This window comes from Sorex fumeus, unplaced genomic scaffold, assembly GCF_029834395.1.
Source record: "Sorex fumeus unplaced genomic scaffold, SorFum_2.1 ptg000037l, whole genome shotgun sequence".
In the NCBI taxonomy this organism is placed as follows: domain Eukaryota; kingdom Metazoa; phylum Chordata; class Mammalia; order Eulipotyphla; family Soricidae; genus Sorex; species Sorex fumeus.
Window position 1 is genome coordinate 68514163 of NW_026606094.1, and position 288358 is coordinate 68802520.

General features: G+C 38.3%; 1 protein-coding gene across 2 annotated transcripts; it reads right to left on the reverse strand.

Annotated features, from left to right (window-relative positions):
* Positions 1-6690: 6690 nt before the first annotated feature.
* On the reverse strand, positions 6691-202052 carry SKAP2 (src kinase associated phosphoprotein 2). Of its 2 annotated transcripts, none has more exons than XM_056118529.1 (13): positions 201708-202052; positions 191870-191975; positions 191115-191140; positions 182404-182511; positions 86692-86769; positions 85548-85631; positions 69898-70022; positions 69008-69071; positions 68535-68672; positions 28394-28471; positions 22724-22836; positions 10010-10111; positions 6691-9662 (listed from the first exon to the last, which is right to left on the reverse strand). In XM_056118529.1, exons 1-12 carry the CDS (start codon positions 201772-201774, stop codon positions 10019-10021), a joined length of 1080 nt encoding a protein of 359 aa, XP_055974504.1. In that variant the 5' UTR covers positions 201775-202052; the 3' UTR covers positions 6691-9662; positions 10010-10018. The 2 variants fall into 2 exon arrangements, with proteins under 2 accessions (XP_055974504.1, XP_055974505.1); XM_056118530.1 differs by having other exon boundaries at positions 10006-10111.
* Between the last annotated feature and the right edge of the window lie 86306 nt (positions 202053-288358).

The following is a 288358-nucleotide window of genomic DNA, read 5'->3' on the forward strand; positions in this document are numbered from 1 at the left end:
AATAGCAAGCCCTGAGACGATAATAAAGAATAAAGCAAATATGCTGACCAACCAAAGCAAAGCAACCGAGAATCACGCACTAGCAAGATAGCTTCGGTTTCAGTTTGTTTCAGTTTTTCAACTGCCGATGCATGTAACAGGGCAAACACAGGTCAATACCTTTCTTTGACTGTGTTCACAGAAAGCAAAGTGTACAACGGGATGGAGAACTCCACAGAGCAGGAAGAATTGTGTCCCATACCTTATAGGACTGAGCACTGAGGAAAAAGTCTGAGGAGGTGGAAAGTGGAGGAAGGAGATGAAAACAGAGGGTGACACAGGCTTTATAGACCCTAAGTGCTTGAGCCGGTTATTAGCAAAGAGTTGTGCATCCATCTGGATGGAGAGCTTGTTCCTTACCCAGATCTATGGGGTTGGTAGCTGGAGATCAGCAAAGGCGTTCACCTCCTGACATGTAGAAGCTTGGTGCTCTGAGTAGCAGGCACAGAACATTTCAGAGCACTATACAGAATGGCATGCTTCTCGGAATTGAACTTCCCACAGCCTCTTCTCTTGGGCTACAGATTAGCCAATTCTTTAGGGTGCACTTTAGACCATGAAAGAACTTGATTTTACCCCTTCTAGCTAAATCCTGGAGCCTGTAATGAATGTTTGTTTCCTAACATAGTTATCTCCTCATCTTTTCACCCTCCACACCCCTACCAGTTACTGAGGTACAGTGATTTTTTAAAAAGGATTTCTTTAAAAAACAAAAACAAAAAAACAAAACAAAACCACCTTGCCATAGCAAGCACCTCCCAAAGATGAGTACACCCTACTGGAATGCTGCACCACTAATGATGACGCCTTCAAACAATTTATGTCTTGACAAGTCAAAGGCCTATGTCAGGCACTGTCATCTCTTGTTTACAAAGTCAGACATTTTATCATGAAGTTTGTCTGTTGACTGCAAAGACCTAAGCTGTTTAATGAAACTCCTGGAAACTGGTTTTAAAAAAAACAAACAACGGTGAGGGTTATCAATTTAAAATTCATGCTGTAAAACAGTACAGAGAATTATCTCTTTGAGACAGAGTAGTCAGCCTTAAAGCTATCCCCAACCTGGCTGGTTGGTTTCCTAGGATTTGGCATTTTGGCAGGCAGAGAGGATGAGAAAGGTTCTCTTAGAAAGGAGTTCTTTTAGCCCACCGTTCTTTCTCAGCTCTGCCTTGTCTCGAGTCACAGTTTCAGTTAGACTGGAAGTTTATGGAAAGAAATACTCCTGGGTTGAAGCTTATTCTCCATAGCTACTTTAGACTTGACAGCATAGTTTTAACTACTAAATGAGGCACATCTGGCTGTCCGTTTGTCTGTTCTGAACTAGTCTTTTCACATGCTTCAGATAATTTTTTTAAAGAATGGCATCATCATCAGTGATAACATGCAAATCATAGATTTAACATGCAGAGAATAGAATTAAATTTGGCATGAATTCGTCCCAGTAACTGGAGAGCAGGATGGTGCTGAATTCATAGGAGTAAAGTCTTGTCATTCTTTGATCTTGGGACATATTCTTTATGCTCAGTCTCCTCATCAGGAAAATGGGTATAGGCAACAACAGACCTTACCTATAGGGTTCTTAGAAGACCAAATAAAAAGTGGACATACCAGATTAGCATTCATAATAACCGTTAGCCACTATTATTACTAACTAATCATAACCACGCTTATTTTGGCATTAAAGAGAATGACGTTTTCTAAATGAACCCCCACAAAAGCTGGGGAGGGCACAAGAAAAGGAAATTTGCTTATTTATTGGTATTTTCTAATTCCCGAAAGTAGTCTTTTTTAAATTGGCATACACTGGTGTCATTAATTTTCTCCTTGGAGAGTATCTGTATGACACTTTCTGCAAACATGAGGTAAATTGCTGCTCAAGCTACAAAATGGCACCTGTTTTTACCCTAGCAGGAGTGATATTTCTATATGACAATGCTGAGGCCAATAAACAGAAAACAGACAAGTGCTGTATTACCTTTCTGTGTAATGGATAATAAAAAAGGAAACAGTGGAAACAGGTGAGAAAGCTACCGATACACTTCCTAAGGTGCCAACATTAAGAGAAGCATTTGAAAGATGGACTTTGGAGACTGTTTCTATTTTCGCACCTTTGCATAAACCCACACGATGTTTTATCATTTCTGAACCTGCTCAACAATTTCTGGTTCCCTTCCTCAGGATTACAAATTTAAACACAGCATGGGTTCGGCTAAGGCTACTTCTGTATTCACAGTTGCTTTCATCTTAAGGACTTTAAATACTTTTAAATAAATAGACCCTTTTAAATGAAGAGGAAGTAAAGGTAAAAAGACAAAAAAAAATGAATTGGATCTGGCAGTAACTGGGGAAGTTTCCCACTCTTTGAAATTCCTTTTGGATCCACTGAAGGCGAGGCATAACGTTTCTCTGTTTTTGCCTGGTAAGATTCAGGGTGACAGTGATGTGAAGGTACTGGAGGGAAACTGGGTCACCTGTGCACTGAGGGACACCTCAGATCACAGGACCGAGGGAGAAGATACCTAAGTCCCAGCAGCCAAACTCCCGTTGTTCCTTATTCACCATCTCACTTAATTCTGGTACCAGTCTATTCCACTTGTTGACAGTATTATAAGGAAAATAAAATTGCATTCAAAGACTTAGTAAAAGTTACTGATTTTTTTTTTTGATGGAAAGAAAAATTTTTGACTTAGTTAAAAAGAGGCTTTTTAAAAAAAAACTAAGTGGCATTTCTCCAGGAGGTATTTTAAAAAAAAAGTCAAGCTCATATTAAGTCAATCTCAGATACTGAGACACTTGGAGGGTGCCAAGTCAGTTTATAATAATATTTACTGGAAATGTACCAGATACCTTATCAAGCTGGTAACCAATTAAGTGATTGTGTCCAACTAATGATAGATTCTAAGGAAAGAGTCCTTCAAACGCAGTGTTAATGAAATGTCATTCCATGGTACTGTGAGCATATGGTTTTGACTGGAGTTCATCACAGTATTGTGATGTATAGTTTTTACACCCTGCCCAGGGACCTCACAGATATTCTTCCCCATCTCCCCCACCCCCACCCCCACTTTTTGTCTTGATAGCTTTCTTTTCTTTTTTATTGAATCACCATGAGATACACAATTACAAAGTTGTTCATGATTGGGTTTCAATCATACATTGTCCCTTCACCAGTGTACAATGCCTACCACCAACGTCTCCAGTTTCCCTCCTGCCAACCAACAGGACACCCCACCCCACCCCCACCTGCCTCTGAGGCAGTCACTTTTCTTCTTTCTCTCCCTCCCTCCCTCTGTTCCCTCCTTCTCCTCTTTTTTTTTTCTTACAGATATTCTAGAAGAACCAAACTATAAGGCACATTAATGTTGCCTGATGCTGAGGATAGCCAGGCATTTCTTGTTCCCAATTCTTAATTTCAGTGCAGATTAAACCTGTAAATGATACTTAAATAATATGCTACTTATTTCTCTGAATTTTGGAACTTAAAGTTTTTACTGACCACCTCAGACATTTTAACACATATTTTTTCTGCTTACATATTATGTTTCTAATTTCTGAATGAAGCTAATTTCTTACTGTCTGTGTTCTAGTCTCTACCACCTCCTACTTTACCTTAAGAATTACTTTTCAGTATTCTTGAATACTGAACTCAAGAGAAGTAAAAGTGATCGTGACATAGTCTGTGTCTGAGAATCCATCTAATAAACAGATGATTTATCTGAACTGTAGGAGTACTTTATTGAAAGTCTCACAATGCTTCAGTCACAGTGAAGTCTGAGCTTTAAACTACGTGCACATTAGGATAAGTTTTATTTTGGCTGAACTGTGAATTTAGAGCTCTGATATGCTCAGTTCTAGTTCTGTTTGTTGTTGTTTTGGGGTGGAGTTTATACTGGACTGTTACTGAAACAACAAGGTTTACAACAGCATCATGGTTACATTTTTGGTGCATAATGTCACTAACCCCTCCACCATCATCAAGGATTCTCCACCACTGCTAGTTGTTCTGTTTTTAACCATGATGCTAGAAGGTAACAGATTCTCTCAAGTGAGAAGCAATAGATTAGACTGGAAAAATATTTAAGGAAAGTATAAATCTTAAGAAATATCAGAGTCTAAGCCAGGTAAACCGGAAATATTTTAGAACTATAATATGAATATGAACAGAAACTACTTTTATGGAAAGGCTACATTTAATACTTTCGTACTAGCAGCAAAGCAAAACCCTCACACATATAGATTTTAACTACAGATGGTTGAAAAGTGATTTTCTATGATCCCATAATACTTTACATAATTATCTGTAATTAAATTAGCAAGGTAAAAATAATCAACTAAAATATATAAAATATTCAAAATGACTAGTAAGGCTCAGCAACATTCTTTTTCATAAAAAAAAGGTATCATGCAACAAAGTAGCAAAAGCAGAACAGCGTTTTATCTGTGGTTAAGTGTAAATCCTACAGCAATGAAAGTCATTTATATTATCCTTACTTCTTTGAATAAATTCAGATGACAGTCCTATATTCAGATATAATATATTCTTTGAATAAATTCAGATGACAGTCCTATACACTTCCTAAGGTGCCAACATTAAGAGAAGCATTTGAAAGATGGACTTTGGAGACTGTTTCTATTTTCGCACCTTTGCATAAACCCACACGATGTTTTATCATTTCTGAACCTGCTCAACAATTTCTGGTTCCCTTCCTCAGGATTACAAATTTAAACACAGCATGGGTTCGGCTAAGGCTACTTCTGTATTCACAGTTGCTTTCATCTTAAGGACTTTAAATACTTTTAAATAAATAGACCCTTTTAAATGAAGAGGAAGTAAAGGTAAAAAGACAAAAAAAAATGAATTGGATCTGGCAGTAACTGGGGAAGTTTCCCACTCTTTGAAATTCCTTTTGGATCCACTGAAGGCGAGGCATAACGTTTCTCTGTTTTTGCCTGGTAAGATTCAGGGTGACAGTGATGTGAAGGTACTGGAGGGAAACTGGGTCACCTGTGCACTGAGGGACACCTCAGATCACAGGACCGAGGGAGAAGATACCTAAGTCCCAGCAGCCAAACTCCCGTTGTTCCTTATTCACCATCTCACTTAATTCTGGTACCAGTCTATTCCACTTGTTGACAGTATTATAAGGAAAATAAAATTGCATTCAAAGACTTAGTAAAAGTTACTGATTTTTTTTTTTGATGGAAAGAAAAATTTTTGACTTAGTTAAAAAGAGGCTTTTTAAAAAAAAACTAAGTGGCATTTCTCCAGGAGGTATTTTAAAAAAAAAGTCAAGCTCATATTAAGTCAATCTCAGATACTGAGACACTTGGAGGGTGCCAAGTCAGTTTATAATAATATTTACTGGAAATGTACCAGATACCTTATCAAGCTGGTAACCAATTAAGTGATTGTGTCCAACTAATGATAGATTCTAAGGAAAGAGTCCTTCAAACGCAGTGTTAATGAAATGTCATTCCATGGTACTGTGAGCATATGGTTTTGACTGGAGTTCATCACAGTATTGTGATGTATAGTTTTTACACCCTGCCCAGGGACCTCACAGATATTCTTCCCCATCTCCCCCACCCCCACCCCCACTTTTTGTCTTGATAGCTTTCTTTTCTTTTTTATTGAATCACCATGAGATACACAATTACAAAGTTGTTCATGATTGGGTTTCAATCATACATTGTCCCTTCACCAGTGTACAATGCCTACCACCAACGTCTCCAGTTTCCCTCCTGCCAACCAACAGGACACCCCACCCCACCCCCACCTGCCTCTGAGGCAGTCACTTTTCTTCTTTCTCTCCCTCCCTCCCTCTGTTCCCTCCTTCTCCTCTTTTTTTTTTCTTACAGATATTCTAGAAGAACCAAACTATAAGGCACATTAATGTTGCCTGATGCTGAGGATAGCCAGGCATTTCTTGTTCCCAATTCTTAATTTCAGTGCAGATTAAACCTGTAAATGATACTTAAATAATATGCTACTTATTTCTCTGAATTTTGGAACTTAAAGTTTTTACTGACCACCTCAGACATTTTAACACATATTTTTTCTGCTTACATATTATGTTTCTAATTTCTGAATGAAGCTAATTTCTTACTGTCTGTGTTCTAGTCTCTACCACCTCCTACTTTACCTTAAGAATTACTTTTCAGTATTCTTGAATACTGAACTCAAGAGAAGTAAAAGTGATCGTGACATAGTCTGTGTCTGAGAATCCATCTAATAAACAGATGATTTATCTGAACTGTAGGAGTACTTTATTGAAAGTCTCACAATGCTTCAGTCACAGTGAAGTCTGAGCTTTAAACTACGTGCACATTAGGATAAGTTTTATTTTGGCTGAACTGTGAATTTAGAGCTCTGATATGCTCAGTTCTAGTTCTGTTTGTTGTTGTTTTGGGGTGGAGTTTATACTGGACTGTTACTGAAACAACAAGGTTTACAACAGCATCATGGTTACATTTTTGGTGCATAATGTCACTAACCCCTCCACCATCATCAAGGATTCTCCACCACTGCTAGTTGTTCTGTTTTTAACCATGATGCTAGAAGGTAACAGATTCTCTCAAGTGAGAAGCAATAGATTAGACTGGAAAAATATTTAAGGAAAGTATAAATCTTAAGAAATATCAGAGTCTAAGCCAGGTAAACCGGAAATATTTTAGAACTATAATATGAATATGAACAGAAACTACTTTTATGGAAAGGCTACATTTAATACTTTCGTACTAGCAGCAAAGCAAAACCCTCACACATATAGATTTTAACTACAGATGGTTGAAAAGTGATTTTCTATGATCCCATAATACTTTACATAATTATCTGTAATTAAATTAGCAAGGTAAAAATAATCAACTAAAATATATAAAATATTCAAAATGACTAGTAAGGCTCAGCAACATTCTTTTTCATAAAAAAAAGGTATCATGCAACAAAGTAGCAAAAGCAGAACAGCGTTTTATCTGTGGTTAAGTGTAAATCCTACAGCAATGAAAGTCATTTATATTATCCTTACTTCTTTGAATAAATTCAGATGACAGTCCTATTTCATTTCTTCATTCAGTTTGGAGGCCAGATGGCATTAGAATCATTTACTTCACCTTGTTGTGCTTAATTACTACAATCAACACACTATTTTCCAAATTAATCATAACAAAGTAATTTCATTAGTAACACAGCAGGCTGTTGAATTATTAGCATCATAACAGTTTGCAAACAATTAAACTTTATTTGAACCTTAAAAATTTGCAGAGTGGAACATTATTGTAAGATCTAATGGCAATAGAGTACAAATTCAGTACAGAGCAAATAATCAAGCAAAATGCTATATAAAATATGACTTACAATCACCTTTGAAAAAATTAGCTCTCTAACTGTTCATAGAAAAACAAATAAAAGCTAAGCAAACATAATGAGAACAGAGCAATTAGCATATTTTCTAACAAGCCATGTTGTTTAAATCTACATTAATGATTTTATTATGAACTTGAGGAGTGTGTGATATACTGTTGAGGATGTAAAGGAAACTTTCTCCTTGGTAGTTTACAAATGATTTCACCAAATGAATGAAATATATAAAGTTGTCATGAACTGAAAAGTAAAGATTAGTTTTCCTGCCACTCCAAGGATAAATATCTGGTTTCCTTCTCTCCCACCTATATTCAAGTTAAAAAAGAACAAAGGCCAGAGAAGCAGAAGTTAACACTTTATTTCTGGATTGTCACCTTTCACAGAGAGACTAGCTGGCTCAGAAATTGTTGGTCATCAGTTGGCAAAGGACTCCCTCTCCTGGATTAACTGTAAAAGGAGAGAGAAATCTTCGAAATGCTTTTTACATTCTGGGGGAGTAGGCGCAGGAGTGGGGGAGGGGCCTCCAGCGGTCCAGGGATGCCCTGAAAGGCTGCTGCCATCTACTGGCTCAAACTAGAATCTCTGCTTAAACCATAAGCTGGAAACCCACCTCCACCAGCAAGCCACCTTTTCGGTGGAAACGGCACCACTTATTGCTTTTAACCTTCCAGGTTTTGAAAACCAGTAAGGCAATTTCCTCTTTGGTTGTTTCACTATTGCCAAGATGATGTCAAACGATTCCAATGGCTTTGTAGTAGGAAACAATGAACACGAACACAGGCTAGCTTCTGCAGCTTTAACTTGACTGTGCTTCAGTGCAATATACACTGGAGTTTTTCCCTGATTCTAAAACTTATGTTTTTTTTTTTAACATTTGAAATTAGGAAATCACAATATTTTGGGGAAATAGTAAGATACACACTCTGAAACGTGGTTTATAAACAGCTTTCTACAAACAATAGGAATTTTATTAACATGTACTTAATGAACTGGCAGGATTAGAAGCTTGGTCATAAAGCAAAGATCTGAAAAACTCAACTGAGGTGTTATGTCCAATAAATGGCTCAGTATTAGGAGATTATATCCACTTTCAGGAATTACCCCATCAGCAGAGTATTTTGAGATCTGTTCAGGCAGACTGGTAGCTCAGGGGCACTTGAATGAACTCCCTCTGGTTTCCAAGTGAAAGGGAATGAGGTTAACCTGGCAGTGCAGTTCAGCATACAGCAAGCAGCCCAGGTTAGAGCGTCTCACCTGCCCTCGTTGCTGCCTTGCCTCTGCATGGCTTGGAACAGTATAGAGACTCCTCAGTGAGTTCTATAGTTTGGTGACGGGACTGGAGCAGCACAGCAATAATCTGGCAGGCTCCGAATGAAGGTTTTGTTTTAGACCTTCTCTGAGAATACACTTAGATTCCTCATGCCATGAGGGGAGGAGCAGAAAGAGTGATGTTTCTTATGAGATAATTCTGGCTTGCTTTTTTTAGTAAATTTACATTAAACAACAAGAGAAAATGTGAGCGGGCCCCTCATCTAAACAGGATGCTTCTTACTGATGGGGGGCGTGGCACAAACCCTGCATTGAGGCTTCCTGTGTGGTGCGGAGTGAAGTCTGCACCCTGAGTCTGTTTCTGCTTAGGTAAGCATTCCTTCATATAAAGTTGGTGTGCTCATCGGTGAAAATTCTTTCATAAAAAATTAATGGTAAAATAAATTTACCATTTATTTGGTCAAAAATAAAGATAAATCATCTGTGAACCTTGGATGGAACCATCTTCTTTAAGTAGCAGCCAGCACAAACTTGCAAGCTAAACTCAATACAACATTTCTCTGAAATGATCTAATCCATTGTAAAAAGAAAGAACTGATTTCAATATTAAGAAAAATTACAACTCAAACTGGAAGTAATAGTCATTACATGGAACATAAGAAATAGCGCCGAATTCCTTACACAAGTCAAATGCGTAAATAAAGATGACAATTTCTTTACAAAATAGCAACAGGTATAACCTGACTGTTTGTGTCTAATGTACATTAACACCTCCTGTCTAATTTCACATCAAAGAAGTATCATAACAGTTGCATAAAATAGTTGTCAAAGAGAACAGTGTTCAGCAAAATAAAGAAAGGTTAGAACCTGTCACTTATGCTTTCATGATAACTAAAACAATTACAGACTGACAGATATTCCTTTTCTGCAGACAGGGAGGAAGGCTGCATTTGAGATTTTTTCCTTCAGCAGAAACGTTGATTTTTTTTTCTGCCTAGAAAACAATTATATTTTTAGTCAAAGAAAATGAATGTTTACTCAACATTTTTTCAATTCCGTTCCCCAGAAAGGCCATAAAATGGTATTTTTATAAAGAGGAGTTGTTTTGGGAAAACAGCTGGTTATTATCAAAGGAACTTTTTCTAAATAATCTGGTTTCAAAGTAAATTATATAAAGTATCTTTAAAATTAAACCAGATTTTTTTTTAAAAAATGATAATTTGGGAGCATAATCTTTGTTATCAGAAAACTACAAAGACTTTTTAAAAGGCAAAGACTCATAATGCAGAGACCAAGAGAACATATGAGCTATTACAGAATATTGGATTAAAATGTACTTACCCAGGACTCTCAAATATCATACATCTCCATTATGTAGGCTTTCGGCACCAAGCCAATGGCTCCCTTCATTTCTCCTACCCACCAGCCATATCTATTGTATTCCTAATTGAAAACAATATGCAATATTAACCTTTAGACGGGTGTAAGTACATTGTCGTTTATATGCAACTTCTTAGAAATGTTATTTCTTTTTTTTAAAGTTACAAGAGCTTGTGCTGCAAATTAAAACATTTTCATCATTTTTTTTGTTTGTTTCTGGACACTTAAAAAATGCTGTTAGGCAAAGATTTAAATTAATGTATAAGACAAAGCCTGTTTATTACTCACCGTAGAATACAGGAAACAATTGCTCATAAGAACTGGGCAAATGAAACTACATCAGGAAGTCAGTCTGTCTCTGTCTCTGTCTGTCTGTCTGTTTTTGCTTCTCTATTTCTCAAACACACACACAGACAAACACACAGACACATATACACACAGAGAGGCCTGAGGGGCAACACTTTTTATAAATAAAAACACCAGTACTAGAGTTTACAAGTTACAGTCAGGACTGTAGGATACTGCAGTCTTTGCCTTCAAGAAGCTTATCATCCAGCAAGAGAAGATATTTCTCCCCCCAGGAATCTACTTAATTCACAGGTAAGTGCGGAGCAAAATAATTTATAATGCAGAGGTGTGCCCCTTCTGAAAAAAAATCTAACATCTAAGTGTAGACATTTTAAATAGATAAATTAGAGAATAAGGAAAGATTAATAATTCCAAAAATCACTTTACAAAATAATTCACAGAAGGGCTCCTTTGGAGAAGCTTCCCTAAGGCATTTATTGTTCCTTTTATTGATCATAAACTACATTAGGTAAAGAATGGAGAGAGGAACTCAAAGGTGCTGTTAGATTTACCCTTGCAGTGGAAGATCAATAGGAAATAAAAGTATCTCAAGTTATTAAAGCGAAATATTAATCTAGCTGTAAAAACGAGTGATTGATGAGGCACTTTTGCATTTACTTTGCCATGTGAGATAAACTTGAACCTCCTTCTCTCCCCTTAGCTCCACTGACAGAGGCACCACTGCTCTAGGCATCTGAACACTCTCTTACCAGCCTCATAAGTCTGCCAGGTTGACTAATGTATTTTTATCTCAAATTTATTTATGTTTAGTGAGATACAAACAAAGTAAAATGAATTACAAGCTTCAAGAATAATATCTTCCAAAAGCAATACTGCAGAAGCTTTGTAGGTCCCAAATTTAATTTTTCATATAAGATAAATTTTTAAAATCAATCCCCAAAGTAATTCAATAGGCTATGATTTTCCAGCATCTGAGTCATAGATAAATGTGCATATGCATATTGAGTTACATGTGGGAGGGACCTCTAAGACCAGTAGAGTCTTAACATTTGTATTGATTACTATGCTATTACCACCAGAAAAGAAACTCACACAATTCTTTAATATGAGTGTAGTGACATTTGCATGTGTGTATATTGATAGATAGCCTATCAACTGAGGGATCATAGAATTAAAATCTGGATGTGTGTGTGTGTGTGTGTGTGTTTCTTTTTAAACAGGTATGTTTCACAATTAGATTTCTTGAAAGAAAAAGGTCAGTCTTGCATTTCTTATTACAATGAAAGTACAGCTCTGTTTTAGGAGGCAGTGGACTCTAGATTTTCAGTTTAAAAGTTCACTGAGAGTGTGAACTGAGTGGAAAAAAAAACTTTATCAGCCACGAAAATAGTATGCTGTCCAGAACTCAATGATGATGACTATAATCTAGGTAAGGTATATTTAGCAGAAGAAAATACCAACGTACTGAAAGCTATGATTAGCAACCATTATATCCTAATAGGTGCCTAATAAAACTGCCCTTTTCAATTTTTAAGGCAATGAATACAATTAGAGCCTAATGCTTAGCAAAACAAATGTATTTAACCTTCCAGAGGCCAAAAGGCCTACATTGTAAGATTTTGAAATGGATAGTTAACAGGATGAGTATGTGTGCAAAAGATTTTAACCGATGTCAAGCCAATTTTCCCCCCAATTGATTAGTTAGAAGGAGTAAGGGAACGAGCATTTTCACCCCATCTTATCCCCCAAATAGAACACATTTAGTGGTTCAGTGGGAGGACAGATTAAGACCAAACTTTCTTTCAGAAAACATCCTGCAAATCTGGGTTCAACCTTAGATTCAAATTACAAACCAGGAAGTTCATATCCCTTTATATACTGTTTCTACTGTCTATATCCTCAATTACAGACATATAATTGCTCTCAAAAAGCTCACTCACATCCAAGCTGAAGAAACTGATTTTGAACAAATCACTTCAACAAAAGACCAATGGCATATGTCATACTTAGAATTCTGCAAGATGGTAACTGGTAAGATTCATCAGACACCAAGTACAGCTGTAAAAGGCAGGGAGGAGCTTTGCCAGCTGTAAACAAATTCCTTAAAAGTAATGTTCTAGAAAAAAAATTAAGCTTTAAACTAAAATAATCTTAAATGCTTCAATTAATTTAAACTGACTGAAAAAGCAATGAAATATACATGCCATAAAAAAGTAATCTAAAATATCACAAGTTTAAATCAGAAAAGGATAAAAATAAAAAACCGCAATGTTCATTGCTTTACATTTGTAAAGAACTCCACATAATACTCCTGTGTGAAATTAAGAGGTATGATAAAAATATAGGCACAAATCTGGAAGGCAAATTTATGGATTTATACTGCAGCCATTAGAGTAAGTCGACAAGACTCTGCAAACACAGAAGCTTTTACTTTTATCATTACCATCCTGTGTACGAGCCTCCTGAGCAACATGAATCCCAATTAAACCATTTGCAGCCTATAAATTGGAATGAGGATGCTTCTTGGAGTACAGTATTCTAAACATCAGCCTAAAGATTCAATATCGTATAGGATTTCCTTCGAAAAAGAAAATCTGCCTTTCCTCTCCTTCTCTCTTCACTGCCCCCAAACAGATATAACCATGAATCAGACCTTCCTTATGGTGGAAAACAATGCAATCCATATGAGGTTGGCTTGTGGTCCACATACTGATTATAGTATTGTACTGAATGTCACAGGTGGGTCATTCAAAGCAAAACAACCCTCGGACTCTATCCTGTGAATAAACAAAACAGAGAAAAATCATACCACGCTGTCATCTAATTTTGGAAAGGCTGAGAAGCGGCCTGTCATCTTTATAGCACACATACAGGATCTCAGGTACAAGAAGCTCTGCCATCTGGTATCCTTCACCCTATTCCGCTCTTCATATCCACCGAAATGCTAACGGAGGCAAGTGACTGTACTTCAGGAGGACTGATAAAATAATGAAGAGTCCTTTAATCTACAGGAAACCATTCTAGTCAATTTATAAGAAATATTGCATCCCTTTGTAGGACATGTAATTATTTTCTATTAATCATGTGCTATAAAGCGACATTATGCGGTTATTCTGTTATCACTAGAAAGAGGCCTGCAGTCAGCTTTTGACAATGTTAGGTAATTACTAACACAAAGCAGCTTTCTCCTCCCGTAGTCAGGCCATCAAGATCCAGAGGTGTAGTGATGTTTGTGGTATAAAAATAGAACTCAAGACAGAAATTCACTATCTGTAAAATGCTTCAAGGTAAAATGTAAATTGGCAAGGCAGCCAAAGTACCAAATGCCTCATAATCTAAAAAAAGAATCATAAAACCACATCGAACAATTGTCGTCTAAGTCCTCTGTTTTCAATTTCCGTATCCCTAAAAGTTTTTATTTGTTTTATTTTATGAATTACAGGCCTTAACAGTTATTAAGCAATAAAGTAAAAGCAATTATGTAATAAGGCAGGAAAACAGGTTCTAGAAAGCGAAAGAGACTTTATCCAACGCAATAGTAAACATATGTCCGTATTGACTCATTAACTAAATCTCTCTCTGCCTGTGTATTATTTTACACTTAAATAAGGCCCCAATATTGACTTCAAGCCTTTTCAGCACCATGATTCTCATTTCTCAAGTATGTTAATCCACTTTCTGCAAACCATATGGTTCAAGAATGCTGCCATCCAGAAACTTGAAACAATGTAAGAGCCTGTGATGTACTGCCTTTTCTGAAATGAGTTACCAATCTGTTTGAAAGCAACAGGTGTTGGGTTAAAAGACTGAGTCCTTATTCCAAACACGCATCTGTGCTTCAAGACTTACTAGCCTTTCATGAAAATGAAGGTAATTTTTATTCACACGATATTAAAAGAAAACCCTGAGTTTCAGAATTTGTTTACTTCACCATTTTCCCTAGACATTTTCCATTCTTAAAATTATTCACAAATACTGTAGCAATATGAAAACTAGATAGCTACATAAAATACTGAAATCTTGTCTTTATGATTTCCACCTCATCAGTCTCTCTCTCCACTTAGAAACTTTTCTGTTTCTCTGAAGATGCACAATAGGCACTTGACACACTCAGTGTTTTACTTTATTATCTACACATGAGCAGCTTGAATCTTAATGCCTTGACCTGTTAAATGAGGAAAGTGGCTCTGACCCAGGGAACCCTCAGCTCACCATTCACGAAGCTGCTTGACGACACCAAGCTTCTTAGCAGCTTATGGAAACCAACCTCATTACTTTATAATTTACTATGCAGGTGTCACCCTGAGTTACTCTAATTAAAAAAAAAAAAACCACTGTTTCTTCCTTTACATTGAGCACACCATGTTTTTTGGGTTTTGTTTTTATTAAAGCAAGAGAGGTAAAGCACAAGGAAACCAAGAGTAAGAATTTAATTCTTATATCCAATTTTAGTTTTTATTCCAGAGTCAAGACACAGCTCAAGCTTCTCCAGTCAACACTTAACAAGACTATACAGCAAAACCCCTGGTAATCAGACTGATATAGTTAGGCACTATCTATAAGATATCTATATATTTTACATCTATATCTGATATCTGTAAGATGCTGTTAGGTACTGTTAGGTGAAGAAAGCAAACCAAGCTCAGGACAGTAGTTTTGGTCCTCTGTGTTTAAGCGCTTAACACCACTTCCAGGACCGTCCCAGGTGCATTCACACCTCTCTGTTCCACCTGGCAGTACTGTAGCTCAGCCTTCTTTCCTTACCCTGGATCACAAAACATTATCTCCCACTTTAGTCTTCCAGGAAATGGACTTCACCCATCAATTCCAACTCAAGATCTTTGACCCGCTTCCCAGTGCATTTCCTACAAGTTTCTGTGCTTGGCCCGTCTCTACCCTGCTGGCAATGGTCTCTCCTCACTCGGGGCCTCACCATCCAAACTTCCCTGCTCTTCTCTTTCCTATCTTCACAAGGGTGGCTCCCTGCCTGACGGGTGTCTCTCTCCACCCACCTGAATCCAAATCCAAACCCATGACTAAGACCCAACTCAAGTTACCCAGCTGTCATGGATTTCTTCCTCTCAACTATCTAATCCAGATGGGATATCTCTCATTTCAAGCTCAGTATTTATTCCTCAGTGGATGTCATGCACTTGAGTTTCTGTCCTGCACAGACTCACAGAGATCAAGACAATAGCTTGCATGTGATCTGTGTACCCCACAGCAGGACGTAGAAGGTATTCAATAAACATGCATGTAGCACTGTATCACTGTCCTCCCATTGTTAATCGATTTGCTTGAGCACCAGTAACCTCTCCATTGTGAGACTTGTTGTTACTGTTTTTGGCATATTGAATACACCACAGGGAGCCTGCCAGGCTCTGCCATGCAGGCGGGATACTCTAGGTAGCTTGCTGGACTGTCTGAGAGGGACGGAGGAATCGAACCCAGGTCAGCCCCATGCAAGGCAAATGCCCTACCCACTGTGCTATCACTTCAGACCATAGGATGATGAAAACAGTGTGTCTTCATTTTGGATTATGGACCAACTGACCATTTTTGTTTTTGTTCTTATTTTTTCCTCGGGGTGGGGTCCACACCTGTGGTGCTGTGGGGCCACACCTGGTGATGTCTGGGGGATCATGCAGTGTTGGGGATCCAACCCAGGTCTCCCACATGTACAGCATGTGCTTCAGTCCTATGAACCATCTCCTTGGCCCCTTTTCTTAAGAAGTATCACTTCCTGTGGGTATACCCTTTCCTTTCTATATATTAGACAGACCTAAAAAGTTTGAGTGATTATTGAACAAACATTTGCTCTGAAGAATGGGCAGCTTCTCAATCTCAAGTGTGTTGGCTCCTGTTTGCAGCTGGCTCTTGCCCACCATGTTCTACACAGACTCTGTAGGATCTCTCACCCAAAGAGCTTAAATTCCACCTTCAGAAGGAAAGACCTCTGTCCCCTGCAGAACTGGGGCCAAACAATTACAGTTCTTCAAATAAATGAGTTCTGCTGAATTGCTCTAATGAGCAATTAAATTCAATACTCTGAGAAGTACTAAGGAGGTTAAGACAGAAACTCAGAAAGAGCAAAACACTAGGGCACCAACAAAAAAGATAGTTTGAGGCATACTATCCAGCAATCTGATCCTTGCGCACAGCTCTCTACCCTGCTCTACTGCAGAGAATTTCACCTTTACAAGAATGAGGGGAGGGCAACATCTCTGAGTGTTCATGAGAGGAGTTGCTGTTGGGTGCTGGGGAAGAAGGCATGAGAGATTCTGGACTGCTCAATTTAGCATTCAAAAGAAAGGACCAGGGACTGCAGCAATAGCACAGCGGGTAGGGCATTTGCCCTGCACGTGGCCGGCCTACCGGGATTCGATTGCCAACAACCCATATGGTCCCCTGAGCACTGCCAGGAGTGATTCCTTAGTGCAAAGTCAAGAGTAACCCTTGAGCATCGCTGGGTGTGACCCAAAAAGCAAAACAAACAAACAAACAAAGTGTTTTTTTTTTTACAAGGATGGTTTTATTTTTGCTTCTAGCAAAGCCTTGCTTCTTCTAAGCAGAATTAAACCACAGCGGCCCTGCAACCCAGAGTGGCCCCTCCGCATCCCCCTCTGCTCCCCTGTGCCTGATTCTGCCTCCTGGTAGCCCCTCATGCTCCCCTCTCAGGCTACCAGCCTGCCTCCTCTAAGAACCTTCCTCTTTCACCTGCCAACATTCTCTTGGAACGTGCCCTCCATTTTCTGAAAGAGGAAACAGGAAAGTACTCACATATGTGATTTTCACAAAGAGAAGTCCCACAAGTGGAACCAGGATGTTCCACAGGTAGAATCAGGACACAGGCAGTTGTGGGGCTTTGCCCATAAACGCTCATCAATTCGAGGGATTACCATGGACTCAGCAGCAAGTCAGCCTGTTTGGATCTTCACTGTACCTCAGAACCCAACATCCCCACATCAACTACAGAGGAACTAAATGCCATAGATCCAAGCAAAGTCACAGTACAGACCCTGCCCTCTCTTTCCAAAAGCCTACAAATATGATAGCCTTTAGGAACTGACCTTTGTGTCAACAATGTATGTCTTGTACTGTATGTCTTAGTGGTGGCAGCTGGTTATGCTCTTTGTGGCGCTCTGGGTCAGATGGTCACAGAAGAAAAATTTAAGGGACCTAAAAAGTATCTTTACTGCCCTCTGTCAGGAAAGCTTAACAAAACTTTCATTTTTATTTTATTCTTCTGGTAGATTTGAAGCCAAAAGAGATCTCCTGTAATGAAATCTGTATTATGTACAAGGAGAAGTAAATGGTCCATGGCAATCATCATACAAAGGAAAGCAATGCTGAAATTCCAACCAATACCCCCTAAAATATGCTCTTTTATAGTGCACGAATGAACACTGTCAACCTATATTTCCTGGTTCTGACTTACACCATTTCTCAAAAAAAGCTACAAGGCTCAAGTCACATGTGTCCTAGCCTAGATAAAATATTCTGGGATTCATAAGTCTCTTTTTTTCCTGATAATACCAGACAAGCAGCATGCCTCTTTTCTGCTGAAGCTGAGTTCTGCTGTCATTCAGTCTTTAAAAATAATTTATTGCTTTAAAAGTAAGAATAGGAATGCGGTTAGCAATTTACTGATGGGGACAGACTGGGAGATAAACAGGGGGTGTAAATCCAGAATAGTCAGTAAAATAACAAAACCGCAGAGGTATGCATGCTCTAGAATCGGCCTGACAGCTAAACCTGGATCCCACTAGTTTACATCTAAAACTTTACCATGTAAGTCTAGAAAAATACTAATAAATCATCATGATGTCCATGCTTAAAGATGCTAAAACATGAAAACTAGTAAGAGAATTTAGCATGACATAAAACTCAATTTCTTAAAAAAAAAACCCTAATAACAGTGAAGTTGCCACTAAAATGACCAATTTCACTTTTATGCATCCCTGCAAATGAATTCCTGAAAAAGAAATATAGGGGGTGGGGGAAATTTCTAAATCTTCCACTGAACTAAGAAGTATAATAACATTTTAAATTTTACACATAAAACCTACAACAACCCTCATAAAAACAACAGTAAGCAAAAAGTTACAGGCTTGTCTTTCTAGGCGAGCAGCATGGAGATTTATTATTAGTGAGGTTCAAAGGTTAAAACTAAGAAAACGCTAGACACTTTGAAGGAGGGGCTCACCCTGCTAGGGGTCACATGACAGCTGATAATTGGGAAATGTTAAAAGGGAAGAGGGAAGGGCAAGGAGTCTGCCTGCTCTTTCTTTTATTGCAACATTTGATTTTCATGAAAAAAATTTCCAAGGGCTAAGATTTGTGCAATTCTCAAAAGAGACTGAAAATGTAAATCATTCCTAGGCTGACTGAGCACTGACTGAGCAAGCCTTCCTTGCAAAAGCAAAGAAGGAAGGCTGAAATTTTCAGGGAAAACTGTTTCTACAGTGAATTTTAATGAAAACAGTCTAATCATCAAGCTAAGTCAAATCTTATAGTCATTACATTAAGGAAATGAAAACGCGCTATAACAATGCATGTGATTTTTACATTTTGATTGGTCTAAATGTTTATTTCTATTGAAAGAATGACTGGTTAAATTAGCTTGTGTTGCCTTTTTAAAAGAGTATGTTCAGAAATGGCAACCATCTAGAAGGTAAGTTACATGAAATTGCGGTAATTGGATATTGCAAATTATAGATCGATTAGTTATGGAAAGCAAGTAGTACTTCTTCAAAATCTCATAAATGGGGCTATATTTATTAGGAAAGTAATGGCATTTATTTCTTTACAAAGCAAAAATTTTGGCTCTACAAATAATTGTGTTAGGCTCCTAAAAATGTATTATTCCAATGTAAGCCCTTTTACATTTAATTCAGAATGATAAAAATTAATGATTAATGCATATAACTTATTAATACCATACAGGAAAGTAATAATTCACAACTAGGTTTAAAGTTAAATTTATGACATCATTTTACTTGTACACATTAGGTACAATTATCTGCACCACTCATTCTGAGCCACTAGATGGTGTAAAAATAAATTAAAGTGGTAAAATTTCATGCCCTCTCTACAAAATCTGAATAGAACTCTGACAAAGTTAAATCATTTTTTAGGCATTTAACAATACTGGTGATTTCAATATTAATCATATTTTAAGAAAATCTATCCATATGTGTGATATCCATTCTACTTTGATTTGTAAAAAAGCCATTTCGATAAAAAGTTTGCTTCTCCTAAGGGTCTTATTTTGAATTTGTAATAACTAGCACTGAAATTCCAAGTTGCCAGAATTTATACACTGTATAAAAGTTTCCATTATCTTTTGATCTGTGTTTGCCCGAGTTCTGATTACAAACTGGAGACCAGGGGAGCCGGCGCAAAGGGTTAGAAAGAGCACAGCTTTGTCTGCCACAGGTCCAGGTTTGATTACTGCAGGGAGTGTCCCTCGAGCAATGTGCCAGGAGCAACCCCCAGCACTGCTAGGTGTACACCAACCAACCAAACAAAAATCTGGGCATTTAAAAAATTATCTCAAAACATTATTAGACAAGAGGGCCAGAGCGATAGTACAGTGGGGCAGGATGTTTGCCTTGCACACAGCTGACCTGGCTTTGATCCCCAGCACCCCAAATGGTCTCCCAAGCTCTATCGGGAGTGATCCCTAAGTGCTGAACCAGGAGTAAGCCCTGAGAACTGCTGGGCATGGCCCCCAAACAAAACAAAACAAAATTACTAAACAACATCCTAAGATTCCTATCTGAATTTGTCCAAAGCAGAGGAGGACAAAGTCCTCACAATCATAGTGACTCCACTCTCATTTCACTGAGCAGCAGCTAGCACAAACAGTCATACATACATACATACATACAATGAACATACAAACATTCCATACATACATACATACATATACATACATACATACATATATACATACATACATACAATGAACCCAACAGCTACCTGACATCCAGAAGCCCAGATGCCCGTCAGTGGCCCAGAACTTGCCCATGTTCCATCAAGAAAGAGTTAAGTGTCTTTTCGTTACACCCCTTCACATGTGGGTATACAGTGTTCCAGAGACTCCTATTCTGGCCGACTGTGATGGCACATGTTGCATAAAATCTCTCCTCTTCCCCCACTCACCTCCCTCCCAACCAAAATAAGCTCCAGCCACAACACCAATCTCTAAGGTACCTCTCCTAGGACAATGCTGGCCATGGAAACTTTTAAGACTTGTGAAAAACTGATCAAGGCAGTATTATTCCTGTCATCCCACTAAACAGTAAGAACACTTAGGAAATTTCCTCAAGAGCTGGATCCCAAAAGTTGGCAGTACTAACTGAGTACCTTCCCCTGATAATTTACAAGGGTTTATGTTTCTTATTTCTTTTGGATTCCTGGTACCCAGAATGGACCCAGACACACGAAAGGCACTTTATAATGGCTTCAAACCAAACAGAAAAGAGGCAGAGGGGGAAGAAGAAGAAAAGAAGGCAGATACATCCTAGGAGATAAGCTACCCGAGCACTGTGGTCAGGCTCCACACATAGAATGACACTCTCCATTCACCTGGGGGATTGGGAGTCCCAGCGCTGTGTAACAAGCACAGCTTGATTCATCAAAGTTTAAGACAGAACTGCTGGGGCTTGGTGAGTTTCATTTTTCACAAAGGGGACAGCAGGGTTAGATCCCATGTATCTTGCTAATCTGGAATTCCAAGTACAAATGTATCACCCTTTTAATTGTATATACCCTTGGGGAAAGGATTTTTGAGTTAAGTAAATCTGAAGAGCAATTCCAAGAAAGTTTTTTCATTGAAACTGAAACTAATTGGTTTGTTTCTCTGTTAAATAACAAATTTTAAAAAATGTTTTAACTCATGACAATTATTATTATCTGAATTACGATGTAGCTGTCTATAGGCTCCAAGGATTGGAAGAATTTTTCTTTAAAAAATGCAAGGACAAAGCCTATAGTAATGAGCAGAACTGAGAGAAATGGGACTATTTCAGCTCTGAGTATCTCAACTGGTAATAATCACAAGTTGGCAGTACTGACTGAGTATTTTCCCCCTGATAATTTGCAAGGGTTTATATTTCTTATTTCTTTTGGATTCCTGGTAACCAGAATGGACCCAGACACATGAAAGGCACTTTATTATGACTTCAAAACAAACAGAAAAGAGGCAGAGGGGGAGGGAGAAGGAAAGAAGACAGATACTTCCTAGGAGATAAACAAACAGAGGGCACTGCCGGGAAGGCATCAGGATTCTGGGCAAGTACTGGCCTTGCACTTTCTTGACTCAATTTCCCTTATCTGTAGAACCAAGGATAGAGAAATGTTCCCTGAAACTCCTCATGCAAATGTCTGTAGGATTTTTCTGTGTTAGGATTTTATGTCCCAGCCTGCTAGTGTTAAAATGCACTAAGTAGCCTTATTTCCAAACTCTTTTCTGTAACTAAAACGTTTTCTGTATCTAACTGAAAACATTATCATTGTAAAAAGTCCAAAATATTTCTTTCATCAAGAGATTAAACGTCTAGACTTAAAATTTCCACACCATCTCCCTGCTTATATTTAACTTCTATACATCATTTGCTTCTGAAACAGCCTCATAAAGGGGAGGGAGAGGAGATTTTTTTCCTTAAGTTTCCTTGTTACAACTGGGAATGTTAAAAGTATTAAAGTCAAGAGAGCTCAAGCAGACATCATCAGAAGAATAAAAACTTCTGGCTTCTGTGTCTGACGAGAGAAAGATTTTGGGTCATTCAGTGCCTAAGCCCATGATTTTTTTCCTGTAGAAATATGAATCTGCCATTATATGTTTATAAATACAATTATCTTAAAATTTTTTTTGAAAAATGATCCAAACCTGTCTGAATAGAAATGCATGAGTTTTAAATTGTCGGAACACCCAATGTATTTACATAAAGATGAAAAACTTGTTCTATAAACACAGAGTTTCCAGCAGTGAATGGCAGACAAAATCAGAATAAGCACACAGAAGAATAAGAAGGAAGAGGAAGGGCAAACACACTAACGAACCTAATACCTTACAATGTTAACTTTCACATACGTATATTGTTTCTGGAGAGGGCAGAGGGTGGATATGCGCCAAGGGCTGAAGTGATAGGTAAACACTCTGTTAAGTTGAATCCTGTTATCTGATTGTGTTTAAAACTTGATTATATTTTACTTGACAAAATAATTAATTGTTGTAAACCACCAATTGTTAACAGGGATCTAGAAGAATTCCAATTGGAATTTTTTCCGTAATGTTAATGCTTAAAAATCTGGCTTTGTATTCTCTTTATTGCCGTCATCTTGGAGGTATCTTCTTACCTTGCTAAGAATGTAAATCACATCACCACGTTTAAATGATAACTCATCAGAGAATGATCCTGTGCAGTCCCACAATCCCTGGTAAAAATTTGCATAATCAGTGCTTTTATCTCCTAGGAAGAAGAAAAAAAATAGAAATCATGAATTAGAGCTTTCCTGTAATGAGTTCTCATTTGAAATTGAACCAGTATAAGTTAGAATAAAATGGTCTAAAACAATTCTGCACTGAAGCAAATAAGATTATTACAACCACACAAGAATCCTACTTCTGAGTATCATCTAATTAAAAACCATTTTCAAAAAGATCTGATTTTGAATGTCTTTTTTTTTTTCGTTTTTCCCTTCGTTGTTTCATCTAAAAACCTGCACTTTGCAATGTGTTCTCATTAAACTGGCACCTTAAAGTTACTTCCCACTTACTTTCTATAAAGTACCTCAGTCCATTTCCAGCACTCCTTAAAAAGATGAGTCCACTGTGCACACAATGAGCAATATCTGTGAGATGCTATAAACACTCTGTGAAATGACTGCACCAAATGTGGGACATGTCATAAAAATAACAGTGATAGGTGTTAAGTTACAAATATGACCCAAACTAGGAAGTACTATTCTGTGTGTGTGTGTGTGTGTGTGTGTGTGTGTGTGTGTGTAAGCCTACAGCTGGATAAAAGAAGAAGTTAAGATGGAAATGTGAGAGTGGATCATTCCAGATATTTTTTTTGTGGGGGAGGGTTTGAACTCAAGGCCTTTCAAAGTCACTTCTAAAATATTTGAGCAACTTTGAAATTGCCAATGCTGAAGCTGCATTTTTCAAGATTTCTGTCAACCCCAGTTTAGGACATTAGGCTCTGAATAAACATGCAGCATACACTGGAGTTATCAGCTCATCCTTCTAGCAGCATAAGCACAATGGATGTGATGTGCTCAAACTGCCATACAGACCATTAACTGATTGATTATTTAGCACTCTCTGCTCTGTAATACCACAATAAACGGGGTAATAAATGCTTTGTCACTTATACAATGTGGGTCTCCTGAAACACAGCAGAGAGTTAAATACACTGGATGCTTTTGTTACACTGAGAACTGCTTCCTGTTTTTAATTTCAGGATAATTGAATTTTGATGAGTTAACACAAAAAGAATGCAAGTAATATCAATAAGATGTCCGTGTATTCACTAACCAGGCAGAACATATACGTGCTGACAACTTCCATCATTGGAATGTCAGCTCTGAATTCTGAAGGGATAACTGCGAGACACATCCGGGATCAGGGTTGTCATCTTAGTTTTGTTATATGGCTCTCAAACAGCAGGGCTCCCTGGCAAGCCTCTTACAGCCAGTCACATTAGCATGTCATTCGGGCTTTTGTCTTATTACGCAGGGTTTGTGAGCTGTACAAAGTGCTAAACTTATTAGAAATTTTTATAATTCTCTGTAATATCCAAAACTTTTTTTAAAGACAAAAAAAAAAAGAACACTGGGATGATAAGTGGTCTGTATAGTGAGGAAGGAAGACATTCCTTTTCAGCTATACCTTAATGAACAAAGACAAGGGATACACCACGTCGCAAAAGCTTCCCATGGCATATGTTTTCTTTCTTGGTTCCTAAAAATTGAGAAAAAGAGGGAGGCGGAGGGGAATGACTGGAGGGAAAGGAGAGGGAAGAGGGAGGGAGGGGACAGAGAGAAACAGACACCTTATTGATTTCTCCACTCTAGCATTTGAGTGCTCATCACTGAGACCAGCAGGGATGTATCCAAGCCTGGGAATGCAACCAAGAACTAACAATGCTTGTGGCCACCCTTCATTACATTCTCTCTGCTGTCCGTCCCCCCCCCCCCCCCCCCCCCCCCCCCCCCGCCCTTTCTCCCAGCAGATATTAAGTAAATTCTATCAATGGACACTAGAGGGCACTCCGGCTGGGCAGATCATGCCGAACTTTGTCAATTTTATTTATTTATTTTTTTGAAGAAAAAAATTACTTAATAATAAAGTGACTGATTTCCTTTAAAAACCACTTATTTAGACAAATAGAGATTTAGAAGTTGAAACATTCTAGTCAGATTAAATCAACTGCTAAATGGGTCAAATGTTGCGCCCTGCGCAGTCCGTCAGTGTCAGTTTAAAAGTCAGGGAATCAGAGCGCGGAGAGGATGACATCATTGGGCATGCAAGGCCGCCCCCAACATCGGCCGGAGGTAAGGGGATCCCAACAGCTCCTTCCGTTCTCCCATCTCCTCCGGGCGCTGCTCTGCCACAGGCCAGACCCCAAAGGTGGAAGAAACAAAACCTGTGCTAAAAACGAGAGGCGTTTTGGCTCCGCTAAAGCCTCCCAGTAGTTCCCCAAGCTGTCCAGGCTGCTCCTTCCTTTTTTCCTATTCTCTCACAAACAGTTTTCCATTCCACAGATCTTCCCAAGGGGTCGAGGGTGGGAAGGGGCGAAGGAAGGAAGAGAAAAGTAGATGGTGATTTCTAGCACATAATCCTTATCACTTTGGGGTCTCTCTTCTCCTGGATGCGCTTGATGAAACTCCCATTAACGCTAATGGGAGTCACAGGCGCACATGAGCGGGGAGAGGAGACCCCCACCGTGTGCAAGATGCATCCCTCCCCAGACGTGCATCCTGAGCATTTCATTAAACCTCACCGCTGCAGAGGCAGCCAAGCTAGCGATCTGGCAATACTGGGGGGAAGGATACATTTTCAACTGTGCTTTCTATAATTTTGATGATGATGTTACCCAAAGACCAACCTCATTTCTGCATCCCATAAGTGAGCTCTCCACTAAAGAATAAGTGGTTGATGTCATCCAGCTACATGGTCATACAACTGACTGTCTCTCTTTCAGCATGCATCACTTTTAATTTTTTCCTTAAGGAAAAGAATCACGACCAGGGAGAAAACCTGTGATCAGTGCTGATTAACCTTAATCTCCTCAAGAAGAACATGCTTAAATTCTTAGTACAAAACCTGGACCCCCAAATTAGGACTCATCTTGTTCCTTAGACAGTAGCAGGTTTCCTCTGGTTTACTTTATGAAATGTCAAGTGTGGCTGGACATGCACAGAATAATTAAGCATGAATATCGCTTCAAAAGCACAGCCGAGTCACGAAAAGAACCTAGATACTAAAAAATTATCCATATGAGGTAAGTTATGAAAAACAAAAAAGGGATAGATAAGCCACAGATAATCATATATCCTGAATACTAATGAGGTCTGTTCAGTTGTCTTTACTGTATGGATTAATTTCCCGGCTCCATCATATCATGATCTGTTTCTCACTTCCCTCCGCCCAAATCACATTACATTTCTTATCCTGAGGAGCAAGAATGGTTAAAAGAAGGTAAGGGGTGGAGGGGGGAAGACCCAAGTTAGCTAGCTTGCAAAGGATTTAAACAATGTACTTGTTCTTGCTTTCTAAGATATACAGATCAGTTGGGTAAAGATGAGTGAGTTGTTATGAAACATAAACTAAACATTTGAGATACTTTTTGCAAAAACAAACTTTTAAAAAGTATGATGATATGGATAAAGTGCACAATAACAATAAGGTCATGGAGAAGCGCTCCCTGGGAAGCAACACAGATTTGCACACTATTTTAGAAAGGTGAGAATATTCTACTGTGTTCAAAAACATGTGGTGCAATGGTTATTACCACAGCAGATACATGCAAAAATCTCTAAGCTTAAGCTTGAAAGAGCTTGAAATACAAAGTTAATTTTGCTGGTGCTTATCTACACAATAGTCTTGAGTTTTTTTTTAAAGTAAAATCAGTCAATGTGAAAAATATATAACATTCTTGAGTAAGGTTAGAAGTTCACGTCATGTGATGCTCAGCAAGATAGTAATACCCTTGTCAACTCGCTGCCTGGCGCAGCAAAGAAACTTCTAGTGTTACATCTCTGACAGCCCAGGGAGAGCAGAGGTCACCTCTATGCAAAGCATTAAAACTGTTGCTTGAAAAGGATTTCATGTCACCAAAGATAAGAATTATTGCAGGGCTTTATAGCTATTGCATGAAAAGCTAGATCTACTTATTGCATTCCTTTGAGGAAAAACATCCCCCCTTTCCTCAAATGCAAACATTGAGGAGACCTTAAAAGGGTTTTGAAAAACATAATTGCTTTAAGCCAAAATATTTATATTTGTGCAAAGAATTATCTATGTGCCAGGCTTTTCCACCTGCACTAGAATGAAAAAGAAAAAGAGCAAATAAAAAAGGGAAAGGAAAAATGACATGCTGGGGGCAGAAACTTTATGACACCAAACAAAGCACATACACTTCAATTACTATCAAACATGGTCCTCAAGACTCTACTCAGCCTCGGGGTTCAGAGCTGCTGTTTTACAAAGCCAGCGGGCTATCATCGAGTGAGACTTGGCTTTCACTTCCTTTCTGGAAGAAGCAAAACTAGACCTTTTGCAGCAACCTGCTTCTGCCTTCCTGCCCAGGGCCGGAAATCAGAGTCCTGTTTCCTTTCCACATGTCACAGTAGGAAGGACTCTGGAAAGCTACTTCCTGAACACACACTTCGGGCTACCCCACCCCTGACAGCTTGAAAGAGTGATGGATGGACACGGCGAAGAGAGGAAGGTGACCCCCTTCCCCCTTGCCGGCTATAGCTCTTTGCAGGACACGGGATGATAGGGGAGACCTTGCCCCAGCTGACATGTGGTTGTGAGGAGGTGTTAACTTCTGATAAGCAGGCAGGCCTCCTCTTCTTTCCGCGTAAAAGAATTGCTGGTTTATCAAAACTAACCTTATGCTTGCACTACAGATATGGTTTATCTCCTGCTATTTGGAAATAACAACCAGGAAAAAAAGGGGTGGGGGGCTGCCTTTATCATGTGATTTTGTACAGAGCACGTGTAGTTATTTTTCTAGCCACTGTCATAATTAGTACTTGGGGCCATGTGCCAAGTGGAAATGGATAAGGGGAATATCCTTCCTTTGCCTTCAAGGCCACCAGTGTCCTTTTCCAATTTTTAAGCTGCTGTCACTGGACTCTGGCATTTCTTCCCCAATTCATTTGCTTTCTGTGTTAATCATATGCAATGAAGATATGCATGGCCAACATTTAAACAGGCTGCAGATCAATTAGCGGTCTTAAGTTTATCTGATTTTTATCAAAGAAGACAGAGCTGTGGGTCGATTGTCAGAGCCTGTGTCAAGTTGACCTTTTCAGAGACGTCTACATTGCCAGTCCCCTGGGCAACTTGTTGTCCCCTGTTAGTCTCTGAATGGCAGAAGTCTGTTCTACTCAAGCACAAAGTATACACAGATGTCTATATTACATTCTTATAGGTTTGACAGCAACTGCATGTTGTATCTATAAACTGTCCTTTAGCAGTGACACTTCCTCAATGATGATAAGCTAATTTATGCAACTAAATCTCCTTTGTGCAGAAATGAAAGCTAATTGAGTCATTACAAAGTAATTCAGGAAGGAATACCTTGTATAAATTGGCTTACTTTATAAATCCTTCTCAAGTGGTTTTCATGCATCCTAAATGGGGCTAAGCAGCTTATCAGCCATAAGATATCCAGACCTAAGAAGTCAACTTGGGGGAGCTGTGTAAATGTCCTTAGAACAGTAAGAACATGAAAAAAAAGAAAAACAAAACCCAAAGCGGCTCTCCCAGGAGGCCGTGCGCTGCCTTACCTGCAGGCTGGGGCCCACTGTCCAGGCTCATCTTCTGCTGTCTCTGCACATTTACTGGGGCGCTGTCCTCTTCCTCCTCTGCAAAGAAACAGCATCACAGGACACTGATGGGTTTCAGGAGGGATCACACGGTGGGACTCATCCCATTTTAAAGAGCAAAAGTTAAATTCTTAAGACATACAAAGTTCTTTTCAAAGAGTGAGACTGATACTCTTAAGTTTGCATTCCTTTCCCAAAATAATCTAAACCTAACCTCCAGTTATTTCCAAGGCATTGCCCTGCTTTTTGGCTTGATAAAATTGAAGAAGGGTAAGGACATTCTCATATTGTGTTTTCAATACTTTTGGAATCTCATCTGGAACCATGTTAAATCAAGAAAAGCTCTAACATTTAGAAAAATGACACCCAGTTGTATATAATCATACATAGACATATTATACTGTGACAAATGCATGACAAATAAAACCATGGTCCTTAATACATTACTACAGCAAACAAAAATATTTAGTAATAAAATAATCTTTTAAATGAGTATTAGACAGTTTATAGTTTCTCATGAAGTTGATTATTATAAAAGGATATTATAAGGATTCTCAATCTTCAAGGAACCCCCCCCCACACACACAAATTATATTAAGGACCTAAAAAATGTCATGCACTATAGTGGATGCTAAGATTTCATAGAAAAATAATGCTAAGATTTCATAGATAAATAATTGTTAAATCTTCCATTTTACAGATGAGTAATTTGAGAGTAGAAAAGGTGAATAAACTTGTAATGTCTGCTATTCAAACTTAGGGTTATGATGATAAAGTGCATGTTCTTGATTTTCAGGGCTTTAACTCTATCATATTCACATTCTCCCATTTCATATTTTCCCCAAGGTATTAGGAAGACATATACTATGACTAAATGAGAAGAGTTTTAGACACAGTCAACAGGCTATTTGATTCTTTTCCACAAAGATACCTTTGTGAGATTATTTTTTATGTCATATTGACATGATGTAATGTCAAGGTTTTATGTAAAATTTAGAAATATTTAAAGGGGGGTCATAGGACCAACACGGCAAGGCAAAGAAAGACTGGGTTCAGTAAAAGACTAATACTCAAGAGAAATCCAAAAACCTTAAAGAAAAATATGCAAATATCATTATGAGTATTGAATAAGTCCATCATAAATCTTGACTGAGTATTAACTACCTGCAACAGAAGTTCTACCTGGGAGGCAAGGATAGCAGGGAAGCAGATAGCCTGGAGGAAGATGAAGACAAGACCTAGGAATAGGAGGCGGCTGAAAGAGCTGGAGCATTTGCTTTGCATGCTGGAGCCACAGGTTCAATCTCTAGAGAAAGCAGGATCTAAAGGAAAACTGGATAAAGGGCATAAACTTGACATGTGAAGAACAAGGTACAACAGGGGTATAGAGGCGAAACCACCCAACTAGAGAATGCTTTGAAGCTGACATCTGGAGAGAACTGGAATGAGGGGAGACCAGGAGGAGACTATTCCTAGACAGATGAACAAAAGAAACAAGCACAGTTCACATTCCTTTTGGCTCAAGTACATGGTACTCACAGCAGAAGGGAAGAGGAATGATGCTAGCAGCTGTGTCAGTGCTTGCTATAGGTCTGAGATGAAAGAAAGGTATGCAGGGAGTGAGCCCTGTGACTGGACTCCAAGAGCAAGCCCTGAACTGAAAGGGCAGAGGAAATGGAAGGGATGTGGTTCTGATAAACCTGGTGCCTGTATACGTGGGAATGAAGGGGGCAGTCAAGGATGATACAGGATTTTGAGCTACATAAAAGGACAAATGGAATGGGAAGGAATGGGAGTGAAGATAGATGGTCAGCAACTACACAACCTCTGCTTCACTGATGACATCATTCTAATAATATCAAACATTAGCCAAGAGGCACAAATGCTGGCCAACTTCGACCGTGAATGTGGAAAGGTTGGACTACAGCTGAATCTCACGAAGACAATGTTTATGAGAAACGGTCTCATTCCTGACGATCCATTTGCTCTCAATGGAACAAACATCTCCGAATGCAAGTTATGTGTACCTAGGTCAAGAAGTCAACATAATGAATGACCTGGTACCTGTTGCACAGGAGGAAGAGAATGGCTTGGAATGCCTTCAAGAGCATAGAAGAAATAGCTAAAGGACAAAGAACCTCCGGCTCTTCAATTCCACTGTTCTCCCTGCATTAACATATGCCTCAGAGATCTGGGCCCTATGAAAACAGGATGAGAACGCTATTGGGGTCTCCCAAAGAGAAATCAAAAGAGCTATGCTTGGAGTATCACCCTTCACTCAAGTGAGAGAAAAGTTCCAACCTCTGTCGACGATCAAGAATCAGGGATGCTGTCTCATTTGCCAAGGCATCGAAAATCAGATGGGCTGGACACATAATGCGATTTGGAGACAACTGCTGGACTAGAGCCATTACTGACTGCATTCAAAAGATTGCATGGCCACCCACCTACAAGATGGTCAGACTTCTTCATCAAGACCCTGAACGATCGGTTTGAGGCTCTTCATGTTCCTGGAGCGAGCAGACACCATTGGGCTACACTAGCACGTGACAGGGACGAATGGAGATGTTACTGGTGCCCGCTCGAGCAAATCAATGAGTAACAGGAAGTCAAGTGATCAAGTGAAAAGGACAAATGGAAATGTCACTGCTAAAAGGAGTTTAGATGAGGTATTTATTTGCTGAAGGGGCTACTTTCTGTTAACAAGATACTTCCTGTACTCCTGGGGTAACTTGAAGCAAATACCCAGGGGCAACTAACAAGTTGGCACTACACTAAAGATATCAATACTGAGGAGCAACTAAAAAGTTGGTACAAAGGAGGTCGGGGCTGAAGATGTGAATTTAGAAATGCCATAAAAATTCTGAAGCAGATATTAACAAAATTGGCATTTACATCAAGCTAGGGAGTGTCTTGAACTTTTACAACTAAATTCAAATAAAACACTTAGAGATAAGGAAGAACTGGAAGTATTTGGTGCTTCATAAATGCTCAGTTGAACTACATCGCAATTTAATATGGTTCTATGAAGCAGTAATTAACACCTTGAAAATATAATAAATATCTAATACTAAATCCTGTCTTTTCAACAACACTTATCTCACCTATGCCAAACCTCAAGGTGTGTGACTGGATTAACAGGGTGTTTTCATGTAAATTTTAAAGGTTTTTCAGGATATACAGTTATGTAATCCAAATTATTTGTTTTACAACTAGTTTCTTTTCAGAGAAAGTTTTCCTTACTTTTTATAGTTTTTATACATTGCTTCCAACTTGATTACAAATATAATAGTAAGGAGTAAATTAGTAAAACAGCAGTGAATTATTTGGTTAAAAATTAGTAGAAGACTAGTTAGTAAAAGACAACAATGATGCATCATCTCACACCACAGAGACTGGCACACATCAAAAAGACAAGAGCAATCAGTGCTGGCCTGGATGTGGCGAGAAAGGGACTCTCCTTCACTGTTGGTGGGAATGCCGACTGGTCCAGCCTTTTTGAAAAACAGTATGGGTATTCCTCAAAAAGCTAAAAATTGAGCTTCCATAAGACCCAGCAATATATATATACCCTGGGGGCGCCATCTGCACTTCAGTGTTCACTGCAGCACTATTCACAATAGGTAGAATCTGGAAACAACTGGAGCGCCTGAGGAGAGATGATTGAATAAAGAAAGAAACTATGGTACATCTACATTGGGGAATACTACAAGAGAAATGAATTCAAGAAATCTGCGTTTAAATAGATGAGTGAAATGAGTCAGAGGGAGAGGGATGGACAAAGAATTATTGGACTCATTTGGGGGATACAAAAAAAAATAGTATGAGACTAATACCTGAGGACAGTAGAAATGGTCCACAGTGGGAAGCTTGTCACAAGTGGTGGTGGGAAGAGGGCAGCTAGGATAGAGAAGGGACCACTATGACCATGATAGTTGAAAATGATCATTCTGGACAAGAACTGAGTGCTGAAAGTTGATAAAGGGATAAACCTGATTACTTTTCAGTACCTGTATTGCAAACCACAAGGCCCCAAGAGAAAGAGAGAGAGAGAGAGAGAGAGAGAGAGAGAGAGAGAGAGAGAGAGAGAGAACAAGAGAAAGAAGGAAAGTGCCTGCCATAGAGACAGGCTGGGGGTGTGAGGGAAACTGGGGATATTGGTGGCGGGAAATACACAGGTGATGGAACACTGTATGAATGAAATCCAATTACGAACAACTCTATAACTGTATCTTACAGTTATCCAATAAAAATAAGGTAAAGGTAAAGGTAAAGGCCCTCCCGTTGTTCATTGATTTGCTCGAGCGGACCCAGTAACGTCTCTATTGGAGATTTTGTTGTTACTGTGTTTGGCATATCGAATACATCACGGGTGGCTTGCCAGGCTCTGCCGTGCGGGTGAGATACTCTCGGTAGCTTGCCGGGCTCTCCGAGAGGGGCGGAGGAATCGAACTCGGGTCGGCCATGTTGGCTGCGTGCAAGGCAAACGCCCTACTGCTGTGCTATTGCTCCAGCCAATAAAAATAAATAAATAAATTAGTGAAAGAACTAAGGGTACCTGATCTAATCAAAAGCCACATGAAAGCAGAAGCAGGACTCTCGACTTTAAAAAGATACTAAAATTTAACTTAATCATACTGATATTGACCGTAAAAATGAATTTTTCATAATAAAATGTTAAAACTATGTTCTTGGTAAAGTTGATGATGGATCTGGAAGAATTTACTTCTATGAATTTATTCTTATTTTACTAAAATTTAAGTGACTGTACTATGTGCAAGTATTTTAAATTAGCAGAGTATCAAAAATATATACTTAAGTATTAATGGGGCCAGAGCAACAGTATGCAGTCAGTAGGGTGTTTGCCTTGCACGAGGCTGGCCCAGGTTCTATTCCCAGCATCCCGTATGATTCCCTGAGCACCACCAGGGGTAATTTCTGAGTGCCCAAGCAGGAGTAGTAATCACTGAGCTTTGCTGGTGTGACCCAAAAAGCAAAAAAAAAGTATTAATATTTACTGTGAAGTAGAAAAATTGATACTCATGTCCAACATGTTTTTATTTTTTAAAAGCACTTTAAAGAATGGGTTGCTCAGTAAAAGAATGCCCTGTTTCAAACCTTGTACTGATATTTTTAGGTCAAAGCTTGAAGCATTTCATACATCATTTATTCCTCAACTACACTCAACTGATATTATCTTGGGCTAACAATACAACAAAATAAAATTTGCTCTGTTTTTTAAATCTTATAAGCAAAAATCTCAAAATAATTCTTGAATAGAATCAGGTACTAGGGACATGTTCACAAAAAGAGAGTGAACTAATGGATTAAAAAATTATGAAAATAAATTCTACTGTTTTGTAGTAGAACAAACCTTTTTATACCACCCAGAAAAATATAAAGTAACCAAAATCCTAGGCAATAATCATCTTTAAAATATATTGGAAATGTATACATTCACATGTTTTTTTAAAAGTCTTATTATTAAACCTATCTTATTTTGATGGTAAGGTACAATGTCATTATATAATACTAATTAATACCTCAAATAGTCAACATTTGTGAGTTAATATATTCTATTCAACATTTTAATAACAGTAAACAAAAACAGCTCAGCTATGCAGTAAAATCCATCAAACAACACAGATGGTTATAAGGTTTTCATTATGTGGTTTCCATAGCAATCATATTGCAAATCTGGAAGCTTCTTGCAAATAAGCAGCTTGTATTTACATGCCTCTCAGCTGCAGCACAAAACTCTTCAACATGTGAAGTTATTATTCCAATCACACATTGTCAGAAGAATCATCAGGAGATTTTTTGATCAGACAAGATGAAAATAACAGTAAAATGAACTAATTGCAGAAGATAACTCAAACACAGTTATGCATTTACCAAACGAAACCATTAATACTAGAATTGTTCTGATCATCATTGCAAGCTGTTAACATTAAACTGTCAAAATACAAAACTTTCAGGAGAAATCAGGCCACACAGAAACCCCAAAGCTTGAAATTCAATCTCACTTGTCCTTTCAGTAAATAAGTAGCTTTCTTTCTGAAATGTGCTGAGAGGAAGAATGGCAGGAAAATGAGTCTCCCTCAAGTCTTTCTAGGGTCTCCACCATCCAAGCACACACTACAGAAACAGTCAAGATATTTTTATTTTCTTCTGGATTAACCAATTCTACTAATTGATCCAGTTCTACGACAGATGGATTATTACCCTAATATGGGTCACAGATCTGTCTAACCATTCAGTTTTCACAAAATGGCACTTTTAGCTTACTGTTATTTTAAAAGCATAAATATAACTAAAAAAAAAAGGAACAAGCAAATGATACACTTAGTTGACATTCCTTGGAAAAAGCTAAAAATACATATTTTTTTCTTTAGCACTATAAGAGGATATGATAGGTGCATCAGGTGGAGGATTGGTTTATCACATCTTTAGGAGGTGAAGAACGGGTGACCTTTCACAATGATTTCCTCTCTCAGAAAACACCTGAGGAAAAAAAGCCCTGCGGAATTCCATAAAACACAAAATTCTGGGTTTCAATTTGTATTTGCTCAGATTTTATTTGCCAATGTAAGAGTATGCATTTGTCTCAAAAGTTTATTAAATGTTCATGAGTATATATTTGCATCAATTATGTAACCAATCTGTAAGGTAGTAGCTCTGTAGTTCTGTCCTCCCATTATTCATCGATTTGCTGGAGCAGGTACCAGGATCGTCTCCATTGTGAGATGTGTTGTTACTATTTTTGGCATATCGCCACAGGGAGCTTGCCAGGCTCTGCCGTGTGAGCGGGATACTCTTGGTAGCTGGCTGGGTTTTCCGAGAGGGACAGAGGAATCAAACCCGGGTCAGCCGTGTGCAAGGCAAACGCCCTACCTGCTGTGCTATTGCTCCAGCCCATAAGGTAGTACTTTTATCATTATTTTATGAAACTATAGCACCTAAATAACTCATCCACATTCAAACATCCAGTAAGAAAGAATAAGAGCTGGGACTTTAGGTCTGTACTGCCAAAACCACAACCCAAAGCCATAGTACTTACTGCATCATCTATTTTCATTAAAATCTCCCATCTGCAGATGGACTGTTTCCTGACTTTCATTTGGCTACTGAGAGGCTGTGGGCTTTGAAAATCTATTCATACAAATTGTTAGGTTCTATACTATTCATGATACTGCATTTAAAGTATGTCTTAGGTTCAATGTACCTGCCCATGATGATGCAGAAAGAGAACCTCAGACTGGAATGCTGAAAACACATCTCCTTGCTAATTCTCCCAACTCTCCTTCCCCGCCTCTATCCTCCAGCACAGTAAGTAACTGCCCCTAAAGTCATCACAGAGTACTTGGTATTTTGTAAAGGTTCCAAATGCAGCTCCAGGGCTGGAGCGATAGTATAGCACGTAGGCTCTTGCCTCACATGCAGCTAACCTGAGCTGGATCTCTGACACCAATTATGGTCCCCAGAACGCTGCCAGGAGTGATCATGGAGTAGAGAGACAGGAATAATCCCCAGGACTGCTGGGTGTGACCCCAAAACAAACAACAAAACAAATCAAATGCAGCTTATAACTGAAAGTAAATTACTTCTCAATCAAACAGCATTTATCATTTAAATATCAATGTTTAAAATGTTCACTTAAAAAGAAATATGCAAATGTGAGTCTTCCTATACATGAAGTTCTGAAAGGAGTTTACTTGCATTTCTGAGCAGCAGGCTGGCTGGCACAAAGGCTCAAGGCCCAGGGTACAACAAGTAAGATGTCCCCCAATCAGAGAAAATGGAATGAACAGATATAACAAGGAACCAAGTCACCTCTGCGAAGTGCAACCTGGCTGCAGAGCATGAAAGAAAGATAAATACAATTTTAAGTTTTCATGCGTACACGCACATGCACATGCACACACGCTCACGCACACATAGGCATTGTTACAAAGTTGTTGGATACACTGAAGAGCAGAGTCAAGCGTCAGGGAATTCAGAATTATCACAGGGGCAAAGAAAGAGTTCAGTAGGTAAGGAAGGTGCTTCCCTTACATGTGATCAACCCCAATTAGATCCCCTGCACCAGGTGGTCCCCTGATTACCTCTAGGAGTAATCCCTGAGCACAATGCCAGGAATAAGTGCTAAGTGGCCCCAAAATAAAATTTAAAAAATTAAAATTATGACCTGGGCTGGAGCAATAGCACAGCAGGTAGGACGTTTGCCTTGCAAGCAGCTGACCTGGCCGACCCGAGTTCGATTCCTCTGCCCCTCTCGGAGAGCCCAGAAAGCTACTGAGAGTATCTTGCCTGCATGGCAAAGCCTGGAGACATTACTGGGCCCGCTTGAGTAAATCGATGAACAATGGGAGGACAGTGCTACAGTGCTAAAATCATGATCAATTAAGCAAGCTCTTTTTTGGATTACATATTTTACTAAGAAATATTTCTAATTTTATTTATGAAAAGGGATACATTTCAGTTGAAGTACTAAAAATCTTTTATTTATTTATTTATTTGTGAAACACCATGAGGTACAGTTCTTTACAAGTTTTTGTGTGTGGGTTTCAGTTATACAATGATTGAGTACCCATCCCTCCACCAGTGCCCATTCTCCATTCCCAATGATCCCAGTAACCCTCCCACCCCTCCTACCCCTCCCATCCCCCCATCCTATCCCACCTCTGTGACAGGGCATTCCCTTTTGTTCTCTCTCCCTTTAGTTGCTGAGGTTTGCAAGAGAGGCATTGAGTGGCAATCATGTTCGGTCTATAGTCTACTTTCAGCATGCATCTCCCATCCTGGGAGGATCCTCCCAACACCCTTTACTTGGTGTTCCCTTCTCTGTCTGAGTTACCCTTTCCCCTAGCATGTGCGGCTGGCCTTCAAGCCATGGAGTGAACCTCCTGGTACTTATCTCGACTATTCTTGGATGTTAGTCTCCTATTTTGTTACTTTATATTCCCCAGATGAATCCAATCTTTCGATGTCTGTCCCTCTCTTTCTGACTCATTTCACTTAGCATGATGCTTTCCATGTAGTACCACTTGTATGTAAATTTCATGACTTCATCTTTTCTAACAGCTACATAGTACTCCATTGTGTAGATGTACCAAAGTTTCTTTAACCAGTCTTCTGTTCTCGGGCACTCGGGACTTTTCCAGAAAGGCACTGAAAATCTTGATCCCACAGTGAAAACAAGTTAGGCAACCACCCAAGTGTGTTCGGTCATCAGATCTGACTGGGGTAATTTGATAAACACACTGTACTCCTATCAGAGCTACAATAAAAATAGTTGCTGCTATAGCTATATTCCTGAGAATATGTGGAGAGATGGTCTAATAAACACTTAGCAATAAGAGCAAACTCTTTAATGGTCTCTCTATTCTGGATTACTGTAATCGAAAATATGGTGTATCTAAATAATTTTTATCTGTATAGCAAACTGACAAATATTTTACAGCACAAAAGATGTATTTTTATTTTTATTTATTTTCTCTTTTTTTTTGGTCACACTCAGCGATGTTCAGGGGTTACTCCTGATTCTGCACTCAGGAATTACTCCTGGCAGTGCTTGGGGGACCATATGGGATGCTGGGAATAGAACCCAGGTCCGCCACGTACAAGGCAAGAGCCCTAACTGCTTTGCTATCGCTCCAGGCCCCAAAAGATGCATTTTTTTTTTATAGAGATAGACCTATGTGCCTTTAGTATTTTAAAAAATATATAAAGATAAAGATGACTGAGTGCATATTTAGAATTAAGTTTATGCTCTTGGAAATCAGGCAAACTGGAGCCTAGGGTTAAAGTTCTAGTGACTCATGTGACCTTGACATTAATTCCAATTCTCAGAGCCATCTGTATAGAGGTAATAATGTCTACCTATAGCACTCTGAACAGGATTTGGAGAGGCCAAAGAGATAATCAAATTATTCAGGGGAAAAATGCACAAATTAGCATGCAGTATCAAGCTCATTACCATAGGAGCTAGGTATTTGTAACCACTTATTAATTTAGCAACCAAGAAGGTTAATATGATATAAAAGGCAACAAAATAAGCAATAATTGTTCAATAATATAATCTAATTTTCAACCTTGAGATTGTATTCTTATAGTTTGGTATAAAAAGGTTGTTATAGAAAAAAGCAAAGGCACTTGGTTATGAAAAATTTCTACATTATGATATTAAAATATTCATTTATATGGGGTCAGAGATATAGTACAGCAGGTAAGAGAGATAGTACAGCAGGGAAGGCCTTGCACACTCCTGATCTGAGTTTGATTCAGCACCACATGTGTTCCCATGGGCCTGTCAGGAGTGATCTTTGAGCACAGAGTCAAAAGTAAACCCTGAACACAGCCTGGTATGTTCCCAAAACCATAAATAAATATTCATTTATACACACACTTGAAAATGCAAAAATAATTCTTTTTCACAGACATTTAAACTAGCTAACATGGTTGGGTTGTTGGGGGGAAACGTCAAGTTCCGTCAGTTGTCAAGGGGAAATCTGAGAAGGAAAAGAAGCCTTAGATACAATCTAGTTCGACTTCCTCATTTCACTGGAAGGGAAGTGGACAGGGAATGTGGAGGGCCTGGTCCAAGGCCAAGCACCTTGCACTCTGTTCTGTTCTCCCTCAGTGGCCTTCTACGCAGCACGCACTGCAGTTGTCTCTGCAAAAGTCATCTACTATTGTACTGTACTCTGCATGGAAGTAGCCTGGATTGCTGATCGGCAACCAGGGCAGGCAAAGGGAGCACACAGGTTAACTATGAACAGGCCATATTCTACTGCACAGAAGCTATGAGGCAGAAAATAACCCCACTTCTAAGAAATATTAAGCATAAAAAACAATGAGATGTGGCTACTTGTTGCCTGCAAGAGTACATATTTTTTCCCTAACTCTTCTATAAGGTCCAAATTCTTGCTCTGTAATTGAAATTAATAGTAAATTCTGCAAGTTGAAAATTCATTTTAACCCAGAAGGTCCAAATTACATTATTACAGCAGCCTTTACCTGCCTTGGATTTCTGTTACAATTACAGTTTGCTATATATATGTTCTTTCTTTAAAAAAAAAAATTTAAATGTGGGCTGGAGATATAATACAGTGGGTAGGGTGATTGCCTTGCACATAGCCATCCCAGGTTCAATCCCAGAACCCATATGGTTCCCCAAGAGCTAGCAGGAGTGATCCCTGAGCATAAAGCAGAAGTGAGCCCTGCGGGTATGGTTCAAAAACCAAAAATAATACGAATGAAAACAAATTTCATTTTTAAATTGTCATAAAAGTGGCATCTATTCCTTGCTGGAAGTCAGAAAATAGAAATAAGCCAACGCAAACAACAAAACATCACTCATCCATGAACTATCCAAAAGCCTTCTCTAGGCCAGTGGTCTTCTCCAACCAAGCTACAGGCCAGTTCTGGTCCACAGGTATACAAACGCTGAACCATGGGTCTCCCAGTGGTTTTATAATTGCTGGTCCATGGGCTTGCATGCAGGGCAGAAGTCAGTCTGTAGTTGTAAAAAGGTTGAGGTACATTGTTCAAGCTTACCTTTATTCAGTTCCTATTTTTCCTTCAATCTTATTTTTAACAAGAACACTCCAAGTATACTTATATTCCATTATCCCTTTGTCCAAATGTCTATGTATTTCTTTAGATACTGTTTGAATCCCATTTAAAAATGCAGAACTATTTCATTTTGACCTAGGCTTTGACATATTAAAATTTTGTCCTGTAAAAAATACCACCCTGTTGGGAGGATCCTCCCAGAAGATGGTAGAAGCATGCTGAAAGTAGACTATAGACCAACCATGATTGCCACTCAATGTCTCTTCTGCATATCAACACCCAAAAGGAGAGAGAGAACAAAAGGGAATGCCCTGCCACAGAGGCAGGGTGGGATGGGGGGGGGGGGGGTTGGGGGGGTGGGAGGGATACGGGGATCTGTGGTGGCGGGAAATGGGCACTGGTGGAGGGATGGGTATCTGATTATTGTATAATTGAAACCCAAGCACAAAAATTTGTAAGTCCACAACTGTACCTCTTGGTGTCTCACTACTAAAAAAAAAAATACCACCCAGGAGCTGGAGCTATAGTACGAGGGTTAGGGTGCTTGCTTGCAGGCCGCTCACCTGGGTTCGATCCCCACAGATGGTCCCCCAAGCACTGCCAGGAGAAATTCCTGAGTGTAGAGCAGGAGTAACCCTGAGTCTCCAGTGATAAGCCAGGTGGTGTTACAATCATTTAATTACAGCAGAGCAATGATAGCAGGGTCTATACTGTGCACTATCCCCAAAGAGAATCGCAGAGAAACAGATGCCCAGTTCATGTTACCCACTTGACTCTGCTCATATGCTCTTCTTCACTGGCCACAGTGCAACTTCACTTGTTCTCAAGTATCCAAGAAAGAGAAAACAGGGGTCCATCAGAGGAAGCATTACCCATTCAGCTTATTGCTTCTATTGGCACCAGCACTGCTTTGCATACTGTGTGTGTATGGAGGGGGAGGGGAGGGGGAGGAAGGTGGCAGGAGATCTATGAGGTCAAAGTGTTTTCATAATAAAATACAGACATTTGCTTTCTGCTTTTTCATTGCGCTAACATTTGCACTGAGGCAGGAGAGCGGTGATGGGTAAACTGCTGATGCCTGGACATAAATCAGCGCAGTGGCATCCAACTGTCACCTTATTCCTCACTGCCTTGAACGAGCAATTAAGACAGACAAGGCAGTTTCACCTAGTGGTCTTGACAAAGCGGTAAAATTATTATTTTCCTATAGAACCAATCTCAAGCACATGTCTTTTTAATATTCTGTCTGGCAAAACCTAAAGACTGCATGAAATCCTGCTGCTGCATCTCCAGATGCCCCTGAGACAGAGGGACACATTGAAGCAGCCCCTGAGCGGGGAACACCCTGTTTACTTGAAAAAATGACAATCTAAGGTTACTTAGACTGGAGGGGCTGGCAGACGCTTTCTCAGACCTGAACAAAGCGAGCTTGCTATTTCAATGAATAGTGATGTTTACTGTCAATGATAAAACCAGAGCTTTCAAAAAAGGGAGCATTTCCCTCCTTCCCTTCCCTTTGTGGCTGCAGTGTCCAGGGGTCTCGTGCACTTGGTTGCCCGGCTTGCACATTTGGCTGTGGTACTAGGGATTACAACAGCGGGATGGGGAATTGTACTTGGTGAAATGGGGTGCCAGGGTTCAAGCAGGAGGCCTCCTACTGCCACAGCAGGCTCTTTGCCACTAAGCCACATCCCTGGGCCCCAGAAGTTAGATTTTTGGTACCTATGGATTCTTCATACTCTTGCAACTCCAGTTTTGGAGCAAGTGGAATATCATATCATATTTCATTCTACACTGTGAGCCAGACGGCATTCTGGCATTTAAACATTCAGTGATGCTCAAGGGTACTTTCCACCCAAAACTCAATGCTCCCAGCAGTCCTGAGGGACCAGGCGGTATTCAAGTCTGGGCAGCCATCATGCCAAGCTCAGTTTGGAGCTCAGAGTTATGTCTCCAGCGCAGGTAAATGTTATTTTTTAAAAGTTTAATTATGTCAATATTAGGAAGTTTTTGCATATTGCAGCGAACCAGAAGTTTTCAACTGTCCAGGTTCAAGATGTGGGGGGAAAAAATGCATGGGCAAATGATTCATTAAAAGTATGAAGATAAACTCCTGAATTTTAGTTTATTTTACACTATTTTATTTTTCAGTTTTGAGGCCAACCCAGCGCTACTCAGGGCTTACTCCTGGCTCTGTGCTCAGGGATCACTCCTGACGCTGCTCAGGGGATACGGGGGGTCGGGGATGAAACGTGGATAAACCATGTGCCAAGGCAAATGCCCTGACAGCTGTACTAGAACTCCAGTCCCCCAGACACAAATATTTGGATGTAACAGAGTACGAAAAGTTCATTATTAAGATTTTTGGGTTCTACATTACAAATACCTTAAATAAAACACTAATTAAATTTGGGTATGATATCAAACGGACTGGAGCAACAGCACAATGGGTAGGGCGTTTGCCTTGTACATGGCCGACCCGGGTTCGATTCCTCTGTTCCTCTCAGAGAGCCCAGCAAGCTACCGAGAGTATCCCACCCACATGGCAGAGCCTGGAAAGCTCCTTGTGACACATTCGATATGCCAAAAACAGTAACAAGTCTCACAATGGAGATGTTACTGGTGCCCGCTCGAGCAAATGGATGAACAATGGGACATCAGTGCTACAGTGCTATATTATCAAAGAAAAATCTCTGCAAGGACTATATATAAAATCTCTTTTGTCCTACTACATATCTGTATGAAACTAGATTTTCTTCAAATGCTAACCCAACTTAAAAACAACACAGTACAAAAGAGGTAATACTGACGCAGATCTGATTAGAAATGTTTTCCATTAAACATATACATTCAAGAACTCCTAAAAATATAAACCATGCACCTCTTCTCCCTAACGTTTCGAGAAACAGATGCTATTTTTTAAAAATAAGCTAATTATGTTAAAATGAAATAGGTTTATCATTGCAATTTTTATTCATTAATAAACAAACATGTTTAAATTTTTTTTGTTTTAATTTCTAGTTGAGAGCCATAACCCACATAAAAACAGTTTTCTGGGGTTTTCCATAATTTTTAAGATTCTTGTAAAGGGCTCTTGAGATCAGAAAGTTTAAGAATCACCATCCTGTACTTTCCAGGATAATTTTACTTAAATATCCAAATACTGTTGGTATACAACATGGAATTATTATTATTATTATTTTTGCTGCTAACCCAGAACACTGGTAATTATTTTATATTCCCAAAGCACACAATCTCAGAATAGAACTATATTATACTGCTGGCTCATTCTGAGCTATTGACCAAACCCCTCTGTGCTTTCCTCATTTGTGCTGAAGCCTTGGCTTTCCTTTCTCATACTTGTGCAACTCAAGTTCTGGAACAAATGTGCTGTCAAACCATAGTCCATTCAGCTTGCTCCTAATTCTATTCTTTTGAGAGCAAATCTTCATTCAAGGCATTGATGAGTTTGATGGTGTGACAGTATTGAGAATTAAACCCTGAGGATATTCACAAAATCAGTTAACTCTATCCCTCGAGCAAGGTTATATAGTCAGTTACTCAATGGCCTTTATATGAAAATTTCTGGAGAATTACGGCCACATGCCTGGCTAAAGTCCAGTTGTTTGTATGCCATTTCCTTAAACTAAGAGTCGTTATTTCATCTTTCAAATACTATAAAAGATTCTGATACCTGTTCTGTAGCTTCTCTGGAGTCTACTTCAAAGAAGCCAAGATGGCCAGAATTTGCAGAACCCACCTCAAATGGGTAAGGTGGTACTCCATGCCAATGACCTCTTCAGAACCAGGGCAACCATGCTCCAATTGCTGGCTCGCAGCTGGTCCCTCATTAGGAATTGCTTTGGGCTGCAGTGAATTGCCTCACTCAAGATTACACCCCTCCCAAAGGACAGCCTGGGGTCAATGATTAGCAGATGTGAGGAAGACAGGCCCCTTTGCCTCTACTTGGCACACCTTGAAGAGCCTTCCCAGTCCCAGAGTTCCCAGCCAGGGAGTTCAACCGTGACCACAGAACAGTGCACTATGGGTCAGCCTCTCGTGCCCAATCCTGCCTTACTCACCCTCACACAGAGGTGTCTCAGAAAACCACTCACCAATAAATCCTCTACAAGTCTGGAGAGATACTACAGTGAGAAGGCCTTGCATGAGGCCAGTTGGAGTTGGATCTCCCTACCTCATATGGTCCCTTGAACCATGCCAGGAGTGATCTCTGAGCTTAAGTGTCAGGAGCAAAGAAATCCCTGAGTGCCAGGATTTTAGATTCTACATTACAACTTATGGTTATGTAGAATCCAAATAATCCAACCCTTCTCCCCCTTCAAAGAAAAAATGAAAATTTACAATGAATTGCCTACAGACTTTAATTACGATACTGCTACTCAGAACTTTCAATGCTGAAGAGTTTGCAAGTTAATTGCTCCACTCCTAAGAGTCATCTAACATAGCTCTGCTCCTATGTGGTTAGAGCCATGTTAGTCTTACCTGAACCAGAAGCAAAACTTTATTCCTACTCACATTTGAGATATGGTACAAATCTCCCCTGATTGAGGGTGTTTTTTCAAAATTTCTCCAGACCACTAGCTACTTTTGCCTTTGGACGCTGAAACCTTGGTTCAGGCCTTCATTCTCATTCCTCTCACAGAGAACTGTCAACATCTGCTTACCTTTCGCTCTGAGTATGAACTCCCCCAAGACATATATATGTCATCACAACCTAACAAAAGGACTGAAACTAAAAACATTTCCCTTGGATATGTACTGAATCAAAGCTAAGTGGATTTTGGGTTAACTGGGAATGCTAGTAGAGTTTCTCTATGTCCAGTCTGGGCTTGTAGTACTTCTTGTTAATCTTACCAGTCAGACAACAATTACTAACAGAAATGGACGATGAATCAGAAGTGGAATTGTTTTCTTTGAATTACTGAAACAGAAAACATCAATTGCAGACATTTGGCATGTTTAGCATAATTTACAAATTTCATCTACTTTAGTACTTTTGTTGGGTATCTGACCATTTCAATGGTTGCTACTGCATTCCTTTATAAATTACAGTTACTGGATGGATTCTAGCACTGGGACACTGATATATAATTTAGTTCCTCTCCTCTGTTTTCTTCACTGGGGTGATTTGAAATTAAATGGTATTTTAAGATACATGTTTGTCTTCAAATCTGTACATTTGCATCTATTATTTCTGTGAACTTTCTGAAATCTGCATTCCTGAAATCTGGTCAAATATATCTGGCTAAGTGTCCTTCTTTATCCTCCCTGGCTATGATGAATGCTGATGAGATCTGCTTTTGTTTAGTTTCTTTCACAATTAGATCTGGGCATAGCAGCAGTTTCCCTCTTTATTTCCGATATCCTCCCAACTCACTCACTTTTTAAAATAAGCTACTTCCACATTTAAACTGTATCTGAAGAAAGAAAGGGATGCAGTGATGATTGTGTACTGCTTTTCTTCCCTTTCCACATTGTTAGTGTCCTTTCCTCTGAGGTGTAGATTCCTTGTTGCTAAAAGAAAATAAACCCAACCATCCTGACCCCGTCTCTGTCCCAGTAAGGGGCAGCCAAGGGTAAGGAGAGAGTTACTCTTAGTCCTTTGGTTGTTTGTGCTCAATTGACTGTGCCTGAAAGTAATAGCTACCACCTGCTTAGAAGCCCTAAATCCAAGGAACGGAAGGGATCGCACATACAGTATTGAATATTTAATATTTATGGGACAATTATCAAACAACAGCCCCACTTGTAATTTTTTTCTATTATTCCCACAAGCTCCCTCTGAGATATGTAACTTCCAGTATGGACCAGATAATGTGAGCTACATCAATATCCCCAGCACATCACCAGGATATGCTGTTTACTTAGATGACTGATTCTTGGACTTTCACAGGCCCCAGCATCAACTGGAAGGCTTGCTAAAATCCAGACTAGAGTTGCAGATGCAGTGGAAGATGAGAGGACAGGAATGTGCATTTCTAGCAAGTTTACAGGCCATGCTGCTGGTTGGAGGACCATACTTTGAGAGCCGGTGACCTACAGCCATTAACTTCTAAGGCTTTCATTGATAAATGACTTGGGTGTTCTTATCAGTCTTTTAATATGAATTAATTAGAATACTGAATCTTCAAATCTCATTTGCCTTTCAAGCTACAAAAGATACACCTCACTGAACAATATTAATATAAAATTAATTATAATGAAATTAAAGCAGAAATTAATCCCATATCAAAAGATAATATATCTTTTGACTTTGTGAGGGGGAGGGGATTGGGCCACACCCAGTGATGCTCAGGAATTATTACGTGATGGTGCCATATGGTCCCTCCATATTGGGGTACCATATGAAATGCCAGAGATCAAACCCGCCTTGGCTGCATGCAAGGCAAACACCCTACCCACTGTACTAGCTCCCAGCCCGTCTTTTGACTTTCATATAGTACTTTTACGAAGAAATTATTTAAAAGGCAAATAAAGTGCACATTTCAGAAGTTCACAATGTCCTCTTTTACTACTGGAACAATCTGATACAAATTAATGCATTTGAATCTCAATTTTCAATAGAGAAAGCAGAAATACAAAAGCTTCTTAGAAAAGATGAAGTCATGAAATTTACATACAAGTGGTACTACATGGAAAGCATCATGCTAAGTGAAATGAGTCAGAAAGAGAGGGACAGACATAGAAAGATTACATTCATCTGGGGAATATAAAGTAACAAAATAGGAGACTAACACCCAAGAATAGCCGAGATAAGTACCAGGAGGTTCACTCCATGGCTTGGAGGCCAGCCGCACATGCTAAGGGAAAAGGCAGCTCAGATAGAGAAGGGAGAAGCAAGTAAAGGGTGTTGGGAGGATCCTCCCAGGATGGGAGATGCATGCTAAAAGTAGACTATAGACTGAACATGATTGCCACTCAATGCCTCGTTTGCAAACCACAGCACCTAAAAGGAGAGAGAAAACAAAAGGGAAGGCCCCACAGGGGTGGGGTGGAATGGGGGTGGTAGTGGGGGGTGGGAGGGATATTGGGAGCACTGGAGGTGGAGAATGGGCACTGGCGGAGGGATGGGTACACATTGTAAGTTTACAACTGTACCACATGGTGTTTCACTAATAAAAATAATTTTAAAGAAAGAATTATTGTAAAGGGGGGGTGGAGCAATAGTAACTGCAATAGGTAGGGCGTTTGCCTTGCACGTGGCTGACTGGGTTCAATCCCCAGCATTCCATATGATCCCCAAAGTACCAATAGGAGTAACTCCTCAGTGCAGAACCAGGAGGAACTCCTGAGCATCACCAGGTGCGACCCAAAAAGCCAAATAAAAATATTTATTGTAAGGCTAAAAAGTGGGGAAATGGCCAAAACAATACTCAGAATATATTATGTATAAATTTTATTAACAGAAATTATAAAAATCACCTGAGGATCTGCTATGTACTAATACCATGCTATGAGATATACTCATTTTTCCTTCGCATCCTGAAAACTCTATGAGGAAGGCAGTGCTGCATTCCCATTTCACAGATGAAAAGATGGAGGCATGGAGACATTCAAATCAGTGTCGTTCAACCATTTTATACCTGAGGCCTAGTACCTGCTTTGCATACTAGTCCATGGATGGGCAATTATAACCAAGTTGATATATCAGTGGTTTTTTTTTTAATTTTTAAAATTTTTATTAAAAACTAAATTTTAAAAAATTTAATTAAAATTTTTTCTACACCTGTAGACTGGCATGGGTCTGTGGGCTGGTGGTTAAAGGCCACTGATATCAATAACTTACCACAATACAGCTGCAAGTAATGTCATAATCTGAATCTGAACCTAACCCCCCCCCACCACACACACACATGGTGTACACTTTATCCCAAAGTCATATTCAGGCCCCATTTTCTTCCCTTTCCATGTAAGACCATGCACTGATCACTTGTTCTTATGTTTGTTAATGAAGCTGCACCATAACCCACTGACTTTCAACCTTTTTACACCAACAGATCATCAATTCAAAACCACTGTTAGCTAAAGGGCAGTAAGATTTTTATGGACAAGAAATTTCTGTGGATTGGCCTGAGTCTATTGACAGACAGCTGAAAATCACTACTTTGACCCATTGCCACAAAATACAACATGACCGTTATTTAGGATGTCTTATTGACATATATTCTCATTTTTGTTTTCTGTGGGATTTATTTTGTTTTGGGCCATCCCCTGGCTCTGTGCTCAGGGACCACTGTTGTTAAGTTTCAGGGGACCATATGGGATGCTGGGGGATCGAACCCAGGTCAGCTGCATGAAAGGCAAATGCCCTACCCACTGTACTATCGCTCCAGCCCTTGTTCTTATTTTAACACTTTTCAATCACAAATCTTGGCTAACTCTGAGAGTCTTGAAAAAGAAAAAGCTCCCTTGAAAATTAGTGCATGCTGCTGAAAACCCAGAGAAGAATCCTGTTTGTCATGGCCACAGAAAGTGAAAAGCTTGGCATTTGCCCCCTCCATTTTTCTTTTAGTTGGACCGCAGCTTGTAAATGGAAAAATCATCTTCCATCACGTCCCTCTCAGAGACTAAATATGATGAAAAAACATAGGAAGGGCAGGCCCTGAAACAGCAAAGCCGAAAGCAGCTTCTGTCCCAGGCAGGAGCCACTGTGATTGATTTATTCTGAATAAGATAACTATAATTCCTCCCCAGCACTGACTGCAGTAAGACATGAAAAATGCAGCAAATTAAAGCACTTTACATAATACAAAAGAATGGCACTCTCAAAACACAAATTTCCATTGCCCTAAAAGGAGCTGTGCAGAATTAGGTCTTCAAGGCATTTTCAGTTCTAACAGAAGGATTTTTTTTTTTCTGGGTACTCAGATAAATTTATCATAAAAAAAGCTATAATGCCTACAAAATGTAAGATCTCTTGGAGCTGGGATATTTCTGTAGAAAGGAATTTCCAAAAGAAGCAAGTAGAGTCTATAGGGAAAAGAAGGGCGGGGAGGCCCACAGTGCTCATTGGAAAGAGGGAGGACCTGGCATTCATTTCAGCAAACAGAATCTGATGTTCTTGAAAGTTACATAAGAATCAAAACTGGGGTTTAAAAAACAACACACTGGCTCATTTTTGGCCTCCTGAAGGGATAGGCTGAATTCTCATTAGAACAGTGTCTCCTACTTGGATTCCAGAAATAAGGCCAACATAAACACAATGTCTGCTCTTTACGAACACAGGGTATTCTGATTGTCCATGGTGGGCAAACCAGAGCTATTTGTTCAAAATCTCATCCAACAGGGTCCTGAGGTAGCATGGAGTAACTATATCTGCTCTAGAAAGACAAATCCCAGCTGCCCTTGGGGACCAGAATCTAGGCAATGCCAGTGCTCCAAGATTAACTTCCTGCCTATGTGAAAATGTGACAAAATTTTTGTTTTCCCATCCCCAAACTACTTTGGAGACTTTTTTTAAAAAGTTAAACAGGACATCTTAGAAACTTTCCATGATATTTGTCATTCCAATGAATGTTATGCTAGACTTCTACATATTAAAATGCAATTTAGGGTTTATATCATCTAGTTCAATCATGCAATCAGAGATGTAAATTTAATGACATGCCCAACTACAGAATTTAATTAAAGGGTCATTCAATGTATATTGTTCTTCCTTAGAATAAATAATTGATTTAAAGAGAATACACAAAATGACATATGAACTTTCCTGAACTGTCTAATTAGAATATTATTAACCAACTGCAGTAGTTTAGTGGTATGGCTCTAGCTAAATTAAAAAAACAGTTATCACCAGCTACTATAGAATTTGGGTAGCTATAAACAAGTTTTTCATATGGTCCTTACTTAGGTCTAGAAAATAATTTCAGATTAAAAAAAGTCAAGAAGAAAAATTATCTCAATATAATTCATTTTAGTGAGGAAATATAATACACTACTTGGCATGTGTCCACAGGAAAAGTCTGGCTCCCAGATGCTTCTTGCCAGCCCCCAGTGGGTTTAATAATGTTTAAACAACTGACACTGTGCACTCATAGCCCCGACAACATACTGACCAACAATTCAGCAGGGGCCCGTCTCTTGGGTATTTTCATATATTGAAAAGTACTATCAAAACAAAACAAATCAGAGGCCCCCAAAATCAACACAATCCAATACAATCCTTTTAAAAGTAGATGTCACCAAAATTACATTAAAACTTTAAAACTGACAAGACTAGTTTTACCACTTGCAAGAAGAGCAAATTATCAATTTTTTTTTAAATCAGCACTCTTGAAAATTTTAATTTACACCCCTTTGTGCCCCACCACCACAAACACAAGCTCTCATTTGGTTCCTGAATCAAAAGCCCAACAACTTTCCAGTAAACCGAAGAACTGTTTCCATTGTTCACTCATTACCTTATAATTTATATTAATAGCCGTGATTTCCTAAATCTGTACCTGATGTTGACAAATATTTCTATTAGTTTGAATAAAATGAAATTCACAATATTGAACCACTTTTCAATCTCCCAAGAGTATTAAGATGTCAAATTTTGACAGCAAAGTAGTAGCCTAATTTTCTTTTATTTCAAAGATGAGGCGGGATGGGTGGTCACAACCAGAAGTACTCCGAAATGGTTCCTGGCTCTGTGTTCAGGAGTGATCCCTAGTGGTACTTTGGGGAGCACATGTGGTTTAGGTATTGAACCAGTCTCTCTGGTTCTGGTAGTCTAATTTTCAAAGTTCTTCATAACTGGACTATAAATCTACCATCTGTTTGGAATGATAAACTTTCTAAGCAGGCAGAGTCTGAATAAAATCTATATCCTACTGTACCACATTCAAGAATAAACAAAATACTCTTAATATTTAATATGAAATCAGCTGTCACAAATGTAGCCAACAGTGAAAAGGCTGTGATACAAATAAAATTACTCTGTGTGATTTTTCCTATTTCCAGGCGACAAGTTTCTTTGAGATGATATTCTCTCTCTTAATAACAAACAACTTCTGTCACATAATGTTTATGTCATGTAAGTTTTGCAAATCAATAGTGCAAAAACTGGTTTGACTTTCTGGGAAAGAAAATGATTGATCAGCATAGGGAATAAAATAAATTATTTAAATTAGAAGGACTTCATTTGATTGGAATGCCAAATTTCATTTTTACAATATACTCTCAGTAACTATACAAACTCATCTGATATAACCTCGAAAGCAAATATGCATTATCCGTAGCTTATAAAATCAAAGTACTCGTTTGGACTGGATGAATCTCTACCTTGATCTAATTTCTGTGTAATTGTACAAATATCACTTTCTCCTAAATAGTATAAGCACCCATTTACGGCCATTACTTCATAAATCCATCAGTCATTTTGGATGTTTTCTTGTATAAAGTTAACAAAAATATCTTTTCGCCAAGAAATAAATATTAAGTGTCTAAATCTCCTTAATACTCAGGAGATGAGAAACTTTACACAAGAACCCTGATTATAGTACATAGTCAAATTTTCATTTATTTGACTTGAATTAAAGCTTATAAAATCAAGTCCTCATAAACAAAACAAGTCTCTATGGTAGCATATTTACAATAATCTATAATTTATCATTAAAAATTCAACCTCTATCTGTAGAATAGACTAAGGTGAAATGGATCTTGCTCAAAGTAGCAAATGACTATTTGCAGGGAGGGATTAGGCTGGATTCTAACATCCTTACAGACACAGACCGACACATGGCCTTGAATATATGAGAAGCAGAGAGCTATGAGAGGAACACCCTAGCCCTGCCAGCCTAGGAAAGTCACAAGGGAGCTTTTTGTCTTTCCAGGACTCTGAATGGTGGTGGTCAGAGAGGAAGGGAAAGGGTTTCCTGTGAGAAATCAAAACTGCAAGTCTGTACAACGTGAGATTCAAACTTATACGCTCCTCAACTGAGATAGTCCCAAGCCAAGAAATTTAACAAAAAAAATTGAGAAACTCCTGGGGTTCTGGCAGAAGTGAATGCAAAAGCATTGTGCAGTAACATTTCTAGAAGCAAGGGCACACAGCACTCCCACAGGGGTCAGGAGAAAACCTGGTAAGTCTGCAATAGTTGGAGCGGGCAGAAGAGACTGAAGTAAACAGGCAATTCCTGTGTGGCCAGCTCTAACAGAGGTCAACATGGAATGCTGTTGAAAGCACAGAGGAGAGCTAAGAAATGAAGGAGAAGTCCAAGGAGATGTAAATCTTTAGTTTCATAGCAAGGCCAAACTTGAGATTCAAAACACAAACTGCACTAGTCTAGTCCCTTTGCTTTCACCTAGTGAAAGATTGATCCCACGTGAATACATTCTGGGACTTTGGACCATCTGGTTTTTAACGTCTCAAGCAATGGGGTTTCTTCCACCACTTCCTTTGGAAAGTCGTTTTGGGGGGTTGTTACTGAGGAAACACACACACACACACACACACACACACACACACACACTCACACAAGTTTAAATGTTAAGTTGCAAAGCAGTTGTTTCCTTGCTGCTTCTTATTTCTAATATGCATATAAATTTTTCTCTTGTCTCCTGGCTAATATTATCCCGGCCTCTTCCAAATAAACCACCTAAACTTTTCTCATCTAAACTTTATTTATTTGTGGTTTGGTGCTCAGGGCTACTCCTGGCTCTATGCTCAGAGATCACTCCTGGAGGGCTTGGGGGTCCATATAGGGTGCTGGAAATTGAACCCAGGTTGATTGCAAGGCAAACACCCTACCCACTATGCTATTGTTTTGGTCCCCTAAACTTTACTTTTTATAGGGTCTTCATTTGCCACCCTTTGACCTAAAAGATTTTACTCTGATCATCAGAGTGCTCTTTACCTGGGTTTTAGAACCATATTTTGTTCACTGGAAGAATAACAGGAGTAATGGACTTTACAGAATGGTCATCTGTGACCTAGACTTAGCTTTGACCTTTTTTCCTTATCCGTCTCTTTTTAGTTTCTAATTACTTATTCTAAACCATTTTCCAATGAGTACTTATTACATCTGTATTTAGCAAACTCTAAATTATACTGGCAAACACTGAATCCCTGTACATACCATAATACCTGACATAGAACTGTTGCCTAATAAACATTTGCTGCATGAATATGTATAACAGCACAAATTATGAAAACCCGTATTGCTCATGTGAAAGTTAGAATTTTTCTTTTTTCATTTCATGTTTCATTTTTTCACCTTTTCTTTTCAGCTCATGTACTAGAATTTCTAATGCTCTCTTCAGAGTATCTTTCAATAATGATGAACTCTCAGGACATAATAAATGAAAAAACTGCTCTAGATTTATATAAAAGTGTCTAAAAGTTTATATAAATCATATAAATTATATAAAATTTATATAAAAGTGCTACATGTTTTGGAGTTACTGTCTTTGATGGTCATGTTTTAAGCAACAGAGGAAGATATTAAATTTTAGACTAGGAACAAATTAAATTACTTAGATTAATGGTTGTGAGTTCAACTTTCTTCACTTTGATACACCTAATCAAGCTAGATTTCAAGAAAGAACTGAGATGTATGGCCATTTCTGAATAAAAACACAGGCTTAGTGGGGAAGTGGAAAGAAGTGAGAGGGTGTGTCAGACTGTAGCAATGTAAATACAGTCAGGAGCAGGATACACAGACAGCGAGCCAAGCAAAGGAGCTCTCTTAATTGAAGGAAAGGGCATGGAGTGGAGAAGGGAAACAAAGGGATTCATGGAAGCCATGGCTGGAAGCAGGAGTGAGCAAACAGAATCCTGGCAGTCTTCCCCTTTCTAAACAACTCCCTAAGACTCATGTCAGTCCATTAAAGGGGAATTTTTTAAATAATCCCCAAATATCTTTCTAATCATCAATTTTTAACATGTGATTCACCATTCTTTAAGCTACTTACTTTTAAACATGAAGTCTTACCAGTTAAGTCTTTTGGTTTTTGTTCTTGGGGGGGGGGGGGTATCAGCATTTAAATATCCTAGCACTGATGCTGTGCTCTTTAGAACTACTTTACTTCAAGTCTTTAATAAATAAATGGAAGCAAAGGAGAACATCGTTCCCTGGAAAGTGCCTTGCTTGAGATGACAAACCCACCAGAGGGAACTGGTAACTCAAGTCAGTCCTGTTTGCTCACCACAGATTATCTATCTTTAATAGTACACAAGACTGAGGATATTCAAGCTTTTCATCACTATGTATCACATTTCATAAGTTTATTTATTTGAGACTATGACCACTGGAACAGCAATGTTAGGTTTTAATAAAGTTTTGGGAATCAGCCATACTTCAATATATCACTGATAGCACACTGTTCAGTATAATCATTCTTTCAGGATTCTGCAGTAATTGGTGTTATTAGGAAAGGAATCATCGCAGAGAAAGAGCTCCTTTTAATTAAACTAACAAGTCTCTCTAAAGAAATACCACATTATTTAGGTACTATTTATTAACTTCTTATGAGGAAAGCATTTGTCTGAGTGCTCTGGGGTATGCCAAGAAATACAAGGTTTCATCCCTGCCTTTGAGGAGCTCATAAAAATAATAAGCTATAAAGGCCCATCCATTTCCCTGCTTGACAAATACACAATCTCAAGTAAAATTCCTACACACAATTTACATCTGAGAATAGTAGGTACCAACAAGAACTGCCACAAAGTTGTTGGTGACTAGTTTTCAAATGAAGAGTGCGGCAGATAGTCAGAGACCTGAGGTCACCTCGTGCAGGGATGGCCATATGAGGCTTTCCTGGGAGATGGAATGTGACTTCGGACTGGAAAGTGAGGAGGATCTGGTAAGAAAACGAACTAAGTAGGGAGCATTCCCCCACAAATACAAGTATATAGAGAAAAGCAAGGCCAGGGAAGAATGGGATGTCTGAGACAGAGTGAAATGCCAGTCATTCTGTTGAAACTGGAGCAATGGTGCCACAAGAACTGAGTTGGAATGGGAGGCATCCGTGAGCCCAGGAAAGGCCACTTGTTGATCTCAAGGTTAAGGGCCAAGGGTTGTGTCCTCTGTGCAGTGAGCAGCCACTCAAGATTTCAGAGCTACAGTAGAAAAGTAGGTCTTAAGAAACTAGATATTCTGTGGGATAAGTGTGTGTATACATGTGTGTGTATGCGTGCGCACGCATGTGTGTGTGTATGTGTGTATGCGCATACGGTGGATCAATCCTAGGGGCTCACATAAACAAGTGCTTTACTACTGAGTTGTATACCTGGCTGATTCTAAATTGTATTATTGTGTTAAATATAGTAAAATCACATATATAGCAACAAGTGATGTAAATCACTTGTAAGTCAGAATCACCAAAGGTTTTTAATTACTTCTGATGAGTGACTATGAAGATTCTAGAGGGAAAAGTATAGCTAAATACTTCTGGACCTGAATTGGTAAGAGTGTGAGACAGACAGATATATAATGCTGATACATCTATCCATGTTTTTAGCTTTACTAGATTTCTATATTTAGTTTATTTACCTGTTTCCTCTGATTAAATTACACCTATCTGAGGACAGGACTCATCATCATAGTATCTACACCCTCTATCTTAAAGAAAATGAAAAATACTAGAAATATATTGAATGTTGACTGGGTGGGAAGATAAATGGAATCAAGCAAAAGTTTCAGCTACGTGCTATCTGATTTTTTTTTTTTGGTCTTTTAATGAATCAATAAGCCACACATTGATTTAGTACAAGGCACCATATGCTGAGTAGGTGATGAAGGCACTGAGCTCAAGTATCACACAGAAAAGTGCAGAGTGAATGGGTTTCTGGTCTGGAGCAAAAGGATTCTGAGCAGTAGGAATGCGACTGGAAAGGTACCTGCAGGTCAGAGCATGAAGGGAACTTGAGGCCTAGCCAGAGAGTCTGAGTTTAATTCATGAGATAGTGGGAATCCATGGAAGTGACTGAACGAGACAACAATTTGACCTTGTTATGCTGTAAGAAGATCACCTGCTGGAGGTGTAGAGGACAGGCACTGACAGGCTGTGTGGTCTGAGCACACAAACAGAGGAAGTGGGAAGAACACTGACATAGTCTTACTAAGATCCACTGAGATCCATTAAAGCCTCAGGGAGAGCTTCGGGTGCATCAGAGGCTGACATACTTGTAACAGGAGTGAATGTTGAGTTTTCTCTTCTATTTTTTAAAACACAATGACTACTGCTGCTAGAAACCGAAAAGAAGGAAGAAGGGTATTAACAAGGAAAATGTTTTCTCAGATAGCATTTGGCCAAAAGTCACTTTGAATGTGAGGTTCAAGCTCAAAGGAGAGGTCAAATGTGAAATGAGGTTTGGTTGGGATATAATCTTTTCTGCATTTATATGTGAATATGGAAATACCTATTTCATAGATAAGGACAAAATGACTCTAATCATGTTCTCCTTTTAAGTTACTAAGAATTTAACCTCCCAAGCACCTAGCACCTAGTCAAATTTCCTAACTTGTGACGGTAAATAAGTTCATTTAGTTTCCTTTACTGCAAAATAAAGGTAGAAACTCCTGTGCCGTAAAATATTTATGCTTTTCAAGTAAGACAATACCAGCTGTTAACTATGTTAACTATACTGTTAACTATGATCCTTATAATTATCATACCATCTTGTAAATTCTTTTGATGAACTTCTCTCTTTTTATCTCTCTTCCTATTTCCCCCCTCTGTGTGAAGCAAGATAGTTTTCTAAATAAGTTGAAACTTCTTTAAAAATATGTGAGGCAGGGAGAGAGGGAGAAGTACATGTTCAGGGGAGAACACAGGCTTCTCCAGAGTGGCAATAAGCAAACAAAGAGACAAGCAAGGGAGAACATGGGGTGAAAAATCAGCCCAATGAACTAGCTTCTCTGAAGATATTTTATGTTGCTCTAACCACATGCATGTACATACAGTAATACTTGAAAGAAAAAAAAAACGGGGTATAGAGAGAAAGAGACTTTCAAATACATTTTTTTCATCACCTAAGGCAAATAAAAAGCATGTGATGTATACAACTACCCTTACTTTAACAATCCAAAAACACATTTTTTTAAGTGTCAGTTAGGTACATGAGACTATATTAAAAATCAGTTTTGTCTAACAAAGGCCCTGATTAACCTGGCTTCTGCCTTATTTCCCATCTCATTCTAACCTCCATCCTTTCTTACTGCTGAACACTCAACATTTTCCAGTCTGCGGTCTTTGAACTTGATTCTCCTTCTGCCTGGAAGGTGCATGTGGCAATCCCATCTCTTGCCAGTTTTATCTAAGAGGTCAATTTTCTTGGTTTTTCTTTTTGGGTTGGGGGGGGCCTCACTGAGCTGTGCTAAGGGCTTACTCATGGCGCTAAACTCAGGGATCACTCCTAGTGGGCTGGGGAGACAATTCAAGGTGCCTGGGATGGAACTCAGGTTGGTCACATGCAAGGCAAGCACTTGACCAGCTGTATTATCTCTTTGGCCCCTTAAGAGGTCAATGTAAAGATCACTCTTCCATGACTATTGAATACAGCCTTTTATCCTCCTTCCAAGCAATTCCTAGAATCTGCAATTATCTTCAGGCCCATTCTTATTCCTAAACTTCGAACAGCCAGAACAGAATCCAGCATTTAATTAATTAATTAATTAAAGGCATAATAAGATCAGATGAATGATGAAAATGATTAAAAACAGGTAAGGTAGAAACAAAAAAGTTCCATAGTTAAAGAAAAAAGATAAATAAAAAAGCAATTTTGGGGCTGGAGCAACAGCACAGCAGGTAGGGCATTTGCCTTGCATGCGGCCGACCTGGGTTCAATTCCCAGCACCCCATATGGTCCCCCCCAAGCACCGCCAGGAGTGATTCCTGAGTGCAGAGCCAGGAGTAACCCCTGAGCATCAGCCGGGTGTGACCCAAAAAGCAAAAAAAAAAGCAATTTTAAAAAATCAACAATACTGTGAACTGAAAATACCAAAAACAACTGAGATGCTTATTTATTAATATTACAAGTAACAAGTAAATAGAACAGTGAAGGGAAAAAAAATTGCAGGGGCTGGAGCGATAATAGTACAGTGGGTAGGGCATTTGCCTTGCACACGGCCAACCCAGGTTCGATTCCCAGCATCCCACATGGTCCCCTGAGCACCGCCAGGAGTAATTCCTTAATGCAAAGCCAGGAGTAACTCCTGAGTATCGCCGAGTGTGACCCAAAAAAAGTGAAAAAAGAAAATTTGCAAAAAGGGAGTGGCCAATAAAATAAAATTGCCAGAGATAAATGTGTTGATGTTACTGGTGACACTGAGGAAGGTGTTTTAGTTAAGGGAAAATGAGAGAAAATCATAATGCCAGGGGTCAAGAGTGAGCAGCCAAAGGGACATGAGCCTAGGAGTACTCTGCTCTCCCACTAGTTCTGACAAGAGCTAAAGTCCAGTTGAGCTCCTGGAACAAGGATCAGAGAGATCTGACAAGGAGGCAGGGAGATCTGAAATCTCCTGGTTCCATGGAGAGCTTCAAAGATGCCACTCTGCATCTGAAATTCTTTGTCTGGGTGTGAGAAAAATAATCAGTTCCATCTCAACAACGTGACAGAAACAAAGGCAAAATGGGTAGGCAGGCAGAAAGCATTATTTCTTTCTAAGAATTTCTTAGTATGTAAGAATTTATAAGTAACTGTGTATCTGAGGTGCTAGGTTCAACAGCTGGCAACCCTTTCCCTTCCCCAATTCTACTGACATGCTAACAAAGAGAACAAACCTTTGAAAGAACGTTTTATATGAAACCATAATTAAGATAAACTTTCACTTAGCCTTAATTAAGTTAGACCGGATTTTCCCCACTTTGTTGAAGGTTCTGCACTTAACTGAAGCACTCAGTGAGGTTGCATCTGAAGAGTGCTTGTATGTATCACTGACATTTTGTTGAACTTGTCTGTTCCTATTAATCACTGCTTTAAAGTAAGCAGTGGGGTATTCTGAGGAAGTTGACATTCCCAGTTAACCCATCTGCAAAAACTGTGCAGCCTGACGCTCCCCTCTTGCAGTGTGCTAACAGATGTGCGAGGAAAGAGGGAGAGGGTGGAGGATGAGTGGGGGGAAGAGAGGAGAGGAAGAGAGGAAGAGAGCGAGGGCTTTCTGAGACCTAACCATCATATTCTATCTTCAAAAGGAATTAAAAACAAACGCCAGCTCTGATCTGTTCTGATCTGTTTATAGTCTACAGGGAAGGCAAATCATGTCTGCAGAATAAAGACTTGGCTAAAATGTCTGATATGGAGAAACCAAATTTTGAAACAAATTGTCAAGATTTTGGAGGTGCTACAAAATAAAGTCCTAAGTCATCTATAGTTATAAACCTACCCTGTGAATCTGTCTGGCAATTTGGGAGTCATCTAAAGATCACAGAAAATTGTTGGGTTTTGTTTGTTTGGGAGAGGCCACACCCAGCAGTGTTCAGGGGATCACCCCTGGAAGGGCTCAGGGAACCAAATGGGGTGCAAGGGATCTAACCCAGGTTGTCCACATGCAAAGCAAATGTCCTACATGCTGTACTATCTTTCTAGCCTCCAAAATCGTAATAGTCCAGCCCCATTAGTGGAGTTTTTCTTCTCACTTTGTAACTGTGTCAGCATTTTAATCAGATTAAAGTGGGTGGGTAACATTTGCTTACCTTCTGTTTCAGATATATATATATATATATGTATATATGTGTGTGTGTGTGTGTGTGTATATATATATATATATTTCCCTAAGCAATGCAAACACAAACTGCTGCATTTGAAAACTTATTAATTCGATGGCTAAAAATTAAAAACCAGAAATAATTTCTAGTAATTTTGTTTTTCCTCTACTAAGAGATTCTTTACCTTCATAGTTTTAACACTTATTCTGTATTTCTTTCTCCCCAGATAATTTCCTCATCTCTCATTCTTTAGAAATTTATTCTCAGGGCTGGAGTGATAGTACAGTGGGTAAGACATTTTCCTAGCATGCAGATAATCTGGGTTTGATCACCAGTATCCCGTATGGTACCCCAAGCACCACCAATGATTCCTGAGTGCCATGCCAGGAGTAACCCCTGAGCATCGCCACATGTGACCCAAAAAGTAAAAGAAGAAAAAAAAAGAGAGAGAAAGAAATTTATTCTCTCACTTGCCATATTAGTCACTATACACAACTAATTATGGTATAAAGCATGACCTCACAAATTTTTATCTGTGCTATTTTATTCTTTCAGAACATAATGTATTTAATAATTTCCACTGCGATTTTTTTCTTCCCAACTAGCAAACTCTTTAGAAGATTATTTCTTGTATAAATACAAGAAAACTTGGGTATTTTTAAACTACCTTTGTTGACTTTTTTCTTTTAAAGTTTTAATTTCCAGTTGAATTTCATTTCATTAGAGAGCAGAAGTTGATACAGTCACTGAAATTTGCTGAGATCTTTATTGTTAACTCACATATATAGTCAATGTCCATTAATATTCTATGTGAATGGAAAAGAAATTTTTTATACATCAGATGTTTCTTTTTTGGCTCAAATCTTTCATATCTCTATTAATTCTTTGCCTATCCAGTCTCCAGTTTCTAAAGACAGCACATTAAAACCTATTATGAGGATTTTTAAATTTGCATATAATTTTTTTTGTTTTATGGATTTCAAGATAATGTAGTTAGGTGCATTTAAATTTTTTCACTCACTTTTATGTTTACACTATAATTCTGTGGTTCTATTATTGCTTTATGTCTTGACTCTACTATCTAATGCAGTAGTTTTGTTTAGATAGAATTGTCTGGTATATTAATTTCTATTCTCTTCCTTCAAAAATTCCTGTTTTTGTCATATAAATGTATATGACATATACTCATATGTTTTTGTCATATATATGTGTCAACACACTCTAAGAAAAAATGTTGCTATATTTAAAAAGCAAATCCATTTCTATCCTTAAATAGATTAATGTACTTCGTCACATTGATTTATAAATACTTTTATATTGGGGCTTATTCTTACCATATTTTTCCTTGCTCCCTTATATCCTAAATTCTGCCTTCTTTTAGATTAAAATTTTCTTTTTCGGTTTTTGAAGTATACCCTGCAGTGCTCCAAGATTACTACTGGCCATCCTCGCAGACCAGATTTGGTGCTGAGGATTGAACCGGGGTCAGCCACAAGCAAGGTAATTGTCTAAACCCTTTGAACTATCTGTCCATCTCCAGATTAAATTTTTTTCTTTTTTCCCTCCCCGCCCCCCTTCCCTGGCCCCACCCGCTGCTCTGGGAAACCAAACATTGCATTTCTATCTATTTAGTACTTAGTCTGAAATTTTTATTCTTTTTGGCTTTTGGGACACAAAAGTGATCAGGTATTGTCCTAGATTGGTGAATGCGTGCTGCATACATCAGTACTCAGTGACCTTACTCAGACCTGGGCCTCCTATACTCAAATCATGTGTTCAAACTTTTAAGCTACCCCTCTGGTATTCTGGTATTCTGAATGAAGGTGTTCTGAAATTTTCACATGCACTTCCCACTCAGTCTCAGTCTTTCTTTCCTTCTTCCTCCTGAATAAGCCAGCATTTAGAGATGCTTTCCTCTATATTATGCCCCTGATAATGCTATAATTCTTAAATTGAGTTTACCTCATTTTTAAATTAAAAAAAAGTTTATTTAGAAGAAAACAACTTTACTTCTAAATTATTTAGAAGGTAGTTTGTTGAAGCTACTGATTTGTTTCTATGTTCACTGCTGTTTCTTGCATACCTAACATCTCCCTACCTCTGTCTCACTTTTCTCCTCCCCTCCAAAAGCACAAGGTCAGGACTAGAAAGATAAGACAGCGGGCAGGGTACTTACCTTGCACATGGCTGACTAAGCTCTATCCCAAGCACCACAAATGGTATTCCAAGCACACAAGAAAAATATCCTTAAGCACAGTGCCAGGAGTAAGCTCTTTGCATAGCTGGGTGTGCCCCCCGCCCCCCCCCCCCCAAATGTACAAGGGCGAGGGGCAAAGATTCAAAGCACTGTGTTTGCCTCCAAAGCCTTTGCTTTAGAGAAAGGTGTTTAGGGTATAAGAGGCAGGGCTGGTGGCAGCAGAGAAAAGGCAAATAGAGGAGAGAAGGGCAAGTGCAGAGGAGAAGAAATCACCATAAAATACACTGCTAGTCTTGAGGCTAGAAGAAAGGATTTCTATCTCAGAAAACAGAAAAGCAAAGACAACCAACTCATGGGACACTTGATGGCATGCAGGTACAGCTATAAACATACTGGGTGAGCGGTAGAAGTCAAGGCCCCAGCCAAAAGGGGCAAAAGAATGTGGGGTGGGGGTGGGAAGGACCCCTGCATGGAGAGCCAGCCACCACAGAACAGCTGCTCCAGAGCATCTCCAGTGGCTGATATAAGGCCAAGGACGGAAGGAAAGAAATGGGGAAAAGAAGGGAGGAAAACACATGAAGAAAGGAAGAAGGTAACAGTAGAAGATAAAAGGATAAAAGGGCAGTAGAAATGGAAGCATCTCATTTTTAAAGTTTATATGCATGTGTATATTTATAAATGGACAAAAGGTATCTATCAGACAATTAATATTCACCGAGGGGAGGAATGACTTCTACTTTCAAATTTTTCTGCACTTCAGCAACATTTTAGGTTTTCCCTTGTGAGCAGGTAATGTTATTAAATATTTTTTAAAATGTTGAGGCTGGAGAGAGAATACAGCAGGTAACGTGCCTGCCATGCATATGCCCAGCCCAGGTTGGATTCCTGGTATGGCATATGGCCCCCTAAGCACTGCCAGGAGTGATCCCTAAATACAGAGTTAGGAGTAAGCCTTGACCACAGCTGGGTATAGGCCAAAACCCAAAACTGAATAAAAAATAAAATCAGCAGAACTAAAAGCGTCCTTTTATAGTCCTATGACAGGCATTCTCAACTTCAGCACTACTGACGTTTTGGGCCAAATAACTTTGTTGTCCTTCCCGGGAAAGGAACCTCTTGCACTGTAGGTTGTTTAGCAGAGTCCCTTACCATGCCCACTGGATGTCTACAACATCCACAACCCTCACACACATTGCCACACCAGTCGTAACATCCAAAGGTGCCTCCAGACATTAATTCATAATGTATGCTGAGTGTCAAAAATCTCCCTTATTTGAGAACCACTGGCTGGAGCGACAACACAGTGGGTGGGGTATTTGCCTTGCATGTGGCCGACTGGGCTGACCTGAGTTCAATTCCTCCGCCCCTCTCGGAGAGCTCGGCAAGCTACCGGGAGTATCTTGCCCACACGACAAGCTACCTGTGACATATTCGATATGCTAAACACAGTAACAATAAGTCTCACAATGGAGATGTTACTGGGCCCACTCGAGCAAATCGATAAACAATGGGAGGTCAGTTAAAGTGATATAGTTCTAAGTCACAAAAATAAGCTCATTTCCCTACCAACAGAAACACATATTTTGCACGCACAAAGGTATTTTGGGGGTTTAATATGTGTTAAACCCTCTCTAATAATGAAAAGAATCAGTCTATGATGCAAAGCAGAGAAAGCTACATGACAAGCACAACTGTATCCTAATGCTTCATGCCATATTATGAATCAGGTAGTGTAAGAAAACACTAAAATCACATTTACATTCAGCAGAGATGAAAACATAAGCAAATATTGCAGCCAGAGAGACAGTATAGTGGGTAGGGTGCCTGCGTTGCATGCAGCTGACCTGGGTTCAACCTCTGGCATCCCATATTCCCGAGCCCTGCCAGGAGTGATCCCAGAGTGCAGGGCCAGGAGTAAGCCCTGAGGAGCACCAAATGTGCCCCACCCCAACAAAAAATATAAACAAATATTGTATGTGTGCAGTCTAAATATTCTATATTATGAATATTTTTATTTTTATAACTTCACATGACTCTGTAATGTTCAGAGCTTAAAACATCACTCTCAAATTGACTCTAATCTGGTTGGTTATCACAGCGGTAGGGCGTTTGCCTTGCACGCAGCCAACATGGCCAACCCGAGTTCGATTCCTCCGCCCCTCTCGGAGAGCCCGGCAAGCTACCGAGAGTATCTCGCCCGCATGGCAGAGCCTGGCAAGCTCCCTGTGACGTATTCGATATGCCAGGCACAGTAACAACAAAGTCTCCAATGGAGATGTTACTGGGCCCGCTCGAGCAAATCGATGATCAACGGGAGGGCCTTTATACATGAGATGATGTTACCAATACACTTAATAACTACAGTTCAGTATTATGGCTAACCAAAAATAAATTGTCAGCAGGCTGTGTGGATTACAATATTAAAATATTAAATATATGTATTTCTTGGAAAGTCAACTGACATCTTTCCACAGGACTCCAACGTGCAAAAAATTCCTTGTTGAAACTAGGATCAGCATTGATCACCACCTTGTATAATGTTAATACCGGTAACTCCAGGGACCTCCATAAATCTTGACATTAACCTGGTAATAGGAGAGATAATTATTCAGCAAGAAAATAAAGCTAAAATGCATTTTGGAGGGTTGTAACCTCTTATTGATTAAGTTAGCATTTGTGGCCACCTGCAAAAGATGACTTCAAATTTAAGTACCCAAATACTGTTCCTTTTTATGTATACATAATAGTTTCAGTGAAAAAAATTTATAGCTGCATTTTACTTTATGTTCATTCCATTTTAGATGCAGATAGTTGGACTGAATAAATTTTAAATGTAATCGAATGACCAAAGGATAAAAACATCATTTTCTGGCTCAAAATAGTTCAATCTGTCATTACAGTAAAAATATATATATATACACACACATATATATGTATATATAAATTAACACTTTATAAAAATAGGTTAATGGAATTAGAAATTTGTCTTCCTGTTTTATGTTGCCCTTTCTCCTCCAGTCCACTTTGCAGAATAATTTCAAATGCAATCCTCCTTTCTGAAAGCTACAGAGTTAATCGCTGGCTACCACTCTTGTTAAACTAGGATGACTCTATTCCTCTAGAAAATTCCTTCTGTTGTTATGGCTTCTGCATAACTTATTGATATTAAAGAAGAAGAAATTCAAATGACATGGTAACTAAAAAAACCATGAGCAGGTTGGGTTGATTTCTGCTCAATTTCTCAAATTACAAAGTATAAAATTAAAAATTACCCTCTGTATTTATCTGGGGGAGGGGATGTTTCCAGACCATGCCCTGCTGTGCTAAGGGCTTACTCCTGGCTCTGTGCTCAGGGACCATCCAGGACAGCCACATGCAAGGCAAGTACCTTGCCTCTGTGCTGTCTCTCAGCCCCCCTCCCTGTATTTTTAATGAAAAAAATGGGCATTAACTTTTAAAACTTATGCTGTCAGATAACTCATCACTGTTTTATGAAATATATTAGCACAGTTTAATCAATATGTTAACTACACAAAGTAATGTCATATTGTAAGCAAACCTGACTATTCTTAGCCAGTAGATAATAAGGCATACAAGCCTAAGAGTATTTGAAGAAAAGTCAAATACCTTTAATATATCCCAGAAATTACATTCTCTCAACTCTTCTGTTTAGATGTACAAAGCCCTTAAATGCAAGGAAATCTAAAAATTTATTCTTATTCTTTCATGAAGTTAGTTAAAAATTAATGAACAAGAAATTAAAGAGAAGCTGCTGTAATAAAGTTAGAATATTCTAACTGAAAAACAATTACAATGAAACTATTTACATTCCCATAGAATTATAACCATTTTTCACGGGATATTTTGCAATACAATTTTTAAAACAATGTTTCTTTCTTCTTACTCCTGAGGTTTAAACACTGCAGATTTATTTTACCTTAAAAAACACATTTATTACAGTAGCACTTTACTTTCACAGACAAAAACTGATTTAAAGTAACATGCTGGATACTTAGATTTTTCTTCAAATACATTTGTATGCTTCATCTTTCAACTAAAAGGATTTATTCCCAACTATATGTAATTGACAGAAAATTGTGTTAGAATAGTAGAATTAATTAATTCCGGGAACTTAACCAGTCAGATTTCAAAGATATATAGCTTTCTTTTTACAGAACTGGAAAAATACCAATTTTTTTTTGTAAATGTGCTCATACTGCCTTTCCAGTGTTCTTTCACTGCTTCTGAAAATTATACTCACAGTTCACAGTAGTGAAAGCAATTAGTTTGATTCTTATCCTGAGCAAGAATTTTTTTTTTTTAAGGAAAATGGTACCTTTCTAGTTTTAGGTATTTAATTAAATAAAATGTTCTAACTCTAAAAGTCAACTTTCAGGCTTTCACTGAGAAAAATTTTCGCTGTTGGAGCTGACTCAAACACGACAGTCTGGACATATGCAGATGCCGAAAAAGCACCAGTCACATGGGGGGGAGAACCCAGAGCTAGACAGCCCACAGCTGCTCCACCGACTTGCTTCCCAGAGGTCTGGCTGCAGGCTCGATCAAGCTCCATCGCTTTCTGTAGCAACTGGGATCCCAAGCGGAGGCCAGGGAATCCCAGAGCAGCTTAGATTTCTTCCTGTCCCACATCATGAAGACAACATAAAGAGTAACCAGTTATTCCCCAAAATTCGGTGGCTCCAAGCCAAAAAGAAGAAGGTGAAGGAGATGATGAAGAAGAAAAGCATGAAGAAGAACATCTGTTGTGGGAGAAAATTTTTAATTATTTCTTATTTTTAAGATGTCAAGTGTCTTTTAATAGATCTTCTTTCCTGGGGTCTTTGTTATAAAAATTACTGTAAATATTGTATCTTTATTTCTGAACAAGATTTTATGGGGTGGGGGTGGGGGGCAGGAAATGAATGGTCGAGCTGAAGAAACACTAAACTTAATACCACCTTCAGTGTGGGTCTCAAAGGAACAAAATGTATCTGACAATAACCTCCTACCTGCAAAGGTAGTATACTCTTCCATCTTACCTGAGCAATTATATTCCTGCAAGATCTTTTGAACATTTTAAAGACGATAATGCTATTCATGACATAGCATGCGTAAATAGGCAGCCAGGGAATTTCTTACCCAATTAAAGATAACTGATGCCACGTGAAATACCATTTCCTTCGGATAAATAAGGAGTTATAAATGTAGAGTTCCACTAAGGTTCAGAAATATGGAAATTACTAATTGTCACAAAAGTATGCTTTATATTAAGTATCTTTTAAGAGGGTAGTAAAAGACATTAGAAAAAAATTCAAGTAGTTTTGTAATATCTTAAATGTTTATTACTGTGACAATCATGAATTATTTGTTCAGAAAATCATTATTATATCTCTATATAAGCACTTGCAAGAATTTACCAGATACAATAATGAAAGCAATCATTATAATGTCACAGTTTATCACAGGCTTGCTAAGATTCAAGCACAATGCTGAGAGTTTTAGATACATTAGCTCACTCATCCTTTGCCACCACTGCCCCACCATGATGAAGAAACTGACTTTTAAAGTTAATGAACCAAAAACTGGTATAGCCCGAATTTAAACTTTTTGACTCTCAAGACAATTCTCTGTGCTAGTGAGTATATCCTGCTGATTTCATTAAAAATCTCATTTGTAAACTAATTTCGAAAATCTGAAATATTAAACTATGAAAAAACTAGGGGTTGTCAGGAATTGAACCCAGGACTCAAATAGAAAAGTGTATTTAACCACTGAACTACATCCCTGGCTGAAATTAATTTCAAAGATTTATGCTAAGCTGTTAAATTATTCCATTCAAAGAAAAATAGTCTCTCCAGGTAAGGCATTAGTTATATTCACTTATATTGCTTTTTATTCCCTTTTCTTCTCTACTAATTTTTTCATAGCAATGAAAGGTTCATGTCAACCTATCGTATTTCTAATGCCATAATTCCCTGAATGTTTTCATATTCTAAGTAAGTCTAATTTTGGATGCCTGCATTTGTGTTTGAGACTCTCATAACTATAAGTCATATAAGCCAACAGATCATTAATTTTATGTTACCTCAGTTACTGAGGTCTATAAATATTAAACCATCCCTGAAAATGTAGACCAAGAAAACTTATTCATATTGATGATATAATATCAAGAAAACTTGCAGCCTCAAAAGGCCTTCATTTATAGTTCAGCAATATTCCTCTAAGACAATGCAATACACTACAGCAAAGAGGAATATATGAGGCAGAAGTTGTTGACATATGGGGTGTGCAAAGAACTTCTGGTTAATGGAAATTCCAAGATGTATAAATAAAAAATGATGTGTGAGTTGGTGGAGAAAACTGTAAGGCAAGTCAATTTTTTAATTAAAAAATTATGTAGCATAAACAATGCTAATGAGCCAAAAGTCCCTTGAGATTAGGACTGTATCTGCTTCATTTTAACATTCCATTCACTTTTCATAAGTATACATCTACTCATTTGAAACCTCTCAAGCAGAACCCTTTTCGGTAAATAGAGTTTTGAAGATTTTCTTTGTCTTTGTCCTGAGTAGCATACCATTTTATATGCAGGTTGTCAACTTGAAGATGTACGACATTTTAAATTTTGAAAAAAAAAGTCTAAAATATTTAAATGAATCTTCAGAAAATAAATACCTGGAAGTTCTTCATAAATTTCTTCATCAATGGGCTGACTGAGGGTTGATGTACTGCTGACTGGGAGAGGATGATCAACATCATCGTATAATTCTCCTCTTTCATCATCATCTTCAGGAATAATATCAGATCCCATATCTATAAAACACAAGACAAATTTTTAAAGAATGAAAAAGATTTTAAAACTTCATTTCAAAATTATTATTGTCAAACTAAAGTAACAATTTGATTATAGGCTATATTCTTAATTTTAAACACTTAAAAATGATTGTTGTATAAATATGTAAATTCAAAGTTGCTACTGGTACTTACAGGAGAGATACTCTTATGAATCTGGAGTGAATGTGCTGTTATTACCAAATATATCACCTTGGTCACTCTCACAGAATACAAATCTTTGTATATAAATATCTAAATAATTCAGTTATTCAGCACTCAAAGATTCAATAATTTGTTCAACTGGTTGCTCTTACCTTGTAATACAAATTTTAGCTGCTGTACCCATTCTTCAGCATCTTTGGGAGAAGCCGCTGTAAACTAATAAAAAAAAGAAGAAAATCACCACAGGTTATGCCGAATTCTTATCATTTCCATTAGTAATTCTTTTCATGTCTAGAGCTACTTTTCTTGCAAGGATGCTTCTTATAATGTACAGTTAATTTTGACAAATTTACGTAATTGAAGCAGAGGATGATGGATTTGAAACTCTCATCAGCAGCTGGCAGCTGTGCAGAAAAAAAAGCTGCTTCTCTTCATCAATGTCAAAAACAGAACTGATGAACAAAATTTGCCCTTGACAATTAGAAGACACCCATGAATTTCTTTAGACTGCTGGGTACAGTTTTCTTTAAAATGTTCTTGTCAGATTCCAACACACTACCTGACAACTTAATTAACTGGCTTTCAACTGCAATCTCAGATATTTAAAACTTATTAAACATACATTCTATATTGATGCTAGCTGATAGCTCTTGAATCACAGAGCTGATACGAACCTTTACCTTAATTTTCTCCCACAACTCTAAACCATACAATGTGCATTAACATTTTGATATTTTTCTCTTGATAATTTTGCTCTTCCTGCTATGTAATTCTTTTAGGAAATCACACAATTTTACTAAAATAGATATAAAATGTAACAAGTGAAGCTATAGATAAATTATACATTAGAAATCTCTTGAACTTATCTGAAATTTTTTTGAAATATATTTCCTCTCATATGAATCCTCAATGGATATAAAGCCAGTATTTTTAGCATTATTAACATGTCAAGGAAAGTTGTTTTAACAAAATGTTAATATCTTTATAAATGAAATCAGGACATCTTATCAATTTAATTTCAAGGCTACATAAAAACTCTAACCTGATAGATTCGTTTATCAGAAGCTGAGATTTCAAAACAGCAATCTTTCTTTGCATCCTTCCTAAGCGAGTTATTCATTCTGACACTGTAGCCATCTATTGCAAATTCACCTTTCTGCTGTTTGTCTGTTAAAGATAAAATGAAAGTTAGCATTTCATTTACTTGTGAGCCCAGTTGGTTATCTTTTATTTAGACTTTTTTTGAATTCTTGGAGCACTTATTCGTCATACTGATTTATGTAAGTAACATTTCCTGTTGTGACCTTTGTGGGATTGATGATTAAAGCATTTTGGGTGGCTGGGGTTTTAGTCTGTTTTGTTTGGGGGCTACATCTGGCTGTGCTCAGGGATCACTCCTAGTGGGTGCAGGGGACCATCCAGGATGCCTGGGATTAAACCCAGGCCAGCCACATGAAAGGCAAGTTCTTTATCTGCTGTGCTATCATCACTCCAGTTCCTGTGGTGGTTTGGGTTTTTATTTTTATTTATTTATTTATTTATTTTTGGTTGGGTTTTGGTCTTATTCCAAAGGAAGTCAGACACTTTTATGTAGGGGAAATACAAGAATTGGAACTCAGAACTTGCCTGACAAAATTGCAAATCCATGCCTCTTTCAAGGGCTGGAGCGATAGCACAGCAGGACTGGGTTCGATTCTTCCACCCCTCTCAGAAATCCCGGCAAGCTACCGAGAGTATCCACCCACACGGTAAAGCCTGGCAAGCTCCCCGTGGCATATTTGATATGCCAAAAACAGTAACAACAAGTCTCACAATGGATACATTATTGGTGCCTGCTCGAACAAATCGATGAACAACGGGACGACAGTGCTACAGTGCCTCTTTCCAATGTATTTGAGTAATGTAATACATATCTCCTATTTCCCTGGGAAAACCTGTTTAAACCTTCCTCATAAATACTTGCTGAACTTTATCAGGCGCTCTTTCCTCTCATTTCCAGCTCCCCATACATACGCCTAAACACAACTGAAACATAAATTTTATTTTTTAAGAAAAGCTCCTACGTTAGTAAAAATATTCTAAATCAGAAGCAGAAAGAAACAAAACTATTAACTATAAAGACATGAAAGAGGAAAGCAAGTGGGGCAGAGTGAAGTAATCGAATATGAGGGTTACTGAATCAAAAGTCCCAGAAAGGAGATTTCTTAACTAGTCAATGAAAAGTACAATAAAGCAAATTTGAATCCTATAAGACAAATAAGCATAAGACAAGATGGTTTGAACTTTAGTCAGCTGTAACTTTACCAACAAATAAAGGATGAACACAACAAAGAATGTAATACTCTGGAATAGAAAATTAATCAGTACTTTACTGAGTTATAACATTTTGATAAAAGTTGCATAACTTAATTGCTAGATTTCACACAACATTAAAATTATAAATAAGGAAAACTGTCCGTTTTACTGAGCTTGGGGAAATAAATGTTTCCTTATCGTAGGGCAAAGGGTTCTCTCTTCAGATCAGCACACCAACAAAATATGTATCTCCTATTTGCAAATCTAATTCCTGGAGTAATAAGGGTCATGGAGATGGCATCTTGTTCAAAACATCAAATGAAAAAAAAATTTGAGTCAGACATTTTTTATTTAAGCCTAGACATGCTAATTTTATTTAGTTATAATTTGCAATTCTGGATGACTAGAAAAATTCCACTCAGTTTTAAAATTCGATGTTCACCTCATGGGAAAAGTCTACCATGAACTCTGAAAGGGTCCAGAAATCTGTACTTTACAATTAGAGCAGGTTTGCTCTGCAGGCGTGTGTACTTCCTTGTATCCCTCTCTCTCTCTTGCTTATCTCTGTGTCTCTTTGCTTGCTTTTTCTACTCTGGAGAAGCCTACATTTTCTCTTAATTATGCAGTTTCTCTCTTTCTCTCCTTTCACATCTGTAAGTTTCAACAAAAACTACCTTACTGCAAGAAAATATTAATTTTTTAAAAAACACGTGCTTTTTTCTAGTCCTGTGTTTGTTTTCTCTTGAACAAAAAAAAGCAAAAAAAAATAATAAATTAAACATAATTTCCCAAGTTTGTTTTGTTTGAGGGCCACTCCTGGAGGTGATCAGAGCATACTCCTTGCTCTGACTTCAAGGATCACTCCTAGCAGGCTTGGGAGGAGGACGGGGATGAGGGTGGGGGGCAAAGAGGCCGCCAGGGCTTGAACCCAGGTTGGCCATGTGAAAAGAAAAGTTTTAAAAATATTAATAGGTTTCTATGATCAAGTAAGTTTGGAAACATGGATTTAAACGAAGTTAAATGGATTTTGTTAGTCCAGATTTCCTGGGGCCCATAACATTTTTACATATTGATTGGATCTCTATAAGATTTATTATGCAGCATTTCCCAGAATTATTTTTTCAATTAAACCCTTTTTTTTTTTCCTTTTTCAAGAACATATTATGGAACTGGTAGTTCCAGGGCAAAATTTTGAAAAATATCATATTACCAATATTGGAGGTGGGAGAGGAGGAGTATTAAAGTAACAATACCTAAACATAGCTGGTGTTCCTAAAAATTTTAGGTAAGATTAAGTCATACATCCACTCATTAAGCAAATTTAAACTGAAATTTAAAATAAATGAAGTAGCATTACAGGTTTGTTGAGACTAAACTAGTAACACTTTACCAGCACTTCTCAATGAAACACACATACAACAATAACTCCACACACTAAATACAGTACATCTCTATATAATAACACACACCAAATACAGTACTTCTATATATATAACACAAATCACATATATAATTAAATGTTCCAGAATTATTCATCCACCATTGTTGGTAGATTTGCAAAAAGAATTTAATTTTCACTACGAAAAGTAGTAGTCTGAGACAAAATAACGAAGTTAAAAAGGATAGTTCTGAGAGATTTCCTTGACCTTTCCAAAAGAAACAGGATATTCAAGGACAAGATCAAGGAAAGAAGCACAAGAGCTCAAGTGTTACACTTATCAGCTAACCTAAAGACCAGATTTTGTACTGCCAATCTGGATCTAAATTTTTAGCAGTATAACATGAGCAGGGATGGAAATGTGTAAGAAGTGACAGTTTACATCTGGAAAAGCAAAATCAGGACTACAAAGATAGTTTGTCATCATTGTGGGCAGAATGTCTTCCTGGCTAAATCCTTTAAAAATAAGATAATGAGGAGTCAAAGTGAGTGACTCTTCCTCAAACTGTAGATTCACTTCAGCTAAACCCCCCAGGAATACGGAAAGGGGCCATAAATCAGGTCATCTGTTAGTCTAACAGGAAGAGAGTCTAGTCAAATGAACTAGAGAGAAGTTACTAATTCAATGTATACAAGTAATCATTTCAGATTGTAGAAACAAAGATACATCCTTGATCAAGGATAAAAAAGAAATTCAAACAAACTCAGGTGTCATCAAACTAATATATCACAATTTCAGTAAAAACTATTTTGCATTACTAAACTAATAATAAGCAGCATTTCACAAACTGACTTTTTAAAAAAGATATTAATATATTTCTATGACAATTATGTCTGGAAATGCTGAATTAAACAAAGTTAAATGGGTTTTGTTAGTTTAGATTTCCTGGGATCCTAACGGTTTTCTAAGAATAAAACCCTCAAGACACAGAAAGCAAAAGCAAACAAGGAACAGAAAAAAATTAAGATAATTGTTTTGCATCTTTTATAATTAAAAGGTTAAAAAGTCAAATTCTGAAAAAGATAAAAGATGAAATAATATAATGGATAAAGGACCGAGAGAGGTAGCAATTAGAGTAAAGATGATAAAATAAGGGAGGAAAACCTGCATAAGGAATAACAAATTCAGCAATAAAACAAATAAGTATAAAGAGAATTAACAATGCTGATAATCAAATATTTTGAAAAATTCTTTCAGTTTTTTAAAGGGAGAAGAAGGACTTAGGGAATATGATAGATATAGAGAATTGATAAAAATATAATAAAATAAAAAGTGGGTATTCCTGAAGAATAACAATACAGTGCCAAATAATAATCAAACACAGAAGAAAACTTCATTTGAAAAAAACCTAAGTCTATGGAAGAAAAAACAAAGATGTTTAGCCAACTAAAAATTTTAAAAAGAAACATATACCCCTTGATTTCAATTAGCTTACTGCTCAGGATTGAGGACAAATAATCACATATCCAAGTGGGAATAGGAGTATGGTACCAGAAATGTTCAGGAGATTTCTTAACTGCTCATTCACAATAGTGTCTGCAGCTCCGTAACCAAAAAGCACTCATAAACTCTAATTAACCTTCAAAGGAAAAAGGAGGGGGCACTGATTAAGGAAGAGAAGAAACCAGAATAATGTTCAATTTTCTGGTTTGGGAGTCGGACTTTAGAGAGGTTTACTCAGGTACGTGATACACGAAGAAATATAAGTGTTGGGGAAGTTGCAAATAAAATGATGTCCATTTGGGACAAATTCAAGACATAAATATACACAAGACCCTAGTCTACTCTCTTCAAATGAATCTCTCTTCTCGACAGTGAAAAATGGGAATCTTAACATTATAGAAATCTATAACAATTTATACATAGGCTAATAAATATGTATATTTACATATATACATGTATATAATATGTATATAAATACATAAAATATATACTTATATTTGTTTTTATATAAATATAAATATATAAAAATACATATATATAAATATGTATATTTATTAGACCTGGGCTAGCTTCAGGTCATGGGTACTTAATACAGATTGCTAAAAATTGTAACATGTCAAAGAAGAAATGACATTTAAAAAAATTCACTTACCCAAAGATGTAAATGACTAATAAAATATTTTCTAGATGAGCTTCTCAAATAAAAGTTATTCCATAAAGTGCCAAAACTCTTTAAGATATCATTATAATGAAGATATTTCTGAAACATCTATTTTCCTGATTTCTCATTTAAACATAATTTAATAATTTCTTAATGATCTAGTAGTATTAATTTGAGTAACAGTTTTTGTAACACTTTCATGCTCTCAGGATTTTTTGATGTGTGTGCTCCTCTATTAAATTTCTCTTAGTCATACTTTAACCTTGCCTATATCAAGATGTTCAAATTTAATATTTACTGAACTGAAGGCTGGGAAAAACTAGATAATAAAGTCTATTTAATCAGTAACTTAATTTTACATAACTATAATTCAGTAGGTTCTAATTCAAGGTAAAAAGCAGTTCTGTTCTGTCAACAAAACAAAATGCATGAGGTTAATGATAGCTAATTTCTTCTATTTTTCCACTGGCTTTTAAGTTTATAGCTATGTTATGAGTTTTTGTGCTCTAATATTTTGGGTCACATCTGACTGTGCTCAGGGCTTACACCTAGCTCTATGCTCAGGGATGGGTCTGGGGACCATATGTGGTGCGGGGAATTAAAAGTAGGTTGGCCAAATGCAAGGAAAGAAACTTAGCCACTCTACTATCTCTCTGTCCCCTATCTGGGTTTTTAAATGTTAAAAGACAAATCCTATTTACTGAGCTCCTTCTCTATGCCAATAATTTAATACAGCACATCCTACATACATATACTTTGCAATAACTCTAAGAAAGATATTTATTTCCAGTACTAATTAGAAACAAGTCTCACGATGGAGATGTTACTGGGCCCACTCAAGCAAATCAATGAATAACGGGAGGATCGTGACTAATTAGAAAAAATTACAAAATTTTTTATGGTCACACAATCAGTAAGTAGTAAAAGCTAGTGGTATAAAAATATAAATCTGGGTTGGAATTACAGTACAGCAGGTAAGGGCATTTGCCTTGCATGTGGCCAACACAGGTTTGATTCCCAGCACTCAATATGTTTCCCCAAGCCCACCAGGAGTGATCCCTGAGCACAGAACCAGGTAAAAGCCTTGAGAACCACCATGTGTGTGCCCCCCGCCCCCCCAAAAAAATTCAAAAATGAATATGATTCAAAAATCTCATATTTTCAACTCTCCCACAATGACTCTTAATAAGGTACTTAAATATATTTTGGGTATCACCAATACTAGAATCATTTGGATACCTGTAAAAAAATCCAGATTGGCTATCTATACGCTCTAGAAATCACTAAGGATGGGCCCAGGGAAGCAAATTTTTAGCAAGTACCTAGGTGATTTTGACATACATTAATGCTTGTATATAAAAACAGTCATCTAGAACATGTAATTTATGAAGTCATGGTAGAACGCCATCTTGTATTTCTTTCTAAAACTTGAATCAAACTCTCTCACCTGGCTTTATGGGCAACCTCTGAGGAGTTCTTAAACAGTCCTGCTGTGTTATGTTCTAATAACCACTAGTAAGTCCCACTCTTCTCCTGCTTAATAATTTTTGCCAATCTTATTCAATTCTAGCAATTAAATTCCTATATTGTGCTTGCAATGCACAATTCTCCATTTTCAGTTCAGTTTCTTCAGAAAATAGTTCTTTAGTTAAGAACTCTACTGACTATAGATTTTTTCATCCCTTGAATGTCCTATAGGAACATAGAATGTAACCTATCTCAAAATAACGAGACCATCTTATTTCCAACTTTTGCAACAATTATAATCTTGTATCACCACCTGAGTAAATGGCACTTCTATCTGCTCAAACCCCAAACCAGAAAATTAAACATAATTTGTGATTTCTTCCACCCCTTCATCAGCTACATATTCTTTCCCTCCATCTCACTGCCACCTACCCAAATCCTATTATTCTTTCTGTTTTTCTTTGCAAATGTGTTTGCTCTTAACTCTTCTTCAGTGATTCTCAGGAAGTATGATTAAAAAACCCATCATTTTAAATATTGCCTAAGGATAGCAACTGAGCAACTGCAAATCCTTTTGAATCCTTGAAAGTTGTGAGCCTCTGTCGTTTAAGTTTTACCTATATCCACACCTATTATTCTCCTATTTCAGTTCTGAGATTGTGGGGGTGGCAAGTACAGAGGCCAGCAATCCACCACAGAACATGGAGAGAGGAAGATGTTTCCTCTTCCAGATCAGTCAAGCAATGCTCCAGACTGTAACCTAAATCTGAACTAATAAAAGAATCAGAGGGGAGTCCAGAATTCACCAAGCAACAGAATGGGGTTGGGATGAGTGGACAGAGTCTATGTAGTTCCTGAGGCAAGGACTGGGCTGAAGTTCGAGCTATTTGATATGGTCCCTTAATCCATGTCTGCTCTTCCAGCCTGGTTATAAATCTTCCCATCAGCTCCATCTGGAAGACCAAAATCTCCCAACAATTTCCCCTTCTACTTGGTTAAAGATGGCTTCTGCTGTTTATACCAAGAATGTTCATTTGGGCAAATGGCTAGCAAACAAAAGGATTTTTTGCTACTTGTTTCAATATAAATATGAAACCATTCCCGCTCAATAAACTATCCATCTTATTTCCCTAAGTGTTAATGCTTATGAGCAATAAAAAGGAAAATATGCTACTTATTACTAAACCCTTCCACTAATGAGTCACTTCTATGCCCACAGGTAAAATTCATGAGCATCTCTCTCTTGTTTACACCTCTTACAGAGATGCCAATGCTAATTCAGCCATTGAAGTATACCTCTGGTACTTTTGAGTTATACTGTGAGGAAGTATCAGATTATTACTATTTTAAGTGAAAAATACCACATGTCTATATGTTACTTAAGAGTCCCAAATAGCCCTGAATAATAAACAAACACTAGCCTTATTTATGGGTCCAAAGGGAACCACTAAAGAATTAAGTCTGGCTCAGATGGTATTCTGGCAGAAAATTTTAGGTCTTTCTAAATGTGTTTTCTTCTTAAAGAATATTGCAAGCATAAAAATCAAGGAATTTTTGTATATACCTATATAGTTAATTATAGGGAAAAAAACTGATTTTAAAAATAAGTTCATTGAAATGCTTGCAGAGAAAAGAGAAATAAATTATAAGCACTTCTGTAAAACATAAATTTAACATTTTACTTTCTACTTTTTTCTTTTTACTATTTGGGGCTATTCCTGTTTTCCTCCACACTGAAATTTGGATGTTTCTGGAATACACAGTCCCTGAGACTGTTGTAATACATAGCTTTTATTCTAACACTGTACAGAAAATATCTGATTTTCCCATTAAACTATTCTTTTAGAGCCTCCCATAGCAATTAGAGGAGAAAAGATGGTCTTGCTGCTTATGCAATGTGGGAACAAAAACATGGAAGACAATATCCCACTCCTCATGCTCACAGGAAAAGCAACCTCGGCCTTTGCTCCTGAAATCGTCAACCACTCTCAGCTACAGAACAAATTTTGTCTCCACTCTCACTTTCATCAGGAGATTCAACATCCAATCAGTTTCTCATGCCACTGGCTTCCCTTCAGTGACTGGATGCAGTAACTGTTTCTCAGACAGGCAATATGGAGACTAGAGTTAAAACTACCGTATCCACCTATTCCTGGCTCACGGGGCCTTCATACACCCACCAAGTCAGTGAGCTCACTCAAGAACATCACATTGTTTTACCATCCTCTGACCACTCCTGTGAGCAAATGTACTGGACCCCTGGGCTTTAATAATATTCTACACAAGGCTGGAGATATGGCTTAGTGGTATAAGGCATGCCTCATATATTTTCTTACTATACTGAAGAGTGAAATCTTCAGTACAGTGAAAAACAAAAACAAAAAAACCACAACACACTAATGTACAAAGAGTATCTATAGGTATTAGATGATATTGCTGGTTCTATCTTTTTATACACATAGAGCAACATCTAGACATAAAGACAAAGTCAGAGGTAGCAGAACAGTTTATTTTTAAATGTATCTCCCTTCAAGCTATAGTTTGCCTTCAATATGTGTGTGTACATATTTTAAAACAAACTGTAACCCACTTTATAGCAAACCAAAGTCATTCATAGTAATTAGGTCCTTAACTAGAATTACTGTGTATCTGAATATTTCTAAACCTCAGTGAAGTCCTACTAATAATAAATGTGCATGTTAAATTCTCTGTACTATATATATATATATAGGGTCTCTTAACTATCAGGGGGAAGTTATCATTTCCTTATCATTTATTGTGATAAACTTTAAATCTATTGTTTGCATATCAAAGATTAAGGTCTGTTAAATTGGAATAATTTCTGATTAAAGAGTAGAATGATTCTTATTGATCTTTGATTCTAACGAATTTATTTTCTTATGAAATAAGATATTTTTCTTCTTTACATACATATGGAAACCAAACTGTAATGTGAAATTTTAAAATATCAAGAGTTCATTTATTCATTTATATATTCATGATGTAACTATAAAATGTCAATGCTTTAACCCAGGAATTTGCATCTAATGGATCAGGAAAAGGTATACTTATATGGCTGTTATTGTCAAAACAATAAGAATTGCAATTATACAAACACTCTACTCTTTTATTATTTTATTATTCTACATAATAAAATAATAAAAGAGGAGTGTGATGATATTTCAACATCAAAGCACAATTTATGATTTTTTTGATAAGGGCTAGGATGATTATACCATGGTTTGGAAGCCAGTCCCACGTACTGGGGGAAAAGGAAATTGGGATGGAGAGTGGGCCACTAAGTAAATGGTGATTGGAGGGATCGTCCAGGTTGGGGGATGTGGGCTGAAAACAGGCCAAGGACCAAACCTCTTAATATCTGTATCGCAAATCACAATGCCCCAAATTAGAGAGAAAGAAGGGCTGTACCTGCCACAGAAGCAGGGAGTGGGGTAGGGTGGAGGTGGGGGTGGCGGGTGGGACACTGGGAACAATGGTGGTGGAAAATGTGCAATGATGGAGGGATGGGTACTCAAGCATTGTTCGAATGAAATGCAATCATGCAAGTTTTTATCTGTATCTCACGGTGATCCAATGAAAATTGTTTAATTAAAAAAAACACAATTTATGATTTTTATGTAACAGACATATCCTCTACCACCCTAGCTTTAGTGGAGAAGCTGTAGGGAAAATAAGAGAGCAGAGAGATGAATTTCAGTAAAAAAATTTAAATACCTTCCAACTTGAAAGTATTAAAACCAAGTTGGGGCTGGAGCAACAGTACAGCAGGTAGGGCACTTGCCTTGCATGTGGCTGAGCTGGGGTTGATCTGCAGCACCCTAGATGGCACCCAAGCACTGCCAGGGGTGAGCTCTGAGCACTGTCAGGTGTAGCCCCCAAACCATAACTAATAAATGAATAAACAGAACTGTGCTTCTTGCAAAAAAGAATCTTTTACCAAATTTAATTATATATGGAAAAGATACAACTACATGGTGTAATGAATTTTTATAGGAGCTCCACCCAGTAGTACCAAGGGACCTTGTGGTACAAGGGATCAAACTCAGGGCTTTGCTCACGCGCAGCACATGCTCCATCAGCTGAGCTATCTCCATGTCCAATATATTATTTTTTGACATATGTTCAAAAGGATTTGATATGACCAAAGCTGCTTGTAGTTGCCACATGCTAGATGGCACAAGCATACTCTTAGTTGTGGAGATGGTGCTGGGGCAGAAAAAAATTCTTATGTGGAACACAAAAAAGTTATTAAGATGCCACCAGTTTCCCTCAGAAACAATAAGAAATGAGGTTCACAATGGTGATTCAAGATCCCATGCAGTTAAATAGGAAAAGAAAAAAAATCAAAACAAACCGTCTAAGTTTGTATGTTATAGGTTTCTAAGTGAGCCACTATATACAGGCATGTTGGGCAAGGAGGACTGCTAACAAAGTGGGGAAAGAACATGGTTTTAGAGAGCCAGGGCATATGACCCTCTCAGAAGCCACGTGATAACCTCTCTCGCTTAAATTACTTCAGTGAACTCTTAAATAATTCTCCCTTTGCATTCTGCCTTGATTCCAACTTTGATTTTAGTCGAGGCCTGCATTTTGCAACTCAGAATGCCTGCTGTCCCCCACCTGGAAGGTCAATTTTACCTTACAATGCTGACAAACTTGTACTCATTCTTTAAGGTCCACTGGAGAAGACTAAATAGTCTTCCTGAACTCTCCTAGGCAATTAGCCATCTTCTTTCATGATCCTAAGATATCTGATTTAAATGGCCAGCTGCACATTTAAATCAGGTATCTTAGGATCGCTGAGCATTGAAATGATCAGTTTACCTGTCCAGCTCCCACCTAAGAGTCTTTGACTTTCTCTCTTCCTCTCCCTGATACCCCACAAAACTAAACCACTATTACCTCTAAAGGCAGGGCAATCTTCAGATCCCCAGTGTCTAATCCACTAAGTATCCAATAAATATTTATCAGATTTAAAAATAAATAAATGAGTGAATGTATGAATGACTACCTTAATATCAATCTGAGTACGTAGGACCTACTGTGTTTGATTAATGAGATTCATGACTATAAAAGGAAGAAGGAGAAGATAAAAGGATGGACATGATTTCATAAAGTGATAAAATATGTACTCTGTATATTTATTTATTACTTAAGGGCCCCAAATGGCCATGAATAATAAATACAGACAATATTTATGGATACAAAGGTAAGTGCATTATTTACTCTAGGGACTAGAACAACTCTTTTTAAGCCATTACTACTGTGACCGGTCAATGTGGGGTTTTTTTGGCACACACAATAAGGTAGAAAATGTGAGCTATGTATCTGTCAAACAGTAACAAAGTACAGTTTAACCTAGTAAGTGGCATCAACTCCTTCAGAGTCTCTCTAACCCATTTATCTAAATCCGACTTAGTTGAAAGATTATAGTTCTCATATATCTAAATAGCTCTTTCCAAAGTTTGGGTGAAAGGTTCACACACATAGTAAACAAGGCAATACAAATCAGCCATCTGCCTTGTACACATTTCATGTGACATTTATATTTTGCCGTAAAGAAAAAGATACATAGAGAAAAATTTAGATCGTGTCAAACAAGCAATTTAAAAAACTCTAAAGAGGGGCCAGAGCAATAGCACAGTAGGTGGGGTGCTTGCCTTTCAGGGACTTAATCCAGCTTCAATTTCCAGCACCACATATGGTTCCCCAAGCCTTCCAGGAGTAATTCCTGAATGCAGAGCCATGTGTATGCCCTGAGCTCTGCCAGCTGCAGCCAAAAATAAAATAAAATAAAATAAGCTAGATGATTCCCCATTGCACCTGTACCCCAAGAGTTTCTACGAGGAGCACTGTAGCACTGTCCTCCCATTGTTCATTGATTTGCTCGAGTGGCCCCAATAACGTCTCCATTGTGAGACTTGTTGTTACTATGTTTGGCATATCAAATACATCATGGGTAGCTTGCCAGGCTTTGCCGTGCGGGCAAGATACTCTTGGTAGCTTGCTGGGCTCTCCGAGAAGGGCGAAGGAATTGAATCCGGGTCAGTCGGGTCTACCGCATGCAAGGCAAATGCAAATGCCCTACCACTGTGCTATTGCTCCAGCCAAATTTTCCAAAAGGAGCAGCTAAAGGAGAACCCTTCAAAAATCAATGGGTTGACTGGCTAGTGCCGGAGTAACTAGCAGACAGGGAACAGTTGTTGAAGGATATATAAACCAGATCTCCTAGCTGAAAGAAACACCATGACAGTAATTTTTAAGAAGCAGTGATGGTAGAGGTGACTGAAAGGAGCTGGAAGTCGTTGAACTACAACTACTGAAGTAGCTGATATATTGCCACAAAAGAGTCTATCAAGGACGAAATGGGAATTTAACTAATACCCTCCAGAGCTACCTAGAATTTATTTATAGAACACATGTCTTTGAAACAAACGCAAATACTCCATATTTAGAGGGAAAGTTTTGCTTATAGCTGACCTAACAGTTGGAGATACCAGCTAGAATCAGGAAAGGAAGAAGAACATAGTATTTCATTGGTTCTTAAATTAGAAATGAAAAGCCTAAATGATGCAAAGTCACAAGGATTTAAAAAATATCATGCTCTGAGATCTATTTTCTGAAGATTTCTGCCTATGTTTTCCTCAGTGTATTTGAAGTCAGAGGAGAAAGTCAATACAAAATGATCTCTCTCATATATGGGCTATAAAGTTATACAGTAAGGGAGTAACAAATGGCCAAAGACAACAGAACCAAAGAACTGAGTTTGCAAGGGCTGGGGGAGGTGGGAGAGTTACATGGGAGGAGAATAGGAGGCATTAGTGGACGGAAGCAAGTCCTAGGGTGGTGCTAGAACAATATATGCATGACACTATCATTAACAATATTACAGTATTAATATTAATTAATTAATTGTTACAGTATTAACAGTATTACAGTATTTCAATAAAATGGGGCTGGTGGGGGGTGGTGTTGCAAATCTTCTCCTCTGGTCTTGAAACACCTATTTCTTTTAGGAAGCAAGATATTGATACAAAGCAAGATACTTAGTCATGAAATTTACATACAAGTGGTACAATATGGAAAGTATCATGCTAAGCGAAATGAGTCAGAAAGAGAGGGATAGACATAGAAAGATTGCATTCATCTGGGGGATATAAAGTAACAAAGTATGAGATTAATACCCAAGAATAGCTGAGATCAGCACCAGGAGGATTACTCCATAACTTAGAGGCCAGCCGGGTATCCTAGAGGAAAGGGCTATTCAGATAGAGAAGGGAGCACCAAATAAAGGATGTTTGGAGGATCCTCCCAGGAGGGGAGATGCATGTCGAAAGTAGACTATGGACTGAACATGTTTGCCACTCAATGCCTCTTTTGCAGACCACAACACCCAAAAGGAGAGAGAGAACACAGGGGATTGCCCTGCCACAGAGACGGGGGGATGGGGGGATGGGGGTGGGAGGGATATTATCCATGGTGGTGGAAAATGGGCACTGGTGGAGGGATGGGTATCTGATCATTGTATAATTGAAACCAAAGCACAAAAAATTGTAAATCTACAACTTTAAAAAAAATAAAATAAAATAAAGGGGAAAAAAAAATAAATAAAAAATTAAAAAAATAAATAAATAAATAAATAAACATAAAAAAAAGAAAAGTGCTTTGCATCAATATTTAAATAATTAAATTTAATTATAATAATTAAATAATTATTTGTTTAATTAATTATATAATTAATTAAATTTAATAATTAAATATTGATGCAAACAAGATACCGATATAAACTTATGATACAATATTGTATTTCTATAACAACAACACAATTTCAACCTATGACAATCATAAGCAAACTTGGAGTCAAAATTTCTAAATCATGGGCCAGAGAGATGGTACAATGGGTAGGGCAGTTTGCCTTGCACACAGCCAACCTGGGTTCAATCCCTGGTACCTCATATAGACACTCCTGAGCACAGAGCCAGGAGTAAGCCCTGAGCACTGCAGGGTGTGGCTCCCACCAAAAAATTTCTAAATCACCTAACTACCCTTAGGCAGAAGAAAGAATGCAGTTGTTTACAGTTCACAGAATAAAAACTAGCTACTGAATTAATTCATAACTTGCTAATCCTATTAGATAAAAGGTAAGAATGTCTGATATCACGCACATGTTTCAAATGCATCTAAAATGCTTAATCTTATCTGTTTATTTACATTATGTGATAGAGGACATTTTTTTTTTTTTTGCTTTTTGGGTCACACCCAGAAATGCACAGGGGTTACTCCTGGCTCTGCACTCAGGAGTTACTCCTGGCGGTGCTCAGGGGACCATATGGGATGCTGGGAATCGAACCCCAGGTGGGCTGCGTGCAAGGCAAATGCCCTACCCTCTGTGCTATCTCTCCAGCCCCCGATATCGGACTTTTTATGTCTTATTTTTCCTTCCAGTATCCTTCCTGAAATAGAAGTTGGCTATTTCTATATAATCCTTGATCAATTTATAATAATCAACTTCTATTTAACTTTTTCTAGAAGAAAGCAAAAGAAGGTTTATTTAACTTTCAATTTCAGTATTTTATGGATATATTTGTTCAAATATGACATTTAAAATTATGTAATGAATAATATCAAATGAAATTATAAACTATATTATTTCAAAATTATTAATATAGTGACAAGAGTGGTTAGAAGAGCACAGACTCTAGTCATACTGCCTTGGTTCAAGCTCTTCATCTAGCAATTCTAACTTTGACAAAGCTATGTAACTTCTCTGTCCTCAATTTTCCAAACACTAAAATAAATGGGGCCAATAATAGCAGCACCCTTACAGAGGCAGTAAGATACAGTGAGTTATATGAGTTAATGTAACTAAAATGCTTATATAGCTAAGGTGCTGAAAATAGTTTCCTTTATATATGTTTTTGTTGTTGCTAATTAAAATCATTTTAAAAAGTTAAGAAAGTTGTTGGAGACATTTAATTTTATGTTAGTTTATCTTTTAAAACATTTGAAGAAAAAATTTTCCTCTCTTTTCAGAATTCTCACAACCCTAATGGTCTAAACTTTCCCAGAAATTCTACAACTGTAGCTTGGATGATAAATACTTTTTAGAGTGGAAGATCACACAGATGAAAGGTATTTGACTCTCTCTCCTAATTAGATAAAACACAAATAAAGGGCATTCCGGAATTCAGAGCATGTGTCATAGAATAAAACATTATTTTAAATTAGGGTTAAACTATAATTGTTAAAATTCTCAGTCATTCTCTCTCCATCAGTTTACTCTGTACTGAGTAAAAGTAAGAAGAAGGCAACATGGCCCCAAACCCGCATGCAATGAAATATGATATATTCAACCACCAACACTACCTTTGTCACTTCCATAATAGTAGAATACTGTTTTACTGAGTGCACACCACCGTTTCTGCCATTCAAATCCCAGAAAGCTGTGATCTACAAAAATGGGAGAAAAAGACGAGTTTAGATAAAACACATGTGTCATCATAAAGTCACTTTATTTTAAGAGGGGAGGTTTTGCTAAAGGAATGGGATTCTATGACTGTCTTGTGTCTTCTTGTCCACAGATTAAAAAAACAAAAACAAACAAAAAACAAAAAAAAAACTTTTAAAAATCTAAAACCAAAGTCAAAACAAACAAACAAACAAAAAAACAGTGATAAAAGGCACTGAGTGAAGCACAGATGGGGGGAGCTGCTATATTTATGGGGTCACCTGCTGGCATGGGCTAACCAACTTCCCTGACAGAGATAGTCAAAAAGGCCCTTTACACCAGGCATAGAGATAACTGATTGGTTTGCATCTCAGTTACAAAAGCTGGGGGGAAGATTTGACCAAGATTATTTCTATTATCTCTGACTACTTTAAAATTCAGCTAAGAAAGCAAATGAGAAAAGCAAATGGAATATAAAAGGCTCCCAGGAACTACCTGGAAGATAAGAATGGTAATAAAGAGAGTCTCTGCTTATCATTTCCCATATCATAACACCTCCTCCATATTTCACTGCCATTAGACACTGATATTGAAAGAGTGAGACCATATGGTCATCTCCCAATTATCCTGGCCAACGGAAAGGAACGCTGAATGAAGAACAGAAAGCAGCAGTCTGCTGGGCTCAGTCTAAACCAAACAGACCTAGTGTGTGCCAGGTCAGGTGCAGATAAACTGCTGTTCTGCTGGACGGGGAGAATGGTGAGAAATTCCATTTGGAAGAACACAATTGTGGCCAGCAGTCTTGCTACAGGAGGGAGGGCACAGCTTCTGAATCATTTACAAATAGTGGAGGTTGGAAACAAAAGAATCAGACCAATATTTTGCTATTAAAACTTAAGAGTGTTAAAAATTGTATTTCTGTGGTTTAGATAATGTCATCCAGATTTTCTTTAGAGTCTTAAAAGCACCTAAAGAGAACACTAACTCTGCATGGCTAAACTCCTTCGTCAAAATTTTAAAGCATTTATGCATTTTTTTTTCCATCAGAATCTTATCATTTACCTTTTCTGCGTTTTTCAAGGTAACCAGCCTTTAAAACAAAAGGAAGGTCCTGCGCTGCAATGGGAGGATACTGGTTTCCTGTGTTAAGGGGAAAAAAAGAAAAAGAAAAGCAGTGAGAAATCCAGTTTAGAAAAACCTAGTGTCAGATCTTATTAGACTCAGTGTACTTTCAATTGGGCTGAAGAGATAGCACAGTGGGTAGGGCGTTTGTTTTGCACACGGCCAACCCGAGTCCGATTCCTCCGCCCCTCTCGGAGAGCCCGGCAAGCTATTGAGAGTCTCTCGCCCACATGGCAAAGCCTGGCAAGCTACCCGTGACATATTCGATATGCCAAAAACAGTAACAAGTCTCACAATTGGAGACGTTACTGGTGCCCACTTGAGCAAATCAATGAACAACCACAGGACATTGCTACAGTGCTACAGTACTTTTAATTACACAAAATGCTTAAATCCAAGATTCTTAGTCATGTTGCAGATCCATTCCATAGTCTACTTTCTCTTCAGCTCCTGCAAATTTCAAGAGTTAAAAAAAAAATTCTGTATTCCTTTACCTTAACATATTAATCTCTCTTAGGTAGTGCAACTAAATGTTCTCTACAGGGCTAAATTTTCCAATATATATTCTACTTAAAAAAGGGTTGAAAATATTATAAATAATTATAATAAATACCTGAAAGAGAAGTTAATTTTCAAATAAATCATATAAGCCTCTTCACATTTATGTTGGAAAAACTCTTCAAGAATGTTAATGCATACTGATATTTACCTATCCCTATTCCTACCAAGTAAAACTGCCTAAAACTTAAGTATTGGTACTACTGCAAATCATGATACTCCTCGCTCTTCTAAAATGACGGAAAGTAATAAAATTTTCTTCTTGAGTTTATAGCAAATATTCTCTCCTATTTGCATTTACAGAGAAGATGTGTAAATGTTTGGCTTAAAATTTAAGTAGGGTATTTGAAAATCTAAAACTAGGTATTATGATAGAAATATTATAAACAAATGTTAATACCTACAAAATTAAACATTAAGGAAAATGTTAAGCCAATTATAAAGCACATATTCATGACCATAGAAGAACGTTTCCTCACTAACTTCACAAGCATTTAATATTTATTCTAAACTTTGTTAGAAAAACACTAGCCTCACCATTTTCCTAGAACTCTAACAAATGAAAGCAGCCTTTCTAATGAAAGTTTCTATAGACTACATCCAGGGGAAATCATTTTAATATAATTTCAAGAGCCATTTTGATAAGAAGTTTATTACATACAAATTCGTCACAGAATTCCCAACTGGTTTTCTTTCTTTAATAATATGGGAATCTCAATAGTTGTAAAATAAAGTGTATTTTTCCTTAGGAATAAAGTTCAAAACTAAAACACTTATTTCAGTTCCTGGTGGGTTAATTTTACCAAATAAACACAAAACAGTATCATTAAAATGTATTTAAAATACAGCACTAATTTTGAAATGTATATAAAAATTTAGATAAAGTTAGCACAAATATTTAAATGTTTCAAAAATGCTTGTTTCTCTTTTTTGTTTTTGGGATAAACATGATGTATACCATAACAAAGTTTAAATTTACTATTTTTGTACAAAAAGCAAAAAATCACATGCATGAAAGTGTCAGCACCAGTCCTATCAGCAACAGTACTGTAAGCCACAGTACAAAACTTACTTTTTAAAAAAAAATTTAAAAAAAAATTTATAGAGACAGACTGGTGGGTGGGAGGCGAATGGGGAGGGGAGGAGTGGGGGGATTGGTGGAGAAAAGTGAACAGATCAGTGTTGAAATACTGTATGCCTAAAATCCAATTGTGGATAATTTTGTAATTTCGTGGTGACTAAATTTTAAAGAATAGCATGCAGAAATTTTTTCTATGTATGCAAATTCTAGATGACCACTGAATTAATGATATGACTATGGTATGATTTGACATTTTTGAGAAAAAAAGAAAAAGGAATGCCTAGTAACATTTTCTTATTACCTAGGTTATACTGACAAAATAAACAATATGAAGGCTCCATCACACAGAAACATAAAATTCTAGACTATACAAAACCATTTCCTAAAAATAAACTATTTACTTCTCCAACTAAACAAGACTAGAGTTTAATTTCTGTGAAAATTTGGTTGTACTCAGGTTTTTATTTAACTAGTAAGTAGAGTTCTTAAGTTATTCACATAAAATCTCTTTGCAGGAAGCATCATATGAATGGCATTTTAAGAGGACAAAGCAAAACATTTTACATTTTAATATGATTATCATGTTATAAAAACTTCAGTAGTAAAAATTTACCATAGCAATAAAAGAATATTTACTGCAGACATTCTATAAATAATTATTTACATTTATGATGGAAACAAATATATAAGCACTGTCCACTTCAAATTAAATTAATATGCAGAAAGAAAATGCAACTTTTTTATCTTAAAGTCCAATATGCAGCTTTAATTGGACGTGGGAGGCATCAATTACCTTACTTGACGAGAAAAGAGGTAGCCCCATGACCTACTCACGTCTACCCTTCCACTAGGGCATAATTAATGTTCTTTGCATATAAAATAAACTCTTGACATCAGAAGAAGACTAAATTATCATAAAGAGAAATGAATGCCCTTAGCCTTCTAGTCAACTTTAAACCCTACTAGTTCAAAAACAATATAGAGGTAGGGGAGAAAGGGAAGAAGAAAAGCAGGAGGGAGTCTTAGAAAAACTGACTAGATAGCAAAAACTATGTAGTCATACACAGGAGAATGAAACTGGAGTATTCTCGAATCCTAAATACAAAAATAAATCCAAAGCAGATCAGAGATCTCAATATAAGACCTGAAGCCACAAAATATATCTAAGATAATGTAGTGGAATATTCCACGGCATTAGTACTGGAGATGTTTGTGGGTATTTGAGCCCAACAGCTAAGGAAATAAAAGTAAACAATTAAATGTACAATAAATTGAAATGCTATTGTACAGCAAAAGAATATAAACCGAATAAAACAGAGCCAACTGAATGGGAGGTTCCTATCCACCATACATCTGATAGGGAATACAAAGAACTTACACAACCTATCAATAACAACAAAAACCACAAACAACCCCACAAAAATGGGTACAAGATAAAAACAAATACTTCTGCAGAAGGAATCTACAGATAGCTGACAGGTATATGAAAAAAATGCTTATGGGTACTGCTCTCAGTGAAAATGCAGGTACACCTCCCAATGAGGTGTAACCCTGCACTTGTGAGAATGGCTTACATTACAGGCAGCAATAATAGGTGTTGAAGAGGGTGCAGAGAAAAAGGAATTGGTAGGAATGTCAATTGGTAAAATCACTTCTGAAAACACTACAGAGTCTCTATATGATTCAGCAGTCCCGCTTTTCAGTATCTTATCTGAATAATATAAAAACAGTAATACAAAAAGTAATATCTACCTCAAAGTAATATTGTTTACAAAATATGAAAGACGCCAACAAAAAGCTTGTCAATAGATAACTGGCAGGGGGAGGGGAGGTGCAACACATTTACACAATGAAAATGTGAGGCAGACAGTTCAATTACTGTATGTAGGACAGGAGAGGTGGAAAAACATCAGAGAATGCTTACCCCAGGCTGGAAATACTTAGAATAAAAGAGAAAATGAGGGTGGGATAGACAGAGGGAAAAAGAGTTGGAAGGAAAGAAAGTTGAAGAGAGAGAAGTTCAATAAACCTTTTCTTTTTGTGCTTCTCTTTTCAAAATACTTCAAATAGATGTTTAATTCACAATTTTGTCTGACATCTTGATATACTATTCCTGGATCATGCCCAGCACTCACAAATCACTTTTTCTTTTTTCAAAATAAATAACCTGATTTTCATTGTACTTTTTGGTTTTTGTTATGCAACTCTGATGACTGACTTCTAGGGTTATCTGGTATTGGACCTCTGGTGTCAAGGTTGCATTTAGCTCAGTGATCAAGCTCAGAAATCACATATCTGCAGCTGGAAGTTAGATCTCAGCACTAAAATAAATATATAAATAAAAATTATAAATGATAATTTTAAGGAATCTATAGCATCATTATCACTCTTTCATCATTAATAAATTATTAGTGCTATGTGCTTTCACTGTGTTAATATGTTCAGTTTTATGAATGCTCAATCTAGATTATACTAAACCTATTTCTGTTAGGTTTCTGAATCTCATCAATTATTTTTGTTTCTGAATCTCATTAATTTTTTTTTTGATGGGTGGATTTTGGGCCAAACCTGGCTGTACTCAGGGCTTATTCTTGATTCTGTGCTCAGGGGATCATGGCTGGCAGTGCTAAGGGAACCATATTCCATGCTGGGGATTGAACCCAGGCTTGCTGCGTGCAAGGCAAGTGCCTAACTCTGCCCCCTAAGTCTCATCTTCCACTAACTTGATTTACTAAACTTTTTATAAATATAACTTGGCATTTATATTATTCCAACATGAATACTCTTCTCAACTAGTATAATTTTGCCCTCTATTTTGATGTAACTGAAGATTTCTTTTCACTTCCATCGAAAAAGAAGACAGAAGGAAAAGGTTGACTTTGCTCATAAGAACTTTTCACTGAGTCAGGACATTGGTCTAGTTAGCCAGAGTTCTGCATAGCACTACATGAAATGACTGCTTTCTCTAAGCTGCAGAAATATAACGAAGCACTCAACGATATCTTTTCTTTTTTTTTTTTTGGTCTCTCTCAATTCATATAAGAAAAGCATCTATAAGGTTTTTTGTTTTGTTTCGTTTTGCCTTTTTTACCAGTGAATCACTGTGAGGTACAGTTACAGGCTTATGAACTTTCGTGCTTGTGTTTCAGTCATACAATGATCGAGTACCCACCCCTCCACCAGTGTCCATTTCCCACCACCAATGGTCCCAGCATCCCTCCCACCACCCCCACCCCGTCCCCTCCACCCACCCCGCCTCTGTGGCAGGGCATTCCCTCTTGCCCTCTCTCTTTTGGGGTGTTGTGGTTTGCAATAGAGGTATTAAGTGGCCATCATGTTTGGTCTATAGTCTACTTTCAGCCCACATCACCCATCCTGAGCAGGTCCTCCTGGCACCCTTTACTTAATGGTCCCTTCTCTATCTGAACTGCCTTTTCCCCCAGCATGCGAGGCCGGGAAAAGCATCTATAAGTTTATATAGATATGTTTAATGTTGATTTTTCACTACAGATGGGATACTCAGCTCCATAAATTGGCCACCTCCTATGGCAGATAGGGCTTCCTTTCCTATCTTCTTAGATTATATTTGAGAAAATTTATTTAAATTGCCTGGCCACTCTGGCATTGCTGTGTCTGAAAAACAAACTCACATCCTTATAGTATCCACTGCTTAGTGGTTGCCTCATAAGGCATCTATTAGGTTTCAACCTACTAAAGATACTAACTACTTCAGTTTCTCATTTCAATCTGCAAATAGCCTGTCCTGGTCCTGTCTTCATCACTGAAATATTTCATTACTTGCTTGCTTGATTGGTTTGGGGGCTCTCCAGCAGTGCTAGGGGCCCGGCAGTCATTCTCAATGATACTCAGTCAAGCTATGTGGTCCCAACAGTCAGGTATCTGCTCAGACGCAGGGGTGTCATAAATCTCCATGGAACACCAGGTGGTGTCTGGTGGCCAAATAATGCTGGGTGTCAAAGGTACTCAAGCATTCAAGGCATGTATTTAAGCTCTTAATGCTACCTCCTTGATCCTGTAGCAGTTATTTTAATATCTGGATTAAATTCCGTCTGGATTATTTTATTACGAAGTGAGCATCAGGAGACAGAGAGGTAAGAGAGATAGTACAGAGGGTAGAGCAACTTGCCTCACACGTGCTCACCCAGATTTCATCCCTAGCACCCCATGAAGTCCCCTGAGACTTGCCAGGAGTGAACTCTGAGCACAACGCTAGGCATAAAGCCATGAGCACTTCCAGGTTTGCTCTCCTCACCCCCATTCAACTCCCCCCATCCCCGCTCCACACACACACAAAGTGAGCATCAGGGATTGGGGATGCAGTTCAGTGACACAGGATATATTTTACATGTATTAAGGCCTGGGTCCAATCCTCAGCACCACAAAAAAAAAGTAAATAAATAGTAGTAACTAAATGAAGTATATTGTCAGTTGTCAATATTTCAAGGACTATTACTTTGCAACAAGAAACAAAATACTTTGCTTCTAGTCTCTTTCAGGATGATGCTTGTAGACTTTCAGGATGATCTTGTAGATTGTCACTGTCACTGTCCTCCCGTTGTTCATCGATTTTCTCGAGCGGGCCCAGTAATGTCTTCATTGTGAAACTTTGTTGTTACTGTGTGTGACATATCAAATACATCACGGGGAGCTTGCTAGGCTTGACCGTGTGAGCAAGATACTCTCTGTAGCTTACTGGGCTCTCCAAGAGGGGTGGAGGAATTGAACTCTTCTGGAAAAAGGGATACACTGGGCGCTTAGCTTTATGAATCACTCTAGAAGATAAAATCATGAACTTTGTAGACACTTGGATGGACTTGGAGAGTATCACAATGCTGAGTGAAGTTAGCCAAAAGGAGAGGGACAGAATTAGAATGATCTCTCTCTCTCTCTCTCTCTCTCTCTCTCTCATATGCGAGATATAGACACATGGAAGGGGAAAAACAGATGTACACGGGAAACAGAAAGTGAGAACTGGTTTCCAATAGGGAGCTCATTGTGTGTGGGGGGGGGCGGAGGGGGGGGGCTGTGGCAAGGGGGAGAGACATGGGGGGGTGGAAGGAAGTAGATACTGTTGGCAGGTGTGGTGTTGGAATTTATTTTCTTTCTTTTTTCTTTTTCTTTTTGGGTTTTGGGACACATTCAGTGGTGCTCGGGTCTTACTTCTGGCTCTGCCCTCAGGGATCACTCCTGGCAGGGCTCAGGGGGACCCTATAGAGTACCAAGAATCAAACCCGGGTCAGCAAAGTAGTGCTACAATTTTTATATATGAAACCACACCAGTAACAGTTTTTTAAACCATGTTTCCTAAAATATAAAAAAGAAACAAAAAATTTTAAAGGGAGAAAGGGAAGAAGGGAAGGAGGGAGGGTACAAGGGAAGGAAGGGATTTATTTTTCGTTGTTGTTGTTTTGCTTTTTGGGCCACACCCAGCAGTGCATAGGGGTTACTCCTGGCTTTGCACTCAGGAATTACTCCTGGCAGTGCTCAGGGGACCATATGGGATGCTGGGAATCGAACCCGGGTCAGCCAGGTGCAAGGCAAATGCTCTACCCGCTGTACTATCACTCCAGCCCCTAGAGGGAAGGGATTTAAAAGAGCTTCAGTCCCAAAGCTATCTCTGACTGAGAACTCATTATTCCACAAAAGGAGTTTAATTACACTTTCCTTTCACGCACACCTATAAACTTAGTTATCATTTTCTCAGGTTCTAGAGAATATGTAATAGACACAAAGACACAGAGTTGATAATATTTTTTCTTATTATTCTAGGTTTTTAATGGAAAAATTCACGAGTGCATATGCATTATAAAACAAAACAAAAAGACTATGCTCTAACAATGGAGAGAAACCTAAATTTTGGCACAAATATTAAAAATAATAGGTCTTATTGGTAAAGCAAATGCCCAGAAGTTTAGCTTTACATTGATACAACCTTCAGGTAAGAATCTATAATCCCAGTTCCATAAATCTGTGACGTTAGGCATGCCACTAAACATCTCTGGCTCTCGGTTTCCTCATCAAAAGCATGAAAAAAACTGGTTGACACCAACTCTAAGACTGTCCAAATTCGAGAATTCCACGAAATATATCCCCTTTCACTAACAAATTGGTCAAGACTTAAGATATATTCAACCCACAAGATATCAACTGTGAAAATTATTTACCACATATTTTCGGTCAGCATTTTCATAATTTTTCATTATAATTTTTCATCTAAATCTAGCATAAGACTGTTTTCTGTCATTTCAAAGATTTAATTTCTAGCTATAATTTTGGCCTAAAATATCTGTGAAAGAAAATTCATAAATTAATTTTCATGTTCTAAAAATCCTTCCCTCCACATGGAATATTTTAAATTTCAATTATTTTCATGTTTTTAGTGGCAAAATGAAAATTATTATGTATTCTGTGGGTATATTAAATAACAATAACCTTTCAGAAACTAATGACTAATGTAAAACTACAAGATTATTAATTATGTTACTGTAGCATAGTCTGTTCAGAGTTTACTTTCTCCTTTACTACTGTCTTAAGAAAAGGCTAACCATAGAATGCACAAGGATTGCTAATCTTTTAGGCTATCATGATATATTCTTTAAAATAAATAAATAAAAGGTTCGTACCATCTGTAGACACTAAGTTCGTGAACTTCCAATTATGGACACAGAATTCTCAAAAGGGTTAAGTCAGTTTTTATATTATAAAAACTAATATAGAAGCCCATGCATATAATGACATGGGGGGAGGCAGGCAAAGATTGCAACTCACAGGTTTGCCATCTGTTAGTCTCTCCCCCTCTCTGTAGAGTGGGAAGTCACTTTCAAAGCTACCAAACAAAAATGAATAACCATTAGGGTAATTTAAGTTTGCCTTTATTAACTCTCATCTTGAAATGGAAATTCCCATAGCCTCATGAGAGTTCCAATATGTCTCCAATAGTTCCCTATCTGATGCCCAAGAAGACAAGAGCTGTTAATACAGTTATCTGCATGCTGCAAATGTTTCATAAATTTAATCCAAAAGTTGTATTAAGATCCATTCAGAAACTAATCAAAAGATTCTATTTTAAATCCAAAAAATAAACACATAGATAATCATGGCTATTAATATCATGGAAATCGACAAAAACATGTAGAATTCAAATGGCAATTACAGAACGATTCTAAAAGAATACCATCAGAATTAAGATAAATCTGAAATCAACTGTGTTTATCAATCTTCACAAAGTAAGTGAAAAAGTCTTAGATAAAAAGCAAATGTGAAGTATACTATCCATGAGTTGTATTTCTCATTCACTTAAAACCACCTCTTCACTTTATCTTTATGTGCACACTCAGAACTTAAACTACCAAATCACACATCTGAAAAAAAGTGCTTTAGCTCATTTTAAAATAAGGACTACAGTTCAAGAGTGCTTTAAAGGGGTATTTAATGTTTCTTATTTTTTGTCTAATGCTAGACCATGAGGTATCCCATTTTAAAATGTTTTTAAGTTATTTCTTACAAAATTCAAAAATATTTATAAAAAATTCTGGATTTATTGTTGTCTGGAGACTTTTGTAAGAAATCCCCAGTTATTCACAGGGGTGAGACTACATCAATCTACTGAATATGTCATTTTAAAATAAAGTTCAATATGAGAAATTTCGCTTTACAAACTGGAATATTATTTACCATAAAAGGTACTCTTATTTTTTAATATTTGGGTAAAGGTTACTTTTAAATAATAGTTTATTATATTTCCATAAGGGCTAGAGCGATAGCACAGTGGTAGGGCGTTTGCCTTGCACGCAGCCAACATGGCTGACCCGAGTTCGATTCCTCCGCCCCTCTCGAAGAGCCCGGCAAGCTACCGAGAGTATCTCGCCCGCACGGCAGAGCCTGGCAAGCTACCGTGATGTATTCGATATGGCAAACACAGTAACAACAAAGTCAATGGAGACGTTACTGGGCCTGCTCGAGCAAATCGACGAACAACGGGAGGGCCTTTACCTTTACCTATATTTCCTTAAAGAACTAAATAAAATTTTGTCTGCTCTATAGAGTAACTTCTCAGCTACTTCGCATCTGCCTATCTCTTTTCTTTCTTTTTTTAAGAGATTTAAGTCTATGCCAATTTATCATCTTATAGTTCTGAAGGCCAGAAGTCCAAGAGGTGTCTTAATGGGCTAAAATCAAGATGTCAGCAGGGCTGTGTTCCTTCTGGAGTCTCTAGGGGAGAATCCAATCCTTCCTTTCCTGCTCCCAGAGGCTGACCTAATTTCATTGGCTATTGGCTCTCTTCCATTTTCAAGTCATTGCTGGCCAGCTGAGTCTCACAGCACCGCCCTCTCTCTGGTTCTAATCCTTCTACCTCTTTCTTCTCCAATAAATGCTCCTGGTTTTTTTACACAGGCCCACCTGAATACACCTTATTTTAAGGTCAGTTGATGATTTCATCTGCATGGAACCATAATTCCTCCTGGCCAAGGTTACAGAGGAATTGGTTTTGCTTTTCCAAATATGCCTTTTTTAAAATTTTTTTTGGGGGAGCCACACTCTGCAGTGCTGAGGGTTTATTCCTGGCGCTGTGCTCAGTGGTGCTGGGAATTGAACCTGGGCCAGTCACATGCAAGGCAAATGCCCTACCCACAGTACTATTTCTCCATCAACCCGTCCCCTTCCCAAATATGTCTTTTCAAAAGACAGTCATTTGGGTACAAATACATACACAAATATGGGCCAAATCTATTTCTATTACCAAATATGGGTAGTAGAAAAAACTATACTATGTGAGGAAAAGGAAGCTCTTCTTATATTCAGATTCTTCCATCAAACTGTATTAAAATAAGACATGAACATAACTTAGATGAATTTTTAACTCTTTCAACTATGTTTTATTTTCAGATAGACCATAGGACAATCCCTTTTTTGGGGGGGGGCCACACCCGGCGATGCTCAGGGGTTACTCCTGGCTCATGCACTCAGGAATCACTACTGGCGGTGCTCGGGGGACCATATGGGATGCTGGGAATCGAACCTGTGTCGACCATGTTGGTTGCGTGCAAGGCAAATGCCCTACCCGCTGTGCTATTGCTCCAGCCCCAATCCCTTATTATTTTTACAACTGTTTCATGTTGTGAGTTTTGTGCTGTAATTTTTTAAAAATTATGTCCAAGGTATATACTGCATTTCTAATTTGCAATACTATATAAAGTTAATTTTTGTTTTACTATTTTCTTGTAAAACTTTTAGTCATTTAATTGCAAACTCAGATTTAAAGTACCTGAAATTAAGAATATACACCACTAAAATACCTTCTATATAGTATGACATAATAAAAAATATACTGGGGAGAGCTGAGAAATAATACAGGGGTAAGGTGCTTGCCTTGTATGCAGCCAACCCTGGATCAATCCCTGGCACCACGTCTGGTTACATGGTGCCAGCAGGAGTGATCCTGGAGCACAGAGGCAGGATTAAGTCCAAGTACTCTGGGTATGACCCCAAAACAAAATAAATGTCAAAAATATATTTGAGGAGGTTTACAAGCCGTGACCAGGAAATACTCATGATGATTCTAGGACAACCTGGTGATTTGGTTCAATGCTAGAACCTAAGGATGCGGTTCTGCTTATGCCCTGTGGGCCAGTCACATGCAAGGCAAATGCCCTACCCACAGTACTATTTCTCCATCAATCCGTCCCCTTCCCAAATATGTCTTTTCAAAAGACAGACAAATACATACACAAATATGGGCCAAATCTATTTCTATTACCAAATATGGGTAGTAGAAAAAACTATACTATGTGAGGAAAAGGAAGCTCTTCATATATCCAACAAGGATATATCTACAAAGCATGTATCCCGACACCTGGTCCAAATAAAAAAAAGGCCCTCCCGTTGATCATCGATTTGCTCGAGCGGGCCCAGTAACGTCTCCATTGGAGACTTTGTTGTTACTGTGTCTGGCATATCGAATTCGTCACGGGGAGCTTGCCAGGCTCTGCCGTGCGGGCGAGATACTCTCGGTAGCTTGCCGGGCTCTCCGAGAGGGGCGGAGGAATCGAACTCGAGTCAGCCATGTTGGCCGCTTGTAAGGCGAACGCCCTACCCGCTGTGCTATCGCTCCAGCCCCGGGACGGTCCAAATAAAGTATATGTTTTATTTCACCTTGGAAAAGAACACGTATATAAACGATGCCATTCCAGGGCCAGAGACAGAGTACAGGGATTAAAGCGCTTGCCTTACATGCAGCTGACCAGAGATCAACCACCAGCATGGCATGTGGTCCCCAAACCCCACCAGCGTGATCTCCAAGCACCAGGTGTCGCCCAAATAGCCCACTAAAAAAAGTGTCATTCAAAATTCATCTTCCAAAAGTAGCTTATTACTAACATGAGCTTAAATTTGGGGTAAATACGAAAACTCTAAAATATAATACTATTTTCTAACTTAAATTATTTAAAAGTAACATTTCTGAATTAAAATCTGACTTACAGACCAATGCTGATTACCTGATTACTAACTCAATTGGACTTGATTAAACTAAAGCAAATACATTACCAAGCCTTCTTCATGCCTTGGTATTTATTACTTGCTTTCATTTTTAAACTGCAACTTTCTATTAGTCATATCAAAAATCTCCAATTTTCCATTTTTGCCATTCAAAGTAACTATTTTCCATTGAGATGTGGAAAGAATCTAAAAGACAAGCCAACATTCCTTTAAGCATCATACAAATGTGCCTCTTTACATATGCAACAGTCTTTCTATTGGTCTCTTTCTTCAATATAGGTATGTAATTAACTCACTCATGCCTATTATAAGTCATATTCATTTAGTCATCTCCCACAAAGGCATTTTACAAGCTTTTAATTTTTTTGGTAGTGCCAGAGATTAAACCCAAGGCCTCACACATGTGGAAGCCATGTAAACTACAAGTGAGCTATATGCCTGGCCCCCCTCTCATTTTTACAGACACACATAGTAAGACAAAGAAAAAGAAAATAGGAGATATTTGTCTATAAACAAATAAAAAAAAAAAGAGAGAAAGAGAGAATATGTCCTGAATAGAAAAATGTGTTAGGGAAATCTAGGTAAATATAACAAAAAACCTTTATACTATTTTGCAAGTTTTCTCTAAGTGACCTTTTTTCGACTTAATATACGAATTAAAAAATAGAGGAGTGATTTATAAATATTTATACACAAAAGGCAAACCAATAGAACTCTTAAAGGATAAATGTAAAGCAAAGCTATTCTTAGGCAGCGAAAGCAATAACTATAAAATAAAATGAGTTATTGGCCTAGTAATTCTACTCCTTGGCATCTTCCACATGCGCCCAAAACTCTATTCTGATGATATTTACATACCTATGTTCATTTCAGCATTATTCATAATAGCTGAAAATCTTCAAATAACTCAGTGTCCAAGAACAGATAACTGAATAAAGAAACTGTGGTATATAGCCACAGTGGAATACTATGTGGCTATAAGAAAAGAAAATCATTCATTTGCTGTTAAGTGGATGGATCCAGAGAGTATCATGCTGAACACTTAGTTTAAAGAGGGGCATATTATCCATTAAGAGTTCTATTGGTTTGCCATTTGTGTATAAATATTTATAAATCAAAAATTTATTTTGTGTATGTATAAAGTACAGATTTGAGCTGGTTGATTTTTTTATCTATAACCAATATTTCAGCATAATTTTCTAAAAATACATTTCTTTGGTTTACTTTGTTGCTTAAATTAAAAAACATTTAACTGTAAAAAAAAAAAAAAAAGGAGTGATAGCACAGTGGTAGGGCGTTTGCCTTGCAAGCAGCCAGCCCGGCCAAGCCGGTTTCGATTCCTCTGCCCCTCTTGGTGAGCCCAGCAAGCTACCGAGAGTATCTCGCCCGCACGGCAAAGCCTGGCAAGCTACCCATGATGTATTCAATATGCCAAACATAGTAACAACAAGTCTCACAATGAAGATGTTACTGGACCTGCTCGAGCAAATCGATAAACAATGAGAGGACAGTGACAGTGACAAAGAAAAAAATAGGGGCTCCAGTGGAACTCCAAGAAAAATGAAACTACAAATCATTCATACCAGGTCTCCTTAGAATTTTTCCACTTACAACCCATTCTCATCTGAGAAATTTGACATGGGTGAGAACTCTCCAAACACCTCGGATTTGTTACGCAGTAAATTCTGAATTAAGTTCTGGCTATTGAGCATGCAGAAACCTTTACTATTGCCAAATTTTTGCAACCCCCCACATTGTTACATGAGCCCACAGTTAAAGCAGCTGGAAATATATTAAATAGAAATGGCTAAAAAAATCCAGTTTCAACTTTTGTAACAGTCAACATGATGCTGGAAATAGTAAATCAGATGATTCATTACCCATGAGATAAATACAGATCATTGCTCAGGAAAGATCATACAACAGTTCCTAGTTCCTGGTACTGAAATGAGAAAAAAAAATTCCCTTGTGGTTTCAATGTCTTCAATAATATTTTAACTGTGAGTAAAGTAAAGAAGCTTCATAGAGTTGCTTCATATAACATTACTCATATTGAGCCAACAGCATATTGTCAAAAAAAAATCAGTAATTCTACAGAATACAGAACCAGGTAGCCCCTGTATATAGCCTCCAAAGAGCTTTGTTAAACTCAATGTTAAGATCCTAAGATTCCTAGAGGAATAATCTGTATGTTTTTTAAATGTTCCTCCCAAAAATACTATTTATCTTGATCAAAGTTTGGTAAATACCAAATCCCAAGAAGAAATGAAACCTGCAAGAGACTAGCAGTTTTTTCATTACTTACATTCTAATTCAAGATTTATATATAACCCCTAACAAACTGTCAAGCTGGGGATAAAGTTAATATCTTTCTATTTGTAATTTTACACAGAAATTTATATGATTCAGTAGATTTGCAGGGACATATACTTGGACAAAGAGCACCTTAATACAGTAACAAAATAGGAATTCTCAGTAAAGTCCTAACTTTCTGCCAGAACAATCTAACTGGCTAAAGGGTTAAGCATATATCTATTTCATACAAATGAAACAGCCACAGAACAGCAGGTTACTGAAACTCGAGTTTCTCTTTTTTTTAATGGGTCATTTAAAAAAAGCATTTTTTAAATTCTCGAGTCTATTTTTCAGTATCAACGGATAGTAAATGGGTCACTAGAGGACTTAGAAAATACTTTAATATATTCAACTAAGTAAAATAGTAGAAAATGTGTACCAAAACTTCAGTATTAGAGCACAAATGCATAGCAGGGTTTTTCCCTGGCATCTGAAAATAAAAGCATACCACTGCTTAATTCTCCCTCTGACCTTTAACTTCAGAAGAAAGTAACTATTAACAGACTTATGTGAAACTGACCAGGGAGAAAGACACTCATGTGGCACCTCTAATACTAAGTAATGTTCATGAGTTTGACTTTTTAAACAAATTTTGAGCAGGTAGTCATAACGCAGTGGTTTTCAAACTTGAATGTGAGTGAAAATCACCAAAGTTTATTTAAAAGGTAAACATGCAATTTTGGAGTGAACTATACTATTCACAATATTTTTCAAATTTAGCACTTACTTGGAGATTTATAAGGTGTGATCTAAGATAATGTTTACTAAAAACCATTGTTTTGTTTGTCCGTTTTCAGGTCATACCCAAGTGGTATGCAGGGCTTACTCCTAGTGCAGCTCACTTGATCACTTGATCACTTGATCGCTTGACATCCCGTTAATCATCGATTTGCTCGAGCAGGCGCCAGTAACGTCTCCTTCGTCCCTGTCATGTAGCCCAATGGTGTCTGCTCGCTCCAGGAACATGAAGAGCCTCAAACCGATCATTCAGGCTCATGACGAAGAAATCTGACCATCTTGTAGGTGGACAGCCACGCAATCTTTTGACGTCCCATAGAATCCAGTCAGTCACGGCTCTAGTCCAGTGATCATCTCCAAATCTCAACATGTATCCAGCCCATCTGATTTTCAATGCCTTGGCAAACGAGACAGTGTCCCTGATTCTTGACTATCGCGGAGGTCTGACCTCCAGTTTCTTTCTCTCATTTGAGTGAAGCGTGATACTCCAAGCATAGCTCTTTCAATTCCTCTTTGGGAGACCCAAATAGCGTTCTCATTCTGTTTTCGTAGGTCCCAGGTCTCTGAGGCGTATGTTAATGCAGGAAGAACAGTGGAATCAAAGAGATGAGCCCGGAGCCGGAGGTTCTTCATCCTCTTAGCTATTTCTCTGATGCTCTTATTTTTTTATTTTGATTTTTTAAAATTTTTATTAGTGAAACACCATGAGGTACAGCTGCAGATTTACAAATTTTTGTACTTGGGTTTCAATTATACAATGATCAAATACCCATCCTTCCGCCAGTGCCCATTTTCCACCACTACGGATCACAGTATCCCTTCCACCCCCCATGGAAAGCATCATGCTAAACGAAATAAGTCTTTGACGCTCTTGAAGGCGTTCCAAGCCACTCTCTTCCTCCTGTGCAATTCAGGTGCCAGGTCACTCATCATGTTGAGTTCTCAACCTAGGTACACATAACTGTTGCATTTGGAGATGTTCGTTCCTTTAGAGCGAATGGAACGTCAGGAACAAGACTGTTTCTCATAAACATTGTCTTCGTGAGATTCAGCTGTAGTCCAACCTTTCTACACTCACGGTCGAAGTCGGCAAGCATTTGTGCCGCTTGGCTAATGTTTGGTGTTATTAGAACGATGTCATCAGCAAAGCGGAGGTGGTGTAATTGCCAACCGTCTATCTTCACTCCCATTCCTTCCCATTCCAGTCGTCGCATCACGTGCAGCTCAGGGGACCATATTTGGTGCCAGAGACTGAAACTGAGTTGGCATTTGCAAGGCAGGCAACCTGCCCGTTGTACTCCCTCTCCAACCTCTGCTCACTAAAAACTGAAAGAGTATCAAGTAGGTATCACATAGTTTCACAACACGCATAATGATGAAAGCATGAGAATGAATATCAGGCACACAAATAATTTTTATTTTTAGAGCAATTTTCTAGTCTTTGAAATAATCACGAGAGGTATTGTCATAATAAAAAAATTGGAATATTAAGCCAGCTGCATATTTCAGTCCAATATTTGCTGAGCACCTAGTATGTGCCAGGCACTGTGACAGGATTAGAAATGAAAAGTGACAATCCCTACTTTGGGACACTCATGGTTAAGTATGGTCCCCACCAATGAAAAGTAGCAAGAAGAAACTAACAAAAAACCCAAAAGAAAAGCCAGCAGAAAAGAGCTGTCACACTGAGGAGGTCATCCTTCTATTCATTTCCCATTTAATACCTACAGTAACAGTTAATAATACTTCAAGTTGGTTCCCAAACTTGAAAACAAAATAAAGGAAAATGACCAAGAAGGGGAGGAGAAATTGGGACTGGAAAGATCATATACAAAAGTCTGTTGTTAGACCATAATTTTAGCTATTTTACCTTCAAAAATTATAATCCATGATGCAAAAAAAAATTGAATGGCAAAACTCACATTGAAAATGAGTTGGGCATTGGTGTACTGTGGTATACAGTGCAATTGTAGGCCCAGGTTCCATAAGGTGTACTGTGCAATTGTAGGCCCAGTTTCACAGCACTGGCACAACCCGGTTGTCAATGGCCTTCTTTGCTGCTAATTAAGACTTGCTAGTACTGACCAGAGATACAGCACAAAGTACAGACAACTTATCTTGCATGTGGTTGGCCCCAGTTAGACCCCTGGCACCACATGGTTCCCCCTTGCAGTTCTGGGAGAGGCCCTCTGCCCCCCCCACCCCCACTAAAAAAGATTTGTCATTACCAAAATAATTTCAATACTTTGAGTAGAGTTTAAGAGAGTGTATTATCAGGAAGCAAATCCAGAACCTCACATATGGAGGCATAATCTTTAAGGGGAGTTACACCCATAGCTTAACAATTATGCTTTTAATTCAAATTTGATATGCCAAAATGTACCACCTGAAAAAAGCTTATTGGCTGTAGGTCTGTTCCATAGGATGTTGTTAGAGTTGTCAAGAATAAGGTGTACTTCAAGAGATAACCAAGTGAAATTTAGAAGACAACAAGAGGGCAAAACTGATTACTATGCTCAGAAATGTTTGGTAATCCAGGATAAAAATAAATACAACACACCAAAACACAGGGTGGTAATCTGTGTTACCAACAGAGACATCACTTGTCAGATTGCTTATGCTCATATAGGATATATGATAGTTTGTTCAGCATATGCTCATGAGCTTCTAAAGTATGGTGTGTAGGTTGGCCTGACAAATTACACTGCAGCATATTGTATGGGCCTGCTGGCTTCTCAATAGATCTGTCATGGACAAGATTTATCAAAGCCAAGTGAAGGTCACTGGAGATGAATATAATGGTGGAAAGCATTGATGGACAACCTGGGGCCTTCACCTGCTATTTGGATGCAGGACTTGAAACAAAGTTTGTGGGACCCTGAAAGGAGCTGCAGATGGAGGCTTGTCTATTCCTCACAATGCCAAATTATTCCCAGGTTATGACTCAGAAAATAAGGAATTCAACGCTGTAGTACATCAGAAACACATTATGGTGAAGAACATTGCAGACTATTATGTACTACCTAATGGAAGAAGATGAAGATGTCTACAAGAAACAATTTTCTCAATACATAAAGAACAATGTAATCTCGATATGACAGAGGACATGTTTCATAAAGTTCATGTGACTATATGACCCAACTCTGTCTATGAGGAAAAAAAACCTAAGAAAGAAGTTAAAAAGAGAGGTGGAACCATCCCCAAGTGTCTCTTATCTAGAAGAAAGATAAGGAAGCCCAGAAGAAAGCAAGTTTCCTCAGAGCTCAGGAGTGGACCGCTGAAGCTAACATCAAACCATGATTTTTCATGGAGACTTTTCTAAGACAGTAATAAACCTATTGACCAAGCAGTGATTTATGCATAAAGTTCCTGCGAATAAAACTGTAGGGGAAAAGACTGAAATAATAAAATGGAAATTGCTGGTGTCCTTTTGCCTCAGGAAGTTAAGTGCCATCTTGTTTATAAAGTAACTTTTTAAAAAAATAAGAAGAGAGAAGGAAAAAGAAGGAAGGGGAAGGAAGAAGGAAGGTAGAAGGAAGAAGAATGAGGAAAGAGGAAGGAAGAGGGAGGAGGAGGAGCAGGAGGAAGAAGAGAACAAGAAGAAGCTAATGGAACATTAAATGGAATAAAACGTTTGCTGACAAGGTACAGCTAATGCAATATAAGCACTGCTATTTGGTCACATGTGAATAAAAGAAGTTTATTTGTAGTCTCGTCCCATTGTAAGGTGTGGGCTCTTCAAACCTCACAGGGGCTTAAATCAGTAAAAAACAGTTTGTGTTCTGAATCTACAGATTGTTCATGAATAACTGGAATACACAACAATCTCTTTAAAACATGGAAAAGGCACAAAATCCAAAGGATATACTCATCCCATTTCGAATCCATATAAATAAATGATACATAACACAGCTTGTTAAAAAATGCAGGTGTAGTAAGAAGGAAATTGCCATAGAGGCAAGGGGTAGGGTTGGGTGGGGATACCAGGAGGGATACTGGGGACATTGGTGATGGAAAATGTACACTGGTGGAGGGATGAGTGTTTGATCATTTTAAGACTGAAAGCTTTGAAACTGTATTTCACAGAGATTCAATTAAAAATGTAAATATAAAAAGAAAAATGCAGGTGTCCTACTAATGTATCCTACTAATGTGCCTTTTCTACAAATTTAAGCTATAATTAAATCACCTCTGAATAGATCACTATCAATATTATCACCAAATATTTTGTATATTTTGCCTAGATTCATGAGATATTATCAAACAAGTTCCTTCCTCTGATAGCCTCAAGTCTCAAGCATGACTCAAAGTTCTAATGCACTTTTAAGAAACATCAAAATATAGTAAAGAAAAGAAGTAATTCTTACAAGCTCCTTATATTGAGGAATTACGGAAATTTAATACATGGTACAATTGTATATTACTAAACAAAAATACAAGGCTTGATATTACAATTTCCTACATGACTAAGAACAGGACCAGAGAGATAGTACAATAGGTATGGTGCTTGCCTTGCTACTAACTAACCCAGGTTTGATCCCCAGCACTGCAGACATCACCTCAAGCACTGCCAGGAGTGATCCCTGATAAGCACAGAGCCAGAAGTAAGCCCTGAGCACTACCAGGTGTAGCCCAAATCCCAAAAATTTTTTGTAATTTAAAAAATAACTAATTTGTTATAAGATGATTCTTTCAAAGGGTGTTTGTAGGAAAGAATAGTTGCATCAAAATCACAAGATAGGAAGCTGCAATTCAGTTAAAAAAAAAAGATAAATTTTAATAGAAAGACAGTAAGGAATATAAACCAGGCAATTAAAAAGTATAAAGATCTATAAACAGAGAAAAGGTGAGTATTTACTGCCTTTTCCATCTCTCTTCACTAGAATGTATGTACTATGAGCTCAGAGACCACACTGTCTTGTCCACCAATACCCTCTCTGCCTAAATTAGCATCTGGGACATGATATGGATTCATGAAGCTTTCCAGAATGAAAAGACAAATATCACTAAAAACTAAAGAAAACAAACAAAACCAGGATATTACTTTTAAACCTAAAAGTGGCTAGCAAAAAAAAAAAATAAAAAACAAGAAGGATTAACAATATCAAAGAGCAAGTAAGGCAGGAAGAGATGGGAATCTCATGCACTGCTTCTGGAAGTGTCACTTCTGACAGCTTTACATTCTTAAACTTCAACTCTTAAAAGAAACAAAAAGAAACAAAGCACCTGGTTTATTATGGTTTGCATGCCAGAGTGGTCATCAAAACTCTATTTGTGACAGAGGAAAAAAACTGAAAAAAATCCAACTAGAGGGGCATTATGAAACTTAATCACACTATATATATCATTTAAACAAACAACTGTATGCCTATGTGTACCAATGTGGAATGACGTATCTAAATATATAAAGAGAACCGTGCAACTCGTGATAAACATAAGATAAAGAAATCTATTACAGTATTCTATTTTTCCAATTTAAAATATTCTGTACTTATTCTTGAACATTTCCAAACTAGAAACAAAAAGTCTGAAAGAACACAGTCAGAATTATTGATTTCTTACCTCTAAGGAGCATTTAGTCAGGAAAAACAGCTTTTTATTTTTTTAAGAATTTATTGCATTTAAATTTTTATGGAATAAAATTATTTAAAAAGTAAAAAAAAGTATGTCTACAAGTTTTTAAGTAAATCACATCAATCTATATTGCTTAAATTATAAACTGAAAAGTTTTAAACACTAATCTAGAAGATTTAATGTATCAAGGTAAGTTTTATGATAAGTAAAGGTAAAGGCCTTCCCGTTGTTCGTCGATTTGCTCGAGCAGGCCCAGTAACGTCTCCATTGGAGACTTTGTTGTTACTGTGTTTGGCATATCAAATACTCTCGGTAGCTTGCCGGGCTCTCCGAGAGGGGCGGAGGAATCGAACTCGGGTGGGCCATGTTGGCTGGCGCAAGGCAAACGCCCTACCCGCTGTGCTATCGCTCCAGCCGATAAAAGAACACAATCTGAAAACTATCTTCTCAACCCACATGAAGGTCTGGAGAATGTTCATATACCTGGCGATTCCTCAGAAAGGTCAAATCTCATCTATTCTCATAATCTGTGCAATGATATCTCTTGCCTCTGCAGAGTGCCACCCACCATACCATCATGGCCAAGAAAGCTTCCAGCTCACCTTTCAAAATGCAGCTCAAAAAGAGTCTACTTGTTGTGGCATAAATTTTTCAAAAACTGCAAGAAAACTTATTTCTTAACAGGTTTGAAGGAAACTAGTCTTTCTGGTAGAGATAATTCTAACTCCTGTGGGGTTTTGCTGTTGTTGTTCAAAAAGCCACTGAGTAAAACAAAACAGTCACTGGATTTTAGTTATCCAGGTATTTCCTATTTTCTGAAATCGTCACTTGATTACAGAAAGCCTTCAGTTAAAGGCTTCAAGACAAACCCTGTTCGGGTGAGGGGGGAATACTGATGGATTTTTGGTAGTCCACATGGACTAAACTTACTCTTGGCTGGAAAACAAGCAATTTATGGTAAAGTTGATTTTTTTCAAAATAAAATTCAATACATTTTTGATAATATAAAAGTAACAACAATGCTGAGACTGCTTTAACTTAACTCCATCAAGCTGATTCATGTAAACTTACACATAAAAATAATTGTGCCAGGCTAAAACTGGTATCCCAAATTCCACCCGGGAAAAAAATTTTATGACTATACTATAAAACTCCTAAAATCCTGAAGTTTTAATAGATATGCTGACACAACCTTAACCATAACCATTCTAGCAACTGCTACTCTAATAAATCTGTCAGTTTCTATAATGCCTATGACAAATCCATTAATATGAATGATGTACACTTCACATTGCACACTACACAGCAACTGCACGAGTTATGTCATCTCCATTCTGAGTAGCAAATCAGTAATCAATATTTGTAAAAGCAGCAGCTAATCCTTTGTAGAATCACTGGTTCAGTGATTGAAGAGTTTGCTCAATCCACACAGTTAATCCCTCTTCATCTGCTTGAGCCCTCTATTTATCCCAGCCTCTGAGAGTGTGAGCTGTGGCAGATTAATACATCTGCACACATCAAACATGACCTGACAATTGACACAGGATATTGCTGACAGGATAAGCTCTACAAACACTGGCCTTTTAAAAAGGAAGCTTAAAATTAACATTCAGAACCCCAGAGTTTACAAATAGGCTCGCCACTCTTCTTTCTCAACTCCGGTCACCTGATTTATTGAAGTCGGGCTTCTTAGAAAATAGATTTCTATTGCTGGTTTACATAAGTCTTCTAGCCGATTCTAGAATACTCATAAAGTATGTTTTGATACTATGTTTTAAGTTAAGGTTTAAATACATGTTTCTAATAAAATAAACATCTGCAGATAATTATTTCTAGAAGTTTTGTGTATGAGGTAAATGTTCTAAGTGATAACTTCAAAGATCTCCATTTGAACAAAGTCTCAAAAATGCATTTTAATATTTAAAGCTTTGAACATAAAATTTTCACACTGAAAGTTATTGACAAGGTTGTAAATAAAGTGCTCTGTAAAAGAAACAAGTTACTTTAAAGTTATTAAACAAAAAAAATTTAATTTTCCCTAACAATTAGTTAATATCGTAGATTCCTTTAAGGAATGTATCAAATTTTATTTACAAATCCAACGTGCATTTTAAAAGTTATCACAATTAAGGCAGTCTATACATCCTTGAGACTACTTGAAGGAAAGAAAATGCAAATTTATGTCAAATTAAAAGTAAAAAATAGATGAGAAAATTATTTCCTAGCCCATATTTTGAATGAATTTTTTCTTTTGTTTTGGCGCCACAACTGGTTCTGCACTCAGAGATCACCTTGACAGGACTCAGGGGGGCAGATGGGATACTGGAGATCAAACCTAGGTCGGCCACTTGCAAGGCAAGCACCCTACCCATTGTACTATTGCTCTAGCCCCTGAAATTATTTAAGACAAAAAAACTTCTTTATATGTACCATCTCTCTTTAGTTGTGTTTAACAATGAATCTCAAACACGTTTTCAAGTCTTTTACTTCTCTTTTTTTCTGAGAGGAAGAGGAGACCATAAAAAGGCTGAGAAGAAACAGTGAAAGAAGACTGGGAACAAATAAACAGTCAAGCAGAAGCCAAAAACAGCAAGTGCTTTTAGGAGAGAGATTTTGAGGGGGCAGAGGATAATATCAGTTGTTTCAGAAAAGCCAAGAAGGTACCAGAAATTGTTCACTGAATATGAAGTTAGGGAGGTGACAGTGATCTTGCTGCACTATCAGGAAAGAGGTAATGTGGACAGAAGCCAGATCGTAGTAATTAAGAAATAAAATGGAAGAAAGTGGAAGCAGGAACAGATTGTCTTTTAATAAAACTAAGTACTGAAGGAGAACAGAGGAAACAACAAGCAAGGAGAAAAGCATTTCCAATTTTTCTAATTCAATACCGCAGCAATCTTCTCTTTCCCATATCAAATTACACTTGAAAGCAACACCTAGTCTTCAAATTAATTAAAAGCCAAGATTGAAAGTTTTCATATTTGATGACTTAACCTTGTTTAGTAATAATAAATTCATATGCAAGCTAAAAACAAATGCTAACAGGTAAAAAATAATAACAGCATTTGAAGATTAGGTGGCATATTTAATGTGATGCAGAAATGAGTTACATGCTATGTTGCACAGTTTAAGAATGCAATCTTAAAATCTAATAGCTTTTCAGATATTAAGCAAAATAATTTGCTAGTCAGTTGAATTTGCTGTAAGAGGGATTATATACATTGCTATATCTTACAAGACAACTGGTTCTAATTAGCCATGCTGAAATAAGCCAATGTCCAAAGTGAATAAAAAGACAGCAATATCAGTTCAATATTGTAAATCATCAGTCCGTGTCAAGAATATGGCATAGTAGATCAGTAGAAAAGTTTGCCAACAGCTAAGAAAAATATATTTCAAAACTCTTTTGAACCATAAAAATCAGAGAGCAAAATCACCAATGACATTTCATATCATTTGGAGATCGCAATAATTTCTCTAGTACATTTAAATTATGATATTGTTAATTTCAATGTATACAAAACTCAAAAACACATCTATTCTGAAAAGCATGTATTTATTCACAATGCAGTTCTTTAGGTCTAGTATCAGTTATAACTGAGCCTCCTGATGAAATTCCTTAAGATTCTAGATGTATATGATTATTTTAATGTTTCCAAACACACATGTGCACACATGTGGCACAAAAAAAAAAAAAATAGAAAGAAAAAAAGAGAGGTTACTTAACAATATTCCAAAGGAAATAAAATCATAGCTCATCTCAGGAACCTTCTGGTTATGATTCATAACACTGCAGTTATTATTCCATTGTTTATATTAGATAGTCTAAATTTCCTTCAAAGGTAAAGAAGGAATTGTTTCTGCAAGATAAGTGTTATAATTTGTTAATATGACAACTAGGTACAGAGAGCAACAGTAAAGGTTTTAAATGAAAATCAGTCTAAGACATAAGTCCTCAAAACAAAAGGTACACCAAAACTATTATAATAAGAGAGTCTGTTTTCTAAAAGTTCTTCTCTCAGACTTGACAGAGAAAACAAAACTCTTGTCCAAATTTACCTTGATGATTCAAAAAGAAAGTCAACAAGTAGAGCTCAGGGATGAAAACAGACTGACCATACTGTATTTCTGGTATACTAGAGATGCAATTAATATTCACAAAGTTAGAGTGAGCTGACAATACAGTTAACAGATATCAAATATACGCTGTTATCAAATGTATGTATAAAAATTCATTTTATGGAGAATATATTAGAATATGCACGGCAGAGCCTGGCAAGCTACCCGTGGCATATTCGATATGCCAAAAACAGTAACAATAATGGGCCTCATTCCCCTGATCCTGAAAGAGCCCCCAATATGCCACTGGCCTACGCTAGCATGCGACAAGGACGAATGGAGTCGTTACTGGCACCGCTCGAGCAAATCGATGGTCAATGGGATGACAAGTGACAAGTGCCAAATGACTATATTAGAATATGCATGCTTGTATGTTTAAATTATAGGAAAAGTATAAATATTTATAGATATTTTATAGTCTTAGTATATACTTCATGACTTTCTTCAAGTATGTGATTAGCATTTATTTTCTTCACTTAAGAATGAGAATTAACAAGCTGATTAACAGATTCTGAGAACAATAAGTACTGTGAATAAAGCAAAAATCACTATTTTCATAAAAAGAATTTAGATGGTGGAAGTTAAAACTGAAACACTTATTTTCAGATCATTCTTTGCATATGTGTCTGAATGATAACACCAGAAAATCAGCAGAGACAAAGTTACAGTTGACAGGTTTGGGGCCATGTGAATTCCTTAAGGGGAAGGCCTCATATATAATCATTTAATAAGTGTATGTTGAATAAATAAGCATTGTTAAATAAAAATATAATATACGAAGTATCCTTTACACCAAACTATTAGATTTACTTTTTATGTTAAATTACAGTAACTATAGTAGGCCATAAAGTCAAATTACGCCCTCTGATGGAAATAAAACTCTCATTTAAGTCAATAAGCACTACATAAATATGAGGAAAACCAAGTCTATTGAATTTTTGTATGCAGCACTTTACAAAGCACTTGGCAAACATTCAGGCAGCCAGAGGAAATTCCAAGTGAAAACTCAATCCATGTGTGTGTTTGTTTTGTGGAAGCCGATTATTTTTACGGCATGTAACTTTAATTGGTGGCAGATATAAAATGTTAGTTTATTGTTATACTACACGTTCCTTCAATTATGCAGTCTGGAATATCCAATTAATAAAGTTTGAACACTAATGGGATTTGTTTTCATTTTATAATAATGCTGGATCCAGAGATAAAGCGTCGCCGCTCAGACCAACCTCCACAGTTTGATGAATCTACTAATTGATGATCCTGATGACCCAGTTTTTCATCTATAAAGAACATCTGTATAAGACATGATTATACTGTTTCTTGGAAAAATACTTTATAAAATTTGGTGTTTGGAGTCATTTTACATTTTCACAAAGGGGCTAATTCAGGTATATAACTATGGTGGCCCACACAAGTAGCCACAAGCATAGCCTCTTGCCCCTTTACTCTGACTGTCACTCACTCATTATCTGAGGACACCGGAAGAATAGAATGAGATCTCAGTTTACCTTTTTTCTCTTCCTGTCTCCCCACTGAGGATATAAAGGTGAAAACCTTCCATTTTTCCATTTCAGTTTATATGAATTGAGATTTATAGCCCTCCTGAGGTTGAAGCCAAGATAATTTGTATTAAGTTAGCATTTTCCTTAAGCATTTCTTGGCATGCTATGGGCTTTTCTTGGTTACATTAACTCTGGATCTTCCAGCTCATACATGTCTAAAGAAGTCTAAACAAACAGCAGTAAAATATAGAAATCCAGCAATTGAACAGCAAGAAAAAGTGCCGGCCACCTCCCCACAATTTCTTCCCTTTCCTTTTCCATCTAAACTCATTGCTTTGATTAGTGAAGTTTATTCTATATAAAATACGAAATAGCTCACATAGTCTCTATTCCATGCTACCAAGGTCTGAGAGTCATTATTTAATGAACAATAAACATTCATTATGAACCTGGCATATTATCAAAGACCATACTCTGGGATTACGTGAAGACAAAAACGATACAAGACAACTAGTTCTGTCTTCTAAAGGGTTCATATCTTCACCAAAAAGCACCAAAAACAATGAAAAAAAGAGTTACACAAACTTAACACGCAAACCTAATCTAATGCTACTGAAACAGTAATAGCTGGGGTAAGACCATAGAGAGTATGACCTGAAAACCCCATCACCAGGGGGAAAGAAAAAGTTGGGAGGTTAACAGTCTTTTCTCCCACAATCCAATCTATTTTTTACAAACGAGATCAGATTTTTATTTTTATTTTTTATTTAAAATTTTTATTAGTGCAAAATAAGAGTGCAAAATAAGATTTTTTAAAAAATTTTTATTAGTGAGACACCATGAGGTATAGTTGTAGACTTACAAATTTTTGTGCTTGGGTTTCAATTATACAATTATCAAATACCCATCCCTCCACCAGTGCCCATTTCCCACCACCACGGATCCCAGTATCCCTCCCACCCCCCCATCCCCCCCCCATCCCACCCTGCCTCTGTGGCAGGGCATTCCCTTTTGTTCTCTCTCTCTTATTGAGTGTTGTGGTTTGCAAAAGAGGCATTGAATGGCAATCACGTTCGGTCTATAGTCTATTTTCAGCATGCTTCTCCCATCCTGGGAGGATCCTACCAACACCCTTTATTTGGTGCTCCCCTCTCAATCTGAGCTCCCTTTTCCCCTAGCATGTATGGCTGGCCTCCAAGCCATGGAGTAAAATTCCTGGTACTAATCTCAGCCATTCTTGGGTGTTAGTCTCCTATTTTGTTACTTTATGTTCCCCAGATGAATGCAATCTCTCTATGTCTATCCCTTTCTTTCTGGGTCATTTCGCTTAACGTGATACTTTCCATGTAGAACCACATCCACAAGAACAAAAGCAACCGGTGCTGGCACGGATGTCACGAGAAAGGGACCTTCCTTTACTGCTGGTGGGAATGCTGACTGGTTCAGCCCTTTTGGAAAACAGTATGGACGATTCTCAAAAAATTAGAAATTGAGCTCCCATTTGACCCAGCAATACCACTCCTGAGAATATATCCCAGAGAGGCAAAAAAAAGTATAGTCGAAGTGACATCTGCAATTGTTTGTTCATTGCAGCACTCTATACAATAGCCAGAATCTGGAAAAAACCTGAGTGCCCGAGAACAGATGACTGGTTAAAGAAATTTTGGTATATTTACACAACGGAGTACTATGTAGCTGTTAGAAAAGACGAAGTCATGAAATCTGCAAAATCAGATTTTTAAGAGTTAATTAAGTATAACATGAGAGAGAAAAGGACTTCAAAAATATACATTTTTCCACTAATAAAAAATTCAAAAAATATATATGTACACATTTTTGAAGACCAAAAGGTAGTCAGGAATAATTCCAACTTGGACTTGCTGAAATGTACTTGGTGGAGGAAAGATCAAGTTGTATATGTGTATACAGATATCTCTATCTCCATCAAATGATCTCGCCCATGGAGTCACCAATACCTTAGCAGCTCAAAGCTCCGTTAGTTCAGGGTAATCATCCTGATTGACTCCTTCTTAAACAAATGCTACTCCTGCCGCCACTTCTTTTTCCTGGGCCCTGATAATGCCATTCTAAAACTCTGGGGGTTAAGATAATAGCACAACATGTATTGTAGTAGTGAGCCAGTAATAGTTCAGAAATAATAGAAACAGTGTCAGGTATTTATATAGATATTTTTTTTAGCCCTGCTGGTAATACTCTGAGTTAGATTACACTGAAATTTTAAAAAGAACAATGTGAGTTGTTTTGTTTTGTGTTTAATAGACACGTTGCTTCTCTTTACTTCTCTTTCCTCAACCCACAGTAATCTGATTTCTGCTTTTACAGCTCCACAGATAGACCATATCTTCACAGCCTCCTCACTTCTATATTCAAGATCTGGTATTTCTTTCTTTGTTTTTCTCAAGCAAAAGATACTGCTGATCAATCATCCCTCCCCTAATAATCTCCCTTGATTCTATACAAACCATTCTGAGAATTCTTTTTTTTGTTTGTTGATTTTGTTTTGGTTTCTGAGCCACACCCAGTGATGCTTAGGATTTATTCCTGGCTCTGCCCTCAGGGATAACTCCTGATAGGCTCAGGGGACCATATGTGCTGCTGAAGATCAAATCCAGGTCAGCCGCCTACAAGGCAAGCACCCTAACAGCTCTGCTATCACTCCAGCCCCTCTCTTGGAATTCTTATACCGTTCTTTATCAGTCTGCTTTTGTACATTCTTCTTTATTCTTCATCATCATTATCATCAATTTGAGGGTCTTTAGGCAGTGCTTGGTGGTGCTCAGGGTTTACTTCTGACTCTGTGCTTATAGATCCCTCCTGGTAGTGTTGAAGGCCCGTACTTGGGGCCGGGGATTGAATACAGATCAATCACATGAAAGGCAAGCACCTTATCCACTGTATGATCTCTCCAACCCAATCTTGGTATATTTTTCTCCTCTCCTTGTAGTTCTTAATGTTGATAACTCCTCAGCATTTCACTTTACAGTGCTTTTACATCAAAAATTCTACACACCCTCCCAAGTGTAATTTCACCCAAACATATTACTTCCATTGTTTTTAATCTGCTGAACACTGTAGAAAAGATCTTTCTCCTAAACTTTAAATCCATATTTTCAAATGACCATTTCACATCTAAACTGAGAGTATCCAAAACTGAATATACTTTACCTCCGTTATCCACTGGGACTGACCTATTTTGAATTACCTCTTTCTTCACCTTCCTACAACTCCCTAATCTCAGTGAATCATAACACATCTATTTAGTCATCCTCAACTTTCACATTATGAAATCCCATCAGTGGTATTTGGAATATTTTATAGCTTATCCCCTTCTATTGCTTCCCACAACCATTTCCTTCATTTAACATCTTATTTCTCACTTGTGCCATCTCAACAGCTTCCCCCAACTGCTGTACTTCCCCTGTCACTCTCCAAGGACAAATACTAATGGTTTGTGAAAGATGCCAGCCTAATAAAAGCCACAGGTATACAAAAGAGAAGTAGATTATGATTATGGAGAATCTTAAAACACAAGCAAAGGAATCTGGGCTTGATTCATTAGACAATCTGCAACTGCTGTAGGACTTGAAGGAAGGAATGATTTTATCAATGTTGTAATTTTTTTAAAACAAAATAGCAAAATCAATTTGGCAGAATAGAATTGAAAACATAAAAGGAATTTAAGAGATCTTTTATTTTAGGAGGCTGCTATAGTAATTCTCTGTAATGAGGTCTCAAACCAAATAGTAGCACTGAAAATAGATCTCTCATTCATTCCTTTCACAGATTATATTTAGACCTTGCTGTATGGGACCTTGACACTGAGTTAAGCAGGAAGCTCACAATGGTAACCAAGACTCATGGTCTCTTCAAAAGCTTACAAAATAGTGAAGAGAATGAGCAGAAAAATAGACACAAATGTTACAAGTGCTATTAGAAAACAATCAGGAATGGGGAATAATACAACAATGTAATAATGGGGAAGAGTGAGGGAGAAACAGTTTTAAAAGATGTTCAAGAGCTCTCTGGGAGATAATTTTTTTTAATTTTATTTATTTATTTTTTTAGATGGGGGAATGGTCTCCAATTTTTATTTTTTTTAATTTTTTATTAGTGAATCACCGTGGGTTACAGCTACAGACTTACAAGCTTTCGTGCGTGCATTTCAGTCATACAATGATCGAGTACCCATCCCTCTACCAGTGCCCATTCTCCACCACCAATGATTACAGTATTCCTCCTACCAGTCCCACCCTATCCCCCCCCCACCATGCCTCTGGGAGATGATTTTTAAGTTGATATCATGAATGTGGAAGATAAAAAGGAAAGATTTAGAATGCTTAGGAGCACAAAGCACTGATTATCAAAAAACGGAAGAAAGTTGGTTAGTTCAAGAGACTTAAATAAGACCAGTGAAGTTAATGCACAGGAGTCAGAGAAGCAATACTTAAGATGGAACCAGAGAATTCTTAGTTAGAGACTGACCAAGTAAGATATTCCATATACTAATCTGCTAAAGAATTAAAACATAATTTTAACTGCAGTGGAAAACCACTAGAGGATTTTGATCAGATAAGTCACATTAGATATATATTTAAAATAAAGAAAAAATAGTGGAGCAGTCATAAATTAGATATAAACAACATAAATATACTTGAAACCTGTTTTTAAAATAATTAACCAAAATATTTGTGTTTTAAGACTGGATAACTTGTATAATAAACCAATCCACTAACGTCATCACTAAAACCAGACTAAAATAATTTCAGTTTGAAATCAGATAATTGTGCTGATACAGTTTTTCCTAGTATACATATTGTAATCCAGGAGTACTCTCAGTGAGAACAAACAATTGGCATCAACCAAAGGAAATTAACTATCCTTATCAAGAAATGTAATACGTTCAAAAGAGAGTAGTTATAAGTTGCATACTTGAGAGGAAACCACTGAGATAAATTTGAAGGACAATTTAACTGGCCCATTTTCAGCACTGATTTTAGAAATGTTGCTTAGCTTCTCATTTTATAGCAGACAGTTGTTTATCTGTAGCTCAAAGAGTTGCATGGATTAAATGAGTCACTGAACGTGAAGTATTTAAAAGAGTCTTTGGTACAAGGAAAATGCTCAGTGAATGGTAACTGCGACTATTACTGAAGTACAGGTGTTTGATTCTTTTTAATTCAATCAATTCATACTTCTATCATCCTATCAAAATCATTCCATTAATTGTGGGTGGCTTAAATAATTTGTTCTTGCAGGGATACCAGCAAGAGTAGGGATGAATAGTAAATATTCTGTACTTCACAAGATAAGAAGACTCTATCACAACTATCCAATCTGGTACTATGACCATAAATAATACATAAATGAACGAAAATGATATGTATCACATCCTGGGCACTAAAATTAGACTTCTGTGTTTAAACTCACTTGTCAGTTTTATTATTTTGACTTTTTAAAAATAATTTTAAAATATTAAAACCACACTTCACTTTGTATGGACTATATTTTTTTAAATATGGGGTGGAATAGACTAGAGTCTGCCAATCTAGACCCTTTCAGTCATAATTTCCCCATATATGAAATAAAAGTAAATGTAATCAACCTTTCCAACTTCAAAATCCTCTAATAGCAAAATTATTTTCCCATGAGGAATAAAAGACTATTATTCACAGGCTAAATTTCTTCTCTGATTTGCTCCAGTGCAACACACTACAGGTCATTTATTTTCCCCTTAATCATAGTTAAAACAATGCAAAAGGCATTGTACTAAATTTGTGGGGTTGAAGCTGTATTCTAATAAGTATATGATCACAGGAAAGTTTTCAGAGATCACACTGACATGAAAGTTTCTTTTTACCAAAATTTATTTTACAGGATAAGGAAAGGTGCTGCCTATTTCTCACTAACATAACAAGGAGCTATTTACCCAGCTTCAGTAAATCTATGCCAAAAGACACACTTTAATAAAAGAAGATAAAGAGTGCTTCCCCTGCATGTGGCTGACCCAGGTTCAATCCCCAGCATCCCACCTGGTCCCCAAGCCCTGTTAGGAGTGATCCCTGAGTGCAGAGCCAGAAGTAAGTCCTGAACACTGCTGTGTGTGGTCCCAAAACAATCACTAAATAAATGAGATGGAAATTTATGCCTTTAGAATATATAATTAATACAATTTGATCCTTTTACAGTGTATAAATAGTGTTTATATTTATACACTATACATTAGCTCTGAACAGAGCCAGGTACATCCAAAACCAGCGGAAAAATATTTAAGGTCAACGGTTTCCCTAGTAAATAAAAGTGATTTCCTTCTGAATAAATAAAACCATATTTACTCTCTTTTCAGATAATTATACAATTTTTATCAGTAAAAATTCCACATATCTGTCAAAAGAAAATGGAACTGCGATAGCAACGTGAACATTACTGTTCTTTGCAGAGATATTTGCATATTTATCTGCTACTAAAACAATGATTCCATTTTACAACAAAACTTTCATTCAAAAGACAACTTATTAATGAGAATCTTTTTTTATGAGAATCTTTTAAGCTAGAGGGGTTATGTCTGGGCTTTGCGTAGCTGCCTTTTTTAAAATTTCATTTAAGTACAGAATTAATTATAACTCCTAGATTTAAAAAAAAAACTTTAAAAGTTTAGACTCAACTTTTGACAACTCCTTGTCTATCAATCTTTAAGCAAAGCCTAAGAATTGACCTCTTGGGACCTCCTCACTTCCCTTTCATCAATAATATTACCTTGATCACTTTCCTCCACAATGTTCATCACACTAGCTACTCTCCAAACCAAAGCTTGAGGCCTCCCTCCCCTACAAGTTTCCTATATTTGTGACCTGTGCTCATAAGTAATTATAGATATCATTATTTTTGTGTTTCTAAGCTTGTCTCAGTTAATGTCTTATATCCTCCGGTAGACATTAAGTTCCTTTGGGTAAGGCCGTTGAATTATCAGTATCTGGCATAATCCTGGCATAAAACAGAAACCTGATGATTGTACTGAACACAACATATGCCATAATACAACATAATCCTATTTGTGTAAATATAAAGGAAATTTTTGTTGGCACTAATAAATCTTGCTGATTTGGTAGTTTTTTTAACTGATACCTAATATAGAATTATAATATATACTGTAAGTGTCAATCAGTTGCAAAGTCTGACTTACTAGAACAAAATCAGATGCAAATCACCATATGCTATATCCAATTATAATAAATAAATATAACCACAGACATCCTCAGAAGACTGGTTAAAAGCTTGCTTTCACCAAAATTTTTAACTAAAAAAATGCCATATTAAATAGTTCATCTTAGAATCATACACAAAAGAACATTAGACTATACTAAATTATTTTTTCCCTTTCTGAAATAGAGATATCCCCTATAAATCTTTTGGGGGGGTGCTTTTTGGCTTTTGGGGTCACATCCAGCAATGCTAGGGATTACGCCTGGCTCTACACTCAGGATTACTTCTGGCAGTATACTGGCAACCAGATGGAATGTAGGGATCGAACTCAGTGGGTAGCATGCTAGGCAAACACCCTACCCGCTGTACCTGCTGTACTATCCCTCTGGACCCATCCTATTACTCTTCTGACTTCAGACCTATACTTACAAACACTGCCACCTGCACGTCCCTAGAATAGTGCCAATTTAATAGTTTTAAAATCTCCCCAAATTATTCCTGCTCTTTGAATAGCCCTGGAGACATCCAGAAGTTATCATTGACTCAGGACTCTCCAAAAAACCCAGTGAAAGTCCTTTAATGTATCTAAATAGCTCTTATGTGTCTTCTTCATCCTTTCAGCCTTTATTCTGACTGTGCTCCAATCCAGACTTACTCTTTATTATTTAACACATACTCATCCACCGAGAGTCATATTAAGCACCGTCTCTTCCAGGACCTCCCCCTCTAGATGAAGAATCTTTCCTATGAGCTGCCCTCTATTATACCAGTTCCAGGGGTATGCTAGGGGGAGGATCAAAAGTCACGAAGGATCAAAAGTCAACTGTTGGCAACTCTTCTTAACTCATTAGTAACATCACTTTAGCTGAAAAGGCCAATAACCAAACACCACACATCAAAAGAAATCTCTGAACATTCTTCTCTAACTAAAACAGAGCTTTACAAGCATCTGCTGCCATAATTACCTGTTACCCCTCCACACTCTACCCACCCCACCCCACATGCACATTGAGCACCAAACATTTTCCCTGAAAAAAAATATATATAAATAAGCCTCATCAGAATTTTCCATCCTCTAAAGTCCTATGACCCCTTCATTCAGTTATATATGAATTATATATGAGTTATATATGAGTTATTATATATGAGTTATTATATATGAGTTATATATGAGTTATTATATATGAGTTATATATGAATTATATATGAGTTAGTTATATATGAGTTAGCATATAAGCCTTCATCTCTGGATATTTGTGGTCTCTAAATGAGATCTCACACTTAAATGCAAACAAACCTTATCACTTTGACTAAGCCAAAGTTCATTTGTTAATTTGCAAAGCCCATCAATGCAACCACTCAAACCTAAATTGACAGTGGAAAAGCATTTCCTCCCAGCCTGGCCCATGAGGTAGGATGTACAAATCAGCAAAGGCTACAGATCAGAGCTGCTTTATCCGAGTCAGTGATTAAACATTTACCAGAACCCTACTACTTATATTGCAGTATAATTCCCCATGTTACACTATAATTCTCTGTGGTCTTCCACTAAAATTTGTTTCTGAAGAAATGAACCACTCATATTCATCTTTTATTCTCAAAGTCTGCTTGACCTGAACAAAACTGGATGTAAATCACGATGCTCTACATCAAGTTACAATAAATAGAAGCACAAAAAGGAAGAGGAGAGAGCAAGAGCAGAGCAAGCGGAGAGGGAGGGAGGGAGGGAGGGAGGGAGGGAGGGAGGGAGGGAGGGAGGGAGGGAAAGAGTGCAGGGGCTGGGGGGGAGGTAGGAGGGAGGGAAATGGGAGGATTGATGACAGAAAATGTGCACTGGTAAAGGGATGAGTGTTGGGACATTGTATAACTGAAACTTAATCATGAAATACATGAACAACTTTATAACTGTATATTTCACATTGACTCAATAAAAAAAAGTTATTTTAAAAAACAACAACAACAACAACACAATTTTTTTTTTCCTGTTGGGCCACACCTGGCATTGTTTAGGGGTTACTCCTGGATCTGCACACAGGAATTATTCCTGGCAGGGACCACAATGGGTGCCAAAGATCAAACCCAAGTCGGCTATGTGCAAGGCAAGAGCCCTACCCACTGTCTTCTCACTCTGGCCCCCAGCAGAGATATTTTCTGAAGAAGATCAACACATGGTAGGAGACCAAACACTAATGGAGAATTAACATATTTTTTTTAATTACAGGGAAATTAAAATGTTTTAAACTTTTACAAAAAATCCATAGTGAGGATTTTTATTCCATTAAAATGAATGCCCATGGCTGGGGCCAGAGAGAAAGTATAGTGGGAAGAGCACGTGCCTTGCAATCGGTCAACCATGTTTAATCCCTGGCACTTCACATGGTCTCCTGGGGGGGTGGGGAGAAGGGGGAGGAGGAATCGCCATGCTTAAATGTTTAAAGGGAAAGCTAACATATCAGAATAGGAAAATGTTGAAGATAAAATCTGACTCACTGTAAAAGCCCTTGAATTTTCTCATTACAAAATGTTGCAGCAGCTGAACCCTTTCCACTGCTCTTTGGAGGGGGCAGAAGAGGAAGAGGTGATTATAAGGTATGCAAATTGTTTTAAATTTCAGTTAAAAAACCTGCCAAGCCCTTTTAATATGCCCAAGTTTTGAAAATGAAGCCATGTCTTTAGAATCCCAAGGAAGATCAGTTTTAGTTCACAATCAAGATCACAATCATCCTGTTGTTCATCGATTGATGCAAGCAGGCACCAGTAATGTCTCCTTCTTCCTAGCCCTGAGATTTTAAAAGAGCCATATTCAATGCTCCTTCAGGGCTAGGATAATGAGACCTATCATTGTTACTAGTATTGGACATATTGAGTACGACACGGGAAGTTTGCCAGACTCTGCCGTGCAGGCAGGATACTTTCGGTAGCCTGCCAGATTCTCCAAAGTAAAAACGAGATAATAAGATGTCACGTGGCCGCGAATGCAGCCATGCACTTCCAGGAGCTGGGTTTCATAATCTCTGGGTCTTGGCCGTTGATGGGACCACCTGGCGCCGGCAGCAGCTGGTGGGTGTAATGCCTACCTACTGGAAGATGGGGGATCTGGGTGGAGAAGGCCCAGTCCTGATCTGAGCAGGCTTGGAGATCTCAGCCCCGGGACCCACATGCCTGGGTTCCTCTGCCGGTTCCTTCATGCATGAGGCTTGTCCGGACGTGTGGAGAGTGGTCTCAGCATGGCTGTGGCTGGTTCTGGAGGCCTTCGGCTGCCGGGGCTCTGCTTGGGTCAGGGAGAGAAACTCAACCCGCCCCCCTGCAAGGGGCCCTGGTGAGGACAGCCAGGTGCGGGGGCAGGAGACTCTGCGCTGTTCTCTTCCAGAAGCTGGGTTTTATAGTCTCTGTTTTGGTTAGGGGAAACTTTTTGCCCCCGTCAAAGTTCATGTGGTTATTTGTACCATCCCAGAGCCATACAATATAGGCAGATGGCTCACTAGCAGCCAGTGAGAAGAATGTGCCTGTGCTGCATGAACCAGAGCCAGACCACATGAAAGGTGAACCTTATAGAGCCTGCAGGCTCGATGGTTCCCATCTCGGTTTTATTCTTATTTTTTTAATTTTAGGTATAGATACAACACTCAAACCTTCCTCTGACATCAATGGGCCTGGAACAATACAAATGAAGGACTACAGAGTATGTGTCTATGAGAAATTACATACCAAACTAATAAAACTATTAAACTTTAGCAAAGTCTGTCCTCTAAACTTAGCAACTAAATGTTACCATAATAATGTGGAAGATCAAACTTGAATTTAGAATCTTGATTTCGAGTAGTTCTCTACCTCTTTTCTTTACTAGACTCTATTCCACTCTCCCAAGGAGCCCATTTTTGCATGCCGTTTACATCCCTAGCCCAGAACCCACAGCTACCACTAAAACATACTTGCAATATGATCTACCTACCAGAGGACAGACTCACACAAACCATACAAGCAAGCCGGGGTCAGGAGGGCATGGATTTCAAGGACTTTTGAGCACTTAAAGCAAGATTTAAAGGCATAATACTTGAGATATCACACTTCCATTATGCCCAATGTTTGAAACTGGTGAGAGGTACTAGATGAGGGCCCAATTAGAGCCCTCCAAAATACAAGATCTAAAGTAGCGGTCTGTCACTCTTCAAAAAACTAGGAATCAAGTTCCCTTTATGAACAGAAACTTCTTCAAAGAAGACAACAGATGACCAAAAGGTATATGAAAAAATACTCTGCATCCTTTATCATTATGAAAATACAAATCAAACCATGAGCTATCACTTCACACCAATGAGACTCGCACATGTAAAAAGAAAAAAATCAATCAGTATTGGCGTGGCTATAGGGAACCCTCATTCACCGCTGGTGAGAATGTCAACTAGTTCAAGCTTTTTGGAAAACAATACGGACATCTCTACAAAAACTGTGAATTGAGCTTCTTACAACTCAGGAATTTCCCTTCTTTATATCAAGCCCCTAAAGATGCAACAACTCTATTCAGAAAAGACATTTGGACTCCTATGTTAATTACAGCACTGTTCATGATAGCCAAAATATGGCATGTCCAAGAACAGATGACTGGATAAAAAACAACGGGGGGCATATACACACAATAGAATACTTGGCTATAAAGAAACATTAAAATATGCAATTTGCTGGTATGTGGATAGATTTGGAGAGTACCATTCTGGGTGAATTTAGAATGAGAAAGAATGATCTGTCTCATATGTGAAATATAAAGAAACATAGTAGAGGTACAGCAAATTCCCAACGGCAACAGACACCGAGAACTGGTCTTCAGTAGGAAGATTACCATCACAGTGAAGAGCTATGGTGACTGCGATGTAGGGGGGAAGTGGGGAAAAGGTGGATAGAAGCAGACACTCTGGGAAGAGGAGTGGTTGACAGGAAGTATTATGCATGAAGCCATATCATTAACACTTTTGTAAACTATGGTGCCTAAATTTTCTTAAGAAGAAATAAAGCATATTTTAAAAATAAATAAAACTAAGGTCCCTCTTGCCTAGAATTAGAAGCAAAACCACAATACCATACAAACTATTCAATAATCATGACGGGGGAATTAGGACCCAAGGGGAAAGAAAAATCTTATTAACTAATGTTAAAATTCAACCATTGCTACTCAATTCAATGCTACTGGTTATAAGAGTAAACAGCAGCAAAAAGACACTAAATGTAAAATAAAGAAAAATTCATTTATTCAACCAATCTTTATAAAGATAACTCTTCCAGGATTGGGGATAAAGACATTTACAAACAAAGACCTTTACACTCTTGTTAATTACTTCCTAGTAAAGAGACACAAATAAGAACATCTAAATAAAAGAATTTCAGATTGCAGTGTTGGCAGAGACTGGGCAATCACTGTAGACAGGATTGTCTGAGATACTGAATGTCCCTCTCATACCTGGGTCTTTTGCATATAAAGCATAGTAAGGAAATAACAAAATGTCAAAAGTAAACGAATCTAAGAACTGATCTACAGAACAGAGATAACCATGGCTATGATATGAAGAGGGTTTTTGGGCAAAGGGTGTGGGGTGGTGACAGGAAGTGAGGGAGGACCTTGAGACAATGGTGAAGGGAAATGGACACCCCAGGGGGGTATGATATTAGAATGCAGTACTCATGAAACCCTATCACTATTGTGAAACTGTAAACCACAGCAAATAAAGTTTTTTTAACAAAAAAAAAAAATAGAAACAATGGTCTGAAAAGACTCTAGATCTAATTAAATTAAAAAAATATATTTTAAATAAAGAAGTGACCAGTGAGCTGAGGGACATAAGAACCAGCCATGTCAAGATCAGGGGATGGGGAGGGAGCGGAAAATAGGACTCCAGACCAAGAATCAAGTGGGCCAAGGACCAAAGAATCTCGCTCCTTTAAAGGGCGTGTCTGCGCATGTGCAAACCTGCATGTACAGACAAAGGAAAAAGTTCTTTGTGATAACAAACAGGTGTCCTAGCTAGGATAAAGTAGCTTCCTACTTTGGAATGAGGGTAGAAAGCCTCTTTAATCTGAAAATTTGTCTCAATCTAAACTAATATTTGCTCCCCAAAGTGAGAATTCAGTTCTCAAACACCCTGTTTCTCTGAGCATATAATTATTTAAATTTATTCCACCTATGAAGTAGAACTTATAAGTGTCATTTTACCTATGAATTTATTCTACCAACCTCCAGCTTTTTTAAGGCCAAGAAAATCTTCTCTGTCCTTCTACAGATACTCATTTTTAGAGAACAATTATGTAATATGTAATTAACTAAATACTTGTATCTCTTTCCCCACATCTATTAATTTTTAATCATGTGAATCTTATTACATATCCACACGAGACAGGAAAGGAAGTAAAAATAGAAATCCAAGTCCTTCAAGTAATGAAATAGGTTCATTTTTAGTTTTCATGTGCTGGAATGTCCAGCTCTCTCAATGCATAGGTACAGAACCAAGCCAAGTTTTTTGGTTAAAAATGAGAAATATAATCTAATTTATGCTCCTAAATAATTTTCAACCACTATTTTCAACATTCCATCAGAAAAAAATCATATTTGTACAGCATAGAGCCAACTTGAGATCGACCCCCAGTACCCCATATTGGTCCCCCCAGCCCAGCCAAGAGTGATCCTGAGGACAAAATCAGGATTAACCCCTGAGTACACTCAAATGTGCCACCCACACACAAAAAACAAACAAAATGCATAATATTCTATATGGATAGAAGAAAAAAAGAAAAAAAAGAAAGAAAAAGATCAGAGCTTCAAGAAACAAAACCAGAAAATGTATTTGACTATTTACAAAATACTAGAGGTATTTTATAAAGTTTTGTGAAATCTGTGATTAGTGTTAATATAAGCATTACAAAGTTATATTAACAGAAGAATCATTTGGTATCTAGAAGCAAGTTCTGCATTCCTAAAATAGCTATTCCTAGCTGTGCTCTTGAAGAAGCTACAGTAGTTTTATCTCCTGGTCTTACCAGTGCTGAAAAGAAAAGGGAAAAGCATAGATTTTATGGGAGGAATCAGAAAGCATTTAGAATTCTTAAGAAAAAAGGTTAGAATAAAACCGGGAAAGGGTATATTTTTTTCACCAGAAAGCATTTAAAATTTTTAAGAAAAAAAGGTGAGAATGTAAACTAAGGAAGTAAACAGCAGATTTTTTACATTACCAATAAAGGAATGCAAAAAAGCTTCATAAATTGATTAACCTAAAACTGCCAGAACTGGAGTGATACTACAGAGAGCAGGGCATTTGCTTTGCACGCGGCTGATCCGTGTTCAATCCTTGACATCCCATATGGTTCCCCAAAGAAAGAAAGAAGGAAGGGAGGGAGGGAGGGAGGGAGGGAGGAAGGAAGGAAGGAAGGAAGGGGGGGGGGAGGAAGGAAGGGAAAGAGAGAAAGAAAGAAACTTCCAGAACTATCATTTTCTGACAGAGTCATTGTCAAATATCACTGAGTCTTCGATCTCTTTTTTAATTATTTAAAAGAAACAACGGGTTTGAAAACATACTTTTTGTTACCAGGAGTATAAAACACAAATCAAACTCTAACCAAGCTTATAGGTTGCAACATGGAAGTTCTACTCATACGAATTTCTTAGTTTCTTCCAAATCCTAAATTATCACTTCCCTCAAAATAATACACTTCATATCACATATAAACACACACAAATCCTGATGGGCAGATTATTTTGGAAATAAGTAGTTATCTGGTACACTTAATAGACTCTGACAACTTCCTGAACATAGCCTCTTTGGAATACTTATGACAGAATATAAAATGACTCAGCACTAAGCACCATATCTAGCACTGATGGAGACACAGTAAAATTCACTGTGAGCCTAATGTCAGCATTTCAAATATAATGTGAGCTATTTTTAATGTGTTATCAAAAATAAAACACAGTATATATTTATACTATATATCAGATCACAGAGACTAATTTATGAAAGAACTGAAAAGCTGTAAAATCATTATCTTTATTATGCCAATATAATTCATACAAAGGAGATTAATTTACATGTTATTTAACATAGTTTTAAGGAAATGTCTTAAACTGAAAAATTCTTGTTCAAACAGTTTTATCATCTATTCTCTTAAAATTTTCTTAAAAATGACATCTGATAAATGTTCTACTCTGTCAAGGTTTGTAAGTGACAATAGAGGTAAGCTGAGGGAACCAACATGTGCCATCAAGTAAGACCATACAATTAAAGTGACTCTCATATCACCAATTTTTTAAAAAGGATTTGCTTTAAATGGATGCATACTGTATCAATAATAAAGGTGATTCACACAGATATTCAATTGTGTTACAGATATCTAGAGTGGTCACACTGAGTAATCTAACATTCTGGTATATTTAAAATGTGCATCTTACACCACACTATCTTAAGTAGCCACTGCTTATTTTCAAGGTTTTTCATTTTCTCAGCAAAATAATAAGTCTTGGTCATCATAGGCAGCCAAATATCAGGCCTTAACCATCTGTCAACTGGCTTGAATTCAGCAAGCATGCTCCTGTAGTTTTAGTTCTAATTGTGTTTAATGCTGCACTAATTATTTCAATGGGGAATAATTTTGTACAGTCAAAGTTGACTCATTTTATAAACTGGAAGCTCCTCAGCTATAAATTGGCAGGTCTCATCCTTCATTCCTCCTAAGCGTTGTGCCAAAGGGGAATAAGTATATGGTTGCTCTGTGACCAAATGTCATGTGCTGGGCAGAAACATTGATCCTGGCTATTAATCACTCTGCAAGCCCTCCCAGTAATCAAAGGGCACAGCTGCAATGATATATGACCAGTGTCAGAGCGGAAAGCCCTTTACAAGACTGCATGCTTACCAGCTGATGGCCAGTATGTACTACTGCATGCACACTGGCCAGCCCATAGTGCCCAGGCTAATTAATCATCACCCCTAACTGTTCATTCTATCATTAAACACCTTTATTGGCTGAATTATCGAGGATTCTTACCCCCCTAATTACTTAGGTCTGAAAGTGAAGAACCTTCTCACCTGGATACAAAAAGCTGCCTATTACCTGTTTCAGATCAGTTTGCCCTTTCATTCTCTTCTCCATAAAAGTTTGCTGACCCAGCAGTGAACTACAGACGAGGAGAAAATTGGATGTTGTTGAGACTGATTTTGGTGAGATTCACATCAGATGACTGATAGAAGAGCTACATAACATGAAATTGTCTAAATTTAACAAGGGGAACTTTGTGAAACTGCACAAGTAAATTTTATGAGTTATGGAATATTTTAATATAGAAACTATTATTTATACATATCTAAAAGCAAGCCAGTATTCAGAAGAAATTCAGGAAAAAAGTTTATGATTTCCTATATTGTTCTATTTGGTACTAACTCAACAAATGCCTCCAAGTATTACTTTAATACTTCATAATTCATATTTCCCTTGAAACTAATATTTTACTACTTCTAAATTTTTTAAATCAATGGTGCACTAGGGATTACAAATAAATTGCGAAACATCATTCCCTCACCCTAAGTTTTATATAAATAAATACACCTTTCAAAAACGGTGCCAATATAAGTTGAAACCAGAGGAATCACCTTTCAGCAGGATTTTACAACAGCTATACAATAAAAAAGCCTCAAGCTCAGCAACACTTTATATTTTGCTAAACACCAGAGGACTTTGGAGCAGAGACTAATTAGGATTTTGATGGTCAAATATGGTGAAATGTCTTCCTTAAAGAAATATTTTTGAACAAGAGAATGGTATAATTTTGGACATTACTTTGAGACTTTAAAAATTATAATCTTCCTTCTCTTTCTAACTCATTTCACGTAGCATGATACTCTCCATGTCTATACACTTATAAACAAATTTCATGACTTCATTTCCCCTAACAGCTGAATAGTAGTCCATTGTTTAACTGTGTAGATGTACCAAAGTTTCTTTACCCAGTCATCTGATATCTCAGAATGATTCAATAAAATTTCAAAAAATGTAAAAATAATTATAGTTTTAATTGTTTTTAATTTTAGCTTATATACAGTTTCCAGGGATATATAATAAAATATTTAACAGGACAAATTCTGAGAACTGAAGAAAAGTCATTATGTTGGTTCAACCAGCATTGCCATGTTGCAAATTTAGGAACACATCTACATTATGGAATAATTGCTTTATTCTTATAGTTAGAAAGGTGATCAGAATTACTGAGTTTAACATATTTTTTTTAAAAAACTGGGACGATTATAATCAATTTTCAGAATAATAAACATACCAATCTAGTATCTTTAAAAGATTCAATAAGTAGTATACTTTGCATGTATTTGATTTCAAATTCTTACGATTCAAGGATAAAAACAAAGGTTAAATTTTGGGTGGCAGGGGTAGAAATTTAATCGTTACCCACTGACATGAGAGACTAAAGTCTAAAGACAGAAAATAACAGGCTTAGGAATGATGGAAAGCAACTCCTACTAGCACTGCTGTTGGGAATGCAGGAGGACAGGTAGCTGCAACTCTGAAGAACAGTGTGGGAGCTCCTTACAAAGTTGATATATTTATATTATGGACTAGCAGCCCCAGTCCTAAGAGAAATAGCAATATATGCTCTCAAAAATACTTGCTGCAACACACTGGTCTTAAAAACTGAGAATATCCCAATTTGTCCAGAATATCCCTTCTAAATCAATGATGGTTGGAATAATTGCTCCAGATGGGAGATGTGTGCTAAAAGTAGATAAAGGATCAAACATGATGGCCTCTCAGTATCTGTCTTGCAAACCATAACCAAAAATAGAGAATAAGAGGAAAACTATCTTCCATAGAGGCAGGGGAAGGGGTGAGATGGGCAGGGGGAGGGAAACTGGGGACATTGGTGGTGGAAAATGTACACTGATGGAGAGATGAGTGTTTGATTATTGTATGACTGAAACTTAATCATAATAGATTTGCAACTGTATTTCATCGTGATTCAATTTTTTAAAAAACTGAGAATAATAAAAAACTGAGTCAAAACTGAGAATAATCAAAATATCTATCATTAGTGAATGGAAAAGCAAGTTGTGGTACAGCCACAAAAAGAGACTCAACAATAAAAACACAACAATTTGCAGTCAACAACATGGATAAATGATGAAAGAATCTAAGGTATTTTTAAGGTTTATGAAGTTCAAAGGGTTGAAGAAGCTAAACTTCCTTGGCACATTCTGTCTCATTCCATTACCACTACTTTCTGGAAAAGGTAAAACTATAGGGCAGAAGTTAGGTCACTAGTTGACAATGGTTAATGTACATAAGAGACTAACTGCAAAGGGGCATGAGGAAACTGGGGGGAAGTAGAAGTATTTAGTAGTTTATTGTACTTATGATGTGCTAGTGATAAACAAACATCGAACAAACGCATCAAGTTATAAGGATGAATTTCATTACATATAAATTATGCCTCAATGAACTTGACTTAAAAACGAAAAGAACCATAAAAGTGAAGAAGGATATTAGGAGCAAACCAATGCATTCCTAGGGAAGTAAAAAAAATTTATTTTTTGGGGTCAAAGCCATTGTACCAAAGGTAGGATACTTGCCTTGAACATGGCCAATTCAGGTTCAATTCCTGGCATCCATATGGTTCCTTGATCTCTGCTTGTAGTGATCCCAGAGCACAGACCCAGGAGTAAGCCCTGAGCATCACTATGTGTGGCCCAACAATCAAAAAAATTTTTTTAATTTTAAAAATTATCTTGGGATTGCTAATTTATATAATCCAAATGGACTAATAATCTTGGGATTGCTAATTTATATAATCAAATGGACTAATGAGCAAAAACACTTTTTACCTGAAAATAAGACTATATTTTAAGAACCATCAATTCTAAATCCGATGTAAATGGAAAACTAAGAAACACCAAAGTATCTCAAAAAGGAAATTACTTTTCTTAACATTTTATCATTCATAGAGTTGAAAAAATATCTAATATAAATTATCTAAACTGAAGACAAGAGTGCACTGCCCCAAGATCTACAGAAATAAGGCACTTTAGTTCAATTAAATGATTTCCCTGCAGGCAATGTCTTTTCAATCTGAGCTAATGACATCATTTAAGGAGGATGGTCCATTTAACTAAAAGGATCTTTTACAAGGCAGACAGACAGAAGGCAATCTAAGAATATGTGCAAGGGCTTTTCATATTTCAAAATCATAATGGTGAAATGCCTACATAAAATTCTTAAAGTTGGATATTAATCAATATGTTGCAGAAATTACTTCATGAAAAAGAATGTAATAAAGCTCTTAAGAAGTTTCCCCATTATTTTTCCCTTTTGAGAAACCAATTCTTTCTTAATGGCAATTAGGCAACTCCGCCTAGCAGTGACATGGAGTTTGCTAGAAATTAGGACCTTATTTCTAAAATGCTAAAGCTTCTTTATTTATTCACTATTTTTAGGCTCAACTTCCCCAGGTTTTACAGCTTACTTAACCTGATCATAAACTTCTGCACGGGAAACAGACAAAGCCACAAGTGCCAGCTACCCTTAACTAGGTGGACAGAAACTGAACTAATTCTTCAAGATGAGAATAAAGTGGGGCCAGAGCAATAGTACAGTGGAAAGGGTCTTGCACATGCAAACCCAGGTTCCATCCCTGGCACTTCATAGGTCCCCAGATTCCACCAGGAGTAATTCCTGAGCATAGACCCATGAGTAAGCACTGAGCACCGCCAGGTATGGCCCCAAAACAACAACAGAAAGATGATAACAATGTTTAGGGGATCCTCCTGAGGGCTCTTTCCTTAATCGTCTGGCCTAGAATCAGAAACCTAAAGTCTAAAAAATAGTAGCCATACAGGAAAAAGTCCTCGAAGTTCAGTACACAGACAAAAGAAGCCCCTTCATCACCACAGTCCAGAAGGAAGAAAATGATTCTTGTACAGAAGACAAAACATAGATTCTCTAGGAAATGTTCCCTCCCACCACCACCACTACCACCACCACCTATTCAGTTTTAAAATTAATTTTTAATTAACAGCATAAACAATGACTACTATTGTGTATAACCTCTCGAGAAAGTTAGGCTAAAAAGGGCAAGAGTTTGGGAGTTTTTATTTTAAATAAGAGGCATGTAACCTAATGTGGAGAAGAATTTCCGTATTAACAAGCTATGTGATTATGGACAAGTCACTTACTGGATAGGAGAGGTGAGTTCTTTAGTTTCCTCATCTGAAAACTATCTCGAGAATCCTTTCACTTCTCACAGTTGATGCTTCTCTGACATAACAGAATAAAAACTATAAAAGCAGATAAATGAAACATAAGGCTACTTTTAAAGGAGTCCAATTTTATACTTGCTAATATTAACAGACTTTTTAAATAAGATCCAGGCTTTAAAAACAATTCATTTGCCTGGCTGTCAAGAAATGTGCCTGCCACAAGAAATGAGAGTTCAAAAGAAACCAGAAGTAGAATTAGAGATTGGTGAAGAATTTGATATATTAGCAAAAGCTGCTTCACTCAATTATTTTTGAAAATGGCCATAATAAGTTAAAAGCAAAAAAGTAAAGTCATCTGGGTTCTATAATCTATTGAACTGCCATACCAGCAATCTTTTAAAAATGATCTCCTTGTTTTTAGAAATGCTATTAATTCAGGTACTTTATGGTTTTTAATATTTTATACTTTTTAATACAGGGATTAGAAACTTCTGTATTTTCCATTATGGAAATTAAAAAGCCAACATTTGTCTCATGTAATCCTAAAAGTAGGGAGAAGTAAGTGAAGGAGTAAATAAGTTTAGTCATAAGTAACTAAGTTTAAAGATATTTTACCATGTAAATGAAAATGCCCTAAAAGGATATAATACAATTACAAATAAATTCAGAATTACTCTTGCTATATAGTTTTGCTTAAGTTTATACAGTTGCTATATAGTTTTGCTTAAGTTTATACAATCAAATTTCCCCACCTCTGAAATCAAGCTTAGTCTATTATCATTTGTGGTAGATACACTTCACCAGAGATTATAAAACCCAGCCCCCAGAAGGGAACAGTGCAGAATATCCTGCCCCCGCGCCTGGCTGTCCTCACCGGGGCCCCTTGGAGGGGAGCGGGTTGAGTTTCCCTCCCCACCTCAAATAGAGCTCCGGCAGCCGAAGACCTCCAGAACCAGCCACCACCATGCTGAGACCACTCTCCACACACATGAAGGTACCGGCAGAGGAACAAAGGCATGTGGATCCTGGGGCTGAGATCTATCTTCAAGCCTGCTTGGATCAGGGCTGAGCATCCGCCACCCAGATCTTCCATCTTCCAGTAGGCAGGGGTCACACCCACCATCTGACCCCCAGCGCTGTGTAATCCCATCAACAGCCAAGACCCAGAGACTATAAAACCCAGCTCCCGGAAGACATCTTATTATCTCATTCATACTTTGGACAACCTGGCAGGTTACCAAATGTTACCTGCCCACACGGCAGGGTCTGCCAAACTCCCCGTGGCGTACCCAATATGCCAAATACCAGTAACAATGATGGGTCTCATTCTCCTAATCCTGAAGAGCCTTGAATATAGCATTTTTTGAAATCTCAGGGCTAGGACGAATAGACGTTACTGGGGCCTGCTCGAGGCAACCTACAAACAACAGGATGATCATGATCGTGACACTTCAGTAATTAAAGAGTCTCGGAGGAAGAACAAGGAAGATTCAGATGTTGGTCTTTCAAGTAAATACTTTATTCCTTTCAATGATATTCTAATATTAAGATTTTTAGTAAGATTAAATTATCTAGCACTAGCACAATCTTCCCGTTGTTCATTGATTTGCTCGAGCGGGCTCAGTAACGTCTCCATTGTGAGACTTGTTGTTACTGTGTTTGTCATATCGAATACATCACGGGTAGCTTGCCAGGCTTTGCTGTGCAGGCAAGATACTCTCGGTAGCTTGCCAGGCTCTCCGAGAGGGGTGGAGGAATCGTACTCGGGTCAGTCTGGTCGGCCGTGTGCAAGGCAAACGCCCTACCTGCTGTGCTATCACTCCAACCCTAAATTATCTAAGTATTAAACATCTTAACTTCATTGTAGATCACAGGAGGGATCAATTTATAAATAGATGTTTAAGTTCTCCTAACAAATGGGCATTTTAGTAACTTTACTCCTAGGAATTGTTCTTAATTAACATGTACTAGCAAATGACAATTCTCAGCACTAAAAGTGAAAGAACAAAATTTTAGTCACCTCAAATTCATTTTGGAAAGACATGAATCATAAACTATGGTGTATCATTAAATACCCATGATCTCGCTAGGAGGAAGAAGGAAGGAGGAGGAAGAAGAAGGAGATTAGATTAACCAGGAAGTTATCACCTATAGAGCATCACTTGTGAAACTGAGGAAGTTATTGACTCTTTAAAGACACACAGAATGGGTCTCACTACCTGAGGCGTCAGCCCTAATACATCATCAGTGGTTAACCGTTAGGAATTACTAAAGAATGCTTTTTATTAAATATAAACAGCAACTATTTATCATACATACCCTTTTACTCATTCACCATGAGGAGAAAACAAAATCTGCGAGGGAAAGTGTATAATACATTAAGAAATGGTGAGAAACAGTACAAAGAGATCTGGAGGGAGGACAAAATAGGGCATCTTCAAGTCAGAAGTACTGGACAAAATTTTCTTTACAATCCTTTTCTAACTCAAAAATTCTACACTTGTTTTTTCTGGAATAATACAAATGGTAAATAAACCAGAAAGGTTACAATCTACATGAGGTTTTAGAATTCATTACATTGATAATGTATGTTGAGTAAATGAAAAGAACAAGCCAATTTTAAAGATAAGCAAATACAGCTTGGGGATGCGGCTCAGTGGCAGTGAACTGGCCCTGCACACAACAGGGCTGAGGGCCTGGAGGGCACTGGGATGAACATGAATAGTGCCGCTCCATAATATTTGGTGAGATTCCCTGTTGCACTGCAACCACACATGGATAAGCTCTACAACAGGTGTGCAAATCTGGATACCAACTGGCAATACATCAACAATCTATGGGGGTGGGGGTGGGGAGGTTTTGAGCAGGAAGGGGAGTCAGGGAACTGTAAAACTGGAACTTAAAAAAAATGAACAAGGCTCCCATTTGACCCAGCAATACCACTCCTGGGAATATACCCCAGAGAGGCTAAAAAGTATAGTCAAAGTGACATCTGCACTTGTTTGTCCATTGCAGCACTCTTTACAATAGCTAGAATATGGAAAAAACCTGAGTGCCCAAGAACAGATGACTGGTTAAAGAAACTTTGGTACATCTACACAATGGAGTACTATGTAGCAGTTAGAAAAAATGAAGTCATGAAATTTACATACAAGTGGTACTACATGGAAAATATTATGCTAAGCAAAATGAGTCAGAAAGAGAGGGACAGACATAGAAAGATTGCATTCATCTGGGGAAGATAAAGTAACAAAATAAGAGACTAACCCAAGAACAGCTGTGATAAATACGAGGTTGTTCACTCCATGGCTTAGAAGCCAGCTGCACACTCTAGGGGTAAAGGCAGCTCAGATAGAGAAGGGAGCACCAAATAAAGGGTGCTGGGAAGATCTTCCCAGGATGGGAGATGCCTGCTGAAAGTAGTCTATGGACTGAACATGATTGCCACCCAATGTCTCTTCTGCAGATCACAGCACCCAAAAGGAGAGATAGAACAAAAGGGAGTGCCCTGCCACAGAGGCAGGGTGGGATGGGGGATGGGGGGTGGGAGGGATACTGGGATTGCTGGGGGTGCAGAATGGGCACTGGTGGTGGGATGGGTACTCGATCATTGTATAACCGAAACCCAAGCACAAAAAGTTATAAGTCTATAACTGTACCCCATGGTGTTTCACTAATTAAAAAATACCCTCCAGTCTTAATTCCAGATGACAGTGGCCCCAGAAGAAAAATGTAAAACTATGCAAATGTTAATAATATATACTCAGGGCTAATTTTCTATACATATTTAAGTGAATATATAACATCTGTATAGGACTATATAGGACAAATATACATATGACATCTGTAGTTAAAAAGTACAGGCCACACATTATTCACAATAGCCAAGTGGTGGCAACAGCATAAGAGTCAATGAATAGATCAATAATCTGTGGTGTACACACACACACACAAATTACTCAGCCTCAAAAGGAATAAATTCTGATACATTTAACAACCTGAGTAAACTTTTAAAGACACGCTACTTGATGCTGGCGTGGATGTGGCGAGAAAGGGACACTCCTTCACTGTTGGTGGGAATGTCCACTGGTTCAGCCCTTCTGGAAAACAGTATGGACGATTCTCAAAAAATTAGAAATTGAGCTCCCATTTGACCCAGCAATACCACTCCTGGGAATATATCCCAGAGAGGCAAAAATGTATAGTCGAAGTGACATCTGCACTTGTTTGTTCATTGCAGCACTCTTTACAATAGCCAGAAACTGGAAGAAACCTGAATGCCCAAGAACAGATGACTGGTTAAAGAAACTTTGGTACATCTACACAATAGAGTACTATGTAGCTCTTAGAAAAGATGAAGTCATGAAATTTACATACAAGTGGTACAATATGGAAAGTATCATGCTAAGCGAAATGAGTCAGAAAGAGAGGGATAGACATAGAAAGTTTGCATTCATCTGGGGGATATAAAGTAACAAAGTATGAGATTAATACCCAAGAATAGCTGAGATCAGCACCAGGAGGATTACTCCATAACTTAGAGGCCAGCCGGGTATCCTAGAGGAAAGGGCAGTTCAGATAGAGAAGGGAGCACCAAATAAAGGATGTTTGGAGGATCCTCCCAGGAGGGGAGATGCATGTCGAAAGTAGACTATGGACTGAACATGTTTGCCACTCAATGCCTCTTTTGCAGACCACAACACCCAAAAGGAGAGAGAGAACACAGGGGATTGCCCTGCCACAGAGACAGGGGGGATGGGGGGATGAGGGTGGGAGGGATATTATCCATGGTGGTGGAAAATGGGCACTGGTGGAGGGATGGGTATCTGATCATTGTATAATTGAAACCAAAGCACAAAAAATTGTAAATCTACAACTTTAAAAAAAATAAAATAAAATAAAGGGGGAAAAAAAAAGCCAGGTACAAAACCAAAAACAATGCCTTGGAGCTATGATCCCTGCCAGGAGTGACTGCCACATGTGGTTGTGTGTCTATACACACACACACACACACACACACAAAAACACGCACACATACAGTATGACTCCACTTACATGAGATACCTAGAAAACTCACAGAGACAGAAAGTAGAAAAGTAGCATGGAGGTCACCAAGGGATGTGGGGAAAGCAAATATGGGATTATTGTTTAATAGGTAAAGATTTCTACTTGGAATAATTTAAAAGCTCTGGAAATAGACACTGGGAGTTACTAAAATAATATCAATTTTCATTAAAAAATAAGTGTTTTGCTTTTGATATCTTGGGGAAAATGTTTTTGGAGGCTGGAGAGAGGACTGAATGCACAATTTGCATGTAGGCGGTCCACCCCGTTGCTGCATGGTCCTCCAAGCACTGCAAGGAATAAGCCTTCAGCATTGAGCTGGGTGTAGCCCCTGAACACCACTAGGTGTGCCCCCCAAACAAACAAATTGTCATTATTTTTATTATAAATAATGACAAACACACCCATGATTGCCACTGAATGCCTCTTTTGAAAACCACAACACCCAAAAGGAGAGAAAGAACAAAAGGGAATGCCCTGCCACAGAGAGAGGGTGGGAAGGGGGGGAGGGGGGAGGGATACTGGGATCCGCGGGAAATTGGCATTGGTGGAGGGATGGTTATTTGATCATTGTATAATAGAAACCCAAGCAGCACAAAAATTTGTAAGTCTACAACTGTACCTCATGGTGTCTCACTAATAAAAATTAAAAAAAAAAAAAGAAATAGTGTGACAAGAAGTCTGGAACATCTCATAGTTACAGGTGGTTGGAGTTGTCAACCAAGATCTAAGCGACACACTCAAGAAATACAAATGTGCTGCAAAATATGGGGCTAATTAGAAGAGAAAGAAGAAAAGCAGGCAGGTGGTTCAGTGCATAAAAGGAGTTAAAGTAAGGTAACTAACTACAGTCTCAGCAACAACTATAGGAAAAGGAAGTGTGTATCCAAGACATGCCCTTATATCCAAGCCTCTATATTCCCACTATCAATTAGATTCTGAATACATTTAATTAAATCAGCATTTCTCAAAGTGAGCGATGCCACTCCTCAGAGTGCAGGGGACAACCCATCAGGGCAGTAATAGCTTCAGGTACTGTTGGGTGGTGCCTTTTGCTTATTCCTGTAAAGAAGGTAGATTACAGAAAGGGAGGGCAGAGGCAGTCACTGAGTAATTTTATTTCTGAAAGGGGTCATAGGCCAAAGAAGTTTTGGAAACTCTGGATTAAACCAATCTAAATCCCATTCTCTGTTTATTGAACTACAGGTATAGTATAATAGAGAAAAGATCACTCTAAAGGAAGTGAATTAGAATTGGTTTCTCTTCCAGTTCTAAATCTGACTGACATCAATGGTTCTCAAACCTGGCTGAATGTCAGAATCACCCAGAGTGTTTCTAAAGTTCTGGTGCCAATATCACACCCATGCCCATACCATATTATCTGAGAGTGGAGATATAAACATGCAGAATTTGGAAATTAATGAATAATACACAGAAATCATTAGGAGGCTATTTTAGTACTTTGTTTTGGTTTGGTGCATGCATGTGCAAGTATGTGTGTGCGTGTGCACGCGCACGTGTGTGTGGTTTTATATTTTTTGTATTTTATGTTTTTATATGCTTTTAATTTTTTTGTAGGAGTACTGCTATTTATTCAGCCACTGATTAGCTGATTTAGCTGATTGAATTTTGCATGAACTCCACCTTACTTTTTTTTTTCCATTTTTTATAATTTTATTTATTGAATCACCATGAAAGCAGTTACAAAGCTTTTGGGTCTAAGTCTCAGTCATACAATGAAACACCTGTATCTTCACCAGTGCCCATTCTCCACCACCAAAAATCCCAGTATACCCCCATCCCACACCCTCCCCCTGCCTGTGGGGCAGATGATTTCCACATTACTCTCTCTCTACTTTGATCACATTCACTATTTCGACACCAGACCCACCATTATTTGAGATTTTACCCCAACACTCAGATCTGCTGAAAAGGCAACAATAGACAATTTGTGTTCTACTGCTGGTTATGAATAACATATGATGTCGTGTGGCTGCAGTAGGGCCATGTGGTTTTGAAATTCCAAAATTTTAACACTTAAATCTGGAGGGATTTCTGCCAAAAGCCACTGGGTTTAGAGATCTGCTCCTGAGTCTCTGGGATCATGGCCGTTGAGCAGCTTGATGAGGAGTCAGAGAGGCCGTTCGTGGGCGATGACTTGGGGTCTCGTTGGGGTGGGGAGGACAGGCCCGGCTCCCCCGCCCATCCCGTGAGGCCCAACAAGTTTCGTCACTGCGGGCCCAAGCCTGACTGTCCAATGGCCTCTGGAGGATGACAGCCACCAAGTCTCCAAGAGGGAGCAGGCGGAGGGACAACACCCTTTCCTCCCTGGGGTGGCCCAGCGACAGTAATGTACTGTGGAGTCTGGATGCATTTCTGCCAAAAGCCACTGGGTTTTGAGATTTGTTTCTGAGTCTCTGGGATCATGGCCATTAAGCAGCTTGATCAGGAGCCAGAGAGGCCATTCGTGGGCGATGACTTGGGGTCTCATTGGGGTGGGGAGGACAAGCCCGGCTCCACCCCTATCCCATGAGGCCCTGTGTGTCTCGTCACTGGGGGCCCAAATGTGGTCTCAGATGGATGGCGGCCACTGGGCCGCCAGGGGGAACAGGCCAAGGCACGAAACCTATTCCCATTTGGGTTGGCCCAGCACCTGTAGCCTACTGCAGAGACCAGACGCATTTCTACCTAAAGCCACTGGGTTCCGAGATTCGTTTCTGAGTCTCTGGGATCATGTCCATTAAGCAGTTCAATCAGGAACCAAAGAGGCCTTGCCTCCAATTATATAGCTGAGCCGGAGGTGGTTTGTGGGTGTGTTTCCCACATACCTAACTTTTAGCCGTTTACTTTCTTGGTAAACTTTGCCCCAAGTTTTTGGGGTCTGGCCAAAGGCACAGCAGCAATTTGGGGGTATCTGAAAGTCTGAAGGTGCCATGAGGCTGCTGATGCACTTGCCTCACAGGTACAGATTGACCTGCTGGCGGCACCATACTCCCATGCTTTTAATTTTTAATTGAATCACCATAAGATACACAGTTACAAACCTGTCCATGACTGTTTCAGTCACACAATGTTACAACACCTACCTCTTCACCAGTGTACATTTCCTACCACCAATGTCCCCAGTTTCCCTCCCGCCAAATCCCCCTCATTCTGCAGGCACTCTTCTTTTCTCTCCTCCTCCACCACTTCTTCCTCCTCCTCCCCCTCTCCATCTCCCTCCCCCCACACTCTCTTTCTTTCCTTCTGGCCATTACGGTTTATAGTACAGGTTCCTAAAGGTCATCATGTTCATCCCTTTACTTAATTATAGTATTCCAGTATTTGAATGGAAAACAATATTAAAGTAAAGTGCCACGTGCTGAGAAGGTAAAAAACACTGAATACTCTAAAGCAGGTAAAATTAATCCATGGAGATGGGAAAAAGTAAGTAAAAGGTTCATTTTGAGCTCACCCAAGGGTGTGAAACAGAGCACATACTCGCAACCTCTTCTTGTGGCTTGGGTATCTACCAGCACGGTAGCTGGTTTCTGAGAGAAAGTATTCCAAAAGTGGACATCCTACGAAGCCCAGAACAAAGCTTAAGGCTTCCCATTACCCACCTAAGAAGTTGCACAGCAACACTCCCACCACACATTAGTGGTCAGATGCAAGTCTCCAGGCCAAGCCAGACACCAGAGAAGGGACCATACAAGAGTGAGAATACAAGAGTACATAATCCACTGTATTACAATTGTAACTTTTCTACAGATGCAAACTATATCAAATTTAGACTGAATGAAAACATGGTAGTAAAGAGTAACAAAAGATTGAGATCTGAGAAACACTGCCACAAATTGGGGATCATGGTTAACATTAACAGTGGTAGGTCAAAGTGATTAGTCTATGGACCTTGACGTGACGGATAAAAATAGACTTCTCCGGGCCTGAAGCGATAGCACAGTGGGTAGGGCGTTTCCCTTGCATGCAGCCAACCCAGGTTCGATTCCCAGCATCCCATATGGTCCCCTGAGCACCGCCAGGAGTAATTCCTGAGTGCATGAGCCAGGAGTAACCACTGAGCATCGTGGGGTGTGACTCAAAAAAGCACTAATAAATAAATAAAATTGACCTAAAAAAAAAAAGACTTCCCATCTGTATGTTATATGTTTCCACCTAAAAGACTAATTACGAGATAAAATATCAGACATACCGCAATTGAAAAACATTCTCCAAAACAGCTGTTTCATACTTCTCAAAAAATGGTCTGAAGCATCAAGAACAAAGATAATATAAGAAACTATTCCAATTAAGAAGCAAGTAAGAAGACCTGATGACTCCATGTAATTTGTCCCAAGTGGGATCATGGAACAAAAGGAAAGAAAACATTAGGGTGAAAACTAACAAAATCTGAATTAAATACTGACTTTTGTAATAATAATGTGTCCCCCAAAATTCTAAATTGCTTTTAAATCAACAATAATGTTCTCCTTGTGAAGTTTAACTAATATTTTCAGTTCTCACACTCAGTGACCTCTCTTATTTCTAACAGCTGTTGTATAAACTAAAGCTATTTCATCTCTATGACGTATCATCCAAATCCCCTTATTTCTATTTTCAGCTTTTCATTCCTTCTCTCACTTAGTAAACACTCTCTTGTCCTTTCATTTCCATTTATTCTATGAGTTCACACCATATTAAAATTTTACACAGATGTTTATGTATATGTCTGTGTCTGTGTATGTATACAGACATGTGGTTAGTGGGCCATGTCCAGCAATGCATGTGTGCTTAACTCCAGGTTCTGTGCTCAGTGAAAACTTCTAGCAGGTCTCAGGGTTCTGTATGTGATGCCTAGAAATCAAAACAAGGTCAACTGCATGCAAGGCAAGTGCCCTACTCACTGTACTCCAGCCAAGATGTTTTCATATTTTTTAGCTTTACTTCTACCTTCTCATCACTCACTAACCTCAGACCAGTTCCAGGACTATCACGAAGAGCTTTGCATGGATACTCTACTAACCTCTACTAATCTATTACTTTTCCCATGAACTAATAAGTCTTTCTAACATCTCCATTGCTTTTGCCGTGTTTCTTTTTATTCTTTCAAAGTTATTTTCTCCGCACTTATAATAATTACTGAAATTATTAGATGTTACCACTACTACCTCCACTACCCAGCCGCTGCCACACTCCAGGCCACTTTCCAGATGCTCAGGCTGAGAATCACGCATGAGTGAAGCCAGGTAAGCAGAACTCTGCGACCTTGGACTCCAGGCTCAACGGGACCTGGGAACAGAGATCCTCTGACTGCTCCCACCAATCTCCAGCGACCCAGAGATTACACCTAGAAGACCCACCCTACCAGTACCAGATAAACACCTCATCGGCAGACCTCCACTGCCTCCACCACCCAGTCGCCACCACACTCCAGGCCACTTTGTGGCCACGCAACACATCATAAGACACATAATACTCTTCTTCCAAGATTACCGCACCATATTTGATGGGGTTCAAATATGGTTTGAACCATGGGTACACCTACAAGGGCAATTAGAGGCCACCCTAAAAGCCTCTATCCCTCTCAGAGAGCCTGGCAAGCTACCAAGAGTATCCTGCCCACACGGCAGAGCCTGGCAAGGTACTCATGGTATATTCAATATGCCAAAACCAGTAAAACAATGGGTCTCATTCTCCTGACCCTGAAAGAGCCATCAATATGGCAGCATTAAGAAGGATAAGGTCACCAACAAAGAAAACTGTAGGCCAATATCCCTGATGAATACAGATGCGAAGATCCTCAACAAAATATTAGCAAATAGAATCCAACAACTCATCAAAAAGATCATACACCATGACCAAGTGGGATTCATCACAGGGATGCAAGGATGGTTCAACATTCGGAAATCAATCAATATAATCCATCATATCAACAAAAGTAAAGATAAAAACCATATGATCATATCAACAGATGCAGAGAAAGCTTTTGACAAGATACAGCACTCGTTTATGATGAAAACTCTCACCAAAATGAGTTTTGAAGGAACTTTCCTCAAGATAGCCATCTACAACAAACCCATGGCAAGCTTTATCCTCAGTGGGGAAAAACTAAGGGCCTTCTCTCTAAGATCAGGGACAAGACAAGGATGCCCACTATCACCACTTCTGTTCAATATAGTACTGGAAGTACTTGCAATAGTGATTAGGCAAGAAAAAGACATTAAAGGCATCCAGATAGGAAAGGAAGAAATCAAGCTCTCACTATTCGCAGATGATATGATATTATATCACAAGAACCCTTAATCCTCTACTAAAATACTCCTAGAAACAATAGACTTGTACAGTAAAATTGCAGGATATAAAATTTATGCCCAAAAATCCATGGCCTTTCTCTGTGCAAATAATGAGACAGAAGAAGGTGACGGGAAAAAACAATCCAGTTCACAATCGTGCTCTAGAAAATCAAATACCTCAGAATCAGCCTAACTAAAGAGGTAAAGGACCTCTACAATGAAAACTACAAAACATACTCCATGAAATAAAAGAGGACACGAGAAAATGGAAACATATCCCCTGCTCATGGATAGGAAGAATTAACATTGTCAAAATGGTAGTACTCCCCAAAGCATTCTATAGATTCAATGTGATCCCTATAAGGATACCCATGAAATTCTTCAAAGAAATAGATCAAGCACTCCTGAAATTCATATGGAACAACAAACACCCACGAATAGCTAAATTCAATTCTTGGGAAAAAGACGTGGGGAGGCATTACCCTCCCCAACCTCAAACTCTACTACAAAGCAGTAATAATTAAAACAGCATGGTACTGGAACAAAGGCAGGGCCACACACCAATGGAACAGGGTGGAATATTTGTACACACAACCCCAAATATATGAACATCTAATCTATGATAAAGGAGCAAGAAATGTGAATTGGAGCAAGGAAAGCCTCTTCAACAAATGGTGCTGGCATAACTGGACAACCACAGGCAAAAAAAAATGGCCTTACACCGCGACCTAACACCATGCACAAAAGTCAGATCAAAATGGATTAAAGATCTCAACATCAGGTCAAAATCATTAAGATACATTGAAGACAAGGTTGGCAAAACCCTCCACGATATTGAGGCTAACGGTATCTTCAAAGACGACACTCCACTGACCAACCAAGTGGAAACAGAGATAAACTAATGGGACTATCTTAAATCAAGAAGCTTCCACACCTCGAAAGATATAGTGACCAGAATACAAAGACAATCCACAGAATGAGAAAGGATATTCACCCAATACCCATCTGATAAAGGGTTGATATCAAGGATATACAAAGCAATGGTTGAACTCCACAAGAAGAAAACATTCAACCCCATCAAAAAATGGGGCAATGAAATCTTTTTCTCAAAGAAGAAATCCAAATGGCTAAAAGGCACATGAGAAAATGCTCTACATGACTAATAATTAGGGAGATGCAGCTCAAAAAAACAATAAGATATCACCTCACACCACAGAGACTGGCCCACATCCAAAAGAACAAAAGCAACTGGTGTTAGCACAGATGTGGTGAGAAAGGGACTCTCCTTCACCGCTGGTGGGAATGCTGACTGGACCAGCCCTTTTGGAAAACAGTATTGACAATTCTCAAAAAATTAGAAATTGAGCTCCCATTTGATCCAGCAATACCACTCCTGGGAATATATCCTGGAGAGGCAAAAAAGAATAGCCGAAATGACATCTGCACTTCTATATTCATTGCTTCACTGTTCACAATACCCCAAATCTGGAAAAAACCCAAGTGCCCAAGAACAAATAACTGGTTAAAGAATCTTTGGTACATCTATACAATGAAGTATTATTGCAGCTGTTAGAAAAGACGAAGTCATGAAATTTACATACAGGTAGTACTACATGGAAAGTATCATGTGAAGTGAAATAAGTCAGAAAAAGAGGGATGGACATAGAAAGATTATATTCATCTGGGGAATATAAAGTGACAAAATAGGAGACTAACATCCAAGAATAGTCGAGATAAGTACCAGGAGGTTCACTCTATGGCTTGAAGGCCAGCCACACATGCTAGGGGAAAGAGCAGCTCAGACAGAGAAGGAAGCACCAAGTAAAGGGTGTTGGGAAGATCCTCCCAGGATGGGAGATGCATGCTGAAAGTAGACTATAGACCGAACATGATTGCCACTCAATGCCTCTCTTGCAAACCTCAGCAACCAAAAGGAGAGAGAGAACAAAAAGGAATGCCTTGCCACAAAGGCGGGGTGGGATGGGGGGGGGGGGGGAGGAAGGGTTACTGGGATCATTGGGGGTAGAGAATGGGCACTGGTAGAGGGATGGGTAATCATTATATAACAGAAACTCAAGCACAAAAACTTGTAAGGTCAACAACTGTACCTCATGGTGTTTCACTAATAAAAAAATTTTAAAAAGAAGGATAAGGAAGGAGAGGCTGATAAAATCTCAAGGCCAAAATAGGCTGCCAAAATGAAAAAGGAAAAAATAACTGTCTGTACTTTCAATGCATGTACGCTGACGTGGGATGCATCCATCTAGGACCTGATGGTGCAAGTGTGAAAGATCAAGTACAACATCACTGGTCTGACCAAGACAATAAGGCAACAATCACATCATGCCATTTTTGACACTGGAGAAGAACTGTTCCTCGGAACATGTGACAAAAAAGGCATCAGTGGTGTCAGTGTCCTTGTCAACACAAACTTGGCCGTGAGCATTAATTCATTCTAATACCTAACAACCCGAATGGAACGATTACACTTGAATACATATGGCTCACTGCCGGTAGTTTCTATCTTCGTTGTCTACACACCAACATTCGATTATGATGAAGAAGAAAATGAGAAGTTCTACATGGAGCGGAAGAAGTTCTATAAAGACCATACCTTCTACAAGATCAATGTCAGTGATTTTAATGCCAAGATAGGAACAAAAAGATCAGGCAAAGAACTCCACATTGGGACCCATGGCCTAGAATGGAATGAACAGGGCGAGAGACTGTCTGAGTTCATCCTGTCGACCAGGACCATCCACGATAACTCACAGTTCCAGAAGGCCGAATCTAAATGTTGGACATGGGAGTCTCCTGGTGGATGGTTCCACAACAAAATTGACCACATCATACTCAATCAACGGTCTTGCCTGACCAATGTCGCTGTTGTCCCAAAATTCCAAATGGGATCGGACCACCATCTCCTTCATAAAAATTCTACATCATGGAGCAGGGAGAAAGGGCTGCAAAGTTTAAGAAGAGAATTCCCAGAACGACCACCAACTGGGAGCTCTTTGGCACTATTGCGGCAACATGGGAAGATGCCGTCATTGACAACATTGACAAAGAATACAACCGACTGTTTCAAACGCACCTCTATGACTGTGCGAGGAACACTGAGAGAGAGATAGCCACAAAAAGACGCCTGTCTTCGAAAACTCTTGAGCTCATTTGCCAACTTGGCTTGGTGCAAGCCTCAGGCAATGGGCAGCGAAAGTCCGAGCTCGCAAATCAGTGCAGAGAAGTGATAAAGGAAGACCTCAAAGAGAGAAGAGCAGCAGTGCTGACAGATGTGGCAGAAGCCGGGAAAAGCAGTCGCAACGTCCGCCTCTCCTTCGCCAACTACAAGACCATGATGACTGCCCTCTGATGCCCTGATGGATCTACACATCTTCCAGAAGGGCAATGGAGAAGATTATCCATGACTTCTACTCAGATCTCTTCAACAGCCATGACCACCTGCCCACATACCAAATTCCGCAGGATAGATATGTCATTCCCAGTGTTCTCCCTTCTGAAATTTGACACACCATTTCATCAGTAAAGAAGCAAACAGCACCCGGCCCAAACAAGGTCAGATCCAAACACCTGAAGAACCTGACATCAGTTCTCATCAATACACTGGCTTGGCTCTTCACATGCTACCTGTCTGAATACAAGGTTCCATCCCATGGAAAACCAGCAGGACTGTACTACTGTACAAGAAGGGAGACATCCACAACATTGGCAACTATCACCCGATCTGCCTGTTGCCTGTCATTCTACAAGCTGTTCACTCTAGTCATCCTGAGTAGGACTGGCAGAACACTAGATGAAGGACAACCATGCGAGCAAGCCAGGTTCCAAACAGAATTCAGCACGATCAACCATATCCATATGATAACCGACCTCATTGAGGTTTCTCGGGAGTTCAAGAAGCCGCTCTGTCTAACATTCACTGATTTAAAGAAGGCTTTTGATTCTATTGAGACTGAAGAGGTCATCAAAGCCCTAGCCAAACAGGGTGTTCAAACTCAATACATCAGGATCCTCCGTGAGCCGTATTACAGATTCACTACCAGGATCTCACTATTCTACAAGGAAGTGATCATCCATGTCAAGAAAGGGGTTTGGCAGGGTGATACCATTTCACCAAAACTCTTCAGTGCCACCCTCAAGAACGCTATGTGACGACTGGAATGGGAAGGAATGGGAGTGAAGACAGATGGTCGGCAACTATACCACCTCTGCTTCACTGATGACATCATTCTAATAACATCAAACATTAGCCAATCGACACAAATGCTGGCTGACTTCGACCGTGAGTGTGGAAAAGGACTACAGCTGAATCTCATGAAGACAATGTTTATGAAAAATGGACTTGTTCCTGACATTCCATTCGCTCTCAACAGAACGAACATCTCCGAATGCAACAATTATGTGTATCTAGGTTGAGAACTCAACATGATGAATGACCTGGGACCTGAGTTGAGCAGGAGGAAGTGAACAGCTTGGAACGCCTTCAAGAGCATCAAAGAAATAGCTAAGAGAAAGAAGAACCTCTGGGTCTGGGCACATCACTTCGATTCCACTGTTCTTCCTGCATTAACACACGCCTCAGAGACCTGGGCCCTACGAAAACAGGATGAGAACACTATTCAGGTCTCCCAAAGAAGAATCAAAAGAGCTATGCTTGGGGCTGGAGCAATAGCACAGCAGGTAGTGCGTTTGCCTTGCACGCGGCTGACCCAGGTTTGATTCCCAGCATCCCATATGGTCCCCTGAGCACCGCCAGAGGTAATTTCTGAGCGCAGAGCCAGGAATGACCCCTGTGCATTGCCAGGTGTGACCCAAAGAGCAAAAAAAAAAAAAAAGAGCTATGCTTGGATTATCACACTTCACTCAAGTGAGAGAAAGAATCCGGAGTTCTGACCTCCATCGACTATCAAGAATCAGGGACACTCTCTCATTTGCCAAGGTGTCGAAAATCAGACAGGCTGGACACGTACTGCGATTTCAAGACAACTGCTGGACTAGAGCCATTTCCGACTGGATTCCACAGGACGTCAAAAGATCACGTGGCGGCCCACCTACGAGATGGTCAGACTTCTTTTCAAGACCCTGAATGATCAGTTTGAAACTCTTAGTATTCTTGGAGCGAGCAGACGCCACTGGACTACACTAGTACGTGACAGGGATGAATGAAGACATTACTGGTGCCCGCTTGAGCAAACTGATGAGTAACAGGATGTCAAGTGATCAAGTGATTAGATGTTAAGTAATTTTAATGAATAAACCCCAAAATTACTTCCCCTGCCATAGTACTTTCTAAGTCAGTTCCCCTGTTCTCTCATTTTCCTTCATCATTACCTTATTTGTTCACTTTCCTTTATCCTAGTTCTAAGATTTGCTACTCTCCTTTCCAAAATCAATATGCAAAAATCAGGTTTTTTCTTTCAAGATCCCCTTAAGTGGGGCTCACATTACCCTTAAGTTTTTTTGAGATCTACTACTTTTCACCAGTTTTGTTGAGAAAATTGACATACACTAAACGTAAATTTAAGGTGTACAACATAATGACATGAATTGCATGCAGAGTTAGATGGTCAGTTCAGCAAATCACTAAACTTAATCTCCATCGAGTTACATAATAAAAAATTTTCCCTTGAGATAAGAACTCTTAGAATCAGATAAGAAATCTTAGAATCTTATCTTGAGATAAGAAATCTTAGAATCTTTTGAGGGTTTTGTTGGGGCTAGGGCTACACCCGGCAGTACTATGGAGCTCCTTCCAGCTCCAGGCTTGGGAGATCCAGTTGGCAGTTCTCAAGGAATGGTGTGATGCCAGGTATCAAATCCAGGACTCCTGGATGCAATGCATACATTCAGCCCCCACTGAGCTACCAGTAGGATTGAGGTTTCAGCATTTCGGCTATGTTCAATGAAGGTACTGGCAGAGGGACAAAGCCACGCGGGTTCCAGGGCCAAGATCTCCAAGTCTACTAGGATTGGAGTCGAGCATCCTCCACCCAGATCCTCCAAATTCCAGTAGGCGGGGGTCACACCCACCACCTGGCCCCCTGGCGCCATGTAATCCCATCAACGGCCAAGACTCAGAGACTATAAAATCCAGCTCCCCGAACCGCGCGGCCGCAGGACATCTTTTTATGACATCTTATTATCTCATTCCTACTTTGGACAAACTCGCAGGCTATTGAATGTAGCCTGCCCACAGGGCAGAGTCTGGCAAACTCCCCATGGCGTACCGAATATGCCAAATACCAGTAACAATGATGGGTCTCATTCTCCTAAAGAGCCTTGAATATAATCTCAGGGCTAGGATGAAAGAGACATTACTGGGGCCTGCTCGAGGGAATCGACAAATAACAGGATGATGAATGATGAATGAATGAATGAAAATCTAGCTATGATATACAGAACTTTTGTACTGATTTATCTCCTGCTGTAAGATTGGCTCTTTTAGCCATCTTCATTCAATTATCCTGTCTCTAATACCTCAAGTATAAATCTGATCTTTTATTGACTCTAGCTTTTTGTTTTACATTCGGCATGTAAGTGAGATCAAATATATTTGTCTTTCTCTCCTCACTTAGCGTATGTCCTCAAGGTTCACACCTGTTATCAAAATTACAGAATTTTCTTCTTTTAAATGGATGACTAGTATTCCACTGCATATAAAAATGTACAGTATCTCTATGCAGCTGTTAGAAAAGATGAAGTCATAAAATTTGCATACAAGTAGTTCTACATGGAAAGTACCATGCTAAGTGAAATGAGTCAGAAAGAGAGAGACTGACAGAAAGATTACACTCATTTGTGAAATATAAAGTTACAGAATGGGAGTCTTATACCCAAGAATAGTAGAGATAAGTACCAGAAAGATCACTCCATAGCTTAGAAGCCAACCTCACATGCTGGGGGGGAAAGGCAGTTCAGATAGAGAAGGAACCACCAAGTAAAGGGTGCCAGGACAGGGATGGGAGATGCGGGCTGAAAGTAGACTATAGACCAAACATGATGGCCACTTAATACCTCTATTGCAAACCACAATACCCCAAAAGAGAGAGAGCGCAAGAGGAAATGCCCTGACACAGAGGCAGGGTAGGGTGGAGGGGATGGGGTGGGGTTGGTGGGAGGGATGCTGGGAACACTGGTGGTGGGTAATGGGCACTGGTGGAGGGATGGGTACTCAATCATTTTATGACTGAAATGCAAGCACGTTGTAAGCCTGTAACCATACCTCAAGGTGATTTACTAATAAAAAAATTAAAAATAAATAAATGAAAATATATATATGTATACAGTGTTCCATGTACATACATAGTTTTATCTTATCCACCCATATAACAATGAATACTTGTTTACATGGTTTGGATACTGTAAATAATGCTGCAATGAACATCATTTTGACAGTTATTTCTTTTGAATCATATAGAAATTCTACATTTAATATTGGGGAAACCTCAATACTGTTTTCTATAGTGACTAGTATAGTGTGGGGTAGTTTTTGGTTTTGGTCACACCTGGTGATGCCCAGAGGTTACTCCTGGCTCTGAACTCAGGAATTACTCCTGGCAACACACAGGAAACTATATGAGATGTTGGGGATCAAAGCCAGGTCAGCTGCAGGCAAGACAAGTACTCTATCCACTGTACTATCTCTCCAGCCCCATATAAAGCAAAACATTAAATTCCAACCAGACCTCTAAGGGCTCCCCTTGCCAGCATTTTTTTAAACCTCTAGGCTTATGGATGCTAGCCATTCTACGAGCTACAAGGTGATGATATTTCATTGTGGTTTTTCCCTTGCATTTCCATAGTAATTGATGCCCAGTACCTTCCATGTACTCTTGGCTACTTCATGACAGCACTCTCGGCTTTTGTTCCATAGTTTTTAAAGTATATAATCTTTTAAAGTTGGGACCTCTTCTGACTGAGTATTCTAACGGGACAATCATTAATACCTAAAAGTATCCTTATCTATTCACACAATTTTCCTCATGGTTAAATATATTCTATGTTTAAATATATTCTATATTTTTCCTAGTATATCTCAAAACTTTCTTAATAATTTATAGTATAAAGTATAAAAGGTTTATAGTATAAAGTATATATTTTAGCCACACAAAACTAGTATTCGAGATTTCATCTCCTGTTTGTTGGCATCCAAAACACATGTTCTTAAACACCACAAGCCTGCCTGTTACTAATACTCTCTAGGGGAGAGAGCATGGACCTTGGAGAGAAAAAGAAACTTCTACATCAGTTTTACTATTACTTGTCATACTGCTTTAGAGAATTACCTTATTTCTGGATCACAGATTCTTTAGCATGGTCCTCCCCGTTGTTCATCGATTTGCTCAAGTGGGCCCAGTAACGTCTCCATCATGAGCCTTGTTTGGCATATTGAATACGTCAAGGACAGCATGTCAGGCTTTGCCGTGTGGGTGAGATACTCCTGGTAGCTTGCCAGGCTCTCCAAGAGGGGTGGAGGAATTGAACCCGGCCCGTCTGGGCTGGCTGCGCACAAGGCAAACACCCTACCGCTGTGCTATCACTCCAACCCACAGATTCTTTTTTTTTTTTTTTTTTTTTTTTTTTTTTGCTTTTTGGGTCACACCAAGCGATGCTCAGGGGTTATTCCTGGCTCTGCACTCAGGAATTACTCCTGGCGGTGCTTGGGGACCATAAGGGATGCCGGTGATCGAACCCAGGTCGGGTGCATGCAAGGCAAACACCCTACCCGCTGTGCTATCGCTCCGGCCCCCCACAGATTCTTTAAAGATGATAATTTACTATATATGCCACTGCAATTTATTCTGATACTGTTATCTAGAAATTTTACCTTAAATACAAAGAGAAGCAACCAGAGCATTGAAATTTTTGATAAACAAATAAAATCCTATCATATACTTTAACCCCAGACCTTGCTCTTTCCCTACAACCTTGTATCCTTCTTACCTAAAAGAGTATCAGAAACCTCTATTTGTTCAACTTTTTCCCCAACAAATAAATGGGCCTATATGTAACAACTGAAGTTCAAAAAGACATCACTTTGTACATGACTTTGCACTTCTAATATTCACGGGAGATATCAAGAAAGTCTCATTAATAATAAAATGATTTATTGTTATGAATTTCCACTAAGAAAACTGCTTTCACTATGTACCCCCAAATTAGAAATTGTTAAAGAGGAAAAAAGGACACTCTGCAATAAATGTACTTAATGTTATGGATTGAAAGCCATAAGTAATTTTAACGTTCTAGAGTTTCCAAAATGTGATTTTTGGCAACTATTCGCAAGAGTTCAGAAATTGAAAGAATATTTTTCTTAGAACATCAAACTCAAATCATTTACCTTATAAATAAAATGTTTGTAAAAGCTATAATCGATTTATGTAACATCAAATTCGTATCTTAACTTTGGCAGCTTACTTGCAGGCTTTTAATTTTTAAGCAATTTAAAACCATTCTTAAAAGTATTTTCTATCTTCTAGAACTCCAATTTGTTTCTAAAGGAATTGTTTCAGGGATGTTAAGCAAAATTTCAATGGGAGAGCTACTTGATATGATGGCATTATTACTGCCTTGCAATATCAAATCACTCAACCTAACTCCTTTTCCCTCTTTTGGACTCTGGGCTGTCACTAAAGTGGCTATTTATTAGTAAGTACAGTGATGGTCATATTATGCATACTGATATGCCCCAAGGACCTTTTACTGAGAAATGAGAGTATTTGCCCATATACACTTTATGTCTATTTTAATGTCTGCACTTCTTTTAACTTTCCCAAAATCCCGAAATATGTTTCAAAATTTGTTAACTGGAAAATTCAATCAAAGCATTTTTTTGTGGTAGCTTATTTTAAATTATGGTAAATTCCAAATCTGTCATGACCCTTAGAAGTCAAAAAATGGGAGGAAAAAGTACCTTTAAGTTAGAACAAAAAATCAGTTTATTATAAATATAATACTGTAGAGGAATATATACATATTAACCTTAATCTTCCATATGCAATTTTATTTTCCATGAGTTATGTAAACCCTTAAAACAAAACAATAAATTTAAATCATGTATATCAAGACATAAATGCTCAAATTATTTTTGCATTATTCCTTTAAAGGTATAATATGGATTTTTCAATTCCTAATCATAGTTTGAGTGAGAAAGGTAAAAATATATGCAAAAAAACAACAAATATTTTATCCAGTCCTGGCTTGCCAGGATCATAAAACTCAGAGTCCTCTCTAAACTTATCTTTTCTCACTTGTTTCTTAGCTGTTGGGTTAAAAATACCTTTTTATTCTATTGAAGACACATGTTTTCTTCCAAAGATTCATTGCTGTGGGAAATAGATTCCAAATACTATACCCATATTGTATCAGAATTTTTTAAAGTTTTACTTTAAGTCTTAAAGACTAGTTTTCAAAAAAATTTTAAAACCATATAAAATCATCACAACAAATTTTTCTTTTTATTAAATTTTCTCTAACATCAATCTAGTTGGAAAATGCAAATACACAAACCATAGATAAAAGTATATATACTAGGATCAGAACTGATTTCTTCTTATTGAACACCATGGGCAAAAAGAGAAACAGTATTTAATAGTATTCATGCAGAGCAAACATCCTTGCTAATAGGCCTCTTAAAAATCTAATGCACTGGGGTTTTCCATGACTCTTTACACTATGCACACATTTTTAAAAAATAATAATAAAATAAAATGGTAGAAAGATCTCACTTTTTCCCTTTATAAGCAACTAATTAAAAAAATTCTTGATGTATGTTCTTTTCCAGTTTTAGGATTATGACCAATAAAACAGATGAATCGAATCGGGGGGAAAAAAAGAAATGTTACGTGGAGCCAAAAAATTTGAAGCCAACAACAAAATGGTTATAGGCTTGACTTGTATTAGAATCTCTTTTGTCCGTCAATCAACAATAAAGTATTATTCTACCATCACAAAAGGAAAACCTTTGGAGGTAGTAGAGGACTATGGGCTGTGCAAATGTGCAGTTGCTAAGAAGCAAATATGCCTCTCTTCTAATCAAATAGCCCAGCTCAGCAATGCCGCTGGCTTGGGGCAAGAAGCAAATTCCACCAGCCACAAACTTAGAAACAGTCTTGAATTATTTGTTGCTGACCGCTGGCTGAACTCTTCCTGATGAGCACCATCACCATTAGCCACTACTCAGTGTATTCCATCAACCAATGGCAATAGCAGCATGCTACAGCTCAGGCTACAAGAAATTGATCAAACAGGGTAATGAGACTATTTCTTCACGGAGGTTATTTTAAATGAATATAAATATTTTCTTTCTACATAATTTGCCACAGAAAGGTCACTGAACTCTCTGTGATTCCAAAGAAAAATGCTTTACTGTCCCCTTTACATATCTGAAATAAGATAAAGCCAACAAACAATTCAGGGCATTTTTTTAAGTATTAGGGGCAAATTCTAATGAGCTGAAATTTGAGACAACAGATTAGCCGTGATATTTTAGCGTCACATTAAGCTATAGTTAAAAACTGATCAAATGATGCTTCTCTATAAAGATAAAACTAATCATGATTTACCAATTAAAAACATTTGTAAGAGTACATTTTTGTTTAAAGAAAGCACAATTTATCTCTAATATAGGTGACTAAGAACATGAATCATATGCAATGCCTTCTTAGCTTAAGTTATTAAAATTTGATATAATTATTGTAAATTATTTAGTGAAGAATTCATTTTTCTACAGGCCACCTCCTCTTGCTAGACAGTAGAATAAGATGCATGTTAACTATTCCAGTTAGCACATGAATCATTTCCCTGACATCTGATTTAGCTCTTCTTGGAGTGACATTTATTGCTCCTTTTTTCTACACACTTTAAACCAAAACAATTATAAACAATGGGGTATAATATAACATCATGACTTAAATGCAAGAATTTAGCTATATATTTTATAATGTAAGACAAAAATTTCCTGTAAAGTTCAGATTTCAGTTAGCAGGCTTCTAATATGGTGTATTAAAACAATCCCAGAAAAACCTTCAATTAAAAATCTCAAACACCCATAAACCTGCAACAATAAGGCTTTGGAACTAATACTTCTAACATCAGCATCCTGTCATAATAACTAATACAGATTCCATAACATCTAATTAAAAGTTTAAACTCAGGAGAAATATTTTCATATGAATAAACACCCCAAAAACTTTATGGAAGATATTGCTTCATTAAAAAATGCAATCTAAATGATGAAGTAAATGCTTATGAATTGTTTTACATATAGATTCTTTAGAACTTTACGTGAATAGTTTTGATTATACTTTAAAAACAAATAGGCCAAATAATTTTCTTTATCAAAAATGAATACTTTACAATATAACGTGAAAAGTTAAGAGCATAGATATGTGTGCTTAGGCAAATTCTTTAATAACTGAAGATCAGATATACATAACTACTCTTTTAAATTGTTTACAAAGATTATTAGGAGTAACAGTAAAATCACCTCATCCACAAAACAAAACACAAAGTTATACATAAATGACTAGCTTTTTAAAAGGGAATAAAGCATTGCTAAATGTTAGAAGGTTATCTGAGTCTCTGACAGGGATTTCTAAATATTCATTACTCAGAGATGATGGCAATCATAATAGGATTTTAAACACACATTCAGATAATTTTTAAACAGTGACACAAGGCTTTGAATGAAACAGAAAACCTCCACAATTAACTTTAAATTAATCTCTCTTAAAAGGAGGGGCCACTAATGAACCAGAGATAGAATACAATGCATAGAGGAGAATGTCAAGGCTGACACTATATTTGTCTAGGTATTTTCTATTCATTTTGCAATGAAGTTGTGCCATAATCTAAGAAATGGCTAAAGAAGATTTTATCCTAAATAAAAATCAATAATTAGTTAAAAGAAAATTAGGATCAAATAGCAAGAAACATCCCATCAGTTGTCGAACAATATGACAAATTCAACAGCAACCACAAAGAACCAATATAACTTCTGGTGCCAAGCAGCCAGATGGTACTGCTGGAAAAAATTAAGTCTACAGATTGGCAGCTCGACCCTGTGATTATTGCCCAAGGGAGGACAAAGTGGAAGAAGAGCGGGAGGTTCAGTATCATGAGGATAAATCAATTACCAACTCACTACATCCTTCCTATCATACGCTAATAACAAATTCTAAATACCATGCCACTGAATTGTCTAAGTTGCTCTAATAATAGAAAGAAATGATAAGCTAGTACATAGTAAGAAATAAAAGGCCACCACGTTTTTGCATCATAGACCCTAATAAACTATACTGACAGCCCAACCTATGTAACATCCACTGGCAATATTAGCTAGTTCTACTGTAAAATATAAAGTTCTCTTTGTTTTCATATTTTTATTTTGCTTTGCATTCCATGGTCTGTTGATTAAAAGTCTGCATGCTTCAAAAAAAGAGAATTATTAATAGATAATACTTATATACAATGTCCTCATAACTAAATAAGTATTTTTTATTAAGAACTCATTTGGTTTTAACACACAAAAAACCTGTCTGATTTCATAAAATCTGGAAAATGCTAAAGAAATTATAACATCTCAAGACATGTGCAAATCCAAGTGCAAATCACAAAAGTACAGAAAATAAAATTCACACTTAACTTATGCAGTTATTGGACATACAATATAAGTTCAATCATATTTCTGAAATTCAAGATGGCTTTAAGTTCAATAGTAACTGGCAGAATTTATGCTCAGAAGGTTTTTTTGGTTTGGGGGTATTTTTTTATTACCACTTTCCTTGGCCTCCTATTATCGATGAATATATAGAGCTGTTTCGTATTTCTCTAGCTCAAATAAGCCAGATCTTAAGAAAATTAATAATATTAAGATATAAAGATAAAATATTCAGACCACTTATTTTTAATTCTAATATATGTAATGCTACAATATAAATATGCTGATTCACTTAATATACTAGAATTACATTGTACATGGTATCTGGACTTAGGCTCAGAGAATAACCAGTGGCAGATCAACTGGATTTTATTGACAAGTTTGATAAGACAAAAAAAGGTTTTGGTTAAGTAATTTTTCAATATAAAAGCAAAGTCTGAAGTTACAAGGTTTCTGAAAGAGGATCCATCAAATCACTCCACCACAAAAGGAAAGAAAAACACTAAGTAAATATTTCTATCCTCCAAAAATATAACTTTGCAGATATCAGTAACAGAATCCCAGCTGGTAAAATTTAAGGATAAATATTAAGAATTTAATTTAATTGAGGCTAATGAGAGAGCTCAATGGGCTGGAGCACATTATTTGCATGTAGGAGAACCTTTTTTTCCAGGTTCAGTCCTGGCAACACATACAGTCTGCAAGCAACACCAGAAACGACCCCTAAGCACTATCAGGTATAGCCCCCAAAGAAAAAAGAATTTTATTTTATTTAACTATGAAATATAACACAGGTTTCCTTATCCAAAAAATAAGTATTTTAAAACATAATTTTTAAGTAACAGATAACTGTCCCAGAAAAATAATTCTCCATTTTGTAACACAACTCCAGTAAGAATTCTCTTATCTAGAGTCAATGAGATAGCTCAATGGGCTGATCAAATGTTGTATGAAGCAGGGCTGGGCTTGATAAAAGCACTGCATGGTTCCCAAATAAAGCCAGGAGTGACTCCCTCTACAAGTAGTCCCCCAGAAGTGACCCAAATATAGAAGAACAAAATGACCTAATACAGAGGCAAAGCCAATATGTTGGGAAAAGGCACAATTTGAGTGTCCACAGGACCCCACATCACAAACAATAAAATACAGAAACCCACGAGGAGGTTCCACTCGGAAAGTTTACCAGAGAACCCAGTCACCATTCTTTGCTGTGGTTCAAGGAATAGTGGATGATTTGAAATCTAAGGAGCATGACCCCAGAGAGGGACGGAGGGAGGAAGGGAAGAACAGAGAGAGAGAGAGAGAGAGAGAGAGAGAGAGAGAGAGAGAGAGAGAGAAGAGACAGCTAAGGTTGGAACTTTGACCTAGGAACAAGGCAAGCCAAAAATGGGCAACTCACAAAATTAGAGAGAAAGTAAGAAGGATTGTACCTGCCATGGAGACAGGGTGTGAGGGTAGAGATGGCAGGTGGGACACTGGGATCAATGGTGGTTGAAAATGTGCACTGGTGGAGGGATGGGTGCTCGAGCACTGTGTGACTGAAACATAATCATGCAAGTTTGTAACTATCTCACGGTGATCCAATAATTATTTTTTTAAATAATTTTTATCAAATATTTTTTAAAAATGGGCAACTCAGCCGTACAGCTCTACTCTCACAAAACCTCATCCAGAGGCAGAAACTTGGCCAGGCAAGACTATCCTGGGTGGACAATTACAGTAGTCATCAGCATTTCCCTCAGCAGGCAGGGAGTTCAGTCCATTTGGGAATAGTAAGCATCCAAAGGGCAAATACCACCATTCCAAGTCAAGGACAGAGCAATGGTTGGCTAAGTGACATCTGCCTGCCCCAGGTGAAACAAAATCAGCCCCCCTGAAACCATATCTGTCTTACTGACTGCAGGCAGAGGAGTGAAAGCCTCAGATTCTAGACCCGAGGGTCAGACACAGGGCATTTCCCAGGACAGTTTGAGACATCCAGGGCTCACCAAACGCAAACCCAGTAGGTACTAGGTTTGCTTAAAGTAAAATTTAAAATGGGGCTCCTGATCACAAGCCCCCATTTGCTGTCCAAAGCTTGTCAGATATTTACACTACAAGCTACTCGGGCACGGGAAAATTCAGACTTCAGGATGTAGCACGGATTTGGCCATCCTTGAAGGATACAACTGACTGTAAGTGTGTGACCACAAATTCCCAGCAGCTGTCCCGAGCAGCACAAACCCAAGGTCTCAGCCTGTAGGTGGAATTAGTATTTGTGACCCATACATTGCTATCCAGACCTGCACAAACCAGAGCTTCCCCTCCACTCTCGTATCACAAAAGACACAATAAAGAAGTGTGAAGGAATTCACCTTCATCAGTGGTTGAAGACAAAGGCCAAGAAAGAATTTTTGTGACCAAAAGCTCTCTACACTCCCCGATAAAGGCCTCAAAGTGACAACAATAAGGATACTGACTGAACTGAGGAAAACTATATAAGAAGAGATAAAATGTGAAAAAAATTAATCAGGAAACATTAAATTGAAGAGCATAGTCAGTGAATTAAAATATACAGAACATAGGAGTTCGACAGCACTGAAAGACAGAAGCTAAGAAGTTAGGGTGCTTGAAGATAAACACATGAAACCACTGAAGAAGGGAAAAAAGCAAAAAACAAAGAATTTATGGAACACTCTCGAAATGAATAACACTCATAGGAGTTCCAGAAGTAAAGATTGAAGTATTGGTGGACAAAATTGTAGCCAAGAACCTTCCCAATCTGAAGTTCAAGTCATATACCCAGATCCAAGAAGTTGAAAAAGTTCCAAACATTATAAACTCAAACAGAAGAACAAGAAGATATACCGCTACTAAAATGGTGAAAGTGAAAGAATCCTACAAGCAGCAAGGGAAAAGTAAAAATTCACACATAAGGGAAACTCTGTAAGACTCACAACAGAGGGTGCTTGAACAATAGTACAGGCACTTGCCTTGCACACCGCAAACCTGGGTTCAATTCCCGATATCTCATAGTCCTGAGCACTGCCAGGACTAATTTCTGAGTACAGAGCCAGGAGTAACAGCATCACCAGGTGTGGCAAAAAAAAAAAAACTCACAACAGATCTCTTAAATATGACCCTCCAGTCCAGAAAGAATTAGTTTGATATAGCCAAGATACTGAATGAAACAAGCACCCAAATAAGAATATTCTATACAGCTACCTAGCTGTATAGAATACTAGAATGTATCACTCACATTCGAAAGAGTGACAAAAAGCTCTACATAAAAACAACAGTTAAAGAATTTCATAGCAGGGCTAGAAAGAGTACAGCAGGTAGGGCACTTGCCTTGCATGTGGCAGACCTGGGTTCAATCCCCAGCATCCCATCTCCTGAGCACTGCCAGTAAAAATTCCTGAGTGCAGAGCCAGGAGTAACCCTTGAGCATCATTGGATGAAGCCCCATAAAGAAAGGAAGGGAGAGAGTGAGGGAGGGAGACAGGGAGGGAGACAGAGAGGAAGACAGGGAGGGAGAAAGGGAGGGAGACAGGGAGGGAAGCAGGGAGAGAGGCAGGGAGAGAGGCAAAGAGGCAGGGAGGCAGGGAGGCAGGGAGAGAGGGAGGGAGGAAGGGAGGGAGGGAGGAAGAGAGGGAGGCAGGGAGGAAGGGAGAGAGGGAGGGAGGGAGGGAGGGAGAAAGGAAGGGAGGAAGGAAGGAAGGAAGGAAGGAAGGAAGGAAGGAAGGAAGGAAGGAAGGAAGGAAGGAAGGAAGGAAGGAAGGAATTCAAAGCAAATATACTAGTTCTAAAGGCTGCACTGAATGATCTTCAACAAAAGGCAAAGAATCCTTACTGGTAATAGTAGAAAGCTTAAAATGTGGACAAGATGGAAAGTAATAACAGGATCTATTGTAATGAACTCAGGGTTCACTTGTTTTTAATTTAAGAGGGGATATTATTTAAAACTCAGAGGTAAACTTCATGGTATGCTCAAACAAATACACTTAGAAGATTCAAACAAGGAGAGGCAAATAAAACTTGACTACTGCATGACAGAAAAATATCAAAGCACTGGAGAAGAAAACGAAACATCAAGAAACAAAGGCAAACTTCACAAACATCCAAAATCTATACAGAAAATGGCAATAAATACCTTTATTTAAATACTTTTTCTTAATATCAATGGCCCGAACTCACCAGTCAAAAGGCAAAAGTAATAGGCTGAATCAGAAACTAATCACAAATCTCTGCTGCTTGCAAAAGGTACAGTTGAACTGTCATAATAAATAGACTCAAAGTGAGAGACTGGCAAACAATTATACAATACAACAGTAGCCTAAAATGCTAGGACAGCCATAATTCTGTTAGACAAAATAAACTTCAAACTAAAAGAGATAGTTAAGAAACAGTTATATAAAACATCCAACAAAGGAACATAAGCACTCCCCATCAAAAAAGGGAGGGGGAGAAGAATATATAAAAAGGAAGACAGAGATGGCCACAGGCATATGAAAAATAGTCATCATCACTGGTTATCACATAACTGCATGCAAATCAAAGCAACAATGAGGTATCACCTCACACCAGTGATACCGGCCTAAAGGCCAGAAACCACCAATGCTCACAAAAAGAAAGTGAAAAAAAATTCTCATTTGTGACTGGTGAGGATGTTCCTGTTTCAGTCTCCCAAGAAACCAGTATGGAGATTTGTCAAAATATTTTTTTAAAAGGACTACTCTGATCCAGTAATTCCATTCCTGGGCTTCTACCCCAAGAACACAAAAAATCACTAATTTGAAAAGATATTTGCACCCCTATGTTTACTGCAGCACCATTACAACAGCCAAGATTTGGAAACAACCCAAATATCTTACAATAGATGAATGGATAAGGAAATTCTGAGGTACATTTGACACAGAATGTGCTTCATTTAAGAAAAGATGAGCTCTTTTACAACAAGTTAAATGTAACTGGAGGGTGTCATGCTAAGCAAAGCGAATCAGAAAGAAATCACAAATACTGGATGATGAGACTCACGTGTGGAATATTCAGAAACAAAGGAAGTAGACAATGGCCAGTGAAAACAAATCCTGAAATTGTGCCAAAAGAACTGAGTCTACTAAGGGAGCGGTAGAAGAATCAAGAGGAAGAAATGATGAGAAGAGACCAAGGGACAACAGTGTAGGCAGACTGGCACATTGGTGGTGGATGTGGTACAATAACCATACATCAAAACCAAAGATACTAATACTATCATAACCACAATACCTCAACTTAATAATCAATACATTATTTATAGAAGGTGCTTAAAATTAATATAGGATAATGTGTGATTAAACAGTTAACACAAATATAAACTGATTTATAAAAGTTTTAATATAATTCTATAACTGCATCTTGATTTGGGGGGAGGTTACAAGTATGCAAACATCTTATTAAAGTAATGACTTGGAATTTCAAAATAAAACACAATTGTTATTGCACTGTCATCTTTATGACAAAATAATCAAGTGGATTCCTTGTGAATTACCTGATGAATGTTTTCCAAATTAAGGAAGTAGACAGAGGGTTGTGGAGAATGTCTCAAAAATCAAATTTTTAGTTTGTTGTGAGAGAAAAGCTGGAAGTAGAGAGGAGTAAAAGTTTGAGGAGAACAGGCCAGGAACGATCAGATAGGAAGGTCTTCTGCCACTGTGACAGATGACACAGTGGTAAGAGAAAGGAAGTATGGAAGTGCAATATGGGGAGGAACCAATGATAGACTTGATGATTAGTCTGACATTTAAATTCTTTTCCCAAGGAAATGACATCATCCTTTTTTATTTTTTTAAGTGAAAAGTGGGTAAGAAAAATCAAATCTGCTAAAGTTGAAGGAATATTGATAAATTCAAAGATATTTAAAAGGGAGTTTGAGATATGGGTTGGAGATAATGAAGAAGCACTGATTTATGTGCCTGAACATGTTGAATGTCATGAGAAAGATAAGACTTGCCAAAGATTGTATAGGAGATAGATTAAGAGGATAGAGACATCTGCCCCAACTCTCCTCACAGTAATCCCAGGAGAATTGTTGCCTGTGCTTCTACACATGTGATCCTAATTTACAGAATTTTAGAAGTCATTAATTATTCTCAGTATGATTGTGTAGCTATGAGATACATTTGACTTATTAGTTTTCTTTGGCATTTATTTAAAACCTGAGTTTGAAGGTGTTATATGTTTCTTAATGTTTAAAAATAGCAATTAATTGTAGTATCTCGAAAGATTGTTGTACAAATAAATGCCTGATATATATTGAACATGCACAATGTTAGTTCTTAGCTGCTATATTTTCACAAGATGATCAAGGGATTGGATGATTAACTTAATATTTTTCCGGAATTTTAACCTATGCTTGAACCTAGAAAAATTAAATTGTTATGGAAGATATTTCATTTATCATATCATATTGTGAGGAGCTAAAAGATGAGCTGATAACTCGAGAATGCTTTCTATGATTTGCCATTCAATTTTTACTATAAAAATAAAAGAAATATTAATATGGTGGTTCACACAAGTTACAACCTATGTTAAGTTTAAAGATCCTTTTTATTTTCATGAATTGTATTTAGCTTCTTGCATTGTTACATCATAGGAAACTAATGAAATAATATACTGACTATTACTACTTAATCATTTGTAGATCAGCTTCTGACATAATTACTTATGCTGCTATAGCATACAAACAGACATAAACAAAACAAACAACTCGGTGTGGCTATGTGCTGATAAAACTAATTTCTGAAATTAGCTGCAGAGTAGATTTGGTCCAGGTACCATAGCCTGCAAACCCTTATGTAGACTGTTATTTTGTTCCCACATTAAATGACATGTCCTATATCGTGTGATTTAGGCATTATACTACACACGTGTTGATGGATATTCTAAGGAAGAAATTCAGAGTGTTACTGAATGTGCTCTTGAGAATTTTATCACATTACATAGTATACTTTTATTGGAACCTTCTTGAAAGAAACTTCACTAGGTTCCAGTACTACTACTTGCTATACTTCTCTTGAGTAGTTCATTTATATATCAAAAACACTATACATTATGCACCTGATCAGTTTTCCCCTGCACTGGCAAAAAAGAAAAAAGAAAATCCTGGGTCAAAGAAGGATTAGTCTCCAACAAAAAGTCTAGAGTACTGAGGCTAAGGGCTGGAGAGATAATAGAGCAGGGAGGACGCTTGCCCTGCATGCAGCCAACCTGGGTTCGATCTCAAGCATCCCATATAGTAACCTGAAAACCACCAAGAGTAATTCTCGAATGCAGAGCCAGAAGTAAGCCCTGAGCATCACCAGGTGTGGCCCAAAGATGCAAAAATAAATAAATAAATAAATAAAATAAAATAAAAAGAAGAGTTGGGCTACGCATTTGAGATATCAGACCAATCTTACTTTCACTGTAGTTTGGTATTCTGTTTTGTTTTGTAGGAGAATAGGGGAGTGTTTGGGCTTGAGAGTGTTAGTGCTTGGGGGCTAGTCCTAACTCTGTGCTCAGGGATCACTTCCAACAGAGCACAGACAAGACTGCATGCAAAACATACGCGCCAGCCCATTAAGCTATCTCTCCAGCCCCACTATCATTTTTCAGTCTATCCCTCCAACTCATTCTTAATTTTGTAAGTCAATTATTTTGTTTGTTTTATTGCTCAGTCATATTAAGCATATTCAAGGGCTACTCCCAACTCAGTATTCTGAGGGTCATTACTAACTGTGCTAGAGATTGGTGCTGGGTATTGAATTCAGGGCTACAGCATGCAAGAATGTGCCTCTGCCCTTTGAGCTATCTTCCCAACCCCTCATTATTTTTAACTTGGGTGCAATATATCTTTGTTGACACTCGATTTTTTTATTAACTATGTAAAAATGTTCAAGTTCTGATGTTCAATTAAAGAAAATTTTCATTAGGACAAATTAAATTAAAATAAACTAATGATCTAATTTTTGTCTTTAACCTACATAATTAAATCTTTTTATACAGCTGCTAAAAATCAGAGGGCTGTTTTCTCTATTCCTTTATACTTGCAATATTTTAATATAATTTGTTAATAAATGATTGATATTAGTCACTTCACATAGTCAACTCTTTCCACACATACACTACCAAAAAGAGATTAATAACAGGAGAGTCAAACAGTAACTGAGTTTAAAATGTCTTCATTCATTGGTCCTTAAGAAAGATTTGGATATTAAAAGAGAAAAAAAAGTTGACTAGTCTAGACAGCTTTCTTAACAACATATTTTTGCCTCCAGCTCTTCCCTATAAATCAATTCAGAATTTAGCAAGCTAAATTATGATTTTAACCTACTGCTTTAATAGTATTACTCTGCCCTAATCAGCCTGAAACATCCACTGCTGACTGCACAGTTGAGAATCTTGTTTAGCCTCTTATTTTCTAATCTCCACGTACATGCTTTTACAGCATTGAGGATTAGTCACACTTTCAAATTATCCAAACTTAAGTAAATATCTATTTTTCTTTGCCGTGGATTTCTTCTTTTGTTCTGTCACCAGTACCTCAATTTTCCTTGGGAGAATGGTACCTCTCCCAGTCTCCAGGCAGTTTAGACAGTGTTGACGTCACCTCCCCACCACACACACACACACACACACACACACACACACACACACACACAGAGCTTTTGAGACACATGATCCCATCCAAACCAACTGGAGAACCACATACACATGCTCCCCAGTCCCACCCCCACCCACTAACAGCTCAGATTATAGTCACTGATTCAGAATAAGCATATGACCCAAATCAAGAATTTTGCTACAAATGTGGAAAGATTTCTTTCCTTTGATTTTACAGAAAATATTTAAGAAGCTGCTGGTGGCTGGTGGAAATCTTAAAGTAATCTAAGGAAAACAGTATGAGTGAGAATACTCGTTACATTTTTCATACCCAGATAGACCCAGGTGGGCACAAACCAAGATTCCATCCCTACCCTTCTCATAAGTGAGCCAATAAGTTCCCTTTTCTGCATTTTGCTTAAGTTGGTTTCAGCTGGTTTCTTTTCTGTCCCATGCACTTGAAAAGTCTGAATACATCTCTTCACCAGGCTATTTCATAAATCCCAAAAGCTATCACTCTCATGCTTACATATCTAAAGCCTTGCCAGTCTCCCAGATCTGGCTCAAATGCCACCTCCATATCAAGGCTTTCTTCATGCCCATCATAATCATCACCTTCTTTCTATAGAAGTAAAGATCACACCAGTCTGCCAGGAATTAAGAGTTGATATTTCTATCCCTTTTTCACTACTAATCAATCTATTACATCCTTAAAGGTAGTGTCATGTCTTGTTAATAACTGTCTTCCCCCCAGTCTAACAAAACAAACAGTAAAATCTGTTGAATTAGACTTATTCCATCTAGCACACTAAAACTTATTGCTACCATTTCTTAGTACTTATATTTTAAAAAAATCAATTCTTCACCTCCTACAAGACACATTTTCTTTTAGCAAAAAAATCCTATTCTAAGCATATTAGAGGTTTATAGCATACATATATCCCAAGACATAGATCCCAAGATACCAATATCAAAACAAGCCCTACTCAATGAAAGAAATATATGTGTATTTCTTTTTCCCCACGGTAAAACATTTTACTATTTTATATTAAAATATCATTTTTATTAACTTCCTTTAGTGATAAAGAAAGCCATGGAAATCTTCAAACAAGTAAAGCTTAGATGTAGTATTTAAAAAGTGAGGAGGAGTTTTTGGAGACATTTAAACAAAATGACACAAAAGCATATCTCTGAGATGAAATTGCTTTTCTGATAGAATATTTAAGTATGACACTATTTATTTCTGCTTTTTCACCATGGGAAAGAACTATACACTATTCGATTGACATTAACTTTTTCCTTTAGGTTCTCTGAACGAATAGCTATAAGGCTCTACCATATGCAGCTCTTCATAACATATTAGCATATGTAACATACAAAAGTCTCTGGAATTTTATATGAAAATAAAATTAAATATCTGATTAGAACACAAGGATATAAAAGTAAATTTTATTATAATTCTGAAATTTTTTTAAATTTTTTTTTATTAGTGAAACACCATGAGGTACAGTTGTAGATTTACAATTTTTTGTGCTTGGGTTTGATTATACAATGATCAGATACCCATCCCTCCACCAGTGCCCATTTTCCACCACCATGGATAATATCCCCCCCACCCCCATCCCCCCATCCCCCCCTGCCTCTGTGGCAGGGCAATCCCCTGTGTTCTCTCTCTCCTTTTGGGTGTTGTGGTCTGCAAAAGAGGCATTGAGTGGCAAACATGTTCAGTCCATAGTCCACTTTCGACATGCATCTCCCCTCCTGGGAGGATCCTCCAAACACCCTTTATTTGGTGTTCCCTTCTCTATCTGAGCTGCCCTTTCCTCTAGAACGCCCGACTGGCCACTAAGCTATGGAGTAGTCCTCCTGGTGCTGATCTCAGCTATTCTTGGGTATTAATCTCATAATTCTGAAATTTTAAGTCCTAAAATGCCAACTAAAATAGATACACCCCAGAAACAAGTAAAAAACAGAAGTTAAAAGTGTTTTTTGACTATTATAATTAATTATTTCTTTACCCTACACCAAGCTTCTAGCTGTGGTAAGGATCTATCCCTCCTTCCTATATCTAAGTTGTTTCAGCCCATTAACAAACAGATCACAAACCAGTACTAGTTCCCATAATCGAACTTTTAATTATATCATCCCTATACTTTGAAGTATTTTAGCTTCTTTATCTGGCAAGATTGCTCAATTTGGTATGTGAAACATAGTGAGGGAAAGCCCATGTCTTTAAAAAGAGGAGAGAAATTCAAGAAAGAATACTAACTCTTTTTGAATGCTAAAAATAGTAACGATTTGTCTAAGATGATGACTAAGCTCCCCTTCAATTTCACCAATATAATTATATGCTGACTAAATCTAGCACCCTAAAACAGAAAATCAACAAAATAATTTAGACTGTATGCTCACTAAAATAATTCGTTAAAGTAAAACTGACATAAAAGAGCCATATGATTATGCACTTATATTTGTAATATAAGTCTTAAAGCATTTACATTTCAAAAGGCATGGACAATACTGCTAGAAATGAGGAGCGATAACATATTTAGCAACACAAAGCAATTATTCTTTTTTAAAATGACTATAGAGGCAACAGAATTCAAGGGTCACTAAACTGAAAAGGCACAGCAAAATGATCACTTTTTTGCTACTTGCACGATTCTTTAAGGATAGGGAAAATGCAAATCAAAAAGAAAATCAAACAGTATCTCACACCAGTGAGAATGACATATATCAAAAGGACCAGAAACAACCAGTGTTGCCGAGGATGTGGTGAGGGGGAAAAAATCACTTAGTAACTGCTGATGAGAATACCACTTTATTCAGCCATTATGGAAAACAGTATGGAGATTTACCCAAAAATTAAAAATAGGACTCCCCTAGGACCTGCAATTCCATTATTTGGTAACTATCCCAAGGACACAAAAACATTGACTTGGAAAGACATAAGCACAACTATGCTCATTGCAGCACAAAACACAACAGCCAGGATGTGGAAACAAACCAAATCTCCAACAGAAGAATGGATATGAAGCTATATGAAAGATGAAATCTTGCCTTTTTGCTACAGCATAAATGGAACTTGAGAGTACCATGTTAAGTGAAATATATTAGAGGAAAAAGACAAATAGTGGACAATGTCACTCATATATGGTATGTAAAGAAACAACACAAAGGAAAACACTCTACCAATTGATAATAAGCCTTTGGACTTAGACTACAGAACTGAGGTTTCTGAGTAATGAGGGAAAGGGTCTGGAGAACTGAATGAAAAGATAGAATAGCAGTGACAGAGAACAGTGATGGAGGGTCTCCAGAACTTTGGTGGTGGTGAAGGTGCAGTAACTAGTATATCAAAACCATGAATATTAATACTATTAAAACTATGTCATCACAACTACAATAAAATAATCAAGAGTAAAATAAACATGAATATCGGCACTCTCATAACCTTATCATTTCAACTACAATAAAATAACAAAAAGTTAAAACATAAACATATTTTTTTAAAAGAATTTTTAAAGGAAGCAGGGATTGTTTGCCAGTAGAATTCCTGTCTTACAAGTATGCCGCTAATTCCTGTCTTACTAAGTTTTAAGTTTAATCCCAACACTACCCCTATGTACACTAGTGCAACCCTACGGGCTCTTTTGCATGGGACACCCAGCACCACAATCACATGTACACTTTCTGGATGAAATCAAGTATTTAACTAGTTATCCTTCCCAAGGACACAAAACAGAAGGCAAGTTAACATGTTTGTGTCCTTGGGTAACTGTGAGCACTGGTGCCGGAATGATAGAAGAGTAGGTAGGGCATTTGCCTTGCACATAGATGAACCAGGTTCGATCCCCAGCACCCTATACAGTCCCCCCAGCATGCTAAGAGTGATCTCTGAGTACGGCCAGGGCTAAGTCCTGAGCACCGTCAGGTGTAGCCAAAAAAAAAAAAAAGTGTGAGCACTGCAACCAAGTATGTAACCCCAAGTGAGCACTACAGTCAATTGTGCAAGCAACCTCAAGTCAACTGCAATACAAGAGGGAAGGGAGAAAAGGGGAAAGGGAAGAAGGGAAGAAGGGAAGAGGGTGTAGGGGCAGGGAGAGGAAGAGAAACTAAGGTGAGGATAAAGGCAGGGAAGAGGGGAGAGGTTGGGAGGACTGAGAAGAACAGGGGAGAGAAGGGAAGGGGAAGAACTTGTTAAGTGAAGATTTCTTGTACATGGCACCACAAGCAACAAATAAAAAATAAATAAATAAAACTTCACAGACAAATTAAATTTCTGTACTGACCAGCACCAAGAAGAGAAGTGACAACCCACAGGAAAAAATATTTAGTAATTGTATAATAAAAAGTGATAGCCAAAATTATATGAGTAACTTAGAGTTTATCAATATAGCTACTAAACACATGTGAAAATTATAAACATCATTAGTCTTTAAGAAATTAAACAATGCAACAAAAATCAAAAATGAAGTACATTATAATCACTTGAGAAACTAAAATTAAAAAAATAAACAGTGCTGAAGAGAGCTTGGAGAAATATAAACTTTCAAACATTGATAATGAAATATAAAATAAAGCTTTGGAAAACAGCATGGTTATTCCTCAAAATGTTAAATTTATAACTGACCATAAGACTAAGAAATTGTACCCCTAAGTTTATACCCATGAGAAGTGAAAATATATTTTCACAAAAACTTGTTCACAGCTGTTCATAGCAGTGTCAATAGTAGCCAAAAAAAGGAAACTCAAAATAAAATTCAAAATTTTAAAATCAACCAACAGACAAACTAAATTTACAATGTGCAAACTGTTTATTTTTAATGATACATACCTGAAATTAATAAAATGTTACAATGCAATGCTGTTTCAATAAAAGGGGGAGGGATATGTATACAACAGAATCATTACTGGGCTTCAGTAGGAAATAAAGGGACTTTACAGAGAATAAATCAATATCATATGGATGAACCTTGAAAGTGTTAAAGGTCTTCTATGAAAGCATATATGATTCCATTTAATGAAACACCCAGATAAGACAAATCTGTAGACAGAAAAGAGATTCATGGTTGCTTGGGCTCAAGAGGGAGGGAGGCAGAGTTGAGGAAAGCGGAAAACCTGTGCTCAAGAAATACTTTCTTTATTGATGCAAACAAAATGCTCTAAGATTGATTAGGATGAGCCTTTTACAATTCTATGACTAAAATAAAAACTACTAAGCTATATTGCAAATGATGGCGCCAGAGCAATGGTAGAGCAGGTAGTACAGCAGGTACAAAGCAAGACTTTGCCTTGCTTGCTGATGACCCAGGTTCAATCCTTGGCATCCCATCTGGTTTCCCCGAGCCGGTTAGGAGTAATTTCTAAGTGCAGAGCCAGGACAGGGTAACCTGAACAGGGTGTGGCACACACACACACACACACACACACACACACACAACTGTATTTTAAATGAATGGTTCTAAATTTGTGTTATTATATCTGGATAAAGCTTTTTTTTAAAAAAAAAGGAATTCTAGAATATCTCAAGTTGTTGCTTAGTCATTCCTTTTAACTAAATTAATTGAACATATTCTCAAAAGTCATAAACTTTAGAAAGCTTTATATGAAATAGCTATAAACTCCAATTCTGCAAAGCAAGTATCTACTCATATGTAGAGAGAAGGCTGCTCAAAAAGGTAATTTACTCTAGTTGGTTCATACAGTTTCCTGGCATAGACATTTCAAGAATCACAAATCACAAATCATCCTGTTAATCGTCAATTGCCTCGAGCAGGCCCCAGTAACGTCTCCTTCATCCTAGCCCCGAGATTATATTCAAGGCTCTTTAGGAGAATGAGACCCATCATTGTTACTGGTATTTGGCATATTGGGTACGCCACAGGGAGTTTGCCAGACTCTGCCGTGTGGGCAGGCTACATTCGGTAGCCTGCCAGTTTGTCCAAAGTAGGAATGAGATAATAAGATGTCATAATAGGATGTCGCGCGGCCAACATCCTATTAGAATATCTATACTATTTTAAAATCTAGAATTCATTGCATCTAACCTCCCTCAAGTACAGAACCAGAGAGCAATTCTCAGTTTTAGAAAAGTACTTCATTAAATACGTACTATGTTCAATTAATGAAAATGAAAAAAATTTTACCATGATCTACTCTGGGCTTAATTATTCAAAGAGCATTTATTTTCTACTAATGACTTTTCGGCTCAGCATTTTAGTTGTGTTCACTGTTTTTTTCTGTAAGTTACATTGTCTTTATAATAATCCCATTTGTCTCTTTAAGAGGGAAAAATAAAACACATATTTGTGTGGAAATCATGCACAATTCAATCAGCTAATCAGTGGCTGAATAAATAGCAGCACTCCTACATTAAAAAAAAAACACATATTTGTATTTTTGTTTCCCAGTATCTTGAGGCTTTTCCTCCCTATTTTTCTGAGTCTGTGTGTATACACTTTTTTTAAAAAAAAAATCAATCTTCTATCATAGCTCTAACTCATTCAAGAACTCTAAAACAATTACAAATTTTTAGGCACTCTTTATTGAATTTATTTTTAAAATAAGTGATTCTTTCTGAGTTCATGATACTTATCCATAAAATTTTTCCAGGAATAAAAATTTTTTTATTTTCATTATTTACTCAATAAAGAATGATAAAAGCACAGGAAGTAGAATGGTTCTGGCAAAATGCATAATGAAGTTGCTACAGAAAATATAACCAACATACAAACTAAACTAACAGTTTTCAACAAGAATATTCCATTTTTTAAAAATGATAATACATTTCCAACTACCAACACTATAAAATCTAGCTTAGGCAGAGAAGCATGTAAGTTACATAGTCTAAGATAACTCAGGCATATGGTTATGTCAGAGAAAACATTATTTGTCAAAGGCAATCCCCCAAACAAGCTACATAACAATGATAATTTGCATTTAATGGTCTTACTATAGATTAGGAATTTTTCCAAGTTTATTATTAACCTTATCCTGGATAATCCTCATAACAGCCAAAGTTCAGTATCATATTCCTCATTTGACAGGCTGGGAAACTGAAACATGTTAAGCAACTTGCTCTAGGTCACAGGGACAAGTACTGGAGACCAGTACGCAAACCCAGGTAGAAAGATTAGAGAAGCTGTTTTCACTGTCTTCCACTTTCAGGGTAGGTGAGGTCGGCCTCATTCCAAATCTCCCCCACAAGGGCAAATATAGAGTATCTTTGGTAGGATGGGTGATTTCTTAGTAATCCCTAGCAAGTGGAAGACAGATGAGACTGAAGTGATGCAGCATTGCAGAGAACATGAGAATCTAAGAGGACACCAAGAAGAGGAAGTGCAGATTTTCCAAGGAGTCTCAGGGATAGAGAGTCTGAGGAGGATGGCTCATTACAGCATGTATTCAGAGCAGCTAGAACCATTGGCTTGTCCTCCAAAGCAGCTGGCGGTAACAGCATTTGCTTCAGAACTTCACCCTCCAAACAAGGTGCACTTGTTCCCTAAGGAACTGAAAAAATCTAAGCAGAGGCTCAACTAACTCCAGACCATCCAGCCTAACACACACACAAACACGCACGCACACACACACACACACACACACAAACACACACACACATATGAACAGATACCATGAAAGCCTGTACTAATGAAATACTTCACTTTAAAATCTGTAAGGAGGGCCAGAGCAATAGTACAGCAGATAGGGCATGTTTGCCTTGCATGCAGCCAATCTGGGTTATATCCCCAGCATTCCCTTATGGTCCCCCACCACCATCCCCAGCACTGCCAGGAGAAATTCCTAAGCATAGAACCAGAATTAACTCCTGAGCATCACCAGGTATGACCAAAAACAAACAAACAAAATAATAAAAATAAAAAACCTGTTAGTAGAGGTGACATAAAAGCTCTCAATTTTCCCCTGTCCAATATATTGGCTGTTTGCCAAATACCATGTGCCAACCCATCTCAATGTTTTCACTATAAAGCCTTGTCAGCAAGTTGCCTGTAGTCCCTCGCCCACTTTCTCACAACCACAAACCACCCAATAAAAGAGAAAGTCTTTCAGAATAACAGACATGAAAAAGTAAAGGAAGTCCACATAAATGACATCACTAGCCCAGGTCCTTCATCCATACACATGAATCAATAACCAAGGCTCTTAGTTACCAATAATGTAAAGGAAAAGGACCAGAGTGGAAATTCCATTGAGAGGTAGAAAATCATATATAAACATTATAGACTTCAACAATACAAAAATAACTTCATTAACAAAACTGAAATTGAAGAGAGGAAAGTTATAATAAAGATTAGGTCTACTAGTTCCCCCATATTTTACAACAGTCCATAGGAACTTAGGTTGGTGCATTACAAAAGGAAAATTACTTAAGTCAAACACAAAATGAACTTAAAAATTGGGGAAGAGAAGTAGGAATGCAGATTTTAGAACTCATTGATAACAGAGGATGTCAACTGATAGTAAGGAAGCCAACAGATACCAAGGTTTGCAGGAGTGATCCCTGAGCACTGAGGCAGGAGTAAGCCCTGAGTGGCCCAAAACCAAACAGAAAGTAATCAGTATTCACTTCCTATTGTCTACCATGATTCATCCCAAAGAACCTTTCTGTTCCTTCTTATTTCACTTCGCCTCCAAGTTATTATCTACTCAATGCAAATCACCTCTTAGCCATCACTTAAATGTACTAATTCTGAAAGACACACATATTAAGACAATATTCTCTTGGAAAATCCTAGAGAATTATATCATTCATGCACTTCATTTCATAAACACACAGTGGAAATTAAGAGAGGCTGACTTGAAAACAAAATTATTATCAATCAGTATGAAAATCAGTTTTCTGAGCTCCTATTTCTAATGCTATTTTCAGATTCTTTGCCTGCTTTCTCTCCAGCAAACCTTCAGAACTAGGCTAAATTCACTTCAATTAAAGGCACCTCCTGGGGCTGTAAAAATAGTACAAAGCGATAGGATGCTTGCCACACACACAGTCAACCCATGTGCAAGCCTTGATATCCAATATGGTCCCCTGAACACCTCCAGGAGTAATTCCTGAGTGCAGTGTCAGGACTAAGCTCTGAAAATCACTGGATGTGGCCCCAAAACACTTAAACAAAAAAGGCCTTTCTTCAAAATACACTTCACAGCCTCTCAAAATGAAAAGGTTTTCTGTTTTTAATTCAAGATAATACACAAAAATATGACTGACTCAGCCACAAATTAGGAATAAAAACTATTTAATTTGCTGTGGTAAAGACCAAATCCACTTAATATTATAAAACATGTTAGATAAGTGTTCATGAAACTATGTGGTACTGGGGATCAAACCCAGGCCTTCCACACACAAAGTATGTGCTCTAGATTAGGACTGTTAGGTAGCTCCCTGGCCCTTGCTTTATTATTTTGCTGTGAAGTATTTTCCCATTCATTGGGAAAAATTTTTTCATTTTCAAGCTTTTCAAATGCAATTACCCATTTCATTGCATAATTATCACACATTTTATGTCAAATTTATTGGCAAAAAGGTAGAATGTGGGACCAGAGAGATAGTGGTAGAGTACTAGTCTTGTACATAGAACCAACCCGTGTTTGATTCCCAATGCCATATAGGGTCCCCCAAGCATTGCCAGGAGTGTTCCCTGAACAAAGAGCCAGGAGTAAGCCCTGAGCACAGCCAGGTATGGCCCCCAAACAAAAATAGGTAAAGTGTTGGGCTGGACACATAATGAGATTTGGAGACGACCGCTGGACCGACCGACTGGATTCCACAGGACATCAAAAGACCGTGTGGCCACCCACCTACCAGATGGTCAGACTTCTTCATCAAGATCCTGAACAATCAGTTTGAGGCTCTTCGTGTTCCTAGACCGAGCAGACGCCATTGGGCTACACTAGCATGCGACAGGGACAAATGGAGACGTTACTGGCGCCTGCTTGAGCAACTCGACGATTAACGGGAAATCAAGTGATCAAGTGATCAAAGTATTGGGGGGCTGGAGCAATAGCACAGCAGGTAGGGCATTTGCCTTGCACACAGCTGACCCAGGTTCTATTCCCAGCATCCCATATGGTCCCCCGAGCACCACCAGGAGTAATTTCTTACTGCAGAGCAAGGAGTAACCCCTGTGCATCACCAGATGTGACCCAAAAAGCAAAAATAAAATAAAATTTGTAAGTGTTGAGCCAGAGAGGCAGTCCAGCAGGCAAGGTACAAAGCGCCTTCCAGATTGCTGACCCAGATTCAGTCTCCTGCACTCCAACAGTCTCTGAGCCATGCCATGAGTGGTCTCTGAGCAGAGAGTCAGGAATAAGACCAGAAACCAAAGTAATATTTTTTTTATATAACAGAGATATATGTTATGGAAACAAAGTTCTGTGCAAACTGCAAATATTAAATGTTCACTTAGAAATGTTTTTAAGTGCCAAAAACCACAACAGTATAATAGGAAAAAAATAATAATTATCTAAGGGAGGTTACTAAAAGGACGTTTTCCTGATTTTGAACATTATTTCAGATCTTACTGGAAAACTAAAGCATCCACTGCTTGGCTTTTCTGAGAACTAATTAGTGTGACATGTAACTTTTTACAAACAAAACAATTTTATCTTCTTCAAAGATTTTCTGTGTAAAGTGTAAAAACTTAGACTCAATTTTTATAATTGGAGACAGGATATGGACCAAGTGGTTAAATACTGTTTAGTATATTTGAGGCCATGGGTTCAACCACTGACCCCAGGCCACCCCCCCCCCCCCCCCAGCCTGGTAGCACTGCCAGTCGGGGCCCTGATAACACTCCTCCTCAGTGCCTCAGGGTTCGGACTGAGTACCACTATAAACAACAATAATAACAAACATACATGTGCCCAGGTGGATGGGTTTATACAACGAAACAAGCTTCTTTTAAATGCGCTGTGAGAGCTCTATATCATGTACATATAACCTGAAGATAACTACTTTTAAAAGCAGTCCTTTACCTGAAATCTAATCATGAACAGCTTTGTAAGGGGCTATCTCACAGTGATTCAATGAAACAGTTTAAAAAAAAAATACAAGAAAAAAAGTAAATTAAAATTTTAAACATTAAAAATAAAAGCAGTCCTTTACATGATTTCTATTTTATAGATACAAATTTTCATAGACTAGATTTTTCTAAAGCATACCCAAAAAGAAAAACTCAGGATAAAAAAAAGAAACTCATAAACTTATTATTATAATTATAATAAAAAACAGTATAAATATCTCTCTTAATGCTTAAGCTTTCAAAAATGTTAGCATTCCTACACCAATATTTTTTTCAGCTAAAATTGTGTCCTCGGAATACCACACTTTTCAGCAAACTCTCTGACTTGGGAATTTTTAGTTAAGAAGATGCCAGGACAAGAGATAGCTGTTTTATATCTTTACCTTCATTTTCATCTTCCTATATTCACACATACCCTAGAGGGTCCATAGTCTTATCCACAAAGTGATTATGGTCTAAGACTGAATCAGATTTGTATCAACTGTCCACTGGGATCCTTCGACCTATCATCGATAGGAAGAGCCAATATATGTCTTCTAGCTTGCTGAATCCTTTCACCTTACCTCAGGGACTTTCCACAGTGCTATAATGGTTAGATGCTTCCTATCAAAAATGATGAAAATAAATGAAAGATTATTTCTGAATAGAAAAATGAAAACCCAAGTCACTGCATGGCGTCTAAAATCTATACTGGCATCTACCACCTTGGTGCTAAACAACCATTCTATCATGTACAATACAAAACATCCTCTTTTAAGGTTTGGAGTTTCATTATCTAAAAATCTATTTGATTACTGACATATACCATCTATATTCATAACTGTACTTTATCCAGCCATACAATAGCATAAAGCTTCTAACAGTGAATCTACAATAGTCCAAAGGCCATTGATTTGTTTTAAATTTTCCAGAAAAAAAACACAAAGCTAATAAAATGGACCCTTTAATAAGTAAGATATTTTATAAGTATTACCACATCAAAATAAAACTAACAGGAGTTATATAATGATTTATAAATAAAAGACAGGCTTTGCCTTTTTAAAAGATTATTTAGATGTCATTTTTTTCCTTCCTTTCAACTGGTCTTAAAATATATATCCCTTTGAAAATTAAAAAATTTGAAGTGTTTCCAAAAGAAGAAAAAACATTCAGAGTAAATTTTTATCCTACAAGCTACACAAAAAAAAACTGTCACCATATTTGTTACAATTCTAGTATCAATAAGTGCTCTTTTTAAATGTACCACTCAAAAATCAATTATATCAACTCTTTTGTATAGAGAAGCAGCACACCTTTCAGGCAACTAGTATTAATGAGCAGACATGACTATAGAATCTCCATCAGTTTCTCTGACAAAGCTGTGGCTACTCTAGTCTCTCATTGAAATTCCATTAATCTGGTGTACCAAGGTCCAATGTGAAAATCAAAACTCCATCTAACCCTTTATCAGCTCACAATAACCTACAAGTGAACTCTGCCTGTTAGCATACAGCAAGTTATGATTTTCCTATCAATCAGGCAGTTGGCCGATAAAACATAAAATAAAATTTAAAAAAAAAAAAGAAAGGCAGGCTGGAAACAGCATGTCTGGCAAGGCTGAGAGACTCTGTTTTTGTTTTCAATTTTCATCCCCTTTCAATTTCTATAGGGTGTCTGGACCTTGTGAGATTATGCATTATTCTCCTTGGCTGTGATTTAATTGCTAGCAGCAATCAAGTCGAAGCATCACTGAAGTGTGCTTGAATTTCATTAGAAGATATAACTTATGCTACTTTCCTACAGTACCTAATAAACCATAAAGAAACCAAAACACATATGGCTTGAGGGAATAACTGGAAAATTAGGTAGCCATTTGGGAACTGAGTGAACTTTTGAACCAGAGGAACAGAGGAAAAGAAATATTAAAGGAAAAGACAGACTTAGAATGCACACAGAGATGTGCAGGTTTGACCTTTTCGGTACCTTGAAAATTACATTAGCATTATGAAAAATACATATCATGTTTAGAGTGTATGATCCATCAAAGTTCAGATACTTTGTTAGTGCCTACCATAAGGTAAAAGTCAAAAGGACAAAACAACAATCTGATTTGACAAAAGACCTTTTAGTGACCTGTGCTAATTTAGTTATACTTATTGTTAAATGCATTATCTTTTTATAATTAATATATCATTAGACTGAGTTCACATAATGAAGGAAAATGTATTCAAGAAGGAAAAGAAAACACATACAAATCTAAGTTGCAGCAGAAAAACTAATATGACTAGGTAATATTTTAGACTACAAATGAAAACTCCAAATCGTTTTAAAATTAGTTTGCAGTTTTCTTAAAAGAAAATGCACAACTAACAAAATTATTCTATTGATATTTCAGAATATCAAAAGTTAAATTTTCATCTCAGAACTGTTTGCAAAATAGTAATAAAAATTAACATAAATGTAACTTGTTAAATATTCAAATTCTGATGAAGTAAACTTTTAATAATACTTTATTATCAATATATTTACCCTATATTTTGTTATGAAAACAAACTATTTATAAAAAACAAAACATACTATCTGGACTTCTGTAATTTTTTAAGGAATGTACATATCGTTCCCTCATACATTAAAATATTTGTTATTTAAGTAAACTGAATATTTTTTTTGAATATCAGAACATAATATTCTCCTGAGTATTCTCTTGAGTCTATCTCTGTGTATATGTACATGCTCATTCATTCCTATCTACCAACATTTTACAAAGAAGCAAAACAAGTCATTTTAATGTGTCTGAAAAACAGCTAAACTCAAATATAATTCACTGTTGTGCGTGAAAACTATCTTATCAATTATAAAACATTTTCTGGAAAAAAATGCATTTGAAGATCAGGTTAGAAAGAGTAATGCCAGGGTTCAGATAATAAGTGTGACTGAAGAGAAGTGTGCATTTCAAAAGGGGAAGAGATACAAAAGGAAGTAGCCCCTTCCTTTAAAAACAGATATTAAAGGTTGGCCAAAACAGGGAATTCAACATAAAATGGATACCATTACTGTTACTACACATTGTACAAAATTCTGAATATAAAAAAAAAGAATTGTGTTGTTCTGAATCAGTGGTTAGAATGTTTATCACTTATGCATGTACTTGACTTATCCCTGTTCTGCAATAGACATAATTTTATACCTCATAAAAGCAATTTATGTTTCCAAAGGGAATAATCTGGATAACATAAAATGTGGAGTGCTCTGTTGCAGGAAGCATATTTTCATTCAGCAATTGTATTTAGAGATGGAACTGCACAGTTTGATCATCATATAGTGGCAGAAGGCATTATTCATTTCTATGTCTATGTGTAACTTTGAGTGCCACAAATTAATATGCATGGCTAATTTATCGATACACATGCTTAATTTATAACTACATATCACCATTATAAGGTCTCTATAATGCAGATGCACTCAACTGTCTATAACAGAGAAAGCACATGTTACACTAAAAATCAAGTTTCATAACTTTGGCAAGTTTTCAAAAGTAATGATGAACTAAACAATCAACTTTATTACCGATTTAATTAATACAAAACACTATAATACTACCACTAAATGAGGGAAGTTTTAAGTGACAAGGAGAAAAATGAAAATGTGGATTAAAAAAAAGCATCTGATGAAAACCTGTCTCAATGTAAGAAAGCAATGTAGGAATAATTAAATATTTTATGAACTCATTTTGTATGAAGTTTTCAGGGAAAAGAAGAGATCAAAAACCTTTTCATTATTTATAAAATAAATAATACAACAAGTCATTAAGCAGCACAATAAAATTAAGCAAGAATATAATAATATTAAATTAACCAACAAACTTACTAATAATATCCATACAATGATGCAAGCACTCCTGAAAATTCTAGTAAAGAAAATTTCCTAGGATAGGAAAGAACTACATACTTAGGAAAACCACTAGAGAGAGCTCTTCTGTTCCTTACAAGGTTCTGGTAAAGGTAAGTTAACTAACTGAAGCCCCCAATTATCTGCTTTTAGATATCACGTTTATACACTGCACTCTACTGTGTTAAAGTGTGAAGGGGCATATTTTATGGGAGAATACCACATACCATCAGAGGGGCCGTCATCATCTTTATCATATCTTTCAGAGGCTAATGAAATGGTATCTAGAGTTCTAGAAAAGGGGTCCTCAGATTCCTCCCCATCTTCTGCATCACCTATAAAAAAGTCAAAGAAGAGATCTTTGTGATTTTTTTTTATTAAATTTTTTTTGTCAAAAGTGATTATTTCACCATCAATTTCCACCTCGCCAGAGTAAAACAAAACTTTTTGAATTGTTTTAAGTAAAAAACAGGTCCTATCTTAATATGATAACAATATAATATGTATTCAAAAAGGAAGCATTTGTGAAGAATATGATTACTGTTATGTATCAAATGATACAAGTTTCAAAACTATCATAGTCTCTACTAAGAAGACAAAAACAAAAAGTTAATGTCAAGGTAAAGCAGAGTGTATATATATACATATATATATATATTTCAAAGAAAAAAAATAAAATAAACCCCAAATAATGACAACATTTAAACATGTAAAGCAGCATAGAGAAATTAATCCAGGTAATTCCATTTGTCTAATCCAATAATTTGAAAATTACTATGACAGACTTTATAATTCAAAGTCATAAGAACATTTCATGTTTTCATTTAAAACCATAGGATTACACTAGAGCAGATTTAAAATACTCTACTGCATTTCCAAGAACAGGAATTCTTTATGGAGAAAATGGCTTCAAAACTCACATAAACCTATTAAATTCAAATAAGGTGATTTACAAACTGAACATCTCACATTTTCTTTCATTTTCTAAACATGACTTCAAAATCTTAGGTTGGCTGACTGGTGGGTGGGTTAGTTGGTTAGTTGTTGGGTTTAAAAGTATATAATTCCCACAATCCCCACAAAAAATATTTTTATTTGGGCTTTTTCCATATGTCATTTAGAATATTCTTATTAACAAGGTAAATCAACTATCTACCAACTTAGTTATATATAAGCCCTCATTTTCACCTAAACTCAGCAACAAAGGAAAAATGTATGCCAAATACCGTATCAATGGTATCCGCTAATAATTCATGTTAACAGTTAAAAGAGGGGCTGGAGCAATAGCACAGCGGGTAGGGCATTTGCCTTGCACACAGCCGACCCGGGTTCAATTCCCAGCATCCCATATGGTCCCCTGAGCACCGCCAGGAGTAATTCCTGAGTGCATGAGCCAGGAGTGACCCCTGTGCATCCCCGGGTGTGACCCCAAGTACTAGCACTATCTAACACTATCCTCCCGTTGTTTATCGATTTGCTCGAGCAGGCCCAGTAACGTCTCCATTGTGAGACTTGTTGTTACTGTGTTTGACATATCAAATACCTCACGGGTAGCTTGCCAGGCTTTGCCGTGTGGGCGAGATACTCTCGGGAGCTTGCCAGGCTCTCCGAGAGTGCCGGAGGAATCAAACTCGGGTCGGCCACGTAGGCTGCATGCAAGGCAAATAAATGCCCTACTCACTGTGCTATCACTCCAGCCCAAATGAAAAATAAATAAGTAAAAGAATGCAATAGATAAAAACTATAAAAAATTTTTTTAAAAAAAGAAAATATTATTTTATACACTACATAAGGCCCTCCCGTTGATCGTCGATTTCCTCGAGCGGGCCCAGTAACATCTCCATTGGTATTATATTTTACCTTATTTTGAGTAGAAAAAATAGCCACTTTCAGCATAACTTTGCCAACATAATTTAAAACATTACATTCATCAATATATCCTTGTAACTTTGCTGCTTCACTAACATTCATTATGCTTTTCCTGCAAATAATGTCAGGATATCTCCTATCAAAACATTTAGAGTAGAATATGGACATAGCTACTTTACTGTACCATGATTCTACTACAAGACTCACCATACAGGGTGGTTTTTATCATCTCATTCAAATATCAATGATCAACTACAAATTCAAATTCTTCAGATCATAACTTTGCCTTCTTTTAAGATGTTCAAAGTACTCTGCAGAGCACTCAGTCACCACCTATAATATTTCTTTTATGGAAAGAAGAATATTCTGATTTCAAACATGAGGGAAGAAAGAACCCCTTATGTTAACCATTGAGATTTCTTTTGAATGTGTCATTCTTTTGGAATGACAATTCATAAAATACATAGAAGATTTTAAAAGTTTCAAAAGCTTTTTTGCTGAAGTACTCAAGTATTTATAATCAAGAATCTTTAATAGCATGAATTTCCTAAGGACATTTACATTGGTGAAGGGTTGGGTGTTGGGGTACTTTATGACTGAAACCTAATCATGAACAGCTTTGTAAGGGTCTATCTCACAGTGATTCAGTAAACAAAAAAAAATATTCCATACTATAACATTTCACATTATAAACTACAAAAAATATCTGACTGTGGAAAATAAAAATAATAAACTACTTCAAATATACCAGTACTTGGCAATGAGAATACTCTACTATTCTGAATATAAAACTAAACAGCAAACCAATAAATATAGGGGAGAATTTTGAAAAGTTTCAGGTGCTCAGGTTTAGTTAAATCGATTCAACTCTATGTGTCAATAAACAGGAAAAAAAGTGTTTAAAGAGTTTTGAAAACCCAAATTAGTTATCTCTAATAAAATCCATATTTGAGAATACCTATGCATGTACACACATAAATATTAAGCTATTTATACCTATTTGCATATCTATAAAAACAATAATTACTAAAGTTATATTAATTCAATATTATTTAACAAGTTTAAAATATCCTATGTAAATTGCTTACTGATATACCAAAGATCTCTGTGGATTTGTTTTAACTTTAAAAAATACTTTTTTGATTATATTTTAAAGTGAAATTGCCTTCAACTTACCCATTCTAAAAATAGAAGCTCATCTCAAATATTTTATAAGTGTATTTATATATTTCTCTAAGACACATGTGAAATACTACAACTGGTCTCCTCTCCCCCAGCCGCATCCCCCCAATTCCAACAGCCCACACCCTCTCCCATTTTTTTTTCTTTTTTAAAGCATCCCTTCAATTTAGTCAGGAAAAACAAGATACTGTAGTATCTGTAACAGGCTATTCCCTTGTTAACGTACATTAAGTTGAAAAGCTATGTCATTTTTCAAATGGTCTTTTTCATTTCACTGTTGTTGAGTGATGATCCATCCGTTTCCCCTCCTCCCTAATTATTTTTTAGCTCAATAAAGAGTGGCTGTATTCTATAAGAAGCTCTGATTGAACAGAGGGGTCGCTGTTGAGTAGTGCAAAGCTTTTTATCTCCCCAGAGACTGTGTATTTGCAGCTATACCTGCAAAGACTTCTATAAATTAAAAGGAAAATGTTCAACTTGTGTTTATGTAATAGAAAACTGAACTCCAAATCAACAATGGGCATCAGGTAAACGTATCCAATACAATTTACAGACATAATTGAAAGCATTATAGCCTAATCAGACATCTAAAAGAAAAGCAAGCTCAAATGAAATGTCTACAGAATCATTAGTTGGCAGCCATTCTATTACAATCACACATAATGTCAGTGGTGCCTTGAGCCTGTGCCAATGACAACAGCATAAATTTTGCATCTCATTTCTGTGGTCATAAAATTAATGATCAGTTTAAAAATACTTCTTTGTAAAAGTTATTGCACAAAGAAAAGACATGAATGTGTCCCTGTTATGTACTCACAAGGATAATTATGGGGTTGTTGCTCATTAATACTGTTTCTTGTTTCCTTAGAAAAGCATTTGATTTATCCCACAACTTTCAAAAGTTTAATTAACGATGCAAAGTTAACAGTCTATAAGACAATGAGCCAAGGCTTCCCTTCTTAGAATTTAAGTGGCAACTTAAATGTCACAGAAAAACCTAATCTTAATTGTACCACAGCACCATATTTCTCTCAAAACCATTTTTAAATTCATAATAGTTGGGCTCAAATCACTATTATACCTTCTTTTTTTGTCACTCGTCATCAATTAACATTTTCCTAAACGTCAGGGGAAAAAGTCCAATAGTAATGAAACAGGCATGACCATTGTAGCCAACATAGTGTTTGTTCCTATCAAACACAGTCCAATTTTTTCACAATCAGTTAAACTTTAAGAATACTATGCCTTATATTAAGATGGTATACCCATTCCTCCTTATAAATGAACATAAGGGGGAAATTACATAATAAAAACAAAATAAATTCTTTGTTTTTTTTGCTTTCTGGGTCACACTCAGAGATGCTCAGGGTTCACTCCTGGCTCTGCACTCAGGAATTACTCCTGGCAGTGCTTGGAGACCATATGGGATGCCTGGGATCAAACCCGGGTCGGCCACATGCAAGGCAAACGCCCTTCCCGTGTGCTATTGCTGCGGCCCCAAAACAAAATAAATTCTAATTCTCTGACCATGTAGTAAAATTAATTCCTCAAGTAAAAATATACGGCTAAATAGATACAACTGAACATTTAACATGGCATTTCTTCCAGGAATCTAAATTTTAATTCTTGAAACTGAAATATGAAGGTCACAGAAATTTTTTTTTCTTTGTGGGTCACACCCGGCAATGCTCAGGGGTTACTCCTGGCTCATGCACTCAGGAATCACTCCTGACAGTGCTTGGGGGACCATATGGGATGCTGGGAATCGAACCTGTATTGGCCATGTTGGCTGCGTGCAAGGCAAACGCCCTACCCGCTGTGCTATCGCTCCAGCTCCGGTCACAGAAAATTTTATAACAATTTCTTTATGACACTTTAAAAATAAGCACCATCTCTGGAATAGACTTTGTCTATCACAGGACCCTTTATCTCTAACACACTTAATACATTTATACAGGGTGAGAGATGGGAAGGGGAAAGGTGCAGGGGTAAGCTACAAGTTGCTCAGATTCTACTGGAGAGATAACTTTCAAGAGAACATACACCAAGTGAGGAAGGGTAAAAGAAAAGAAATGTCATCACCCAAACGTCTTCTGATTTTTCTACTAATTCTAACAGAACAAACTAGAATGGATTCCTTATCAGAAGTTTTCCTAGTTTAAAAGAAGTACTTCAGCCCATTAACAAACATAATTATACAAATAAGGTCCAAGGAAATTGCTTTCCAAGTAAATCTACACATATTTAACAATATCAATGGAGTCTTAAGGACAAAGTTTATTAAATTTTTTTTACAACTGGAGAGAAAATACTTCATTTTGTTTGGGGGCCACACCCGGCAGTGCTCAGGAGTTAATCCTGGTGCTGCATGAGGAATCATGCCTGGCAAGCTCAGGGGATTATATGGGATGCCAGGGATCGAACCCTGGTTGGTCATGTACAAAGGAAGTGCCTTACCCACTGCATTATCTCTCTGGCCAAGACAAAGTATTTTAAAGGAGAAAATAATAAATTTTTAGCTGTGGCATTTAAACAAAATTGAAAAAAATGCTTGCATTTTTTAAAACTATGAACAAATTACAAATCTGAAAAAATATTCTTTTGAAATGTTCATCTTATTTAATATATACCATTATTTTAATAATTTAGAATTTGCTCAAACCTTTTTTTAAAACCCAACTATAAATCAAGGTTTACTTATATTCTCTTGATAAATACAACTGCATCTGAGAATACATATTAATAATTTCTAAATATCACATGTCATGTATACAGGTATATTCACATTATACTTATTGTGTGTGTGTCTATGGCAAAAAAAATAATTTCAATTCACAAAGTGACATTTTTTTGCTGATAGAGAACTCTAAAACTAGCAAAAGTCTAGATCATGATGTCTGTATTCAGGAACACACTTTACAGTGGTAGGCCATGTTGCAGTCAAGAATTGGAAGGGATAGTTACTCAGTCATGCACAGTATTTGAAGGGTCTAAGAAGAAACAATTCTAGACAAAATAGTCCACATTTCAAATGAGAAACAGCAACCAGACTGAGCAAGATAGGCTGAAAATGCTTAGGTTCAAATTTTCTTAAGTGGAAACAAAATTAAGGAATTTAGAAAACCAATTGATAATTTGCTCTACAAGCAATCTGTCGGGATCTTTTCAATAAAGAATCTGGGCTTTAAAAAAAAAGAATCTGGGCTTGAATATATGAAAAGATGAAAGCATATGAAGAAATGGAATGAGAAAGTTATTAAATAAGGAACATTTTAAAATAGCAATATGGTATGGAAAAAAGTAACAAGCAGAAGATTAACTTATTAGATAAGTTTTAATATCTAAGAGCTTCTGAAATAAAATAAGCTTTTACTAATATACACTATTCTCACAAAAAAAAGGGGGATTGCATCTTCTAAGGTCTATACCATTGATGTTTTAGCAATTGTATTGATTCTGATCCTCTTTAAAGTTGAAATACCTCAAACTGCAAATTTTGCATTATTTAATCTCAGAGTTTAACCGAAAAGAAGAATCTACCATATGAAGGGACAGAGGAGGTATGCAAGGATAGTAAAGAAGGATGACAATGTATATCTTACTTATTAGAAATGAATAAAGCAGAATTCAGTCTATTTAAAATTCTTTACCTGGTCCTTTCTCCCAATAATGAATATTAAAATAGTACTTAACTGTGTTTTTTTTTAAAGAAAATGAAACTAGAGTATAAAGGTAAAAAGGAGGAAGACAGTCTCCATTCACCTCATTTTGACCCCATATTGAACAGAGACAGTGGAAGTAATGGAGGGAGTAAGAAGGGCAAACAAGGAGAGAGAGAAAGGAGAGAACAGTGGGGGAAATGAAAGGAGAAGGAAAGGGAGGGAGAAGGAAGAGAGAGGAAGAGGGAGAAATAGGAAGAGAAACAGAAGCGGAAGGGCGAAGGGGAAGACAAGATGTGAGGGGAATAAAAGATGGGGAGTGGTGGTATTGAGAGGGAAGGAGAGAGGAAGGGAAGATCAGAAAACTTAAAAAAACAGCCAAAAGGACTGAATTTACTCATTGTAGAAATGATAATTAATAAATTTTCATCTTTACCCCCCAAAAAGATGCACTTTGAACAATTACCCTTTAATGATGAAGTACATACTATCATTTATTATTCCAAATGATAGAAGCAGTCTTTTTAGAACAAAGGAGAACGCACTTTGAAGGTACAATAGCATAAAATTACTTGGCTTCTCATATTTCTCCAAGGTATACGTCTAATTTATCCACAGGCTTACTTGTGAGCAGGCACTCTTGGTGATTAGTTAACTCAATACAGCAGTATTGAACTACAAATGACTTATTCGGAGGAAGATGATTACAGGGAATCTCTGAATTCTGTGTTATTTGAACTCTTATTCTAGGTTCATTTTTCAATTTCTATCAAATATCATATAAACTTCCATTCTCTATAGAGACAAAGAATGCATCTCAGTAATGTAATTTTAATATCCACACACCTGAACACGTCCTAAGCCTGAATACCAAAGGGAAAGTGCCTACCCTATTACTGAATCGTATGCAATTATACAATGACTTCATATTATCGTACATTCTCAGCTTAAAAATTTTTAATGTACAAATAATTAAAGTCACAATGAGAGTCCGTTAATTAATTACCGGAACAAAATATGCCTTTTAAGAATACAGGCAAAATCTGGTATCTAATAAAGCCATCATATTTTAAATACACAGGTTCATTATTCCTGTATTCAACTACAAAAACACGGCATGATTAACTCAGAGTTTAGAATTTGTTGTAGAAAACAAAGAAATGGGAGGTGGCACTAAATACTCCTCTATTTTAATTGTGTTAAAATTTTAATAAGGCAAAGAACTCTTCTCCCTCCAATCACACTGATCTTGGTAATTTAGTGTGAAAAGAAGCTGTGGTATCCTTTTAACTGCTTTATTTTAGGTTTGTCTAGTTAAGTACTTGGTTTATTGAAACTGTCATTACTCTCTCACTTATCAGTTGGCAGAGATATAAATTACTCTGTGGTATCTGCTAACTCCAGTTAGGAGATGCCATACTGTTTTCCCTCAAACGCAGAACCTAGCCCCACATAGGTTAGCTGACCTCATGTTGGGACCCTCATACCAGCAGCCACAGGCTGCGGGTCATGACCTGTGAATTAGCATCATGGAAGTAAGGGCCAGCCCCAGTTTCCCTTACAGAACTGAAGGCATGTAGTAGTACGAACTGCATAAGCTTTTCCTGCCTTGGTTTTCACTACACTCAGCAGCTGTCTTTCAAATCCAAAGGAAGACAGCAGGGTTACCAGCACTCACACATCTTTCAAAATGATGGAACTGAATTGCCTTCCTTGAAAATTGCCAACGCAAACATTGAGTCACATCAAAAGAACTACAAGGATAATAAAAAACTACTATCTAAAAAGATTCTACTCAGGTTCTCAAAAATATTCACTGCATTTAAAGAGCTTTAGACACATAACCTATGTGCCCCCAACTATACCTCTTCCTGCTCCCATACTACTTTGGTGGTAAGTGGGTTGAATTGCTGCTAATCTTCACTTCACAAAGGATCCCAAGTGTAAGTACAGGTATATACCCCCCTTACCAAATTTCTGCCACCATTTACACTCAGATGCTTAAAACTTAGGAAGGTTAAATACAGATGATTTCTGTACCAGAAGACTACACAGAATAGATCTGGGATATGCTTTTTAATTTTTTTTCTCAGCAGGGGGAGCTAGCACTCTCATCTTGAAAGTCTAACCATATAATACAGAAATTTAAATTGTGATTCCAAACATTAAATTTCAACCAATGTTAGATTCTCCGACTGAAATTACAAGGGGATAAAAATGAAATTTACCTTTGTCTTGAAATTCCTGAAGATACCTGCAAAATAAAGTTTAAAATCAGAGTTGACAACTTGAAATGAGTTGGCAATAATTCAAATCTATTTTACAAATCTACAGTATGAAGAATATTTTTAAAACTATTTCCTATTTCTGAATGATTTCCACAACGCTGATGAATGCATAATAAAAAGTATTTTAAAAGAACTGTTATGGGAAGTAGAGCAATAGAAGAGCGGGGAGGGCACTAGCCTTACATGCAGCCAACCCAGGTTCAATCCCCAGCATCCCATATGGTGCCCCAAGCACCGCCACGACTGATCCCTGAGCTCAGAACCAGAGCAAACTCTGCCCATGGGATATGTCTCAAAAATAAAGTGAAATGAAAGACTTGTTACAGTAGTAAAATCAGATTATATCTTTAATACCAACAATGAATATTACCTTTATTCATCTTAAATAACAGAAATGATTCTATTTTTCTACATCTCTATTAAAAGTCTCAACTTATCTATGTCTGTCCTTTAAACCAATCAATCAAAATAAACAACTGCTAGAATGCTTAGAAAAATACATATTAACATACTAATGAACCTTCACACAACAAAAAGGACACTGTGGCTAGCATGTCTTTTTTTTAAAAAATTACAATGAAAATATATTTTGTCCTTTCAAAGTACTTAACACCAATTAAATTAGAACGCAAATTTCATTCCATAATAACTAATTCTTTATTAAACTACTAATTACAAAAAGGCAAGTGACTTACATAGACTTTACATCTTTTATCTTCTTAATAAGAGATTCTCTCTTTTCCTTTGCTCTCTTGGATAAATTTTCCCCTTTCAATATGTCTGCTACAAATGTTTCAACATCTAAATCATGAAATATTAAAAAAAATGTAAATTATGGGAAAGAATTGTTTTTTATAAAGACAAATAGGACAATGATTTTTTGCCATAAGTGTTAATATCTATACTATTTGTTATAGTCATTTATTAATCCAGAGTGTAAGAGTTGAAGTATGTTTCAAAGGGTAAAGCTGGACAAATCTGCTCACCACTTAGCTAATAAAATTTGTATGCTCTACTTATGCTTAGCACAGCAAATGCTATTTGGATGTCTGGCATCATTAAACCAGGAAGAAGCTCACAAGTTTTAATAAACTATGGTGCCTCATAAAACAAATTCTCTCATATAAAAGCAAGCACTGAGCTTTTATGCATGTGCTTCTCTCATTTTATCGCATTCTGTAAGTTCCTGTATGAACAGGTCATTCACAATATTTTATCAATATAAGCTAATATGGTTGGGAAGAGGCTGTTTTATCCAGTGTAATCCATTTTCAGGTCCCTGCATTTTAAAGTTTCAAAGAAAAGAATTAATCCTTTTCTAGCTGAGATTCCCAAGTCAAGCCCTCCCCTCCTTCCCACCAGGCCCCCCACCCAGCCGGGCTGAGTGACCAGCTGAAGTTCTGTGTGATCTTGATTCATGCTTGGTTTAACACCTGGTAATACCTCTTTAGATAAAGGAAGGTGATAAAAACACATTCACCCAATGCTACTTTAAAATACAGCAACTAAGAAATAAGACTTCTATAATAAAATGTAAAATGTCTACACTTCTAAAAAATCTTGGTAAACTTGATTATTCTGCTTTCTAATTCTAATATAAAATCCCAACAAATGCTCACTGACTTGACTATGTAATAGCCCCATTCTTATTGTGAACTATTGTATAATTTTAAATTTTACTTTAAGAATTTCAAAGTTAACCAACACAGGGGATTATACCATTTATAAAACATACTTTTTTTTTTTAAGCAGGGCTAGGGAGATGAGTCAAAGTCACATGTTTTACATGCAAGAGCTCCAGGTTTAATCCGTGGTACCTCATGGCCCCCAAGTTCCACCAGGAGTTTTCCCACGCCCACCACAGCCAGCACAGCACCAGGAACAGCCACCCTCAGCACCTCCAGGTATGCAAAAACTAAGAAAAAATAATTCTAAAGTAGGTATAGCTATAAGCAGTATTTCACCCTGAAGAGATAAGCACATTTTATTGCCATTTTATTTAGCTATTCTGTTTCTTAACTCTGAGAAAAAAAGAGATGGTATCAATACATATGATAATGCTACATATCATTAATTCAAAGAAATATAGTTAATAGTTCTTCAACTGTACTTATAATTAGCTATTTAAAACGAGGCATCTGAAATAGAATGCTAAATTGATCTAAAATTCTTGATTACAAAAGTACCTCGATCCAAGGGCAAAGCTGATTAAACTATTATCCTATACATTCATAATAAATGCGTGAAACAATTTTTCAGTAAATTGATGACAAGTGAAATAATTAAAATTTAATCCTGAAATAATTTTTAAAATTAGCTTTCTGATTTAAGTCCATTAGTGACTAACACTGAAAGTGTCAAAACAAAATGAAACCAACTTCTCTTGAGCTATGTTGTAAAGAGAACTTTTAAAGACATACCAGGGCAAGTCAGACCCAAACTTCTAAAGCAAGTTCAAAATAAAGAAACATTTATTTAAAAAAAAAAAAAAGTTCTCCTCTAAACTCTTTAAGATGCTGGGCACGGAGGAACTAGCAATGGTTGAATATTCAGATGTTAGCTAAAATGGAAAAGACTGACTTCTCTGGACCGGTTTTAATAAATCTACTAAAGAAGTGGGGGTCGCGGAAGGAACTGGATGTATCATTGGTGCTGCTTCTTTCTTCTAGCCAGACTCAGTTCTTGGGCGAATCACTGCCACAATGACTGGTGAATAGTCTACTTTTCACCAGTTACTTGCACTCGATGTTTGTCTTTAATTCCCTCATCCAGGAGTATTTAATTGCCTATTTTACATTTCCATTATACAATCCAGGTTTAAAAAAACGGGATCTATTTTCTATTTCCGGAAGTAATAACTGAACGAATTACAGCCCAAGAGTTATTTCTTAAAAAAGGGTCCTTTTCAGTTCTATTAAGATTCAAAATACATAAAAAGGCAAGAATATTCTGTAGAGTTTTACCTAACAATTACAAAAAATTTAATATTGATCCCTGCACCTGAGATATGCTAAAAAATATTTGCTTAAGAAGTGGGAGCCTGCAGGGAGAATTCGATGTTTGTTGGTATATTTGTTGCGGGTGGGGGGGGCTGGAGGGGGGGATTCAGGGATTCAGCAAGAGAAAAGATGAAAAATTTTGAGCGGTCTGTTGAAAAGTTATGCATTCTTAAACTTAACCAAAAAGGGGTTTAAGACAACGAAAGAGTTAATGCACTCTGATTTTAGGCATTATTTCTCAAAGACGACGTGCAAAACAGGAACCCCACCCCACCCCCACCCAACCCCACACCCCATTTTAACAAATAAGTTACAAACTTTAAGGAGGGTGCAGGTTTCTTGGTGCCCAGAGCCTCGACTGGTTTTTCGGTTTTTGCAATCTGGGTTGTTTTCTTAAAAGCGTGAACACGATGCCCGGTCACGTTTTCGGGAAAAGAAACCAGGCGGCCTGGGGTACCGAGCTGCCGGGACACGCCGGCGGCAGCTTTTTGAGGGTCCCGGAGCAAAGCAGTGGCCCCCGCTCCCTGCCCCGCACCGACAGAAAGGGGTTCCCTGGGGACTTCCGGGGAGAGGCTGCGGCTCTGCCCTTCAAGGGGTCCACCTAAGCAGCTGGCGAGTGTTGGACCGACCCTTCCGAGCTCAGCGCTTTGCGCACTGGGTTCAGGGCAGCGCCCTCGGCGGCAGACAAATGGGGTTGGATGTGCGCGCTTGCAGCTGGGGGCCAGGGTAATATTTCAGGAGCAGGGCAATAAAAGTCCCGGGCGGAGCGAGCGCTCCTCCGGGCGGGCGGCGGGGAAGAGACGCAGGCTTTTCTTCTTGTGCGCTGAATAGCCCTGCAAATGGCCAGCTCACCCCCTCCGAGGGTCCTGGAGGGGTCGTGTCCCTCGGTTGATATGGAGATTGCACTGCTGGTCGACTGCCCCGTAACTGCAGGGGGAAACCGTAATCCCATTGCAAGGAAAGGGTCGGCGGCCTCCTCCTCCTCTCGCCCCCTCCAGGCCCGGGGAGTACGAATTCCTCTTCCTCAGTTCCTCTTTCTCGAGGGATGGGACGAGCTCCCCCGAGCCCTGGCCCTGGGGGAGACGCGGCGTGGCAGGAACAGCCTGCCCTACCTGGCCCGCGCCCCAAAACTCAGTGTCCCCAAGCTCACAACCAGCCAGGTCGAGCCACCAGCCGCGACAAGCAGAGGTCAGGGCCGGAATTTTCGGCCCCCTGCTCCATCTGTATTTGCCGCCCTGCCCCCGCCCCCAACCCCCCCCCCCCCAGCCCCACTCCAAGTCTTCCGCAGAGCAAAAAGTTATCCCCGACTTTTGGTGGCGACTTTTGCTCCTGTGACAGCTTAACACTGTCCAACATAAACCTTATCTCCCGGTACAACTGTCAAGATCCGGATGGGGGGGGGGGGGGGGAGGGCCGCTGAAAGCCTGAGATTTACAGTTGTTCAGCAGATAAATTGTTAAGATCGGAAAACCAAATTAAAAGATGACCTCATGTCTTGGCTCAGCGACCCTCAAGCTGTCGAGGTTAGAAACTTCTGCTAAAGTCAGTGCAATCCCTGGGAAATCCGCACTTAAGACACACCAAAAGCAGCTCCTCTGTTAGCTTTAGCTTTTCTTCCGCCTCCCCCCCTCTTTTTTTTTTTTTTTGTACAGATGAACTCCGTTCAGCGCTCTCTCTCTCTCTCTCTCTCTCTCTCTCTCTCTCTCTCTCTCTCTCTCACCCCGTCTCTCCTCCTCTCCCCTCCCTCCCTTTCTCCCTGTCTCTCCCTCTTTCTCTCTCCCTCCCTCTCTGCCCCCTTCTCTCTCATACACACACAGGCGGAGCTAATGCTTCCCTTCTACCAAGTTACATATGGATCACAAAGTGAAAAGTTGAAACCACACACAGCACAGTTTTTAAATTCTTACAAAATAAACTGACAGCTTCTTGAAACTGAGTACACATAGCATAGATTCCCACTCCTGAAGGGAGCCAAGGTCTGACCACTTGCCCTTTTGGTTCTCCACCAGCAAATGGCCTGGAATATGATTTCCAGCTGGAGGTTTAAAGGAGTTACAAAGATCACACCTGGTGTCTTCTGCTTCCCCTCTCAACCATGCAGTACTTTCATGAGCAGGCACTTGTGCACATGCATACAGTGCACACATACACATGCATGCATACAGGCATACACACTATATATACACACAACCACACAACCTCCGACTACCTGGCATAGGAGAAGGTGGCAAGAATTAGAGCAAATTCACTGCCACATGTTTAGCTCCAAATCAAAGTTTAAAGCCAATCACACCTCTATACAAACGGATTTAAAGCTAAATCTCTGTCTACTTTGCATTCACCAAGGCACTTGATCAAACTTAATCTGAGAAGGAGCCCAGCCCATAATATAAATGCATCAGAACAAAAAGAGAAGATTTTCCTTTGTGTTAAAAAAAATACAGTCCAACCATAGGCCTACTGTAAAAACATAAAAATAACTGTGAACTTTATAAAAAATAATTTTTAAATATATAAAAATCAATTGAACTAGCACGTGTAGATCAATGAAGCCAACTGTCCCAAACTGGGAAATGGCTAATTGAAAAGTTATCGATTCTTCTGATCAATGACTTTCTCTTGATTACCTAACACTTTTTACAGGTTATGGCTGAACTGTGAACTTTTTGAAAATGGAAGGAGAGACATGAAGTGGCAGAAGGTGTTCTCACAGCACACTGGAGAAAACATACCTGAGTCTGTCTATCCAACTAGCTGGTCAAATTTCCAAAATTGGCTTTAAAGGTTAAATGATTTATTTTGATTGAAAACGAGGCTGTTGAAGGATAGAAATGAACATCTTTCACTTCTAAAAAATAGCTCATGATAAACAGCACCTTATAATAATCAAAATCTTTTTACCATGCATTTTTAAAGAAGCCACAGTGACTACACATTAGTCTGAGATTTACACTATATTCACTGTTAGGCAGCATCTATTGTAATGTGTTCAGAGTGTGATTGAAAAAGAAATGTAAACTCAGTGGAATGAAAAAGATAGACTCGGCTTTAATTGAAAAAGACAAACTAAGTGAATAATGAGTATATAAAAACTAGCCTATGCCATTTTTATCACCCATATATGACACTTAATCTTAAATTTATGAGCAACAACTGAACTGTGTTTCAAATCACCAGAGGCCTTTCCTGCCATATTGTTTCTATCTTCTTTCTAGTAAGACTTTAATGCTGATAGCACAGAGATAAAACCATTTGAAGCAGTTTTATATTCTTTGGTATATTTAGATCCCTTCTTGTAAAGAAAATATATGCTAATTAAATTGGGTAACCATAAAAATTGTAATCCTATCAAGAGCCTTATTTAGTAAACTTAGTAACTTTCACTGGAAAGCCATGTGGAAGACAAACCAAAGTTCCCTCTCAAGGAAATACAGGATATTATATTAAAATAAGCAAATAATTTTTCTACCTTCACATCTTAATTCATCTATTATTTGACCTGTGCAAGAACCTATAAATTTCTGGTTTCTTAACTGATCCTACATACTCCTATTTCTGGCAGAATCTTCCAAATGCCCATAGACTGACTTCATTTTGAGGCCAGATGTTCCCACTGTCACACTATGCTGGGTAGTTACTACTACCCCAAAGGGGCTTGCTTTTGCTCTGTAGAAAATTCCAGGTGCTGAAGAAGTGAGTAGTGGGGGCTCAATAGGTGGCACTCTTCCCTTTACAGACTCAGGCAATGCCCCAGAAGGAAGTTAGAGCTATGACACTAGATATAGCATAAATTATTTTCATAGGAAAGAATAAAGCCAGAGTGTTGATCCAATTACAAATAAAAACGCTGGAAATGTGAAAACGATCCTATAAGCCTGTTGGCTTCCAGAAGTCCGCCACAGTTTCAGCTGAACTGCATTCTTTATCTAGTTCCCCTAAAGGGATTACTGATTGAAACATGTGAGGGTTTCTTAAAAGTCCTCTGGAAATTCCCTGTAAGGGAAAATGCAGGACTTCTAATCAACACTGCCGTGTGAACGAAATCTCAAGGTCATAGTGCACAAACTATACAGCCTCTATGTTTACTCTTGGTTTAGACCAGCTTGGTTTTGGTTTTTTAGAGCACTGACACCCACTATTTTTTTCCTTTCATACTGCTTTTTTGTTACTATTATTTTAAAAAGGAACATCATCTTATAGTTTTCCTACTTAAATATATTCCTATTTAAATAAATGAAGAAGAATGAAGACTATCAAACCACTAATGCTCCAGTATTCACAGTGTTATTGAACAAATAAAGGGGGTTGGGGAACAAGTGATTCTAGTTCCTCTCTTTCTTGCCTTCCTGGAAAAGGGAGAAGAAAAACCATAAATCAAGATTACTCTTGCTGCTAGTCCTGGTCAAAATATTTGGAAGTGGAAGATTAAATAGACAAGATTTGGGATTACCTTTGATTCTAATTATTATCCAGGCCAAACCTGTTCTTCCAATGTTAGCCCCGACCCCAACCCCCCCCTCAAAAAGTTTTCTGCACGGTATATGGCAATTAAAATTCTGTTCTTAACAAAAATACGCTGTAAAATTTTCTATCGATGAAACAAAATCATTCCATACTTGTATAAAAAGTTTAACCTTTCAAAATATAAACAACCAATTCCATAGAAACATAAATATTAGTCAAACCAGTCACTTTTTAGAGTGCCATTTAATATGAATTGGAAATATCCCCTGTTTCTGAAGTTCATTAGAAATTCGTATTAACGAGAAAAAGGAAAAGGAAAAGCAGGGTACAAATACAGAAAAGAAAGCCTAAAACTATGATAACGAAATAAAATAATAAATTGATAAGACTATATCTGAGTACCTGCCAAGTGGCTGAACTGTCAAATATTTAACAATATAGTATAGCAATTATTTGGGTGATAAGCACATGAACCACAAAGTGAAATGTCCAAGCATCATTTTGATAGGTATTATCTCCAGGCTTAATTTTCTTTGTTTCTGAAGACAAGACATTTTAAATGCCTGATAAGTTTAGTTCCTTATCTCTCCCTTGATATTCTAGCATAGTGCCAAGCATTCTAAAAGCACTCATCTATTAGTTACATCCACCACTACCTACCAGCAGTTTCAGAGAAAGTACCTGGTAAAACATCAATCTCTCTACAGTTCAACCCATTACTAACTCTTCCTCTACATATCCGTAATAATGTTAACTCTAATCACGTGTTAGATTACTTAACAAATGAGTTATCCAAACCATTGTGTACACTCAAAACAACAAAAATTGAATAAAAAACGTAGGGGAAAAACCTTCTAAGACCATCTATCCTTGAAATTTTTACAACCTCAAAAAATATTTTTAAAAAAATTATTTTAATTGCAAGCAAATATAAACTGTTTAACAATAACCTCCAAAGTTGTCTTGCTTTTCTCTATATATATATCATCATATTATAATTCTTAAAACTCTGACAATAAGCTAAATATGTCATCTTCAAAATTTTAAAGTTTTAACATTTGTTTTTAGTATTTGTTTTGTTATGTAATTTACCCCTAGTAAAATGTCATGACTTTTAAAATGCTCATTTCTGCCAAGGTAATACATTAAGGAGCAAGAGCTGGCTAACTGCTAAACATACATATTAAGTTAGCAGTACCATATAATTTCAGTATGCTGTAGTTCTGACCTTCCATTTAAATTACACAAACTGGGCAACTGAAATTCTTTCAACTTATGGGGTTCAGAGAAAGAAGCAGGGGTCTCCTAACCTTTTTAACAAACTATTTGCAAATGTATGGATCCAAATAACAAAGCACCAACTATAGGAGCTGTCAAGTTTAAGAACATGAACTCAAAAGTCTGTCACTGACTCCTTAAATTCAAAGTTTCAGAGCTAGAATATTCTGAAAATGGTGACATTTTTTGAGGGGGGGATAATGACAAACCCTGACAAAATCAGGCATTAAAATAATTTTCTAAACAAGCAATTCCAACCTTACTGTAGTAAAAAAAAAAAAAGCTACTTAAAACCCTCACATAACACCCAAAAGGAGAGAGAGAACACAGGGGATTGCCCTGCCACAGAGACAGGGGAGATGGGGGGATGGGGGTGGGAGGGATATTATCCATGGTGGTGGAAAATGGGCACTGGTGGAGGGATGGGTATCTGATCATTGTATAATTGAAACCAAAGCACAAAAAAATTGTAAATCTACAACTTTAAAAAAAATAAAATAAAATAAAGGGGAAAAAAAAAAAAAAACAAAAACCCTCACATAGCAGAATAAAAGCTGTTTTAAATCCGCCCTTACAATTTTTCCAATATTTCCCTTACTGGTATTCATTAATGACAACAAGTAATCCTCCCACAAACATATTCATTGCACTGTAATGTTCACATTACAGTCTGTATTCACAAACTGCTGATTTTATTGTCTCTATCATATTAATGATGCTCACCCCAAAACAGTTTTAACAGTCTGCTAGGAGACTTGGTTTTAAACTTCTATAACCCGTAATTTACTGGATTAAGAGTCACATTTTAGATATTGCTTTTTAAGAGATAAAACAAGCATCTTGTAACACAAACATGGAAGAAAAAAACCCTCTTAATCCAATATTCAATAAAGGTAAATATTTGAAAGAACTAAGTCATAAAAGTCCAGTGTCCAAAATTCTGATAACAACGCGAACAATGCTAAGCTCTCCAGAACCACGTGAACGGCAAGATATGTGTTGCCTTTAAACGATACAGTTTCAGCCTCCTAGGGGAATAAAAAATGTCTCATTGGCGAAAACACAAGGTTCCTTATCTAACGCGGTGGATCCATAATAGCCTTGACGACGCACATCTGTAACTTCTAAAAGAATGTTCCTATACATGGTAAATAGAAAAGGGGAAGATGAGAGTGCAAAAGAGAAGTACTTTTCATGGTGTGACACGGGAAGTTGAAACTTTCACACATCCTTCCTTTTCTTGCCAACTAAGGCAAAATGTAACTCGGGGTGAAGACGAGTGGTCTCCTGAGAATTGGGCCCTTGGAAAAAAGTCTGGACCACTGATGAAACTGAACGTTCAAGAAAAAATGGCAGTTGGTACAAGTGTTATTCCCTGACCTCCCAAAGCCCCTAACACCTGTGGCTCAGACATCTCTCAGCATCTCCACATCCTGCTGCTACCTCCCCGTCCCTGAAACACACACACACACACACACACACACACACACACACACACACACACCACGCACGTGTACATTTCAAGCATTATCCTCTTTGGGGGCATGCACTCTCCCCTCGAGAGCATCAAGCTGGATTTCCCCAGCATCCCCGCACCACGCTTCCACACACGCCCACTCCCATTCTCCAGCCCAACTCCCCGCGTCCCTGCTTGCGGGTCCCGCCCCCCACGGGTTCGAGGGGGCGTGCGGGGGAGGCAGCGCCGACTCTGAACGCTTCTGTCCCCACCGGCTCGCCGTCCCTCGCCGCCCCCCGCCCCCGCCGCCTTACCCGCCCCCTTCCCGCTCTTTACCTGCCAACAGGTTCCTAATCTCCTCGGGGAGGGGGTTGGGAGTGGAGGTGCTGCGGGGGGTGGGCATGTTAGGGACAGGGGGCTAAGAACCTATGCTGAAAAGGGGAGCGACGGGCCGAGGGAGCGGCTGCAAGCGGGACTCGGGTTTCGCGGTCCCAGAGAGGAGTGTGGACGCAGCCAGACCGGGGCTCCCAACAAGGAAGTCACTGAAGCCCAGGCCGGCGGCGGCAGCTGGACTCCCGGCCCAACCCCTCCCTGCCGGGCGGGGCGGAGCAGGCCGTGAGGAGGCCTGACGGGCCGCACTGCGCATGAGCATCCCTGGATTTTTCCCGAGCCTCCTTAGAAACGCCGCCGGCCCGGCCACACCCCCCAGTGACGTCAGGGAGCGGGGGACGGGGCGGCCGGTGGGAAGAGAGGGCCTTGGCGCGGCGTCACCTGATCCGGGTCTTGAAGTGCGCTCCCGCCATTTTGCATACTGGAACCTCCGGAATTGGTGCCCCTTTCTCCAGAACCAGGGAAAATGAGATACTCGTAGAGCTTCCAAGTTTTCTGTTCAAGGGGTCTTTTGGTCATCGGTCGGCCTTACCGAGGTTTAACACCTCACCTCGTAATGCACAAGGTATTTACGACCGCCCTAAACTGTTATGGCCTCCTTTGTCCCGTGGAATGAAGCTAATTAAATTTTCTTCCGCCAGTCCTCTTTGAGCTGTCAGGCTGGAGCTTCTAAAAGTGCTCTCATTGGCTCTCACGTTACTTTTCCACTGGATTCGGTTTCTTGGGGTGACTAACTTACCTTCGCAAAGGAGAATAAAGAGTTCTAGTTGCTAGCCTCTTGGGCTACAAAAGAAAAGAAAGTTAATAGATGCTGGTGGCCAATAAACATAAAAAAAAAATTGCTGGTGGTGATTACTGGAATGAAATTCACTCCAGACTGAGTCTATTCTTTATTGTCTTCTATACTAAATTTTAGAGATTTTCCTCTAACACCCAGAAACAGTGTCAGAGTAGAATATAAATATATAAATCTACATCTATATATACTCAAGGCAGATAACGATCTTTCCTAAACACTACTGTTGCAAAGGTTGAAATATTACAATTACAACATCATTTTTTAAATTCCTCTATGCTTCAACCCTCACTGGATTCATAGTCCTTTAAATTTGCTTCACTTTAGAATCACCGAAAGAATTGTAAGTGCAAATTCTCAAATACTACTTTCAAGACTGATCAGCCTGTCAAACACCCTTGGTGGTTCTTCAGCTATACATCCTGAAACTTGATTTTGAGAATCATTTTATTTCTGTTAATTCTTACGGAGCACAAAAATGTGTCCTGCGTTAGCATTCATCCCCACGTGGATCCTTAATTCTGACTTAGGAAAATGGTTCTATTACTATTTCATATTTTCAAAACAGCAATTTTTTGTAAGAAAAGAAAAGAGAGGAAGAAGGAAGAAGCAAAGGAGGAGAGGAAAAGGAGAATAAGGAAATTAAATTTTTATGTAAAAGATCTTTAAAACACTAATTGTGACAAGATAAAAACTGAACTTTGCAATATATGTATGAAACCTCTCAAAACAAGACCAAGCCTTTACAACTGAAGTAAATTATGCACATAATAAAAAAGACACTCCAAAACAAATTCATTCCCTTAAAATGGAATCTGAAATTCCCATGCAGATTTAGAAGTGTGACTAAATTAGAGGGGGGGGGAGGCTAAAAATTAGAATTATTTCTGGTGAAGGTAAAAGTGAATAAAAAATCAGTTTACAGTATAAGATATAACTTCAAACAGGAATTATTTTTTAATATCTTACAATGGAAGGAATAATCTATAGGATATTTTATATTAGTGAGGATTCTTACTCCCTTTACAGTAATCACACATAATTATTTGTCTTGTTACACGTTTTACTAAACCGGACCTCCAAATGTTCCTATTCTTTGTTTCCTTCTGATAGAACTCACCAGACTTCTTTTTTTTTTTATACTGTGTCTCAGTTATGTATTTGTACTACTCTCATTCCACAAAGGAATTGAGGCGATTTACTCTTATCAAATAGACAGCTTTCTGGAATGGATCAAATGGACAGTGTCTACACAGCTCATTATGACAAGTCATTCTTGTTAGTGAAAGACAGGAAACTATTAAGACTGCCTTAAAATAGATGGCATCTAGTATTCCAAATAAAAAAAGCAATAACAGAAAATGGACTCTCTATGAAACACATTTCCCCTATTTAGGAAACCATTCTCAGACCCAGGTCATGATGGATTCACTCGCAGAATACTTTGTATACACTATCATTTTTACTGTTTATTGTTAAAAGTTACCAAAATTGATTATGAGACAAAGAGAAAGAGAGGCTAGAAGAAATAGAACCTTATTTCTATTGTTACCAAAGGTTTCCATTAAACAAAAGACTATAAAGGAAATCAAATATGCTTTATGTTCTTGAAACCAGTCATATTTAATTTTTAGAAAAGAATAATAAATGAAACTTTAAGTCTCAACCTAAGAGAGGAAGCAACTCCCCTACCATTTTATAGGAAAGAGACTAGATTCTGAGAAAAATCTCAAGACTTGATTTGATTTTTCAAATGTCAATCCTTCAAAGTCTGGGGAATGAATGGTGGAGCACAGAGCTTACATGTTTGAGCCCTTAGATTTTTTTTTCTCCTGCAACACATAATCACACCCCCACCCCCACCCCAAGCACTACAGCAGTTTTCCCCGAAGTGGACAATGCCCCCTCCCCAGAGGGTGAGGAGCACTTGCTGGGATGATCCAGGGAGCTGTCAGTAGCTTCTGAACTTGGGGCAATGCTTTCTGTTTGTTCACTTAAGGAAGGTAGATTTCTGGGGCAAAGGAGGAGGTAGTACCTAGTTAAGTTTGTAGACCTCTGTAGCTCTGGTGGTTCCTAGAGCTGGGTGTGTACCTTGTGATGTGAGTTCCACAGGGATGGTCCTGGTTGCCTTCAGCATTACCAAAGAACTGAATCAAAAGCATACTAGTGGGCAAGTTTTGGTGGGAGTGAGGTAAAGATCCCCGCAACAGCAGTTGATATGGCTTCTATTTTTTTAAGGTACCCCTCTAGTTCAAAATGTATGCATATATAACTAAAGCTAACTCCCTGTGTCTTTCAAATTTAGCATAGTCAACTAAATAAGTATTTACTCACAGGCCTAAGTTTAATGAATCTTTAAGCAATGAAGAAAAAAATCTTTTTTCCTAATACAATTTCTTTTCCTAATACAATTTCTCTTCCTTTTCTGCCTTATTTCATTCAGCATGATACCCTCTAGTTCCATGCAAGTTGTGGCAAACTGCATTGGTCACATTTTTTTTTTCTTGTGATTACATTATACTAGGACATTGTATTATCTGCTGCTGCATAAAAAAAATAGCAATTTAAAATGAACAGTGTGGGGCTGGAGTGATAGCACAGCAGGTAAGGCACTTGCCTTGACGCGGCCAACCCGGGTTCGATTCCCAGCATCCCATATGGTTCCCTGAGCACCGCCAGGGGTAATTCCTGAGTGCAGACCAGAAGTAAGCCCTGTGCATCGCCAAGTGTGACCCAAAAAGCAAATAAATAAATAAATAAATAAATAAATAATAAAATGAACAGTGTAATTTTACTACTTTTCCTTTCATTGCACTTCACTTGAGTTTTACAAACACTGTGTTTTTAGCAAACTGAAGGTTTATAGCAACCCTACATCAAGCAAGTTTGACAGTGTCATCTTTCAAGCGCATGTATTGGTCTCTGTCAAATTTTGGTAAGTCAAAAATTTTGGTGTCATCATCGTTGTATCTTTTATGGTTACCTATTATTAGTGATCTTTGATGTTGTTATTATTGTTTGGGGCTTCACCAACCAAATCCATGTAAGACTGAACTGATAAATGTTGGATATTCTGAGTGCTTCAGCTGGTCACTCACCTTCTTTCTTCCCTTTCTTCATATCTTCCTAGTTCCTGAGACACAATAATATTGAAATTAGGCACTTTAATTATCCTCCAAAGACTTCTGAGTGTCAAGTGAAAGGAAGAGTCACTTTCAATCAAAAGCTAGAAATAATTATGCTTATGGAGGAAGACTTGGAAAAAGCCAACAGGGGTCAAAAGCTAGGTCCCTTGAGCAGTTAGCTAAGTTGTGATTGCACGGGAAAAGGGCCTGAAGGAAATTAAAAGTGCTACTCAGTAAACACATGAATAATAAGAAAGCGAAATGACTTTGTTGCTGATAAGAAAGTTTTTGTGCACTGCATCGCAGATCAAACCAGCCACAACCTTCCCTTAAGTCAAAATCTAATTCAGAGCAAAGTGCTAAGGCTCTTCAATTCTATGAGGGTCAAGTAAAGTGAGGCAGCGTAGGAGGGAAATTTGAAGGAAACAGGTCAGTTCAGGGTTTTAATGAAAGAATCTATCACGCAAAAGTTTTAGGTGAAACAAGTGCTAGTATAAAAGTTGCAGCAAGTTATCCTCAAGTTCTAGAAAGATCATTGATGGAGGTAGCCACATTAAACAATAGGGTTCCAGAATAGAAATACACAGCCTTACAAGGAAAGTAAATTGCCAAAATTGCCACCTCAAACTTACATAGTCATTGCTGGTCTCAGAGCTTAAAGTTCAGATTGAATCTCTTATTAGAGGCTAATGCACAGATGATTTGAAGTAATGCTCATTTACCATCCCCTCCCCCAATCCTAGGGCCTTTAAGAATTAATGTTAAAGTTACTTTATCTGTGCTCTTTCAATGTAATAAATAAGTCTGGACAATATTATATCATTTTACAAATTGGTTTACTTAATACTTTAAGCCCAATGTTGAGACTTACTGCTCAGGGAGATAAAGATTACTCTTGATATATTACTGCTATTTGACAATGCGCATGGTCACCCAGGAACTCTGAACACAATGTACAAGTATATTAATGTTTTTTTCACACCTGTTAACATAAGTCATTCTGCAGTTAATGAATCACAGAGTCATTTAAATTTCCATGTCTTATTATTTAAGAAACCATTTCTTTAAGCTATAGTTACCATAAATGGTTATTCCTTCAAACAAGCTTGCAAAATGAACTGAAAATTTCACCTTCCTAGATGTCATTACGAATATTTGCAATTCATGGGAGAAGGTCAGAATATCAACATTAGTAGTTCTCAGGGAGTTGGTTCTATTCTCACAAATGATTTTGAGGGGTTCAAGACTTCAGTGAAGTAATTACAGATGGGGCAAAAATAGCAAGGGAACTAAAATTTGAAGTGGAAGCTGAAGATGTGGTGAAATAAACATACTCTCATCATGAGACTTGATTAAATGAGAAGTTGCTTCTTATAAAGCAAATAAGTTTCTTGAAAAGGAGGTTATTCCTGATGAAGATGCTGTGAACACTGTTGAAAGATTTAGAATGACTTCTTATGCATGGAATATCAAGAAACATAGTAAGAAAATAACAAATGATCAGAAGCAACAAAATTTAAGATCTAGACTACAGAACTAAGCTTACCATGGCAGTTAGATGTTGAAAGAGGGGGTGTTGAGGAGGGAGGGGACTGATAGAAGTTTTCTGGGACAATGGTAGAGGAAACCAGACATGCTCGTGGTTACTGTGGTGTTGAAATGTTGATTTCTGAAACTCTATCACGAACTATTGTCAAATTGCAAACCATGGTGATGAAAAAGTGATTTTTTAATTTAAAAATTATAAAACAAAAAATGTTACACAGAAAGCAAATAGAACTAGAACTATTTACAGAAAACTATTTTATCAGGCTGGAGTGATAGCACAGCAGGTAGGGCATTTGCCTTGCACGCGGCCTACCGGGGTTCGATTCCCAGCTTCCCAGATGGTTCCCCGAGCACTGCCAGGAGTAATTCCTGAGGGCATGAGCCAGAAGTAACCCCTGTGCATTACCGGGTGTGGTCCAAAAAAAGCAAAAATAGATAAATAAACTACTTTATCTTTAAGTTTTAGGTCATAATGATTATTCATAATCTTGATAGTGTAATTTATTATAAGGTAAAGAATTGGGTTTACTCTTTTGCTCTCCACCTCATCTGCACAAACATTTAGGCACTTTGCTGTCTGAACACTCTTTTGAACATAAAGGTAAAGGTAAAGGCCCTCCCGTTGTTCGTCGATTTGCTCGAGCGGGCCCAGTAACGTCTCCATTGGAGACTTTGTTGTTACTGTGTTTGGCATATCGAATACTTCAGGAGGAGCTTGCCAGGCTCTGCCGTGCGGGCGAGATACTCTCGGTAGCTTGCCGGGCTCTCTGAGAGGGGCGGAGGAATCGAACTCGGGTCGGCCATGTTGGCTGCGTGCAAGGCAAACGCCCTACCGCTGTGCTCTAGCCCTTTTGAACATAAGAATAATAAATAATTTCATGTAGACTGAATCTTGGTCCTTAATAAGATGTTGTAGTCTTTAGAATTTGACTGTTTAAGAAGGTGAATTTTCCATCTTATTTCAGCAGACTCCCCTGCTCTGCCCAGTCAGCAACCTTCTCCTTTAAACCAAAATTGAAGTTCTCTATTCATACTCCCAATACTGAGAGAATTCACCACTGAAAATACAGCACTGATGATAATCTATTATAAGAACATAAGATGATAATTCTATATTCTGGTTCAAGTAACTGAGTTTTTCTTGTCTGTGTTCAGAGACCAAATCTTTAACTTGCTTATTTTCGGCAAGGAGATATTTTTGTTTTGATCACCTCTCGCCACTCTTGGACAAATAGTTCTGCCTCACTCTTATAGTCTTGATTTATAGTCTAGTATTATAGTCTAGTTGGATCTCCAAAAGGGGATTGACCCAAATCTCTCAGGGACCAATCAGCCTGGTCGCCAATGTAGAGTACATGCACAAGGAACACACCAAGACAGAGCTCATTCTTTATTACTATATAAAAGAGTGCTAACCCTTCACCTAGCCATATGAACTATTTCACTCCTCTGTGCTTTGGTAAGGTCATCTTGAACATCAAGGAAGTATATAAAAAGGCAAGATTCTCTCCTTAATTCTTTTCATCAGAATCTCTACTCAATAGAGCAACTGAAAATTCCATTTTATTCTTGGCTTATAACAGATTTAAGGATAGTTCTCCTTAAGCTTAACATAAGAGATAATGTTCAAGGTTACCAGGGTACTGCAATCACCCTGTAGTCTACTCAGTTCCCAAAGAATTCCCTGAACTGAATTCCCTGAAGTTCCACCAATTTGAGATTTCGGAGAGTAAACGGGTAACTATGTCCCTTTGTATCCCAGTCTAGATTGGTTTAAGTAGATCTTAAAACATCTGGATAAACACACTACGGCTATGCATGAAAGATAATTGCAACAGTATTTTGAAATTTAAAACATACTGAGAGAAGGTTGCAAGAACCTTTCACGGATTGATTTCAAGACCAGTCATGTAAAGTAAACAAGGCATCTATGGGCATAGCGGGTACGACGTTTGCCTTGCACGTGGCCGACCCGGGTTCGATTCCTTCGCCCTCCGAGAGAGCCCGGCAAGCTATTTTGCCCGAGTGGCAGAGCCTGGCAAGCTCCTCATGGTGCATTCGATATGCCAAAAACAGTAACAAGTCTCACAATGGAGACATTACTGGTGCCCACTCGAGCACAGGAAGACAGGACAGTGCTACAGGAACTGCTTGATCTTTAGGCTAGCTTTAATCCCCTCAATATTCTTGCCAGCATTTAATGAAAAAAAAACAGTCTTCCAGAAGAATGAAATTGAAGATGATGTCTATTTTAGTAATAAAAATTTAGAGAGTCAAAGTTACACTTGGGCTCTAGTATGAACTATTCATTTTTCTCTTTGCTCACCTATATGAGTTAATTTTGTTGTAGCAAGTTTACTTTCTGTTTATTTTGTTATTATAGGTGATTTTAAAACATAAATTTATCTGAAATGATGTTTTAATAAATCCTAGCAATTATTTTATAGCTAAGCTGACAGAAGTTTTAAAAGATTAAATAATTAGAAACAGGTCTAGGTTTCTTCCTATATGCAGAGAGTAAATAGTAAACTGTGATCAGGATACTTCCTCTTATTTTGGTACATCTATTCTCACTAGGCAACTTCAAAATACCAAGCTGTCTTCAGTGATAGTAATTCAAGGAGTTTGGCCTAATATATTCATGAAAGGCTTTGATGGATTTGATAACCATAAGCAGCTGTTAACATTAAATTGCCATTTAATATTTTGTAGTGACTTTCAAAGTTGTCAATATTAAACTGTAGTGTTTTACAAATGACTACTATAAGACCAATGAGAGTAAAATTAAATAAAATTATAAAGTCCCACAAAATTTTCACTTTTTTTCTAGTATCCCACTACTAAACAAACAGGGGGAAAACATTCTAACGGGACTTTAAACCCTGTTCTGTATATTTGCTTAGCATTTGCCCTATATATTACCATGCTCAGAAAGCCCTTCCACCTTACCCCATTCCATTTTTGACCTGTTTTCATATATCTGAGTTTTGGGTAAACAAAAAGTACTGAAGGGGTCCACCTACAGATTAAGAGTCTAAAGTGTAGTGAGGGGTACACAGAGGTAAAACATCTCCTTTTGTTGCCAGCTTTATGTATTTATAATAGGATGTAACTGTGTAAATTTAAGGTGAAGCATTATTTTTTATATATGCATATAATAAAAATGTGTGTCATAAGATTAGTTGGTATCAAGTACATAGCAAAGCATGTACTTCTTTTTTTTATAATTTTTTAGTTTTATTTTCATGAAGTTTTTCACAATAATTGTTTACATTCAACATTTCAACACCAATCCCACCACCATTACACCTTACTACCACTGTCACTGTCACTGTCACTGAAACTCCCGTTGTTCATTGATTTGCTCCAGCAAGCCCAGTAACGTCTCCATTGTAACACTTATTACTGTGTTTGACATATCGAATATGTCACGGTAGCTTCCCAGACTTTGCCGTACAGGCGAGATACTCTCGGTATCTTGCCGGGCAATTATTTCAAAATTTCCCACTGCTACCCAAGTCTGCCCCAAAGGTAGATGCTAAATAATTTATTTAGTATTCCTTGTTATAAATAGTATAAGATGGCATGTGGCCGCAAAAGCATCTGAGCGTTCCTGGAATTCTAAAATTTTTTTAAATATTTGGGGTCCAGAGGCATCTCTGCAGCATGCTGCTGTCTCCCGAGTCTCAAAACCATGGTCATTATGTGCTTAATTGGTGCCCAGAGGCAGTTCTTGGGCATGACTGCCAGGGAACTGGAAGGGTGGGTAGGTGGGGGAAGGTCACTCATCACCAGTTCCACGAAGCCTGCGGTTTTCAGGCACTAGTCCCGCATACCTGGGTTTTCCAGTGGATTCATTCTCATGCGCGCCAGGCTTAGGAAGAACCTGTAAAGGTTGGTCATGAGCATGGCTGCGATTGGGTTCTGGAGGTTTGTGGCTGCCAGGGTTCATTTGGGGCAGGTGGAGGGACAAAACACCTGCCCCCTTCCAAGGTGTTTCTGTGAAATCAGCCTGGCACAGGGTGGAGAGACATCTCTGCGATGTGCTGCTCTCTTCCGAGATTCATTTGTGAGTCTGAATCGTGGCTATTAAAGTGCTTAAATGGCCGGATTTCCATCTCTTTCAAGATTTATTTATGGGTCTCTGAATCATGGCCGATAAATGACCTTGTATAGCTGATCCAGAGGTGGTTTGTGTGTGTAAGTCCCATATACCTAACTTTTGGTCATTTAATTTCTTGGGAAACTTAGTCCCAAGATGTTGGGGTCTGGCCAGAGGCACAGGGGCAATGTTGGGGTATCAGGAAGCCTAAAGTCATCATCAGGCTGTTGATGCACTCACCCTGCAGGTACAGGTTGACCTGCTGGGTGGCACCACACCCCCAATGCATGTACTTCTTAGTCATTGAAGCACACTATGAAAGCAATGAACCAAAATAAAATCTTAGAATTTGTACTAACCTTACTCTTTAGAATTAAAGAGTCCCTACTCTTATGTTTAAATTAATAACAGTAATATCCTGATGTTTTCATTTGGTGACTTGGTTCTGCCCTTTTTAGTTGGATCATTACTTGCACATGTTTTTATGGACTACACTTTGCTAATCAAACAAAGCCAATACTGTTGGCATTTACCCAGTCTTCATACTTAGTGGACTGCCATCATATGTCTTTGGACATCACGAAGGAGGTATTTCATCACAGATGGGTTTTGCTGTCCCTCAATGCATTTGTTTAACACTCTGAAGACACATTGCTTTGTATCAAGAACTCTCTTCTTGCTGTGTTATTTCTTCACTCTGACCCTGAGACTCTGAGTTTATTTGAAATATTATGTGTCCCTAAGAACCGTACATGTAAAGAAAAAATTTTTAAAAAACTGTTTCCTCTCCAGATGGCTTGCTTTCCACTTCTATGAGCATTTTTTAAACAACAATTTCGATTTTTTCAAAAAGGCAAACAATATTCTTGTTGTTCTATCAAAAATATCCCTTTAATAGTTTAGAAAAAAAATTTTAACTTACTAGCATACAAAAAAAAATGGACTTCTAAAGAAGCATCCCCAAATTACATCCTTTCCTTTATTAACTACCATACAGCAGAAGAGATCATTCCTCATTTTTATGTTTTCAAGTAAAATATAGCTACATACTTTCTGGGGGGATAAATTCATATGGAACATTTCAAGGAAAAATATTTCTCAAAAATGGAAAAGCTAAATGCTACATTGAAACTGACCTGAGGAAAATACTTTTATTTGCACTTTTATATATAGAAAAATGCATTATATGTCTGTAATATCTGTACTGTCATGCCATTACCTATATAAATTAAGAACCGTTTAGACCATATATCAATATGGCAAGGTTAACCATTTTCAACATCATTCAAATAACCCAGTAAATGTCACTTGCCTAAAACAAAATATTATACTTTTAAAAGTATACTTTAGCATAACATTTGTAAAAATTCTATGCCACAGTGATTGCAAGTGGCAAATACATAGGCTTCTTGGTAGACAATCCCAACAAAGTACATTCAGCATATAATATGCAAAATGATCAATCAAAAATAATATTTAAAATCACTTCCTCTGGCAGATGAGAGATAATCTGTTCTTTTCTAGTTATTTTTGCGGTTCACTTTTTTGTGTGGTAATGTTTTGATTTCATTTTTACTCAACTGAAATTATTTGGAAATCATTTGGGTTTCTTTTTTTACAATTTTAAGTTTCAATCACTTTGAGGTTTCAGTTATCTTTGTCATTTAGTGGTTTCAGTTTGAGTCCTAAGACATGACATGAAAACCCAAGCAGATGAGTGTGAATGAATAAATGAGAAAAATACTCTATTTTCATGTTCATATATAATTTCTCAATCAAATTAATGAAGTCAATATATAAATGAACTTGATACAAATATTGTTCATTTAAAATATATTCTTGACCAGTTATAAGAGACAGAAATAACATTAGAGTGTAGACAACAGACAGATGCCAGAACACACACAATTTGTAACCAGTTTATGGAAGACCAGCATAAAAAGCCAAAATTTTTAGACACCTTTTCTTCTAATGTGTTTAATATGTGTTAACATACCAGCATGGAATCGATATTAAATGCACACAAAATAAACATAAGGGGGCAGAAAGTTAGTACATGTTAATTTGAGCCCTATACAATGTCCATGAGCAGCACCAGGGACAGCTCTGGGCACCAACAGGGTGGCCCAGGTATCCCCAGGCACCACACAACCTGAACAGAGCCTCATTCTCAGACCCTGGCATTGAACCACTGGCCTGGTTGGCTCAGAATCATGAGGAATTGCCCCGAGGCCTTCTGAGCACTGCTTGGGAAACTTCCCTCCTGCCAAAATAGGCATAAGTCATCATAGGTGACTGAGGAAGCACAGTTAAAAAAAGCACAGTTAAACTGACAGTATCCATACTTCTAGTTCTAAACCTTTTCCCTGCTAAATTTTTGAAATCATAACTATTGTACCTGCTATGAATATACAATAACCAAGCTCATTGAGGTTTCTTGGGAGTTCAAGATGCCGCTCTGTTTAACGTTCATTGATTTAAAGAAGGCCTTTGATTCTGTTGAGATGGAAGCGGTCATTGAAGCCCTAGCCAATCAGGGCATTCAAGCCCAATACATCAGGATCCTCCGTGAGCTGTATTGCGGATTCACTACCAGGATCTCACCATTCTACAAAGAAGTGATCGTTGATGTCAAGAGAGGGGTGCGGCAGGGTGATACCATTTCACTGAAACTCTTCAGTGTCACCCTTGAGAACATCATGCGACGACTGGAATGGGAAGGAATGGGAGTGAAGATAGATGGTCGGCAACTACACCACCTCCGCTTTGCTAATGACATTGTTTTAATAACACCAAACATCAGCCAAGCGGCACAAATGCTGGCCGACTTTGACCGTGAGTGTGGAAAGGTTGGACTACAGCTGAATCTTACGAAGACAATGTTTATGAGAAACAGCCTTGTTCCTGACACCCCATTCGCTCTCAATGGAACGACCATCTCCGAATGCAACAGCTATGTGTACCTAGGTCGAGAGGTCAACATGACAAATGACCTGGCACCTGAGCTGCGCAGGAGGAAGAGAGCGGCTTGGAACGCCTTCAAGAACGTCGAAGAAATAGCTAAGAGGACGGAGCACCTCTGGCTCCGGGCACATCTCTTTGATTCCACTGTTCTTCCTGCATTAACATATGCCTCAGAGACCTGGGCACTACGCAAACAAGATGAGAACGCTATTCAGGTCTCCCAAAGAAGAATAGAAAGAGCTATGCTTGGAATATCACGTTTCACTCAAATGAGAGAAAGAATCCGGAGTTCTGACATCCATCGACGATCAAGAATCAGGGACGCTGTCTCATTTGCCAAGGTGTCGAAAATCAGATGGGCTGGTCACGTAATGAGATTTAAAGACGACCGCTGGACCAGAGCTGTTACCGACTGGATTCCACGGGATGTCAAAAGACCGCGTGGCCGCCCACCTTCCAGATGGTCAGACTTCTTCGTCAAGATCATGAACGATTGGTTTGAGGCCCTTCATGTTCCCGGAGCGAACAGATGCCATTGGGCTACACTAGCACGCGACAGGGACAAATGGAGACATTACTGGCGCCCGCTCGAGCAAATCGCCGACTAATGGGAAGTTAAGTGATTAAGTGATAAGTGATGAATATACAATAGGACATAAATGTTTTAATAGCATTCTTTTCCTTTTCTGTTTTTGTTTGGAGGCTCACCTGGCAGAACTAAAGGCTTACTCTGGCTCTGCACTCAGGAATTACTCCTGAAGAGGCTCAAGGAACCATACAGGATGACAAGGGTTGAACTCAGGTAGGCCATGTGCAAGGTAAGTGCCCTACATACTGTACTATCTCTCCAGCCCTCAGTAATACTGTATTCTCAACATTATGATAAGTAATATAACTTCTAGATACTGTGTCTGGAACATATATTTAATACATGGAATATTCAGAAACTAGCTACTAGATAAAAATTTGTTCAGGTAGTAGAACCACAAAATATGCAGAAGGGACCATAAGCCATGAAATTCAGATGTTCTCTAGAAGCTAGAAAACTTTGTCTGGAGAGGTAGTTTAATGGGTAGTTTAATGGACACATACTTTGCATTCAGCAGGCCTGGGGCTCAATTCCTGGCACCTCATAGTCTCCCAAACACCACTGTAAGCAAAACACTTGGGCACAGAGCCAGGAGATCTTGAGCAGTACCAGATGTGTCCCACCCTCCCCCCCAAAACCCAGTCTCCACCCCCCACAAAAAAAGAAAGAAAGAAAGGCTAAGAAAAACTTTATCTCTTTGAGCTACTGAAGGAACATAGTCCCTATTAATGACAGTCTAGCCCAGTAAAAGTCATTTCAGTCTTCCAGAGCTGTGAGATAATACGTTAATGTTGGTTTAAGGCCATGCATTTATGGTCATCTGTCAGAGTTTTACGAGGAAAAGGGATGCAAAGCAAGGGCCTTGCTATACCTCTGTTCTTTGTCTTTGTCAGACAAAGAATCCAAGAGCAGGCAAATGCAGATAATAGTAGAGAGATTTATTAAAGAGATAGTACACATTCAAGATGTGGCTGCAGGCTGCTCTCAAGGAAGAGTCCCAAACTGACTTCTTAAGGCGTGAACTAAGGGGAAGAACATGCATAAAAAATGGGGCATGATTAGCATGACTGGGGTGGCAGCTAGGGAGCTGTCAGCTATTAGCATTTCAGGCTTCAGGAGGAGAGAAGTGAAATAGGGTTAGGGTTCTTGTTCTCTGAGCATGCACCATAGCTGGCTGAAACTGGTTTTCCAAAGTGCTCTATCAGGAAGTTAGTAACTATCTGGGTTGGTGTCTTACACCCCTTTGTTTACCTTTACTCACCTAAAAGAGGCCCTTTTGTTTCTTATAGCAGGTTTCCAATTGCCTCTTTTATAACAGTAGCAGCAATTGGGAACTAATACACATATTCATAAGGTGACAATTTCTATATGCTATAAACTGGAAATCATTTTGGCTAGTAGTGATACAGTGGGAAGAGATGGGTGGAGCATCAGATTAATTAGTTAATTTTCTTAGTTTAAATCTCACCCATTGAAAAGGTATCCAGTCAAAATAAATAATGGGATGGTTGGGGGTGGGAGATGGCAGCAGATAAAAGGAAGCCTTCAGCCAGGCTCACTTTTTCTGTCTGTGTCTGTGTCTGTGTCTCTCTGTGTGTGTCTCTCTCTCCTCTCTCTCTCTCTCTCTCTGCCTTTGAAAAGTAATCCTCTCTACTCTCTTCTCTCTCCTCTCTCTCTCTCTCTCTCTCTCCTCTCTTATCTCTCTCTGCACTCACCTACACCCAGACAGACTGCAGAATCAGGTGGGACTCACAGGCTCAGACAGAAGTCCAAAATCAGGCAAGGATCCTATCTCAGAAAGATAATTGGGAAGCAAGGATTTCACCTACTTGCATGTGGCTGGAGATTTAAGAAAAGTTAGGATGCAAGGAGACTGCTGAAACAGTCTGAGAAAGATCCAGCAACAAGGACCAGGAGTATTGCTCCATAGTTGGAAGCCTGCCTCATGAACTGGGGGAGAAGGCAGCTGGAATAGAGAAGGGATTATTAAGTCAATAACGGTTGCGGGTATCGTTCAGGATGGGAGATATGTGCTGAAAGTAGATAAAGGACCAAACATGATAGCCTCTCAGTATCTAGACTGCAAACTACAATGCAAACTATAGAGAATGGGGGAAATTGTCTGCCATAGAGACTGGGGGAGGTTTGGATGGGGGGGGCATACTGGGGACTTTGGTAGTGGAAAACGTGCACTGGTAGAGGGATGGGTGTTCGATCATTGAATGACTGAGACTCCAACATGAAAGCATTGTAACTATATCTCACAGTGATTCAATTAAAAAAATTTTTAAAAAAGAACATGGCAGCATATGGAGAAGTTGTTATTATAGTACATTGTGCCATTAATATGTTATCATTATAAAATAAAATTAAATTTGTGTTATGTTACTCATTAGCATTTGGCTGATATAAAGATAATAGTAATAATTGCTTCTTTTCAGTGCATTCCTATTTTGAAAATGACATACCATTCTCAGTTTAGATCATTTTGTTAAAAATACTAGTAGAACACATCCACATACAAAAAGACTAGCATAAAGTAAAAAAAATAGAAGTTAACTTTCTTCTTTCTCAATACTTTTTCTGAATTTTAATAGATATTTCTAAAATTCCTTCTAAAAGATTTATACTAATTTACACTCCAGAATTCCTTAAATATACTTATAAATAAATATACTTTGTAACTTTTTTATTAGCTCAGAGACTTTCCTTATTTATTGTTTCTTAAGTTAATCTATTCATAACCTTACTATGAGTTCAATATACTAATTTACCAATTTTGCTAATCAAAAAAAATAACAAAACAAAGTATAAGTTGTTTAACAGTTAATTCCAAAAAATTGAACTTAAACTTCTTCCCTTCTGGGAACATTTTGTTTGTGTATGTGTGGTTTGGGGCCAGGCAGTACTCAGGCCATACTCCTGGCTCTGCACTCAGGGATTACTCCTGGCAGAGCTCGAGGACTATATTGGGTGCAGAGGATCCCATCCCAGTTTGCTACATGCATGCAAGGCCCTACCTGTTGTACTATCTCTTCAGCCCCACGATAACATTTAAAAACCACTGATCTATATTCTAAGACTAACTGGGAAAGAAAATAAAACCTACAGAAAATTATTAGGGGGAAAATGAATATTGAAAACCGAGTGGGAATCAAATACCAGCCTACTATTCTAGTCACCTCATTTTTTTCTTGGACTTAAAGTCACATCTGACCAATTTGGTATCCTTTCTATAGAGATGTCAATTGGGACTCATTAACGAACAGTTATAGAGAGCAATAACAGTATCCACTAACAAAAGGCATAATATGCTGGGATACAGTTCCTGTGTTGAGGAGAGTCTGGGAGATGTTTTATCTTTAGTTTCACACATCACAAAATCTCGGTGGTACCTGGATAGCCATTGTGTCTAGTTGTGTATTATTACTTGAGAGACAGAAAAGCACCTCTGGTGTAGAGCAATTCTGACTCTGGAAGGCTCAGTCCTGACCTCAGCTGTGACAGTCATTCCATAGAGTATCTGGAAGCTAAATGAAGCATATATGAGGATTGAAGCTATAGTCAGCTCTTCCATAAAAATCTGAAAGTCAGAATGGTCTCTCCTAATGTCCTTTAGTCTGTCAAGTTGTGCCAGAAGCTCTCACTCAAATGTCTTATAACAGGATCTTTGTCTCTGATTCCCCTTATGTTTACTCTGCTTTTAGAAAAGTGACAAAGGATAGTAATGTATAGGTTGGGGACAACTCTGAATAAGAAAAATGGGCATCTCCTTCTCCAGGGACAAAATAATAAGCCTGTTCTAGTGCAGCTAGAGAACCAAGTTTTCCAATTCCTGTTCAACTTAATATCTGCATCTAAAGCTAAAGCACTGGGATTCCATTTATTCAACCAATGCTCAGAGTTTTCTGCAATATTGCTCAGAATATGAAGTAAAAATGTTTTAGGTAAATATGTAGAAGCTTAAATAAATCTGCTAATTTGGTGACTATCCAGGAAAGTTTGAAAATTTGTACTTAGAAACTGAAAGTTTGAGATCATGCAGGCAAAACCTCTATATTTTATGAATATGTCAGAAGCAAAAAAGACACAGCTTTCGTGCCAATTTTGCTCACTCCATGAAGTTTCATCTCTCATTAACAGCTCTCTATTTTCTCATGTCAGTGCCGCTCAATCCCTATTATTAAAACCTAATGGTTTCTGATGGTTCCTGCAGGATTGGATTGGGCAGGATTCAAGGTATCATAGGCACATTTGTCTTTTCTTTGTCTAATTGTGCATTTGGATGAGAGGTAGCTCTGCCAGTAGAATAGGGAATAGAATCAGAATAAACTGATGTGTGAGTGAGCAGATGGGAACCTGACCTTGTCTAGAGGAGAGGGAAAGAAATCAGTAACCTGATATCTAGACTCCAGCTCTGTTTTCAGCTTTAACCCTATCCTGGATGACAGAGTGAGACGCAACAAGCCTGGAATTTCAGCTTTGTTGATTTATGAAGGAATTTCTTTTGCATGCCAGTACACTTATCTGAAAGATAAGGATTAGGTCATTGTTATGGGAATTATATATTAAGTTTGTATGCCTGGTGATTTTTGTGGAAATTATATTTTAAGTTTGTATGAATGTCTACCAGAGGCATGTGGTAAGTAGTACACTGTGACTAATTAGAAAAGAGTAAACCATACCAAGATACCAGTTGAGGGTAGCACAGCAGGTAGGGTGTTTGCCTTGTATGCGGCAACCTGGGTTCAATCCCCAGCATCCCATTTTGGTCCCCTGAGAACTGCCATGAGTAATTCCTGAGTGCATGAGCCAGGAGTAACCCCTGTGCATTGCTGGGTATGACCCAAAAAGCAAAAAACAAAACAAACAGACAAACAAAAAACAAAGATACCAGTTGAGTCATGACATGTTTTGTATAGTCTTCCAAACAGAACTTCCAAGTAGTTTTCCAAATAGAACCAGTTAAAGTTCAAAAAAAAAAGAAAAGAAAAGAAAGAAAGAAAGAAAGAAAGAAAGAAAGAAAGGGAAAACTCAGCAGATCCAAGCAAAGATGCCCATGTAAGAGATAAGATCTGCATCTACACCACTGTATTGCATGGTAGATAAGAGTACCACAGGAAAGACTAAGTTAAAAACCTCTGGGGTATTAATTTTTTTTAATTTCTTACTCTGGGGTCACACACTGCTATGTGGTGATTTATTCTTTGCTCTGTGCTCGGGGATCACTCCTGGATCATATGCAATCCCAGGGATCAAACTGGGATCAGCTGCATGCAAAGCAAATGCTTAACCCTTATGCTATTTCTATGGTCCCTCCTTTGGGGTTTTGAGAGGAAGAATTATTTATCTGAACATAATAAAAATATTTTACAGCAAAGGAAATAAAGCAGATGTTAGTGGGTAATTAAGCAGAATGTGCTGATGATAGTGAGTAGTTCAATTTGACTAAAGTAAGAGAGATTAAAAGGGTTGAGTGTGAGATAAAAAGGTTTGTTTGGACAGAATCAAGATGGTATTAAAAAATCTGGCTACGGAATTGGAGGTTTTTATCAACAGAATAATAAGATTGATATGATAATAACCTCAAGAAGATATAAATAATTTTAAAGCTTCATGAAAGAAAACCCAGAGTATTTCTTCACATTTTAAATCTAATTAGAAAATTACAGAGTAATACAGGTGAAAAAATTATGACATGTCAGAAAATTGGAATTATATAAGAGGGTGGGTTTAAAAGTTGAGGAAACTGGAGTTATAATAGCTAGCAGATACTGGGGCTTGAAAAATAGTACAGCAGGTAGGGCATCTGCCTTGCATGCCAACCCAGGTTCGATCCCCAGCATCCCATACGGTCCCCAAGCACCCAGGAGTGATTCCTGAGTGAAAAACCAGTAGTAACCTCTGAGCAATACCCAATGTGGCCAAAACAAACAAATAAATAAAAATAGCAGATATGCTGTTCGTCAGTAAAGAAAGGAAATTAACATAGGAATTTCTAGCTTTTAACTTTTGTTATCACAATACATGTTCTGTCTAATTTTGCCTTTATTTTCACTAGCATAATGAACTACTCTTATTCTTTATGTTAAGTGCTTAATAAATGTGGCATTAAACAACAAATTTCATCCTCTGCAATATTATTCCATTATGAATGAAAATAAAACTTAATCCTATGTTTGAAATCTGTTTAATCCTTCCAAAGAATACCTTGGCTTTACTAAAAGATGCTTCTCCATGCTGAAAGTAGAGTATAGACTGAACATGATTGCCACTCAAAGCCTCTTTTGCAAATCACAGCACCCAAAAGGAGAGAGAGAACAAAAGGGAATGCCCTGCCACAGAGGCAGGGTGGGATGGGGAAAATGGCGGGTGGAAGGGATACTGGGATTCGTGGTGGTGAAAAATGGGCACTGGTGGAGGGATGGGTACTTAATCATTGTATAATTGAAACCCAAGCACAAAAATTTGTAAGTCTACAACTGTACCTCTTGGTTTGTCACTAATAAAAAAATTTTTTTAAAAAGATGCTTCTCAATTAGAAACCCTTGGAGAATTTTTTTCTTTTGGTCTTATCTGGTGATGTTGACGGCTTACTCCTGGCGCTGAACTCAGGAATAATACTGGTGGTACTTGGGGACCAAATGAGATGCTGAGGATCAAAATGGGTTGGCCTTGAGCAAGGCAGACACCTTACCCACTGTACAATCTTTCCAGCCCCACCCCTGCAGAATATTTAAACAATTCTAGTCTCAGCATTCTAGTCACAAAGAAATGGTTTTAAAAATTGGGAATTAGACATTGGCAACAGTGTTTTCTTTCATCTCCCCAGTGATTGCAATGGGGAGTTTCACACGAGAACTGTTGACCTTGAAAAAGACATATGAATAAACATACCTGCTTCTCTTCCACTTATTGTAAAACTCCACAAGTGTACTCATGGTACTTCATTCCTGAGTCTCAATTAAAGGACAGTCCACAGAATCCCTTGATATTCAGCATTTCTTGAAGTTTTTTCTGCTATTCCAAACTACTCCATCTTATGACAATGAATAAGCCCAATTCCTACTGGAAGTGTGATATGAAAAAATATCAACCTGAAGATACACCACTGAAAACAAAGAAAGAGCATGAGTCCTTAGTGAATACAAGTATTATACCAGTCTACTTAATAGCTTCACCACCAATGAAGTTTGGGTTATACTTACTAAGAAATTTTATTTGTTCACTTTGCTATGTCTCTTTGTTATGTCCTCTATGATCTTGAAATAAATGGTTTTAGATCTTATCTGTTAATATCAGACTTCAGAGATGACAAAGTACTAACCTGAAATATGATGCCTGCTATAAGGTATCCAACAGCAATATTCTTGTGCTAGTGGCATACACACTTGAACTCTAACTGCTGCCCTGCATTGAAAACCTGGGCTTTGAAATCTGATATATCGCTAAGCTGTGTCTCAATCATTTGACAATGTCATGTCTATTTAAGCAACATAGATTATCTTATAAAACTTCCTCATAGAGTTTAGAGAAAAAATAATCCCAAATTCTAGACTCTGGCTACATCCTTAAAATTTAAGGCCACTCATAATTGTACCAGAACTCTAGCATCATCTAGGAAACTATATGTATTAAAATATCATGGAAATCAATGTATTCAAAAGATACTTCTTGGGATCAGAGAGAGTATAGGGCTTAAGGCACTTGTATTGTGTATGACCAGCCCAACTTGATCCCTGGCATTGCACATGATTCACTGAACACAGGCAGGAGTGATCTCTGAGTCCAGTCCAGAATCAGGATTCAGCAGCCACAGCAAGGTTCTTAAATATTTTCCACTTGTAATCCCTTTATATTCAAGAAATGCAACACAGGTGAGGGTTGCCAGAAACACCTGGGACTCATTATACCGTTCATTTTGAATTAATTTTTGCTCAATGGACAGTCAGCAATTTTCTACTGATGCCAAACTTTGGTCACCTAAAATGAGGTCTCCACCCAAAGCTTATTCACTTATTTATTTATTGCAGGGGGTGAGGGGGCCTTGGGATTATACCTCATATGATCCCAAATGCTCTGGAGCAACTTCTGGCTCTGTGTTCAGAGGTCCTCCTGAAAGTGCTAAGGGAACCATATGCTGCGCCAAGATGACCTTGACCCTGTATGCCACATCTTCAACTCCTTCACTCACAGTTTAAAAGCTTGGACTTAGAGCACCCAAAAGTCTCAGGGCAAGTGGGAGGCCTTGTGATTAATCCCCAGTGTGGTCACAAAGCATAAAAGCAAACCTGACGGCTGCATGGTCTGGGAGGGGGAGTGAAAAACAGATGAGGAATAGAAAGGAGAAGACTGAATGCCATTCAAGCCCAGAAGATGCATGGAATAAGCACCTAGCAAGTAGGTGTCCAGTAAGGGCCACATCAGTGTTTATCATTACAGTCCCGTGAAGGTTGTTTGTGTTACTGTTCTTCAACTTGCCTAAATGCCGCCCATTTCCAACCAAGTCTTGTTCTCCACTTACCCATTTCTAATGCTAGATATTGAACTCCAGCTGTAAAATCAATACTGTAATAATGCCATCTAACAACTACTGCTTATGATACACCTCTACCAAATGTGCATTTAAGGCTCATGCTAAACATTTAAGAGCTGCTCATAGATCCAAACATATTCATCAGAAAATCAATGATATCACTAAGAAGGTAAGGTAAGGTAAGGTAAAGGCCCTCCCGTTGATCGTCGATTTGCTCGAGCGGGCCCAGTAACGTCTCCATTGGAGACTTTGTTGTTACTGTGTTTGGCATATGAATACTCTCGGTAGCTTGCCGGGCTCTCCGAGAGGAGTGGAGGAATCGAACTCGGGTCGGCCATGTTGGCCGCTTGTAAGGCGAACGCCCTACCGCTGTGCTATCGCTCCAGCTCTAAGAAAGTAATTTTATTTTTTTTTATTTTGAGGCCACATCTGGCAGTGCTCAAAGGATACTCCTGGCCTAGTGCTTGGGATCACAAGTTTTCCCTTGAATAGATTGCAAATTATAGGAATACTTTCTAATTATCATTTGTATCACTTGCTCATCGATTTGCTCAAGCAGGCACCAGTAACGTCTCTATTCGTCCCTGTCACGTGCTAGTGTAGCCCAGTGGCCTCTGCTCGCCCCAGGAAACGAAGAGCATCAAACCGTTAGTTCAGGGTCTTGACAAAAAAAGTCTGACCGTGTCGTAGGTGGGTGGCCAGGCGTTATTTTGACATCCCGTGGAATCCAGTCAGTAACAGCTCTAATCCAGCAGTTGTCTCCAAATTGCGTTACGTGACCGGCCCATCTGATTTTCGACAACTGGCAAACCAGGCACACCATTCCTGATCCTCAATCCTCGAGGGAGGTCAAAACTTCAGATTCCTTCTCTCACTTGAGTGAAGTGTGGTACTCCAAGCATAGCTCTTTTGATTCCTCTTTGGGAGACCCTTATAATTATAAATAATAATAATGAGGCATAGCAACACTTTATAATAAAAATAATTGTGACTATGTTAAAAATATAGAACACTAACAATTTTTAAATGATAGTTAAGTGTTAAATGGTATAAAAACTCATCACAATTGTGTAAAAATATATATGTGAATGAGACTCAGAAGATAATACAAAAATAATACAATACAAAGATGTGTTTGTATTTCAAACCACAGTGCCTAAAAGGAAAATAAGAGAGAGAGAGAGAGAGAGAGAGAGAGAGAGAGAATAAAAGGGTACGCTAAATCTGTGAGGCTAGGGCGAGGGGAGGCAGGCGACAGAGAAACTGGGAACATTGGTGGTAAGAAATGAGCACTGGTGACGGGACAGGTGTTGTTAGAACATTGTATGACTGAGACATGATCGTGAACAACTTTGTAACTGTATATCTCATGATGATTCAATTTTTAAACAAGATATTAAAGAAATTATAATTGTAGTAATATTTTTCTCAAAAATTTTCTCCTTTTGCTAGCTCAGGTATGGTCTTATTTATTTGTTTTGTTTTTTCTTTGTTTTTTTTTTTTTTTGCTTTTGGGGTCACACCCAGGGGTTATTCCTGGCTCTGCACTCAGGAATTATTCCTGGCGGTGCTTAGGGGACTATATGGAATGCCAGGGATTGAACCCAGGTCGGCCACGTGCAAGACAAACTCCCTATCTGCTGTGCTATCGCTCCAGCCCCTCGGATATGGTTTTAAACCTACCTATTTTAGTCAGTCTATTGATTTGGTTGCATAACATGATCCAATAAATTGGCAAATTAAGGTTCAAGTTTATCTCTTATTATAGTCAAAACTTAAGGCATGCTAAGCTGACGTGGTGGTTCTAAACTGTGTGTCTATCTAGAAATTCGGTTCTTATGAAAAGGAGAAGGGATGTTGGGAATGAACTAATGATCTGTTGCCTCACTACACATTACTGTTCCTTGGGGCATGGAAAGCAGTTTGCAGTTGTTTATGCTTTTAAATCCACATTAACTGCAAGCCCTTCACCCATCCTGATCTAGTAACTAGTTCCTTAAGTCAATGATGCTCTACCTCTTAATCAAGCACACACTATTGCTCTTGTCACTAGATTAGGTTTTATATTTCCCCAGATCCTGATTGACTGGCTCCTTATCATTTAGGTCTCTGTTCAAATGGTGCCCCCCACAGACATGCCATTCCCATACTCCCCTTCCCCTGTCTAAACTCTCCTCTCCTCCAGTCACTATGCCTTCCCTTACATTGTTTCCTTTCCCCCAAAAGTTTGTGATTATTTGAGATTATTGCTTTGTTCTCTTTTGACTGATTGAGACACTGTGATCTACAATTTTGTTAATGATTGTTTTCAGTGTAAAAAATTCCATCAGCACACTATCACTAGTATATCTACCTTCCTCCCCCCAAGGTCCTCATGCCCCTATCTTTAACCCACATCCCTCCCCCAACCCCCTCTCCCTGCCCATACACACACAAACTCAATTCTGTGGATCAGTTCTCCAAATTTCATTGCTAGTTTGGTATATTTTTGTTGCCACCTTGCTATTCATCTTTGTTGCTACTCCATTGTATAGTTCTTCTAACTAACTTCACTCAGTATGATATCCTTCAGCTGTCACAGCAAATTGGATGATTTCATCCTTTCTTAGAGATGAGATGTATGGTATTCCATTGTGTATACATGCCACAACTTCTTGATTCATTCATCTGCAGTTGGACATTTGTGTTGTTTCCACATCCTGGTCCTAAGCACTGTGATGAACATTGCTGTGCATATATCTTTTTGAATTAATGTTTTTGTGTGTGTTTTGGGATGCCAAGAAGTGGTGTTACTGGCTCTTATTGGAGTTCTGTTTCATTTTTTGAGAGACATCCATACTACTTCCCATAAAGGCTCAACTATATGACATTCCCACCAACAGTGAATAAGGATTCCTTTTTCACCACAAACCCACCAATGTTGACTATTTCCAGACTTTTTGAGATTATTTATTTGTTTAGGATTTGATTTCACTATTCCCAACATACATTAAGTTTCATGATGAAAGAGACCTTTCCATATCTTCAGCACCTTGTATTTACAGCAGGGCCTGATGCCAGAAAAAAGACCAAAACTACTGATTAAGTAAATAATTAAGTGAATGAATGAATGACCAACCCTGAAGCAACTATATTGCTGAAGGAGTTCAGCTGGGTGGTGCTATGAATCATGGTGTGGATATGTCCTTTTGAATAAATGTTTTTGTGTCCTGGGATTTGATATTCAGAAGTGGGATTCCTGGTTCATATGGAAGTGCAATACTTCTTTTTTGAGAAATCTCCACACTGTTTTTCACAGGGGTTGAACCAGACAATATTCCTGCTAGCAGTGGATGAGAATTCTTTTATTTTTTTCTTTTAGATTTTTATATAGATGGAAGATGCGTGCTGAGAGCAGACTTTAGACTGAACATGATTGCCACTCAATGCCTCTTTTGCAAACCACAGCACCCAAAAGGAAAGAACAAAGAGAATTCTTTTTTCACCACTTCCCCATCCAACACAGATTGTTCCCAGTTTTTTTGATATGTGCTATTCTCAGTGGTGTGAGATGATATCTCATTATTGTATTGATTTAATAAAAATGATGATGAGAATTTTTTCATATGCCTATTTATCATCTGTCTGTCTTCTTCAGAAAAGTGTCTATTTCTTCTTTCCATTTTTGATAGGATTTTTTGGATATTTTGTTGTTTTTTTGGTTGATCTTTGTGAGTACTTTAAATATCTTAGAATCTCATAATAAAAAAAATTGACAATTAGCTGATATAAAGAACTCTGACTTTTTTAACCAACCTTAAAGAGACTAGGGAAGGGAAAAGGTATTTTACAATATAGATAAGACAACTGATTGTTGTTGTATGAAGTCATTTAGCAGGCAATGTTTCTCAATAGGCATAGTATACAACTCCACTCCATTAACTGCCTTCATTCAAACTCAGCTTCTTATAACTACAGAGTTCAAGGTCACAAGTGATGGTGTAAACAGAAACCATCCTAACTAAAGTCATAATGTTAAAAATTAAAAATAGTTATAGGGAGAACTATTATTTCCTTTGTTGCCACTCTGAAACATGTCTACAATACACACTAAATTGAGGGGTCCATCGTAGGGCAAATTGTGAGTGAGGAGAATAAAGTATTGTCATCAAACGAGAGATATTGTTCTAGGGGCTGGGGTGATAGTACGCTTGCCTTGCACATCACCAACCCAGATTCAGTTCTTGGCATCCCATATGGTCTCCTGAGCATTGTCAGGAGTAATTCCTGAGTGCAGAGCCAGAAGTAAGCTCTGAGCATAGCTGGGTGTGATCCAAAAACAACAACAATTACTACAAAAGAACAAAAGAGTGACATTGTTCTAAAGTTGGTTTCCTGGCTTTCTCACCAAATTTAGCATTGTGTGAATATTCAGAAACAGCTGCTGATGCATGCTTTATGGATAAACCAGTAATAAGTTCCTTAAATATGCAGAGAAAGTAATTCTAGCAGATGCAAAGCTGAACACAAATGGGAAGAAATGTTCTTACTGCAAAGTTGTCAGTGATCATACCTTAGACACCACACTTCCTGATGAGGAAAGAGGGAGCGGTGAGAGTTTGCAGAGAGCGTCTGGCATGTTAATATTGCTAATGGATTCTTGTGCTGAAAGTGCAGAACATAATTCATTACATAGGATATGGCTTCCTGGCATGACACAAATGGAGCCACTTGAAAGTCAAATTTTTCACATGCTTCTGAAGCTTTAGCTTTCATATTACCACCATTTTAAGAAGCTTTATTCTGGAGAAAAAAATAATTTTGACTAAATCACTCTCTAGTTAGCAGAACAAAGTCATTTTGTCCTTGTGAGCCAGACCCACCTCTTGGAGTATACATATGGTTAAAGGCAGCTCAATCCTTCTGGGGTTGGTGATTTCCCTGCTTTTCCCCATGCTTCCAACACCCACACAAATGTTTACAACTTCTGTCTGGCTCCTATGAACTTGGTGACAATGAAATGTTAACTCTTCTCTCTTCAACCAACAACATAAGATTTAAATTCCTTTCCTATGACATTGAAGGTAAATCCTGATTTGGATTTATTCAGCATTATCTCTCACTTAGATGTCCCCTCCCCACCCTCATTTAGGGATAAGCATATCTGATTCCTAAAAGGTAAAAGGTAAAGGCCCTCCCGTTGATCGTCGATTTGCTCGAGCGGGCCCAGTAACATCTCCATTGGAGACTTTGTTGTTACTGTGTCTGGCATATGGAATACTCTCAGTAGATTGCCGGGCTCTCCAAGAGGGGCGGAGGAATCGAACTCGGGTCGGCCATGTTGGCCGGGTGTAAGGCGAACGCCCTACCCGCTGTGCTATCGCTCCAGCCCATCTGATTCCTAAATAAGTTTAAAATGTTCCTGCTTCTGGGCCCAGGAGGTAGTTTAAAGGTCTAGAACATGGGCTTTGCATATTGGAGACCCAGTTCCCAGTACTGCATGCATGGTTCATCTGGACATCACAGGAGTGACCCATGAGCATCTTGTTGGAAGTAGTCCCTAAGCACCCCTGAGTGTGACTCACCAAATATTCTCATGCCTCTGTGTCATTGTTCATGCCTTTGTTTGATTTAAAATGCTGAAATACCATCCCTTCCTTTTTTACCTCTTCATATTGTACTCTCAGTTCAATTGACCCTTCTTCTGTTACTATATCCCCAACCTATCTGTATAAACTCCTCCCACCTGGCCCTAATGACATTTTGCTTATAACAAAAATTGATTTTTTTTGTTTTTTAAAACAAAAATTTAAAATACTAAATTTATTGTAATGATTTTAATTAAGGCCTTATTATGTATTAGACAGTTGCCTAACAAGCATGAAAACATATAATCTTCACCAATATTATTCAATCTTATTAAGTCCTCTACACAATTAGTGCACTTAAAGCCATGCAATTCAAAATTAAGGACCTGAAATCCAGATCCTTGACTCAAAGAACAATGTTTTTGTAGCCATGTAGACTCACAGTGTCTAACACTGAGTTTTTGTGTGTACTCACTACTCAGATTCTTTTATGAATAAACTGTTATGAAGAGAGCACGTGGAAATTTGACAGTTCTAACAGAGCACTTTTCTTACACCACCTCTTTTTCTCACCATCCACCTTCCCAGATTTTTGGCACAAGTTACTAAAAAAATACATGTCATCCATAGAGCAGAAGATGAGCCAGCTCAGGGCTCTGAAACGCACCAAGTTGATCTGTCCTGAGAAGTGAACAGTGAAAGCAGCACATGATGAGCAGCCAATGCCAGCTCAACACTCAAGAGTCAACAAGAAATATGACAGCAGTTCAAGTTAATTTGCACACAACTGATGCCAGTTTTGTTTAAGCTGCAAGCTTCCCAGGCTCCAAGCATTACACCATAATATTTATTGAGCAATAACAATTGCTAGCTGCAATTCAGAATGTTGAATTGAACATCATCTTTCCCCAGGAGACTTGTAATTTAACTTCTATAGACCTATAGAAACATAGGGAAGAGAGAAAGTCATTGCCTTCCTCTTCCACCCATGCACATATTCAATAAGCAGTGTGGCTGGTATTCCCCCAGAGCAACCCTGGGTACTGAATTGGGCACTCAGCAATGATGAAGATGCATTAACTTATTCAGGCTGAATTGATAGCATTTAGTGTGCTTGAGTAGTGACTTGGCATATAGACCTTAGTGTCTCAAACAAGTTAATATTACTCTTAAATGTGATGAATGCTACAACTAACATAGTTTATATGATCAAAAAAACCAGTCAAGGTTGGTCCTAGGGAAAAAAGAGCTACATATAAATCTCACCTCTCTTAATAGCAGCGCCCTCTGCTTGCCTCTTTAGACCACAAGGCTCTATCCCATTTCTGATTTCAAATAATCTTTGTGGAACATTTAACTGGCAATGTGCCAATTAGTGCATTACATTTTCAACTTAATTTTTATTTTGATCAAAGTAATACATACACATCATTTAAACAGTAAAACATGACAAAAATCAATATGCTATCCCACTCCTTCTCAACCCCTATTCCTTTTTGTGTGTGATTATCACTTTCATTTATTTTAGTTATTTCTTTTGGCGTTTGCATCTGTTTTATAAATGATGTGCTCATACTGTTATTTCTTGGTTTTCAAATTTTTAATATTATCTATTTACTTTTTCTATGGAAGATCAGGAATTTCTTTCTTAAAATATTCACACACACACACACACAAAACACACACGTTTTCCCTTCTCCATTGTCCCAACATAATAGGCAAATCCAGAATCAAAATTTTCATAGTTAGTGATTTATTAAAACTGTTTACAGCCCCATTATGTAGGATTCTTAGGAAATAAAAAGTACAAGGGATTATTATAACTATTATGTTACAAGTACACTATTTACATACAAAACATTTTAATTATATTGTGATTAATTATATCTCTTGTACAGTTTTTTTACTTCCTACAATCTAATACTTTGCTCTTTGGTTTTTTTTGGTTGTTTGATTTTCACTATACCTGTCATCAAGTCATTCTCAAACTCTCTATTAGAATTAAAAGCTCCTCTCAGTATGTTCAAACACCTCACATAATTTGTCAATTGAATTTGTTTCTTGGAGACTTCGCTATGGATTTTTCTGTTTTCTCATTATAGTCTGGACTGTGTTCCAGGCGGCTGGATATCTACCATGTAGCAACTGCAAATGCTGGAGCTGAGGTCACAGCTCAGCAGAGGAGCACATGCTCTATGGCTATGTATGTGCAAAGTGCACTGTGGGACTTCCGTTTGCCACCATCCTGGCTTTCTTTTTGCCTCCCTCCTGGGCTTGATTTTTTATCTTTTTTCTCTATCATGCTTTTCTTTTTGTTGTTTTATTTGTTGCATGGAAGCTTATTGGGGAAGCCTTTTTTGGGTAAAGGATGTTGTTAAGACCTACCAGTATGAAAGAACACATAGAGATACGGGTGTCAATTTAGATTGCTGGCTAAGCATTTTCTATGAGAATGTTTCTGGCATTTCCCCAACCATTTTCTCATTTGAACAACAGTGAAACTCAGGGCCAGTACAGTCAGTGATAAAACCAGGCCTCCAGTTCATGTTGCTCTAACCCCAAGACCACGGATATTCTTCTTCCTGTAATCCCTGTGCCTCTACTTACTCAGGTGTGGAGGGACAAAATAGAGCAACTTCCAACAGTATTTGCAATTATTATTATTTGATCCAAAACTTTTGTTTTTCGGACCATGGATGGCCATCTTAGTCCTTACTCCTGGCTTTGTGCTCAGGAATCACTCCTGGTGGTGTTGGGGGGGGGGGGGAGTGTACTACACAGAGTGCTGGGATCAAGTCCAGGTCCGCCCTGTGTAAGACAAACCTCCTACCTGCTTTACTATGCTCTGGCTATGATTATTATTTGGGGTGTGGCAGGAAAGCCAGGGATAAAACCCGAGGACTCAATCAAAATGTGTTCTTCTACTGGGTCACATCCCAAGCACCAATACTCAGTTAAAGGTCTCATATACCGACCTAAAGCTTGAGTCAAAAAGAGTTCAAGAGTCCCAGGAAACCTTAAACTCTGGGAACAACTCCTTCCTCCAAGAAAGTGAAGCAATGATAAAACAATAAAAGACATATAGTTTATTTGAAGGACAGGACAACCTCACCCTCTCTTCCCCCCTCCAGCCATAGGACTTCTATTTTAACTTAGTGTCACAGCTGGAAGTGTGCCTGAAAGTGCCTTAGGATTCCCAAGCCAAGTACTGGGAAATGCTTCTCCATGGGGTTCTCTCTTTCTGCACATTTCTCAGCAGAAGCACTGACTGCCTTTGTTCCAAGGTAATTTTTCTAGGAAGTATGTGCTGCAGACAGCCATAGAAGAGGTTAATAACGTCTTGCTCTTGAGTAAAAGGTGGAAGTTGGAGCTACTGTCTCCTAGAGAAAAACTGTGAGTGCTTTCTTTCCCATTATGAACAACTGAGGTTCCCTAAAGTCAGGGATCCTTGCCTCTAACACTCCCCCGCATCATCTGATCAATCCTCTCCCACACTGCTTAGCAAGAGTCCAAGCTCAGAGAATGGGCTCCAATGGTCCTGGGTATCACTGGTGCCACAAGTCATCAACAGTCTGGGCTTTCTCAGCTTGAAGCATCATTTCTTTCCTAGCATTGCATGAAGCCAAAGGAGACCCAATGGATAGCTAGCAAAACTACAACTTCAAAACCTTTTCAATTCTTGAAAGAGTCATACCCCAAATATGCATAAGAAATATTTGGGGGTTATTGAAATTTAAAAGAGTTTCTTATTTTTAAGAAAATCTTTTTGGCTCAGGAAGAGAAAATTTAAGCTAAGAGTCTGAAAATTAATTATACTTGAAGTTTTGTTTAAACACATTAGTTTTACAGTGCATTGAAAATACCTGTGTGCTGCTTATTAGCATTTGCTATTCCTATGACAATGTATTCCCTATTTTCACAGTGTTCCTCAGAGAAGGTTTATCCCCTGACACATGATCATTTAGGATGTAGTAGGAGAAAGGATCCTTTACAAGAAATTAAAGATTTAAAGAGCTATTTCAATTATTTCTTTTCTGGGGAGGTGCTATTTGGAGACTCACCCAGCGATGCTCAGAGCTTACTCCTTGCTGTATGCTTGGAGGTCACTGCTGGTGGTACTCTGGGAACTATAAAGCAAGTTCCTTATTCACTGTGCTATCTCACCAGCCCCATATTTCAACTACTTCTGTAGACTCTAAATACAATAACGTCTTTCAAATGTCTTAAAAAAACACTTAATTTACACTAAGCCACAATACAAGGAAATGTCCTTTGAATATGTGACTTGTGATTCATTCCTGCTTTGGGCAGTGTGGCGAGACTACAGAAGGCATGAAAGGCTGGGAACTTTGACTTCATAAAGTACTTCATGTTCTAAATTACTGCAGGTGAAGCTTCACCATCTTTTTCATGCTTTTAATTAAACATATGTCATAAAATTATAAAATATGGTGAAGCCAGAGAGATAGCAAAGCAGGTACGGCCTTGCATGTGGCCGACCTCCGTTCGATCCCAGCATCCTATACGTTCCCCCAAGAAAAACAAAAAATAAAAAACAAACAAACAAAAAAAAGAATAAAACACAGTACCACAAAAGAAAACATTTGTTTGCTATCATGCAGCAGAGTGTTCTGAGTCAAGAGCAGGAGTAGTTCAAAGTCATGCATTTTTAAGAGAAATTTTCTAGAACAAAGTAATTCTGAAAAATTTATTGGCTAGAGAGTTAGCTCAGGGGGCGGAGAGTAGGCCTAATATGGGTGAGGACTTGAGTTTAATCCTTGGCACTGCTTGGACCCCAAAGCACCATTGTTGGGGTATGGCCACTATTTTAAAAATTCACTTATTGTGCAGTCACCACGCAAAGTTATTCTAGTGTTGAGGTCACCTAATCTGCTCGAGGAAGGTTCTGGAACAGATTCCAAAAGCACTATGCTGAACTTCTGACAGAGCTGTGGGAAAGGGGAAGGACAAACAGACCATGGGATTAGGTGATTGCTCTTCAAATCCTGGTTCTACCCTGAGTAGACCCCAAGAAGATTTATGAGGCCTTTTGCTGTTGTTATTTCTTTGTTTGCCTTTTCTGAGCTTATCTTCTTGCCTGTAAACTGACTACCTTGAGTTGTTTGCCTTGAAGATTACAAGAGGTCTTGTAATGTAGGGAGATCCAACACCTACAAGACTGAGTAAATATTTGCTGTCTTCAAAATACAGAACCATGACATCTGTACCTATATGTGCATTGCAGCACTGTTCACAATAGCCAAAATCTGGAAACACCCAAGTACCCTAGAACAGATGACTGGTTAAAGAAACTTTGGTACATCTACACAATGGAATTCTATGCAGCTGTTAGGAGAGATGAAATCATGAACTTTGCTTATAAATGGGTAGACATGGAGAGTATCATGTTAAGTGAAATGAGTCAGAAAGAGAGGGACAGATATAGAAAGACTGCACTCATTTGTGGAGTATGAAACAACATAACATGAGGCTGACACCTAAGGATAGTAGATACTCAGGACAGATAGATTGCTCCATAGCTAGAAGCCTGCCTCATGAGCAAAGGGGAGAAGGTAGCTGGAATAGAGAAGGGATCACTAAGAAAAAGATGGCTGGAGGAACTGGTCGGGATGGGAGATGTGTGCAGAAAGTAGATAAAGGACTAAACATAATAACCTCTTAGGGTCCGTATTGCAAACCATAATGCCCAAAAGTAGAAAGATATTATGGGAAATCATGTCTGCCATGGAGGCAGGGGGAGGGTGGGAAAGGGGGGGTATACCAAGGATATTGGTGGTAGGGAATGTGCACTGGTGGAGAGATGGGTGTTTGATCATTATGTGATTGTAACCCAAACATGAAAGCTTGTAACTATTACAGGTGTTGGGTCACCCCAGGTGGGAATAGGTTTCGTGCCTTGGCCTGTTACCCATGGCACCCAGTGGCCGCCATCCTCCAGAGGCCACTGGACAGTCAGGTTTGGGCCCACAGTGATGAGACACATGGGGCCTCACGGGATAGAGGTGGAGCCGGCCCTTTCCTCCCCATCCCAACGAGACCCTGAGTTGCTGCCCACAAACAGCCTCTCTGGCTCCTGATCAAACTGCTTAATGGCCATGATCCCAAAGACTCAGAAACAAATCTTGAAACCCAACGGCTTTGGCAGAAATGCATCCGGACTGCACAGTAGGTTACTGTCGCCAGGCCACCCCAGGGAAGGAAAGGGTGCTGTCCCTCCACCTGCTCCCCCCTAGGCGGCTCGGTGTCACCATCCTCCAGAGGCCATTGGACAGTCAGGTTTGGGCCCTTAGTGATGAGACACATGGGGCTTCATGGGATGGGGGTGGAGCCAGCCCTTTCCTTCCCGTCCCAACGAGAACTCTAGCTGCCGCCCACTAACGGCCTTTCTGGCTCCTGATCAAGCTGCTTAACAACCATGATCCAGAGACTCAGGAACAAATCTCTAAACCCAGCAGATTTTGGCAGAAATCTCTCCAGATTTAATCATTAAAATTGCGGAATTTCCTTCCAAATCTTTAAAGAGGACTTACTCCCAATCCTCTTTAAGCTTTTCCACAAAATTGAAATATCAAAAACACTTCCGAAGAGTTTCTACGAAGCAAATATTACCCTGATACCAAAAGCAGACAGAGATACCACAAAGAAAGAGAATTACAGGCCGATATCTCTGATGAACACAGATGCAAAGATCCTCAACAAACTACTAGCAAATAGAATCCAACTACTCATCAAAAAGATCATACACCATGACCAAGTAGGATTCATCCCAGGGATGCAAGGATGGTTTAACATTCGGAAATCAATCAACATAATCCATCATATCAACAAAAGAAAAGATAAAAACCATATGATCATACCAATAGATGCAGAGAAAGCATTTGAAAAGATTCAGCACCCATTTATGATGAAAACCCTAGCCAAAATGGGGATAAAGGGGACTTTTCTCAATATAGTTAAAGCCATCTACCACAAGCCTACAGCAAGCATCGTCCTCAATGGCGAAAAACTGAGAGCCTTCCCTCTAAGATCAGGGACGAGACAAGGATGTCCACTCTCTCCACTGCTGTTCAGTATAGTACTGGAAGTACTTGCAATAGCGATTAGGCAAGAAAAAGATATTAGGGGCATCCAGGTAGGAAAGGAAGAAATCAAGCTCTCACTATTCGCAGATGATATGATACTATACTTAGAAAACCCTAAAACCTCTATCAAGAAACTTCTAGAAACAATAGGCTTGTATAGTAAAGTGGCAGGCTATAAAATCAATACCCAAAAGTCCATGGCTTTCCTATATGCAAATAGTAAAAGAGAAGAAAAAGACATGAAGAAAACAACCCCATTCACAATTGTGCCCCAGAAAATCAAGTACCTAGGAATCACCTTAACTAAGGAAGTAAAGGACAAAACGCTACTTCAGGAAATAAAAGAGGATACGAGGAAATGGGAAAATATCCCCTGTTCATGGATCGGGAGAATTAACATTGTCAAAATGGGAATACTTCCCAAAGCACTGTATAAATTCAACGCAATTCCTATTAGGATACCCATGACATTCTTCAAAGAATTGGAGTAAACACTCCTGAAATTTATATGGAACAGTAAGCCCCCACGAATAGCTAAAGCAATTCTTGGGAAAAAGAAAATGGGAGGAATCAACCTCCCTAACTTCAAACTCTACTACAAGGCAGTAATAATTAAAACAGCATGGTACTGGAACAAAGGCAGAGCTGTAGACCAATGGAACAGGGTTGAATATACTGACATCCCCCCCCCCCCCGCCCAGCATACGAAAATCTAATCTTCTATAAGGGGGCAAGAAAAGTGAACTGGAGCAGGGAAAGCCTCTTTAACAAATTATGCTGGCAAAACTGGACGGCTACATGCAAAAAAATGGGCTCAGATCTCTGCCTAACTCCATGTACAAAAGTAAGATCTAAGTGGATTAAAGACCTCAACATCAGACCAGAATCTATAAGATACATTGAGGAAAATGTTGGCAAAACCCTTCATGACATAGAAGCTAATAGTGTCTTCAAAGATGTCACACTGCTGGCCAAGCAAGTGAAAACAGAAATAGACAAATGGGACTATCTTAAACTAAGAAGCTTCTGCACCTCAAAAGAAACAGTGACAAAATACAAAGACAGTCTACAGAATGGGAGATATTCGCCAACTACACATCTGATAAGGGGTTATTTCAAAGATATACAAAATACTGGTTCAACTCCACAAAAAGAAAACATTCGACCCCATCAAAAAATGGGGAGATGAAATGAACAGAAACTTTGACAAAGAAGAAATCCGAATGGCTAAAAGACACATGAGAAAATGTTCCAAATCATTAATCATCAGGGAGATGCAGATCAAAACCACAATGAGATATCACTTCACACCACAGAGACTGGCCCATATCCACAAGAACAAAAGCAACCGATGCTGGCGCGGATGTGGTGAGAAAGGTACACTCCTTCACTGTTGGTGGGAATGCCGACTGGTTCAGCCCTTTTGGAAAACAGTATGGATGATTCTCAAAAAACTAGAAATTGAGCTCCCATTTGACCCAGCAATACCACTCCTGGGAATATATCCCAGAGAGGCAAAAAAGTATAGCCGAAGTGACATCTGTAATTGTCTGTTTATTGCAGCACTCTTTACAATAGCCAGAATCTGGAAAAAACCTGAGTGCCTGAGAACAGATGACTAGTAAAAGAAACTTTGGTACATTTACACAATGGAGTACTATGTAGCTGTTAGAAAAGATGAAGTCATGAAATTTACATACAAGTGGTACTACATGGAAAGTATCATGTTAAACGAAATGACTCAGAAAGAAAGGGATAGACATAGAAAGATTGCATTCATCTGGGGAACATAAAGTAACAAAATAGGAAACTAACACCCAAGAATGGCAAGATTAGTACCAGGAATTTTACTCAATGACCCGGAGGACAACCACACATGTTAGGGGAAAGGGGAGCTCAGAAAGAGAAGGGAACACCAAATAAAGGGTGTTGGGAGGATCCTCCCAGGATGGGAGAAGCATGCTGAAAGTAGACTATGGACCAAACATGATTGCCACTCAATGCCTCTTTTGCAAACCACAGCACTCAAAGGGAGAGAGAGGGAAATGCCCTGCCACAGAGGCAGGGTGGGATAAGGGCTGGGGGGTGGGAGGGATACTGGGACCCGTGGTGGTGAAAAATGGGCACTGATGGAGGGATGGGTGTTTGATCATTGTATAATTGAAACCCAAGCACAAAAAATGCGTAAGTCTGCAACTGTACCTCATGATGTCTCACTATTAAAAAAAAAATCAATACCCAAAAGTCCATGGCTTTCCTATATGCAAACAGTGAGAGAGAAGAAAGTGACATGAAAAAAAACAGTCCCGTTCACAATTGTGCCCCAGAAAATCAAGTACCTCGGAATCAGCTTAACTAAGGAAGTAAAGGACCTGTACAAAGAAAACTACAAAATGCTACTTCAGGAAATAAAAGAGGACTTGAGGAAATGGAAAGATATCCCCTGCGCATGGGTCGGGAGACTTAACATTGTCAAAATGGCAATACTTCCCAAAACATTGTACAAATTCAATGCAATTCCTATAAGAATAGAGGGGACTTTCTTCAAAGAAATGAAGCAAACAGTCCTGAAATTTATGTGGAACAATGAGCCCCCACGAATAGCTAAAGCAATTCTTGGGAAAAAGAAAATGGGAGGAATCAACCTCCCTAACTTCAAGCTCTACTACAAAGCAGTAATAATTAAAACAGCATGGTACTGGAACAAAAGGCAGAGCTGCAGACCAATGGAACAGGGTTGAATACACTGACATCTCCCCTCAATCATATGATCATCTAATCTTTGATAAAGGTGCAAGAAATGTGAAGTGGAGTAAGGAAAGCCTCTTTAACAAATTGTGCTGGCAAAACTGGATGGCTACATGCCAAAAAATGGGCTCAGAACTCTGCCTAACACCATGTACAAAAGTAAGATCAAAATGGATTAAAGACCTCAACATCAGACCAGAAACCATAAGGTACATTGAAGACGAAGTTGGCAAAACCCTCCATGACATTGAACTAATGGTATCTTCCTTCAAAGATGTCATGCCACTGGCCAAGCAAGTGAAAACAGAGATAGATAAATGGGACTATCTTAAACTAAGAAGCTTCTGCACCTCAAAAGAAACAGTGACCAATATACAAAGACAGTCTACAGAATGGGAAAGGATATTCACTGAATACACATCTGACAAGGGGGTGATATCAAGGATATATAAAGTACTGGTGGAACTCCACAAGAAGAAAACATCCAACCCCATCAAAAAATGGGGCAATGAAATGAACAGAAACTTTCTCAAAGAAGAAATCCAAATGGCAAAAAAGCACATGAGAAAATGCTCTACATCATTAATCATCAGGGAGATGCAGATCAAAACCACAATGAGATACCATCTCACACCTCTGAGACTGGCCCACATCCAAAAGAACAAAAGCAACCAATGCTGGCACGGATGTGGCAAGAAAGGGACACTCCTTCACTGTTGGTGGGAATGCCGACTAGTTCAGCCCTTTTGGAAAACAGTATGGACTATTTTCAAAAAATTAGAAATTGAGCTCCCATTTGACCCAGCAATACCACTCTTGGGAATATATCCCAGAGAGGCAAAAAAGTATAGTTGAAGTGACATCTGCAATTGTTTGTTCATTACAGCACTCTTTACAATAGCCAGAATCTGGAAAAAACCTGAGTGCCTGAGAACAGATGACTGGTTAAAGAAACTTTGGTACATCTACACAATGGAGTACTATGTAGCTGTTAAAAAAGATGAAGTCATGAAATTTACATACAAGTGGTACTACATGGAAAGTATCATGCTAAGCGAAATGAGTCAGAAAGAGAGGGATAGACATAGAAAGATTGCATTCATCTGGGGCATATAAAGTAACAAAATAGGAGATTAATACCCATGAATAGCTGAGATCAGTACCAGGAGGATTATTCCATCGCTTAGAGGCCAGCAGGGCATTATAGGGGAAAGGGCAGCTCAGATAGAGAAGGGAGCACCAAAAAAGGGTGTTTGGAGGATCCTCCCAGGAGGGGAGATGCATGTTGAAAGTAGACTATGGACTGAACATGATTGCCACCCAATGCCTCTTTTGCAGACCACAACACCCAAAAGGAGAGAGAGAACAAAAGGAAATGCCCTGCCACAGAGGCAGGGTGGGATGGGGGGAAGGGTGTGGGAGGGATTCTAGAATCCATGGTGGTGGAAAATGGGCACTGGTGGAAGGATGGGTATTTGATCATTGTATAATTGAAACCCAAGCACAAAAATTTGTAAATCTACAACTGTACCTCATGGTGTTTCACTAATAAAAAAAAATTGCGGAATTTCAAAATCACGTGGCCACTACTGCAGCCACATAACATCATATGTTATTCATAACCAGGAATGTCACTGTCATTGTCACTGTCCTTCCCATTGTTCATCGATTTGCTCGAGCAGGCCCAGTAACATCTCCATTGTGAGACATGTTACTGTGTTTGGCATATCGAATACATCACAGGGAGCTTGCCAGGCTTTGCCGTGCAGGTGAGATACTCTCAGTAGCTTGCTAGGCAGTCTGAGAGGGGCAGAGGAATCGAACTTGGGTGGGCCATGTTAGCTCTTGCAAGGCAAACTCCCTACCTGCTATGCTATTGCTCCAGCCCTTATAACAAGGAATAGAAAACAAATTGTCTACTGTTGCCTTTTCGGCAGATCTGAGTGTTGGGGTAAAATCTCAAATAATAACAGTGGGTCTGGTGTCAAAATATTGAATGCAATCAAAGTAAAGAGAAAGTAATGTGGAAATCGTCTGCCTCACAGGTAGGGGGAGGGTGGGGGTGGGGGCATATTGGGGTTTTTGGTGGTGGAGAATGGGCACTGGTGAAGGTACAGGTGTTTCATTGTATGACCAAGACTTAAACCCGAAAGCTTTGTAACTGCTCTCACGGTGATTCAACAAATAAAACTATAAAAAAATGAAAAAAAAAAGTAAGGTGGAGTTCATGCCCAATTCAATCAGCTAATCAGTCGCTGAATAAATAGCAGTACTCCTACATAAAAATAAATAAATAAAAAAGAAAGCTTGGAACTATCTCACGTTGATTCAATAAAATTAAAAAAAGAAAAAGAACAAAGATACTAAATCATAATTGCAAAAAAAATACAGAACTATTCTGAAGCAAAGCTAGGCCTTCCATATTAAAATGATACAGAATCAGGGCCAGAGAGATAGCCAAGAAGTGAGGGTGCTAGCCTGGCATGTGGCCATACTGAGCACAGAACGGGGAGTAACCTTGAGCACCATTGAGTGCGATCTCAAAATGCAAAAATTAAATACAATAAAAATAGAAAAATACAGACCCCAGGTGGCCACAAAAATTCTGATTTTTTAAACAACTGTTTACTTAAAATAGATCTTCACTTATGTAAAATGTTTGTCACCTTCCTCTAACAAGTACCAGTCAATTGTGAGCAAAAGAAGAAATTCTAGAGTTGAGTAACAGAGTGACTTACACTGTTTCCTTGGACTCTTAGATTAAGACAAAGGTGGACAGTGGTTATGATTTCTATAAGATAGTCTTGAATATGTTGTAGGGGGCTGGGATTTCTTCCTAGGGCTCTGAGGAAATTGTAAATTCCTAGAGAGTGACAGTAGAGGGGCAGTTACTCTGAGAGCTAAGAACAAAATATTTTGGTGGCTGAGAGTGAAGTCAGGAGATCAGTTCGGAGGCAATTTAGAGAGTCCAGAGCAAAGACGTCAACATTCAAGTAATGGCAACAGTACTGCTGAGCCGGACAGGAAGTCAGATACTCTTTGTTTTTTGTTTGTTTGTTTGTTTGTTTTTAGCTTTGTCTTCCAAGTTTTTAAATTTAGGTATTATAATCTACCATATAACTAATAAAAAGAGGTTCTAGCATAAAATTTCCAACTCTATTCCAACTACCAGGGTCAGGATCCCTCCATTAATGTCTCAAGATGCCCCACCCACAGTTTCCCTCATGCTGCCGATAAATGCATTTTTTACTTATAGTTTGGGATACATGTTTACAATAGTGTTAAAGGTATTTTGTTTGTTTGTTTGTTTTGCTTTTTGGGTCACATCCAGTGATGCTCGGTGCTTAACTCCTGGCTCTGCACTAAGGAATTACTCTTAGCAGTGCTTGGGTAACCATATGGGATGCTGGGGATTGAACCCAGGTCGGCTGCTTACAAGGCAAATGCCCTACCCGCTGAACTATCAATCCAGCTCCGGTTTTGTTTTTGTTTTGTTTTGTTTTTGCTTTTATGTGCACGATTATCTCATCTCTCTGCCACTGAAAAGTGTGTATAGGCTTTATTGTTTTTCTTTTGCGTTTCCACCCCCCTCATCTTCCTAGAAATCCTCTTACAGACTCTAAACCACTCATGGGCAATGAGTTAAGTCTTCCCTTCTTATGAGAGTATGTGTATCATACATTAGGCCCAGGAAACATTCCCCAAAATAAGTCCTTCAGGTAGTTGGGTTTTGTTTGTTTGTTTGTTTGTTTGTTTGTTTTAGGGCCACACTGGGTGGTGATCAAAGGTTACTCCTGGCTATGCACTTAGGAATTATTGGACCCTATGGGAAACCAAAGATCAAACCTGGGTTGGCTGTATGCAAGGCAAATAGTATTATCATTCTGGCCCCAGGTAGTTAATTTTTTAAATTCTGTCATTCTTGATAACAGATAAATTAAAATATTGGTTTAATGGATTTTTTGTTTGCTCTCCTAGGGCCATTTCGATCTCAGACTACGGTGCTCAGGCCAGATAGTCTTTCCCACCCCTAGCAGGATCCTACTCTTGTCGTTACCTTTTGGATCATGACAGCATTTGTATATGATCAAACTCTTAACTTATAGTTAAGAATCGTGGCACTTTGGCCTGACCCATTTTGCTGCCAGGGTAGCTCACCGCTTGCCCTGGGTCCATTCAGTCCCTCGTTGGGACCCTGCTTTGGGGGTGTTAGGAACTAAGGGCAACTGAGGCTTTAGTCGAGAAAGCAGATGCCCGGGAGTGAATAATATTCAAGGCCAATCAAATCCTAAGTTATAAAGCATGATGTTAACGGTCTTCCTGTATCTATACAAAAAGGATATTACTTTAAGGTAAACTGTTCATAAGGCATAAGGAGAGGAGAAAGGCAATATTTCACTCATACATATAAAATCAGATTTCTGGGAAACTGATCTTACAAATTAACAGTCTGATTAAGGGGAAAGCTGATTAACTGGGTGGGAAGGAGAGCATAGGGAAGACTGTTTACAGATAAACACAATGGAAGTGGAAGTGCTTCAGGAGCACTGTGATGGGTGTAACCAGATTAATGGGTGTAACCAGATAAACCTAAGCTTCTTGTGGAAGGACAAAGCAATGTTACCCAACAGGTGCTGGGAATTGAACCCCAGGTCAGCATGTGCAAAGCAGGGGCCCTGCCTGTTATTCCACCTCTCCAGCCCTCAAGTAGATATTTTGAAGTAACATTTCTTCTAACAAACTCTTTCTTTTTAAAGGAGGAAGATAGAAAAATTACTTTGAGAGGATAAGCTATGAATAGGGGAGTTCAGAGGAACAAGGCCAAAATTTTTGCTTACTTGTTTAATTTAAAAATATGTTCATAACTCTTCTTGGTGTAATTGAAATAGGACTGACTCTGAGTAAGTTTTCTTTTTCAGGCTGCGTGAATAGAGAGGCTCTCCAACTGCAGGAATTGTGGCTAACATTTCAGGTTATGCAGGGCAGAAGAAATCATCTCATTACTTGTGTTCTGTTTATGACCAGAAACGTATCCTCTCAAATATTGCCATGGTTTTCAGTGAGCAAGTTCATTTAGGATTCCCATCTCAGGGGCTATTAAGAAATATTGGGTGGACATTACCAGGTTCATGTGCTTGTTTACTTCTTTCATTTTTCTCTTTGCTGACCAAAGGAAATTACAACCATTATGTGCAACTGTACCATCATTACAGATTTATGAGAGAAATAAATGACTTCTTTGATGGATTTAAGAATGTAGAAGCTTTAAACAGATACTTTCCTTAAAACAGAATTTTACTTCTTATTCCTAAACCTGATTTCTCTCAAACTCCTCCTTTGGATCCCTAATAGTAATAGAGAAAATAAAACAATATTAAAAATCAAAGTTTTATATAACCTGCAGTATTCAATGGTTCAAGCAAATTCAAGTCCAGAGAAATAGCTCAATAGGATGAGCACATTCTTTGCCTGCACGAGGCTGGAGTTTGATCCCCTGTACCAAATGATCCCCTGAGCACAAGGAACAACCCTTAAACATTGCCAGGTATGGCTTATAAACAAACAAACAGTACCCAAATTCATAACTCGATTTGATGTTCATCTTCTTAAGAGCAAGGTAAGTTTCATGGAAATGTCAATTCCCTAATGATAAAGAAAGGGGCATAATAATAGTTCTATGCCATACAAACCATGACAGTTTTAATTAGTTAACATTTCAAAATGTGAGGAATAACTGAATATTTTTGAGTTTGGAATTCTCAAATAGAAACCAAAGAGTTAGATATTCCAAGAAGATACAAAAAAACATAGATCAATAGACTAGAGAACAGTTTGTAAAGGATGGCCCACAAATTCTGTCCAGTCCCAGTTGTGATCCTAGGTCCCCTTTCTATCACCTTGGGAGGGACAGAGCTAGCTTAATGATGACATACATAAAACTGTAACTTCAGCAGATACTTAACAGCTACAAGTTCTCCTGAACCATCTAGTCCAAGCTAAGCCATTTCCATTGGGGGGTTGGGGGGGAAGCAATACAGAAAACTAAGAAATATGTAGGAAGTACTAGCCGAAATAGAAAGTGACCACTAGTTGTACAGTGGTACTGCCATAACAGAAACTTAAATATCATTAACACTGGAACCACATGGTAAAGAGAAAGACTAGAGGGGTGGCAGAAAAGTTGTTAGCCACAACTGGAGAATGGTGACTAAACTATTAGAAAGCCTAGTAAATTGGAAAAGAAATTGTTAACTGCAGCTTGGGAAAATGGTGATCAAGTTTACGTACTAGTGAAACAATGGTCAAACTATTACCTATGGTAATTTTGAAGACACAAAATTTACCTATTGAGCTTGCAGATTTGGCTAAAGATCTAAACAGGGAAAATGCAATTTGGGAGTTGGAGGGAGGGAGATTGGGCCCAAATCAGGGGTTAGTCCTCATCGTGCAAAAAGAATGATTTTTGGTGGTGCTCAGGAACCAAACCCAGCAAGTGCCTTACTTTCTGTATTCTCTCCAACCCTAACACAACGCAATTATTTCTATTTACATAAGATACCAAAAGGAGAGATGAGCTAAATAGATGACTGTGCTGTTTTTCTGCAAAATTCAGATACTATTAAAAGGGTTGTATGGGGGGAATGTCAGGGTAAAGATCCAGGTTTGAAAGATTATTTGTTAAGTCACTGGTGCTTAAATATATTTTGCTTGCTTGTTTGAGTTTTACTAAGGGAGTGGGGGTGACACCCAGCTATGTTCAGGGCTTACTCCTGGCTCTACACTCAAAGATCACTTCTGGTGGGGCTTGGGAAATGTTGAGGATAAAATCTGGGCTGCCACGTGCAAAGCAAGTGCAACTACCCACTACATGCTACTCCCAACTGTGTGCTCAGGCGTCATTCCTGGAAATGTGGCATTGGGGATTGAATCCAGGTTTCTTTATGCAAAGCATATACTTAGCCTGTTGAGCTTTTTCTATGGTCCCAAGTTTGGAGCGTTTTAAAGAACTACCCCAAGCAGGTAGGGCATTTGCCTTGCATGTGGCCAACCAGAGCTTGATCCCTGGCATCCCATATTGTCCTCCTTACCCGCCAGGCCAGTTCAAACTAGACAATCACAGGAAATAATGGGTGTGTTAAATCCACTAAAATTGGGTATGATGTTTACCTATATATTTGGGCAATGCATGATCTCCCAGGGTAGTTAATTCCATAGGTTGGCCATATATTGGGAGAAAAAGATTGCTTTTCTTATACTGGTTTGCACCAGTCATTCATTTTTCAGAATGGCTAAGATTACTCTACTAGTTCAAAGACACAAAACTAAGAAAACGCAGTTAGGGAGAAGTATGTCATTTTAATCATTCCTTGGATAAAGGGGCTTCTTGTTAAAGCTTGTCCTTAGGAAGATTTCAGCAAGAGAAGACAGAATAAAGAAACCTGTAATCCAGAGTAAGAGTTCACCAAAAAGTTCCTAAAAGAATATGGGAAGGGGCAGGGGGTGACAAAAGAATTGACACACCAGAATTTGATTTTTAAAGTAAAACTGAGAGTCCACCTGGGAATCTGTACAATCAATTTCTGCATCAATAGTTTTACACGCTACAGTAATGGACAAAGGGAATTTTCATTCCCAATCAAAGGTGAACAGGCCATTAGCTATGTGTATTGTTCTATACTGATTAGGACAGGAAAACTATATCAAAGTTTTAGAAAAAAATTTTTCAACAACAAATGTTAGGAACACTTTATATGTTTGTTTTATTTTTGGGGTCACACTGAGCAGTGTTCTGGGGCTACTCCCAGCTGTGTGCTTAAGGGTCACTCCTGGCAATGTGGCACTGGGGATTGAATCCAGGATTCCTTATGCAAAGCATATGCTTAGCCTGTTGAGTGTTTTTTCTGGTCCCAAGTTTAGAGCATTTTAAAGAACCACCACAAGGGCCAGAGAGGCAGTACAGCAGGTAGAGCATCTGCCTTGCATGTGGCCAACCAGGTTTGATCCCTGATATTTCATATTGTCCTAATTACCCACCAGGAGTGATCCGTGAGTGCAGAACCAGGAGTAAACCCTGAGCATAGCTGGGTGCAGACCTAAACCCCTAACCCCTCTGTTCCCCACACCCCCAAAAAAGGAGCACCATAAAAATTAAACTGATGATCTTATTTCCCAAACTCTTACAATTTTTCAAGTATGTGTTTTAATTAAGAGATTCCTTTCATTTTATAGGTAAATCTAAGCTCATAAAATTTTGTACATTAATTTTGTGTATTTTCTTTGGTACTGTCAATCGACACCAATAAAGTTGTGTAAACAATCACAAAAAAAAAAGATTGCATTCATCTGGGAAATATAAAGTAACAAAATGGGAGACTAACACCCAAGGATGGCTGAGATAAGTACCAGGAGGTTCACTCCATGACTTGGAGGCCAGCCTCACATGCTGGGGGAGAAGGCAGCTCAGATAGAAAAGGGAGCACCAAGTAAAGTGTGTTGGGAAGATCATCCCAAGATGATAGATGCATGCTGAAAGTAGACTATAGACTGAACATGATTGCCACTGAACGTCTCTTATGCAAACCACAGCACCCAAAAGGAGAGAGAGAACAAAAAGGAATGCCCTGCCACAGGGGTGGGGTGGGGCAGGGTGGGTGGGAGGAATGCTGGAAGCATTGGAGGTGGGGAATGGGCACTGGTGGACGGATGGGTACTCAATCATTGTATACCTGAAACCCAAGCACAAAAATTTGTAAGTCTACATCTGTACCTCATGGTATTTTACTAATAAAAATTTTAAAAAAGAAAAAAAAAAGAGATTCCTTTCAACAAAACAGGACTTTTGTACTGATAGTCTGGCTGTCTAGAACTCCTCTCCCATGCATTCCTACACCTACAGATCGCTTCTTCACCTTTACCTAATTATAAACTATTTTCTATTTCCCTTTCCTAATTAATTTTTCCCAAATTACAAAGCATCAACTGTACTACACAACATGCTAATTTATTTTATTTATTATCTCCTTACCCAAGAAAACCTAATGTTCTGGAAGGGAGGTATTTTTCCTTTCTTGGAATCATTGTTGTATCCGTAATTTCCAAAAAAATTACAGGTTCATGGTAAGCCATTGATAAATATGGATCAAATGAAAGAAGAGTCATTTCATTGTTCATTTGTACTGCATTAGCAGACACTTGGGGTTTTGTGGTCAGCTTCCCCAATCACTCCACATACAAAGCAGAAGAAAAATACAAGGTGACCTAAATGTGGTATCCTGTTCACTCCAATAGTTAAAATAAAGAAAAATAGAAGAAAAAAGAAGCAAATCTTTAATATTAACTGAGTCACTTCTTCAGAGCATAAAATATATGAACTCCTGCAAAGCTGATCCACTTGTGCTCTGAACCATGAGATTCTATTACTTTTATCTTAGTATTCAGAACTGCCATGTTATGACTGGTCATAAAATTATCTAGTCCTTTCTAATTTAGATGTTGATTAAATCTATGATCCTTGAGGGTAGTAAATTCCACAGGTTGGTCATACATTGAGCAAAAAAATCTTTTCCTTATGCTTTTTTCATTCTGAACTTATATCAGCCATTAATTTTTCATAATGAGTGACCCTTGTCTTAATAGTTGGAAGACACAAAATTAAGTAAATTGAGTCTGCAGTAAGACTGTCATTTTAGCCATTTTGTATTACCATGTTCCATTTATCATGTGTACATCAGCCGTTAGAAGTGTATGAATAGCTAATTATTTTCCCGTTAAGATTTTACCTTCACAGAGAAGAAAAAGGAAATGTCATGGTAAAGATAAAGGGGAAAGGAAGAAAAGGAACTTAAACAGGGACATATGAAATCATCTAGGTCATACACTGTTCTCATTTTACTTGGATTCTTTAAAACCACTGTGCTCCAATAAGATTTTTAAAAACTGATTTAGTCAGTTTAAAAGCTGAGTTTTTCCTGGGCAGCCTTTACAAGCGTTAGACGACTTCTATCCCTGAGGTTTGAAATGAGTGAAAGAAGGATTTGCTCTTGACAGGATTTTATTCTTAAGGCTAAGGTTGTTATAAAAAACGTTGACAAAGTATTCTCTAAGATAATTACTGCCTGGGATTTGTAGGTGCATACGCCAGCTTCACAGGCTGTAGTTCATTGCATTGAAATGTGTAAGGTCACCTAGTGAGGGGCAGTTTGCTGCCCACTGAGTGATTAATTTGGTTGGGGACCTCAGTAGGATTAAGCCTTGAAACAAACAGGGATGCTTGGGTTATTTATTTATTTAGCTCTGGCAATTCAAATGAGTTTTACTGAATGTACTAATTATACACATTTTCTCAGGACACAAACATCTCCACTGTTTAAGTTTAGACTCTCCAATGAACTCTTTTAGGGCATCATGTGCAATTTTTATGCTGACCAAGAAAGCCATCAGGGTGAGACAATGAAGCATCTTGACACCTGAAGTTGTTAGCAAAAGAAAAGAGGGAACATTGACAAACAATATTGCAATAGATCATTGATCAATATGTACATAGGCTGGCACATGCATTAGACACCATCATTAGAGCTGGAAAAAGGATTTTGCGATCAGACAGTATAATTTGCATGTTTCACAGAAGAGGAAGAGCCTGCTAAGTGAAATGATACATTCAAGCTCTATTTAGTGGAAGGGATAGAGGCAGACAGAGGTGTTAACTTCACCATGGCAGTATGGGTTTGCCTCAATTACAACATCCTGAATCTGGTCCTCACCTTCACCCCACCACCTATTGCCAAAGGCTGGTCACTGTAAGATTTCATTCCTGGTCTTCTTTGCTCACATGTAGAGAAATCTGCTTCTTTTTCTCTGGCTCTGAAACACTATTTCACCACAGTGGTCATCTTTCAGAGAACCCACACATAAATTGAACAAAAAAAGGCATTGCAATGGCACCCCTGTTCTGCAGTCTCCCTGCTGATAGATGAATTAAGGAATAAAACCTTCCCAAGCACATGGGTTCTTCAAAAAGGCACATTCTTGGACAATGGTGATGACTTAGGTGGGGCTAATATATGCTAAAACAGAATGTCTCCAAACACATGGCCGCAGTTTTCTTTATATTATAGAAATAATTATAACTTTAGGCTACATAGTGTGGGTTTGGCCAGAGGCATGAAATCATGTTTCTATTACTCCACTAATATTGATATTCTATTCTTTAGTATAAACGTATCCACTTTTATGCTTTGTATGTGATTCGGTCACATGCAATATGTTGTAATGAACATATTTCTGAGTCTAGCCACTGGGAGTGGGAACTGATGTATTATGTAGCCTTGTACCTCATGTGCAGCTGAATTATAACACAGACCTTAACAGCCACAAAGTCTGTATCAGAGGGGGGGGATAAAGAATTTCAAAACATAAACTATATTCTTGGCACCAGCCTCGAATACTGGACATTCATAACCCACTGATGCCCAAACTATAAATTTGCAAGCTGCATTAATATGGCAGTAAAAGTCACTCTTCTGATAGCTGCACTTGTAAAATATTTATAAATTCACATGCTTATTCCTGGCAAATAACTACATCTGTCAGTTCTGTCCTTTTTTCCTCCCAAAGCAGCAGGGTTGGTGTCCTGGTGTCCTGTGTAATTCACAATATGTTCATAAAAATTATTTTGGAAAAATCAAGATGGAAGATATTTTGTTCTAGGGGGAAATATATCTGCTCCTCTGATGGTTTGGTGTATACTATTTGATCTCCTGAGAATTTTTTCTCATTGCTGTTTCTTTTTCTGAACAAGTTTTCATTTTATTGGACTTATGTTGTTTCCAAATTAGCAAGCCAAGTCCTGTGGGTTGTCTTTAAAATCCCATATTAACATGTTCAACACTGTGCAGTTTTCAGCCCCAAGGTCAATATGCATCAAAGTCAGGCAGTGAAAGAATTTTCTCTGTGTCCTTCTATCTCCTTTTAGTATTTAAGGGCCCATCTACGTAGGGAGCTTTTTAGATAGACCTGTCCAGATAGTTGTTCGTTGGTTTGTTTTTAAGCTAGGAGAAAAATAGAAACAGAAAGGACACGAGATTACATTTCCATACAGGTTTGTACCATCTAGAATCATTGCTTTAAGACAATATTTCTGTAAAAAGACAAAAAATTACCTTTGAAAATGAAAATACAGAGGAGGAGAAAGATGGGGATAGTGATGAAGGGTCAATGATCAAGGGTCCTGGGCAATTGGGTGATAGTTAGGTGCAATAAAGCTATACATCAAAACCATGAATGTTAACATGACTAAAACCATTTACCTATACTATATATTTTTAAATTCAATTTTAAAATTGCTTTCCAAAATTAAGCTTACTAGAAGGTTGAATACCTGACAACAAAACATGCCACTGTGTTTATCTGCATGTAATTTTTACTGACAGATTTTATAAACCCCTCATCCCATAAGAAAAAAATTAGATTTTTAATAATCAAAAATACATTTTCTATGCAAACAACATGTGAAGGTGAAATCAAACTACAAAATATAGTATGTCCTAGATTTTTCTCAGATATCACATCCCTTTGAGAATCTGATGAAGACTTTAGGTTTTCTCTCTCTCCAGTAAAAATGAGCAGAGCTACACTTTTAACACATGGCACACATGCTGTAATTATTCAGGTTTTCAGAGCCTACCAATATTTGTTACAGCCTACTACATTCAAAAGGGAAGAAAGGCCAGAGAGTTAGTACAGGATGTAAGACCTTGCATTCTGGTAACCCTGGTTCCGTCCCAGACTTCACATGGGCCCCAAAACACCATTAGGGGTCATCTTGAACACAGAGACAGGAATTGGTTCCTGAGAACCACCGGGTAAGGTGGTTCTTACCCAGTGAAAAAAAGAAGCAGGGGAAGGAGGAGGGGATTGGGGGCAGAATGTGGGAAACTAGAATACAATTACCAGTACAATTAGGCGTGAAATTTCACTCTAATATTAATACCCAAAGAAAATTCAATGGGTTGTACAAATCCCAGTGTTTAATAGAGGAACATGCTTCAGGTTTTCAGGAGATATAATTTAAGAGGAATTTGTTAGGTAGATGAATCTCTGATAAATTATTAAACAGTCAATGAACAATATTTTTAAGAGCAGTTTTGCAAAGGTGCAAAACTATTTGTCACATGACCCCTTTTTACATGGTTCCCTTAATAAATCCTAAAGATACCCTTATTAAATAGTAATTTTTATGAGCAGTTACACCAACTGAGCTGAGGTAATCTGGCTTCTGTATCTAACCTGACAGAGCAGCAAATGATTTTCCTCCAGAGAAAGCTCCAGTATTCATAAGGCAACATGTGCCTGCAAAGTCCTTCCCCAGACCTTCCCTCTAAGACACCGTTGAGTTTGTGCAGCTTCAGGAGAAATTGTGCCAAAACCCCAACCACAGCCAGTGTTTCTGGGGTGGAAAGATGACCCTAAGCTGTAGCACTGTAGCACTGTCCTCCCGTTGTTCATCAATTTTGCTCGAGCAGGCACCAATAACGTCTCCATTGTGAGACTTGTTGTTACTGTTTTTGGTATATCGAATATGTCAGGGGTAGCTTGTCAGGCTTTGCCGTGTGGGCGGGATACTCTTGGTATCTTGCCAGGCTCTCCAAGAGAGGCAGAGGAATCGAGCCTGGGTCAGCCACGTGCAAGGCAAATGCCCTACCCCCTGTCCTATTGCTCGCAAGCAAGAAACACATGGGCTTAAGAGAAGGAACTCAACTAACTGTTGGTAGAATAGAGCAAACTAAAGTATTATCTTGATTTCTGTCCACATCACTTGGTAATGGGCTCTGATCCCATCCCACCTAGGGCACCACTCAGGATCACAGAACTACTCAGGGAAACCAGAAGTAAGGAGCATGTTGTTGCAAAGGAAGAATATCACAAGATAGAAATGAATTTCTTCATTTCAGAGTTCTTCCAGATGCTATGCAATTGTGGTGGTGATCAGCTTAAACATCACATCTCTTGCTCGTTCACTTGCTCTTTAGTTCTCTTGATTTCTCATTCTCTCTTTATCTATATAGTGAATGTGGTGCCAGGTATTAAACACATAATCAAGGCAAGTGTTCTACCATTATTCCTGCCCTTGTATCTAGTTTTTCAAGTAAATTTTCATGTTTGTTCCTTTAAAGCATTGTGGAATGGTGATGCTTTAACAAGTCAGATTATAAATAACATGTCTCTTTTTAAAATATAACATTTCTTATCAGAATACTTAAGACAGAAAGACCTTCAATCATCTGTTTAAATACTGCTAAAATAACTATTATTTCTCTCCACAAAGAAAGGTGCAGGGGCAAGAAATTACTTTGTGAGACTCAGTTTACTTTGCCCTTGGCATTTGACATTCAGGCTGGGAAGACCTGGGCTTCATATTCATACTATTGCCTGGGACATAATTCAGTTATTAGAAAATTCTGAGAATGGCAGGTTTTCTCCAAAACTTTCTTTTGAGTGACATCTGGGATGAATTAAGTTTCTGTTCAGTTTTGGCTTTAGCTACAGATGTAGAGGTGTAAATGTGCTTTCCAGGAACTGTAGATTATATGGTCATGATGTAGACCATTTTTATTAGGAGCTCAAGTACCACATTTCCAGAAATATGAAGAATGACAGCGAGGAAAAAAGCCTTTAGAGCTTAAATTACAACCACATCTAATGAACTCAGAGGTGTTTTTCACTGACTAGGGTATTGCTTTTCAACTTCTGTGGCTTAAATGAATCTAGTGATCATAACGGTAAATATGGGTTCCAAAGGTATCCCAAGAGGTATCATTAGTCACATATTACATCCCTTTCTAATTTGTACACTTTCCATGTTTCAGGGTTTCACAGGACTGCTGAAACCTCCAGAATTTCATGTTTCCCTCAGCAGTCTACAATAACCCTTAGTCTGAATGACATGTATTATTTCCTCAGCAAACATGTGATGTGGGAAGCTTAGTAAAAGATTTATAATAAGAAACTGCTCGATGTTTTATTTCCTCCCTTAATTGAATACATTATTGCTCTGTGTTTAGAAATGCTGTGTTGATGTATTACACCTCAGAACAACTATGCACATGCCATCTGCAGCAGGAAGGTTTATTAGACTACAAATCAGAATACAGATGTTGAAGGGAAAGCCATGTATGCTAAGCCTTAATACATTACAGTATATTTTAAATCTATAGATCACAATGGTCCTGCAGGTTTTTACTTTTTTCAAAAAAATTAGATGTTGATATGCATAAAGTCCAAGGGATAAGAATGTCCTGTCTTTCATCATACATGTAAGAGTAAGAGGGAAAATGATAAGGTACCATGGTCTGAGCTATACCCCTGTAGGTAAGAAAAAGGACTAAGTAACTTCAAAAGAAAAATATCATCTTATTCTCTGATACTTGGGCAAAAGATCTATACTTAAAGTCAACACCTAGAAGCAAATGAGAATATAAATCTTTGGGGCATATAAATGATCACATCTTTATTGATCTGCTTCACAAATTATTAACAACATCTGTTGAGTAACTATTACTTGCTAGGTCATAGTATGGTCTGGGTTTTTATTAAAATGAGACTCACTTGTACTATTTGGATTCAAAAGGTATGGTTGGATTTTTCTTTCTTCATCCAACTACTTCATATTTCGGGCAAATAACAGACAAGATGACTCCAGAAAGTTTCTAAAAATATACACTGATTTCATTGGTCAAAGGATAATAGGTGAACTTAGAACATAAGAGTGCAGCTGAGAGGCCTGTTTTCCTAAGAGACAATGTGAGCATTTTCCATTATATTCTTAAATATATAACTTAATTGTCTCAATCTTAAGTAAGTCAAATCCAGGATGCCCACACTTTTAAGAGGGCTTCATCTTCTGTAGATCGATTAATCTTCTGCACTCATCCTAAAGCATCCGGGGGAATCATTATCAACACTTTGTTCTGGTTTATATGCCTGTCATCCAACTCTTGACAAATATGTTTGCACTTTATTCATCATGCTTTTTTTTAATAAAGACATAATATTACTGGCATTTACAATTGGGAGGTTGGAGATATTTTTCAATTAGATTTGATATGTCTTTGAAGTAAGGTACAGATTTTCAAGACAAAGAGGGCTTCTCTTTGCTTCCTCAAAGAAGAGTGCCTTTAGTCAGGCAGCACAGATGAGGGTAATAATTCCACAAATCACTAAAAAAAACCACTTGTGACCATGAAAAGAACAGTTTACAGTTAAACAGAGTCAAACACGTGCCTTTCAGTAACCATGTATCACTGTTATATAACAATTAAGGGGCATGGCACTGTCACACTGGCTCCTTTGTCATATGAAGGAAGGCATTTATTCATTCCTCATTTATTCATTCCTCCTGAATACCCATGAGGTGAGAGTCAGATTACTCTGTACCAGGAACACTACGGTATATAAGGCATTCTCAACAAGTTGACTTTCTGGATGAAGAGTAAACTATAAGATCACTCTAAAGTTACAATGCAGACATAATAGTATATCGAGACAATATGGGATTACAACAAACTCGTTCTATAGAAAAGGGAAATTATCAACAGTATTTATGTTAATAGTATAGGATTGATTTTAAAAACTATATGAGGGATGGAGACATAGTAGAGTGAGTACTATCTTGCACTTGGCCACCTGGGTTCAATCCCCAGAACTTCATATAGTCTCCTGAACTCACCAGGAGTGTGATCCCTGAGCAGAGGCAGGAGTAAGCTGCTCTCAGAACAGTCGGGTGTGGCCCCAAACTAAAAACCAAACCAAAAAGTAAATGAGATACAGTATTAAAGCACTTAGTATAAAACTGGCCTGTAATGACTCTTAGTATAACACTGGCCTAGAGTGACTCCATAAATTTTATTACTGAAGAGGTAGTATAATCAGGAGTATGCCCTCTTAAACATTTTAGTTTGGATTCCACCTCTAATTTTTTTTTAAATGAATCACTGTGAGATGCAGTTGCAAAGCTTTCATGATTGGGTTTCAGTCATACAATATTCCAACACCCATCCTTCTGCCAATATACATTTCCCACCACCAATATCCCCATCTCCCCACCCCGACCCCCATATCCCTACTGCCACTCTTCGCCCACCAAGCCTCTATGGCAGGCACTTTTCTTCTCTGTTCCCCACCTCTAGTATTTCTTAACTATATGACCTCCCCAGGTCATTGGTTTTATGACCAATTTAGATTTCCGTTTCTCCAGGGCTAAAATGGAAGTAATAGTTGTAACCTTTCTTTAAGGTGATTGTTGTGAGGATTAGTTTGAATACACACTCAAAAAAAAAAACCAGTAGGAATGATAAAGATCAAAGCTGGGAGAAGATGTGAAACTCACACCAAATATCTAATCAGTTTCTCATTAAGCAGATACAAGGCGACTCTAAAGAGTGGCATGCCCACCTAGTAATGTGAAGGAGCACCCCCTTGCAAAACGTTCCATATCAGACAAGGCAGCAAAAACACTGTAGCCTGGTGGGGATTGGGAAGAAACTTGTCTAAAAGGAGCAACCCAAAAAAGAGAAAGAAAACACATAGAAGATGTGGGAAGGGGTGGAGGGGTGGGGAAGACAAAACAGAAATAAGGCACATTGAAGAGAAAGGACACCCTGTCACCAAACACCTTGACCCTTTTCTGCATGAGATCATCTCATCCTCTCCCAGATGCTTGACCCATATTTTTCTAAGTGGAAACATTGCATTTTTATTAAATAATTTCTGAAATATGATGGGAATGGAGCTTGACTGAGTATCCAATTTTTTTATTTTATAAAGTAATTCACAGTAGTTCGTTACATTTAATATTCAAACACCAATCCCACCACCATTACACCTTTCCACCATTTATTTCAGATGTTTCCATCCCAAACCCAAATCCCTGCCCCAAAGCAGAACCAAAACAATACATTTTTGTATTGTTTGTTTGAAAAACACTAAAAAAGCTACAAAAAAGTATCCTTAGAAGCAAGAGTGTGGAGATTGTTGTATTTTGCCCAGGGGTCATTAAGCCCTGCTATAAAAGATCAGTAACATGTTCTTAAAGGTTGAGCCTTGTGTGCTTTATATATAGATATATATTATATATATTATATATAATATATTATATATTATATATATTATATATATAAACAAATATGAATTTGTTTTTACAGATATATTATATATCTGTAAAAACAAATTCATATTTCCCTCTATGATTGGTTGCCTCCTACTTTGAACTTTATCAAATGTGGGGCAATAATCTTGGAGTGTGGGTAGGGTGTGTGGTGTTTTGAAGTATCCAGGAATAGATTCACTCATGGGTGCGGTTCGGCCCAAACATGTGGAGAGTGGCCATGAGCATGGTGGTGACTGGGTTCTGGAGGTTTTTGGCTGCCATGGCTGGGTCCTTTGAGGCGGGGAATGGTCTCAGCTGGTCCACTCCAGGGCACCCCAAGTGAAACAGCCTGGCACAGGGTCAGGTGGCACGGTTCAAGTATCCAACTTTTAAAATAATCACCCTTGAAGATGTTTGGTAGAAATATAGGCTCTTTTCTCTCTTTTTTGGATTCCCACAAGAAAATGGATTGTGATGAAACAGGTACTACTTTATAATAGGTTTTAGGATATTGAAGTGATTTCACATGTACTGGTTCAGATTCTACTTTTTATTAGAATTTATTCTATTTTTAATAGAAAGTTTACCTGCCCTTTCTATACAAAACTAAGACCTTTAAACAATTTTTGAATTGACAGTTTTCAGCAGACAGATATACTGAAGAATAGCTTCTTTTTATTCAGAAACAAGACAATAATGCTAACTGTCATCTTTCTTTAAATGTATACATGGGCCAAACCCTAGTTGTTCTACATATATTATTTCTTCCCTTGCAGCAACCTTATAAGAAAAGTCCTATTGTAAGGAAGGTCTACTGTGAGAAAAGTCCCTATGTTGCCAAGAAGGAAATAGAATTTTAGAGATAAACTCAAGCCAGGTCACCCCACTGAACAAGCCAGAAATGACTGAAATCTCTTGTCTTGCATGAGATCAAAGTCCACGGCTGTAATTATTAGTGTTGTGGGCAGTGACTCAGGTGAAAGAGGAATCTAGATGGTGCCAACATCATGAGCAACCTGAAATGTGGTCTAAGGAAAGTGTCAACCATCTGCTTCTCTGTTTCCTGCTATTAGCTAGAGGAATCATTTCTGTTCTGTTTGTCCCACAGAATCATTGTGTGGGTAGGATGAGCTGAGAATCAAAGTTATTCTTAAAAACATTTTACAAATGCAAAATGAATACCTCAAACTGGAGATAAAAATAGTCATGCACAGTTCTTTCTCTCTCTTTGATCTAGGAAGTAGATGTCAGGATGAGAAAAAAAAGTATCAATTTATTTGCTAGTCAAAGTATTCTGTTCACTAGCAGGCATAGTAGAACCAGTGGTGCCCCCAATATAAAAGCTGTTGTCAAATGAGAGCAGAAAGCTTAGTTTTCTGGGTACATAAATGACTTCACCCTAGTGTTCAGACTCGGGGCACACAGGTTGCTATGCACTTAGGTTTCTCAGCCTCCATGAGTAATACTCTGGGGGGCCTCATAATTTTGTCAAGGGTGGGGCTGTCCTGTGAGTGGTAGGATGCCTGGAAGCATCCCTGACATATACCCCCAGGATACCAGTAGGACTGTCACACAGTATGACACTCAGGGACATTGCAGGTATTGCCAACTGTCCTCCCCCACTTCCAGTTGAGAACCGGGCTCTAGGACATAATTGTATCATAACTCCCAATCAATAAATGTGAACTAAGGAAAGGGCAGAATTAAGCAAATTGTTTTCAGGATTGATGAATGATAAATAGTCGGTACCAACTAAATAGTCAGTACCAACTGACAAAGTGAAACCAGTCCACAAAACAACAGCATTACACAACAGCAAAATTAGTAAAGGGAGATCCAAGGACTAAAGAGAGAAGGGAGTTACTATCACTTTGTAGTACCGTTTGATGTTGAGGAAGGTGATGTCTCCCATCTTCTTTTTCCCAAGAATTGCCTTCATTATTTGTGGAGATTTGTTGTTCCATATGAAGTTCAAGAATGTTTGATTTATTTCTTTGAAAAATGTCATGGGTATCTTTTTAGGGGCTATATTGAATCTGTGTAATGCTTTGGAGAGTATTGCCATTTTGACAATGTTAATCCTCCCAGTACAGGACCATGGTACTGGAATAAAGGCAGACCTGCAGTCAGTGGAACACAGTTGGATATCCTGACACAGAGCCTCAAATATATGATCACCTAATATTTGATAAAGGAGCAAGAAATATGACATGGAGCAAAGAAAGCCTCTTCAATAAGTGGTATTGGGAAAACTGGGAAGCTACATGCAAAAGAATGAACTCAGACCTCTTTTTAATGCCAGGCACAAAAAAGTGAGATCAAAATGGATTAAAGACCTCAATATCAGACTCGAATCCATAAGATACAAGGAGGAAAATGTGGGCAGAACCCTCCATGACACTGAAGCTAAAGGAATCTTCAAAGATGAAACATCACTGACCAAGCAAGTGGAAGCAAAGATAAACAAATGGGACTACATTAAACTAAGAAACTTCTGCCCCTCAAAAGAAATGATGACAAGATACAAAGACAGTTCACAGATTTGGAAAAATAATTTACCCAATACCTATCTGATAAATGGTTAAAATCCAATATATATATAAGGCACTAGAAGAATTTTACAAGAAAAAAAACATTTAACCCCATCAAAATATAGGAATAAGAACTGAACAGAAACCTCCTTAAAGAAGAAGTACAAATGGCCATAAGACACATGAAAAAATGCTCTACGTTGCTTATCATCAGGAAGATGCAAATCAAAGCAATAAGATATCATCTCACATCACAGAGACTGGCACACATCAAAAAGAACAAGAGTAACCAGTGCTGGTGTGGATGCAGGTAAAAGGGACTCTCATTCATTGTGGTGGGGAATGCCAACAGTTCAGTCTTTTTGGAAAACAATGTGGGAATTCCTTAAAAACCTAGAAATTGAGCTTCCATATGACTCAGCAATATCACTTTTGGGAATATTCCCTGAACACACAGCAGAAATGTCATCTGCACTTCTATATTCATTGCAGCACTGTTCACAATAGCCCGAATATGGAAACAACCCGGCTGCCTGAGAACAGGTGACTGGTTAAAGAAACTATGTTATATCTACACAATGGAATACTATGCAGCTGTTAGGAAAAATATCACTGTCCTGTCCTCCCATTGTTCATCGATTTGCTCGAGGGGGCCCAGTAATGTCTCTTGTTGTTACTGTGTTTGGCATATCAAAGACGTCACAGGTAGCTTGCCAGGCTCTGCCATGCGGGCGAGATACTCTCGGTAGCTTGCCAGGCTCTCCAAGAGGGGCAGAAGAATTGAACTCGGGTCGGCCATGTTGGCTGCGTGCAAGGCAAATGCCCTACCGCTGTGCTATCGCTCCATATATAAAGTTATGAAATTTGCTTGTAAATGGGTAGACATGGAAAATGTCATGTTGAGTGAAATGAGTCAGGAGAGAGACAGACATAGAATGATTGGTATCATTTGTAGGATATAAAAAATATATATAATATGAGACTAATACCCAAGAACAGTAGAAACAAGAACCAGGAGGTTTGGTCCACGGTTGAAAGCCTGCCTCGAATGCTGAAGGATAGGTAGTTGGGATAGAAGGGACCACTATGAGAAAGATAGTTAGAAATGATCATTCTGGATAATAACTGCATGCTGAAATGCTGAAAATAAGTAAGGGAACAAATATGATAACCTCTTAGTATATGCATTACAAACCATAATGCCCAAATGGGAGGGAAGGATAGAGAGAGTCAGAGACAGAGACAGAGAGAGAGAAAGAGAGAGAGAGAATCTCAGTACAATGGAAGTGATGTCCATGGTGTGAAAATGAGATAGTTTTCAAATAATTTACAATTACCTACCATGTGAGGAGATAGGACAGGAAATAGGCATATGCCCAACTAGGGTGATTTCCAGCACCACAAGATCCCCTAAGCATCGCCCTGGATGGTACCCCAGATGGTCTGGGTAATCCCTGGTATCACAGGGCCCAGGGAGCATCACATGCTCAGACTCTTGACAGATTGATCAAGAATCATAGGTGGGGTCCCTGGGCTCTTAAGAATCTCCAGATAAGCCAAGAAAAGATTAACACACCATACCACTCAACAACAAAAATGCACAACTCAAATGTTTCTAGAATATTTGCTGCATTGTACAACTCTTGCTACAATTCAATTTTAGATAGCTACAGGGAAGAAAGGAGTGTTATTTGTGATCAAAATGCTGCCAATCTCATTGATCTCTGTTCTCAAACTAGAGGTTACGGGAAACTCCTTACACAAGTAAATATTCTAACCAGCAATCAAGTGGCTAATTAAAATGTGAATCTATTTTACTATGAGTAGTTAGCTCTCACAGAGAGAATATAGACATGGTCTCTCCTCTTTATTACTTTACTGATAATATTGGTCATGTTGTTGGCCAAATTTATAAGATTTAATTCTTTAAATTAAAGCATTTTATGTGCAATTATAAATTTCTGCTGTACATCATTATCACAAAGATGACTCATAACTAGTGTTGCATGTCTAGGCCAGTTCAGAACTATACAATAACACAATTCTTTTTAATAATCAGGCTTCACACGTGGTAACCCTTTGACAAAGGCATTTATTGTTTATTCTGTTAGCTATTCCACCAGATTTTGCATAGTGGAATGCATAAGCATGCAAAATAGAAGTTTTTATTCTAACTATGAGCTATACTTTGCATATAGTACTACGGCTGTTTAACTGTGTGGGGAAAGGCTGAAATGCATTTCCTCCATTAAGAAAACCTATAACTAAGGGTTGTATAAAAAGGCCAGCACATACTTTCTAATTTGACTTCATTTCTCTTCTTTATCCCATTCCCTTCATTAACAAAAACTTGTTATAATACTTGAAAATAATGAAATAAGAATAGTTTTTTTTTGGTGCAAGAAGAAGTGCTTCAGAACTCTCCCCAGAAACAGGTTGTTCACGACCAGAGATGCAGTACAAAGAACTGGAGTGTTCACTTTACATTCAGGAGATCCTGGTTCCTATGTCTGAGCATCCCATGACTCCCACAAGCATCAAGCTGGGAGTAGACCTGGAGGATCCAGGGATGTGGTCTAAAACCCAATACACAAACACACATGTGCATGTGCATACACACACACACACACACACAGACACACACTTACTTTCTTCCTTAATCAATAAGCCAAAAAAAGCAAGAACATATTTGATCCAGCAAACCCTCCTGTGTTTTTTGATTCTGTGGAAAAGGAAAGAATTCTTTTGTGTTCTTTGTGCACAAGAGTGTTCATTACATGATGCTTCTTTATGATGATGCTGAGTGCTTATCTGGGTTCACTGTTTGGCATTGAGAGGGCAGTGCCCTGGAACCTTCCAGCTCAAGCTGAGATAAAGAATAGTCCTTTTCGTTTTCAGCGTACTATTATGGATCAAATGATACCATGAATTACCTCTTCTTGAAGGCTGCCATTTTTTTAAAAAAATCACTGCAGAATGCTTCACTGGCAGGGAGAGCCAGTACAAGCTAATGCAAGCAAGTTACACAAGTTAAAATAAACAGCAGAGAACTGGGTGTGAAAAAATTGCAATCAGGTATGACCATCTGACCGTGGTGACTTTCAAACATTGACAGAGGGAAGCCAGTTTTTGTCAAGGTCACTTACTGTTCATAAAAAACTTTTCAATTTTAACAAAGATATCCAAGAGACAAAAAGCTGGCATAAAAAATAAATAACATTCCAATAGGTGTGTTTCATTTTGTGATGTTTATAAGACACAAAATTTTCAGTCTAAGGTGAAACTCTCATGTTTGTGCATTTCCCTAGAGGCACTGTTTGGATCAGTGCAAGGTTTTCAGACAAAGAAGGCAGCTGGAACATGCGTGTTCACCAATATCATCAGCATTTCTCTGAGAGAAAATGTGGCTTTCTTGGGCAGAAGTCACAGGATCCTGCTTGGCCCCAGAGAATTAACCCACCAAAATCCCTCAGAATCTGACAACTTTTCATATAATATTAAATTGGGGCATTTTCCTCATTAATTGGAAGCTTGCCACAAGAGTGTTTGAGGTGGGGGTGGGGGCCAAAGGGCAGTTAGGATAGAGACGGGATCAGCATGACAATAATAGTTGGAAATGATCATTTTGAACAGGAACTGAGTGTTGAAAGTAGGTAAGGAGATGTACCTGATAACCTTTCATGATCTGTACTACAAACCATAAGGCATAGGCAGGAGGGGGAAGGGAAACGGGGACCATTGGTTGTGGGAAAAGTACATTGGTTAAGGGATGGGTGTTGGAACATTATATGACTAAAATCTAATCATGAATAACTATGCAAATATGTTTGTTACTGTGATTCAATAAAATAATTTTTAAATATTATAAAAATACAAAAAGTTCTTATGAAATATCCATATACCATCTGTGAGACCTGACACAGCATACAGGATATTTAGATCAACTCTTTCAATCTTCATTGTATTTCTTTTGTATTTGGGAACATTCAATTACTAAACCGGCCAGTCTCTAAAGTCGGAACTTGGTCTCATCCTTTACTAGTTAGTTATTACTTTGGTCAGTTCACACTTACATGGTCTTTTTCTTTTTAACTGCATGCTGAGAAATACTGTCAAAGTGACAGACACAGAGATTGAGCTGATGGGGGCTGGTAAGACAACATGGCGGGCAGTTACGTCCTGAGCAGAGAAGAGGAACTGTCTGTAGTTTCTGTGTATTTGTAGCCCCAGGTTAGAGAGGTCAAGTTATAGTTTCTCCACTATTAAGTAGGGCGGAAACTAAGAATATTATTTCAAAGGGTTTGGGGGAGGATTAAATGAAATAAAATATACAAAGTGCTAAGTTGCATGCCTGTCGCGTGAGACAGCCTGACAGATTATAGCTGTTTCTCTCTAGATCCTTATAGGGCTCTGGCAACAGAAAAAGAGAATGAAAAAGGGAGTAAGAGACCACCCAAGGCAGCAGGACATGCACTGATTGAAAAATCCTTTTTATTTTGTTTATAATGTGAAGGGAAGGAACCACACAGTCTCAGCAATGGAGGTGCTAAAGCAAAGGTTAGCCAGTGATGCTCATCAAGATTGTGATAAATACCTATGTTTCCAGAACACCTTCCCCACCCCCACCCATACCCACCCTCTTCTGACCATGCAGCCACTTTAGGCTCCGTTGGCACTTGGTTCAGATGCCAAGTCTTGTTTGAGCAAGAGCCATTTTTCTCCTCTAGTAACAAAGTCAGGTTGGGTTTAGGTTATTAGATGGCAGCAAAGATAGCTCCTGACCCCATCAGCAAAGAGTGAACTGAAATTGGTCTAAATCAGCCTCAGTCATGGTTACTCTCCCTCCTTCTTTGGGGATTGGCCTAAAAGTGGGAACACAACCCAATCCTGACTGATAAGACACAGGTTGAGTCTGCTAGAAAGGCTTTTTACCTGAATAAGAAAACAGGATTTCATGAGCGTCTAGTCTCCACTTGTCCTCATTTCTGTCCCAAACCTAGATGTGGATGTGGCTAGAGACACCAAAGCCCTATTTCAACCAAGAAAAAATGACAGGAATTGGCCCTGACTTCATCAGATCAACCCAGGCAACTGCTTGCCTGGAGAGTCAATGGCAAGTAGAAAGTAAGAAATACCTTTTTTTTTTTCTTTTTGGGCAACACCTGGAGTTGCACAGGAATTATTCCTGGCTCATGCACTCAGGAATTACTCCTGGCAGTGCCCGGGGGACCATATGGGATGCTGGAAATCAAACCCGGATCAGCCACATGCAAGGCAAATGCCCTAACTGCTGTGCTATTGCTCCAGCCCCAAATATCATTTTTTAAAGTCTCTCTGGATGAATTTTCTATTGCTTGTACTCAAATTCACTCCAGTTCAACCCTTTGTCTGCTTTTTCCTTTTCTCTTCCTGCACCATCCAAGAGATGGGGCTCAAGATATATTTCTTGACAATACTTGAATAAAGATTAAGTGATTATTGATATATCTATTTTTGGGTTTTGGGTCACACTCAGCAGTGTTCAGGGCTTCCTTCTGGCTCTATATTTGGGGATCACTCCTGGAGATCATATGAATTGCTGGAGATTGAACCTAGGTGCAACGTGTGCAAAGTTAGTTCCTTACAAAATCTCTATCTCCAGTCCCACTAGAACAAAGATTTTAACGATCAAATATACAGTCTGTTAATCTGTTGCTCAGATATAAAAAAAAATTAAATACTGTCTTATAATAAGTATTTTGCATCTGACTAGTTTATAAGATGAAAACATAGATTAAGCTGAAGAGTGAAAAACCAAACAGGCTCTTGCTTACTTGCTCTCATCTCTTTTTCTGAAGCATGCAGCTTCAAAAAGACATTAAGTGATGCCACTCCATCATTTCTGACAGGACCACATTTGGAATGCAAGATCTATGCTGAAATTTGGAAACTATTTTAGTTCCTTGAGCAGGAATGGGATGCGTCACTCTTGTGTCTCTGTTCTCATCCTCTGTGTGTCACCTGAATTTGATGCTCCCCCAGACTTAGTGACCACAAGCAATAATTTTTATTGTTACTCTCATGTGTTACATACGAATGCTGGATGACAATGTTTCATATTTGAAATATGAAATACTTCTATTTTCTCTAGGAGGCTCACAAGTTTGAACTTATCAGTTATATCACATTTCCCACCAAAAAAAGAGGTACCACAGAGATTCTGAAGGACACAATTATCTTTTTTTAATAATACTTGCAAACTTATATATTTACTTGGGCTTGGCACCATACATGGTGGTGTATATAGTGGGGCTATACCTGGTTCAGGGGTCACTCCTGGCTGTACTTGAGGAATTATGAAGTGCAGGGGATAAAACATGGGCTTCCTGCAGGGAAGGTATCTTTCCAGACCCGGAATTCTCATTTTAAAGGAGAACCAACATTTTCCTTCTTCCCAGGTTTTGCTCTGCTACTATTACCAATGACACCTGCTCAACACCACTCTGGATAAACCAGGAGTGACCCAGGACTAATTCTTACTATATCAATAATTACTCTAAATAGGAATGGATTCAATCAAAATATAAACATTAGCAACATTTCTGTTTGCTTGTCTGTTGTAGTACCAAGGACCAATCCCAGGGCCTCATAAATGCTTGAACTTGCTGTACCACAAAGCTACATCCTGAGCCCTAGTTTAGTTTAGAGAGGCCATATCATATGGTTGTTTCAGGGTGTAGGGGGTGACTCCAGTGATACTCAGTGGTAGTTGTAGGCCTAACCAGTTCACTATTCTGCTGGCACTGCAGGCTCAGGCCCCAGGGTGTTGGGCATCACTAGGGTGACAGGTAGCAGATCACATCAGGCAATGCTCGACTCCTTTGAGCCATATCCCAAGCCCCCAAATGTGTTTGTTTTTAAATGAGATTACTATGTGATCTTACTGTGTGTGACTACTCTATGCTGTCTACAAGTGAGTTACTGTTTGGCACCAAGCTTCTTAAACTGTGGGTCATAACCCCACAGGGAGTCATCCCAGTTTAAGAAGATCTCCATATGGGATTCTATAGACTTAAATTTTTTAAAATACACTTACCATCAAAAATATTTTATTTATATGCCATTTTATAGGCCCGGGGTTGGGTAAAATAATTTCAGGCAAAAAGAGGTCACTTACGGAAAAAGTTTAAAAAGCCCTGGTTTGGCACATAGAGAATTACAGTTTTGCAAGAGTGAAGAGTTCTAGAGATGAATGGGATGGTGGTTACACAATAACCTGACCACACTAATACTACTGAAAATGCACTGTTAAAAACATTAAGATAATAAATTTTAAGTGGTTTGTAATTTACCACAATAAAAAAAAGTGTGTGTAGGAGGGACATGAATGAAATATTAATGTGTAATTTTGCAACAGATGAACTCTGCAAACTGTAAGCTAAGTGGAAAAAGTCACACAGAAGACAACAGCTTATATGAATCCAGTTATATTAACTGTCCAGGACAGACAAATTCATAGACAGAGAAGGAGTTCATAGCTTGGAGATCCAGTACAGACAGTAAGTAGGGCACTTGCCTCGCATTCATCTGCTGATGCCCAACACAACAAATTGGTTTTCTAGTTACTTCCAGAAATCATTCCCTAAGCACAGAGCTAAGAATATCCCTGGAGCACCCCAGGTGGGGGCCCCAAAATAGAAGAAAAGGAAATCATGGCCATGAGGGGCTGGGGGAAGAAGGGATGAAGAGTACCTGCTAAGAGTATAGGTTTCTCTGTGGGGTGACCAAAATGTTTTCAAACTACACAGTGGTGATACTTATCCAACTCTGTGAATACTAAAACCCGCTCAGTGGATAATTTCAAAATTTCAAAATTTCTTAGTATGTGAACTTTTGGATCATATCATCCCCCAGTCGTCCAGTGACTGTGAAGTGAAGGGTCTGGCAGTTTCACCTGGAGGTTTTTTGAGGCCACCAGGGCCACACCTGGTAGTGCCTGTACTGTGATATCATGTGATTCTGGGGATACCAGGGATCAAATCAGGGGCTTGTACAGACTAAGCATATCCTCTACCCCTTGAGCTCTGTCCTGCGATCTTGGTATGTGAATTTACCTCAACAAGTCTATTATATTGAAACAACAACAAGTAGAAGCAAAGAAAGAAAACCTTCTCCCTCTGATGATTGTAGGAGACTCAATGGAGATTGAGATGGAATCTCTGCTGTCTCTGCTGTCTCTGTTTCCAGAGGTCTTGCCACCACTCAGTGTTCTTGTCAAACCTGCCCCATTAACACACCAAAGAAGCAACAATTAAAAAAAAAAGAAGCAGCAGAAAACTATTTTTCCAAATCCCTACTACAGGACTTGAAGAAAATTGGACCAACTGCCTACCAGAACAATTATCTCTGCCTTAGCTTAGTTTGGATAACAATCTACTCATAAAACACATTTATGCAAACGGAAAATAAGAATATTTTTCATCTTGTCCATGGATGAATCAAAAAAAATTGGAGGGGTGTGTTTCTGAAGCCGAATTTGGTGAGCTCAGGACTATATCTGACTCTGTGCTAAGGGATCCTGGAGACGTCAGAAAATGAACCCTTGTTGGTTGCCTGCAGACGAGTACCTTACCTGCGGTACTATTCCTCTGTCTCTCTGCCTCTTCCCCATATTTTGATTTGACTCTTTGATATATTGTTAGGATGCCTAGGCACTGCTCAATAGTAAAGTATCAGCCTTATAAATGCAAGGCTGGTGAGGCATCAAATTAGATTCCTGGCAACAGTAATTATACCAGAGTACAACCCAGTGACTCTGTCTGGGATGTTCCACAAATTGTATGATCTCCAGTGCTCTCTAACCAAGTGTGTGTGAGTGCCACAGCAGATTTTGTGCATTCCCTGGTCATATCAGAAACAACACGAGTTAGGAAGATGACTCAAAGGGTTTGAGCACATGGTTTTCATGTATAAGGTCCAGGTAGCAGTCCTGGGACTAAATAGTCCCCTGAGCACTACAGGAAGTGACCCCAAAGTACATTGCCAGCACCACTGGGTGTGTCCTCCCCCTCACTCAAATGAATCAAAAATAACAAAGGGGATTTTTTTCAATTTTAACACATTATTAAAAGGCCATTAGTAACCTTTTTTTTTTAACTTTCTCACCATCTGATCCTAATGCTTTCATTTTTTTCTTATTTCTAAGTGATGAAAATTCTTTTTACAAAACATGGAGAATTGGCATTACAACATTCCTCCAGATAGATATCCTGACATTCAGAGCTTCTATATACTCCATCTTTGCTTTTCAACAACTAATCCTCAGTCTAAAAGGGAAAAACAAGATAATCCCTTATTTAAATAATCAATGGAAAGGAATTAGTATGGCATCACAGACAAATCCCACAACTCTATCATTCAGAACTTGTAAAATTTTAAAAATAATAGTAAGCAGAATAAGAAATAACCCATACTTTATAGCACATTTTCTGGCAATCCCTTAGTTTCTGCACACATCTATCATGGAATTCAAGGTTCTAGTCTATCATTTAATTCTCATTACATTTCCCTGCCTCTTCAAGATTATTCTATTCTGGGGTAAGGACAGTGTGCAGAGAAGAGTGTGGTCAATGAAGAATAAACTTAGGAGTGCCTGCTCCAAAAGACAGTCTTTTAGCTTGTAATCCTGCTCACAATGCCACCATTAGTGTTTCTGTTATTGATGTTTTAGTTGTTAGTTCGTTTTGGGGCTACACTTAACTGGCTCCTTTCTCTGCACTCAGGATTCTCCTGGCTGTGTTCAGGGACTATATGAAGTCCTTGGACTCAAACCCAGCTCAACTGCAATGTAAGTACTTCCTCTGCTGTACTACATCTCTGCCCTTTGTTTTTCATTTTGAAGCACCATGATTTATAATACTGTTCATGATAGGGTTTTTTGTGCATACATCTCCACAGCATACCCTCCACCAGGAAGTTTGCTTCCCTCCACCATTGTCTACGACCGTCCTTTCCCCCTCTTACCCAACCGCCTGAAGTTGGTAAGCTCAATTCTGTAGACCAGCTCTCGAGCTGTTACCTTTGGCCGTTTGTTATTCTCCTACTATGTTTCTCTATATTTCACATATGAGAGAGATCATTCTGTACCCATACTTCTCATGGCTAATTTCACTCAGTTTGATACTCTCCAGATCCATTTCCACTACTAGGTTTTTGAAGGTTTTTCTCTCTGGTGTAGAAAGTGAATCCTCCTTAGATATAATCAAACATAACCTCAGTCTCAGATTCCTGGAGCACAGACTTGACAGAAGTATGGTAGAGATAGTCAGGGGAGACCACTGAGAAATCCCAGTCTTTCCCAGATAACTATCTCATGTGAGAAGCCCCAGGAAATCTAGCTGGTCTGCCTCTTACAAGGTCAGGTCATCTGAAGCCTACCTACACCCATCTCTTACCTAATCTTTAACTATTTTCTGACAAAATGTTGTCCTTTAAAATTCTTTCTAGGGCAGAGGAAATAGCTCTATAGGTTGAGTATGTGCCTAACATGGAGAAGGCCAAAATTCTATTTTTGACACCACACAGTCTCCTGAGCATCCCAGGAGCAACCTCCATGCAAGAAGCTGGCAGCAGCCCTCCAGTATCATTTGGTGTGCCCAAGCCCCCATTCTTCATAATAAATAAATAATACTCTTCCCGCCCTTACTGAGGCTCTGTATGTGCAACTGATTTGGTCCATACCACAAAGCTGCAAAATTAGAAATGGGGCCCTCACAAAGCTGGTGTTCTTATTTACTACCAAGCATTTTCCCATTTATTATATCACAATTCTAAGCAGAGTTGGAAAGTAAGCCAAGAATGTTTCATTTGGGAGATTCCCAAACACCCACTTTATTTTCTAAATATTATTTCATTAATACCTCAAACCCAACTTTCAGATGTGCTATTAATGTGTGCTTGCACATACGTGCACATACACACACATGTGCACGCACACCACACTCACACACACACACACACACACAGAGGCTAAATTCCTGACTTTCCCAGGATAGCATCAGTGTAATAGAAACAAATTATTTAGACTAAATCAACCAAAGTTTAACCTCAGGTTTCAGATATTACTAAGGAAGCAGTCAAGTCCCAAGTATAGCTAAATAGATTTAGAAGAACTATCTTAAGGTTAAAAAATATGAAATACCCTTCAGCAAACTGAAACATGTTTTCAGCATCATATTATTATAAATAGGACTGTGCCTCAAAGAGGATTTTCCCCAAGATCCTAATTTAAGTCTGCAAATGAATGGTGTCAACATCTTAGTAACATAGACCATTCGATGGGTTGTTTTATCAAAAAATAAGAAAAGCAATATTGCTCTGAGGCTTCAACGGGATAGATAAAAAGAAGAGCTGCTGGCTGAGGTTCTTTACTCTTGATTTAAAGCAAAAAAAAGTGGGGGAAGCCCGGCTTTTTAAATTCTTCTCAGTCTAGTATCCCTGACAAACCTGTTTGATGGACACCAGGGACCGAGAGCAGAGCTTCCAGGGAAAAAGTAGCCATCATTCATGCTTCATTGGATTTCTATGACAGAATGATCACATTCTGCAGAACCTGGCATAAGCACATCATTATTAAGCCTGCTTTAGCATTTCTTAACTGATCACGGAGGCTGGGGTCCGTGGTGGCTCCTCTCTGCTGGCACTGTTTGTAGTTATTTGACCTTTTCTCAGTGGATAATCCACACAAAAAGCCCTAATTACTTCCCCAGCTTTGACCAGCCAGCAGTGTGAATAATCAATGACACTCATTTAGGTATTGCACAATCAGATGCTTATGGTGTTTAAAGAACATTTTTCCATTGACCTGCCACAGCTGTAGGACAATTACAAGCGAGAAAGCTGCTGTTGTAATCACAAGATGACCAGGTGACCTTGTGGGTTTAAAGTTGATGACTGGGGCCTTGACTGGGGCACAGTCATGATACAGAACATATTTGGGAAAGAGAAAGGAGGCTTCATTGTATGCTGCTGTGACATGCCCAGCCCCAAGAGCAAAGTGCTGAAATATTGACAGTTCAGAAGGCTCCTATTGGCAGGTAAAATTCAGTATTTGTATCCATGCCTTCTGTTATTTCTTCTAATAGGTACATAAATTAGTAAACATTGGGGGAGGGGGAGAATTAAATTCTATCCACACCTCTTTATACCTTTTCTCTATATGTGTAATATTTGCATACACATATACACAAATATATATCTATGCATGAATATCATTGAAGTAACATTGCATTATAGAGTATTATGTAATTTTCAAATGTGCATCATTAAAAGCAAACACGTATGTACTTTTTGTTAAAGTAAACATGAAAGCAAAATTTAAGAAAAATGCTTTCAATTTAAATATTTGAGATTCCTACTACATTAAATTTTATTACATATTCAAATTATGATAAATTTTTATCCACTCACAGACAAACTCCCCTCACAAAGATTATTATTAAAAAGACATGGAGTCCGTGTTTCTTTGAATTATTGATTGCCAGATTACATATAAAGCTCAGTTTAAAATAATTAAATATAGGCCCAGAGATATAGGTGGGGTCCTTGCCTTGAACATAGCCAATCCAGGTTCAATTCCTGGTAACACACAGGGTCTCCGAACCACCAGGAATGACCCATAAGTGCTGCACTAGGTGCTAAGCCCCGAGTACCACTGGAAGTGTCCCCCTTAAAGAACCAAACCAAACCAAACAAAACAAAACAAAAAAAAACCAAAAAACACATCAAAACAAAAATAATTAAATATAAAATAAAATGAACTTTAAGTAAGAGCCAAGAATGTGTTCCTCAGAACACTGCTCCATTGAAAATTGCTGGGAAATAAGAATTCATAGTCCAGTAAATTTGGGAAATGGAGCATACAATATTCTTTTCTTGGACATTTACAATGCTGCAAGTTAGCATATTAAAGGTACAGGAAACATTTCTAAAACAGCTTTGGGTACTACTAAGAGACAAGTCTTGGTTGTCCATCTCCTAGTATTAGCCACTTACATGAAAAGTTATTATCAGAAACACCAAATAAAACCAGTAAAAACAAGCAAGAAAACAAATTGGCAGGATAATGCAGAAAATTAGTTTTGGCATCTTTGTCCTGCTAGAAAAGAGATAGGTAAGGCACTATTCTAAACTGAGGACCTAACAGAAGAAAATTTGAAGGTGGGGAGAAGTCCCAGAGAAAACAAACAAACAAACAAACAAAAAAGGTCAGAAGTAATAGCATAGACTATCCTCTCCTTTTCCAAACTCTGGTTGTCCTGATCTAATCTGGCAAAAGAAGGCAAACCAGCTCATCAGCATGCAACTGATGATTTACCCAGCCTGCTGTCAGAGACAGCCATCTAAAGACACAGCAGAGAATGAGGAAAAACAGGCAAAACCCAGTGGGCAAGCCAAGAAGGCAAATCACTGAAAAAACACACACAGCAAAAAGGACTGCATATTTGATGGTGTGATCTTGATTAATCCCAAGATAGCTGAAGCTTTCATGTTTGGTTCTCCTGGGATGTATAACTCAAGTTGTTACCAATACTAGCCGAATCCAATTCATAATATTGGTAGAGGATGAGATTGTTTAAAATACTACTTTTACTTTCATGGAAGGCATGAGTGGGTGATTGATATTTATAACTCTTTCCATCCATAGGTTTATTGCTTTACTGGAAACTGACATATTCTCCTGGGGTCTTGAGGACCCTGGATGAAGGCGGATCTGTACCCTTATTCTGCAGTTCTCTCTTTTAGGGACCCAGATATTCTGCAAGGGTTCCAGCTTGTCATGTATCTAGAAATTTTTCAAGCTTTTGGAATTCAGTGATTTATTCCCTAAATATTAATTCTACATGTTGCCAAACAGTCATGGTTATGAGAATATTACAAAGGTCAGCAACGATAGGCGGTGAGAAGCCTAAAGGGGAAATAGAGAGGCAAAGAAGCAGCATAGGAACAGCTGCCCGGGTCAATTGCTGAGTAAGGAATTTCTTGTGCAATTCTGAAAAACTCAGTCTTGTAATTAAGACCTACCAGTGAGTGTCGCAAGACCGTATGGGAAATGTCTTAAGAAAGATCGCTGCCCCAACTCACAAACGCCTCCCTCTGCAACCCCATGGTGGCTGTATACGGATGGCCGTGGTGTAGCTGGCAGTACTCTCAATCCCATTCCATTCTCACTCAAGGAAGGAGTCTCCAGAAGAAAAAACTAAGAGAAAAGGGACTGAGAAAGTATATACCCAAGAAGTAAAATACATGAACATATGGCTTCATACAGAATCTCTGAGTATAAGGAATAAAAATTGTCAGATCTGGGAAATGAGATGTATACAGCCAATTGTTAATGTTTTGTGGATGAGAAAAGTGAGGCATGAAGAAACTAAATGATTTGACAAAGGTCAGAGCTGGTAGATAAAAGCATAGAACTTCAAGAGCGGATCCCTTATATCAAGTGCTTTTTATTTTCATTATATATTCATTTCTTCTAAATATTTATCAAATCAAATTAAATAATCATTTCTTCAATTAAGGTATATAACTACATTACATATATAACAAGGTATACTTGCAAACATAATAATTAAACTTTCATGTCATTCTATTTAGCATAAGAAAATTTCAGGTCTACTACTTACCACTTACCTACCACATATCAGTAAGACACAGATATCTCGGGAACAATATAAAATAGCTATAAGTGAAAGACATTTTCTGAATTCTGTTTGTATATAATAAAAATTACTCTTGGCCATATTTATTCAATTGATGAAAGTTGCTTCAATACATCATCTAAAATTCCAAACCAGGGCTGGAGAGATAGAACAGCAAGTAGGCACTTGTCTCACACAAAGCTGACCCCGGTTCAATTTCCAACACTATAATGGTCCTCTGAATCCCACCAGGAGTGATCAATGATCACAGAGCCAGAAATAATTCCTAAACACTGCCAGGTGTGATCCAAAACATATATGTGTGTTGGTTTGTATACCAGGCTCCAAAATAAAAGAATAGTCACTGGAAATCATCTGTCCTGCCTGTATATCTTTTTGTGATATATTATTCAAAACTAATGGATAATCTGGAGAAGGACACCTAATTTTCTGTTTTCTCTTTCTTTGCTCTCTATTAAAGAGCTGCTTCTACATTTAGGGTACAGTTACTGTATGACTGAATGATTGAGATACCAATTCAAAGGCATGCTTCTTAAACTCATAGCGATCATGATCACGATCACGACCATCCTGTTGTTCGTCGATTGCCTCGAGCAGGCCCCAGTAACGTCTCCTTCGTCCTAGCCCAAGATTTTTTAAAAAGTGCCATATTAAAGGCTCTTCCAGGTTTAGGAGAATGAGATCCATCATTGTTACTGGTATTTGGAATATTAGGTACACCCCGGGTAGTTTGCCAGACTCTGCCGTGTGAGCAGGTTACATTCGAAAGCCTGCCATTTTGTCTGAAGTAAGAATGAGATAATAAGGTGTCGCGCAGCTGCAAATGTGTCCACGCGCTTTCAGGAGCTGGGTTTTATAGTCTCTGGGTCTTGGCCGCTGATGGGATTACACGGTGCCAGGGGGCCAGTTGGTGGGTGTGACCCCTGCCTACTGGAATTTGGAGGATCTGGGTGGAGGATGCTCAGCCCCAATCCGAGCAGGCTATTAGCAACTATTTCTATTAAATTACTCAAAGCTTTTTTTAATGAAAACAAACTTTCCTTATTCAAATTAATCAGCACATCTAAACATTAAAACTAGCTTTATTTTCCCAGCATTTTGGTGGGATATTGCTCTGGGGAATTTGGCCACATTTTGTCAAGTGAATAGCGTTTGGAAAAATGCCATAAGAAAGTCTCTGATGATGCACTGAGTTTGTTTACTGAATATTTCCAGGAAAAGATTTTGGACAGTCACTTGGGTATTTTCTCAACAGAATGTCAAAAACTGCTTGTCACAAAGACATTCTTGCACACTTGATAAATGCTAACAATTGGACCAGTTAAGCTGTATCAAAATATCCATAACACTGTTGCTTATAAAAACATATTCCCAGTTCCAGTTTAGCTTGCCAGGAACCAATCTGTGCTCAGCCCTTGACTGCAAATTTATCTCATGGCCCAGGAAGGCAACTCCCTCAGAGAGAGGTTGATTCAGAGCCAACAACCTGAGTTGGGAAACAGGAAGGAAAATCTTTCGGACAGTGATCCCCTAAGATGATCCAAACTGTGATCCAAAAATGGTGTGGGAACAGACTTACCACTCACAGTCTTCATTCTAAGAGTACCTAGTTGTTCTGCTGCCTCCTGAGTTACACCCCACGTTCTCAGTCCCTCCAACACTCAACTCCCAGGATTCCAGCCTAATGAACCTGCATGAAGGGTGATTCTAGGGCTAGAAGTTGTCATAGATTCAACCATTTGGGAACATCTTGAAGGGTTCAGGGGCTTGGGATGTGGTTCAAGTACACATCTTGAACTTGATGTGTTCTAGAGCATGCATGCTCTGGGTTCAATACTCAGCATTATGCAGCTCCCAACCACTTCGAGTATCACCCTGATGGCACCCCAAAAACCTTAGGGATGATTCCCACAACAAAAGCAAAAAAAAAAAGATGATCTAATCCATATGTCCCCAATGGTTCCAGCTCATGGCACTTTAAGTGTCTTAGGGTTTTGAGGGTTTTTTTAATAGCACCCTAAAGCCATAAGCAAAAACCTTTTATTGTTAGGTTTAAACAGTTTAAGGGTTTTTATGTACTAGCAACTTGGTAGTTTTTTTTAAGTACATATATTTTAAAAAAGAATATTTCATTTCTATTCCTAATAAAATGGGTATGAAAGTTGGGCACTGCATCTCTCAAGCCTTGGGATCAAAAGATATGCCCCACCCTTTCTGGTTCCACACTGAGTTTCACATTGTACTTGTCTACTATCACACCAAAGTTGGAACTAAAAACAAAGTTGGAAAGTAAACCAACTTTACAAAGATGCAATGTCAAAAGGAACAAGGTATGAGCTAATGTAGTGAACTATTTCAGCTGGAATTTTTTCTGGTATATGTAAGATATCAAATCCAATAATGACTCCTCACTTACATCATCAATAGAGTATTGTTTAGAGGTGCTTGGAAACTTAAACTTTAAGCTCTATGATGCACAAAAAAATACAACCTGGTTTGACTGAGACGAGAAGGCATACAGTTGGTCTGACTGAGATGAGAAGGCATCAATCACATCCCGCCATTTTTGACACTGGAGAAGAACTGTTCCTCATAACATGAGACAAAAGAGGCATCGGTGGTGTCGGTGTCCTTGTCAACACAAACTTGGCCATGAACATTAATTCATTCGAACGCCTAACAACTCAAATCGGACGATTATACTTGAATAGATGTGGCTCACTGCCGGCAGTTTCTATCTTTGTTGTCTACGCGTCAACATCCAATTATGATGAAGGAGAAATTGAGAAGTTCTACATGGATCTAGAGAAGTTCTATAAAGAAGACCACACCTTCTACAAGATCATTGTCAGTGATTTTAATGCCAAGATAGGACCGAGAAGATCAGCCGAAGAACTAGAACTCCACATCATGACCCATGGCCTAGAATGGAATGAACAGGATCAGAGACTGAGTTCATCATGTCAACCAGGACCATTCATGGTAACTCACAGTTCCAAAAGGCAGAATCTAAACATTGGACATGGGAGTCTCCCAGTGGACGGTTCTACAATGAAATTGACCATATAATATTCAATTGACGGTTTTGCCTGACCAATGTCACTGTTGTCCCAAAATTCCAAACGGGATTGGACTACCATCTCCTTCGTGCAAAATTCTACTTCATGGAGCGGGGAGGAAGGGCTGCAAAGTTTAAGAAGAGAACTCCCAGAACGACCACCAACTGGGAGCTCTTTGACTCTGTTGCGGCAACATGGGAAGATGCCGTCATTGACAACATTGACGAAGAATACAATCGACTGATTCAGCACCTCCATGATTGTGAGAGGAACACCGAGAGATAGCCACAAAAAGACACCTGTCTTCGAAAACTCTTGAGCTCATTCACCAATGTGGCTTGACACAAGTCTCAGGCAATGGCAAGCAAACATCCGAGCTCACAAAGCAGGGCAGAGAAGCGATAAAGGAAGACCTCAAAGAGAGAAAAGCAGAAGTGTAGGCAGATGCGGCAGAAGCTGGGAAAAGCAGTCGCAACGCCTACCTTTCCTTCGCCAACTACAAGACCATGATGACTGCCCTCCGATGTCCTGATGGATTTATCACATCTTCTAGAAGGTCAATGGAGAAGATTATCCATGACTTCTACTCAGATCTCTTCAATAGCCATGTCCACCTGCCTATATACCAAATTCCACAGAATGGATATGTCGTTCCCAATGTTCTCCCTTCTGAAATTCGACACGCCATTTCATCGGTAAAGAAGCAAACAGCACCCGGCCCAGACAAGGTCAGACCCAAACACCTGAAGAACCTGCCATCAGTATTCATCAATACACTGGCTCGGCTCTTCACACACTACCTGTCTGAATGCAAGGTTCCACCCCAATGGAAAACCAGCAGGACTTTACTACTATACAAGAAGGGAGACATCCACGACATTGGCAACTATCGCCTGATCTGCCTGTTGTCTGTCATCTAGAAGCTGTTCACTCAAGTATCCTGAATAGGATTGGCAGAACACTACATGAAGGACAACCATGCGAGCAAGCTGGGTTCCGAGAAGGATTCAGCACAATCGATCATATCCACACAATGGATAATCCACACAAGCTCATTGAGGTTTCTTGAGAGTTCAAGATGCCGCTCTGTCTAACATTCACTGATTTAAAGAAGGCCTTTGATTCTGTTGAGACTGAAGCGGTCATCAAAGCCCTAGCCAAAAAGGGTATTCAAACGCAGTACATCAGGATCCTCCGTGAGCCATATTATGGATTCACTACCAGGATCTCACTATTCTACAAGGAAGTGATCGTCCATATCAAGAGAGGGATTCGATAGGGTAATACCATTTCACTGAAACTCTTCAGTGCCACCCTCAAGAATGCCATGCAACGTCTGGAATGGGAAATAATGGGAGTTAAGATAGACTGCTGGCAACTACACCACCTCCGCTTTGCTGATGACATTGTTCTAATAACACCAAACATTAGCTTAGTGGCACAAATGCCAGCTGATTTCTACCATGAGTGTGGAAAGGTTGGACTACAGCTGAATCTCACGAAGACAATGCTTATGAGAGACAGTCTTGTTCCTGACCTTCCATTCGCTCTCAACGGAACAAACATCTCCAAATGCAACAGTTATGTGTACCTAGGTCAAAAAGTCAACATGACGAATGACCTGGCACCAGAGTTGTGCAGGAGGAAGAAAGCAACTTGGAACACGTCCAAGAGCATCGAAGAAATAGCTAAGAGGATGAAAAACCTCCAGCTCCGGGCACATCTCTTCGATTCCACTGCTCTTCCTGCATTAACATACTCCTCAGAGACTTGGGCCCTACAAAAACAGGATGAGAATGCTATTCGGGTCTCCCAAAGAGAAATTGAAAGAGCTATGCTTGGAGTATCACGCTTCACTCAAGTGAGAGAAAAAATCCGGAGTTCCAACCTCTGTCGATGATCAAGAATCAGGGACACTGTCTCATTTGCCAAGGCATCGGAAATCAGATGGGCTGGACACATAATGAGATTTGGAGACAACCGCTGGACTAGAGCCATTACTGACTGGATTCCACGGGACGTCAAAAGACCGTGTGGCCGCCCACCTATGAGATTGTCAGACTTCTTTGTCAAGACCCTGAACGATTGGTTTGAGGCTCTTCGTATTCCATAACGAGCAGACGCCATTGGACTACAATAGCACGTGACAGGATGAATGGAGAGGTTACTGGTGCCTGCTCAAGCAAATCAATGAGTAACAGGATGTCAAGTGATCAAGTGATACTGTGGTTCATGCATCTATGGGGGGGGGGGTGTTGGGAACATGGTCTCTGGGGAACAGGAGAAACTAATCTATGGGAATATTAAGTGACGCAAAGTAAAGAGTAAGAAATACAGCTAAAAGTGTTCAAAAGTAGTTTTCCAGGATAGAAGCTTTTCAAAAATTAAAAATAGAACTACCATATGATCCAACAATTCCAGTCCTAGGTATCTATGTAAAGAATGCTGTAGCACTGTAGCACTGTCCTCCCTTTGTTCATCAATTTGCTCACACGGGCACCAGTAAAGGCTCCATTGTGAAACTTCTTGTTACTGTTTTTGGCATATCGAATATGTCATGGGTAGCTTGCCAGGCTTTGCTGTGCAGGTGAGATACTCTCAGTAGCTTGACGGGCTCTCCAAGAGGGGCAGAGGAATCGAACCAGGGTTTGGCCATGTGCAAGGCAAACGCCCACCTGCTGTGCTATCGCTCCAGCCCATGTAAAGAACACAAAAATACTAATTCAAAATTATTTGTGTATTCATCTGTGTTCACCATAAACTATGTTCTGTTTACAATAGATGAGATCTGTATACAACTCAGGTGTCTAACTGCAAATGATCAGTTCACTATATTATGGTGTATGCACACAATAAAATCCTACTCGGCTATTAGAAAATATGAAATCTTGCCTTTTATTATCACAGAAATGGAACTGAAGGTGGCTGAACTAACTGAAATAAGTCAAAGGAAAATAACAAATGCTGATGATCTCATTCAAACATGGTATATAAAGAAACAAAACAGGGAATCAAATCCCAGATATCAACCACAGTGCTGAGGCTGCAGGGATGAAGAGTTGGAAGGGCGCAGGGAGTGAGCTAAAAGCATCCAGTGAACTAGGTTGGAGGGACATGGGCACTCCGTTGAAAGGTACAGTGTGATAAGATTTGTACTCTTAGAGCTCATCAACAGCAACACGCTTGCAAATCAATGTTACCTCAGTAAAAGTACAAAATGAAATGATAAAAAGATGTTTAAACAGTTTCCCTCAGTAATTGGGAATGGTATGAGGGAAAGTGAGAAACTGACATGCTGTTTATCAAGTCTTTCAAATAATGTTTATGACATGAGCACACCTGATTTGATAACTCTTAACTGTTTAAGAAATAGAGATCTTGTGTTTTACTACCTAGCAAAGCATGGTAAGTCAAAGCGAAGGGACTTTCATAGCTGATTTATTTTTAAAGTACTCAACATTCCTTTATGCCATTCTGCTGTGTTTAGGTCATTACAACTGAGAAGAACTTATCTAAATACTAACCACTTCACTTGATCACATAAAGCTACTTAGAAGACATAATGGAAGGGTGTTTATATTATGAAAGATAATATAGTAAGATAGCTCATGTAAGATAAGCTATCATATTAAATAGGTCTTTCTAAGAAGAGCATGACTAAGTACCTCTGATTCTAACTAAAAATATATAAACCAATGTAAAATAAACATATTAATGTTATAAGTATATAAAACAATGAAAATATTGCTGGTGATTAGACACCAGTACATCCCAAATTTGTTTTTCAGTATTATCTTTTAAAGTCACTTAAATCTGGCACTTCTTTTAATTCCCTAGATTTTTTTTTTCAATTCCCTGTGCCCAGTGGTGCTCAGGGCTTACTCCTGGTTCTGTGCTCAGGGATCACTCCTTGTAGTGCTTCAGGGACTATATGTGGTGCTAGAGATGAAAGAGGGCATGCAAAGCCAACACTCTACCCACTGTATTATCTCTCTGGCCCTCTGTCCTAGATTTTTTATGGATTATACACAGGCTTTTGTCTAGGGATTATGATCACGATCATTCTGTTGTTCGTCGATTGCTTCAAGCAGGCACCAGTAACTTCTTCTTCGGCCTAGCCCTGAGATTTTAAAAAGTTCCATATTCAAGGCTCTTTCAGGATTAGGAGAATGAGATCCATCATTGTTACTGGTATTTTGGCATATTGGGTACACCACGAGGAGTTTGCCAGACTCTGCTGTGTGGGAAGGTTACATTTGGTAGCCTGCCAGGTTGTCCAAAGTGAGAATGAGATAATAAGGCATATACTGATATTTGACAGTCAATTTAAAGCTGACTTAATTAACTATTTTTTCCTTTGTAGGGCACACTTACCTAAGCATTCTGTTTTTCAATTTTAACACTTTCCAACCCAAATAATGATGAGTTTGTGGCAACTAGTATTTCAGCCAGGCTCACTATTTCCTTTTTCATTCACTTTCTAAAGAGAAAAAAAAAATGCTATGTAGGCTAATACTAATTGTGCCTTTAATTTATTTAGAAATTACTTTGTTAATCATAATGGTTAGGAATATTTACCTGCATCCCTAATTAGACTAGAATTTTTTTTCTAAGAAGACTACAAGCACAGTCCCTGTCCTAAATGAAATGTAGCAATTGCTTCTCAAATCACCATCCTGAGAGCATTAGGCAATTTTATCTGTCTAGATTTTATTTCAGTTTTATGTTGTTGTTATTGGTAGCTATACAAGAGTGCATTTTTTATTACTACAAAGACCTGATAAAATAATTTAACAACTACATCAAATTGGGGAAATATATATATATGTACATATATTGTCTGCTACTGTCTACAGATTATGTATGTAAAAGATAAAAGTATTTTTTTTCCTTTTGGAGAGAACACTCCCAGGTCTTCTTTGCCTCGAATATAAATTATCTTTTAAGGGACCAGGTGCAATGGACAAAGAATTGGCTGTCTTCCCATCCCAACTTTGAGTTTTGATTTCCAAATATACTTGTCGGGTTAGGAATCACAGAAATGCAGAATTTAGAGTTTAAAGACACCAAGTCAAGAATTGTTTCTTGCACCTTTTACCTTAGGGGTAAGAAAAGGGGGAGGTTGGCGCTTTGGGACAAGCCATCTGGATTGAAATGAACTTAATTGCTTTTTCTGTGACTCACCTGTCTGCACAGGTGCTGGGAGTCTTCCAGGCCCTTGCAGAACAGTGTCAGTGCAAACCTACGAGGAACCTAGGATTTGCTTCAGGCTAGACAACTAGGCAGCTCCCCCTCTGGGTCCTGAAGAAGATGAAGACAATTCCTCTGGAAGCATCTTGAATGGACATGATTAAATTATTCATTGCCAGCAGTACCTCAGAGCAACCATGCTCCATTCCTCTTAGTTCAGAATCAACCCTTAAAAATGTTGATCCGAAATGAGTCAGAAAGAGAGGGATAGACAAAGAAAGATTGCATTCATCTGGGGAACATAAAGTAACAATATAGGAGACTAACACCCAAGAATGGCCGAGATTAGTACCAGGAATTTTGCTCCATGGCTTGGAGGTCAGCCACACATGCTAGGGGGAAAGGCAGCTCAGATAGAGAAGGGAGCACCAAATAAAGGGTGTTGGGAGGATCCTCCCAGGATGGAAGAAGCATGCTGAGAGTAGACTATAGAACAAACATGATTGCCACTCAGTGCCTCTTTTGCAAACCACAACACCCAAAAGGAGAGAGAGAACAGAGTGGAATGCCCTGCCACAGAGGCAGGGTGAGATGGGGGGATGGGGGTGGGAGGGATATTGGGATCCGTGGTGGTGGGAAATGGGCACTGGTGGAGGGAGGGGTATTTGATCATTGTATAATTGAAATAAAATATAATAAAATATAATATAAATATTTATATTTATTATTATATTATATATTATATTATATAAATATAATAAAATAAAATATAATAAAAAATAAAATATAATATAATTGAAATAAAATTAAAAAAATAATATAAAATGATTGTCTGTACTTTTAATGCTCGTACCCTGGCATCTGCTGCATCCATTGAAGACCTTATGGTACAAGCACGAAAGATCAAGTACGACATCATTGGTCTGACCGAAACGAGAAGACATCAATTCCATCATGCTGTTTTCGACACTGGAGAAGAACTCTTCCTTGGAACATGTGATAAAAGAGGCGTCGGTGGTGTCGGTATCCTTGTCAACACAAACTTAGTCACGAGCATTGATTCATTTGAATGCCTAACAACCCGAATCGGACGATTACACTTGAATAAATGTGGCTCACTACCGGCAGTTTCTATCTTTGTTGTCTATGCACCAACATCCAGTTATGGTGAAAGAGAAACTGAGAAATTCTACATGGAGCTAGAGAAGTTCTATGAAGAAGATCACACCTTCTACAAGATCATTGTCGGTGATTTTAATGCCAAGATAGGACCAAGAAGATCAGTCGATGAACTCCACATTGGAACCCATGGCCTGAAATGGAACGAACAGGGTGACAGACTGTCTGAGTTCATCATGTCAACCAAAACCTTCCATGGTAACTCACAATTCCAAAAGGCTGAATCTAAACGTTGGACATGGGAGTCTCCCGATGGACGGTTCCACAATGAAATAGACCACATCATATTCAATCGGCGGTTTTGCCTAACCGATGTTGCTGTTGTCCCAAAATTCCAAACGGGATCAGACCACCGTCTTCTTCGTGCAAAATTCTACCTCACAGAACGAGGAGAAAAGAATGCAAGGTTTAAGAAGAGGACTCCCAGAACAACCACCAACTGGGAACTCTTTGGCTCTGTTGCGGCAACATGGGAAGATGCCGTCATTGACAACATTGATGAGGAATACGATCGAATGATTCAGCACCTCCATGATTGTGCAAGGAATGCCAAGAGAGAGATAACCACAAAAAACCGTCTTTCTTCGAACACTCTTGAACTTATTCGCCAACGTGGCTTGGCACGTGCCTCAGGCAACCACAAGCAAACGTCCGAACTGGCAAAACAGTGCAGAGAAGCCATCAAGGATGACCTCAAAAACAGGAGAGCAGCAGTACTGGTAGATGCAGCAGAAGCTGGAAAAAACATTCGTAATGCCCGCCTGTCCTTCACCAACTACAAAACCAAGATGACTGCCCTCCGACATCATGATGGATCTATCACATCTTCCAGAAGGGCAATGGAGAAGATTATTCATGACTTCTACTCAGATCTCTTTAATAGCCACATCCACTTGCCCACATACCACATACCACATGATGGATATGTCGTTCCCAATGTTCTCCCTTCCGAAATCCAACATGCCATCTCGTCGGTAAAGAAACAAAGAGCACCTGGCCCAGACAAGATCAGACCTGAACACCTGAAGAAATTACCATCAGTACTCATCAATACATTGGCTCGACTCTTCACACGCTACCTGTCTGAATGCAAGGTTCCATCCCAATGGAAAACCAGCAAGACTATACTACTATACAAGAAAGGAGACATCCACGACATTGGCAACTATCGCCCAATCTGCCTATTGTCTGTCATCTACAAACTATTCACTCGAGTCATCCTGAATAGGATTAGCAGAACACTAGATGAAGGACAACCATGTGAACAAGCTGGATTCCGAAAAGGATTCAGTACCATCGACCATATCCACACAGTAACCAAGCTCATTGAGGTATCTCGGGAGTTCAAGATGCCACTCTGTCTAACGTTCATTGATTTAAAGAAAGCCTTTGATTCTGTTGAGACGGAAGCGGTCATAGAAGCCCTAGCCAATCAGGGCGTACAAACTCAATACATCAGGATCCTTCGTGAGCTCTATTGCGGATTCACTACCAAGATCTCACCATTCTACAAAGAAGTAATCATCCATATCAAGAGAGGGGTTCGGCAGGGTGATACCATTTCACCAAAACTCTTCAGTGCCACCCTCGAGAACATCATGCGATGGCTGGAATGGGAAAACATGGGAGTGAAGATAAATGGTCGGCAACTACACCACCTCCGCTTTGCTGATGACATCGTTCTAATAACACCAAACATCAACCAAGCGGCACAAATGCTGAACGACTTTGACCGTGAATGTGGAAAGGTCGGACTACAGCTGAATCTTGCGAAGACAATGTTTATGAGAAACAGCCTTGTTCCTGACGCTCCATTCACTCTCAACAGAACCACCATCTCCGAATGCAACAGTTATATATACCTAGGTCGAGAAATCAACACGATGAATGACCTGGCACCTGAGTTGCGCAGGAGGAAGAGAGTGGCTTGGAATGCCTTCAAGAGCATTGAAGAAATAACTAAAAGGACAAAGAACCTCCAGCTACGAGCACATCTCTTTGATTCCACTATTCTTCCTGCATTAACATATGCCTCAGAGACCTGGACCCTACGAAAACAGGATGAGAACACTATTCGGGTCTCTCAAAGAGGAATCGAAAGAACTATGCTTGGAATATCACGATTCACTCAAATGAGAGATAGAATCCGGAGTTCTGATCTTCGTCAACGCTCAAGAATCAGGGACGCTGTCTCATTTGCCAAGACATCAAAAATCAGATGGGCTGGACACGTAATGAGGTTTACAGACAACCGCTGGACTAGAGCCATTACTGATTGGATTCCACGAGACATCAAAAGATCACGTGGATGCCCACCTATAAGATGGTCAGACTTCTTCGTCAAGACCCTAAATGATCGGTTTGAGGCTCTTCATGTTCCTAAAACGAGCAGATACCATTGGGCTACGCTAGCACGCAACCGGGATGAATGGAGACGTTACTGGCACCCGCTCGAATAAATCGATGAATAACGGGGATTAAGTGATTAAGTGATTAAGTGATAATTGAAACCCAAGCACGAAAATGTGTAAGTCTACAACTGTACCTCATGGTGTCTCACTAATAAAAATTTTTTTAAAAAGTTGATCCACTTTTGGCATGGGATATCTGGGTAAACTTGACTTTCCATGCATATTTTTTTGTTCTTTTTTTATAGCACAGCAAGTAGGGCGTTCGCCTTACAAGCGGCCAACATGGCCGACCCGAGTTCGATTCCTCCGCCCCTCTTGGAGAGCCCGGCAAGCTACCGAGAGTATTCGATATGCCAGACACAGTAACAACAAAGTCTCCAATGGAGACGTTACTGGGCCCGCTCGAGCAAATCGACGATCAACGGGAGGGCCTTTACCTTTTACCTTTTACCTTTTTTATAAATTTGAACTCAGAGATGTCTGCTCCTAGGTACTCTTGGGAAAACAATTCATTTTTATCTCACTAGAAAATAACTCCCCTTTACTCTGGTGGGTGCATTTGCCACCATTATCCCTACTACATTCCTATGCCCTCTGTACTAAAAGCCAAGAGACTGTTCAGTTTCTTTCTATTCAAGTAAGTCAGTACAATTCCATGCTTTTTCTTTCTTCTATATGCATTTTTTTTTTAATTTGGGAGGAGAACTTCTTAAGCAGTATCAGAGATCACTCCTAGAAATACTCAGCCAAGCTGGAAGATGATACAATGCTAGAGCCATCAGTGTGATACTTGTTGGGCCCAGAGGCACCAGGGGCAACCAAAACCACAGAGACAGCTCTCTTTGGCCTCCACGACTACATCCAGTGGTGCTAAGGGAAATCATGTGCTGACAGGGAGCAAGCTTAAATGCAAGGCATGCACCCCTGACCCCTGAGTTATCTACTCAGCCCTTCTGATGGATTAAACTCCTGAAATGATTTATAGCACCATCTCTCAGAATACCAGTATTATCTTTTAGACATTGGTCAACTTGGAAGTAGAAGAAAGAACAGAGCCTTTTTGTTGGTTGTTCCTTGATCAAAAGCATTCTTAAGGTCACTTCTAGTTCTTCATGTCTTTGTTTAAATGTTGCCTTCTCAAAGATATCCATCATTATCATTCTGTATACAGTATCTTCTCTCAGCCTCCACTCTTTATCATAGCTGCATTCTGTTTTTTTGTTCACAAAATTATTATAGTCATAATTATTTTAATTGTGCACTTTATTTATATGTCTCATCTCTCTTCCACTGAAAGCTATCCACTGACGGCTTTATGAGGTATAGTATTTCCAGAATTTGGCAAGTACACAGACAGGAGATAACCAATAAACATGTATGGATGATTGAGAACTGAAAGTTCCTACAGATGTTTACTTAACATTTGATACATTTCTGAGCACCAAAGAGACAAAGTGAAAAAGATCAGGATCCCAGAACTGCATGGCATTGTCCGCATCCACTTCTAGAACCACCCAGTGTGTGCCTGGAGCACTGACTGTCAAGCTGTACTGCTGTGGGTGGCACTGCCAGGTGTAATCTCAAAACCAAAAATATTAAAGTAATTTTGATGTCTATCAATTTGCTTTTACTATGTTATTCAGCAACTCAAAAAAATCTAGATAGACGTCAAAGAAAAAGATTTTCTCCAGTTACATATATTTTTGTGAGTTAAAGAGTGGTTTTGTCAACAATCTTCATTGATGACAGTTAACGCACACTTAGAGTACTTATGGCACAGACCCTCAATTATCTCTCTCTCATGCCAGAGGAGAAAGAGCAAGAGCTGGTTCGAAGCAGAGCATGCATCTATCTAGATCTGTCTGTTATAAGCACTTGTGCTTACAGGAAAATGCTCTTTAGTGAGAGAACCAACTCAGGGAAATAATGCAATAACACTACATGATATATATCCTATCTATCTATCCTATATATATCCTAATATATATATATCCGATATATATCCCACATATATACATATATCTCCTATATATCCTGAGTACCATAGGTAACTCAGGAACTGTTAGTCGCAACTGATAACCTTTGTTTATATTGCCATCTTTACGGCTATCATTCAAGAGAGATAGCCAAAAAATTCTTTATGTGGTGACCAAGAGTTCCACAAGCAAGGCCCAGGTATGCAGGCTCCAGGATCAAATCTCCAAGCTGCATGCTGGCAGAGGCGCTGGGCTGTCCCTCCCCGACTCTCCACCCGCTCTGTGGCCTGGCTGTCACACCCACAAGCTTCCTTCAGGCACCATCTTAGCAC

Excerpts from the sequence above, each read along its gene's own strand:
- SKAP2 (XM_056118529.1), bottom strand. The coding sequence starts at position 201,774 with ATGCCCACCCCCCGCAGCACCTCCACTCCCAACCCCCTCCCCGAGGAG. Across the intron at positions 182,512-191,114 it reads TCAGGAATTTCAAGACAAAG|GTGATGCAGAAGATGGGGAG; the intron begins GTAAATTTCATT and ends ACTTTTTTATAG. Across the intron at positions 28,472-68,534 it reads AATTTATGAAGAACTTCCAG|AGGAGGAAGAGGACAGCGCC; the intron begins GTATTTATTTTC and ends GTTTCTTTGCAG.